The sequence below is a fragment of the Eumetopias jubatus genome, unplaced genomic scaffold (genome assembly GCF_037043125.1).
Source record: "Eumetopias jubatus isolate StellerSeaLion01/CBP00866 unplaced genomic scaffold, mEumJub1_p1.0 scaffold_16, whole genome shotgun sequence".
NCBI lineage: Eukaryota > Metazoa > Chordata > Mammalia > Carnivora > Otariidae > Eumetopias > Eumetopias jubatus.
Genome location: NW_028274822.1, coordinates 17,060,374 through 17,299,585, shown reverse-complemented (window position 1 = coordinate 17,299,585; position 239,212 = coordinate 17,060,374). Strand labels below are relative to the sequence as shown.

At 44.7% G+C, this 239,212-nt stretch overlaps 2 protein-coding genes, 1 non-coding gene and 1 pseudogene across 3 annotated transcripts; 1 reads left to right on the top strand and 3 right to left on the bottom strand.

The window, feature by feature from the left end:
• Nucleotides 1–1,570: 1,570 nt before the first annotated feature.
• On the bottom strand, nt 1,571–104,579 carry ALPK2 (alpha kinase 2). The gene is given in 13 exon segments (XM_028102970.2): nt 1,571–2,378; nt 15,517–15,565; nt 20,624–20,841; nt 25,807–25,895; nt 27,602–27,876; nt 32,564–32,599; nt 32,711–32,838; nt 36,406–36,553; nt 39,652–42,880; nt 72,915–74,649; nt 103,592–103,670; nt 103,673–103,708; nt 104,564–104,579. Coding segments are annotated over 13 exon segments (6,273 nt in total). The 3' UTR covers nt 1,571–2,143.
• Nucleotides 104,580–147,390: 42,811 nt separating this feature from the next.
• LOC114208948 (U6 spliceosomal RNA) lies at nt 147,391–147,494 on the bottom strand. The gene has a single exon (XR_003609196.1). It is a non-coding gene; the product is annotated as a U6 spliceosomal RNA (small nuclear RNA).
• Nucleotides 147,495–151,867: 4,373 nt separating this feature from the next.
• Nucleotides 151,868–211,329, top strand: MALT1 (MALT1 paracaspase). Its single transcript, XM_028102874.2, has 16 exons — nt 151,868–152,292; nt 160,317–160,483; nt 171,289–171,410; nt 176,195–176,354; nt 178,179–178,357; nt 179,137–179,233; nt 182,648–182,674; nt 185,013–185,045; nt 190,625–190,828; nt 198,686–198,863; nt 199,662–199,736; nt 200,083–200,210; nt 202,345–202,494; nt 204,784–204,941; nt 206,027–206,152; nt 207,225–211,329. The coding sequence occupies exons 1-16, from the start codon at nt 152,018–152,020 to the stop codon at nt 207,663–207,665; spliced, it is 2,520 nt and encodes an 839-aa protein (XP_027958675.1). The 5' UTR covers nt 151,868–152,017; the 3' UTR covers nt 207,666–211,329.
• LOC114208821 (small ribosomal subunit protein uS17 pseudogene) lies at nt 172,013–175,181 on the bottom strand (annotated as a pseudogene).
• Nucleotides 211,330–239,212: the final 27,883 nt, after the last annotated feature.

The following is a 239,212-nucleotide window of genomic DNA, read 5'->3' as shown; positions in this document are numbered from 1 at the left end:
ATCTAAGCATCCACGATCCCCTTGCTATTGTGGAACTTTCTAGAACTCTGCGGCTAAATACATCTGTAGGATCTCTATGGGGAAAGAAGACTGCAGGCTGCCTCATCGAAAAATGAGCATTTTGATCTGTAGCCAGGGAATCACCTCAGGAGGATGGCTGGAGATGGCAGATTTTCTGAAAAGATGAGATGTGACTGGCTAAAGGGATTTCTCCAAATCCTTTTTCAAAACAAAAATCCCATGTATGTTCTTTTTTTAACCCAAAGCTGGTGCCCAAGGAGAACGGTATTTTAGAGCAGAAGCCAGGCATCTTCTGTGGAAGCCGGCTGCCCCTCAAGGGAGGCCGCTCAGACCCATCGGGTGCTCCCACGGCCTCGAGCAATCGCCTCCTGTGGTTTCACGCATCCCCACGGAGAAGTAGATGGTGCTCCTCCAGGCCCCTGTGGTGCAGACACCATCTCTACGTGTGGTCCCTGGCTGGCATGGAGAGCCCCTGGGAGTGTGCTAGAAATGCAGAATCTCAGGCCCCACCCCACATGTGCCGAACGAGAACCTGCCTTTTCACAAGATCCTGGGTGACCCGTGTGCACCTTCAACTTGAGAAGCGTTGCTCACACTGCTCAGAGGTGACCTAATGATACGGTCAGGGAGTAGTTAAAATCATCTTCAAAAACCATTCAAGAAGGCTGCATGCTGTGGAATTCCAACTACTGTATATGACATTCTGGAAAACACAAAACTGCAGAGACAGTCAAAGACCAGTGACTACAAGGAGTTGGTGGGGGGAGGAAAGATGAATTGGGGGGCACAGGAGATCGGTAGGGCAGAGAAACCACTCTGTATGATACTGTCATGGTGGATTCACATCATTACATGTGTGTTGAACCCAGGGAAGGCACAGCAGGAAGAGTGAGCCCCATGTAAACTATGGACTCTAATGAATCACAATGTACATTTGCTCGAGTGTGATAAACGTGTCACACAGATGCATGATGACAGTAATAGGGGTAAACAGCGGGGTGGGGGTGAGGGAGCACATGGGGACCCTCTGTACTTGCCACTCATTTTTCTGTAAGCCCCAAACTGCTCTCAAAACTAGTCTGTTAATTTGACAACCACCACAACAAACCAGTGGGGCGGGCAGACATTCTCTCCCACTCTGGGGTGTATACAACCATCCCCGAGCTGTCTTTCTGTCCTTTCTTCTTGCCTGATGTGAACGGCTGCTACCATTCTGCCCTATACCCGTGTGGGACCCCCGCCCCCCCACTGGCCGGGAAGGAGACACTGTGGGCTGTGGGGAGCGGTGGGGGTCCCCGTGAGCTGGGGTGCCCCAGCCAGGCTCTGCACCATCTTCCCGTGTCCTACGGCGGGGTCGGCCCTGGCTTTAGAGAGCGGAGCCTGATGGAACCTTCGCTGGGATGTAGGAATGGGGAGAAAACACAGATGCATCGATGTCGTGCTCCAGTAAGCTGAGTAGGAGATCACCAAAGTATTAATCCTGGGGGAAGGCAGAATACAGCACAGATTCTAAAGAGCAAGTGTCTGTGCCAATCTATGCATCTCACACTTTTTGTTCAAATATGAATTTAATTAAACACAGAATGCTAGCCGGATGTGTAAAGAATGAAGGAAACGGCCTTGTGTGTTAGAAGCCACCTCTGGCAATAACAGAACATTCAACACTAGCCTGATGACTTGACCCAATGGAAGAATTCATGTTTTCTGTGTATAGAGCAGCTGGGCGCATCTAGAAACCCCCAGGTTAGGAAGAGGGGGCCGGGAGGGTTTGGGCTGTGGACAGACCCTGCTCAGCACCAAGTCCTTGACAACACAACCACGTGCAAACATACAAATAGACAAAGAACGTGAAGTTGGTAAACATGCTAACGGTGGGCACAAAGATGGACTGTCTTCTGGGAGTGACAGCTGATTCTGTCTCTCCCCACGTCTGGTCACTAATCCTGCCCGGAAGTCGTTTCAGGGATGCCAGCAGGTGATGCGTTTGGAAGCAAGGTGGCGCTAGGGCAGCGGGAAACGGGACGGTCACACCGCTGTGCGTGACACAGGCTACACGTTCTCTCTTGAGTGTCCTCAGACTTCCGCCCACAAGGCTGGCTGCTGCCAGCTGGCGGCCATCAGTTCATAGGGGACGCGAGGTCTTCCTTCCTGCCGAGGGGGGCCCGGGCGCCATCTTGACGGTTGTGGGGTTGGGCTGAGTTTTGCTTTTGCTTTTACTGACACGTGGATCCTTCTGTCTCTGGCTGATGTTTTGGAGTGATCTCAGCCCCAGCATTTTACAATACTTGTTACACTGGTGTAGTGCTTTGAACTGGTCGATGAAGGTCATGGAGCAGTTGCCTTTAAATCCTTTGTACCTGTGAGTTTGGGTAGAAGGACACAGACTTTTTTAAAAACAGGACACTTCACCAGCTTTAACAGGGGAGGCTAATGGTACATGGAAAATATACTGATTCCCACTCTAGACAAGAAGGTCCAAATGTTTGTCCCAACTATTGACAGGAGAAACAAACCCTGTGGCAGTGAGCAAAGGCAAAGACCCACTGGCATGCAGAGTACAGACCCAAGGCCTGGGATTACACAAGTCTTCTAGATGCTTATGGTTCCAATAAAACAGCATGTTATTGCTCTTTTCCTTTCATAGTGACTAGTGCCGGACCAACTTGATAAAAATTAGATCTCTTGGTGGTCTGAAAGCTACCCCATCCCACCCAGAGGTTCCAAATAAGAAATTCTACAACTTTGGGGCTGGAAGAAATTATTTAGACCTTTTGATTTATGGTTAAAGGAATTTAGGCCCAGAGATTCTGGCACCAGCCAAGAAAACTAAGCAAGTTGGTACAAGAGCCAAGATTAGGATGCAGCTCAGCTCTGTCCTGTGTCACCCCACCCGCTCCCCAGCAGGAAAAGAATATCGGCCTTTGTCATTGGTGGGCTCTAGAAGGGACCGCGCTGACCTGGCTTGGAGTAGTCTCAAGGGTTGCTCCTTTGAGTTGGGACATTTAATAGTCAAACTGTAAATGACTTCTTTCACATCCCAATCACAGAAGGTTAGTGTCCTCCTTGAGGGGACAGGTTTCCAGGCCCCCAATCTCCCCACCCACCAAGAAAGCTGTTTGACAGGTTGTTGAGAGGATGAAATGAGAAAATCCACACAGACCACCTAGCTCAGTGCCTGACATGCTGTACAGATTCAGTTAGTGTTGACCAAGTTATTTAATGATCAATATTATAACATTCCATCCTGTGAAAGGGATGCTCAAGCCAGGATTGAAGAGTGAGGGAGGTAAATGGGGGAGCAGGGGTGAGCCTGGCATAAGGAACAGTCAGCATAATTTGTAGGGCCCCGTACAAAAGGAAACCATGAGCACCATGTTCAAAAATTATGAAGACTTTTGAGACAACAACAGTCGAGCCCGCGTTCAATGAAGCCCAGGGTCCTTCTGAGCACAGGTCTCAGCGGACCACACAGATAGCATGCCCACGAAACCAGCCCTGCTGGGTGGGAAAGAGCTCTGAGCACATCTGATTAATAGGACAAACAAGAAATCCGGTCTCTTTCACTGGCTGGTAGAAACCACAAAGTTGAACAAACCTGGAATGAATGGGGACCAGGACTGTATGCTTTTCCCTATGAAATCCGAGCTGGGTTTGAAGCTGTGATGAAAGGTTCCTTTCATCCGTGGGGCCAGAGCATCAGGCAGCAGCTCTAACTTGACGAATCTGTTACAGATCCAGCCTGCTCCCTCCTCCTCCTCCCTGCAAGGGAACGCTCTGCCCCCCCGGGGAACCCACAGTCCATTTGCTTGTGAAAAATGACTCGGTTCCTAAAAGCCAAGCTCCCTCATTGAAGGAAAAGTCAGCTGGAGACAGGAGTAGAATCCAGCAGGGCAGAAAAAATTCCACTGCCAACCACGTCATCTATACGTCTTATCTTCTGTAGGACACCGTGAGAAAGGCGGAAATGTCAGGCCCACTGCGTCCCTCTGGTGCCGGAGCGCTCCCCGGCAGGATGCGGGTAGGATGCAGGCAGGATTCGAGGCAGCCTCAGCCTGTGCTTGGCAGACATGCTGGAGAGCCCGAGCCCATCCTTCTGCTGGAGGGAGGCCTCGCTCCTCACACAAACTAGGAAGGTCATGGGCAGGGGCAGCTTCCCTGTCTGGAAAGAAGTCGTGGTCACCTGCCTCAGGCTGCCTTGAGGCTTTTAAACATTCGGACAACATCTAGTCTCTGCAGCAGGGTCTGCCCTCCTGACTGGCCCTGGGGAGCCCAGGCCTGTTCCCAGAAATCTGGCCCCTTCTCTCCTCTATGTCCCTCTTTCTTTAGACTCCTCTTGGAAAGCCAAAGTAGGGCAGCAGGGACTGGGGCTGATTTTTACCATAGGCGGCCATGGGCCTGGTGAGGCCTTAGAGGGAAGGCTGCTTTGCTTGGTCTAGGAGCCCCTTTCTCAGCCACCAGCTCAAGTGCCTTTCTGTGGAGCCCTCCCTGGCCCTAGCCCCACCACGAGAAGAAATATCTCCAACGTCTCCCCTGAATCTTTAGGAGAACTACATCCACTTCTCAGAATTCAGGGGATGCCTCACATCTCTACACAGACTGTGATCTCTCCCAGGACACTACCTGATTCCCAACATCCCTGTCCAGGGGAGGCTCTTCAGTAAAGGTCAAGGATAAAATGGACACCGGCCCCATCCTCAGAGCTGCCTCACCTCAGCCCAGAGGGTCTCCAGATCACATTTCTGAACTTCTCTTTCTCTCTGAGTCTCATTTTGGACCTTCCACTTGGCATGTCATGCAATAATGAACTTCCATCCCTTACCTAGCTCACGTATCGATCTTTTGGGCTACCTACCATCTGCCGAATTAAAAATCTTTCTCCTTTCTCAGTTTAGTTATGGTCTCAGTCAGGGATGCCGGGCTCCTGCCATGACTCCCTATTCCCTCAAAATCACAGCCATGGCCGATGCCTTAAGAGAAAACAGGGCAACATCCTTCGTGTTCCTAGATCAATTAACCCAGAGTGTTTCAAAGGACATAAAGCTCTCCTATACCACCAAGCAATGGGGAATACAGGTTCTCCCGCCTCTGGTACCCCTTGCAAGCCCCATGTGCCATGTTCCACCAGCAGGAGTAGAGGAGACCACGAATCTCAAGTAGCCTGACATCTCTCCAGCGTGATCCCCACTGCACTCACCTCTTTTGTTCTTGTTAGACGGATGTACTAGGTTGAATAGTGTCCCCTCCAAGAGGCATATCCTTCCCGGAACCTCAGAACATGGCCTTATTTGGAAACAGTGTTATTATAGATGTAATTAAAATGAGGTCACACTGAAGTAGGATGGCCCCTTAACCCAACACCCTGGTGTCTATGCAAGAAGGGGAGAAAACATACAGGCACACCAGAGAAATACCACGTGACAACAGAGGCAGAGACTGGAGCAGGACATGTGCAAGCCTGGGAAGGCCAAGGATTGACAACCAGCTTGGGAAGCCAGGAGAGAGGCGTGGGGCACATCCTCCCTCACAAGCTCCAGAAGGAACCTACTCTGCTGACACCTACCTGGACTTTGGACTTCTGGCTTCCAGAATGCGAGGGAATATATTTCTGTTGTTTTAAGCACTAGTCTGTGGCCGTTCGTTATGGTGGCCCCAGGAATTTAATACAACGGAATAAAGAGAACCTTGTAGAACTTTTTCACACATTTCCATTTTTAGAAAGCTTAGCTCTGTGGAATTTTACTAACTGGATCTTTTTATCCTTAACCTCAAATTAGTATAATTTTCTAGCCCATCACTTTATGTTCATCTGTCCATCCTCCCTCATGACCTCCCTCAGGTAGAACCATCCATTCATTCCACCAAACATCACCCAGTGGGGTCTTTTCTTAAATATCTTTCCCCTCGGATGGGAGTGGTGCATACAAATTACCCAGGGATCTTGTTAAAATGCTGGTTTGGGCTCAGTAGGTCCGGGGTGGGGTCCGGGATCCTGCATTTCTAAGGAGGTCTGAGGGGACGCTGATGCCACTGGTCCAGGAACCCCACCTGGAGGGGCCAAGAGATGAACTGAAGTGTGATGACTTCAAGTCAGCCCTACTGCATCTTGGAGACACTTTTCTATTTAAATTGGAACACAGGCATATGGTTTGTTCATGAAAGTTGTGTCATATAACATCCTAGGAAGCTCTCTATTTGCACAATCCTGTCCTGACTCAGCACAGATTTATTCAGTACTCACTACGCGTTGGCAGCCATGCTAGGCTGACTTCTTGGTAATCAGACTCATATAAAAATCGCCAGCTGATGGCATGGCCGGCTTCTCTCTCTTTCTCTCTCTCTCTCTCTCTCTCTCAGCTCATCATGGCTTCCCTGTGCCATGGATTGCCTCCAAACACACCTGGAGAGGGGAAGTGGGTGGAACCAAGTGGCAGAAACTTCCAGATCTGGCTGTGTTGAACGAATTAAGGTATTTGTCTGACTTACTAAGGGACCCGTTAAAACTTCGTAGGGCAAGAAAAAGCAATAGAGAATTCCCATACTTTAGTTACTCCTTTTAGAAGCAAGCCAGAGGCTACTTATAACAGAAGTTTTAGTTCGATATCCTTTCTGAAGAAACTTTTAATTTATAGAGACTGGCTACAAGGACCCAGAATTCAGGGCGAGGAATTGAAATAAACCTCTAGTTTTGGGGTGTGCATGTACAAGAAAGCCAGGCCTGGATTTATGAACAGATAGAACAGATTGCTATCTACATGTACAAAAGGAGGGACTCAGGGCAGTCCCCAACTCTGGAACCATCTGGTAATTCCTACAGTTCCGTCAATACCCGCCATTGCTTCATTTGCTCATTAGGCACCAGCTAGACAGCAGACACGATGGGGGGATTTAAAAGGATTAACAAGGTACATGACCCTTTTCCAGAAGCTGGCCATCTTGTAGGGAAGACAGATACACAAACAAAGAATTACATTTTATGTGATAAGCAGCTACAGGAACCTGAGAGATGGGGCTTTTCCCACTGCACGGTGAGTCCTGAACAGGATTCACCCAGGAAGGATGGCTTGGGGTTTATGTGGCAGAGGGAAGGGCATGGGCAAAGATTCAGAGGACGTTCCGAGCAAGAGCAGGTGTTCTGAGGAGGGATGAGGCCAGAGGACATTTGTGGAAGGCTTCAGGAGCCACGCTATGTAATTGTTCCTGTGGGTCGGCATTTCCCGAAATATGTTCCAAGGAGCAAGAGCCCCACAAGATGCTTTGAAATAAAAATCATCCTGTGGTGTAAGTACTGCAATTAATGCTCTATAATCTTTCTCCCTGTGCCCCTGGGCCTTGAAATCACCCACCGGCTCTTTAAACACCATATGAAGTTTCACACTAAAGAAACCACCTACACTTATTCAACCCAGGGTTTCCCAAGATTATTTGACAACAGGAATCTTGTTTTCACACAATCCCTTTGAAAATGCTTCTGTAAGAGTCACTGAGCTCTTTGCGGTGAGGATGCTGTAACGTAACCGTATCTGTGTTTTCTACACAAGTTGCGTTCTGAGCTTGTCTACGACCTTCCTCCCTTTGGAGAGGTGACCTTTGCACCCCACCCCCACAAGCACCGTGGGAACCCTGGTCCAGCCACCACCACCTCACCCAGACTACGGCTGTAGCCTGCCGGGGGCTGTCCTTGCTGCCTGCCATGTTGGGCAGTCCCCCACACCACCCCTAGGGTAAGTCACATCATGGTCACACAGCTGCTCAAGTAGTTCCATGTCCCTGAGAAGCCACCCCAGCTCCTTCGCTTGGCTGACAGCCCGCTCTGCCCCAGCCTGCCCACTCTCTGCCCTTCCGCCTCCTCTCGGCTCCTCCCTCAGGCCCCAATTTGAGCAAAAGCCTGGGGAGCCTCCATGGAAACCGGCCCTGGCACTTTCTTCCCTAACATCCGCGCAGGCTGGAAAACAGCGGAATCGTAAAGACAGGAGGGCCAAAAGCAGCCCACGAGCCTCGTTCTCTGGTTCTGCTGGCAAGGGCATTCTAGAAGCCCTGCACACTCGCATGGCTTCTGCTGTCTTGCTGCTGAAGGAACCTCCCCAAGCCAAGAGGGGCTCTGTGCTGTGAGCCCTGAGGAAGCGAGAGCAGGAGGGAGGCCCTGGGGAGGTGAGGGAGAACCGAGCATCTACAATGGTCCCCGTTCTTGTGACCATGGGTCCCGTCCCCACAGATTCGCCAGCACATAGTCCTCTCCTTAATATCTGAAACACAAACTCAAGTCAGGACACAGAGGGCCAAGGAGGGGATCCTGGAGACCACACAGCTCTAAAACAGGCAGTCTGAGAGTCATCCACTGTCCTCAGCCCCAGAGCTGTGATTCCCAAAGCTCCCGCCCAAACCCAGATTTTAGCTGCAGAGGGAGGAGCCCCTTTAGGGCACAGGGCCAGGCAGTTAAGACAAAAGGGCATCAGCATTCCCATTAAGGTTTCACCATCAGAGAGCATCCGGGCATGGGGTGGTCGTGGACGCCACATTTTTAGTGTGCTCAGGATGGGACGGCGCTGACTGAGGCGCCCTCTTTATGTGACAAGCTCTGAAATCTTTCGGGAAGGGTTTCTGCTCCTCTGGAACATCACTCCACAGTGAGACCCTCATTCTTTGTGGGACACACACACACACACACACACACACACACACACACACACCACTCCTTTTTCTAGCTACCTTCTAGACGTTTTCATGTCTTCTACTGACAAACTTGTGGAGTCCGTGGCATCTTTGTGGCATGTTCCCTCTTCCATCCCTGTAACCTGGCTCTAGCGCACTTTGCTTGGACCTTCCTGAAGACACTGAGAACTTCTTTCTGGACAGTCTGGTCTTCATCTAGCCCTATGCTCTCAGGCTCTTGTGAACCCTGACCCTCTTGGCCCTCAGTTCTTCTTCATCTTCCATTTCCCTCCTCCTGTCTTCCAGGGGCCCATCCTGCAGGGGCCCATCTCAAACCCATCAACCTCTCCAGATGTTCTTTCTGTTCAGACTTGCCTCTGAAGTTGGATGGCAAATGACAAGGAGCCTGGCTGCAGATCCCTCCAGTCCCAGGGATGGCCAGGCTGGGGGGTAGTGCCGAGGAAGGGGAAGAACCCCACAGCTCCAACTTTACTCACGTCAATAAGCTGTCCTTTGCAAGACTTTTGGGCAAAGACCAGGAGACTGCCATGCTATTCCCACTCCAAGGAGGGGTATGTCCTTGCTGACTCTTGGATCCAGGAGACTCTGAACACACCAACAACATTGCTGTTGGTGCCAGCCTTGCCAAAATTGTGAAAAAGGTAAATGTTCCCTTCATGGGCCTCCAGACCTCCTTGATGGCCAAGACTGGCCAAATAAACCAGCCACTGGCCAACGAGCTCTACTGCGTGATGGCTTGATCAGATTAAAACAGGATGCAGACAGCCCTCCATGACAGATGACAACAGGGGCCGTGGGGGAAAGCGGAGAGTTAGGTAAGGTGCCTTTCTCAGGTCCCTTAGACCTGAGAGACTGTCCTCTGAAGCCTGCATTGGCAAGTCAGCTGGAATGTGTGGGTTCTACAGGGACACAGCCCTGCTGTGAGAAGCACTTACAGGATGTCAGGAAATTCTGACCCCGGGTCCCTTTGTTTCCTCCCCTCCTGGCAGATTCATGCATTAATGGTCTGCCTGGAGTCACCACACACGCAGGGTGCGTACACACACACACACACACACACACACACACACACACACCATGTGCACGCACATGCAGGGTGCGTACACACACAGGGTGCGTACACACACACACACACACACACCATGGGCACGCACACGCAGGGTGCATACACACACACACACACCATGGGCACGCACACGCAGGGTGCGTACACACACACACACCATGTGCACGCACACTCAGGGCGCGTACACACGCACACCATGCGCACGCACACCATGAGCACGCACACGCAGGGCGCGTACACACGCACACACCATGCACACGCACACGCAGGGCGCGTACACACGCGCACACACACCATGCGCACGCACACGCAGGGCGCGTACACACACACACCATGCGCACGCACACGCAGGGCGCGTACACACGCACACACACACACCATGCGCACGCACACGCAGGGCGCGTACACACACACACCATGCGCACGCACACGCAGGGCGCGTACACACACACACCATGCGCACGCACACGCAGGGCACGTACACACGCGCACACACACCATGCGCACGCACACGCAGGGCGCGTACACACACACACAATGCGCACGCACACGCAGGGCGCGTACACACACACACACCATGCGCACGCACACGCACACACAAGCCTACCGTAGGGCTGTGTATCTTGAATACAAATCCTATTTCTTTGCATCCTCCAGCTTGTGTTGCCCTTTCCCTCCAGGTACAGTGGGGTCTCAGACTTGTGCCTGCCCGTGGGCACACGAGGCTCCACTGTGGGCTGCTCTTGGCAGTGAGGATAGAGCCTTTTTTCTGGAGCTTAGCTTGACTAAATGTGGGAGTCTGTTTTAATCTCTCGTCTTTCTCCAGCCTTGTAGGACAAGAGCTGCACACACCACCACCAGCAGAGCCCGCTTTCCCAGGGCAGTTGTCCTTCCCAGGCTCCTGCCTTGACATTTGGGTCCCCCTCACCTCATGTTTGCCCTTCTGCAGGGAACAAGCCATTTGTCATTCTGTCCAGGGTCTCCTGAATTTGGTTTCCATGTCAGGGACACTGGACATTGCCATGCATCTCGTGGCTTCTTCTTTCTTTCAAGTGTAGAAATCTGAGATACCGGCTGCTGGTCACCCTCAGGAGTGTCCTTTGGTGCTCTTCACATCAGACCTATGTCGTCCAGTGCTTACTGACTGGGAAGAAATCTGCTCAGCGTACTCTTCGATGTTTTACTTTAATGACCGCAACATAAAATGAGCTTTTTTTTTTTTTTTAACTGTAAAGGGAAAACGTACTGGCTCTGGTGCCCTCTGGTGGCTAATCACCATCACGCCATCTCCCCAGAAATTCAATGGCTGGCTGGGAGGGGCACAGGTTTGCGGACCTACTGGGACACCTGCCGGTCGGCTCCCCTACACATGGTTTACAAGGGTTTTCATCTGGTGCAGTTAAATTTCTAAATCTCCAGTTATAGAATTAGGCGTTTTCCCTTTTCCCCTTCAAAGAGCTTTCAATGGCCAAGCAATTCCAAATGGGAAAAATATTCAACTGTCCGGTCAGTGTCTTGGGTCTGCTGAGAAAATGGGTTATTAGATGTTGTAACAGTGCTATTGGCCACGCTTTGTAAGCTGAAGTTTTCGCACTCACCACTGCTGGAAGATCATGGGTACTGAGGGACAGGTGATGCATCTCCAGACATCTTCCTATCGCTGGCTCCCAGGAGAAATAGGACATACTTCTGTCTTAAGGATCATTCTACCAGGTAAAGTGGCATCAAAACAAATAAGTCATGACAGCTCCTATTTTATTTTACAATATTGTAAATAACCGGCCTCAAAATAGTCGCATACCCTCTGCCTGCACTCAACAAGAGGACAAGACAGGTCGCACTTACTGGGAGGCCAGCAGCCAAACATACGGTGCAAATTGAGACATAAGGGAGTATTTTCTTTAAATGACACAATGGCTTCTCTTCCTGCCAAAGGTTCTGACCACTGCTGGCCAGAAAAGGGTGGGTCCTAAATTTGGGAGATCTTTTTCTTGCTGCTTTAAACAATACAGTGTATTGTTTATTATTAAAAATTTTTTTAAGTTTATTTTCTTCAGTAATCTCTACACCCAACGTGGGGCCCGAACTCACGACCCCAAGATCAAGAGTCACATGCTCTTCAGACTGAGCCCACCAGGTGCCCCTGTTTATTATTACTGTCGTTATTAATCATTAGTAAAGTAAGTCAGACTGGCCTCCTCCATGCTTCTCCCATTCGTGCCTTGTGTTCTTTCTAATGTGGTTAAAAGACCGTGTGTAATGCTGCCTACACGGAACACTGCTTCTTAGGATCGTGCCCATTCCCCAGGCTCCTCCCTTTCCAGCGGGGATGAGCTAAGCCCTCTGGGGTGCTTGCTAAGAATAAAGAGAAAGTGCATTATGGACACTTAGCTGTCCATCCTCTCTCCTGCTCTGCAGAGGCCCTGGGGCATCTGCAGCGCTCCCCAGCCTCTTCCCCAGCTTGCAATCCTTCCCGCCTGGACTCTCCTCAGCCTGTCTTGGAGCTGCCTTCGAATCAGAACCCTTTCTAAGGGTTCTTCCCTTTGCGCTCCATGTTGCAGCTCTAGCTTTCCCTGGAGATTCTCTTCAGTTGAATCTCAGCTCCAAACGTGCCGTGCTTGCAAGCAGCCTGCCCCTTTCCCTGCACCTCCTGCTTGGGAAAGTAAGAAGGCTGGACATGGTTGCTGGTTCTCAATCCAGAGCGGCGGGGTTCCCAGGGGCCTCCGAAGAGATCTCCCAACCACTCCTTACACTCCAATCGAGGGTCCTCCTTTTATCAGTTTTTTAAACTGGGCTTCTAAGAAATGTTTCTTTGGGGGAAAAAATTGTGACTTAGGAAAATTTGAAAGAACAGTTTTTAAAAAACAATGGACAAGATGATCTAGTGTCCCTTCTAAAGCTCTCAGATGCTTCAGAACTCCCTTCTGTCCCATCTCCTCCTGACCACTCCTTAGGAGAGAAGGCCATAAGTAACACTTTAGAGACAACATTTTGCACTGGGCTCCAGCCATCAGCTCTTCTAATGGTCTCGGGCAGTTGTCCCAAGCCAGATAAGTCACATTAAAGCTGAGAACAAAACCAAGGGATTGGATTTCTTTTTAAAATGAGGACCAAAATGTACAATGAGTTCCCGGAAACTGTTAAGATGCTTTTAAAAGATGTCTTAAATAATCATGCTCTTAAGCTTATCTTAGCTTTTGAAACTTCTTGGGCAGGTTTCTGCTTTGTTTTGGTAGAAAGCTGTTCTAAAGAATGGTATGAAATTTGTCTACCCTGGCGTCAGGCTGAGGCAAGAGGGAGGAAGGAAACCGGTGTTGATGACGCACATACTGAGCTTCCGGGCCTGGATGCAGATTAACGGGGTCGGGGGGGGGGCGGATCCTCAAGACAGCCCTCTGTGTCCCCATTCGGTAAAGCAGTGGCTTCCAGAACTTAAAGTCACGTGACCGGGACGCCTGGGTGGCCCAGTCTGTTGGACTTCCAGCTCTCGGTTTCTGCTCGGGTCATGATCTCGCGTTGTGGGATCGAGACTCTATGCTTAGTGAGGAGTCTGCTTGTTCGTCTCCCTCCAATTCTGCCCCTCCCCCCCACTCCCACACTCACTCTCACTCTCTCTATCAAATAAATAAAATCTTCAAAAAAAAATTTTTTTAAGTCACCTGACCACATAGCTGGTAAGTCGAGAACCCAGCATTCAAACCAGGGTGTGCATTATGCTGAATTTGCAATGGCCCACCAGGAGCACGGAATCTGCTTTACTTGGGCAATGCTTTTGAAGTCCAGAGAAATCCCTTCATAAATAGCAGGACCATTATTTTCTTCTCTAAGTGGGGGAAATCGTCCAGGACAAATGACTAACTTGATGGGTATGAGAACAGCAGACATGAAATGGCACCGTCCCGTGCACACCAGGATGCGCGGTCACCCATCCCACGGGCCGGACAAATGCCTGTAACACAAGAAGAAGCAAGGCTGCCACTGGGAGAGTCACGAGTAAATGGCACGAGCTAAGATTTGAACCCAAGACTCTCTCTAAAACCCCCGTTCTCCCCACTACGTCATACCCCGCCTGCCATGCTCTCCTCACACGCCCAAGGCCACAGCCAAATTTCCAGACTCATCTGATGTTTAGGGCTCTGGTCGGCACTGGGGACCCCGCACGGAGGGAATCCCCACACAAAACTGTATTACCCTGAGCCGTTTCTGAGAAGGAAAACACCCAAACTGCATCTTAGTTCTAAACCCAGACCAAAAGCTCTATGTCGTCAGTGAGAACTTTGTGAATCAGAGTCAACGATCTGGAGGTTAAAAAGTCCCTTTTCCACTTTCTTTCCCCACATCCCTCTGCTTTTCTCTGCCCTTCACTAAGGTTGGAGATGGGTTTACTCGTTGAAGGACTGCTGATGTCGGTGGGCGGAAATAACCAGAAAGTTCTCTCAGATAAGTTGTTAGCAGCCATGGGAGAATAAGCTCTATTAATCAGGCCGTTCTGTTTTCTCTATTTCTGATGTTGTGACATCTGGGGTCTTGCTCACCCTGGAGAGACTGCCCTTCCCAGGGTAGCCAATTCCTAGAGATAGTGGATGACAGGCCTTCTAGAACACCTTTCATATGCAAACTAGCCCGCCTACAGCCGGTTCTCACACCTGCCCTCATGGCACCAGGGCCAGACAAGGAGGACAGCCCCCCAACCCCAGAGCCTGCTGACATTTTTCACACTAGCCAATCCCAAGCTGGCTTTCCCTGCCTCACCCATTCCTTCCCTTGAAAACCAAATCAAACATGTTGCTCATGTTCTGCCTCCAGGCTGACCCTCGTGCTTCCCTGTGTGGACCCCGCAGCCTGGCCCTCTTAGTGATCGTGCTCAACAAACGCTTCTCAGTGGCTGTTGTCTTCCTTTTCCATCCAGAAAAGGATCGGTCTCACCATATCTGGACAATCATAACACATAAGCCATCCATCCCTTCGAAAAGTCACCCGTCCCTCTATTTCGTCCACGTAATAGACAGTCTTGGGCCATGGGAGCAGCGGGAGTGGGCAAAAGCAAGGGGCAGCTCCAGCCCAGAACTGTATTTTCCCCAGGAACCCCAAATCGCCTGCTTTCTCCTCAACGGTGGTCCAGCAAAGCAGAGAGAAGGCACAGATGTTCAAGAGATAAGCCAGTAAGATGTTACAGTGCCGTCCGGGCATAGCCCACACAGAACCAAGACCCTACACTGAACTGAGTAAACAAAGCCACACAACCACCCAAGTAACGCATCACAGCTGTTCCCTAGCCATTTGCTCCTGAAACCACCTCCAGGGAAGTGTGGGAGCCGCCTGAAGGACTTTTTGGGATAAAGGGGGGAACGTTAAAAATATGCAAACTGAATTCACTGCACTCAAATGCAAAAAAATTAGGAAGTTTCTAATAGTGAAGATATCAAAGGCAGAAAAATGGAATGTTCATGATTAAAAGAAATTCCAATCATGCTGGCGTTGACCCCCCCATGGCTCTCCTGGTAGTAATTCATCTTGACATGCTTTTCCAGAGTTGTTGTTTGTTTCAAAGTTAGGAAACAAATGTGTTTCCCTGGAAGAACAAAGTCCATAAATATTTTATGTAAGTGAGAGAAGCAAATTGAATTTGTCCCAGGAACATTTGTCATCTGCAATTAGGACAAGAAATCGACTTGCCCACATCAGTTTCACAACGTGTGCCCGGCAGGTGTTTGGAAGCTCAGAATCGAATGAGATGTGCTGGGGTTTTTTCTACTCACCCTTTAGCCAGTGTTGCTATGCCAACGTCAGTTAACTTCATTCCTACACCTATAGGAAGAGAGAGCAAAGGTGGGATTTGTGTTACGCGGGGCTCCTGGGAAAGGACTGGCCATCCATTCCGGGGGAAGGGCTACCGATAGCCCACCTGCCTTCCTCTCCTACATAAACACACGTTCCTCCTGGTTTCCAACAGCAGAAGCCTCTTTCTGTCGACACTGACGGCCTTCCAGACATACATCCAGGTTTGTGGGATGGTAACAGGGGACGGCACGCCTCCGACAGCAGTTTAGGGGAGTTGTGTCTCACGGGAACCGATGGTGGGGCCTGCCACCCCCAGCCCTTTGTAGCTGGGGCAACGATGTCCTCTGTGTGCCCGGCCCACCCCCCGCTGCCAGTAGCTCCATGCACGGCTCTGAGCCCGGCTGCCTGGCCCGCAAGCTCTCTCCCTGGAAATGCTCAGACGGGGCCTTCGGTCTGCTCCACTGGGTCACTGCAGTGGCAGGTGACGTGGGCATAGGCGTGGGCTGGGGGGGGGGGGTGGTGAGGTCAGCGGTGAGAGAGTTCAAGATGGCTTTGTTTCAGTTCCAAGCCAAACTCCAGACATGTGATTTCCCATCTCCATAAAGACGGTTTCCCAATTGAGGAGGGAAGCTTTTCTGGGTTGGCTTTAGGCGCAGGGAAGCCCTCCTGAGTTACATGGAGACTTGGAACCACTGGCCTGGAGATGCTGACCGCTGTACCCATGGTCTAACCCTTTAACTTATCTTAACCTCTACCCATTAAACTATGGCGGCGGGGAGTGGTTACCAACACCAAAACAAGCCACACAGCTCCCTGAGCTTCCCACTCTGGTTCAGCAAGAGCCACGGTACCCCGGATAGAAGCACAAGCGCACAGAAGGCCTTCTGCCTCTGCCTCTCCAGCGGGAGCAGTTGAGAGAGTGGCTGAGGAACCGGAGACTCAAAGAAAACGGAAAACTCTTCTGTCTTGCAGGGCGGGGAAGGCCGGAGTAGCCATCACCTGGGGCGGTAGAAGAGCCATGCTCTCACCCTGTCCCCGTTTCACTTTGCATCCCTAACCCCTTCCAGATCTGGAGGAAGACAAACCTTTTTGATGCCCAGAGTGCGGACGGCCTCTGGCCTTTCCAGACTCTCCTTGCCAGACCCGGGAGCATTCAGCTCCTGTCTCTCTACGGTGGTGGCCACGGGCACGGGCTCCGACTCAGTGGACCTCTGCCTCAAACACATGCCTGCAATCTAGTGATAGGCCTTCTGTGGCAGAGCATGGGGTCCACGTGCTACCCCACCAGTCTGGCTGGCTTGCCTCCCCATCTCTTGCCCCCACCTCTTATCCTACCCAGGCCTGTGGTTGCTGTATGCCCCATGGCCAGCAGATGACCCGCTCACAGAAGGGCCTGGCAGCACAGAAACTGGTCTGGGCTGTGGACGAAGGAACCAGCGTCCTCTCCCAAGCCAACCCCGAGGTCAGACTTGATGGCAGCCTAGCTCCGTGGGTCTCCACTCTTATGAGCGCTGCTTTCGGAGGCCCGGGAGAGGAACCCTAATGGGTTAATGCCCTGATTCAGCAGCATCTGCCCGGAGCACAGCAAAAATACAGGCCATGCTGCTATTCAGGCTGGTTAGTCAGACAGAAGCAATGGCGTTGCTTTTCTGCAGTGAGCTAAATCAGACCCAGCACTTTGGGTGAGCCAGTGAGCATTTTAAAAGCCACTTTCGCAGCGGGCAAATAATTCATCTCATTCTTGCAAAGCTGCTAACAACGAGAACATATGCAGAAATGCTTCACATAACCTTTATTACAGGGGCTGTGCTTTAAAAAAAAAAAAAAAAAAAAGACACCAAGTTGTAAAAGCCCTCTTTGGACATCTTGTTTTTGTGGAATGCTGTATTTAAAAATCACAGCTCTGAGCTGCATTTCAGTCCAATTTTAAAAGGTCATTTGGCAAAAGGTCCTTGAACTTGGGAATTGCTTTTCCTGCCTCTCACAATTACCGGCTATCACTTAAGTTGAGAAAAACAGAATATAATTTTGAAAAGGAAACGTGTCTCGGTTTAGTAATTTGCTGGGGATTCAACCAAAGTCTCCATAGGATCATAATTTGAATTCTAATGTGGAGCAATGAAGTGGAGTGGGGGATAACAGTCATCTATGGGCCGTTTCCAGTGGAAGGAAGGAAGTAGGCAGCATCAGGAATTTGTTCTCCAGAACTTGAGTTCTTGGGTCTTTGGGGTGACCGCTTCTTAGGAACCCTAGTGGTCTCAGCGGTGGGCAGACCTCAGGGCCAAATCACATGCGGGGCTTTCACCCCCAAGCTTGCAGAACCCACCACAATCCTGTCAACAACCTAACGCAATGAGGGAGGGGATTCCTTTTAAGAGTCTGAGAAGGTCATAGTGGAGTTTGGGTTTGTTTGGGGTTTTTTTAATCCTCATTCCAGTGTCTCGGTTAAATTAGAAAATGTACAGGTTCTCTAGAGAATGGATGTGCTATCTTCTACACAACGATGATGACAATAAAGAGATTTTTGCCAGCAGCAGAGAGTAAATAAACCCCATTATGATACACCGTGCCAACACACTAAACTGCACACGCCATTTACCGAGAGATGTAACATTCCACTACGCTTGTTTACAAGTGCCTGGAAGCAAAACTAGCTGTGCATGGAGTTCCAGGGTGTTGCTTTTCAGTAGAACTACATTTATTGCAAAATTAACTCTGAAGGAGAAAAGATGGAGGGGGCAATCCAGAATTACACAGCCAGAGTCTAACTAGAATAGATTGCTGTGTATTAAGACCGTGTGTGTGTGTGTGTGTGTGTGTGTGTGTGTGTGTGTGAGTGGAGTCTCTTCAGAAAGTGAGCGGGTATGGCAGCCTTCAATATGCAGATTGGCCCCATCTGCAAGACTGTAAAACGGTGCACTTCCCAGTGGGCCCAGCGGGCCTTCAAGAAGGTCCTCACTAGAAGCTTTAACATCAGGACACACTTGGAAATCTCTCGCAAATTGGTAAATTTGCTGTTTAGTGGAAAGAGCTTGGGTTTTGGAGTCAGAAACCACAGGGTAGAGTCTTGGACCCCTCTGCTTATTAGCTGAGTGACAGCAGACAATTAAAGCACTGTCTCTGAGCCTCTGTTTTCTCATCTGTAAAATGGGATCCTAATGTCTTCCTTGCAGACTTATGTCTTATGTCTTCCTTTTGTCTTATGAAGATCAGACAAAAATTATAGGAAAAAATGAGTACATACGAAAAGGGGGACCTCTCTGATCATTTTTGCAACTTCTTGTGTCTATGGTTATCTCAAAATAAAAAGTTTAAAAAATCGGGCAACACTTACTATGTGGCAGTGCTGTGCTACATGTCTTCCCATTCTGTTTAAGCCTCACAACAACCCCGCGTGTAAAGCACCGAGGCGCCGAGAGGGAAGTAATTTGCCCAAGGCTCACAGCTAGGAAGCGGTGGGAACAGAACCCAGAGGCAGTCTTGCTCTTCACCACCAGGCTGGAGAAAGAGCTGGAGATCCTCGTCTGTGACAAGGTCTGACATAGAGCAGGCACCCGATTATAGTTCAGATTTTTCTTTGCAGTATTATTATTTGGAAAGGAAGAGGAAAAGGAAAACCCTTGTGGTAGAAACTGTTGGCGCCCCACCCACGGCCCTCACCCTAACCGCTTCTGTGCACACTGGCCCCCCTCCACGTGCCCCCAGCATTTCTTTGCCTGCGAACTTTCTCTGCTCACGGGAGCCTGCTTTGCTCAGCTTGGCTTGTCCGTGTGCAGGTGGCAAGTGCAGGGGCATTAACACCCCCACCAGGAGTAGCCTTCCCCCGGTAGCTAAAGACAGTTGGTATATAAATACCCCTGCTCCCTCACTCCTTGCGTGAGATAATTCTGAGGAGCGTGCTCTGCACAGGCTCCCAGAGTCGCCCCAGCAGGCAGGAGCTTCAGTGACCCGCCGCGGAAACTGGCTTTGTTATAAGGTTCCCCTACTGGCCGCCTCCCCACTGCCTGCCCCACTTCTCTCTCCTACCAGCGTTTCCTGGGATCCCTTCCCCAATATTTGTACCTGAACATTTGCGTGCAGGAAAGAATTAAACTTGCCCAAATAAAGGTTCAGTCCTCGCCCAACTCCTGAGAGGTAACCCCTAAGCCCTGGAATGACCTGCCTGATAAGAGTGTCTTGGTCTACCTGGGGCCGTATGTGTGACCTCTGGAGAGGCTAGAGACCAAAGTCCACCTTGTGACTAGTGATGCCTATGTGACGCCCCCCCGCCCCCGCAGTAAAAACTCTGAACACCGAGGTTTGGGCGAGCTTCCCATGCTCTTCCTGCGCACCGCCACACATCACTGCTGGGAGAAGTAAGCGCTGTCTACGCGACTCTACCCTGACAGGACCCGGCAAGTTCCGCCTGGCCTCCCCCTGACTCTGCCCCACAAGCCTCTTCCTTTTGCTAACCTGAGTCTGTATCCTTTCACTGTAAGGAACCACAGCCATGAGTGTAAAGGATTTTCTGAGTTCTGTGAGTCCTTCCAGCAAATTAATGAACCAGAAGGTGGTCTTGGGGAAGCCCAAACTGCAACTGGTCTCAGGGCTGTCTCTCTGGATACCCTGATTATCATATCCCCACTTCACAGGACAAAGGCATTCCCGTCAATTTGCATATAAATTGAAAATGCTGAATGCTGCAAACTAGCCAGTGGAGCTTGAAAATCTAAAGCAACTGTGAAAGACCTATTAAGAATGAATGATTACATCTTAATTCATCTTTTGGTACAGCCAGATTTTCCTCCATACTTCGGAATTGCCCCCGTGGAGGGTAGAACAATCAAGCCAATTTTCGGTTACCTGTAGTAATAGGAATGCATTATTGGTATGAATTATTACAATGGACTTTAGTGCTCCATTTGGCTGGTCATTTCAGGTTCCTCTGTCAGCCCTTGTTCCTATTGAGACATTAGTCACACCTTCTGCTGGTAAAGATGCTTAAAGGCATCCAGCAGACCTCTCCCTCTCCTCCCATCCACACCCCCAGGAACATTCCTGGGGCCCGCGGCATCCCTGGAAGCCAGGCCAGGCTGTTTTCCTCACCCTGCATGTCGGTGACCAGGAGGCAGCCACTTGTCTTCTGGTATACCCAGTGCTGGAAGGTACAACACTTCTGACCAGCCTCTGATTCTCTTCTCAAGAAGTTTATCTCCTTCCCATCCCTTATGGAATACTTCACAAATTCTCCGATCAGCTCCTCCTCCACTGTTGCATAAGGGATGTTGTTCGCAGGGCGATGGATAAGAAAGATGGGAATTATCCTGGAAGGGAAGACAGCATGGGCACACATCACGTTCTCACCTGGAAACAGAGACTGGGGGCATTCTGCCTTCACTTGGGGGGGCGGGGAGATGCAGAACGAATCCCCAGACCCCACTAGATATAGGCTCACCCCCGACCACAATGGTTGTTCAGTAGGTGGAAAGATACATTTCTGTCTTTCCTTTGCGCCTGGAATTGGTCAGAGACCCCTCCTTGGGATGGAGTTTGACTGCCCCTGTGGAGATGAATGTTTGCTGTATGGTCATATCTCAGTGACCCACTGGCCATGTACCCACCCAGCATTTCTCCTCCTGTCTTACTCGCCTTCCTTCCTTCCTTCCTTCCATTCAATCAGCGAATATTCATTCAGTGTCCACATGCTGTTCCAGAAAACAGCGAAGAAAACAGAGGCTCTGCTCTCATGGATCTTACATTTAAATGAGGGAGACAGGCAATAAAGAAGTCAATGTATAGTGCTAGGCGCTAGGTGAGAAAATAAAGCAGTGGAAAGGTGCTAGGTAGCGCAAGGTCAGGCAGGGGCTGCTATTTTACTGAGGGAGGTCAGAGAAGGCCTTGCTAAGAAAGAACGTTTGAGCAGAGACCTGTAGGAAGGGAGGTAGGGAGCCATGAAGGTATCTATGGGAAGAGCATTCTAAGTAGAAGGAACAACAAAGGGGAAAGGCGCTGGTGCAAGAGCATTCTTGGTGGGTTCCAAGAGCAGGGAGGGGCCCGTGTGGCCGGGGCAGAGTCAGCAAAGGGGAGGTGGTAGCAGGTGGGTGCAGACAGGGAGGGAACGGGAAGCCAGACCTTGTGCGGTCTGGAAGGTCATTGGAAAAACTCTGGCCCTTTGTATTGATTTGGATGAGAGGCCACTGGAGGGTTTTGGACAGAGGAGCGCCACGATCGCACACCCGTGTTATGGATGAGTCTGCCAGTCTGGGGAGAAGGGGCCATGCGGGGGCAAGGGCTGAGCGGGGAGACCGGGGAGCACACGGCACAATGGTGGCGGCGGCCGCAGGGGAGAAGGGGTACGTCCCGAGTGGGGTTTTCCGCACAGTCCATTCACTGTCACCCCCCAGATGATTGTTTCCCATCCGCTCCTCTCCTCACACCGCCCGCGCCTCCTCCCCAGCCTCCCTCTCAGCTGATGGCCTCGCTTCCTGGGTGTAGACTGAAACAATCAGAAGAGAGCTTCTAAGAGCTGCCACCACCAGAGTCCTACCTCCCGGAGTCTGCGCCGCCCCCCTTTGCCGTCCACGATGGCTGAAGCCTCCTTGCTCCCCGCTGCACCTCTTCTTCCACTCGTGTCCCAGGTCTGGCCACCCCCTCTGATATCAGGGATATTGCCCCCGCAAGTACTGCCCGCATCCTCCATCCCTGCTTCCCTCTGCAGAACCACCATTGCCAAGTGGCCCAGCAACATGCTGAGCCACTCTGCACGGCGTGCTGACCCCACAGCCCTCAACCACCGACTCACGGCGGACATCCAAACTCAGATCAGTGTAGACTCACTGTCTGCAGTCCCTCCCCCCCAGTCTCTCTGGAAGCCACTCACGGAGGCATGCCCGCTAAAGAAGCTTCGGTCAAGGGCACCAGTAGCACCCAGGTGTGGCTGAGTCCAACGGTCTTCTCTTTGTCACCGCGCCGTCTTACTCGCTCTCAGTGCCACTGGACACAGCTGATCTCTCAAAGCACCTTCCTGCTGCTTCCAGAGACTCACTTCCTTTTGGCCTCCTTCCTGCTCCATGGGCTACTTTTTTCCTGTCTCCTTCGCTGGGTCCCCATCTCTGCCCAGCCTTTAGAGCCGGCGTGCCCTGGGAGAGCTCTTCTCTCTCTGCCCACACTGGCTAGTGACCTCCTTGCTTGAAGTACAATCGGCATGGTGACGGTGTCCACATTTATATCCCCGGTCCAGACCTCTTCCCTGAGTTCCTGACTCACATGTCCAGCCTCCTACTCTCTTCGATCGGTGTCCAATAGGCACCTCAAATTTAACACAGCCAAAACTGAACTCCCCATGTGCCCCAAACTCCTATCTCTGCCCGACCTTGGTGACTGGCGACTCGCCCACCCATTCTCTTCATTCAATAAACGTCTACTGAGTAGCTTATGCCAGAATCTCAAAAACTCACCGGGAAAGCGAACATGAAAGAGACACAGCCCCTGCTTTGCAGGGACAAACACTGGGAAGGGAGGTGCACCCTGCTCCCAACTCCTAACTAATAAAGACAGGCTGCAGGCTTTTCAGGTGCGGCGTGGCGTGACTTGAGTGGTAAAGGCTGAGTAGAAATAAGCTGGTAGAGCGGGAGGCAAGGGGGAGGAGCATGTTAACAACCCCATCCCCTCCATCTTGGTACCCATAACTTAGTGTCCCTCCCCCGCTCACGCACACGAGCCTGTCTGAGTCCCACCCCCAGGTCCTGTCCTCACCCCACCCTGCCTGAACTGAAGCTTCCCTAACACCTCTCCCTGAGGTCCGCCCCGGGGATGCTCTGCCCCACCCCCCACCCCCCAGTCACTCTAGCATGGAGCAAAGATGTGACGTCACAACAGGCCCTTCCTGTTCATCAGTCACTGAGCAAGGAATAAACTGCCCCAGAGCTTGTGAAGGGATGTGTAGGAATGCGCTTCACCTGCCACTCACTGCGGGAGCAACCATGCGTTGGTTTGGCCCCAAGTCCAATTTGCTCTTTGACCCGTTACCCCTCGGTTTACAAAACTCCCGCTTGCTGGGGCGCCTGGGTGGCTCAGTCAGTGAAGAGTCCAACTCTTGGTTTTGGTTCAGGTCATGATCTCAGGGTAGTGGGATCGAGCCCCGCATCGGGCTCTGCGCTCAGCACAGTCTGCTTGAGATTCTCTCTCCCTCTGCCTCTGCCCCTCCTGCTCATGCTCTCTTTCTCTTTCTCTCTCAAATAATTAAATAAGTCCTAAAAAAAAAAAAAAAAAAAAAACCCTGCTTGCTAAGGTTACTCATTCTGATGGCTTTTAATTATTGCCCAGGATCTTGCCGCACCACCTGAGCGTTGACCCCTTTTTCCCTCTGGAATGACCCTCTCCCCTTAACCAGGTCTGGGACATTGCCCCTCCCCCTGCTGTCCAGTGACCAAGTTCCACTACCACTGCCCCTCCCCGGGGCTGTAGCAAGGCCTCTCCGACTGGTCTCACTGCATCCAGCCTCTGCACCTCCTCTCGCATGGGCCCTCCGGGGACTATAGCACTGATGCCCCCACCAATGTTCTGCTCTCCATTTGCACCGCCACTGCCAGGTGGAAACGTCTCGGTGGTCCCTGCACACCCCGGAGCATCTTGAGGCTGAGAAGCATCCAAATCATCCCCACCCAACACATACACGATCACACTCACTGTGCCATCTCCTCTAAAGTCCTGCCTGCGCTCAGCTTTTCTAACATGGTTTCAAGTATGGAAGTCTTTATGAAGGCTCTCTCTCTCTCTCTCTCTCTCTTTCTGTGTGTGTGTGTGTGTGTGTGTGTGTGTTGCGGTGCAGAATCCTCTGATTTTGGTTCAATGAGCGTGGAATCGGAGCAGATGCCTTTGTGAGGACCCCTATCCTTCCGTATGTTATCATTCATGCACTCACAGATTCTTCCCTTGTAAGGAAGGGACGGACAGGTGTTTACATATCAAAATGTCTTAATCTATCTTTAAGCCAGTGGCATATATGCGGGGCTGCTGATGACGCTCATTAGCCTCTGTCCCTCACAAGCACAGGCCCTTCCCAAGTCCCTGCACCAATCTTCGTATTCATAATTTTGTGCTGTTTTTTTAGAAAGCCCCCAGATTGAGGTGTCAAGTCACGCAAAGCTTGGGCATGCCTCACTGGACGGGGCCATGGTCCTGTGCTTTGTGGACAGCTCACCCAATTGACTCTCTTCCTCCTTAAGAAGACCTGAAGGGGGCAGAGACTGGGAAAGGGGGCTGGAGAAGAAAGAGAATGTGCGAGTTCCTATAACACAAAACCGTAACTCACTCCAGATTGCTGTCTTTGTGGATTAAACAGAAAAGCAATTGTGTGTTTTCCTTGCATTATGTTAATTTTTCTTGAAGTTGCTAAGAAATGTTTGTGAACTAAATAAGGACGCTAAGCATTTCCTGGCAAAGAGCAGAAAGCACTGGACATTCCATACGATATGCCCGAAACACAGGGAGAGTATTTTTCCCCCCTTTGTGAGCTGAGAGAATCAACGTAGGCAACAATTCCTTCCTTCCTTCTTCTCCCAGTTTCTACTGATACACAAAAGACTGTCCTGTCTGAAATTTCCAACGTGCCCTGGCATACCTCTTTTTCTTTCCACTTAAACACGCACATATGATCTCAACCAGGTAAGCAGATGAGCAACCACAAGTTCTAGACCCCCAAACATCTGCTTGGGTCAATCCATATTTAGTCAATGAGTGGATTAAAATAATCAGTGTAATTTATCTCTGCAGGGTTCCAGAAAATGGGTAGTATGTTCCTCCACTGATGATACCCAATTCACTCTTCTTAGACACAGCACCATATTTTATTTTCATCGTAGGTTAATTGTTTGGTGATACTCTCGTGTTCTCTTGTACTGGCTTATTGTTGAGACAATGTCATATCCATGAAGCAGATATTCTTTCTTTTCTATTTAACATGATACATCTAATTCATTTTCTATCCAAATCTTTTCTATTTCATATGACACAGTTATTGAATTCATCTCTCCATCCATCTACCCATCCTTCCATCCATCTGTTCATACGTACGTATATACAAACATATGTTGATTTAAAGAATATGTATTATCTCTCTGTAAGCCTCTGGCCTCCAGTAAAGAACAGGAGTGTTCTCATAGCTCCCAGACAGAAAGACCAGGTGAACTGCTTGTCCTACTGGTCCTTCCCACCCTCTCCTCCCTCCAGGCCCCCCAAGTCCCTGACAAATCAGGAGTGATAATACAAGAGTGGGTAAACACACTTACTCTGGCACTTCTCCAAAGCCCTCCAGAGGCTGTGCTTCGGCAGCATAGATCTGGGCATACTGTCGGGCAGTATTTTGGACATAGCATTCCTACATCACCCACACACATGGGAAAGACAAGTGATTAGAAGAAATTCAGAGTTGCCGGGAAAGCTAATAAGATTTCCTGATGTGGGTCAAGCCAGTGGATTCCCAAATCCATCCAACCCTTGGTTAGTAGCACGGAAGCAACAATTATTACACCCTAGAGTTGTCCACTTGCCGAGGGGCTCTGAGACCTGAAGGAACAATATAGGTAAAGCTCAAGTGGTCTCCGGGGCTAGGTGTCCTGAACTACAAAAGTTCTAGAAGCTGCATGGCTGAAATTCACCCTGGGCTAAGGGGAATGGCCCCAGGGCAGGATGTCAAGGCCTGCTGGTCTGCCTGTGAGCTCTCCATCTGAAGTTCTTCTTCAGGGGTGTGATGAGAGTTGTGGGTAGTGAACACCTCGACAAGATTGTTTGCCTCGGAAAAGCAAACTGGATTCTGCTTTCTGCTCTGTAGGACCTCTCCAAGAGGGAGTCTGGATGATGGGGTTTTCCCTGACTGGACCAGATGGTACTTGAGATGGAAAGAGATGCAGTGAAAGAACAGAAAAAAGAAGGGTTACTTTGGAAGAAGAAGGAATACAATTGGCAAAATCCTACACTCAGAAGAGGGGCTGATTCATGAGCCCCAAGTCCCACCTGACAACAGTACATCTGAGACAATCATGGGTTGTTAGAGCTTGACAGTACCCAGGAGATTCATTGAAGTCTAATCTATCCGTTCTACAGGTAACAGTTCTAGAAGGGCACCTCCTCTGCGGAAGAGCTAGACCCAGCACTCCCGAAAGCTTGGCCAGTATTGGTGTCAAGAGTGAAATACATGGGCCAAAGCGGGAGGGGGAGGCAGGGAGGGAAGCCCATGCTCTCTTCTTGTCTCAAGATTCTATGACTCAGGGCACCTGGGTGGCTCAGTTGGTTAGGCGACTGCCTTCGGCTCAGGTCATGATCCTGGAGTCCCAGGATCGAGTCCCGCATCGGGCTTCCTGCTCGGCGGGGCGGGGGGCGGGGGGTCTGCGTCTCCCTCTGACCCTCCCCCCTCTCATGTGCTCGCTCTCCCTCTCTCCTTCTCTCTCTCAAATAAATAAATAAAATCTTAAAAAAAAAAAGATTCTATGACTCAGTAACATAGGGAGGTGGGAACTTAGCTGGAGTCTTGGCTCAATCTCTCCACAGCTTATAGGCAGACATTGACGCAAACTCAGAAAGGCAGAAAACAGGACAAATGCTGAAACTTCTGATTATACCCCACACCCCTCCATAAACCAAACCAAACCAAACCAAACCAAGCCAAAACAATTTAGAAACTACTCCCTTGGGGATGGTTGGGAATTCTGGCTTCCTGTGTAGCTTGGAGCCCCCACTTTCTATAGCATCCTGTGTCTAAGTAGACTCAAACCTTCAAGAACCTCATGGGGCTCCCTTGGAACAGAAAAGATCCCAGCCCAGGTCAGAACCAGGGAGGGGCCTCCAGACACAGGCTGAGTCCCAATCGGCTGGCATGAGGGCAAGAAATTGCCCTGAGAACTTGGACTTGGTTCCCAGCATGCGGGCTTGATCCCGTGGCTCCCTTACTACCACACCCCAAAGGGAGAGAAACGCACTCTTGGAGACACTCCCAACAATTCTGAGTCTGACTTTCATCTCAGGCTATCATGGGACTCTTTTGGGACCCTCACACTCCAAGGGACTCTTTTGGGCAGGTGGACCCACCTGGGCAGCGAGTTTGTAGTTCCTCTGGATGAGCTCATCATTGTTTCTGGTCCCGTAGGCAACGGCGTTGTGCACCTTGAGCACGCACGCGTGGCCGGGCTGGAAGACTGGCATGAGCCCCCGCATCACTTTGCTGCGGAAGGCCTTCCGGTGGACGCCTTCGCCAAAGTGCAACTCCTCCGTGGCAATCTGACCGTGCAGGTGGTCCCCAAAGTAGCTGTCACTGAGGAAGTCTTCCCTGAAGATGAGCTGGCTGAATTCAATCTCTTCACATCCTAAAACACAGCTCACCTTTAGTTGGACAGAAGATCCCCCCCCAGTGCTGCCTCTTGGCTAACAGATGTTCCCACGCAGGGATAAGGGCAAGGCTGGCCTGTAGAACCTAGAGGGGAAAGCACACTCCCCACGGAGGCATAGCTCAAAGATGAGATGGTGGGGAGCGGGGGGTGAGTCATCGAGGAGGACCGAGGAAGATCCGTGTGAGGCCTCAGCCGATCCGATGAGAGGGGAGGAGACTGGCTGGAGCAAAACTGGGGAGACCAGGGAAAGAAGTTTAGACAGCCCCGGAAAATATGGACCGGACCCTGAAAGGTAATTAAAGGCAAGTTGAAACGACAGGTGAAGGGTGGGGGAGGGAGGAGGAGGGACCAATGGTAAGATGTGATAGCTCAATGTTTCTCAACCCTTTTTCTCATGATTGCCCCCGAAAGGAGTCTTTTTAGACTTTTTTTCAAATTGCCCCTACCCCGAAATTTTAATTCCACACATATACTGTATATCCGTTTATGTACTGTGTGTATATCTGGGCTTCACACACAGAGTGCATGTTTTTTGCCTCCTTAAAAAGCAATTTTTGCCTTCTTGGGGGCAATACTGCCGCCCTGTGTTGAGAATGTCTGTAGTAGACATAAGAAATAGGCAGGCAGGGGCGCCTGGGTGGCTCAGTCGTTAAGCGTCTGCCTTCAGCTCAGGTCATGGTCCCGGGGTCCTGGGATCGAGCCCCGCATCGCGCCCCGCATCGGGCTCCCTGCTCAGCGGGGAGCCTGCTTCTCCCTCTCCCTCTGCTGCTCCCCCTGCTTGTGCTCTGTCTCTCTGTCAAATAAATAAATAAAATCTTAAAAAAAAGAAATAGGCAGGCAAAAACCAAACCGTAACAGGAACTGCCTCTGAAGAAAGACTGAAAAAAATCTAATCATTTTGGATTTATATGTAAAAAGAAAAGTAGAATTATTTTTTCTAGCACCAGCTTTCTTCAGAGTTGATTCTCCACATTTCAGGTGCCAATGGACCTGAAGGTAATCAGAAGGCTCTCTTTTAAACTAGAGATGAGCAGGTCAGCCTTCCGATGGGCTGACAGAAGTAAAGAAGATGGCTTTCAGTGAGGTAAGTTTGTTTAGATTTTTAAAAATGCCCTCCAATCCTCAAAGTCAATGAAAACGGACATCTTTCTGAATGTTTAAAAGAAGAAAGAAATCCTCGGTCATGTGAAAAATCTCACTTCACATTTCTACTTAGACTGTGTAGAGAAACATTTTTTTTTTCCTCTGCTTTTAAAAATATTTTCAGATCGTATGTTTTAAGAGCAGCCTATGCATGGAGCACTGGGTGTTATATGCAAACAATGAATCATGGAGCACTACATCAAAAACTAATGACGTAATGTATGGTGACTGACATAACATAATAAAATTAAATTAAATATAAATAAGAGCAGCTTATGACTGAAGCCAGCTATTAAAGGCATAAGGAGATTAAAATTCTTCTTGGGCCGCCTGGGGGACTCAGCCAGTTGAGTGTCCAACTCTTGATTTCGGCTCAGGTCATGATCTCGGGGTCGTGAGATAGAGCGCCTCGTGCTGGCGCGGAGCCTGCTTGGGATTCTGTCACTCCCTCTCCCCCTGCCCCTCCTCCCCCGCATTCTTCGCTCTCTCTCTTAACAAAATAAAATAATTCTTAAAGCGTATTGATGAATGAATAGGCCTAGTTATTGACAGAAAGAAAGAAAGGAGGTGGGAGGGAGAGGTTTGAATAGGAAAAGGGCTGAAGGTGCCAGTGGAAAGGGGGTGTGCAGAAAGACCCTCCAAGACTTCACAAGGCTGCGCAGGAGCATCTGGCCAAGTAATCTGTCCTGGGTTTCTAGACAGAACTGGGGTGGTGAAGCTGGGGGACAGGCAGGCACATGGGACACTGTCCCAGGCAAATTTTTTTCAAAGATTTATTTATGTATTGGGCGCCTGGGTGGCTCAGTCGGTTAAGCGACTGCCTGCAGCTCAGGTCATGATCCTGGAGTCCCGGGATCGAGCCCCACATCGGGCTCCCTGCTCGGCGGGGAGTCTGCTTCTCCCTCTGACCCTCTCCCCTCTCGTGTTCTCTCTCTCATTCTCTCTCTCAAATACATAAGTAAAATCTTTAAAAAAAAGATTTTAGTTATGTATTTGAGAGAGAGAGGGAGTGAGCAAGCTCACACATGTGGGGGGTAGGAGCAGAGGGAGAGAGAGAAACCCCAGCAGACTCCACGCTGAGCGCAGAGCCTGACACGGGACCCAGTCTCATAACCCAGAGATCATGACCCCAGCTGAAACCAGTGGTCGGTCACCCAACCGACGGTGCCACCCAGGGACCTCCCAGGCAGATTTTAAGGAGATCCTTGTATCATGGATTTCAACCTTAGTGATAGAACCAGAAAAAAAAAAAATTAATTTATGGAGGAGAGTATAGTTTTTTTTAAGTTAAATTTTGAAATTGCATCACAAAACGAAGAAGGGAGGCTTTTTTACATAACCCAGATCTTCTCAATTCTAGTTACATGATTAATTTCATGCAATTTGGGCCCCACTACCACTTACAGAATATAGGAAATGTTCTGTATACACACACCAGAGCCCAGTAAATATGAGCTATATTTACCCCATTCTGTTTTCCTTCATAATCCCCCAAATTTCTGAAACTCAATTATTCTTAACAGAAATGTGTGCATTGAGTACTTAAAAATGTATCAAATTTAACACAAAAGTTGTTCCAGACTATGTGCTCAGAAATAAGAAGGGAATTTTCTTTGTATAGTACTACATTGGGTATAATTAACAATCCTATCTATAATTTCCAACAGAAATGTCTACTTAACAAAGATAAAACAATGAAAGGGAAAAAAATAAATCTTAGGACTTTTCTTTGAAAGCCCTGTGTGCTATCATTAGATTGTGCTAGCTTGTGTTTTATTTGGACCATCATTCATTTTGGGCTTTCCCACAAGCTTGGTTTTATTAGTTTTTTAATTAGAGACCAACTTGTAAAATATTATTTGTTCTTCCTCTGGAGAACTCAACTAATAAAATGTTTAGTGAGAGAGACTCCTCCAAATACAAAAGGTGATAAAGAAGTCATTTGAGGCTTCTTCATCTGAAAGATCAAGGGGACAGGGAGGGAAAGTATGGATCCCCAACCCGGTGAGTCACTGACACTGGACCCCCCAGTCACAGGGGGTCCGACACTGAGAGGAGGTGATGTCATCGGGTCTAGACCCGAGCCCTCTGGTTGGAGTCACAGGGCTACACTCATCCCCACTGGGGTCTCATTCCTAACTGGTAAAAACCTAGAAAAATGAGTTTATGCAAACCTAAATGAATGAGGGCATAGCAAGTATCTGGGATGTGAATGCCAAGCAATGCTAAGAAGCTGATGACGCAGAGAAAGCCTTCTGAAAGTCATTGTGTTTTCTCATGTATAAGGAGGAAGGACATCCTTTTGCATATTTAGACTTTTGGGGAGATGGGGGGGTAGACATGGAAAAAGGATCTAAAATTATACAAGTACACTCCATGCTAAAGACAGGCAGATAGCATTTGAAAAGGTTTGCAAAGAGCCTGCGTTTGTTGTTTTGGATAAATATCATGATACGTATTTGCTAGACCATTTCTAAGTCAATATCCCAGCTCTTTGCCTTTAATGAACTAGGTGTTCTCCATCATAACTGCATTTACTGTCTTGTCTTCACAAAGACTTCACCGTCTTCAGGTGTTTTGTTCGTCTAAAAATCAACACACGAAGTGAATTTCTTTATGAGGCTAAACCAACTAAGTTGTCAGTTGTACTCACACCTCTTCTAAAAGTGACCACGGTGCTATGAGGTGCTAAAAGCTGTGGTCACATGGGTGAGGCGGGCGTGCACAGGCGGGCATCTCTTCCTGGTTCCATGTTTTCCCAATGTCATATTGGCAGTTTAAAATTGGCCGTGGTGAGACTGTTTACACCACAGAAATGAGTAAACTCAATGAATCAGCCTCCCATCCTGGCAGGTTGTTAAACATTTCCCAGCACACCAGTGGGTGGGGATGGGCATGTGGGGACAGGTACTTCTCCCTAACAGGAAACACAAGCCAAGCATGGACTCCACCAAACTGTCCTCAGTGGGTGGCCCAGTGGCAGGTGACTGTTCAGAAGCCTTGTTAGGCTGTTGCCATACCAGGGCCAAAACGCCAAAGGAAAGCACACAAACACATCTTTCATTTTCATTAAGATGCAAACGAATGGAGTTATTCTCCTCCACGCCTGGCTGTCTTTGGAATTGGCCCAGTTAGTCAAACCGCAAAGTAAACCGAAGACACAAAACAGGCTGCGTCAGTCATTGCGGGAGACTGAAAACCCCCTGCAGAAGGGCTGGATGCAAGCCTGAGGCTTAAAGGAAGGAGTCTTATCCCAAAGCCCTGCCAATGTGTCCTTGAGCACCGCATGCTGCAGTCTGATCTTGCATAAACACAATACTTCTGGATACTTGTCACCTCGCCGTGCGACTAGCTTGAATTACCTCATGAATTGTCATTCATGTCTCGGTCATTCGGGCGCTCTCTCCTACTTGGTTAGAAGAGTCGATGGGAATACTGCTTCTACCATTGATTCCAGAAGCTATTTCATGCTTTTATGGAGTGGCCCCCGGCCTTGGACATCCAACTCAGATTGGCTTACCTTTCATATCCTGGTGACTCGTGAGTTGTTTCAGAACTAGAGGAAGACAAAGAAGAGGGTGTCTTCAGTACGCATGGGCATTCTGAACCGGGTGGGGCGGGGAGCAGAGCTCGTGGTTTTCACCTGAAACTGACAGCCGAGGCTTACCTTCAGCTGTGAGGTTAAACTCAGTGGTCACTTTTCCATAACTGTTCCTGATGCAGCAATAGTAGATGCCTTGGTCCTTCTGACCAGCTTGCACGATGGCCAAGGACACAGTAGAGCTGTTGCCTGCACTGCAATAGGGGACATGATTATTTGAACACTTCATCGTTCTGAGGTTGGATGTTTCTAATACACTTAAGGAGAAAGAAACACATGCTTCCCTGCCCTCTTGTTTTTTGGGCCAGTGGGCTGGCTAAAAGAACAAGATCTCGATAAGCTGTTTAAATAATTCATTTGTCTGTAGGGGATGATCGGTGCGATTTTGGTTTAGCGTCCTCGCTCCAACATGCAATATTAATACAGAAACATTTGGGAGGTCTGGCTGCTGCTAGCAGAGCAAAGAACCAGAAGTGTGAATTCTGGGGGCCGTCATTAACGTTTCTGCTCAGAATTCACCTCAGTCATGTTACTAATGCAGATGCCCTGTGCTTGAAGGAAAACTGAAAATTCCAAACCCAAATCTAAACACAGACACCATAAGAGACAAGAGAAAGGAAGTCTCTGCTAGAAATAAGGACGTGTGGCTGAGGGTATTCTTTTAAATAGGGTACTCCCCTACTGAATACCATCCATCCATCTGCCCTCCCACCCATTCGACATTATTAAGTTCTAGGCACCGTGCTATGAACAGAAAAACCAGTGATGGTGGTGGTGGTGGTGGTGGTGGTGATGATAGCTAATGCATATGCACTTGGTATGCACCAGGCATTGTACTGACTTAAACGTCTATTTCACGTCGCTCACAGATCAATCTAATGAGAGAAGTAGTATATTACTATTCCCATTTCATAGATGAGGGAACTGAGGCATACAGAGACCAAGCACGTGACCTCAGATCACACAGCTGATAAGGGTTGGGCCGGAACTTGAACCAAGAAAGCCTGAGTCTGGAGTCCTCACCTTGATCTCATTATGCTGCCTCCTCAAGTGATTTGTGATCACTGCCCTCAAATCTAGGACAATGAGAATTATGGCTAACGCTCCAATCTTTATTCCAAAGTCTCAGACTAAAAACTTAGTTGTAGCCAAAAAGTTACATTAAATATTGTTGCAGTTTTGTTTTGAATGTTGTTAAACCTTCACCAGGTTTGTCTGTTTCAGTTTTAGGTCGTTTCACAGTTCAACCATAAATTCCACTTATCCTGACTCTCAGTTGCTCATTCCACAAAGTATTCCTGATGGGTTGGTTTTTCAGTGGACATCAAGACTCTGATTTACACGTTTCATGTACCAAAGGCTTAAAAAAAAAAGTCCACAAAATCATAGTACATCATCCACCGACAGAGCCTCTGAACACATCCTGAATGTGTGGTTAAAAGTGGACAGGCGCCTGGGTGGCTCAGTTGGTTAAGCGACTGCCTTCGGCTCGGGTCATGATCCCAGGGTCCTGGGATCGAGCCCCGCATCGGGCTCCCTGCTCGGCGGGAAGCCTGCTTCTCCCTCTCCCACTCCCCCTGCTTGTGTTCCCTCTCTCTCTCTGTCTCTCTCTCTCTCTGTCAATTAAATAATAAAAATAAAATCTTTAAAAAAAAAAGTGGACAGGCCCAGTTACGAGAAGATTTCCTGTTGGGCTGGGAAACTGAGTCACAGAAGGGCTGGGGCAGTGTCTTTCTCTGTGGCTTCTGACCCAGAGATTCCCTGATGTTCTGACCCTTGACAGAGAACCCTGGAGGCCCTTTCCTGCCCTTCATATGTCACAGTTTAACGGGTTCACCCAAGGAGAATTTAATTATGGGAGAACGCTCCTGTGCGTGGCTTTGCTATTTAAATAGAACCCCCGAGACATTTTTAACTTGCAACTTATAGGTTCTGTCTAGGAGAAAAGATAACCCCCCGTGTTTATTACCTGTCAAATATTAACCAGTTTTGTATCTGTTTGCAAAGGTGTATCTATTGCATTTCATTTGCCTGACTGACTACATAAATCTCTGTTCCTCAAATGCTCCTTTGAACAGCTTTACCATCTTCCTGGTTCTTCATTATTTAATGAGTTGAAGAAGATCTTTACTACATGGCTATACTATACTTGTTTGAGAGATTTCAACTTCTTGAAAATTATGTTTTGACAAGGCAGTGAGATACTTCTGGGAGGGACACGTGAAGGAAACACTCAACTGGAATTACGGGTGAAAGAAATTTGATAACATTTAAAAAGCCACTTGAAATAATATAGATGATTTCTCGATATACAGAGGGTGTAGGACCCCCAAATATTCTCGGGTCACCACAGAAAAGGCAAATGGGTGCACCTAAGCCAGTGTGGCCAAGACGAAATGAAGCCAACATCCCTAAGAACATAAAGGCCTAGCCACGTGTCACTAGTACATGGCAAGCCTGCCACTGTCATATGCTCTTCAGAGGGAGGTTAGGTTTTCTAAAGACGTCTCAAACGGAAAAGGGACCCAAAAGATTCGGGTGCCAATCATGAGCTCCGAGCAAGACTGCGAAAAAACCCCACTGGTTAATTATCCTTGGCTGACAGCTATAGAAAGTTTTTTTAAATGAATCATGAGTGCTTCTTTTCTATAAAGCTCTGGGGAGCGGCCTTGATTTGAAAATCAAGCCATTTGTTCTCCATTATAATTCTTCTTAAGCCATACACATAAGACAGGCAGGATAATGGCAACGTTTTAGGCAGCAGGGCATTATTCCATCCATCACAATCCAGTTAGATTTTCTGGAGTGAAGTCATGGAAAAAAAACTATAGCTCAAATCTGCCATAGTTGCATTTGGGACATAATTTCCAGACACATGTTCCACGCAGACATATTTGATTTAATTAGACAGAAAGCTCTCCGATTTTTCTTCCTTTTGCAGGCTATTTGTGACAAGATGAAGGGGGTAGGAACACCTCCATGACTCAGGGTTGCTGAACAGGGACCTCCCTTGGCAGAAAGAAGCACCTGAGGACTGTTTGAGTTAGGGTGGTCTCCACTGAGCCAGGTGATCTGTTTCAGAAGGAGCCACGCCTCCTCGGGTGTGTCAGATGAAGCTCAAGGTCCACAGTTCACGTGAACGAGCGTGTATTACCAGCAAGGTGCTTTAGGAAGCCGTTCGTCAGGTTCATTCCAACGGGAATTCTAGGCAATGATTCTCACTCTCCTCCCCGCCTTTACCATCCTAGGGCCCCAGAAATAAACAGCTTTTTCCATCTCAGAAATGGCTGCTTATCACCCTCCAAGCTGCTACTTTCTATGACCTCATGGTATAGGGGTAGTTTTTCTTTTTTTCTTCCTCTGGATTCACCTTCTTAGCGTTGAAATTTGGCAGGCTCATGGGAATTTATGAAACAGAAAACACAGCCAAATTCACAGACATACAGAAGAGAGCTCTGTATTCTTGGGACCACAGAACCTCAGACTAGAAGATGATCTGACCCGTTCCCCTGATTCTAGAAACATCATGAAAGGTTTCCTGACTTCCTGAGGCCACAAAACTCAGCTGGCAGAGCCCAGCTAAGAACCCTCCACGCCCTTCCCCGTCTAGACATCTGTCTTCAGTTACTTACTCGTCTTGGATACTTTGAGTGTGGGGTTTCGGCTTCGGTTTTCCTTTTTACTTCCTATAACTAATTTCTTTTAGAACTACGTTGTGAAACAAGCAACAGCTGTGAAAAGTGACCGGGCAAATATCGCACCTTCTCTGCACTTGGGCTATTGACTCTGAATCTTTTGTCCACCAGATTGTAGAATCTTCATGAATTTCTGCAAACTGGCAGCTTAATCTTATATTCCCGGAGTGGTCAGGGTACATCTCGGCTTGGATCTTTTTCAGTAATATCGGAGCTGGAAACGAGATATTTGCAGGTCAGTGTCCTTACAACAGTTGCAAAGAGCTTCACAGTGGGGAAAAGACGTTGTATCTCGTATCACATTTCATTCTTGTATTACATTTCATTCTGACAACAATCCTAAGAATAGGGATAGTAATTATTACCCTCAATTCATGGATGAGGAACCCAAGTGTCTGTGGGGAGATGTGGCATGCCTAACAGAAAATGAACAAAACCAATCTAATAGAAAAATCTCATTTTTCGTTACTTAAAACTCCCTAAGATCTCTAATGCACAAAGTGAAATAGAATGTGAGACTTTTTTTTTTTTTTTTTTTAAAGAAGAGGGTAGGGGACTGTGGATACCTAGTCTATAAACCTGGGCCAAATAGAATGCTTTTAAATGATCACCGGATAGTCCAGGTCAAAATCAGAGCTGGGGATTGGGAGCAGAATAATATCCAGGTTATCCAAGTAATTGTGGTGAAGCCCCCAGACACAAAAGGCGACTCAAGAGTAAGTTATTTATGAATAACATTCATCCATCTTTCCCCTTGATCAGTTGTCTTTGCTGAAGATATCCTAAAGGATTGCAGTGATGTCTGCTATCAAGTTCATTAGCAAAAGAGAAGTGTCTTCTTGAATGGAATAGCCCCCCAGGGGGCTAGCCTGCGCTCTTTGAACATGGCCTTTCTCAATCAGGCACGGCCGGCCAGGGAAATGTGTCATTACTCAGGGCAGCCACTAGGTGGCAGCACAGACATTAGAACGGGACAAGGACGGCTGACCCAGCCGGGTGGGCAGAATGATTTGGCAGTTAGGGTTACTGCCAAATGTGGAAATGTGGTGTCAGTCTTCTACCGACCAAGTTCCCTAACTCCGCAGCTGTGGCAACCCAAAGCATGACCTAGTCCACGGCCAAGCCAGAAGTCCTCAATGCTGATGCTTTGCCCCTTTCCCTCGAGGCCCCCTACCCTGAAGTCGCCATTAGGCTAAAGGCGCCTCGCATCCCTCCTTGATGCCGACAGACACTTGGGCAGGAGAATGCATATTTAAAAGCTTATTTTCTTCACAGAAAGGGAAAACGGGCTGCTCAGAGAACAAGTCCCTCAACTGGAAAGTAGCTGAAGATCCTAACAATATGATGGGAGAGAGAGAAAAAATACCAAGTGCTTATTGTCGGCAACACCCATTTCAGTGCAAATGGCCCTACGGGGCTAGCTGTGCTAGGTCCTGACGCCTGTGGTCTCAAACTCCTGGTCCAGAGTTTTGACCCAGACTGCCTCCTCATCTGGGACCTAATTCCTCAAGGGCCCTTCCAACACTATGCGGTGGCAGTCTTCACGATGATTTGTGGATACCCAGATGTTCCTAAGGCTGCCAACCCTGTCCACCGCCCATTCTAAGTTCTGAACACAAAAAGCTGGGGGGACAGAGGGGAGGGTATACAGTAGGCAGCAGAACGACATGAGGGTCTTGGAAAGCTAGAAAGCTGGCTTGGACAAGAAGCCTCAGGGCTTCAGAAAGGATCCCTGTTTGTGTGGGAGAAAGGGAGGAATGGAGAGGAAGAAGCTACAAAGAAGCCCTGGGGGTGTGGCCAGGTGTTTCTTCTGTGCATATTCTGGCCAAATGTTGAGGGGAAAGGCTAGAATAGAAAGCTCTGAATGTCCCCAAGAAAGGTACTCAGTTTTATTTCTTTGAGTCATCTGACTCACCCCCCCACCACACACACACACTAACTCCTTCCCAGAGGGGTCTCTGGTGCGAGAGCTGCCCCCCTCCCCCCCGCCCCCCCCCCCCCCCGCGCAGAACGCTGTGCTCACACCCGGACACAGACACCAGAAGACACCCCGTGCAAACTCCACCAGCTTCTGCTTACCGGCATGGTCCTTGCTCCTACGGTAACTCGAATAACCACCGATAAGGATTCCGAATAAACATTTCCCTTTGAGCTGAAACCACTTTAGAGATATTTTAAAATACTGCTTCATCCAATTTAAATATGTGGGTTCTTGGGTTTTTTGTTTTGTTTTGTTTTGTTTTTTAGATTTTATTTATGTGAGAGAGAGAGCAGAGCCACAAACTGAGGGAGAGGAAGAGAGGGAGAAGCAGACTACCCGCTGAGCAGGGAGACCAACTTGGGACTGGATCCCAGGACCCCAGGATCATGACCTGAACTGAAGGCAGACACTCAACAGACTGAGCCACCCAGGTGCCCCAGCTTTAAATGTTTTAAAACATATATCTTAGAATCCTGGTTGGATGCCCCCAAACTTTCAGAGGGAGTTTTGTATGGAATCCTGTCTGCAGCAGGGGCTGAGGGCCATGTGCTGTGCACGGGAAGAACGAGCATCAGTGTGGACGTCTGAAAACTCGGGCAGGAGTAACAAAGCCCCCACTTCGGGTTACGGGGGCCCCCAGCGCCGGGCTCCCGCACGCACAGATGGCATCACCCGGCTGTAGTGTCTTCTCTTCCGACTCGTCCCGCCCATAGGAAGGGAAAGAAGAGCTCTGAAATAAAAGAGGCTAAAATTCGGTGCAGGGATGGAGTTTGGGGTTGAGGTGACAACCCCAGCAAAGCAGAGGTGACTGCACTTACAAGGGCTCTGAGCTTCAAGTGGTCTGAAACCTGGAACGGAGCCCCCAGGGCACTTTAGACTCAAAGACGAGGGTGAGTTGGGAAGAAATTTCATGCTCCCATTTGGAAGAAAACCCAGGATTCAATTAAGCCGTTTTTAATGAAAATCGCCAATTAAAGAGGAGACTCCCAAATTGTACTTAAATGTTTATTTCTGTAAATCCTGCTTCGTGTGTGGTCTATTTAATTATACTAATTAGCTACACTGATGAATGCTTCTGTTTATCTCTTAAAATATTTTTTAAAGGATAATTAAACAGAAAGTCATGCTCCCTCAATTAAACCTACCTCCAGGCAGCCTCCTCTAGTGGTTCTCTCTCGAGACCACTTGGGGACCTGTTAGGAACCACTTTCTGCAGCCCGAAACTTGAATCAGAAACTCTGGAGGTAGAGCCTGGCAATCTGCACACAGACACTGGACACCTGGTTCGCAAACCCAAACGTTAACAACAACAGAGAGCGACAGAGCCTCACCTTTCCCTTCTCTTTTGCAAGGCGCCTTTTTTGCGTCTTGTTTCTCCTCTGCACCTGATGCCGATGTTTCAAGTTCAGGAATCCTCTTGAGAGCGCTAGAACTCTTTCTGACATTCTCCTTCTCTTCCAATCGCGGCCTCAGGGCGGCCACCCTGGACAGAATTTTCTTCTTCACCCCCTCAGCTAAATGTCCACTCCCTGAGGTGTCTTGCTTCTTGACCTCCCCGGAGCCCCTCTCTGCTGGAGGGCACTTTGGGAAGCTGAGGGTCAGGGCGGCTGTGTGCCCGAGCTTCTCCGCCCTCGGTTTTCCCCCATAGCCCAGATTGGAGCCCTGTTGACATGGGGACTTCAGTGTCTCAGGAGCTTTCGCTGATGATACGTTTTCACCTGCAATGGATGCCAAGGTCACGGCTGGGGAGCTCGATGCGCCGGCGGGGTTGGTTTCCCCAGTGCGGGGCTCCTCCATTGTAGGTGCCTGGATTTTGTGACTTTTTGAAAAAGGTGTGATGTTTCCTTCGGGACACGAAATAAAAGGCAACCGAGTGAGCCCACTGGGAGAGGGTGAGTGTTTCCCACACTCACTCTCAACGGCTCCTCTCTCTTTTGAGTCAGAAAATGCGTATCGGTGGTTTCTGGGCTCCACTAAACCCTTCTCAGGGACGTCATTAATTTGACCTGAGGAGTTGTGAACATCAACTCCAACAGATGCATGAGTCATCACTGCAGGGCCATCAGAAAGAGATAAAGTAGGGAAAATCGATTCTGCTTTGCTGTTTTTACTTCGTTCAGCCTCCCCTGAGCTTCTCATGATGCCCTCTTGTATTTGGCTGATTCCACGTCCGCGTGGAAGTGTTCCCCCACCTTCGTCAGGACTCAGGACTTGCAAGAAGGCAGGCTGGACTTCTGGTCTCTGGCCCCTGGGCCCATCATTCTGTTTCCTCTCCTCTCTGATGACAGCCGGCGTGGGGGCAAAAGGCCCTGCCGTCTCAGCCCGGGCGCACACCATCACACCTGCTTCATCCGTGGGATCCACAGAGGACTCTACAATTTTAGGGCTGGCCAGAAACCGTTTAAAGAAAGCAGTGTGATCCGCCTGGATTCGGTTTTCCTCTTGGTTTCGACTCACACTGTTAATATTTTCCCTCTTTCCTGTTTTGCAAGCCTCTGATAGCAAATCTGTGACGTATAATTCCTTTTCGTCTAAAGGATCCACAGATGACTCTAGGAGTCTGGGTTGGCTCAAATATTCGGAAGAAAGACTACTCCAATATGCACGGCTGGCTGGTTTTCCCTTTCCATGGGTTTCTCTGTTATTAGCAAGGGCTGAGCCAGACTCAGCCTGAGGGCTGTGAGCCTTGAGAACGTCCGATACAGCCCAGACCCCGTCAGGAATTATGGGACCAGCTTCCAACTCCTTGTACTCAGAACCTGTCGGTTGTGCTGGTGGCCAGACTTCTGGAACGGAAGCTTCCAGAGTTATAACCTTCAGCTTGCTGTCTGCTTTCCAAAGTCCTGGCCTGCTCCCTCCCGACTCTTCCAGGGGGATATTAGAGAGAGGTGGGATGTGGCTTGGAGCCTGACCCCAACCTTCCACAGGGGCTTCAGCCACCTTGCGCACGCTAGTCCCCAGGCCTGAGCTCTGTCCTCTCTCCTCTCTGGAGTTTGCTGATAAGCGGTCCAGGGACACTGGGTCTATTTCCCCTTGGGCAACAGGTGTCGTGGGCCAACTTTCTCGGAAATCATCTTCAGGAGGAGAACTCCGTTGGGGTAAGCTCTCCGGCTGGATCCTCTGTGTTGTTTCACTTTCCTTGTCTTGGAAATTCTCTTCACGGCTCCCACTGTCTGCTCTGTCCACTGTCAGGCTCTTATTTCCAAAATGGCTATCAGTCTGAAGAGGGGAACTGCAGCAGAAACCCTCTACTTCTGGGAGCTGAGGTACATGGACGTGGACTTCTGGTCCACTGGGAGCCTTGCAAAAGGGCTCTTCTAAAGACGTGGTTGTGGAATCATTTAAAATATGACCCAACTGTGCATTGGAAGGAAGCTGGCAAATATTTTCATCTGGTGCCTGAGGTGAATTCTCCTTGGGACCATCTGCATGACTGTTCTCAGCAACGGAAACAGGGAGGTATTTGGCTGGGTGGACTTTGGTGCCCATGGTAACCGTCGATGTGTCCCCACCCTCCCTGGTCACCTGAAGACACTCAAGATTAGCAGTGAAAGTCATTGGCTTCTCATGAGGAAACATTACAACCGAACCATTTCTGGCTGGTGTGTCTGCGGTGTCTGGGGCACTGGTTCTGGGGCACTCGTCACTGCCTTCTGGAAACTGCACTGAAGAGGTGTTCTCAGAACACAGAGGCTGTCTTTCCTCAAACCCTCCTGAGTTGCTGGGGCTTGGCCTCTCCTGGCCAGTCTGTACTATGGAGACCATTGTGGAGGTGACATTCTCCATCTCTGCTAAATTTTCCTCTGTGCCACCTTCCCTGGCTTTTTGTGAAATGTTCCAGGTAAAAGTACTGGTGAAAAGAGGGGGCGTGGTAGAGTTTCTTTCCTTGCTGCTCTTGCATGGAGACTGTGGAAGCTCAGAGCCTCGTGTTTGAGAAAGAATGCCTGGCATCTCGTTATCATGAGAACATGAATCAGATACTTTGCTTTGACTCTCCGCCAGCTCTAAGTCCATGGAGCAAATTTCCGGAGGCAAATATTTATCAGCTGAGGCTCCAACAGGAGAATCCATCGTTTCACAGGTTCCTTGGTCACGAGCTTCAAGAAGCTCCAACACGCTCGCTGCTTCCCTGCCCCGTGGCCCGTCGTATAAGGTTTCCAGGGTGGGGCTGGTATTTGTGGGGTCAGGGGAAGCAACAGAGAGAGCCTTGGGCTCCCAGGTGTCAGCACTGCCCTCCTGGGGGAGAAGCACTGACAGCTCCCAGGGGGATGTATTTTCATTATTGGCATCTGGGATGCTCAGCTCATATCCTAGGTCTACCCAGGAACCGCCAGGTGCGTGGTCTTTTCTGTACTGCTTTTCTCCATGCTGTGGGCATGGAGTACAGCTTCCTAGCTCCAGGTATTGGGCCAATGATGTGCCTTCCTTGTCGATCCCTCCTACATTGGGGAAGGAATTTGTTGTGGTCCCAGCAAATGCAGACTGCTCCCCCGCAGGATCTGAGAACGCTGGCAACTGGCTGAGAAAGTCTCTCTCCCTGCCTGTTTCCTGAATTTGCACCTAGGAAGATGAAAGTGATATTAATAGACTTGTTCCTAGGAGAGCCCCCAGTTGAGCATTCCTGCGAGCCCAAGAATGTTAATCCTCGATGACTATAATAATGGACAAGAGGAGTGGCAGGAACGATTGAAATCTAAACACTGGTCCCCAAACCCTCTCTAGCTATTAGAGACGTCCTGGAGAAATGCACGTTTAAGCAACTGTGCTCCAGGGGACCCTTGGTCAAATTCCCCATTATAAGCAAAAAGCCTTCTGACCATCATCATTTAATGCTTTCTTGTCTCTCTCTCAGGGAAAAGACAGAAATAAATTGAATATAAACTATTCTGATCAAGTTAAGTCACCAGAGCTTGTGTGCATCTCTCCAGAAAGATACATTTCACATGAAATATACAGTGCTTGTAAAGTAGTAATGAACGACCTTTGTCCCCAAGATATGACAGCTTGCTGGTTAATGTTACTAAAGAACAGAGAAAGGCCTGTCATTTGCACCTGCCTCTAATGAAGTAACAGGTTTATGTCTGGTCACCAGCGCTGCCAATTATCTCCCAGGAAGGTTATAAAATCCTAGAATGCCTCTTCCCCTTTAAAACAGATGCCCTGTGGCAAGCAGACCATGTCCACGAGAAGTCGAAGATTCAGGGGAAGAGAGAGAGAGAGAGTAAGGGGTGGAGGAAGGAAGGAATGGAAGGAGGAAGGAAGGAAGGAAGGAAGGAAGGAAGGAAGGAAGGAAGGAAGGAAGGAAGGAAGGAAGCTAGCTGGCTCACTTTGTGAGGAGTAAACCCTGACTGTTTTGTGACATTGGCTATTGTTTAAGGAAGCAACGAGATCTTGGACTACATTCTTGTCTCTTAAAACTTTTAGCTCATCAATTATTTCAACACACATCAAAATCATGCCCAGCCAACACAAAGGGAATTGCTAAATTTTGGCAAGTACCTCTGTCTTTGCTCCCAGGAGTCCCAATTTGGGGCAGCCCTCTTCGAATGTGCAGAAACTGATAAGTGGGCTTATAGAGGGGAGGAGACAGAGTCTCCCAGCGTATAACAAAGCCAACCTGGAATGATCCTGGGTACGGTGTGGCTCCAAGTCCTGAGGCTCCTTCCCATAAATCACAGGGGAGATCTTAGGTCTTCTTGCCCTGCAGTCAGCCTGTTTACATACTACCAGCGGGAAACAGAACGGCAGAGCCACACCGCCCTCCACACTCCCCCAAGGCTGCCTGCCGCCACCAACGATTCCCCTCTCATCTCCTCCTTAAACGCACCCTGATATTCATTTAATTCTGATCTTATTGGCATACAAGTGCTAAATGAACAAGAAGAAATTTAGGATGATTTCCTGCGCCATACACTCCAGGAGGGCTGGGACCATCGTCGGTTCAACAGATGTTTATTGACCGCCTCCAGTGTACTAGGGAGTGTCCCCGGTGATGCGGATACAGCACAGGCAACCTGCCCATTGGGAAGGAGCTCTCTTTTCTCTGTTGTCTTCAAGCCCGTAAGAGCAATTAGCACCTAGCAGGTGCACCATAAGCACTTGTTGAAAGAAGGAGTAAATGAACAAACCATGCACGTTCAGACAGCTCAAGCCAATGTCACCCATTAAACCTCTAAATCTGAAGGGCTTTGGACTTCCATCTGCTCCTGACTTTGGGAAAACTCTATTTTAAAAAAAGACTTTTAACTAGAAGCCGGGCACTACTGGCTTGCATCCCAGTGTTTCTTAAAAAGAAAAATGTATTTACTTTCTTTCTATAGCCCCCATCACATTAAAAGGGAAAGGGAAAACAAGGAAGATCACTTCTGGGAAATAAGAAACAAGGGTTTGTTTCTTTTTTTCTTAGTGTCAAGAAGTTTAACATGTATATGGTCTCACCTCTATACCTGAACCTCTGTAACACATATAGAGAATGCTCTTTTCATTTGCTTTTTTGGTTCAGATTTTTCATAATGAGCTGTAGTACAAAATATACTGAAATATCAAGCATAGAAAGTGTGGGTAGTTTCCTGGTCATGATTTGAGAAATGAAGGAAGACTGTCCAGTTAAAAACACCAGGACCCTCTCCTGAGCCTTCTTCCCTGGCCTGAATTTCTGCTGCCTATGTCAGTCCTTTATTTTAAGATCCTGTCATCATTGCATTATCATCAGTGCCAGCAGACATTTAGGGAGTAAATCTACCTTGTGTAGAACTCTCTGCCAGGCACTGGACAATTTTTTCCCAAAGGGCTCCCATTAAAAAGCCACTGTGTTACTTACTGGGATGTTACCCACCCATTATTGCTTATTACCAAACGACAGAGTTATAGGCTGACACCTAGCAGACACTAGTCTCTGGAGAGGGTGAGTCACAGGACAAATAAGTTTTGATCAGGGGGAGTTTGGTCATTGAGATATATCGGCATAGCCATGGTATCACGCCTTGATTTCCACAACAGTCATGTTCCTGTTAACGTATACTCTCTCCTCCCCTCTCTTGCTCTGAAAATAAAACCCCACTTTAAAATAGCCTAGTGAAGCCCCACACGTGTAAAGAAGTATGGCAAATCCTTGACTGTGTAAATTCATCCACTAGACAAACGTTTACTGAGCATCTACTATGTACCAAGTTCTTATTCTAAGCACTGGGGAAGCATCAGCGAGCGGAACAAAGACTGCTGGTCTTTTGGAAATTATGTCCAAGCAACCAACCACACAAACGGTCTGCTGCTGATGTGAAACTCCATCAATTTGATTTGAAACAATGGGATTTTCTCAAAGTGGAGCCTTTAATAGCCTAGTGCATACTTGTCAAGGCTGAGACTTGGTTCCAACGGCTGGATCCTTGGGTCTCATTCAGAGACTGACTCAGAGAGAGAGAGAGGGAAACCACAGACTCACCCCTCTCAAATAAGTCAGACCTTTCTTTTAGGAGGAGATCTCTCAGTGAAGTCATTGTGAAAGAACCCTAGCAAATGATTCTCCTGCTGCTCGGCTAGTCTCATTATGGAGTGAGTGCTGAGACTCAGGAGGCTCTGTTGGTCAGAAGACTGTTCTCATTCAGGTGAAACAAGGGGAGGGTCCAGGGCTCCAGGAGGAAGCCCAGTGCGGTGTGTGAAGTGTGGACTCCGAAGACGGGGCGCCTGAGTTCAGCTCAGTACAGAATTGTATATAATATGACCCCAAGTAACCTCTCTGGCTTCTCTGACCCTCCGTGCCTCCTCCTCCAGGGCTAACCACACATTTGTCGGCACCATCCTGTCAAATCCCTGGCATGCTGACATTAGTTTCCCTTGCTCTCTGTGAAAAGAAAATAGTGGCTAGGACCAAGAGAAAACTGAGCCACATTGATGAGCAGAGAGGTGAGCCCTGGGCTTTACACGGGCTTTCTCAGTTGATTGGTCAAGTAAATCTATCATCTCTTCTTCACAGATGAGGTGAATGGCCTGGGCTCAATCCGGAGGCGGCAACCACACAGTACAAGTAAGGGAAGTTGAATATCAACAATTGTTAGTTGCATAGAAGAGTAACTGGGACACCCCACCGCGCTCTCTAAGGGGAGGGAGAGCACCAGGGCAGGTCAGCTTGCAAGGTGCTCAGACCTAGCTGGAGAAGGTGTAAACAGGCCGCCAGATGGCAGAGAAGTTCGCTGGGTTAGCCAGGCCAGAGTTGGTCTGGAACTGCTGGGTGAGCAACAGACCACCCTTCCACATGCAGGCAGGGAGAGGAGGTCAGCACCCAGCGCAGGGGCACGAAGTGGGGGCAGAGGCTGGGGCCTTCACAGTGGGTGGGCGACATGTGGCGGGAGTCGGGACAGGGAATGACAGCCCTGTGTATCTGGGGCCACGGGAGGTCAGATGTTGGTATAGAGAGGAGGCCACACAGAGCTCTGGTTCCCGAGTAGAGAGGGCTGCAAGATCATCCCTAGGCCAAGGCTACAAGGTTGCAGATGGGCCATGTTCTGAGCCCCACGGCTGCTGCCGGCTCTGAGGGGTGAACACACACCCACACACACACCCCATGCTGAAAATGCCAAGGGTTGTCCTCCTGCAGTGTCCTTGCAGCACCCTCTGCTGAGAAGGCTTCACACTGGGCTTACCTGAACAGAGAAATGGTTAATGAAATTCCATTCTCAGTAAGCATCCTGGGAAGGGTGCATGAGGAGCCGAGGGGCAGTCAGTTGAGAATCGACACAGGAGGTCGCTGATGTTCAGGGGCTAGAAATCTCCCCAAGGTCCCACCGTGAATGGCAGAACCAGCATTTGAAAGCCAAGTCTGTCTGGCTATAAAGCCCTTTCCAACTCGAGTTTTCTAACAAGAGAAGATAAGGCAAACGCCACCAAGAAGCTGGGAACTCCCCCTTAATTTGAAAGCTAGCATTTCTGGGCTCCTGAGACACTTTGGGTGGAAGACTGTAATGGTCTTTGTTATGCAACGTGACCCCTTGTTTATCTGTCAGCTTCCTCACAAGCTCTAAGGGCAGGGACTCTGTTATTCATTTCTGAATTTCCAGAACCTTAGCCCATAGTAGGGGCTCCATTAATTTTGCTGCATGAATAAACATATGAATGAATACAAGGAAAGGAAACGGTGAACCAAATTTAGTAACACTTCCAAACTTGTTTTTGAAAGCAGTACTGGCCTTGAAAACCTACCCTCTGCTTGCACAGCATTTTCCAACCCCCTCTCTATCAACATGCCTCCCATTCTACAAACGCATTGTTTCCTTTGCTGGCCTTTTCAAACCTTTGGCCTCCTGAGGAGGATCCCTTAGGAAAGGTGTGTCACCTCTTCATCCAGCCCGTGGTGTTCAGAGTTACACTCCTCTTCACGAACGAGTCCTCAGTGCCTATGAAGTGCATGGGACTAATTTAGTCACTAACAACAGAAGTTGGGAAGAGATAAGATCCCTCTTCTCAAATAGCTTATAATCCAGCTGAAGAGACAAGATGTACATGGAAAAGATAAATAACAATTCTTGACAAGTTGAGCCAACGGCCAAATGGATGGATTTTAGCTATCGGTGCTGCTCCAGGAGAGGAAATAAGGTCATCACCGAATTCTCTTCTACTCCACGGATACAATCCCTGCCGTGCCAAGACCAGACGTTGCACTCTTTTTTTTTTTTTTTTTTTTCAGAGACAGAGTGAGGAGGGGCAGAGGGAGACAGAGAGAAAGAATCTCAAGCAGACTCTCCGCTGATCGTGGAGCCTGACATGGGGCTTGATCTCATGAGCCAGGAGATCATAACCTGAGCCGAAATCAAGTCGGACACTTAACCACCTGAGCCACCCAGACGCCCCCAGATGTTGTACCCTTATGTTACTTGTATCAACGCTCAGATAGTTCTTGGACATTTCTCTGCAGTCTCAGGAATCTCCTTTACTGAGCGAAGTGTGGCAGATGTGGTAGGCACTGTGGTTGACTAACTCAACAGCATCCCCAATCCCCTTCTCCCTTGCTACCTTCAGCCAAAAAAGCTGGAAAACCACATAATTAGCTAGATGCATAGCTAGATGGGGCCAAGGGGCTAGTTCTTGCTGAGACACAAGGGGCGTTCTGCTAAGGGACTTCTGAGGAGGCTTTGCTTTCCTCATTAGAAGGCACAGACGGGGCAGGTACCTTGCCTGCTCCCATCCTTCTTCCTGTCACGAAGATGTGATGCCTGGTGTCGGGCTATCATCTTCCCATCAAGAGACAACCATCACAAAAATGGAAGTCAACACACTGTGGCTGGTGAAGCAGAATGAGAGAAAAGACTTGGGAGCTTGCGGGCATCCTTGAGCCACTGGAACAACACTGAGACCTTCCACCCAGACTTGTGGTGAAGTGAGCGGCAAAGATCCTTAGGTAGTAGTAGTTGGCTGTTCTGTTCGCGGCGGCTAAGAACTCTCCTATGGACACAAGAGGAAAATACATTGCTGGGGGATGAAGGAAAAGGAAAACGCACATGAGGTTGGCCCTGGAGACTTTCTGGAGGCATCTGGGTGGCTTTGGGTAGATATTAGTCTGACGGCTAATGTCACAAAGGGCAAGGGGTGTGGCTCCTGGAAAGGGGACTCCAGGGGCTGGAGGGATGCCAAGGGATCAAAAAGGCCTGAGGCAAGGTGAACTTGAAGTTAAGGGCGGGGCGGGGAGAATGGGGAAATGTGAGAAGATGGATCATCAAAGGAGAGGCCAGGGTCCTAAGGGCCAAATACAACCACCCAGAGCCAGGAGGGTCAAGCCACTTAGATCCTTGCTTCAGCTAGGAACACTGCCAGAGGCTGACGTGTACTCTGGTGAGGATAATTTTCTTTCTCTAACTCGTTTCTTTTTAAATGTTCTTTGAACGCTCTTTCTTCCTTATCTAGACTAGACATAAATAGCACCATGTTCTCTCGCCAGTTGTCTACGCATCATCAATTTCCCCCGCCTCGTGGTTCCAGGAACTTTCCCCGGGACCCTCCCCTCTCCCGGCCATCCTGGGCGGCTGCAGCCTCACCCCAGGGCTCACCTTTCCTCGGTATCTGCTGAGCCCTCACTATGGGCACAGCGTCATTCAGCCGTTCGGTCATCCGATAGATCAAATCCATACCACCTGGGGCGGCAACACTGAAATAGCCCGGTGCCCAGCCAAAACAAGCTTACAGGCAAACTAGAATATTTCAGGAACTTGAGTTTATTTTTAGGAGTTGCCGGGTTGCCCAGAAAGGAGCTTCACTTAAGGGCTTTGAATGGTAAAATAACACAGAAGAACGTGGAGGACACTCGTCTAAAATCCTCACCCTGAAACCTGATCCTGAACACCCTGTCATTTGACCTGCTTCTTTTCATTCCATTCCCTCGCAGGAGACCAGAAATCTGCAGCCCGCTGGTGTTCCAATCCCATCCTGACTTCTTGGAAAGGTGGTAGAGTTTGTAAAATGCCACTTGGATCTTTTTATTGGGAGGGGACCGGGTTTCTGTAACAAATGTCCTTTCCTAGGGCCGAGGGGCTCTTGTACATTCGGTGGATCTTTGTCTGGAAACATGGTGTGAGCGAAGGACCATCAGTGTGTGAGCCAGGAGATCTACCTGTATCTTGTGCCTCTCAGGTGATGGGAGGCAGGTGCTATTACCACTACCAATCACTAAGCCCTGTGTGGCCCTTAACACGGGGCAGATACTATGCTAAGTGCTTTACGTGTGTTAACATAGTTAATGTCTGTAGAATGCCATAGAAAAGTACACCTTTGGGACTTGGGGTTGTGTAAGGTTAAGGACAAATACACCAGCTATCCCAACCCACGAGAAGACCTCTATAGTATTCAACTGCCAAGTACGAGTCAGAAAAGCAGCCTTTGTCTTTCCCCAGGTGTATGTGGAAATTCCCGGGGAGATATGCAAACATAAGGAAAACGGAGTTGGGAAGGCCCATGATTTTTCTTGAATTCCTTTTCTGAAGAGTCTCTCGGTTTTTTGCTGTCTTGGGGAGATGGAGATTGGATGAAGAGGTTAAAGGAAAGTGGAATCGGTGAGAAATGGAGGAGTGAGCCTTAGAAAACCCGGCTCTGGTCCTGGATCTGCTGTGCCATGGAAAGTGGCTTTGGAGAGGTCACCGGGTCCCTCGGACGCAGCTTTTTCCACAGTAAAGTGAGAGGCTGGACAGCATCTCTTGGCCCGGACGGCCCCTGGTGTTCTATGTCCTGCCGCCTTGTAAACAACACAAACACTGAAATGAGGCTTAAACCTCACCTTCTCCTTGGAACCAGATTTCCCTTGGACTCCAAGGCTTCCAGATCTAATCCTCTCTGTGAACTACGAGAGCTCTTAGAGGAGAAGACACAGCCTGGCGTCATACCCACGTACCTGATCCAGAAGGAGCCCGTGAGGACCCCAGAGAGGACCAGCGAGGAGACGGTGGGCTGGTCACCGTGGGGCCCCATGTGCTGATTTTCGTCCTTTCTCCCGCACTGCAGCTCCTCCCTCCTGGGTGCAGTGAGCGCTCTGTGTTCCCAGTAGGCTGCGCTGCTCCGACATAGGGCCCCTCAAGCCCACCTGCCAAGTTCTGGAGGCTCACAGACCTAGTCCGGTCTGATGAAAATCCTCACAGCCACAGAAGGGCAGGCACGATCAGCCCCCAACTCTGCTAATGCTTTCTGGGGTTGAGAAAAGTTACGGCTTCTTCTTCTTCCCCCAGATCTTGTTTTACCTACACAATTTTGTGTATCATTGCAGGGGCTTCCAGACCCCCTTGAGCCCACTGATCTCCTCCTCGGGGCCCACAGGGGCCACGGACTGAATTCCTGCTATTGGTGATGCGCTGGGGGTGAGTTGCGTGGTACCGTTTACTTCCCACAGCCTGAAACTTCTATGTAGATTTCAGATGGGATAACGGGGTGGGGGTGGGGGGGACTAACTCTTAGGTTCTAGGAGAGCATTTTCAAATCAATCTCTCTCTTTACAGTTTCTAGAATTTGTGAGCAAAATCAAAACCAACGTAGTAGCAATTACTGTACCGCACTGACAATAATACATTGTACAAAGTAAGTTCTTGTAAACTTTAGAAACAGGAAATACCTGTCATGGTTACATTACTACCCTGCCTATGCAGCGTGGCCTCGCAGTGCACAGCCGTGATGGGCACATGGAAAATCTGAATATAAACGTAAATACAGGCAGGTCACTTGTCTTAGATGGTCATTACCAAAAATGAGGAGAAAATGCAAGCCTGGGGGCTTGAAGAGTCCCTTCTCTGTCATCTGTCTCTTATAGTAAGCAGCAGGATAGCTCTGTGCCCAGCTTTGGCTTCTGGTTAGAAAATGTCTCCCCCAGAGAGCTCAGTTCTAGAAAGGTATAGATACCCAGAAGGCAACACAGCTACCCGATTCGATTCGGAGACAGCTTTGTTAGGCAGAAGCAAAATTTCCTAGGTAGTCTTACTCAGCTTGGTGCGAGGCACATAGCAGGTGCTCAGAAAATAGGCCAAATCAGTGCAATCCATCCAATTTGTTCTTGGGCCAATGTTTTTTTGCCAACCTAGGCAGGAAGATTTTGCCTCTCTGGAGTATGGTTCTCTTCTCGTTCTCTGTTGAGATGTTGATCCGCTACCTGAAAAGTTGCCCGAGGGCCTTGTGCTTTGGTTAATATGTATTTTCTACTAAAATATAAGTCTTCTTCATCTCTAATAATTTGTTGCTTGGTTGGCCTCAGTCTTCTTTAGATGTAAACTGAGCCATCTGTTCTTTTTTGAGTAGAGAGAGAGAAGCACCTTTTGTTTCTACCATGAGCAACTGAGGTTCCAAATACAGACTATCCAGAAGACATCAGCATAGTTGCACCAGTGGGCACCAGGCACTGAAGGTGAAGAAGGTGACCACGGACACAGTGTTGAACGGCTGCAATGTGCAGCTGAAAGGTTAAGTTGAAAACACCTGCCCTGTAAAGATGAATGGAACCAAAGGCTGGATGGAGAGCAAGGAGGAATATGATGATGAGACCAGAAATTCAGGGAGCCATCAAAACCCACTCGCCCATTGTAGATGTGGAGGAAACAGAATGATTCAGAAAGAAGTTTCGGGAAGCTGAAGTTGTTAGGGAGATGCTAGGAGACCCAAGAAAGAAAGATAATGTCTGGGTTTCAATGCAGTGATTTGAGCCGGGAGAGCAGAAAATATGCTGAGCTGATATTTGCACTGATGGTGGTTTGAAAATTCATATATTTCTTCCCTGATGCATGAGTAAATACAAGTCCTGTATTTTTTCTTTTTTCCTGTAACTAATCTTGTCTTCCTCTTGAGCTTTCAATCACATGTAGGAATTTGAGGACTGTGTGGGGAGTTAACAGTTTTCTCCCTGCCTAGGCCCCACCTCTGCTCCAATAACTTGAACATTCCTTTAGGGAATGCTCAGGCCCTCAGTTCTGCCTGGTTCTGCTCCCACCCCTGTAGGAAATGGTGTCTGAGTTGTCCATACTGGTACATGGGTGGTGGCTACTCCCCGTGTCCCAAAATGGAAGCAGGGGAAAGATCTGTTCTCGCAGTTTCCCTTAGCTGGTGCCAACACAATCCTGATGCCGGAAGATGTAAAGTCTGCGTGGATGTGCCCCTCTGGGCCCTGACTCCGTCTGCCTTTTGTCCCAGCATCTCCGAGGGCACTTTCCAAGGGCTGCGTACCCTTGTCCGAACCCTCACACGGTCCCACTGAGTGTGCAGACATACAGCTCCCTGATCTAAGAAGAAAGGAATTTAGAAAACTCCTGTCTCAACAAAATCCAACTAAAAATTATTGTCCTGCCTCAACAAAAATAAGAACAGACACCTTTTTCTTTCCATCTGTTTGCTTTCCTCAGCACAACCCTTACCACCATCTTCACTTCACCCTTAAGGCGACCCTAGTCCCCTGACCTACTTTGGAAATGGGTTCTGGAGGCAGAAATGGAAAAACAGAATTTTTCTTTCTGACACATCTTCTGGACACACCATTGGTGACCGTATCAGTTTTCTAGAGCTCTGGAAACAAATGACCACCAACTGGGTGACTTAGAACACGCATTATTCTCTCAGATCTGGAGGCCAGAAGCTTGAAATCAAGGTGTCCCCAGGACCATGCTCCCTCTGAAGCCTCTAGAGAAGGATCCTTCCTGTCTTTTGACCTCCTCTTAACTAATTACATTTGCAAAAACCCCAGTTCCAAATAAGGTCACATTCTGAGGTTCCAGGTGGACATAAATTTGGGAGGACAATTTTCAACCCACTACAACAACCCATAGGCTTGTCCTACCGGCCTTCCCTCCCTACAGGCTCCAGCTGGCTCAGCAGTGACGCTTTGTCCCTTGACGGGGCGGGGGGGGGGGGGGGGGTGTGGACTTGAGGTTTAGAATGATGTTCTAGCCTCAGGATCATTGTAGGGAGGCTCTCTTCTGGAAGTTCTGCTTTTGCTTCAGTGGTAAGCAGTCTGTCGGGATGGTGGAATTCAGTACAACCAAGGGTTTATCTCTGTCTCGTCACTGCCCGGCTTCTGGACCCTATAATCAGTGACAGCCACTTCAGAGAGTCCTTACAGGGACCAGGCTCGGCCTGAGCTGGACATTCTTCCAGCTGCTGATGGGTTTGTTGTCAGAGTTAGGCCCTGAGCTAGACATGTATGCGATGAAGGAGCAAGCAGTTCTCATGATGGTTATTTTCCCACCCAACACCATCAGTTTGATGGTAAATGCGAAAGCACTTGTTTTTAAACCATCACTTAAAAAATTAAAAAAAAAAAAAGGCCCGAAATCTCAAGGCAGTATCAAAATACCTGTGCTGACTCAGAAAGATAATTTTTCAAGCATCAGCAGAAAGGGGAACTTACAGAATTTGCAATTTTACCACCAACCCGCCCCCACCCCCTCCCCAGCTCGGCAACTGCGGTGGAGGCAGCAGACTGGAGGGGGTGGCGGGATATGATTGTTCATGTTTGTCTTGCCTCTTTAATGAGATTTAATTCAACACTGTGTTTGTCCTGGGCACTCACGGATGAATCAGACCCAGAGTCTGTCTCCACGCGGCTCACACAGTAGCAGCCCAGCTGATCAAACACACAGCTCTACTATAAGGTGAATGCTAGCAGAGAGGTAGGAATAAAACGTTATGGGAGAAATTAATTCTTCAGGGAGAGAGGAAGGGACAAACATCTCAGGGAAAGATCCAGACTCCATTTATGCGCTGCCTATGCATTCCGTTTCTTAATTCTTTCATTCCTTTATTCGGCGAACACTTACAGAAAGCTCTCCGTGTGCCAGACCTCATCATAGCTGCTGGGAAAAGGACAACAGCCAGCAAAGACTGTCTTCTTGGAACCTACTTTGCACGTAAGGAAGCAGAGAAGGTTAAGGAGGTCAGCAAATGTGCCATCGGGAGAGCAGATCAATGAAAGAGCATGAATAAGACACTGGAGCAGGGAAGACCCCGGTTATCTGGAATGACTAGCATATGGAGTTCGTGGAAAGGGCAGGAGAGCAGGGAGACCACGGCAAGAGCCTACTGCCTGGCTATGGAGATCCATACATGTCGTGCAAAGCGTTCAGATTTAGTTCTGTAGAGAGAGGGTCCCCCAAGGTTTGGCCGGGACTGGGAAGGTGTTGTCGTTTTAAACGAAGGGAACGATATTCCCAGATTTAGGTTTCAGGAAGATTCTTGCGGTAGCCCGTGGGGAGTGTCTTAGAAGAGAATGCTGTGCACATTCCCAGAGGATGGGAAGGCTACAGCTGGAGCCTGAAGAACCTTCTCCATCTCACCAATGATGTCGAATGCCCAGTTTGGAGAAAGATATCTGATCCCCTTGCCCTGGGGAACTGGTCTGATAATGACCCCATATTGGTCTATGGTTCTGACTATGAAGACCATGGGCTTATGTTTTTTCAAACTATTCATCACTTTATTTGAGTAGGTCAGACACACACAGTACAACATTCACAAGGTACATGGGGAGAGGGCATGAGTGACCAGTAAGTGTCCTTCCTACCCCTGCCACCCACTCAGTCGCCTTCGCCAGCGGCAACCACAGTTATCAAGGTTATTTTCGTTCTCAAGACCGTTCAGGAACTCAGACCTAAAATGGAATTAGGAGGGTATGTAATGTGGTTAGGGCTGAGGGCCTGGGGTCAGGCAGACTCTGTTTAAAGCCAGGCTGCACCCCACCCCCGTCCCCCGCCCTGACCCAGAGCCTGGACAGCCACAGGATTTCTCTTGTTGGGCTGTTGAGATAATTCATAAGCTGACCCAAGTCTTAGCACAGTGTCTGGCACATATTTATACTCAATCGACATCAGCTATTATTAGCTATTGGCCAGTTGAGTGTGATGGAGGAGGGTAGAAAGGCAGGGCACACTGAGCACTTTCTGGGGAAAGCCTTGGTCACTCAAAGTGTGGTCACTGGAAATCCCTGGGAACTTACTGGAAATGCAGAATCCCAGGCGCCTGCCCAGACCTGCTAAATCAGAAGCTGCTTTCCAACAACATCTCAGGTGACCTGCATGCGTGTGAGAGCACAAGAAGCGCTATACTGTTTGAGCCCCAAATCCTCGAGGGAATGGGCTGTAGATTCCCTGCCTCTGAGCAGATGCTGCTGCTGAATCTTGACCTTCAGGCGGAAGCCCTTAGGCATCTTATGATGAAAACTCTCTTTTAAGGGAAAAGCAGTCGCTCCCCCCAACCAGGCTCCAGCTTTCTATTCCACATCTGATTTTCCAAGCAAGGCAACTGGAAAGTGTCCCCTTTTGTCCTGAGTAACCTGATAGATGGCTCGGGGGCGGGGTGGCATGTTGTTTTTAAAGTGATACAAGAGACACGGTGGAGCCTGCCCGACAAGCAGCAGGGCTGCCAGGATGCCAACTGGAACATGAAGGCCCTGGCCACGGGGGGCTGCCTTAGAACTTGGTGTTAAGAGTAAAGGCTCCACGGGGTTAGGGCTGCAAGGCTGGAGGGGTTCGTGGGGTGACAATTGCTACTGTTTGCCGCTTGGTCCAAACAGGTAGACCATGGCTAGGAATATATGGGATACAGGAAGCAGCCCTTTCCTTTAAAAACAGAACCACAGGGGCACCTGGGTGGCTCCGTCAACTCTTGATTTCAACTCAGGTCATGATCTCAGGGTCATGGGATCGAGTCCTGAGTCAGGCTCTGTGCTGGGCATGGAGCCTGCTTAAGATTCTCTCTCTCCCTCTCCTTCTGCCCCACCTTGCTCTCTCTCTCTCCCCCACCCACCTTCTTAAAAAAAAAATAGAACCACATACCATAATGGTGGGTGCATGTCACTATACATTTGTCCAAACCCACAGAATGTACACCACCAAGAGTGAACCTTACTGTAACCCATGGACTCTGGGTGATGATGATGTGTCAATGGAGGTTCATCGACCATAACAAATGTCCCAGTCTGGTGGGGGATGCTGATAGTTGGGGAGGCTGTGCATGTATGGGGCAGGAGGTACATGGGAACTCTCTGTAGCTTCTGCTCAATTTTGCCAAAAACTATTCTGAAAAAGAAAAGTCTATTTTTCAAAATAAAAACAAAATTATAATTTGTTACTGAATCAGCTGTAGGAGAGGAAAAAAGAAACCAAGGCCGAGGCCTGGGGCAGTATGCTTTAAAAAAAAAATCACAATTATAACAGAAATAACTTAGAACTGAGATGTCCAATCTGAAGACATTAGCCATTTGTGGCTAATGAACACTTGAAATGTTCCTAGAGCAACGAAGGAAATGAATTTTAAATTTTATTTAATTTTTACTAATTGACATGTAAATTCAAAAACTGACATGTGTGATACATACAGTAAAATTTTTAAGGAGGTTTGGAGCAATTTGGGTATATGAATCTACTCTTTCAATTGTTAATTTCATGAAATCTAAATACAGATCACGTGTTTCCAGTGAATAGTTGGCATCCAAATTGAGATACAATATAAGTGTAAAATTTTGAAAACTTAATACCAGAAAAAAAAGAACGTAAAATATCTCATTCATTTTTATATGGATTATATATTGAAATAATATTTTGGTTATATTTCGTTAATAAAAAATGATTTAGTTAATAAAAAATTAAACCTTACTTCACCTGTGTCTTATAACTTTAAAATGTAGCTTCCAAAAAAATTAAATTTATGTGTGTGGCTCACCCCTCGATGCTCCTGGTAGGGATGTAGATGGTACAGCGGCTTTGGAAACCAGAATGGCCGTTCCTCAAAAAGTTAGATGTAAAAAATTTTAAAAAATAAAAAAAGTTAGATGTAAAGTCACCTAGCAACCCCACTCCTGGGCATTCGCCCAAGAGAACTGAAAACATATGTTCACACAAAAACCTTGTACTTGAATGTTCATAGCAGCATTATCCATGATAGCTACAAAGTGGAAACAGCCCAGATGTCCATCAGCTGATGAATGGATGAAAATAAATGTGGTATATCCATACAGTATGATCTTATTCAGCCATAAAAAGGAATGAAGTGTTGATAGATGATCCAACATGGATGACCCTTGATGATAATATTCTAAGTGAAAGAAGGCAGACACACAAAAGCCACATACTGTATGATTCCAGTTATATGAAATATCCAGAATAGGCAAATCTATAGAGACCGAAAGGAAATTAGGGTTTGCCCAGTGCTTGGGGGGAAAGGAGAATAGGAAATGACTGTTAATGGCTATGGGTTTCTTTTGAGGATGATGAGAATATTCTGGAATTAAATAGTGGTGATGATTGCTCAACTCGTGGACATGCCAAAAATTATGTATGTGGCTTGCCTTACCTTTGTGTTGGACAGCCTGGATTTAGATGACCTACCTGTTCTTCTCTTGTCACCTGTGAGGGTACAGAATTTAGCCAGAGCTAATGGACATGGGGTAATTTTTGCCCCTTCCCCAGGGGTATGTGGCAATGCCCAAAGGTATTCTTCGTTGGCAGCTGGGGTGGAGGTGAGAAGTAGCCAGAGGGGTGGGGTGGGGTGAGATTGGCCAGAGATGCTGTTAAACATCCTACAATGTGCAGGACAGTTGCCCCTAACAAAGAGCTATCCAGCTCCAAATGTCAGTAGGGTCAGGTTTGAGGAAGCCGGCACCGGAGGCGGCTCAGGGTTTCCTGGCCTCCTCTGCGCCACCCTGAGGTCAGAAGGCACACGGTGGGCGTGGCCTTCTCTGGAGCCCAGCCACCGCCCAGGTGTGCTCAGCTCCTCTGCACACCTGAGCCCGTGCACTTGGAGATGTTCAAGGCAGAGTGCCGAAAGGGCCCAGGGACTCCAGAGTGGATTAGCTGTGGGGTCCACGGCTCTGTCCTCACTCCCTGAGGCTTCCTGAGTTCCGAAATGTTACACTTTATTTATTTTTAAAGATTTTACTTATTTACCTGAGAGAGAGTGAGAGAGTAAGAGAGGGAAGAGCAGAGAGGGAGAGCCCAACATGGGACTCGATCCCAGGACTCTAGGATCATGACTTAAGCCAAGGGCAGACGCTTAACCGACTTAACCCAGGCGCCCCTGTTATACTTAGTTTAAATTAAGCCGGCCTCATTCTGGGGTAGAGATTGCCATTTTTCTTGTTTTCTCTTCCACATCAGATTTCCTAAGTCAAAGACAACTGGAATCCGCAAAGTCTGTGTCATGAATGGGTTCCTTCTCTGATGTCTGAAGTAAAAAACCTGAAGAAAGATATCCCCGGACTTGCTTTGAGGTACTTTGTTTTTAAATTACCCTTTTCTGTCTGTAGCAGTTTCTTGTGGCTGCTCTAACAAATCACCACGAACTCAGTCACTTAAAAGAATATAAATTTATGACCTCACAGTTCTGCAAGTCCGAAGTCCAACATGGATCTCACTGGGCACTAAAATCAAGGTATCAGCAAAGCTGCATTCCTTCTAGAGGCTCCAGAAGAGAATCTCTTTGCCTTTTCCAGCTTCTGGAGGCTGCCTGCATTCCCCAACTCCTGGCCCCTTCCTCCAGATTCAAAGCCAGAAGCATGGGTAATTTCCCCATATCAAAACGCTAGCTTCCATCCACAAGGTCCCTTTCACCACGTAAGGTAATATATTCACAAGTTCTAGGAATGGAGGGCATGGATCTCATCTTTGGAGGCAGTGTTTCATGGGTCTGGACAACCTGCTGGGATCGTCCCTCAGCCAGCATTCTGGCTCACCCTCATTCCACAAGAAGAAACTGGGTCTATTTGCTTTCCCAGAATGGTGGGAGTTTCTCAGTCTGAGATAGTTAAATGCTGACTTTCCAGATCTTCGTTCTTATTGACATATGCCCCCAAAATGGTCTATGAGAGATTTATAGACTACTCGTTAGGGGCTAAAAAGTGTCCCCCGCCCCAATTCATATGTTGACGCCCTAACCCCTGTACTTCAGAATGAGCGATGTTTGTGGATAGAGCCTTTAAAGAGGTAATTAAGGTCAAAGGAGGTCATTTGGGTGGGCCCTAATCCGATATGACTGGTGTCATTACAAGAACGTGCCGTGAGAAGGCAGCCATCTGCAAGCCGCGGAGAGAGGCCCGAGAAGAAACCTACCGGGCCAACTACCTCCTTGGCTTTGGACGTCCAGCCTCCAGAACCGGGAGAAAGCAAATTTCCGCCAGCCAGTCTATGGTATTTTATTATGGCAACCCTAATAAACAAAAACACTCCTTTTCCACATTCGTACAGTTGTACAGTTTGAAATGAATTATTACAATTCAAATCTTTTCATGTGACTCTGGTTTACAAAGTTTCTGAAGCTCTTGTCACACTTGCTGAGTTGAAATCCCCTTTCACGAGCAGGCCTGTCCGATCACGTGCCGGGGTTCAACTCAACATGTATTGGGCATCTTTAACTATCAGGCCCTGTGTGTGCTCCGTAAGGCTCGCCCCTAGCCCATGAGGAATCATGGGACAATTATACTGTCCGTCTAATCCAGTGTCATTTGCAGCAAAGGCTCTAAGTCAGTGAAGCGAAGAGCCATAGGACTTCAGCGGAGGGAGCGCATCAGGGCAGGATGGTTAGGCAGGGACATTAGGATTCTGAACGTGTTATGAAATGAGTGACATCTGAACACCGGGCCTTAAGGAATCAGCCAGACGCCTTCACAGTCAAGCCTTTCATGGGAGTTCCCTCGGTGTTCCAGGGATGGAAGAGTCAACCTTTAACTGGAGGCTTTAGGAAGTGGTCTTAATTTGAGTCCGCTCCAAAAAGCCAACCGTGAGACAAGAGCGGGGATGCGGTGAGTCTTTCAGGGAGGTGACCTCAGGGAGCACGAGAGAAGAGGAGTGTGAGTCAGGGAAGGGAGGAGCCTGCACGGGACCAAACAGGTGGCAGGTGTAGACACAGGGGCCGGATCCCATGGGGCACCGCCCTAAAACTGTGTGGCACCTGCCTTAGAATCATCCTATGGGAAAGTGAGGTCTCCTACTTCCAGCTACCTTGTCCTGTGTGGCCAAACAACCTCCCAGGCCGTGAAGAAAGGCTTCAGGCAGCGGGAGCTGGAAACTGTCTTCACCCGCAGCTGCAGGGAAACCCGGGTGACTGAGGAGTGTTGGGGCACGGCGCTGTCTGCATCTGCCTCGGGGACAATTCGGTAACTTCACACACCATCCGGATGCTGGAGTCAATCAATGGGGTTCTTTGACCTGAAGGATTCTGACTCTACCATCCGTCAGGATGCACTGGCCCTCATAATCCTCATCCTGAAGTTTGTGCTGTGCTGATCGGATTTCCTTAGTGAATGTGAATTCCAGTTTTGTCACTTAAAATAGATGTACCGTGGGCATGTTCATTAACCTCTTGGAGCTTTGTGGGTCAGCTCACACTTTTATTATAGGGATTACTACCAAGTGTAGGGCATTAACCCAGTACTCGGAACACACAAACACGCTATGAATGGTTACTATTTTTACGGATGACGACACTTGTTTCTCCCTCCAGTCAGTGCAAACTTTTGACCAGGTACAGAACTTGAGATGATGGTCGGAAAGCGCACCCCCACAACAGCTTCTCCATCACGCTTTCTAACTACACGTCTGCCTGGTAGGACTGGCTTGTTGCTTGGTTTTGGTAAACAAAAATCCCATCTCAGAAAAATGCCTTATTAAAGCATCATGTAAGTGTCATGCAATGAGCACAAAAATACCCAAATCATAATTTATAAGAACTTCCAGGCTCCCAGTGAATAACCTCTGGTTTAAATTAGGTATAAATGAAAGCTACTGGGGCCTACAGGCATGCTTTGTAGTAATTTACCACATTAGTGCCCTGAATGGCTCCCAAATTACCTGGGGCTCAGAATTCTGAGGGTGACCGTATGTCTCAGTCTGTTTGGGCTGCTCTAACAACATGCCATAGACTGGGAGGCTTAAGCAACAGAAACGTATTTCTCCTAGTTCTGGAGACCAGTGCAGTTCCAGGTGAGGACTCTTTTCCTGGCTTGCATATGTCTGCCTTCTTGCTATGTCCTCACAGGGAGCAGAGGGAGGGAAGGAGGGAGGTCGAGGGAGGGGGGGAGAGAGGGAGAGAGACACACGTGTGCACATACATGAAGTGGGAGGAGGGAAGGAGGGAGAGAGGGGGGGAGAGCCAGCTCTCGTCTCTCTTCCTCTTCCTATGAGGACAGTAACCCCATCATGGGGTCTCCACTCTCATGATCTCTTCTAAACGTAATTACCTCCTAAAGGCCCCACCTCTAAATACCAACACCGTGGGAGACGGGGCTTTAACCTATGAATGGGGGGACACAGTCAGGACACCTTGCTTCTCATTATAGAGTAGTTTTCCTCCTGGGGAAATCTGACATCTCACATAATACAGTCTCACCATATAGGGTTCTAGGAAAATGGTAAGAAAGGGGGTTTTATCCATACTTACGGGTTCTATTTTTAACAACATTAACTCATTAATTTAGGCCCCTTGGATGCTCATGGGGCCTCTACTCAGCATCTAACTTTCAGCATCAGAGAGAATTAAGTTTCACTGATCAAAGAGAAAGGTTCTACGGCATGAAGCACTGGGTGTTATACGAAAACAATGGATCGTGGATCACCACATCAAAAACTAATGATGTATTGTATGGTGACTAACAGAACATAATAAAATTTTTTAAAAAAAGGAAAAAAAAGAAGAAAGCTTCTCTTGCTAGATTTAGGGCAGTCTCTTAAGGGATTTAGAAAAGTTATAGTATTATATAGGCTGTTTTTCAAGAAATATGGAACGGAGCTTATTTGTATTGTAAAGTAGCTGGGAGAAGAGAATAGAGGCTATTTCCTTTTATTTATATTTATTTTTTATTATTTATCTATTTTTTAAGACTTTATTTATTTGACAGAGAGAGACACAGCGAGAGAGGGAACACAAGCAGGGGGAGTGGGAGAGGGAGAAGCAGGCTTTCTGCAGAGCAGGGAGCCTGATGCGGGGCTCAATCCCAGGACCCTGGGGTCATGACCTGAGCCGAAGGCAGATGCTTAACGACTGAGCCACCCAGGTGCCCCTATATTTATTTTTTAGAAAGAGAGAGAGCCCACAGGGAGTGGGGAAGAACAGAGGGAGAGGGAGAGAGAATCTCAAGCAGACTCCCCGTTGAGCACAGAGCCTGGCGCGGCTCAAACTCAGGACCCCAAGATCATTACCCGAAACAAAATCAAGAGTCGGAGGCCTAGCCAACTGCGCCACCCAGACACCCCCGAGGCTATTTCCTTTTAAAAGCCACCAGTTTTTGTCAGTTCCCTAAGGCAAGAGCTCAACAAGTGATTTTGAGACTGACTCATTTATGCTAGAATTGCAGTGAGGTGTAAAGGCATTGAATAGGAAAGTGCCCAGGGGTTTCACTTAGTTAGGGTCCATGGGATCACAGGGGAAGAACTGGAGCTTTCTCTCATGACACCCAAGTTTTTCAAGGGAAGAGACTACATATATATTGCTTCGTCATTTGTTTGCAAGTATTTTCTCATATCCTTAAATGTTTTCAAAGCATGATTTGTAACGGCCGTGTGGTGTTCCAAAGGATTTTGTACTACAATATTTAACCATCCCCCTACCCCTGCGGTTAAAGATCTAGATCGTTCCCAAAGTTTCGTTATTACAAGTCATGCTGCAATGGACATTCTTGTCCAGCTAGCTCTTATAGCTCTCATCACTGCATTTGGTGAATCACTGGGCCAAAGTTCGCATTTTAAAGATATTAGTAAATATTGCCAATCTGCTACCCAGAAAGATGATACCAATTTGCACTTCCATCAGCAGAGTAGAAGAAAGCCTCTTTCCTCAGTCTTATCAGCTGGAGATATTATCACTTCAAAAGCAATCACTGAAAACTGACGAAGGAAGGAACCGGTGAAGGAAGTCAGCTGATTAAGTTTATGATGTAATTGTACATTTTTTTAATGAATTGACTATGATTTCTTTGCCTATATTGGATTAAGCTGTTCATGTTCTTACGCTGTCTTCTTTGTCTATATATCACCAGTATACTTTTCTTTCTTTTTTTTTTTAAAGATTTTATTTATTTATTTGACAGAGAGACAGCAGAGAGGGAACACAAGCAGGGGGAGTGGGGGAGGGAGAAGCAGGCTTCCCGCGGAGCAGGGAGCCCGATGCGGGGCTCGATGCCAGGACCCTGGGACCATGACCCGAGCCGAAGGCAGACGCTTAACGACTGAGCCACCCAGGCGCCCCGAGTACGTATTTTTCTAAGTTTTCATTTGTTTTTAAATTCTGTTTATGAGTTTTTTAATATGCAGAATTCTTACAGTGTCAGGTTTATCGATTTTCCCCCTTATGCTTAGAAAGGCTTTCCTCACCTTGAGATCCACATTTTCTTCCACTCTATTTGATATTTATTTTGGCAGCTGGCTGATATGGAATTAGGGATTCACAGGATTTTCGTGCCTTGGAAACTTAGAAATACTCATGTTCAAACCCTTTCAGTTTAAGGAAAAACTGAGGGAAGAGGCCCAAGGAAGAGGAGAAATGGGCTCAGAGACACAAAGCTGGCTAATGGTAGAACCAGGACCCAAATCACGGATTCCTAGACCTCCGTTTAGTCTCCTTTTTTAAAAAAATAGTAGTTTTCAATAATACAAGGAACAAGTGAATATAGTTTCCTTAAAAACTCTAACATTACTAATCAACGGTCCAAATGCAAGTTTCCTGTGTCTCTTCCCGGAGTTATCACGGTTGTCACTTTGGTGTGGATCCTTCTACACTTAACAAAGATAATTTTATGTACTCCCATGTGTAGGTGCAAATGACATATACGGTTATGGGTTGGTTCGGGGTGGGTACATACATGGTACCATGTTCTGTGGATCATTCTGTAATATACCTTTCTCGCTCTACGTCATGGTACGTGTCTCCTTGGGCCCATGAAACTGCAGGATAGCAGGTAATGCCCTCTTTAAGTTTAAAAGATATCACCAAGTTATACACTTGCTGACAAAGTACCCATTTCTCCATAGTCTCAACACCTTGATATTGTCTCCCATCCTGTAAATTTTTTGCCTATCTGATGGGTGAGAGATATTATGTTTAAAATTTATATTTTCCTAACTACTCATGAGGTTGAACATCTCCCATGTTGAGTGACCATTTGTATATCCTAGTCTATGAACTTCGCATTTACTTCCCTTAAAATTCAACCATTAGGGATGTGTTTTCTTATCTGCTTTTCATATACTTTGGAAATTAATCTTCGTCTGTTACATACGTCCTACATATTTCTTCCAGTATCTCACTTTCACTTAATTTTGTCTATGACATTTTTTGTTATATAGAAATTAACTTGATGTAACCAAAATGATCAATGTTTTCTTTCTTTCTTTTTCGTCCTTTGTGTCCCAAGAAGATCTTATGGCTTTCAAGTTCATAAAAACAGTTTCCAATATTTTTTCTAGTAGTTTATAATTTGGGGCTTTTTAAAATATATTTGACTCAAAGATCCATCTGGAGTTTATTTGGGTCCACTGAAAAGTACTGGTCTTTTTTTTTTCTCCACATAGATGGCTAATCGTGTCAGCATTGAAGATGTTGTTTCTTTCCTAAAACTTGAGAGGCTATTTCCAACATAAATCAAATTCCAGTATATTCTTGGGTCTGATTCTGTACTCTCTACTTTGTTTGGTTTATCTATTGATCTACCAAGGGCTGCCCCCACCCTGTTCTGCCAGAGTTTTATCATTTATATTAATAGGTGGGTAGTTAATCCAACATTTTTCCTGTCCCATTATCAGTGAAGCAAGTTCTTTCTCCGCCGTCATAGCCGAAAAACACCAACAAGGCATGTCTGTGGCACTCAGCTCCCATCCAAGGCAGTGGTGAGAGATTTGCTACAAGGACTTAAACCCCCACAAGCAGCCATGCGACCCTTCTCCGTCCGCCTCCACTGCTGCCACCCAAATTCCGGTCACTGAACTACTCCTTAAAATAAAGCTCAGCTGTAGACAGCACACCTGTTTCGGATTAGTTACAATAAATCAGGATCTGTATTTATTTCAGTTGCTGGACAGGTGAGGAACAAGCTGCATTTAGAGCAAGCCAAGTAGAAAGCAGAGAAACATCCAAATCATGAGGGGTTTTTCCCCCTCTTAGGGCAAAGGGGTTACACCTGACAAGCCCGACACTTCCTGTTGCATCCAAAATCCTGTGATTCTTTATGGGAACGCCTCAGGTGGTAGTATTCACTCGAGATCTCGGTCTCATGAAGCCCATGATTGGAATTGTACTGCCCACAGGAACCACCTCCGGCGCTGGTTCCAAGTGCCAACTCAACAAGCCTGAGGCAAAATTTAGAGAGCTAAACATGCACCATAGCAGGTGAATCCAGTGCAAATAATCCACGCCCTCCAGGGGGAGCCGCACTGCCCTGAGCCCCGAGCAGAAGCAGGCTGCGGGCCCTGGTGTCTCTGTGCTACAACACGGGATCTGTAACGAGTTACCCCTCTGAGATGGGTGAGTAGGGGAATGACGTCGCTGTGACGTAGATGCTGCATTGGTTCCTACGTGGTCTCTCCTAGGCCAAGGGGCCCCCGAAGCGCTGGGGTCAAGCAGAGAATCTTGAGCTGGAAAGGGAAGAGCCTTCAACTCAACTTTTGCACTGACAGCAGAAACTCTAGGCGTATTTGAATAAAATTAAAAATGAGGCCTGCCCTGCACTCTTCTCTCCTGAGACGGGCACTCTAGGCCGGTGGGTCTGAGGCCAGGTTGCACCCCACCCTCCCAGGCCCAGCCACGCTGGCGTGGAGATTCCCCTTCCTGTCCCTGCAGCCTCAGCACCCTCCCACTGGCCTAACATGAGGGCTGCCAACATTTCCACGCAGTTATCTGAATATCCGCCCTAGCAACCCCCAGCCAACCTGGGCTGCCTCCCTGGACCGTCCAAGGGGACTTCCTGCGCACATTTTTTTGCTTCTGTCTCTGGTTTTCCAATGACCTGTTTGTGAAGCGACCTGCAGGGAATGCTATTTTCCCCAAAAGCCCTGATCACTTGAAAGGCTGTGATTTTAGCAGAATACGAGGTATTTCCGGCATGCATATATGTCACGAGACCAGCAACATCTGGGTGGCGAATACCCACTGCCTGTTTGAAAAGTAGTACTGAATAACCTGGTGCTGGGCTCCTCAGCTAAGACTGGAGGGAAATCTGGGGCAAGGGGCTCCCGACTCACTGATAGAGTGCTTTCATGAGCTGTACAACCTTCAGCTCCCTACAGGCTGCAGCCCTGCTCTTCGGGTCTTCAACCTGGAGCCTCCCAGGGCGACCCTTCCATTCCACTAAGGGCTGCAGGTCTACGAGCCTGAGCCCTAGGACCCTAGCACTACTGACGTCAGAACTTCCAGGGGTGGAGCCTAGGCATCTCTACATTTAGAAAATAACAGGGATGGTTCTAAAGCACAGCTAAGATTCTCAAATTTGTGGGTCCAGAGAACCATCCGGGAGCTTTTAAAATCTCCAACGCCCAAGCCACGCTCAGACCAAATTACATCAGAATCTCTGTGGGCCGAACTCAGGAATCAGACTGTGTTCGGGTTCTAGCCAGCCAGCCAGCCCTCTGGGTTAGAGTCTTTTCTAATCTGAGAAAGATCTCCCCTCTGTAGACCAGAACTTCTGGAACTTCAGTGTGTATATGAATCACCCAGGAATCAGGTTAAAATGCAGATCCTGATTTCATGAGGCTGGGGCAGGGTTTGAGGGTCTATACTTTGACAAGCTGGCCTGCAGACTGCACTGTGAGTAGCAAGGCTGGAGGTTCAAGTGAGTTTCCATTGATTATTTAACAATCATTGAGTACAATTACCGCGGGGAGCCAGGGCATCGGCGATCCTGCAGGTGCAGGGCAGTAATGGTATTTGGCAGAAGCGGCTTTGTGATTTAATCACAAAGTAGGCTTTGTGATTAAAAACAAAACAAATGTTTGTGTTACTTGCCAGGTCAACCGTGGGGTGGTGTTGGCAAGAGGCCTGACTGCTACGTGCTGAAGAGTTGAGCGATTATAAACTTCGGCCCTTCCTATCATTGGTAGATAGCTGGCTTATCCGCCTTCTGGAGACCGTTTGAACAGTTGTTATTGGAGGGGGGGGTGCATTTTATTATACAGATGAACTCAAATCTCAGGTTGCTCTCTCCCAGGGATGAAAACTACATTACAAGGAGGTTTAGATTATCTGCTCGATATTTTCCTTTTTTTTTTTTTTTTAAGATTTTATCTATTTACTAGAGTGCACATGCAGGGGGAGCAGCAGGCAGAGGGAGAAGCAGGGTCCCCACCGAGGAGGGAGCCCGAAGTGGGACTCTATCCCAGGACCCCGGGATCATGATCTGAGTTGAAGGAAGATGCTTAACTGACTGAGCCAGAGTAGGCTTTGTGATTAAAAACAAAACAAATGTTTGTGTTACTTTCCGGGTCAACCGTGGGGTGGGGTCCCTGCTTGATATTTTCCTATGCTAAAAAAATATATATATATTTATTGGAGACCTACTATGTGTCCTGCCTGTTACTGGATGGCCATGACCATTTCAAGCTGCCAGATACTGTGTTATTGTACCACCTGCCTAGCTCCTAGGCTGAACTCAGATTAGCATGAAGTTTCACGCTACATTTATCACACAAGCCCACACAGATGATAAATTTTGAGAGATCTTCATGTGCGTGCATGTGTGTGTGCACACGTACGCACACACACACAAGTAAAACTGGGAAAATCTGAATAAGATCACTAGATGGTATCAATATCAATACCTTGGTTGTGATATTGTGCTATAGTGTTACAAAATGTTACTGTAGGGGAAACCGGGGCAACGTGTATAAGATCTCTCATGCTGTTTCTGACAGCTGTGTGTGCATGTACAATTATCTCAATGAAAATTTCTATTAAAAAGTATAAAACCACTCACAGCCAGCCCTCGATCTGTCTTATTAATATGGGCGAAAAGGACAGAGTATTAAAGTAAATAACAGGGAGGCCTGGCTGGCTCAGTCAGTAGAGAATGCAACTCTTCATCTTGTGGTTGTGAGTTTGAGCCCCATGTTGGGTGTAGAGATTAATTTTAAGTAAAAATAAAATCTTTTTTAAAAAAGTAAATAATAACCAAAATAAAAATGATAATACTCATTAAATGTTAACTGCATAATAGGTACTATGATAAGCATTTTCATGCAAGACTTTAATCCTCACAACACTCTATGAGGTATTATTATTAGTATTATCATTTCTGATTTCTGTTTTCTGTTTTAGATGAGGAAACTGGGCCTGGGAGAGCTTAGGTAGTTTTTCCCAAGGTCACAGAATCAGAAAGTAGTGGGGCAGGACCCAAACTCAGGTCCAGAGCCTTACACAGAGTACGCGAACAAGAATGCTGTGGAAAGAGAAATCATAGTTAGGGATGGGGACTGTGCTTCAGGGGTGGGGTGCATCTGAAGTACCTTGCAGGATCTTGGTCCTGAAGGATGAAAGGAGCTGATCTGGCAACAAGCCAGGTGAGGGCATTCCAGGCAGGAAGACAGAAGAAACACCACACATCTGTGAGAAAGCTTCATTTTCCAGATGAAGAAACTGGTGTGTTTGTCTGCTTTGCCACTCAGAGGTAAATGGAAGCAATATGGCAGAGGGTCTTGAATGCTAGGGGAATGTGGTAAAGTCTTCCTGGGTCTAGGCAGCAATCTGGGAAAGCTAACAAGGCACTGATGAGGCCAAGGTTATGTGTGAATCATCAGCATACACAAGGGAACCCAAGTGCAAGGTGTTTACAGTTTAGTACAAAGTAATCCATTCCCAGGGCCCAAAGAGCAATGGAAGCAATTTGGCAAGTGGAAAATTGGTACGTGAAGGGAACCAAAGAAAGTATTTATGGCACCAAAGGCCATAAAAAGTGGTTGAGACCAATGATCACTACTGAATTAATGGAATTAAATCTTGTCTCATATGGCTACTTATTCTTTCAATTCTTGAGTGCCTACTATGTGGCCAGCATGATTCCAAGGACGTGGGACCCATCCATGAATAAAATACAGTGACCAAACTCCCTGCTGTCAAGGAGCTCACCTTCTATGCTTAGTGTTGATTCCTGATCAGGAAGATTCTTAACTCTCAAAACCTAAGATTATACTTTCATACTGTACACTTGAGATCCCATGACCCCAAAGAGAAATGCAAATCTCTCTGGGGTGCAGCTGGGCAGCGATGCAGAAGGACAGACACAGCACTTCTGATTTAAGAGTGAGGATGATCTTACCCCAGTGTGGCTAGAAGGAAACTTAAGAGGGCAGGTCGTCAGGCCTTGCCTCTGAGTTGGATCATAAAAGCAAGAGCAAAACCAAGGTGAAGGATTGGTGGTGTGATCCTTGAAGATGATTCAAGTTAGCCTGGGGTACCCTCTCTGTTTTCCACTCCCAAACTGGGATTAACTTTGGAATCTTCCATAAATGGAGAGAAACTGGAGGCTTTCCAATCCTAGCCTGGGTAAATACTATTTCCACACAAATCAGCACAAGATGGTCTTACATTGTAAAAGCAGGAGGGGAAGACAGGAGGTAAATACACCTGCAGATCTATGTTTAGGCAGGAGATATTCTACAATATAGCCTTGTTCTTAAAATGCAGAATTAGAGGTATGGACTTTTCCTCAGAATGCTAAAAGCAATATACAGATGAAGACAACCTACTAAAAGATAAGCTGACGGTCACTGTTTCTACAAAAAGACACCTAAAGGTAAGTGTATCAGGCAAGAGTCAGGAGTGGGCAGATTTATTAATATTACCCCCCAACCAAGGATTTTTAACCATTTCGAATTTTAAGATCCCACAAGTGTCAGGTGTCTGAGAATAAATATTTAAAATGTCTTTTTGACTTATCGAAAGATTCACCAACTTTTTTTTCAGCAGTACTTTAAAAAAGTCTGATTTAGCTCCCAGGGACCTTCTCATGCTTTTGTGTCACATTTAGAATGATATTTAGCCCTTCGCTGTAAATTTGGCTTATATTGTATATGCATGTAAGGGACATAGGCATCTCCTACATTTAGTAACTTTCTACATGGATAAAAGAATTTGCTCTCACTATGCCCCTGGCCCTGGGGCAGAATTTTCCCGCTTTAGTTAAGGGAAAATAAATGCCACAGATACAGAGCTCCTATTTCTAACTTCAGGCTGCACAGAACCGCCCCTGAATCTCCAACTTCCATTCACATTTCTGGTCGCCCTTGAGTGAGAGGCTGGCTCTGCTACTGAGCACAGCAAAGTGAGAGACAGCCCAACTACCTGCAGAATGCAAGCTTCCTAAAAAGTCACCTTTATGGGTCTGAGGTAATTGCTGGAGTCACGCCACAAAACACAAAACACGCACCTCAGACCTGGAGCCGATAGCTGGAAAGGTGAGTGTGTGTGAGTGTACAAGAAACAGTCCCACAAGAACTTTGATGGAGACAAGAATGTGCACCAGACAGACGACTGTGGTTCCCGAGATGGCCCATTTTATTTAGCTGCATGGAGCTTGCTGTCACCAGGACTCCCGATCTCAGAATTCAGTTTAAGGATGCAAGCCGAGGATGACAAAGGGGGCTCCTTCATTTAGCTCCTCTCATTGTTGGCAGCTGAGGAAGCTAGAGATTGTCTCCCCCAGTGGTGGGTCTAAAACTAACATTGTCACCAGTCTCCTCCCCTCCAAGTATTCTTCCTTGGCCACTTTACCTCTCTCACCCCCGCCTCACCTTTAATCAGGAAGATAATTTGCCCAATGGAATGCTCAATGTGGATAAACAACTGTAACAAGGTACTTAGCTGAGCCAGGAAGAGCGTTTTATGAATAGAAAAGGAAATGCTATGTGTACTGACATGAAAAAATTAACACTGCAACTTCATTTTGTATTAACCTTTGGCTAAACCACTTCCATAAACCTATCCTGGGCAGGCATCTGTGGTCATTGGCGTGTGATCACCCCAGTGGTAGGTGTTAAACGACCAAATAGCATAAAGCTGGCTCTCCTGCAAAAAGTAAAGTATAAATGTGACTTATGGGGCAGAGAAAATTTGCTCAGGAAAAAGCTACCTCAGATCTGGAGACTTTTAGATTGGCTACTTTATGACTGGGTCTTTAGAAACCAATGTATTACATGTTTACTTTTTCACAGCTAGAGTTCAGTAACTGTGAATGCATTTGGGAATATTTCATTTTCTTTGGAGTATGTCCAATCTGTAAAAACACTAGGTTCCTACTCTGAAGTTGGGGGGAGAGAGAACACAGGTCTAGTAAGAATAATTGAATAACTTTTCTTAGGTAGTTATCTACAAAAATAAAATCGTGGCCACACAGCACAACATCAGTCCAAAACCCATTTGGGACTGTTTAAAATTAATACGAGAAATTCACATATCAAACACAGTATCTTTTGTGCCCTATTTCTGTTAATTTAATTCCATCTCTTTCAAATAAACCCCCCAATCAGTAACAGGGTGAAACAAATTTATTTCCTGGCAGTGTTTCCTTAGCCTCTTTCATACTTTGTGATCTAAGAAAAACAAAACAAACATTCGTTCACAAATCCACTTTGGTTTTTGGGCACAGAAAACCAACTCTGTCCCCCTTCTCCAGCACCGTGAAAGCGGACTCTGCAAATCACTGAGACACACCGAGATCTTTCATTTTTACGATGATTTCTGATTAAAGCCAGCGCTTACCGTTTTCAAAGGGCTCCTGAAAAATGACTACAGAGAATTTTTTTTTTCCCTTTTAAAGTCTTCGCCCAACACGTTTGCTTGAAAAACGTTCTGAATAGGGACATGGCCTGGTAAAACACATGCAGTCGACAAAATATCGAATTTCTTTTTCCAGCTGTCTGGAATCCCATTAGTGCCTCTCACTTCTGTCTTTGGCTATAATTAGGATGGCTTAGGGTTTATCTGGGCCTTTTTTCAAAACCAGATCTCCTTCCCAGCAGCAGCGGCTACTCCTAGCTTCTGATTTACACTGTGGTACGGGGATCGTGAATATGAAGGGAAGACATACACACACACACACACACACACACACACACACGCACACACACACACACACACACACCCCAAATACCTTCCATCTAGTAATTTTTAAAAAGAGGAGCCTTACCTGAGGATGAGCCCTGCAGTCTGGAGCTCTGCTCGTTTTGAATAGGTTCTGGACTGGCACCCCTTCTCCCGAGAAGCCTGAGTTCCCTCCTCGGGGGAGTGAGCCCGGGGCAGTTCCATGGGGTTTTGCTTCTTGCTTGGCTTGGGCTGCAACAGCACATTCTCCTTCAGGGAACTGGGAATTCCACTCGGCAGCTTGTGCTCCGGCATGAGAACTGTCTCTCTTATCACTCTGGGTTAGTGGGTGCTTAACAGGTTCTTTGGGATAGAGGAGATTAAGGGTGCCTTCTGTTGCACTTTCTTTCCAGTTGGGGCTCAGCTTTTTGGGTTTTCCTCTCATGCCGGGCCGCCTCACCCTGTCAGGTTTCTCTGAGCCCCTCTTGGTCAATGAACCCTCATCCCTTACTTTTTCCTCGGCTGCGATCTCCAACCACTGGTTCGCCCCTGACTTTTCTAACTCACCAGACAAGCGCTTCATCGCCATCTCTATCACTGCTTTATCCATGTTTAGCAGATTGTCACTGGTGAATTCCTCTCCTGCCTGGTGGCTGTCTCTGGTTTCTCTTCGAATTCCTGGATAATCATTTTCAGCGGCCTCAGAAGCAGTGGGTGGCTTATATCTCCCCTGGTCTGTCACTGTAGACGTTGCGTCCCGGTGAGGTCCCAAAGTCAGAATCATCCCCGTTTGCAGGGATGAGGGACTGTGGGTGGAGGCTTGGCTGCTCCTCACCCCCACTTCTTGGGGTTGTGAGTGATAACCGCAGAAGCCAGTGGTGGCATCCATAGGCCTGGTGTCATCTGACACCCGAGGCCCACAACCCATTTCACTGAGGAGATGCTCACACCCACCCAGGCAACACGCACTGAATTCTATCTCTTCGTCATCGCTTTCTAATAAAAAAACCTGCTCAGTCCCCTGCAGGTTCCTTTGCCAAACTGCATTAGAGTAATCCGTCATAACGTCGGAACATTCCAGATACTCTAGGTCATCATCTGAAAACTCCTCGGTGCAGGTTAGGGTTATCTCTGGGCAAAGTTCATAGTCACTGTCAGAGTCTTCACTGGACACCTGTGGGCTAACTTGCTGCTTGATCGTGGCCCTGTCACCTGGACAGACGGATGCAGTCGCCTCCGACAGGGGCCGGCTGAAGCTGATGTATTTCTGCACTTTGGGTTCCGCTTGCCCAGAATCTGAGACTTCCTCATGAGGGTCATCACTGTTTAAGGCACCATCCGTTAGCCTCGATACTTTGGAATGCACAGTTCTGTGGCAACAGACGTTTTGTTTAGTGGGAATATAACTTGAATTAGAGAAAAGCAACCCATCTGCAACCTCCTCTGCGTCATCCAGATCATGAGCCTCTTCCGTTGGCCTCGTTCCTTTAACATCCCGGGGATTTTCAGAACTGGAGGCACTAGTGCCTCTATTGACCAATAACTGGAGTGAGCATGGACAGCTGAGTTTGGAGGAGGGGGCATCAGCTGACACGCGACGACCTGCGGAGATACTTTCTTCCCCCTTGCAAGGATATTCTTTCTCATCGAGCTGATTTGTTTTCTCCTGCACACATGCCTCTGTTGCATGTTTCCAGCCCGTGCCCCCGCCATCCTTCCGGCTGGGAGAGAGCTCTGGGTTCTCTGCTGAGCACGTGAATTCAACAGACGCAGAGCAGCAAATCATTCTGGAACAGTTTTTAGCGGAGATTTGGTAAACAGCAGCGTCATCTGGGATACAGCTAGGAGGAAGAGAATAAACAGGTAAGTTTGCTGGGTTTGGACGGACATGCCAACTCTTTCACGTCATGGCACACAGAAAACCACCATGGTTTTTGCTGCACCCTCAAAGAGATCTGTGGTCTCCCTGCAAAGGTGCTCGTGGTCAGAGGCAACCAGCTCCTGAGTTCCAGTTGCCCTCGAGCTGAGAACCCAGGAAGCTCAGCATCTTCCCTTAGAACTTTTCACAATATTACCCCAACTTGAAAAATGCTGAGACTTATTCAGATGAATGGGGAAGCATCTGACATTCTAGTTTCTTCTTTTCTCCTTTTATTTTAAGTCTTTTTTTATGCTATGGGAATTTGAAAAAAAAAAACCATCATTTTCTGGAGTGAGACATTGTATAAAAACAACTGAAGAATTCGACCCCATGCAGTGGAAGAGCATAAGCAATTGCTCTTTTTAAGCCTGTGCTGAGAAGGCAAGGTTCTTCCCAGGAGGCTGTAAAGGTACCACACTGGGATTATGTGTATGAAGAATGGTGCCATTTCTCTTCATTTTACATGACTATGAAGTCTAAACCCCACCCCATGAGCCCCTCTGGCTGGAAACCCATGTCCACACGCCATCCTGACTTACATAGACCAAGTCAGGTGTTTGGCTTGGACCCAGCAGGGAAGAAACTGAATCCTGGATCATGCTGAGCCTGCTCTCCCTGCTCCAGGAGAGATGGTACTCCTGTGGCCCCTCCCTTTATTAACTCAAGCCTAACAGGCTTTCCTGACCTTTCCCACTAGGGCCTCCAGGCTCTGCAGTCCCAATAAAAACTTGTTACACTTGCTTTGTAATTTGCACTCCTTTATCTCAATTGACCTCAGTGTAGCTATAACATTGCTGGTCTCACTGGATGCAGTATCCAGCTCAAAAGTAAATCAGCATTTTCAGAAGGCAGGAGTTGTGGGTCTGGCCAGAATTAGAGGTGATGTTTAGATATTTATTGACTGATTTGCATAAAATGTGCACCAATATCTAACCTAGAAGGGTCATTGTTAGACACTCAATGGCACACAGTCTTTCTTATTTGCTTTCTTCTCGCTGAAGGCATCCTTCTGTCTCCCCAAGCTCATATGTGCTCATAAGCCCTCAATGGTTGGGTGCTTGGGGCACCTGCGTGGCTCAGTTGGTTAAGAGTCTGCCTTCGGCTCAGGTCGTGATCTCAAGGTCCTGGGATCGAGCCCCGCATTGGGCTCTCCGCTCAGCAGGGAGCCTGCTTCCCCCTCTCTCTGCCTGCCTCTCTGCCTACTTGTGATCTCTCTGCCTCTGTCAAATAAATAAATAAAATCTAAAAAAATAAAATAGTTGGGTGCCTGCTCACACACACCTCATTTTTAAAAATCATAGACTAATTCCAATTTTGTTAATATCTTGGTTTTTAATAGTCTGATTCCCAAGTAGAAGCCCATCAGGGGTGGCTGAGGCTGGCCACCGCTGATATTCAGATTTGTCTTGGCCAACAACATGGGGAGACTGAAATTTAGGGTACCTTTCTAGAGGAAAAGTACCTGCCCCTCCTGTCTACTTCACAAGGTTATTCTGAGGTTCAAATGAGAAAATCAATGGGAACGGGCTTGGCAAAGCAGAAACTTTATGCCACATATATTCTGTAAGAATGTGGAAGGGCTAAAATGGTATTTACATGGTGTGATAGAAACATTAGCTAAAACTGCTATGGCAATCATAAATGCGTCAAATCAATATGCTGTACACCTTAAAACATACACAATGTACGTCAAATATAACTATTTTTTTTAAAGATTTTCTTTATTTATTTGACAGAGAGAGACACAGCGAGAGAGGGAACACAAGCAGGCGGAGTGGGAGAGGGAGGAGCGGGCTTCCCACTGAGCAGGGAGCCCGATGTGGGGCTCGATCCCAGGACCCTGGGATCGTGACCTGAGCCGAAGGCAGACGCTCAACGACTGAGCCACCCAGGCGCCCCAAATATAACTCAATTTAAAAAAAAAATGAGAGTGCTAAGACCAGATTACCTTGGGTTCTCAAGAAGTGTGCAGAAGAAGCATCAGGAAACTCCATTTAAAATTTTTGAATCAGAATCCATGGGTAAAAGGCCTGAGAGTCTGCTTTTAAAGATCCTAAACAGGGGCGCCTGGGTGGCTCAGTCGATTGAGCATCTGACTCTTGATTTCGGGTAGGGTTGTGTTAGAGCCCCGTGTTGGGCTCCCTGCTCGGCGGGGAGGGTGCCTCTCCCTCTCCCTTTGCCCCTCCCCCCTCAAATAAATAAATAAACCTTTAAAAAAGAAAAAAAGAGATCCCAAACACATTCTGCTACAAATTGTCCTGGGCCCGCCCTTGGAGACCGCCTCATCCTCAAGTAAGTAATCCTAAATAATGAGGATTACTTACACGTAGGTCTCCTCAGCTGAGCTGAATTAAAGCTGAATGAAGAGAAGGGGGCCTTCGTTTGAGCGTCACATGGCCCACACCACTGCCCGCTTGCCTCTTTTCCATTAATTCTTGGAGACCTGGCCTCAGATAGGAACTTACAAGGAGCACAGAATAGTACCGTGGGCTACTGGGAAATCCCAAGTAATTCTGATTTCCTGATTTATCCAGACATGATCCCTATGCCAGGGAAACCACCTGCCCCGAAAGTACCAAGACTTGTGTGGAAAGAACAGAAAGGGAGAGAAGGAAATAAGGCAGAGAGGCCAAAGGACCAGGTAAGAAAGCATTCAAGGCAGGGAACAGGGATGGTTCTCAAGAACCAAGGATGGAAAACCAAAGAAATTTTAGAAAAAATATGGAGAAAATAATTGGGTTAAATATATTTCACTTCTGAATGACTAAATAAGCAAATGGGAGAACGTTATGATTTAGTAATATATGATTTTATGGAGTATGTGTTTCAGCCGATAGAAGATTTACAGATCATCCTATGTCTACCAAAGAGGAAAAAGCATAACTGACCTCTCAGAAGTTAATTAAGTACAGTTCTTCTCACTGGCTAATGACCTCTTTTCAGTGACTTATGGTTTGTGGTTGACACGTCCTTGATCATTATCTCTAAGCATCTTAAGAGAGGGAGAACATTCGGCCAGGAGTGCTACATTTGTTGAATGTCCCCTCTAGTAAGCAATGTGCGTGCTGCTCCCTGCATGCAAAACTGAGGCTCAAAGGGGTTGAGTAATTTCCCCAAAGTGACAAAGTTGGTAAGTGATGGAGCTGGGCTAGGAAACCAGAGCCTTCTACTCTGAAGCCGGGCTTGGTACATCGTGTTAGAAAACTCACATTCAGAAAAAGGAAGTGACAGATGTAGAGCAATCAATTTTGCAAATACACTGTTTCTGTCCTAAGTGTTCATCTGCATCGGTCAACTGACACACTCGTAAAGACTTTGTTCTGGTGCCCAGTATTATGTTGAGTGCCGAGCAAGAGTCAAGGAGATGCGTGCCACGTCATGTCCAGTCCTAAAATGACTGCAAGTCTACTGGGAGAAACAGTCTGACCTCGTAGGTCAGTTCTGTGCTAAGTTGTCAGGTGGAAACTGGAAGAGCAAGGGAAGCTCCAAGAGGGGACTTCAGTGGGGGCAGCTAAATGGTGAGAGTAGGGTTGGGCTTTAGAATCTGCAAGATGCTGGCAGAGTGACCTGTGTGCCCCACAGTGATTTGACAGGAATGCAAAAGCTTCCCGGAAGAAATTCCCTGAACAACTCCCACCTTGCATATCTTTCCTTTTGGCCAAAGGAAGCAGCAGCATTCCCCTGCCTTGCTGTGGAAGTCTTGTTGGAATACTCTACATTCTTTCTAAATTAATCATTTCCATGTTAAAGAAAAAGAGGCACATGTGACCTTAAGTGGATGGGGCTTCTTCTGGGCTTGAACCCCCTGGGTTGGTCTAAACCAGAGGTTCTTAGATATTTGGGCAATAGGACCCCTTTATACACTCTCAAAAACAATTGAGGACTCCCAAGAACGTTTGTTTATGAGGGTTATGTCTGTCAATATTTACCATATTAAAATTAAAACTGAGAAAAATTGAAAACGTTTATTCATTTAAAAATAACAAAAATAAGCTCATTACATGTGAGCATGGATAGCATACATTTATATGCTACCTATATTTTTCCTAAACAAAGTAAAATTTCATAAGAATAGCATTGCTTTACATTTTTTCACACATCTAATATCTGGCCTAATAAAAGACAGCTGGGTTTTTTTTTTATCTGCTTCTGCATTGTGATGCAATACTTTGGTTTGGTTGAAGTATAGGGAGAAAATCTGGCCTCATGCAGATATGCAGTTGGAAAAGGAAGAGTATTTTAATAGTCTTTTCATATGATTGCAGATAATCTTCACTACTATACAAAGAATGGATGCAATGTGGAATCTGAAACTCTATCATCTAGTTACATAAAATCCATTCATCTAGACTGCATTTTACATGCATTTTACCCATATGTGATTTTGTAACATCATGTATTGCTCATCTGGAGGAACCTGGTTCACGAGATCTTCTAAACATTACATTTCATTATACAATATTTTTTTTAAAAATCACATTAATTAATATTCCTACTGCTCTTTCCAGAATAATTTGGAAGTACTGGCAAACTGTCAAGCTTCTGATGAAGGATACAAGTTTTTGAAATTTCTGGTTAGGGAAAGAATACCAATGTTAATTGATCATAACTATGTAAGTCAATTCTGTGCTAAGTTGCTTGGTAGCAGTGGAAGGATGGAGGACATCAGTAAAATGGCAGAGTAAAGACGACTGAAAATCTTCTCCTCCGTAAAAGCAACAAGAATGCTGGCAAAATGTGTCTGAATCAACTTTTTCAGAATTCTGAAAATTAACCAAAGACAATCTGAGGGGGATTTATTCAAGAAAAATTACTGAATCTCAGGAAGAAGAGCAAATTTTCTGGTGTTGTAACTTCCCCTGTCCTATCCCTCATCCCCACCTCCGTGGAGTCCTGTAAACCAAGTGTTCACAATCACGGCGAAAATCAGCAGTCTGGTAGCCACAGAAGGGGCCGAACACGGTTGAAGCAACTCCAAAGCCCCCATTCCCAGGGAATTGTCATCTGATCTGTCTGCTGGCTCCCGGAAAGATCTGCTGGGTGGCTCAGTTGGTGAAACGTCTGCCTTTGGCTCAGGTCATGATCCCAGGGTTCTGGAATTGAGTCCCGTGTTGGGCTCCCTGCTCAGCGGGGAGTCTGCTTCTCTGCCCCTCCCATGGCTTATGCGCTCTCTCCGGCTCACTCTCTCTCTCAAATAAATAAATAACACATTAATAAGACTGTGTTTATGTGCCCTGATTCAGAGTTCAACTAGACTGAAGAACATTTTCCCTGAGACATTTGTCAGGAAGAAATTCAGAGGCAACTGTTTAACATGATGGCTGCCTGAGGCAGTGGATAACTGGCGAGACAAACAACAGGCTAACCAGAAAGATTAAAAGGGAAAGCTAGGGAATGAGATGTCCATAGGGGGCATTGAAAAGCTCCAACATGTTTCTGGGAATCCAGAAGGCCATGCACACGTGTATGGCTGTGAGCATGTCCACGGCTATATGTATGCTCAGGAAAGACCTGAGAAGACACTAAGCTCTCAACTCAACTGACCTGAAGTCTTCGTGCTAGCAGGAAGTGAAGGCTAAGACAGAGTTGCCCACTGCTTGGCTGAGTGTTGAAGGCATGCCCCAACATGTGCACAGAGTCTCTCAACAAAAACTGGGAGACTTACTTGTTCCAGGCATCTAAGGAAATCTCCATGTAGTCATTAGTCAACCACTAAGTAAAACTGAGCAGACTTCAGTGACCAGAAACAATAAAGAATACTGACTTAAAGAATTAGTTCAGAAAAGTCACTAAACAAACAAATAACAACAAGCCCTGGGAAAGGGGGAGAATGGAAGTTCTTAGTTCAGAGAAGGGACTGCAGTGATAGCTTGAAAGCTTGGATTTTTTTTTTTTAATTGGGGTATAACTGACATATAACATTACATTAGTTTCAGGTGTATGACATAATGATTCGATATTTGTATACCTTGTGAAATGATCACTGCAATAAGTCTAGTTAACAACAATCACCACAGTTACAAATTTCTTTTTCTTGTCATGAGAACTTTCAGGATCTACTCTCTCAGCAACTTTCAAATACACAATACATTATTAACTACAGTCACCATACTGTACACAACATTTTCAGGACTTACTTATTTTATAGCTGGAAGTTTGTACCTTTTTAAAAAGTTTGGATTTTTATCACTAGCAACAAATACTATTAGTTTTCCTTGAAGTGGCAGGTCTACTTTGTTAATTTTCAAGACAATGTTTGCCAAATATCCGAGGTTGGATAATCATCATTTGTTCATTGTTCTTCCAAGTAAAAACTGTACTCCATGAAAAAGTGGCTAGTTCAATTTGCAACTTAAACAATCAGACAGGTGCTTTCCCTCAAGATGACTATCATCTCAAGGAAATCCAGCAGAGATGCTCTGGGCATATTTCCCATTTCCTTACAGGGCAGAAAAAGGGCTTTATCAAGATTTAATGAAATTAACAATTTTTATTGCTGCATCCAAAACACAAGCAAGCAAAATGTTTTGGGTTTTGGTTTGTTTTTAACCACGGCTGTATGGCAGTGAAGAATTCTATGACAACTAGTATAATTTGGGACCACTGCCTAGGTTCATGCTAAACCACCAACAGTTTTACCATCTATTGCTTTTTATCATCACTCCATATGTCAAAACAGTGAAAAAGACAAATAATGTTTCAGTATTTTTGTGATAATAGTTTTGATCTGGCAGATCCTCTGAAAGGTCATTAGGGACCCCCAGAGGTCCATGGACCACACTTTGAAAACCATTAATTAAAGTTATTCACTGAGGGAAGCTTTAAAGTGCTCTCAGCATTCTCCCATGGCAAAACACCTGGCAGAGGAGTGCTCTTGCACTCTGGAAGATGGGCAGCTGCATGGAAGGCTGATGTTTTGCTCGGTATAATCATTTAGGTGCTCCCTTAGGCAGAGGACTCTTTGGGCCTCAATTTCCTGACTTACAAAGAGGAAGAAGACCTATGTCTGGGTCCCACCCCCTAGAGATTCTGATTTAATGCTCAGTGCATGGGTCTACACGATTTAATTTGGGGCAGGAGAAGGCTGGGTCCATCAATGAAGGAGGGGAAGGGGGGCGCTAACCTTAGAAGTTCCTCGGGATCTCGCCAACTTAGGATGGTTTTGTGCTTTGGGAACAGGATTATAAATTGAGTGAGAACTAAGAGTACATAAGAACATGAAAATAGAGGGTTTGGGAATAGAATGTAACAGGTGCAAAAAGAAGACAAGGAATCCATTTTCTTCTCTAGCTACCCGCACAACAGACTTATCAGACCTGATAGTCTTTGACATCCCTACATTCCAACCCCCACCCTTACTGCCTCCTGGGGCGGGGGGCAGGTTGGGTTTTCACACACACTCCTCATACATCTATTCATTCACCACCCCACTGACACAAATAAAATAGAATGACTTACTCCCGTGTGGACTGAAAAGTGGATTTCCCCAGCTCAGGTTGCTTCTCTTCTCTCTTTTGTCTCCTGGAGGTCATTCCCCTGCTCCCCAGAAAACTCTCCCAACAAGATTAAAATTGCTGAAACAAACCCTGCAATCTGACCAGACACCCTGAGGACAGAGTTTGTGGGAGAGGAAGCTCAAGCTATTGGCTGGAGGTAAGACATGAAATCCTCTCTGGGCTTCAGGTATTTTTCTATTTTACTATGTGCCACTTTCCAGGGGAGGAAAACAATCTCTGGGAACAAAATGTCTGCAGCCAGGAATGCGGGGGGGGGGGGGGGGGAGGCCTCCAAAGCCCCCCCCTCCCCCACTGGATTTTCTGAGCCTTGCCTGCCTGTGCAGCAGGAAGGAAAGCGCCTGGTTCAATAAATAAATACACGATGACATCTGTGTCCTTGCCACCGTCACAGCACCAGGTGAAGCTCAAAATATTTTCTTACACTAAGTGTATCTTATTACTTGCCTAACTGCTACTATCAAATCTGATTGATTGAATTATTCAGAATGACTAAAGGAATAAGAAAGGCTTGGGTTTTTTCATGCCCCAAAGCTATGTTTGTCGTAGAGATGGGGGAACTCTAACACTGGAAACGCACACAACTTCTTGATCTTATTTTCTACAATCAACTAGACACATTTCCAAAAAATGATGAGGAGTTTCCATATACATTTACCAGTTTACTCATTTATCCAGTGGATTTACTGAACCACAAGTCTGAAGACTGAAAGATGACTTGGAGCCGTGCAGCCCCTGGGCCCACCTGCCTCCCTCTCCCAGCGCCCTTCCCTGCTCTGCTCTGTCTCCCGGAGCTGACCCTTGAGGCCCAGGCTCCCCAGCTCCCAGGACCACTGGCTTCCTGCTGCATTGGACCACAGGGAGGCAGGAGATTGGAGAGTGGGGAGAAGAGAAAAGTCACCTCTGGTGGGATTTCTAAGAGAACATCCCTCTGTCATGGTCAGTAGCTCCAGGTCCCATGGGACAGGCCCACCAGGGTTCCAGCTTTTGCCCTGTGACCCGGAACTAGTCGTCCTGCCGCCTCCCTTCACCCGCGAAGCCTAGGGAATGGTAGCTTCCTGCTGATGCTCATTTCTGGGTGACCCCTGTTTGTTTCAATCACTTGTACAACCCCATATTGAATGCCTGAAAATAGTTTTTGTCTTCCTGGTTAGACCCTGACAGATAGAGAGATGATTTAGTTCACTTACGTTGGAACTGAGGCCCCGAGAAGACGTGTCTTAAGTAACACAGTTAAAAAATTATAAGAAATGTCTACCACGTGTAAGGCACTGTGTTAGGCTCTGTATAGACAATAAAGATGGTAAATTCCTAGGCCCTTCCTAGGAGCTTCTCAGCCAATAAGAGAAATGAGGTATTGATACCAATGGCTATAATACAGGACGGTACATGCTAAGGGCTATTAAAAATCCGACCAATTATGGAGGTTCGGGTCAGGGGCTGCAAGATAATGAGGGAAGGTTTCCTGGGTATTTAAAAGCTGAAGCAGGGGCGCCTGGGTGGCTCAGTCGGTGAAACGTCTGCCTTTGGCTCAGGTCATGATCCCAGGGTTCTGGAATTGAGTCCCGTGTTGGGCTCCCTGCTCAGCGGGGAGTCTGCTTCCCTGCCCCTCCCATGGCTTGTGCGCTCTCTCCTGCTCACTCTCTCTCTCAAATAAATAAATAAATAAATAAAATCTTAAAAAAAAAAAAAAGGAAGAAAAAAGAAAAAAACCTGAAGCAAGCCTAGGAAATACACGGTAGGATTTTGGCAGGAAAGCTGGTATATGCCCGGGGCTGGGGAGGGGGCTGACCATTCCAGGCAGAAGAAACAGCCTCAAGGTGAGACTCTGGGGGAGCGGTGGGCTAAAAGGTAGGGCCACTGCATTATTTATTGTTTAAACAGAACAGGTTTGGGGCACCTGGGTGTCTCAGTCGTTCAGCGTCTGCCTCAGGTCATGGCCCCAGGGTCCTGGGATCGAGCCCCATATCGGGCTCCCTGCTCAGCAGGAAGCCTGCTTCTCCCTCTCCCACTCCCCCTGCTTGTGTTCCCTCTCTCGCTGTGTCTCTCTCTGTCAAATAAATAAATAAAATCTTTAAAAAATTAAAAAAAAATAAACAGAACAGTTTTGAGGATGAAAAGGGACACTATTTTTTTTAAAGATTTTATTTATCTATTTGGCAGAGAGATACAGAGAGAGAGCAAGTAGGCAGATAGGCAGGCAGAGGGAGAGGGAGAAGCAGGCTCCCCGCCGAGCAGGGAGCCCGATGCGGGACTCGATCCCAGGACCCCGGGACCATGACCCGAGCCGGAGGCAGCCGCTTAACCGACTGAGCCACCCAGGCGCCCCAAGGGACACTATTAATACACAGAGACCACAGGCAGAAACCAGGGCCATGCCTGGGAAATGGAGACTGACTCAGGTAAATCAGGAGGTACGGTCACCCACCAGGAACTGGGCAGGGCCCAGATCGGGGGGGATTTTCCACCCCGGACTGAGGAGTTTGGACCTCAGGCTTACTGGGAATCTCTGGGAATCCAATCAAAGCAGCCATTTAGGGAGGAATGGAAACCATGCTGTAAGATGCTCACCACACGTAGCAGGGTAAGGATGGAGGGCTCCTGCTCTCCCTACCTGACATGGCCTGTGGTCCCTGCTCCAGCAGGAACACCTCATTCTTCCATATGTCCTGTTGGACCTACCACAAGACATGCCCAGCCAGTGTGTGGGACTTGAGAAAGGGGAGAGAAATTGATGGCATAAGACTTGTCTCCCAGGGGAGCTGCCAGTTTTGCAGAGAGATAAGACTTTCAGGTGTTACACAGGGAGCAATATGCAATTTGCAAACTCTAGTGTCATTGAATCTCAAAAGGCACAACTGAGGCAGGGAGCGTTTCTGGTGCTAGGAGGGGAGAGGTCAGGGTGGCCTGGATCTTCAGACAACGTGCCAGGAGCGTGGAACTTGAGCATAGTGTGGAAGGATTAAATTTTGGCTGGTGGGAAGGTGGGGAGGGCATTCCTGGTAGGTGTAGCAGAGCTGGAATGAGCAGGTCATGTGTAAGGGACAGTAAAAAATTGAGCTGGTAGGGGAGAGAGCCCTAAAGGACAGGAGCTGGGGGCCGAAAGGCACAGGGTTTCTCAGGAGCACGGCACACGAGCGAACGGCAGCGGGAATTCTACTTTTCCCCTTCACCCGAGTGCAATTCTGAGCAGAGGGGGGAGGCAGTTTGCAAAGCCAGTATAGCACAGGGGTTAAGGGACAGACTTAGCAGCAAGACTGCCTGGGTCCACACCCTGCCCATTCACTGTGTGACATGGACAAGCTCCCAAAGTACAACAACTATACCTACCCCAGAGGATGACATGAGGACTGTGGGAGGTTATTCCTAGAAGTGCTTAAAGCAGGGCCCTGCACACAGGAAGCACTGAATTAGCAGTTCTCAGCCCTGGCTGAGCATTAGAGTCACCCACCAGGAATTGGTATTCACCATTCACTATAATGGTGAATACACGTCATTATGCATTCATCCAAAAGCATGGGCTGTGCAACACCAACAGTGAATCCTAATGTAAACCACGGACTCTGGGTGATAATGATGGCTCATGTAGGCCCACTGATGGGAACAGCTCTACCACTCTGGTGGGGGATGTTGACTGTGGGGGAAGCTGTGCGTGGGGTGGGTCAAGGGCGGATGTGGAAACTGTGCTTTCTGCTCAGCTTTGCACTGGACCTAAAACTGCTCTAAAGAATGAAGTATTCAAAAGGGGGAGAAATACCAGGGTCAGGGCTCTACCAAAAAAAGCAATTAAGCAGCATCTCAAGGATGAAGGGCTTCACCATGGGTATTTTCTAAGCTTCCCAGGTGATTCTAAAGGATAGCCAGAGCTCAGAAGCATTGAGCTAAATGAACGTTAGCTCTTGTATGATCGTGAAGGCGGTAAGGGAGTTGGTAAATTGATGGAAGAGGAGGGATCTTAAGGGTGGTTCAACATTCGCAAATCAATCAATGCGATAGAACACATTAATAAGAGGAGGGAGAAGAACCATAAGGTCCTCTCAACTGATGCAGAAAAAGCATTTGACAAAATACAACATCCTTTCCTGATTAAAACTTTTCAGAGTATAGGGATAGAGAGAACATTCCTCAAGTTCATAAAATCCATCTATGAAAAACCCACAGCGAATATTATCCTCAATGGGGAAAAGCTGAGAGCCTTTCCCTTAAGATCAGGAACACGTCAAGGATGCCCACTCTCGCCACTACTGTTCAACATGGTACTAGAAGTCCTAGCAACAGCAATCAGACAACAAAAAGAAATAAAAGGTATTCAAATTGGCAAAAAAGAAGTCCAACTCTCTCTTTTTGCAGACAACACGATAACTTTATGTGGAAAACCCAAAAGACTCCACCCCCAAATTACTAGAACTCATACAGCAATTCAGTAATGTGGCAGGATACAAAATCAATGCACAGAAATCAGTTGCTTTCTCATACACTAACAATGCAACTGTAGAAAGAGAAATTAGAGAAACGATTCCATTTACAATAGCACCAGAAACCATAAGATACCTCGGAATAAACCTAATCAAAGAGGTCAAGGATCTATACTCTAGGAACTACAGAACACTCATGAAAGAAATTGAAGAAGACACAAAAAGATGGAAAAATATTCCATGCTCATGGATCGGAGGAATGAACATTGTTAAAATGTCTATGCTACCCAGAGCAATCTCTACCTTCAATGCCATCCCGATCAAAATTCCAATGACATTTTTCAAAGTGCTGGAACAAACAACCCTAAAATTTGTATGGAATCAGAAAAGACCCCGAATTGCCAAGGAAATGTTGAAAAAGAAAAACAAAGCTGGGGGCATGACGTTGCCCGATTTCAAGCTATATTACAAAGCTGTGATCACCAAGACAGCATGGTACTGGCACAAAAACAGACATATAGACCAATGGAACAGAATAGAGAGCCCAGATATGGACCTCAACTCTATGGTCAAATAATCTTTGACAAAGCAGGAAAAAACATGCAATGGAAAAAAGACAGTCTCTTCAATAAATGGTGCTGGGAAAACTGGACAGCCACATGCAGAAGAATGAAACTCGACCATTCTCTAACACCATTCACAAAGATAAACTCAAAGTGGATGAAAGACCTCATTGTGAGACAGGAATCCATCAAAATCCTAGAGGAGAACATAGGCAGTAACCCCTTTGACATCACCCACAGCAACTTCTTTCAAGATACATCTCCAAAAGCTAGTGAAACAAAAGCAAAAATGAACTTTTGGGACTTCATCAGGATAAAAAGCTTCTGCACAGCAAAGGAAACAGTCAACAAAACAAAGAGGCAACCCACAGAATGGGAGAAGATATTTGCAAATGACACTACAGATAAAGGGCTGGTATCCAAGATCTATAAAGAACTTCTCAAACTCGACACCCAAAAAACAAATAATCAAGTCAAAAAGTGGGCAGAAGATATGAAAAGACACTTCTCTGAAGAAGACATACAAATGGCTAACAGACATGAAAAAATGTTCATCATCATTAGCCATCAGGGAAATTCAAATCAAAAGCACATTGAGATACCACCTTACACCAGTTAGAATGGCAAAAATGGACAGGGAAAGAAACAACAAATGTTGGAGAGGTTGTGGAGAAAGGGGAACCCTCTTCCACTGTTGGTGGGAATGCAGGTTGGTACAGCCACTTTGGAAAACAGTGTGGAGGTGCCTCAAAAAATTAAGAATAGAGCTACCCTATGACCCAGCAATTGCACTACTGGGTATTTACCCCAAAGACACAGATGTAGTGAAAAGAAGGGCCATATGCACCCCAATGTTCATAGCAGCAATGTCCGCAATAGCCAAACTGTGGAAAGAACCAAAACGCCCCTCAACAGATGAATGGATAAAGAAGATGTGGTCCATATATACGATGGAATATTACTCAGCCATCAGAAAGGATGAATACCCAACTTTTACATCAACATGGATGGGACTGGAGGAGATGATGCTAAGTGAGATAAGTCAGGCAGAGAAAGTCAATTATCATATGGTTTCACTTATTTGTGGAACATAAGGAACAGCATGGAGGACATTAGGAGAAGGAAGGGAAAAATGGGGGGGGGAATCGGAGGGAGAGAAGAACCATGGGAGACTATGGACTCTGAGAAACAAACTGAGGGTTCTAGAGGGGAGGGGGGAGGGGGGATGGGTTAGCCTGGTGATGGGTATTAAGGAGGGCACGTACTGCATGGAGCACTGGGTGTTATACGAAAACAATGGATTTTGGATCACCACATCAAAAACTAATGATGTATTGTATGGTGACTAACATAACATAATAAAATTAAAAAAAAAAGAGGAGGGAGCTTTGCCTGGGCATGTATCAGGAGTGATTTTTGGCTCTCTTGTGGCACAAAAGTGTTAAGCTTTTGACAGCGTTTTGAACCTCTGGGAGCAAAACAGGCTGACCAGATATTCTTTAAATAAGAAATGAGCAAACTGACTTCAGGAAGGGGGGAAAAAAAAAAAAACCCTACAGCGTTACTACCATCAGGCTTAGTTAATAGACAACTGAACTCTCTTATCAAAAGAAAACTCAAGGGTGGTTGGAAACAGTCCCTACCACGCACCCAGGCTAGCATAATGCCCAGAATGTGTCCAGAAATCTCAAGGTACATTGTGACCACAGAAAAACTCCTACATTAAATTGTAAATCCATCTTTGAAAGACATGGCATCTTGAGAACAGGACCAAGAACAGCACACTCCTAGACACTGGAGGACCCAGAGCTCTTTTATAAAATCAAGTTAGCTTAGAATCCAGAAAGACCAGGACTGCTAACTCACCAAACACCCAGCATGCCCAAAATCAAACTCTGGAATTTCCTATCCAAACCTACTTCTCGTCTCAAAAAAAAAAAAAAAAAAAAAAAAAAAAATTGTCATTCGTTCTACTAATCATTCATGGGGCACACTTCAGAGTCCCCTTTTCTCATTCCCTTTCCACACCCCATCCAGCAGGAACTCCTGGCAGAGGGATCCAGAGCCTGGAGGCTTCCTGCCACCTGATCCAGGACCACCCTGGATGGGGCCACTTCCTCCCTTGTCTGGATCACGGCCTTGCTGCTTGCAGGTCTTCCTTGCTCTGCCCCGTGCCCTCTGCAGCAGCCACAGTGACCGGGCACGCTCCCACCTCCAGCTTCCTTCTGCCCCTGCCGGTCCCTCTGAAGAGAACACTCTGCCCCAGGATAATCCCACCACCGCCTCACTCACCCTCCCCACCTGTGCTCATAGCCCCTCAGCAGAGACAGCTTCCTTCTGAGACTCCTTCCCTTCGCTGCCCTCCTTTACTCTTTGTCACCTGACACCACTGGCTTTGCTGGTGTGACTAATGTGTGACTCTTTCTCTGTCCCTATCCTATGAGATCAGGACTTCACTGTGCTCCCTCACAGGGTCCCCAGGATCTTGAATGGCTCTGGCATACAGGAGGCCCTCCATGAATCCTGATTTTTGAAGGCAATCCTCATGATCACTTCTCTTTGAGTTATACACCAGCACACACGTTAGTAGGTCTTATTTTGGAAGACGGCTCTGGTAGAGGGAAATGCAGTGAGTAATGTAATAGGACCCACGGGTACTGGGAGACAGAATTTTTGGCTTCTAATCCTGGCTTTGTTCCTAACCAGTTGTTAAGAACTTGGATGAGCCCCATGATCCCTCTGGGCCTTGGGTGATCTATAAAGTAAAACTCAACTGGGTTTGACCAATTAAATCAACCTTTCTTAGGTGCTGGACCTGAGTGTCAGTATTTTTTAAAGCGTCCTTCACGTGTAACAGAGAGCCAGGAGCGGGACAGTCCTTAGAGCTTCCTGTGTGTCAGTGGGCACAGGAATCCCCTGGGACCTTGTTAAAATGCAGAATCCGATTGGCAGGGCGGGGGGCAGGGACTCGGGCAGTCTAACGAGCCCCAGGGGCTGCAGCTGCTGTTGCTGCTCCAAAATCAACTTTGAAGGGCAAGGTCTTAGAGTCGCTTCCAGCTCCAGGACTCCAGTGTTTGTAAAGAGTGAAAGTCCCTTTATTAAATTCTCAGAAAAATATCCACCGTCGCTTGACTCACTGCTCAATTTGAGCTGAGTTCCCAGTAAATGCCTGACAAGCTGCCCCCGCAAGCAGCTCTGTGGGTGTTGGAGCTAGTTTTGCTTTTTTAGAAAACCAACCACTGCACCCAGGTGGCGGGGGGGCAGGGGTGTGTGTGTGTGTGTGTGTGCACAAAACCAGACCCGAGAACTTCTCTCTCAAAAGCAGCCTGAGAGGCCTGCAGTCAGGGAAGAAACTGTCACAGTTTGATGGCTTCTCTTTGTCTGCTGCTCTGCCAGAGACTTGGTGCTTGCTATATCCCTCCCTGTCATTCTTCTGGGCCATCTCACTGTGCCTCTGCCTTGCTCCCGTCTCTTGGGACACTGTAGGTGAGCAGGGCTGGCCCCTGGCAGCCGGTAGGAAAGCAGGGAGCCACAAGGCACCTGGGAGGAGCAGGCTCAGGTTGTAGGAAAGCTGATCTAGGCTGGTGAGGAGGAAGAATCCTCACCCTACCGGCGTGGCAACCCAGGGAATGGGAAATGACAAGGACAGAGAAGGGGCAGCCACGTAAAGATCAGAAGCTCAGACTCCCTGGAGCTCAAATGGCCCCAGGGTCTGTTGACATAGTGGCCTGCTCCTACAGCTCCTGCAGGGGAGAGGCCTTTTATAATTACTTCCTGTCTTCACAGTCCTCTTAGACTGCATAGTCTCTAAAGTAATAGTCCGCTGACCACCAAGAAGCCACAGTAATTCAAATCAGGTCCCCACATTCATGGGGAGGAACCATGGAATGGTTCTGCAGGGGAGGAAAAAGTTTCCTCGACCCTGTCAGGGTCCCTGCATGGGTCTGAAAATTAAAAGACAAGGACAGACTAGCAGGAGAAAAGCATACACATTTTATTTAATTTTTGCACATACAAGGGACCCTTCACAAGAGAATGAAGACCTGAAGAAATGACAAGAGCAGAAAGCTTTTATACCTTTTAGACAAAGAAACACTAAGTTTGTGACGAATTGATAAGACAAAGGGGTTTGGGCTAGAGGTAGCAAATGGTGAAGAAGTAAAGTAACTAGGAAGATAAGAATGAGTTTCACAAGGTTGTTTGTGTACAGATCTCCTGGCCCCAAATTCCTTGTCCCTGGTGATAAAAATGGCTTCCCTCCTCCTGGCCCAGGAAATGTACCTTTCACATAGGATTTATGACCTGTTTCAGGGAAGCATGGAAAGGATGGTTGGGGTAGGGGTGGGGGGCTCAGACCTTCCTCCTTCTGCCATGTTTAATAATTCCTTCAGTTTAAATTATTTTATATGCCAAGGTGCCATATTTTGAGGAAGAGTGCCTGAACCCTATCAGCATTTCCCCCTCTCTTGGCAAAACTGTGGAGAATATAACAAAAGTACTGAATGCATTATGTAATTTATCCCATAAATCCTTACTGAATGTCTGATGATAGCCAGACACTGAGCAGGCCCTGGAGGTACAGCAGGGAACACTGGACACGTTTCTCTTCCCATGGAATTTACGTTCCAGCTGGGGCATACTCACAATAAACACAAATACAAATAAATAAGCAGCATGACTGGAAGCAATCCAAGTGTCCATCCACAGGTGAATGGCATAACCAATTCTGGTAGATCCAAACAATGAAACACTGGAACACTGTTCCATTATTAAAGGAAGGAACTATTGACACACGAAAGGACACAGATGATTCTGAAGATAATTATGGGGAGTGAAAGAAGCCAGATACAAAAGAGTACATGCTCTATGATCTCGTTTATATAAAATTCTAGAAAAGACAAACCTGTCTCCAGGGATAGAAGGCAGAGGGGTTGCTGTGCAAGATGGGCGAGAGAGAGGGGCAGAAGGGCTGGGCTGCAAAGGGGCACTGAGAAATTGTTTGACGGTGAGAGTTACGTTCATCTTGATGGTGGTGATGGCTTCATGGGTGTGTGCGTGCATCAAAGCTTACCAAACCGAACACTTTAAAGGTGTGCTTCATTGTGTGTCAACTGCACCTACACAAAGCTGTTAAATGTATGTACACACACACACACACACACACACACACACACATATTATGTCATGTGCTATGTGAAAAATAAAGATAAGAAGGTAGGACATGCTGGGGGCGGGGGGGGTGGTACTATGGGTGGCTGGTCAGAGAAGGCCTTAGTGATCCAGGTGAGTTGGAGCAGACATGAGAACTAGCCATGGGGCTATGTGGGGAGGGAACATCCCGGGTAAAAGGAAGAGCAAGTGCAAAGGCCCTGTGGGAGCAAGCTGCTAGACCTCATTAACATCTTTGAGCTCTGAAATGGCCCAGAACTGAGTTAAAGCATTAAGATCGCCTGGGTGGCTCAGTCGGTTAAGCATCTGCTTTGGCTCAGGTCATGATCCCAGGGTCCAGGGGTCAAGCCCCGCATCAGGCTCCTTGCTCAGCGGAGAGTATGCTTCTCCTTCTCCCTCTGCCCCTGCTTGTGCTCTCCCTCATGCACACTCTCTCTCTCATACTCTCTCTCTCTGTCTCAAATAAATAAATATATCTAAAAAAAAAAAAATTGCCCCAAGCTTCACATACAGTCTTGCATCTGTCCTGACCACCCAGGTAGGGTCCATGTCTTTAGCCTGAGCCTGGCTTCTTAACATCAGCTCTGGAAATCTGCACTAAGATTATCATTCAAGAATTCAGAGATCGGTTTGATCCCATCTTCTCTGAAATGGGCAGGCAGCCTGATTCCGCTTTCAAATTCTTATGACGAAGAAACACTGTGTCTAACAAAATACAGAAGCCCTCAGGGTAAGAAGAATTAACATTTACTAAGCATCTGGTAAGTGCCAGGCACTGTTCTAAAGACCTAATGTGTATTATCTCATTTAATCTTTACCCAATCTACCCAGCAAGGTAGGTACTATTATTATTCCCACTTTACACATCTAGAAACTGAGGCAGATAAGAGGATAAGCAACAGGCCCAATTAAGAGGGGCGGGGGCGGGGGGGGCCCAAGATTTGACCCCAGGCAGTAAGACTCTGGAGCGAGCCCTCATAAATACCCACATGTGGCCTCACAGCCTGTTACAAATCCTTGATTCTTAACCAGTGGGCCCCTGCACACCCCACTGGCCCAGTCCAGGCCTGTCCCTGTACATGGCCGGGAGACAACTTCCACATTTGGAGCGGTCTTAGGGACTGAATTGTGTCCCCCTAAAATTTCTATGTTGAAGCCCTAACCCCCAATGTGTTGGTATTTGCAGATGCAGCCTTTGGGAGGTAGTTAGGGTTAGGTGAGGTCATGAGGGTAGGACCCTCATGATGGGATTAGTGCCCTGATGAGGAGAGACAGTAGAAAGCTTGCTCACTATATGAGGACACAGCAAGGAGGTCACTATATGCAAACCCAGAAGAGGGTTCTCACCACAACCCCACCATGCTGGTACCTTTATCTCAGACCCCAGCCTCCAGAACTGTGAGAAATTACTTTCTGTTGGTTAAGGCCCCCAGGATGTGGTATTTGTGAGCTGACTAATGCAGGCAGGGTCAGGTGGACCATGCCAGGTACAAACCCCTCTCATAGGTCCAGCTCATTCTTGGGTTCATCTGGGGCTCAGGTGTGGCCTCGAGGGGGTCCTGGGAGGATCGAGAGAGTTGGCCTTCCTCACCCATATGAGTGGGACTCGGGCTGAGGCCTGGGCTGGTGTCTTAGGAACTGAGGGGTTGAGGTGCTGGGACTGGCCCAGCCTTGTAGGACTCAGAAGAAGGGAGAGGGCAAACCAGGCAGTCAGAAGTGACGGAGTTTGGAGGCAGGCAGAGAGGAGGCTCAGGGTCCAAGGCTCACAAAGAACTAAAAGTAAGGGGAGGAGGGGGATAGAGTCAGAGATACGAGAAGCTTCCAGGCATGATGGGGCAAAGATAGGGGTAAATTTCATGGGAGGCCCTTGGCTGAGTGCATGAGAGGCAGGAAATAAGGCTGTGCTGGCCAGGACAAGGACACGTGTTCCCAAACCAAATTTTGTTCTTAGTCTTGCCCGCCCGCCTGCAACCACCTGCCCTGCGCCCCTCCCTTCAGAGTTGGAGCAAAGCCCATCCCGGGCCTGATTTGGTTCCAGCTCTTCTCCCTTGTCAAGCACCTTCTTTATGATGCTCACCTTTAAAACAGACTCAAACGATCGCTAGTACTAATGCCGTGATTTCTACAGCAGTGAGACTCCCCATCTTGTCAGTCATCAGAAGTGCTGGACCGAGATTCCGTGATTACAAATTAAGACTGAACCCCAGCTGGCCCAAAACTTCCCAAATGTTACTGGTCTGCTCTAAGTCCTCAGAAAGTGGTGATGGAGTGGCATTTACAAAGACATTTAGCACTCGTCCAATTTCCAGGGATTACTGCACCTTTCTCTGTCCCAACATCTTGGGAGGGGCTCCTGGATCAATCTGTCCCCTGTTTCCAAACTAGCATTGATTTGCCCTGAGAGCCAGCACCACAGTGAGAGCAACGGCCCAAGTCCAGCCCTCAGGAAAAGATGAGTGTCCCATTTCATGGCTCCCATAACCATTCACTCCTCTGACACACTTACCTAACCAACGTCAAAACCAGAATGGGAGGACAGGCTGTGAATTCTCGGCACAGACCCATTACCCTGGGGACTAAATGGGAGTTTCTCGTCAGACCCTCAGGACTCATTCAAGAAACGCTCCAGGCATGGTCTGAGGAATGACTACAACAATTCATTCAGGAGGAATGCCCGCCTGGGCTCAGTGCTGGGAACACAGAGGTCTTCGGGGTGCTGAAAGTTCTACCAGTCATCCTTAAGACTCGTTAGACCTACTTAAGCTCACAGGAACATGAAGTCCACAAAATGCTTTCCAACCCCAGATGAAATGCCTTTTCCTATCTTAGTCAAGACAGCAAGATTCAGTCATCTTTATTTCTACCCAATGGTTCCTCGATGAAACACATTAATTATATCTCACCCTCCAAGAGGGAAATAGCAGAGGGAAAATGCAGCCAAGCTATGCTACCTTTCCTACCTCCAAGTTGCCCTATTTTTAATCAGTTCCAAAATTATAGTTCCACGTAGGGACATGTTCAAATTGCACAAAATAACTATTATTTACAGGGTAAATTCTAAATTTTTTGCACATCTTGATTTAATCCCCATACCAATCCCATAAAGCAGTACTACCATTATCCCCATTTTGCAGATGAAAAAACTGAGTCTCAGAGAGGCTAAGTAACTTGCTGAAGATGATACAGTGTATAAGATCTGGGATTTAAATCTAGACAACCCAGCTTCATACCCTTGCTCTAAATGGTGGAAATAATCTCCTGTCCTTTGTTAGTAAAGCTGATGGTGACAATTCTGTTAGCAAGACAGGTGCCTTGAAGTGTTCCTTGCAGGAATACAGATGTTTTAAACTGATTCTCCAATACTCATTTGCCCAGACTCATTCTTGGCCAACAACTCATGGTTTTTAGATGTTTGGCAAGGAGTTTGGGTTTCCCTGGGTGATCATATCCAGCAAGCGGCCTCCAAAAACCAAAGTCTTAGACTCAGACAACAAGAACTTATAAACAACTCTTTGCTATAAACTGGAGTGGCTTCGAGAATAAAACACAGTGTCCCAAAGCTCCTGGCATCTGTCTGTCCACCTAGATGTGAGGAATAACTAAAAAGTCTAAGACATCACTAAAATCACAGAGTCCACCATCTAAAAACCATCCAAACTGGGTTTCAGGTACAAACATGAATGAGAAAAACAGCTTCAACCTGGGTCTGAGTTCCAGCTCACCTGTTAAATGTCCACTTCTTTCCTGTCTTGGAAAATGTTCCACTGATTCTAACACTTTTCAAAACTATTGATATAAAAGTATCGTGACTCTAAATACAAGTACTATAAGCTAGGGCAGAGTGATTCAGAGTAACTCTGGGACCACACAGCTTTCAGTGAACGGTCAGGAAAATGATATTAGTTACTAATACCTAATATTTGGTGCATGCTTAATGCACGCTTTGCTGACCATTCCGCATGAATAATCTCATTTAAATCATCACAAAAAATCATTTTATGAAGACACCTAAGCATGGAGAAGTTAATTGACTTGCTCCAGGCCACACAGCTAATAAGTGGCAGAGCACAGCAAAAGCAAGTGTGGACTCTGAGGAAGGACCCGGAGAATTTTGTCATCATTCACAAACACATGAGGCTGCGGGGATAAGAGATAACAAAAATCCCAGTCCCTGCCCCTAGGAGCTGAACTTCCAACAAAAAGCCGAAGCAAAACTCAATCTCACAACCCTGAGATCATGACCTGAGCCAAAATCAAAGATCAGACGCTTAACCGACTGAGCCCCCCAGGTGTCCCAGTCAGAGCGAGGTTTTTAAAAATGCAAACCTTCCCATGATCCTCTGCTGCCCCAAACTCCTTCCTAGTCTGGGCATCGTCTTTAGGATAAGTGTGCGAACCTCTTAGCTAGGACACATGGGTTCTGGGTCCAGCCCCAGCCTGCCCTCCCGGCTGTTCCCCACTGCAGGCTGCTTTCCCGCCAGGCCCTGCCCGTACCCCTGCCAGAGACTGAATGCACCCCAGTCACCCCAGGAGGCGGTGCCCTCAGGCCTTTGCTCATGCTTTTCTCACCCCAGGGGACGCGTGGTCCTCCCCTCCCTCCCATCCACCTTCTCCAGGCCCTTCAAGGCTTCATGCTAGCGGCACCTCTAAGAAAACTTCCCGGTACCTCCGCACTGGCCCCTCGCCTACCCCCTCCCGGCACAGTCTGACTTAACGGGCCTTTACTCTGGTCTTCCAGGATGCTTTCTCTTCAGCTCCATCTTAACACATGCTTGGTGTGGTATAATAAAAATGAACACTCAGCCTTCGTCCAGGTGCCTGGCACATGGCTCCTAAAACCCTTGGAATCTCTGGAGTGATATCCTTTGCATGGTAATGAGAACCCTTAGGTAGCTTCAGGAGGGGGCCTGGTCCCAGAATGACCAAGGCATGATTACAGGGTTGGAACCTCCAGCTCCACCCCCAGGCCTCCAGAGAGGGAGAGGAGCTGAAGACTGTTAATCACCAGTCATACCTACATAATGGAAGCCCCATAAAAACCCCTAAAGTCCTGGGTTCAGAAAGGGTCCAGGTTGGTGAATGTATCAAGGTTCTGGGAGAGTGGCGTACCTGGAGAGGACCCCAAGTGCTGCAGCCTCGACCCCATACCCTGCCCTACGTGTCGATTCTATTTAGCCATTCCTGAATTGTACCCTTTATACCAAAATGATAATCGTAAGTCAAGAATTTTCCCTGAGTCCTGAGTTGTTCCGACAAATTATGGAAACTGGAGGGGGGAGAGGAGATTGTGGGAACCCTCTGACTTTGTAGCCAGTCGGACAGAAATGAAATGTGGGTAATCTGGTGTCTGAAGTGGGGGTGGGGGGACAATCTGGAGGGAGTGAGGTCTTAAACCTACGGGATCGGAGGCTCCCTCTGATTATTTGGTGTCAGAACTGAATGGAATTGTAAAACAGTCAGCCGGTGTCAGAACTGGTTGGTACCAGGAAGAAAAACCCTGACTCATTCTGCTAATTGTCTTCTGATGTGTCTGCCTCCTCCGCTGGATTGTGAGATCACAGAAGACAGGGGCGAGACCTTCTCTTACCACCCCGCACCCTCCCATCTCGGGCTGTGATGAGAACCAACAGAGTGCGCTTGATGCTTGCAGAGTAATGAATGGAATAAGAATGAAAACAATTATTCTATAGGCAAAAAGGAGCCTTAGACAGTTGTTTTCAAGTGGGACAAAGAGGCTTGCAAGTAGATGATTTAAAAAGATCAATTAGGTCGGTGTTTGATGGATAGAGGGGGTAGTAGATTATGGTTTGCCATGAATTCCTCCCATCCACTTACGCACGTCTTATTGCTGTGTGACTTCACCACTCCACTCTTGAAGGGGTGGCAACTGCTTTCGTGCTGCTGAAATCTGGTCCAGTGTCTTGCTCTGACCAGGGGGATGTGGGGGGCTTGGCGTTACAGTGGAGCTCAACAGGTTCTAGCCTACTGGAGGATAGGAGCCCAGGTGGAGGGGAGCTGAGGTGGCCCAGCCGGCAGCCAGCATCAATGGCCAGACCTGTTGGTGAAGCCATCTTGGACCTTCCAGATCAACCAATCCGCCAACTGACTCAAGTGGTCGGAGGGAGCATTAAGTGAGCCAGGCCAAGCCAGCAGAGGAACCACAACCCGCCCACCAAACCATGAGGAATAATAAGCCACTGCTGTTTCAAGGCACTCTGTTTTGTGGTGGTTTATTACATAGCTTCTCAGCCTCAACACTATTGACATTGTAGACTGGATAGTTCTTTGTTGTGGGGACTGCCCCAGCCAATGTCCAATGTCCAGCAGCACCCTTAGGCTCTCCTCCCTGGATGCCAGGAGCATCCCTTTCCAGCTGTGACAATCAAAAGTATCTCCAGACATGGCCAGATGTCCTCTGGGAGCAAAAACACAAGCGACCCAGGAAACCTTCATATTGATTTTTCCTTCAAAGTCTTGAGGAATCAATATCTAGTTTGAGGCATAATTGGAAAAATGTTCCTTCCCCCCTGACCCATAGATGCCTCCCAGGTGGCCCAGATGAACCCAGCTGGTATTTGGGGAACCTGTACTACATTACCAGATAAGTTGGTCAGCCCTAAGTCAAGGTAGGCAAATGGCAGCACTTTTTCTTTCTAGAATGTTCAGATACACCACGTATTCGTTTCCTAGAGCTGCCAGAACACACTACTACAAAGAGGGTAGCAAGAAAACAACACGACTTTATTCTTGCACAGTTCTGGAGGCTAGAAGTCCCAAATCAAGGTGTTGGCAAGGCCGTGCTCCTTCTGAAGGCTCTAGGGAAGAATCTTCCCTTGCCCCTTCCTAGCTTCCAGTGGTGGGGGGCAGTCCCCAGCATTTCCTGGCTTGTAGCTAAATCCCTGTGGTCTCTGCCTGTCTTCACATGGCTATGTCCCCTCTGTGTCTGCCTTCTCTTTTTTATAAAAACACCAGTTATTGAATTAAAACCCATGTTAATCCACCATGATCTCCCCTTCATTTACATAATTACAGCTGAAAAAGCTTATTTCCAAATAAGGTCACATCCTGACATTCCAAGTGAACATGAATTTTGGCGGGGGGACACTATTCAACCTGTACACATCATGAGCAGTCTGGTTCGCGGTGACTGTGCCGGCCTCCTGGCCTTCATCCCCACCAGGGCCTCTGTAGGGTCGGGGCTGAGCTGAGGAGGGATGGGAAGAGCAGCCTCACCGCTCCCTCTGATCCAGGTTTTCGGGGGCCCAGTCCACCCACCTCACCTCCCCCTCACTCCTGCCTCTCTTGTAACTGGTGCTCAGCACAGCGGGACGCGATCATGACCACTAAGAGGCCTCCTTGCTGAGAAGAGAAGTGTGTCTCTCTAGGTGTGGGTTCCTGGACAGATTTTTATCTCTTGTTCAGCTGCCTTTCTTTACATTGTGTTCAGAAGAGACCACAATTCCTCGTTTGTGTACACGCTGTTTGCAACTTGCTTTCTATGATGTAGAAAACATCTAGTTGCATTTTCCTCCCCTCGTCCCAACCCGCACATCTTCTGAAAAAAATAAATGTTTTGATGCTACAGGGCAAACCATGCTATTATTGATGTTGCTCGCCCTTGGAATGCTCTCCCGGCTTTCCACTCCTCCGCCTGCCAAGCACACTTGACCTGTGCTATGCAAAGGTCCCAACAGCACTGATCAATCTCCTTGGAGCCGTCTCACTTGTCCAAAGTACATGGAATGACAAGATCGGAGGGGCATAAGGAAGGGGACCCAGGGAGGATGGAGAAGGACCGTGCCAGGTAAGGAAAGAGGGAAGATCAGAAGGTCAACTAAGAAGCTCTTGACCCCAGAGCAGAACTGCAGATTAGGTCTATCACACCAGGAAAAAAACCCTTGGGAAACACAGAAATGGGAGCTTTTGAACATCTGAAAGTGAAGACGTAATGACCCAAAGATTAAACTCAGGGAGACTAAAAACAAAAGTACTTTCCTTTGGGGGAACTATGAGTTAATCTGGTGGTTTACGGTGACCAATGATGGCAAGAAAATTTGAGACTAATATTATAACGAACAACCAGTGTTTAATCTTTGAAAGGCATTGGCACAAAATACAATTCATTTGCCTAACCAGCATTTAACACACTGGGAGAAGTCAAACTACTTGGCAGGTGAATGTTTTAGGATGTAAGGAATTTTTCGTCTTGGGGCAGCCTGGCTGGTTCAGTGGGAAGAGCATGTGTTAACTCTTGATCTCAGGGTTGTGAGTTCCAGCCCCACGTTGGGTGTAGAGATTACTTAAATAAATAAATAAATAAATAAATAAATAAATAAATAAATAAGAATTTTTCACCTTGGGCAATTACATTGGAATCACCTGGGGTCCAGATTGAATTAGTCAAGGTTGAAGGTCAAGCATCAAAGGGTTTTAAAAGTTCCCTGGGGGATGTTCATGGGCAGCAATGTTCAGAACTTTATGGGTGTAAAAAGTCAGAACTTTCAAAAGACCATTAGTACCCAGCACATTGACTACGAAGCAGAAAAATGCAACCACATCTATTATTGTACTGCCCCACCAATACTCCTTGCACCATGACTGAATGCTTTTCCCAGTAAGTGAGCTACTTTTCCAAATGGCAAAACAGGAGTTTGGAAAGAGTACATTCTGTCATCTCAAGTCTTCAGTTGGTACCATAAACCAGTGCCCTGCTGGACTTCTGGGACGAGAATGAGGACTCTGTGCCCCGTCCACAGCTCAAGTTCTCTTCCTAAATTTCTCTTCCCATTTTAACCTGCCCACCTGCCCCTGGGCTTCATCATGGCCTTCTCATTCCTCCATCCCTTAACTCCCTTACCCCACAAACACTGGTTTTGCTTACATTTCTGGTCCTGTATTAACAGCAAATAACATAAATAACAAACCTCAATTCTTAAATGGCATGCCATCAGTAAAAGAATACTCATTAAGTCTCCCTTCTGGCTAAAAAGGTGAGTATAATATTTTAGCTTAGTGTGAGACTAAAATTAATCAATCAAGAAATATGGATTGAGTGCTCAGAGGGACAAAGGCAAGAGTGGGAAACACACGGAGAAGTACAGTATGTAGATACTCAAGGATCTTACCATCTAGACCAGGGATTGACAAACTATAGCCCACAGACCAAATCTGGCCCCCTACCTGTTTCTGTAAATAAAGTTTTATTGGAACACAATCATGCTTAAGAAGAAAATATTGTCTATGGCTGCTTTTACACTGCGATGGTGGAGTTAAAGTAGTTGTGACAGAGACCATTTGGCCTTCAAAGCCTAAAATAGTTACTATCTGGCTCTTTATAGAAAAAGTTTGCCAATGCTGATCTAAATTAACATCATGTATATTTTTGGTACATATAAAGCCGTCCACCCACCTATCCTCTTAGTAAATATTTATGTTGCACTGTACTAGGCCCTAGGCGTTGCGTTAGTGTGAAACAGAGAAGGTTCCTGCCCCCCTAGGAGGTCCACAGTCTACTGAACTGTCAATCCGAAGCAATAAATAAGCACCAAAGCTGGGGGCCCTGTGCAAAAGAGAAGAGGATGTCTGAGGCTGGACAGAGCCGGGGTAACTAGAATTATTGTGAACCATAGAGATGGATTCTGAGTTGAACAGGATGAAGAGGAGGGAGGGGAAGGCCTGGGCCAAGATGGACTGAAGAGGCAGTCTACTCCATGGATGAGGTTCGGCAAGTGGCAACTGGACTGGCTCCCAGTATACTGGGGAGTGAGGGGGGAAAAGGCATGTGATTTGTTCACCACTTACCTTCTGTACTGGACTTGAGGTTTCATGAGGGCAGAGACAACACTTGCGTTGTTCATTTCTAGTTCTAGCATTATGTAACATGCCTGCCATATAATAGTGGCTTGATGAATATTGTTTAAAGAATTAAATAGTAGATGGGGGCGCCTGAGTGGCTCAGTCGGTTAAGCATCTGGCTCTTTGTTTTGACTCAGGTCACTATCTCAGGGTCGTGAGATCAAACTCCGCATCGAGCTCCATGCTCAGTGCGGAGTCTGCTTGAGATTCTCTGCCTCTCCCTCTCCCTCTGCCCTTCCCTGCACTCGCTCTCTCTCTCTCTCTCATAAATAAATAAAATCTTTTTTTAAAGGATTAAATAGTAGACAAATAAATGAATGTCTTGAATATCAGGTTAGATATTCTGTAAGCCAGTTGAGTCAAGCATTTCAATGATTCAGAGATCATTCAGTGATAAAATGATCTCTGATCATACTTTGATACAAAAGAGTGGTTAGGAAGATAAGAAAGCTAGTGTTTATTGAACAACTATTACATAGCAAGAAACTTTACAAGCATAAAATCATTTAATTCTTTCAGCAATCCTTTTATTTTGCAGATAAAGAAATTCAGTTTTGGAGAGGTTCAATAGCTGGCTACGGTCACACAGCCAGAAAACAGTAGAGACAGAATTCAAACCCAAGTCTTTGTTATTCTCAGATCCAAGGCTATTGGCACATGCACATGCCTACCAATCATTTTCGTACCATGCTCTGCAGAACTCGGGCTCCTCAGAGTCCCCATAAGGAATATCGTGACCAGTTCAGTAGCACTGGGGACCGAGAGCACAGACTCTCCACCCAGCTTCAACCAAAGCCGTTCTCATTTTCTCTACTTCACATGTGGAGCTTCCTGATTTCATCCAAAAAATAGTTCTTGAGGAAACGAAAAAGAATAGAAGCCACTGTACTGGACCATACTACTTCCTAAAATAAAGCCAGAAAGCATGGTTTCCAGCCTTCCACCATCACCAGTGTGCTATGGGATCATGGCCAGCCACTCCTCCTTCCTTCCGGTGTTACACAAGAAAGATTCAATGACAGTGCCAAAACCCTGTTTCATTTCTTGACTTGCCAGAGAGAACAAGATTAAATGAGAAGCTCATTTAATGAATGAAAATGGCTGGACACCTTGAATACAATTCTAGATAAAGTTGTAATCCCATCAACGGCAGCAAATTAGAGGAGTGTGAACAATTTACCAGACAGAGCTCAGCTGGACGCCTTGGCTGGCGCCTGCTCATAGCATCTAACATTAGGATGCAAAAAGCGAACAGGAGCCAATCTTTTGGCCTTACCTGATAGCAACCAGCCCATGACAGAACACAGGGACCTTTGCAAACCATCCACACAGGCACATTTACTTACCGATAGAGATGTAGCACATGAATATACTGATTCTGGAAGAGTTTGTAACTGGAAACAATGCCACACTCATCGATGCTCAACCATTCTTATACCAAGTTACCTCTGGCTTGGGCTGACCTGATAATGAAGAAATAAGAATATTCTTATTACATTAAGTATTTTTAGAAAAGAAAATCCTAAAGCTATGAACAAGAATGGGGAATAAACACTAGGGATGAGCATGATAAAGTATGTCGAGTTGGGGAACTGGAAAATCTCCCTTTCCTTGATTCAAACGCATCGTTCAATAAGCATGACTGAGCACGCTACGTGCCTAAGATGGTGTGGTGCTGGGGTGAGGATGAAACATACCAAATGAAAGATGCTCTCCCTAATCTCAAGGAGCTATTAAGAAAAATTCTCAAAAACTTGTATTGAGGCAAAAATGTGGATGGTATCTTCTTTCAATGTCACAGGGGGACAAAGGTCCATCTAAGAATCATCTAGGGGAATGTACTCTGTTTAATTCAATAATTACTACTGATTAAAATCCCCAGATTTAGTGAAGTTACATGTAAACTGGTAGATTTTTATCCAACGGAGATGTAAATAAGCTCTGCCTGGCAGAAAAAAAAAGATAACTCTGTACATCATGGCTTATTGACCAGTGTTTTACCTGGGTCAGCAATCTTATCCTAACATTGTTTTATGAAATTGCCTATAAATACCTAATTCCTCAAATGTCCTCTGACCAGGACTTCCTACTTTCCAGTTCCCTCTTTACTCAAAGAATTGAACAAAAACCACTGAAGTGTTTGTTTCATATTTGCATGGAAGTCCCTTGACCTTTGGAAAATTTATACTTCGGCAGTGCTCAGAGTTGAGCCTATGTTACGGCACAGAAGAGGGAAGAACGAAGTAGAGGGACAGATGCTGTCTCCTGAGGATAAAGGAGCCTGGGGTTAGCGTCCCCCAGGCTGGGACTGTGCATACCTGAGGGAGGTCTCATGGGAACTGCCCTAAGCCTTCTCCCTCAGAAGGAGCTCATCCTGCCCTTGTGATGCTGACGGACTCATCCGGTGAAACCCCCAGGAATCCCATTGACCTCTTGGGATTTTCTACCCCTTGTGACAGGCGAAGGAAGGTTTCCAGTGTGTCCCAAGGAGCTTTCCCCCTAGCCTCCGTATCACTGAAAACCTATCAAAATGTGCCATGTGTGTAGGAGGAAAGCCCAGTATTGGGAAACAAGACACTTTCTAGATCCATCCTTCTTGCGTTTCTGTCTGATTTGTCACAGGATATTTGGTGAGTAGCCCCAGAGACTAAGAGAAGAACTGCATGTGCTTCTGAGACCTGTACCATGGACAGGACCTGAGCATGCTCAGAGCCCCTGCCTCCCTCTCTGTGTCATGTCTGATTTGGAGTCTCCCAGCTAGGCTACCTCTGTGCTAATACCATGAATGTGCTTGGTGGCAACTGTGGTTGTTACTCCTTGCCCCCGCCCTTTAGGTAGGTGCCTGACTAATCGGTCCCCAGAACCAGGAGCAGACAGATTTGCGTGCAAGGACAGATCCTTCTTTACCAGTGGCTTGGCTGAGTCCCTTCCAGGCAAATGACTAAACCACCAAAAATGAGCTTCCCTAAAAAACCATCAAGGAGGTTGCTGATCATAATTCATTTCTGCTGGTTCTTATCAGCCTTGTGTTCCCCGTACAGTCAGTTTTATTAGATTCCTTCTCAGGAAGCATCTAATTGCCCCTTTTTTTGTGTATAATTGACTCTTTTTTTCTTTTTTTAAGAAGGTATATAGGGTCTCTTGGGTGGCTCAGTCAGTTAAGTGTCTGCCTTTGGCTCAGGTCATGATCCCAGGGTCTTGGGATCAAGTCCCGCATCCGGCTCCTTGCTCAGTAGGGAGCCTGCTTCTCCCTCTGCCTGACACTCCCCCTGCTTGTGCTCTCTCTCTCTCTCTCTCTCTCACACACACACAAATAAATAAAATCTTAAAAAAAAAAAGTATATAAAGTATGCATGCAACTGGGCCTGGGGACCTCATTCTAATCACTTGGACCCCCATTTTTTTTATTCAGACTGATCAGGGCTGGTTGATGCCCCCAGTTTCTTAATGGCTGACTGGTTTTTTCCTTTTGTGCAGTATAGATCTGAATAATCAGCCAAAAATGAGACTTGCACAGGGAAGTGGTATCTTGTACCTTGTGGGTGGTTCTCTTTTCTCCCTCCACTTGCTGGAAACCTCACCCAAAAATCCTACCCTTGTTTTTTAAGCCTACCTGCAGGTCACATACTAAGAGCCACCTCCAGAATGTTTCACAAGCATCTGGCTAATATGTGTGGGGACTGGTGGCCAAGTTTAGGGTATGACCAAACACTGGGGCTTCCTGAGGAGCCACAGGGGCCCGAGTATGAAGGCTCAATGGTGGACTCGTGCATGTCCCTCCTCTGAATGGCTGTGGACAAACACTGAGAAAGAGGGGGACCCTTGGCTCTGGCCTCGTCGAAGAGCCTGAGCACACAGTTGCACACCCCAGCACCCAGACCAGAGATGAGATTTTATTACGACTTTGGCTAAGGAAGCCTGGCCATTTCAGAAGCTGGCTCTTTTCTTCTTCTTCTCTAGAAAAAGCGATCTCAGGGGAGAAGAGTTTTCTGTGAATCCTCAGGAAAGACCACTGGTGCCTCTATGTTTTTGAAGGTAGAGACATAATCCAAGAAAGAATACAACCCACAAGGTACAAGAGACCATTTCGCTACCCTATTATTTTGCTTCTACTATTACCTTTTAATAACAAATCCTTCTTACCACTGGGGGTACCTATTTGGGGTCAGGTCTGGGTTATGTACTCTCCAGTCCAGGGGGAGTTCCAGTCCCTTGCTTTTCCTCCATTGGGTACCCTCTGCCTTGGTTTTGATTTCTTTACTGCTGACTAGCCCACCTGAGGAACGCAAGCAGCCAGAGATGCATTTAACCAGTTTGGGGATATCAAGGAAAGAGTGATGGAAGATTTCAGTAAGTCATCTGAAGCAAAGTTATTCATGCCATTCCTATGCACACAGGAAATGAAGACTGTATTATTTGAAAAAAAAAAAAAAAATAACCGGTGTGGGAGTCACCTAACCAAGAACCACAATGTGAAGTGAAAAAGATCACTAAAATGTGTCCAGGAAGTTACTCGAAGAAATCCTCCAGAAAAAAAAAAAAAAAATCATCATAGAGGATTTAGTTGTTCAACCGGTCACTCAGACCAAACTTCCCAGGTCCTTTCCACAAGTGATGCTTTAATAATGCCTTTGTGAGCCTAAAACCATGGTCCACAGGGAGATTTCAGAGGGTAATTAACGGCTGACGGCTATCAGATATTATGCAGTGAAGCGAAGCGTCTGACTTCTCAGGAACTTTCTGGGAAAGCAATGTCGATCAAAAACAAAGGGTGCGCCTCTGGGGCCCTCCCGAGTCTGTCATCCTTTCATGCCAGGTGAATCTGAAAAACAAAAATCCCTGACATCACCATTGGTTCCGGGACTCCTCTGACTTTCCTGGTTCTCTTGGTGGCTCTTTGGGAGAGAAGGAGCCCCGCGCTGCCCCCTGGCTTAGAGAGGGCTGGGCGTCGGCACTCGGGCTGGTGGGCAGGTTTTCTCAGGACCAGATGCTTCATCGTGGGGGGCTTGTCCTGTGCACTGTCGCGGGCTTAGCAGCACCCCTGGCTTCCACCCAGCGGATGCGACCAGCACCTCTCCCCCAAGTCGTGACCATCGAAAATGTCTGCAGACATTGCCAGTGTCCCTGGGGAGGGCAGCCCCAGCGGAGAACCAGGAATCCGAGTGGAGGGCAAGGCAGCTGGAGCCCAGACTGAGAGAGAATTCCCTAAGCCGATAGCCATGCCTAAGCCAATAGCCACTGCCATCTCTCCTTTCTCTTTCTTTCTTTCCTTCCTTCCTGCCTGCCTTCCTTTCTCTCTTTCCTCCAAGTCTTTTCACTGGGTTCAAAAAAGGACATAGCCGGGGTGCCTGGGTGGCTCAGTTGGTTAAGCGACTGCCTTCGGCTCAGGTCATGATCTCAGGGTCCTGGGATCAAGCCCCGCATCGGGCTCCCTGCTCAGCGGGAAGCCTGCTTCTCCCTCTCCCACTCCCCCTGCTTGTGTTCCCTCTCTCGCTGTTTTTCTCTCTGTCAAATAAATAAACAAAATCTTTAAAAAAAAAAAAAAAAAGGATATAGCCACACATGCCTCCAAAAAAGACGAGTTGGTGAAATGCAAATGAATCTCCAGGAGGGAGGTATTTTGAAACTGGGAAAGTACTGTTCCTTTGGCTAGCATTTTTGGGCAAGCATGTACTCATCGATTCGAGAAGGCATTTAACACTTGATTAGTCACCGAGTGTGTTATTTCATTTCATCTCTTTTAAATTCCCTGAATGGTTATTAACACCTCCTGCATCTCACGGATGAGGAAGCTGAGGCTCAGAGGTGACAACTTGCTCAAGATCATGCAGCTCAAGGGACTGCTGCCTTGGGGCACGCTTCAAGGTTGTGCCGGCTGACAGTGTTAGCGTGCAAGGCGTCCCCGGAGCTGCACAACTCACGCAGCCCCAGGAAGGCAGGTCTGTCTGAACGCAGAGGACCCTTTCCGCTCTATCTTCTGCGTACAGTGCTAAGCACCACTCTGGAGAGCCCCACGCTTGTAAATAACATTTCACTCTATCCAAATGGGAGGTCCCCACATCTCCTAACCTTGGTGAGCCGGTCTCATATGCCACAAAGCTCAGTAGGATACATTTAGCATGGACAGGGGAAGGGCCCTTAGGCCTGCAAACGGTGATTCTGGGGATGCCGAGGGTCCTAAAGCAGAAGTGAGCTAAACTCTTGGTGGAAGAGGCTGGATATTAATGGTCACAACTGTGTTGTAGAAGAGGAATCCCCTCTCCATATGGGTGGACCGGTTTCTTAACCGTTTAGGAATTGGTTCCAATTTGCAGGGCCTGGTTCAAGATGAAAATGAGGGGTTCCTTGTTCAAAAATGATTAAGCTATTTGAGATGGCAACAACAGAGCACTACACTGAGCCCTGGGGCCCTTCTGGGTGTGGGGATCAGTGTGTGAGGCTCACATCATGGGATCCTGAGGCTGGCCCTGCCGGGTAGACACAGCCCCGGGAACATTCTGCTCACAAATGTCCACTAGCTCTTCCTTCCCTTTGATGCCTTTCCTGCAGCTTCTGATGTTCCCAGAGCATTTCCTTAATCTCAAGGTGTCCTGTTTAGAAACAAGGTTATTCCTTGAAAACAAAAAAGCATTCCCAAACTGAAACACCCAAGCTCTCTGAATATCAGGATAAACATAATTAATTCAGGAGAATATACTTCCTTCCTTTCCTCAGGAGGAGTGTGCAGGAAGCAACTTTGTGCTTTGACCTGAGGTTCAGCTAATGCACATAACAGGGAGAGAGCTGGAAAGCTGAAAAAGGAGTATGCTTGCATCAAAAAGGAAGACAACCACTTGGGTTTGGAACACAGCACAAGGACAAGGAGAGAAGCCTGATGAGCTGCAGGGATCTGGGATGGGGGGGGAGCGGGGCAAGCGGGGGGTGGGGGCAGGATTGAGCCAGAGAGACTGAGGGAGGATTGTAAGAAGTTTTGTTCTGTGGTTGTTAATCGGATCCTCTCAACGCTTTAACACTCTTTAATAAAGACTTGAATTGCATTTCTGGTGCGTTTTGGTTATAGGGCATTTTAAACGCAGCTGTGCTGAGATTGGACCCCCATGGGATCCCTGGTCAACAGGTGTTACCCCTTCTCGGTCTAGATGGTAAGTTAGTCGCACAGAACAGAAAGAAACTCCATCTGTAAAATGGCAAATAGACAGCTCCAATCCAGATTATGTGATAAGTACGTTTGGTGGTTGATGGTTCCGATTGGTATAAAAAGGCCAGATTTGACATGTATTACTATTTACTTAGCGATCACAGAAATGTCTAATGGAAATACTGCTCTCAGCTAGGTTGAAAGAAGTCTCAAAAACAACTAACTCCAAAGGACAACGTTCATGGTAGCCACCTTGTGTAAGGATGATGTTTAGAGAAGATGTGGTGAGTGTGGCTGAATTACTGTATGAGTAGATGACTAAGCCAGAATGAGTGCGGGTCCCACAGTACTCAGAAAACCAAGAAAATGAATGGCAACATGCTGTCCTTTCACTACTGAGGAAATGTTGCCCACCACCCCCAACAAACATGCGCAGAAAGAAGCAGCTTTTCGGTTAATGCCAGTGTGTTTGCTTATCCATTTCAGAGGTTTGAGCAGGTGATGGGAGCTAGAGCTGTGGATTGGACTTGAGATAAAAGTTGATATTTCTCAGTATTATTGAACAAAGAATGTTAGAGCTAAATGTAAGCATAAGGCAGCAGGAATGGAACCTGAGTTCAATTTCAAATCTTTTATGGTATTTCACAACTAAGAGGGTAAGTTGTATTCATGACCTCATCTACTGTTTTAACTCCATATAAAATATAGAACAAGGGTTGGCAAACATATAAAAGTATAACTTCAGAAAGAGAGAGAGAAGAAAGGAAAGGAAGGGAAGAAAGGGAAAGAGAGAAGGGAAGGAAGGAATGGAGCAGGGAGGGCGGGAGGAAGAAAGAAAGGCAAGAGAAAGAGACGTAGAGAGTCGGATTTAGAATCATCCTCCAAATAAAGATATTTGGGGTATTTATTGCTGGTCTGGTAAATTTGCCAAAGATGGGAACCATGCAATTTACATATCTTATATCCCCAGTTAGTATATCGACTGGACATGGCACATAGGTAGGTTTTACTCCCCACGAAAAGCGGTGAAGTTGGAGTCAGAAGTTCTAGTTCCAACACATCTGTTGACCGTTTTTGAGTGGCCACATAGCACCGGTGGTTAAGAGCTCCAGAGCCAGATACCCTGGGTTCACATTCCGGCTGCACGCCTTACTAGCATTGTCAGTAAGCGTGTCGCAGCCCCTCCGTGCCTCAGCTTCCTCATCTGTAAAATGGTCTGTACGTCATAGGTTGTTATAAAGATCAAATGAGTTACTGCCTGTAATGCACTTAGTACAGGACTTGGCACAAAAGTAAATGCTCAGTAAATGTTCGCACTAATTATTGAAAAAAAATGCGGCTTCGGTTGAAAACACTAGCCCATCTGACTGGCAGTGACGCTGGGAGCTCTGCAACACTTTTTTTTTAATAGCTTTAATGAGATATAATTCACATGCCATATAATTCACTCATTTACAGTGTACAATCCAAGGACTTTCAATATATTCAGTTGTGCGACCATCACCACAATCAATTTTAGAACATTCTCATTTCCCCAGAAAGAATCCCTCACTCCTTAGCTTTCAAGTCTTCATCTTCCCATCCCTCCATCCAAACACACACACAGCCTCAAGCAACCACTAGTCTACTTTCTGTCTCTGTGGATTTGCCTATTCTGGACACTTCAGGTAAACAGAATCAAATGCTACGTGGTCCTCTGTGACTGGCTTCTTTCTCTTAGCACGACATTTCCAAGGTTCATCCACGTTGTAGCACGGGTCAGCATTCAGTCCTCTTTACACATTCTGCAACCCTTCTCGGGAGCAGGTGTTGGGGCAGAAGGATGACTCCCCGGCTGTCCATAGTCCTAGGATGCTTACTCAGACAATTGGGAGGGCAGTAGGGGAAGGGCTCTAGAGGCTGGAAATCTCTCCTGATCAGGAAGCATCATAGGACTGCGGACCGAACCCAGGCTTTGTCACTTGTCAGGGACAAATCTACATCTAGCTCTGCCACGTACCTGGTCAAAGTTCCTCATCTGTAAAAGGAGATGATGCTAGTGTTCTAAGGATTAGAATAATCCTTACGTAAATGGCCTAGGGAGAATCTGCTACATAATTGGTTTCTGAGGTGATAATCAAGGAAAGACGTCACTTGGCTTCATCAATTTCCTTTTCTGCTGTGAGTTACCACAATAATTTTTTAAGCGATACACCAGTTAATGTCTAAAAATCTCTCCTCATGGAACATTCACCTGTAATAGTAATTTCAAGATGAGGCTCCTCCCATTCCCATGCCCAGGGTCCACTGCTATGGATAGAAAGGGAAGAAAGGACAAATCAAACTGCCAAGAAGAGTTGGGGTGACGCTGGGAACCTTATGTGTCATCTCTGACTCCTCCCCAGGTGACTGCTTCCTGACAGTGAAGTCCCACAGGTTACAACACTGACAAACACGGTATTTGACTCATAGAGACGGTTCAGTCACCACCGCGGTGCTGACTATAAAGGAGAAAGGACAGTTAAGTCAGTCTGTGGTTCATGTTTCGTGGCTTCTCTGAAGTTTAGAACCCTTGAAGACAGATTTATCATTCTCTGCTAGATGTGGACAACCAATTACTGATTGAGCAGAGGGCCCTGGTGGCATTCACAGACACCTTGGAGAGGTAACATGCTAACTGGAAGGAACGCAAGATTTGCATGATTTTATTTTGTGTTTTTTGTGTTTTTGTGTTTTTTGTTTTTTAGCTGTGGGGTCCAGAACAAGCTGCTTCCTTTTTAAGATTTTATTTATTTATTTGACAGAGAGAGAGAGCGAGAGAGCACAAGCAGGGGGAGCAGCAGAGGGAGAGTGAGAAGCAGGCTCTCCACTGAGTAGGGAGCCCGATGTGGGGCTTGATCCCAGGACCCTGGGATCATGACCTGAGCTGAAGGCAGATGCTTAACCGACTGAGCCACTCAGGTGCCCCTAAACTGCTTCCTTTTTAAGAAGAAAATTTGGTTTACTTTTAGTTGTACAGATTCTAAATGCATACATTTGTATTTGTAAAAATACATCTCAGTACCTTCTCAAGAGGAAGGGTTTGCTAGACTTTCAGACATTTTTCTATCCATGTATGTATATCATCATCTAAATATATATATATTTATATTTATATAACATTTATATTTTATTTATATGTATATGTAAATATATCTGTATAATCTCTATCCATGTATGTATATAGTTGTCTAAATATACATATATAATTTTGTTGCATGCATGGCATTAAATTGTGTATCCTTCCCAGGCAGTTGGCTTATCTTACTTAGTAGTAAGCGTTGGAAGTCTTCCGATGTCAATCCAATCCATAAAGGGCTGCATCATTTTTTAAACACTGCTCAGCGACATCAATATTGCATAGCACGGCAATACCAGGCTTAATCTCTGTGTTCTTGTGTTGATGACATAGAGCCAGGCTGCAGTTTTTTACACTTACAAAATGTGTCTCAAAACAAACAAACAAACAAACAAAAAAACCCATCCTGCTACATGCTTCCTTGGGCACATAAGTGGTTCTCTATACTAAATACCAAGAAATGAAATTGCTGAATAAGGGGCGCCTGGGTGGCTCAGTCGTTAGGCGTCTGCCTTCAACTCAGGTCATGATCCCGGGGTCCTGGGATCGAGCCCAGTTTCGGCAGGAGGCCTGCTTCTCCCTCTCCCGCTCCCCCTGCTTGTGTTCCCTCTCTCGCTGTGTCTCTCTCTGTCAAATAAATAAATAAAATCTTTTTTAAATAAATAAATAAGAAATTGCTGAATAAGAGAGCATTCACATATTTTATTTTTTTATTTTATTTTTTTTAAAGATTTTATTTATTTATTCATGAGAGAGGAGGAGAGAGAGAGAGAGGGAGAAGCAGAGGGAGAAGCAGGATCCCAAGGAGCAGGGAGCCCGATGCGGGACCCGATCCCAGGACCCTGGGATCATGACCTGAGCCGAAGGCAGACGCTTAACCATCTGAGCCACCCAGGCGCCCCTCACATATTTTGTTTTGATAGATGCTCCAAAATGGGCAGGGCCCTTAACAGAATAGTAGAAGGATGTGGTGATGAAGGGCCGGATTCCTGAGTTCAAACCTTAGCTCTGCCACTTCCTAGCTCACCTTTGCTCTATCAACATTCTTCATCTGTAAAACTAAGATAATCACAGTATCTACTTCATTTCATTGTTAGGAAAATGACATAAGTACAAAGCTCTTCTAAATGGTAGAGTAAGAACTCTGTATTAGCTGCTCTCAGGAGCTTTGGGTTTAACATCAGTAAAAATACCCAAATATCTTCCTCTTAAATTAGAGAACAGACCAGAGGTTATAGGAGAATTCTTTGAATATTTAGAGCCCTCGACTGACGCCAAGTTTTCTTTTGGCCGATCTGCCCCGTTTAGATAGCCGGTGGTGTGGCTGCTCTCAGCAGGAAAGCTGTTGCCAGCTCACAGGGTCAGGGAAGCAATCTCAACCCACGTGCAGAAAACAGGGAACCAGCTCCCCTGGAGCTGTCAGGAAAGCCAGCTGTCAGAGCGCTTTCTCACTGGGGACAGGCAGGATTAGTTCTGATTACCCAGCCTAATCCAATGGCAATTGGTGCCTGCATGAGCCATCTGAGTTACTACAGATTTGGACATCGTGTTAGTTAGGGAAGAGTACCCTCCCCAAAGATGGGTTCTGGGAATTTGGGGAGGTGGGTGGGAAGGAGGCAAACCAGGGGGGAGACAGAAAATGAACATGTCTTGGGTACCTTCTATGTGTCAACCCCCAGGCTGGATGCTTCAGAGACATTATCACATTTAATCCTCACAGCTAAACTACCAAGGTAGGTGTTCTTGCCCATTTCACGGATAATGACTTGAAAGCTTAAGGTAACTTTAAAAGTGTTGATGTAACAAACTTAATTTTTTGCTGTCTGCAAGTGACAGGGTTGGGAAATGAGTCCAGGTTTGGTGGAGCTCAAGCACTGTTTTCTTTCTTGGGTGTGATTTTAGGGTTGTGTGTGTGAAATAGAAGCTAGAAAAGAAGCCCATGAAAAGATGCTCGATATCATTAGTCATTATGGAAATTCAAACAAAAACCATAATGAATGAGATAGCATTTCACAACCACTGGAATGGTTATAACAGGATAGGCAGCCAAATGTGGGCAAAGATATAGGGAAAATCCTCAAGCATCGCTGGGGTGGGAATGTAAAACAGTATAGACACTTTGGAAGACAGTTTGGCAGTTCCTGAAAAAGTTAAACAGGAACTGAACAAAAGACTCAGAAATTCCATTCCTGGGTATCGACCCAAGAGAAATGAAAACATATATCCACCCAAAGACTTGCACACAGATATTCTTAACAGGATTATTCATAATAACCTAAAATTGGAAATAACCTAAATGTGCATTGGAAACAACCTAAATGTCCAATGAGCGAATAGATAGACAAATGGGGTAAAGCCATACCATGGAATACTATGCAGCAATAAAAAGGAGCAAACTTGGATACATGGTACAATATGGATGAACCTCAAAAACATTCCAGTGAAAGAAGCCAGACACAAGAGACCACATATTGTAAGATTCCATTTATATGAGATATCAAAAAGAAGCTACAGAGACCAAAAGTAGACTCATGGTTGCTGGAGGTGGAGGCAGTGGGGAAAACACTGATTAATAATAAATGTGCATGGAATTGCACTACTGGGTATTTACCCCAAAGATACAGATGTAGTGATCCAAAAGGGCACGCGCACCCCAATGTTGATAGCAGCAATGTCCACAATAGCCAAACTATGGAAAGAGCCTAGATGTCCATCAACAGATGAACGGATAAAGAAGATGTGGGGTGTGTGCGTATATATATACATATATACAAGGAATATTATGCAATCATCAGGAAAATGAAATCTTGCCATTTGCAACAACGTGGATGGAACTAGAGGGTATTATGCTAAGCGAAATAAGTCAGTCAGAGAAAGACAATTATCATATGATCTCACTGATATGAGGAATTTGAGAAACAAGACAGAGGATCATAGGGGAAGGGAGGGAAAAATGAAACAAGATGAAACCAGAGAGGGAGACAAACCATAAGAGACTCTTAATCTCAGGAAACAAACTGAGGGTTGCTGGAGTGGAGGGGGGGTGGGAGGGATGGGGTGGCTGGGTGATGGACATTGGGGAAGGGTATGTGCTATGGTGAGTGCTGTGAATTGTGTAAGACTGATGAATCACAGACCTGTACCCCTGAAACAAATAATACATTATATGTTAATTTAAAAAAAGGAAAAAAAAATAAATGTGTATGGGAGAGCCTGGATGGCTCAGTCCATTAAGCGTCCAACACTTGATCTCAGCTGAGGTCTTGATCTCACAGTTGTGAGTTTGGGCCCCGTGTTGAGCTCCATGCTGGGCATGCAGTCTGCTTAAAAATAATAATAATAATAATAACAATAACAATAATAAATGTGCATGAGGGATCTTTTTGGGATGATGAAAATGTTCTAAAACTGATCGATGGTGATGGTTGCACAACTTGATAAATTTACTAAAAACATCATTGAACTGAACACTTAGAGAAGGTGAATTATAGGGGTGTGGAGCGGGTGAGCAAAAAAGAAAAGGTAAATTCTATAATATGCAATATATGCCTCAATAAAGTTAATTTTTAAAATAGAACAAAGGAAATGTGCCCTGGAGTTTTGCTTATATGCTACACAAATTTTTCTAAAAACTGAAGTGAAGTTCACATAACAAAATTAATCATTTCAAAGTGAACAATCCAGCGGCATTTAGTACGTTCATAATGTTGTGCAACCATCAACTCTGTCTAGTTCCAAATCAGTATCATTGCCCCAAAAGGAAACCCCCTACTCCCTTTCCCCCTTGCCCCAGCAACCACCAGTCTGCATTCTGTCGCTATGGATCTACCTAGTCTGGATGTTTCATATAAATGAAATCATACAATTAAAAAAAATAGAGGTGAGAAGGAGACAAATATTTCATAAGTTCATACTGAGTTCATTGCAGCCTTACTTGTGATAGCAAAAGACTGCAAACAACCAAAATGTCTACTGGTAGGAATATGCTTATCTGTTTATCTGTTAAATGGAATTTTCTATTTTTAACAGCAATGGGCATTATAAATGAATAAGGCAGTTCTGTATGCTTTGATCTGAAATAATCTCCAAGATACATTGCTCAAAAAAAGCCTGGGTGGCTCAGATGGTTAAGCGTCTGCCTTCGGCTCAGGTCATGATCCCGGAGTCCTGGGATCGAGTCCCACATCGGGCTCCCTGCTCCTTGGGAGCCTGCTTCTCCCTCTGCCTCTCTCTCTGTCTCTCATGAATAAAGAGATAAAAATCTTTAAAAAAATAAAATATAGAAGAGAGGGTAGAGTATGCTATCACTTGTATAGGCAAAAAAAGAAGAATATTCTGATATGCTTATTTATACTCATGATTCTAAAAACACACAAGAAACTGGTAATGTGGTTGCCACTGCGAGGAGACCCAAGTATCTAAGGAAAGGGGTGTGGGGAGCCTGTTAAGGACAGTGACTATGTCTGCAGATCCTTTTGGATAATTTAAATTTATACATGTTATTACCTAATACAATTTAACTTTTAAACATTAATAGCGAACAAATCCGTGTGCCTGACAGTGTGCCTGGCACATATCTGTGCTGACCTCCGAGGTGTAGCTGCTGCTTGCTCTGCATTCAGAAGTTGCTCAAACTTCTTTGGCGGTAGAATAGAGTCTTTCCACTGGTACTCCTCCCTGCTATTTGAATCTATGACAGTTTCCAATTTTTTAAGGGAGGGCTAAAAACAAAGAGCTCAAGGTTAAATGAAACATGTGAGAGAGTTTCGTACCTCCCTGATTTTACGATTGAAAAATGCCCTGAAACAGGGAGCTCAAGTGACTTTTCCAAGGTCACACTGCTTGTTAGTGGCAGAGTCCACGATTCTTGATTCTGATTTTCAACTTACTCTCTCTTGAGAGGATATATTCCTCTGCCGGGCTTATCCTGGTCCTTTCTCAGGGTAAAGACAGGGTAGAAAGGAAAGATCATGATGCTACCAACATACAGAGCATGACAGTGTTGTTAATGAGACCAGCTGCCATGGATTAACTGGTTAACATCACTTTGGTTTGAGGCTGAACGTGGTGGGCTGAAGGCCGTGTCCCTTCCAGGCACGTGTCATCAGAGTCCTCACGGTGTTGTGAAGAAACCCTCTCTCTGGTTCTTCCGCATCTTGTCCTCTGCTTTCTCCTAGGCTCCCTGTGTCCCTCCTCGGAGAGAATATCTATTTTAAATTGGACCAAGAGGTGTGCAATTTCAGGCATCTGCAGATAGGGGAGCCCCTGGGAAGAGTTATCTTCCCGTCCGTCCCCTCCCTGCCTGGGACGGGGAAGGAGTGCTGTGGGGAGTGCCAGCGTCCCCTCGGCCACCTTCCTCCACCACCCTTCCCCCAGCCAGTCAGAAGGTCTCAGGAGAAAACTGTGTGTTTGGGCCTCCGCTTGCCTTGTTTTCTGAAGAATTACTTTAATTGTTCATTATCAAATTGTTTTTAGTAAAGTGTGCCTTAGAGATAAGGTGCACCCCCCCCCCCAAGGAAAGCGGGGGAGTAGTCCTGCGTCCGTGGAGTTCGTTGCATTCAAACACAGGATTCTTCTGTGGGAGATTCTTTTCATTTGTTTGGCCTGGAGTTTGAAGCAGGCCCATCCTAAACCCGGTAAAGTATCCACGCTGCCCACGACTAACCTCGTGACTAAGGGAAGAGATGGCTTGACTTTAGAGTATATCCCAAACCTCCCAGACTGGCCATTTCCCTTGTCCTCCTAACTGCATTCCCCTGTGCCTCTCCCATCACTCAGCCTGGGGACCAACGTGTGGAACCTCACCCTTCCTGCTTCGTGAGCCCTGATTGGTCCAAATTGGTCAAGCACTCTTGCTCAGTGATTGGCTTATAACCTAATTCTAAGCCAGTCAGCACGCGGCTCCCTCCAGAAAGTGGTTCAGGGGTGATCCAATCAGTGCAAAGCTTAGGTCTTTTCACTGCGTCCTGTAAACAGGAAAAAGAACGCGTGCGGAGCCCAGGGGTGGGTACCATTTGAGACTGTGGAAAGCCAGCCTGAGGTTGAAACCAAAGCTCAAAGAAGAACAGAGTCTCCAGAAATGCAGAGAACCAGAACCAGGGACCGAACTCCTGGACTTTTCAGTTGTGTGAGCAGTACATCCCCACTGTTGCCGTTGCTTAAGCTAGCTTGAGTTGATTTTTGATTGTTCCTTCTTGAAAGCATACCAAAGCATCCATAGCTTCCCCACCCCGGCCCATGGTGCCTGAAATTCCTACCACTGGCCCTCCATTCCACATCTCCGTGTCATACGTGCCTTCGCCAAGCTACAAGCAGAAGGGACAGATTTAAGATTAGAGAGCTTAATCAAAGAATGCTTCTCCAAGAAAGTTCTGGGGACACCTAACATAACCACATGAATTTGAGCTCCATTTGTATTTGCCTCCTGTCTCTTTCTGCCCTTTGTGTTTTGTTTTGCTTTTTGTTGTTTACACAGAAAGAACACTTTCCATCTGGTTCTTATGTTCAGTGCCACCAGTTTTCAAACTCCAGCTCAAGTGCTAGCTTGTCCTTGAAGCTTCCCCTGAGAGCCTCAGCTAGAAAAAAACAGCTCCCTCCCAAAGGGTGAACCGCTTACCTCAGTGTGCCCCGCCCACACTCAGTATCCCCCTACAGACACACTCCACTGAGAGATGTCTGCCTGCAAGACAACTCCTGGGTTTATCTTTTGTATTTACCCCAGCTCCAGCATACTGAGGCCAGGCCTTCCACATCTCTTGAGAAGGAGGCAAGTTTAGTGATTGGAAAGAATAGATTTTCCTCAGGAATTACAGGCCAAAGAAACGGCTAAAGCAATGGTTCTCAGGTGTGGGTCCCTGGACCACACCATCAGCATCACCTGGGGACTTTTCAGAAATGCAAATTCTTGGGAACTTCAGAACCAGAAACTCTGGGGGTGGGACCCAGTAGCCTGCGTTTTAACAAGCTCTCTGGATTCTGTTGCACTTTATAGTTTGAGAACCACTGGACTAGAGGAAAATCTTAAACTACTGACTGAGGAGCAAATGAGCCTGGTTATCCAAGAGCAGGACTGAAGATCAACGTGAGTTGTGGGTCTTTTTCTCTCATGTAGGTTGGGCATTTATTCTCTCCTTTTTGCCAACCCTAAGATGACATGCTTACTTTCCCCCAAGTTTCTTTACATTTCTGAAGTTCTAGATTTCCTTTTTGGCAGAATTAAACCCAAAATAACAGGGTTCCTTGTGGATCTGTCAGTAGCTCAAGCAAAGAATTTATCAAGCTACTCTGATGTGTCTGGGCAAAAGCTGTGGTGTAGCTCAGGAAAGACAGTGCAATAATAAAGATGTGCATAACATTCTTTGGAGCTGTTCATGAGGCCTGCTTGTGACCCTCGTCTGCTCCATCCCTCAGCGCCTGACTCACCCTCACTCCAGAACAAGGAAGCATCCTGTTCATTATGCACTTTCATCACTGACCTCGAAATTCCTCGAAATGGCTCCTGAAATGCACCCCGCCCCCCGCCAGCTACTATCTCCGCTCAGCCCCCATGGCTAGCCCATTTCAGAGTGTTTTCACATGCCCTCACTCCACTATGCCTCTGTCCAAGCAAAAAGGGATCAGTGAAAGGGGCAGCTAGAATCTTTGAGAAAAGACCGGACTTGTGCCTTAATTTTCGTAATAATCACAGAGATATCACCTTGTATGCAGAGATTTAACTTTACCCTCCATTCCTATGAATTATGAGAACTCATATTTAAATATGGTACGGATATATGCTAAGAAGTATCAGATCCGATGATGTTGAGAAATCTCTACCTCTCCTTTTAGATAATAAATATACCATCAACCATTTTCAAACAGAAAATAGTTTTTCTTATTTATTGCAGATGCATTCTAAAATATAATCCTTTTTTGTTTTGCTCTCAAACCCACTGTTTTTAAGTACAGAAAGTTCCTCAAAAAATCTAATTGCCTATGTTATTTTTGTTTTATCGTGGCACCGAAGTCAAAAATGTGTCACTTCCACTATAATAGTTTGTATTATGAAAGCATTCAGAAGTTTTAGCAAAAAAAAAAAGAATTTTTTTAATTAACCAAGGAGAAGAACTGAACTTTGGGGAGAAGCTAGGATGTGACAGATACTTAGGTATATTTATCATGTCCCCATCACTCCTGTCAGAATGGATGTTGCTACCTTTGTTTTATAGGTGAGAACCCTGGAGTACAGACAAGCTGGAAAACTGTGCTAGAGTGAGGATTTGATTGGAAATCTGACTCCAGAGCCTGGACTTTACTCAGCAGCCCCTGCCCCCACACACACACCTCTACCCAGATTAGAACATCTACTGCTTCCTCCTTGCATAGGCTGATATCTACATGCAGGTGTGCATGGGGCACTTAAAAACCAGTTAGATTGGGGGAGGGTGGTTTTTGCAGGTGACAAAAACAGGAATTCCACCCCACCTAAAAGTCTTCCCCAAAGTGTGAATGTTTTGCAAAAACTTCAAAAGGACAGTGTAATTTGGCACCAGATTTGTTTTAATTTGTTTTAAATCCTGATTTCCAAGATCTGAACATGTTTATTGACCCTCAGTGCCCGCTAATACAGAATTTGTTGATTTGTTCATTCAGAAGTTCACTCACAACATCCTGGATTTTGGTTCAGAAGCCTCGCAGCAAAGCAGCTCATTCAATTTACCCTTAGCTGGTATGCTGTAAAGAAACATGTATGTAACTGACACCCGTCATCAGTGGTTTTTAAGTTTAGATGTGTTCATCCAAATGCAATGTGACAGTGGCACCATTTTATCGATGGATTTTTTTGATTGACTTTTTGCCTTAGATTTTTAAAGACTCTGTTTAACAACTGGAGTACAAGATCATGCCTATAGTTAACAATACTGTGTTGTACACTTTAAAATTCATCAGGAGGGTAGATGTCATGTTAAATGTTCTTCCCTCCGTTTTTTCTTTTTTTTTCTTTTTTTTCTTTTTTTTAAAGATTTTATTTATTTATTTGAGAGAGAGAGAATGAGAGACAGAGAGCACGAGAGGGGAGAGGGTCAGTGGGAGAAGCAGACTCCCCGCCGAGCAGGGAGCCCGATGTGGGACTCGATCCCGGGACTCCAGGATCATGACCTGAGCCGAAGGCAGTCGGTTAACCAACTGAGCCACCCAGGCGCCCTCTTTTTTTTTTTTAAAGGGAAAGGAGAGGAAAGCAAATCTACTTAATGACTTGATGAATGTCTGCATCAGCCATTTTGAAATGCCTGATAGCTTTTCAGCAATTTGCATTCTGGGTGTCATTCTGTGTCCACCCAGAAAGTGGGGATTTTCAATCACTCATATAATCCAAGAAATAACTTTTGACTAAAATCCTCAAATACTTGAGGCAAAAGGATCTGGGGCCTGAGTTACCTGGATAATTACTTCAATTTTTCATGTTACTTTGCAAAGCCTTTGCAGATCACTCCTTCAAGTCATCCTATCTGTTTGTTTTCTCTAAGTGTTGAGATAGCCCTGATGTGAGTCAATTTTAATTATTTAAACAGACATGAAAAAAATCATTTCCAAAAAAAGGGTTTGAATGGACTTAAACAACGAATGTTAATTTGGCCACTTTAAAACCCTAGATAGCCAAATATGCCAGACAGCCCCTACTTGTTCCCTTCTGTTCCATTTCATAAGGAAACCATCAGCTTTGTTCCTTATTGCAGAAAATGCAAACAACTACATATTTAAAGCACAGCCATTCCTTATGTAAAAACCAAAGTCTAGATACTTACTTTTCAATACCTTTTGTCCAAGAGACATGATAGGAGGGCTGGCTCGGCTGTGGGTTCCCCAGGCTGTGTGGGAGGAATTGATTGGGTGTCCCTGCTCCCGGGACTGGGGATTCAGAGGAGTTACAGGGTTCAGGGTCTTTTCCACGTTCGAGTCAAAGCACAGTTGGGTCTGTTTCCAGAAAAGCTCCTATCTTCCTAAGAGGGAAAATTCCGTGCCCAGAGAAGTTCTGGAAGAAGACATTTTCCCCTTTGCCCTTGAATGAACTAGGTCATTGCTGAAGCTGGATAATATTTTTGAGCATCACTGTGATGAAACTTGAGGGCTGTTTCTGCAGGAGGTGTGACACTTCTTGACGCGGCCGCCAGGGAGGCCCTGGCAGAGGGGCCTGGTGAAATGCAGCTCCAGTGAGCTGACGAAATGCAGACGAGCTGTCCCTGAGGAAGTGGCTTACCTCTCAGAAAAGCAGAATCTTGCTGTCTGATAAAGTCCCTGAGGCCAGAGTAACACCAGCAGGTCTCATACCAAGAATACCAGGCACTGAAGTACACATAGGAAACCCGTGGAGGGGGCGGAGGGGGTGGAGGGGAGGTGAAAAGAAGAGACACTGTGTCGTTCGTTTAGAACTGGCATTACAGTTCTCTGAAGTCCTCTGAGAAACGCAGAAGCCACAGCAGGGCAGGATCCACCCTCCTCCCTCCTCCCGTCGCGGTCCTCCCCCCACATCCCTCCCTCCCTCTCTCTCTCTCTCTCAGTTTCTCTCTCACACACGCACACGCACACGCACATTCTCTCTCTTCCTATTCTGACTATTGTAGTAAGAAGAGAAGAGAGGAAGAACACAAGAAAACCATAGAGAAATACCACAAATCCGTCAAACTGTCAAGAATTGTTCGTGTTACGTACCAAAGTAGAATTTGTCAGGCGGGCATTTCTTTGAAATTTGTCCAAATCCAAGACAGAAGATAAAAAATCCTGAAGTATTCTGCTGTAACTAATTTGCCTCTCTGGAAAAGTGTGTGCCACACCTGGAAACAGACAGCTTGGAAAGAAACTTCTTAAGACACTCACAGAGAGGGCTAAAATTAGCAGCTCTGAGTGGGTGACTTTGAAAGGGACATAACTGGATATATTCACTCTGTCCTGGGCAGTATAATCCTCAAAAGCAGATTGTTCTTACGTAGCGCAGTGTGTGCATCACTACACCTGGATGGAATGACATTTTCCACAAGATGAAAAGTCATCATCTAAAATTATTAAATATCAAGAAGTATACGGTTGATGTGTTCTGTTTCTCAGTTTTATCTTCATGTGAGAAGAAAGATATTGAAAGCTGAGAGACCCTAAAATAATGTCTGTCTCTTTGGGAACACATCTATGAAATGCAACCGGATGCAGAAATTACCACCCCTTGGTGATGGCAGGCATCAGCTGATTTTATTTAAAGCTGGATCCTCTTCAGAGAGGCTCTTTCCAAGTAAAAGGAGAGAGTGTTGTTAAGAGAGCCGATAAGAGGAAGGTGTGATGATAAAAAATAAATAAAAGTTATCACACAGCAGCAAGATAGGATAAAGACAAAAGGGAATCAACATCCCAGTGCAGTAAACAGACATATATGGTCGTGAAAGAATTGCGGCCTGGGAGTTCTTAAATGGAAAAGTTGACGCTCATTATGAAACTTGCTTTTGTTCCCGACGGTCTGAAATATGGACTCCTGCAGTGCCTAGCATTCATCTTCTAGTAAAATAAATTTAAGGAGCAGAGGATTTATATATATATATATATATATATATATGTATATATATATATACACTTATATTTATATATATTATATATAGTAGACTTGCCTATATATGTTTTATTGTTCATCTCATTAACCTGCAGCCATAGAATTTCTGTTTTAATCTTAGGTTTGGGGAGCAGGAATAGAAGACAATCAGAAACAGACCTTGGGATTAAACTCAATGAGGCCAGGACACTGTTCTGAATTTTCTGTGATTATTCAAAGGAGGGGATGGATGGTTTAAGGTGTTGAAGAGAAAAAGGAGGGCATATATTTGTGCCCTTTCAAAAGCATCAAAAAATACCGGAGTTTGTGATTAAAAATGAACACCTAAAGATGTATAGCACCATTTCAGGTAAAGTAGTATGGCATAAAAGAAAATATGTGTAAGTTATCTCTTTTTCTGAAGCTAGAGGAGGATAAACAAAGCCCTCCCTCTGTAAGGGGATTGTCCATCCACAAAGCAGAGTTGGAAATGTATTTTTCATCAGATGTCTTAATTGCTTCTCTCAAAGGCTTTTGGGGCTTTGTTATTTTCTTGGCTTCTCAAATGAACAGGTGCCTCACATTTCCTTGGCTTGCTGGGGACCAGATCTAGTCAGTCCCCAACTAATCTGAATATTTAAAGCCAATTCATTAGGTTTGCAAGCTGCTTTTCACTCCCATAAATTGGGCTTGAATTGGTACGTGAGGAGTTTATCTGCTCATTTTATCCTTCCTGGCAGAGAAGGCCCTCAAATGTTCGTGTCTAATGATAGGAGTGATGAATGCGCTGTCCAGCAGAGCACATTCTTGGCAGAGGCTCGGTACCAATCACATGTCAGGTCAGATCAGATTTTCTGCCAGGGTCCTTGGGCCAAGCTGGAGCTGAGGCAGCCACTCCAACTTCACGACACAGTCAACGTTTGTGCGAGTCCCCCACTACTGAGAGCATCAGCTCGGGTTCCCTCTCTCAGCAGTCCATCCCTACGCAGGGTCCAGGGATTCTGATAGTTTCTGCACTGTGTCTGGCATCTTGCTCAGCGGACACGACCTGAATCCAACTCTTGCAACCTTCATTCAGTTCCCCGTATTGCCAATCAGGTAGGTCAACTCAACAGGCATTTTGATCCCTTAAGTACAGTGGCAACAGAAAGATCAATGTAAACAGGGCTGTGTTCTCTCGTGATGTTTCTCATACCAGGTAGCAGATAAAATTCTTCATTAGGATATGAAGTTTAAAAAATATTTGCTAAAGGGACACCTGGTTGTCTCAGTCAGTGGAGCGTGCAACTCTTGATCTCGGGGTTGTGAATTCAAGCCCCTTGTTGGGTGTAGTGATTACTTAAAAATAAAATCTTTATAAAAATACTTGCAAAATAATTTTTAAAATGCAATTTTCTCAGAATTCATATATCCGAAAGGGGCTTTTCCAAATATATGAATGTTGTTTGGAAGTTAGATTTCATTTTCTCCCGAAGTCTCAAAATAATAAATGGGTTACAGAACACCTTACAGAACTATTTAATCCATCATGTTCCCAAAGTACCGTATTTCAGCTTCCTAAAACCACAAGGATCAAAACTAGGTTAAAATTCAATTTAACTAAATATGGAAGTCTAAATATCTGCAAAAAAATATCCAGACTTCAACTTCCAAGATAAAATTTTGGCACAGTTTTAGTGTGCCAAAAAAGTATTACAACTCTCAGAACAGGAGCAAAATTCCAATTTCCATAAATTTGTATGCTAAACTCTAAGACAATTACTAAGTAAAATTAATTAGTTGAACAGTGCATAGAAATTTAAATTCTAAAAAATATTTGTGTGTGCTGTTTATACTATTTTATAAAATTTTCCTCTTTAAGGCTTTACTTCTGATTCTAAGAGCAATATAAACTCTTCACTGAAAATCTTTCATATTTTGATTTTGAAATCTCCCACTACCCAGAGATAGCCACCCTCTTGACATATTTCCTTTGATCTCTTTTATTTTCCCTTTCTGGGTGCTCATACATTCAGAAAGTGACATTAATGGATGAAAAGTATGAAAATTTTAAGGTTTTTGAAACATATCATCAAATAAAATGCTAGCAGTTATATTGTATTACATTTCCACCAGCAGGTCTGAGCCCACCCATCTCACTGAGAGGACAACATCTGGCACTAAGCACATCACTGAAAATAATCTGGTAATCTAAGAAGCAAAACTGGTATTTTAATGTACATTTCTTTGATTACTAATAAGGCTCAAAATTGTTTCATGTGTTCATTGGCCCTTTTTCTTTTACAGACTGTCTCTAATTTTTTTGGTCAACCTTGAGTATTTTCCTTTGGCACATATAAAAGAATTTCATATGTAATTTGCTAGATATGGGCCCTATCTTCCAATTTATGGTCTGACCTTTTATTTGTGAAGTTCTGATATACAGAAGTTTTGAATTTTTATTTACTAAAAACGATCTCGGGGTGAGGAAGGAAGGAGGAATTGTTTAATGAGTTCTGGGTTTCAGTCTTGCAAGATGAAAAGTTCTGGAGTTCTGTTTCACAACAATGTGAGTATACTTAACACTGCTCAGATGCACACTCAGAAATGGCAAATGTTGTTATTTTTTAAATGACAACAAAAAAGAAAACTATCTTTTTCCTATGGTTTCTTCCTGGGCCTCTAATGCCACCATCCCTCTGCGCGCTTACCTACCATCCATGCGGCTACAGGCAGAGCAGAGAGTAAAGTTGGGTCTGAATCAAGCCCTTCCCCCCTTTTCATGTCACTTCATCTGTGCTGATGTCCTGGATTCATTTGTATCTTTTTCCTTAACCCAGATATCTAAGATTCTCAGTTTCCTTGCTGTTGTAGGGGCTTCCACCCTTTGCAACTAAGAGATTGATATGGATAGGATTTGATTTGAAAACTAGATTTTCCCCTCATTAAAAATATAATGAAATGGGAGTTAAGACTTTTAACTGTGACTGAATAAAGAGGCTGGAAAATCTTCTCCCTCGAAAGCAACTATAAAGATGGATAATACAAAAAAATAAATAAATACAGACAAGCAGCCATTTTAGTGCTCTAGATATCAACCAGAGGCATGCAAAAATTTGAGAAGCACTTATGATTGAAAAAGTTCTCAATTTGGGGCACTAACAATGAGTCTCCATGGCATTCTTGCCCACACTTGCTCCCATTCCCCCACCCAGCTCCAAGGTCATGGAGGTTCTGCTAGGGCAGGCTGGGAACACTGGCATTTTCTCTGCCATGGTCAAAGAGGACTCACTGGATTTGGAGCCGTGGAAAACACCTATGCCCAGCAGTGTTAGCAATGGAACTAACTCTTGGTAGCAGATGAATGGAGAAGGCCCACAGCTCTACTAGCTTGAGAATGGGATTGGGGTTCGGGCAAGCATCTGTGTGGCTGAGGCTGCAGGAATGTGCAGTGGAGACCAGGGAGGATCCAGCTGTCCATCCACACATTCCCAGCATGCACAGAGGAGACATGAAAGGACCCAGCAGAAAGTAAGCATCAGGGCAGATTCAAACATGGCCAAAACTTGAATGTGTTCCCCTACCCACACAGATACGTCGGCAGAGGATGGAAGTTTTACTGGCTCAAGGTATTTGAGCACAACCTCTGTTTAATTGTTAGCTGACATGAGGCTATATAGACACAGGAGTGATCCCCTAGGAAGCCATGCTTTAAAAAAATTTAAAGAGGGGCGCCTGGGTGGCTCAGTCAGTGAAGTGTCTGGCTCTTGATTTCGGCTTAGGTCATGATCTCAGGGGCATGAGATTGAACCTCATATTGGGCTCCACGCTGGGCATGGAGCCTGCTTAAGATTCTCTCCCTCTCCCTCTGCCCCTCCACCACCACCACACCCACTCATACACTCCCACATACTCTCTCTCTCTCTAAAAAAAAAGGAAGGAAAAGAGAGAGAGAGAAAATTAAAGAAAACTGAGTAGAAATACCTGGATCCATGAACTGTAGGGAACAGATTTCACAGATTTATCTCAGGTAAGCTACCAAACCAACAACCAAGCAGCAGCAACAACTTGTGTGTGTTGGGGGGGGGGATGATTAAACTCAGCTACCACACACACACACACACAAGAATTCAGTTACCACAATATATTATCTAAATTTTCAAGTTTTCAACATGAAATTATGAGACATGCAAAGAAATAGGACAGTGTATTCTTACACAGGAAAAAAGCAGTCAATAGAAACTCAGTATTACCCTGATACCCCAAAACCAGACAAAGCCATAACAAGAAAATAAAACCAAAGACCAATGTCTTTCAAAAACTCAAATGCAAAAATCCTTAAGAAAATATTACCGACTGAAATGAGCAACATATGAAAAGGACCGACTCGGATTCATCCTACTAATGCAAGGATGGTTTAACACCTGAAAGTCAGTGTAATACACTGTTAATAGTATAAAAGACAAAACTACATGATCATCTCAACAGAGGCAGAAAAAACATTTGGTAAAATACAACATCCATTCATGATAAAAACTCTCAGAAATTAGGAATAAAGGGCATCTACAAAACAAAACAAAACCCACAGTGAATATTTTACTTAATGGTGACAGAATTACTATTATTTTTTTTCCCTAATATTGGGGGAAATCAAGACGTGACTCTTGCTACATCTATTCAGCAATGTATAGGAGGTTCTAGGCAGGGCAATAAGAAAAAAAAAATTACAGCATCTATATTGGAAAAAAAGAAGTAAAACTGTCTTCATTCACAGATGACAAGATCCTGTATGTAGTAAATTCCAAGGATTCAGCAGACAAACCACGATAACTAATAAACAAGGTTAGCAAAGTCACAAGATGTAAGTCAATATACAAAAATCAATTATTTTTCTATATATGAACAACAATTCAAAAATAAAGTTAAGAAAACAATTCCATTCACAACAGTATCAATAACTATTAACTCTAGGAAACAAACTGAGGGTTGCTGTAGGGGATGTGGGGGGGATGGGGTAACTGGATGATGGGCATTAGGGAGGGCACGTGATGTAATGAGCACTGGTGTTATATGGATGAATCACTAAATTCTACCCCTGAACCTAGTAACATACTATATGTTAATTAAATGAATTTAAATTAAAAAATACTTAGAAATAAAAAGAAGACATGTGTATTGAAAACTATATAAAACACTGAAAAGAGAAAGTAAGATAGATAAAATGAGACATTCCATATTTATGGATTGGGAGACTCAGTATTGTCAAGGTTGCAGTTCTCCCTAAATTGATCTGCAAATAACACAATCCCCATCAAAATCCCAGAAGGGTTTTTGTAGAAATTGATAAACTGATCCTAAAATTTATATGGAAATGCAATGGAATTAGAACAGCCAAAATAATTTTGACAAAAATCAACAAAGTTGGAGGACTTATACTCTGTGATTTTAGAACTTACTAAGAAGCCACAGTAATCAAAATAGTGCAATACGGCCACACCATCATAGACAGGGATAATCTGTATAGATCTATCAGAATTGAGAATCCAGAAATAAACCCTTACATTTATGCATACACACACACACACACACACACACATATATTCAGCAATAGAATGGCAAATAATCCAATTAAATAGGCAAAAGACTTGAACAGACATTTCACCAAAGAAAATATACAGATGGCTAATAAGGACATGCAAGGATGCTCAACATCATTAGTCATCAGAGAAACACAAATAAAAACCACACTGAGATACCACTACACACCCAGTATGATGGCTATAACAAAAGAGACAGACAATACCAAGTGTCCATGAGGATGTGAAAAAACCGGAATCCTCTTACAAAGCTGATGGGAATGTAAAATGGTACAGCCAGTTTAGAAAACAGTTTGGCAATTTCTTAAAACATTAAACATATCCTTACCATATAACCCAGTAATTCCACACCTGGGAATCTACCTATGAGAAATGAAAACTCATGTCCCAACAAAATCCTGTATTCCAAAAACTAGAAACAATCCAAGTCCCTGTCCACCAGTGAATGGATAAAACAAATTATGGTACATCCATACATACAGTAGAATACTATTCAACAACAAAAAAGAAAGGACAAACAGGTAGATGCTACAACTTAGAAGAAACTCAATATTATGCTGAGTAAAAGAAGCTAAACACAAAAGACTACTTTTGAATTATTCCTTTTATATGAAATATCCAAAAAAAGGCAAATTTATAGACACAGAAAACGTATCTGTGGTTTTCTAAGTCTGAAGGTGGGTGGGGATTTAGCTACAAAAGGCCATGAAGGGGGTGCCTGGGTGGCTCAGTCAGTTGAATGTCCAACTCTTCATTTTGGCTTGGGTCATGATCTCAGGGTCTTGGGATCAAGCCCCACATTGGGCTCCACACTCAGCAGGGACTCTGCTTGGGATTCTCTGCCTTCTCCTCTCCCTCTGCTCCTCCCCCACTCATGCATGCATGCTTGCTCCCCTACTCTCTCTCTCAAATAAATAAATCTTTTTAAAAAATGGATGTGAGTGAACTTTTTGGAACGATGGAAATGCTCTAGAACTGGATTGTGGTAATGGTTGCACAAATTTAGATATACTAAAAATTATTGAATTGTACACTAACAATGAAAGAATTTTATGTAAATTATACTTCAGTAAAGCTGCTTAAAAAATAGACTGAAACAGTTAATGGATCCCTTGCCTATCCTTTTAAAACAATTTTTATTTGTACTTTATTATTTTTCAATTTTCCCCAGCATTATTGAGGTATAATTTATATATAGTTTGCAAATATTTTCTCCTATTCTGTAGGTTGCCTTTTCACTCTTTTGATTGTTTCCCTGGCTGTACAGAGCTTTTAAATTTGATGTAGTCTTTCTAGTGTATTTTTGCTTTTGGTGTCATATCCAAAAAAGCACTGCCTAGATCAATGTCAAGAAGTTTTTTTCCTGTGTTTTCTTCTAGGAATTTTATGGTCTCAGATCTTACATTCAAATCTTTAATCCATTTTGAGTTACTTTTTGTGTATGGTGACAGGTAAGGGTCCAGTTTCATTCTTTTGCATGAGGAGATCCAGTTTTCCCAACACCGTCCTTCCCTCATTGTGTGTTCTGAGTGTCCTGGTCAAAGATTAGTTGACCGTACATGCATGGGTTTCTTTCTGGGCTCTCTATTCTGTTCCATTGGTCTGTGTGTCTGTTTTTGTGCCAATATCATACTGTTTTGATTACTATAGCTTTGTAATATAGTTTGAAATCAAGACGAGTGATGCCTCCAGCTTTGTTCTTCTTTCTCAAAATTGTTTTGGCTATTCAGGGTCTTTTGTGGTTCCATATGAATTTTAGGATGTTTTTTCTGTTCTATTAAAAAAGAATGTCCCTGGGATTTTTATAAAGACTGCATTGAGAGGCGCCTGGCTGGCTCAGTCAGAAGAGCGTGTGACTCTTGAGCTTGGGGTCATGTGTTCGAGCCCCACATTGGGTGTAGAGATGACTTAAAAATAAACGCTTAAAAAAAAAAAAGAAAGATTGCATTGAATCTGTAGATCACATTGGGTAGTATGGACACTTTAACAATATTAATTCTTCTAATCTGTGAACACGAGATGTCTTTCCATTTAATTGTGTCTGCTTTAACAGCTTTAATCAGTGTTTTATAGTTTTCAGTGTACAAGTCATTCACCTCCTTGATTAAATTTACTCGTATTTTATTTTCTTTGGTGCTATTGTAAATGTTGTTTCTTCATTTCCTTTTCAGATAGTTTGTTATTGGTGTATAGAAATTCAACTGATCTTTGTATGTTGTTTTTGTATCCTGCAACTTCACTGAATTTGTTTATTAATTCTAACAGTTGCGGGGTTTTGTTTTAGTTGTTGTTGTGGAGTCTTTAGGGCTTTCTACATATAAGATCACATTATCTGCAAACAGAGATAATTTTCCTTCCTCCTTTCCAGTTTGGATGCCTTTGACCTGACCTTTATTCTAGAGTCATGTCAAAAAACAGAGGACCTACTGGATAAACCTGTGACTTTGAATCATTACTTCAGATCTCAATTGCTATGAACAAGAAACAGATACCTAGTGAATAAATCCTCCTGAACATGATATTCCTCATGACAGATACCCGAAGAGCCAAAAGTCTAAGACAAGAATTATCACCAGCCACCTGGTGTGACACTTGCTCATTTGACAGTGTCATTATGCCATTCCCTTATGCAACAAGGCGGCATTTGAGCCTGTCCTCCAACAAACGTATAGGTAGCAGGGGAAATGGTGTGCTCTAAAGGGGCTCTGCAAACGTCAGGAAAAAGAGCTCCTGTACTCCTTTACCACAGGTTACCTGCGGGGAGATAGTTTTGCAGAGCTGAATGCCCAAGATTCTGCATTAGTAACAATAATTTCAAAAGCAGAGTAAAACTTAACAGGATCTTAATTCAGGGTTTTTGGCAAACTATTATGTTTCCTATTCCTACCACATACTCTTATAGCTGTGTGGTCAATTAAGGGACCAGTCAATTCTACCTAATTGATAAATGAGCAGGAAACGTGTAAGTTCCTTACCTGGAGCAAAATTTCACAAAAGAGATTCCCTCCACATCACAGCTTTCTGAAGCTGTCGACCCCTGTTGCCTTCTCTCCCTTTCTTGAACTCCAGAGTCCTGTCTAAGCTTCATGCAGTTCTGTCCCTTTCTGTGTGTAAAAGATTCGTGTGGCTGGGTTCTGAGCTCAGTTTTGCCGGTGCAGCAGACTCCCATCTTTGCTGCCCCCATCAGAGGGCTTGTGACTGATATGGCCCTTCTTTCTATTTCACAGATACTTTTCTCATAAGGTGTCCAAACCGGTCTTCCCAAGGACACAAAGAGAATCTTATTGCAGGGTGAAAAACAGTCATCTCTGACCTGTGAACTGTGGCTATGGGTGCTTGTAACAACATAACCACCAGTTAACATTTGCGTTACACAGGCACTTCTCCATATGCATTTACTCAATGAGGGTTAATTTGGGTCCATTTTTTTCTTTCCAACTCCCCCCACCCCTAAGTGATGGGACCACAGCAGTAGCCCACCAGCCTCCCCTTTCCGGGTCTACCACTGTCACCCCCACTTCCCAGCACCACAGCCACCATTGGCTGAGGCTACTAGCAGGCAGCCTTCAGACCAGTCTTCTAGAAACACTGTTGTTTTTCATATTTCTCCTTTGCTGATAAATCTTCAATGATTCCCCATCATGAATGGAATAAAGCTAAACATCTCAGGTGGACATTCCCAAGTCCTCTATTGTCCTGTGATGAGAGCCAGCCCAGAAGTAAATTCTGAGGGAAATGTAGGCCTGGTTTCTGGATGACTCTGCTCTTCTTTGGGGAGGGTACAAGCCTTGTACTCAAACATTCATCCTGCCCGGGTTCCTCAGCTTTCTTATTCGTTTCAGTCATACCCTCACCCAGTCGACGGGTTAACGATCAGAGCTTAATTAATAACACAGACTGTCAGTAGCACATGTCACTAGCACCTCAGAGACTTCTCAAAGAGAATTTATTTTACACTGGCATTAAGCAGGACTATGCGAGCGCACATTGCCAGGACAGTAATAGCTTGACCAGTAGGTCGAAATGCTTTCACTGAACTCTGCTCCCCCCATAGGCACTCTGCCCCCACCAGGCCCTCCTCTTCGCTCCCCCAACACACCTACAACCCAAACACCCCACGTTGTATCCTTGCTGACCCGTCCTTCTGCCTCCTCCATGGTTCAACTTGAGGGGCACCCTCCTGCTGGCAAGCTCCTGATCCAACATTCCTGCGCCTCCCTTCTCCAAACAGACATGTCACCCATTGGTTTTGGCACTCTGAGGTCCTGGAATTCTTAAAAATCAGTGTGGGGATGGTGGGAGTTTTTTTCAAGGCTGGGAAGGAAGACCGCGCTAGGCTGTGCTTACCTCCTCCCTGGAAACCCACCCTGGCCCAGAGGAGGAGGTTAAAGCAGGCTCAGCCAACTACATTTTGTTGCCGCCTCTGACTACTACGGCACACGTCTGTGTAGTTTCCTCAGCTACACTTGTGGAGTCCTGGAGGCCTGAGGCCGTCATTCCATTTCCTTGTGGTTCCTGCTCAAGAGGGCATGATCAATGCCACGCCTGGAACCAGCTCTGTTGTGGATGTGCTTTGTGTAGATACACCTGTCTAGACTTATCTGAGACGCATTTTAGACTTTTTCCTGCTCCATTCCATTTCCAGCCTAACGGGAGCAAAGGATCCCTTTTTTTCCAGAAGAACAAAAATAGCTGCAGGGCCTTCCCGATTACCTAATCCAACTTCCTCTTTTTACCCAAATCACACATTCCGACAAGCCCAGATTCAGACAGAGTTGAAGACCGGGAAGGGTCGGGGAGTAGAGAATAAGTCCGCTGTAGTCTGAAAACTGCACCATTAAAATGAATTTATTCCTGATCATGAGCAAACCATTTGTTCTGCTGCTGACATAACCCTCACTTGTGCCACACTGTCTGACCAGCCCCTTTCACTGCAAATAAAATGTCTCAAACCCTAAAAGCGCTGAGGATTTAATCCTCATTTTAACTTTCCCCCCATACAGGGAAGCTGAAATACTGTCACGACATAGCTTTCCATTTTTATCATTGACATAACAACTTATTCCTTTACTTCACGCAAGTGTTGAAAGCAATGTCCAGTATCAACCCCTTAAGTTTTCTCGAGGGTTACCTCTCGCTCCAACCAGTCTGTAAGCTTTATGAGAAACACTCCAGGAGTCAACACAGAGCCTGGTTGGCAATGGCTCAAGATATGGCCGTTGACTGAATGAATGGAGAGGTCTTAGATATTAGAGGCTTCTCACGGTATTGTGTTGCTCATGCTGTCTCAAAGGACTAACTTCCTGAAACGCAGGTAAAATCAACTACAGTTATTCTGGGAAGCCTTAGCAGGCCCAGCACCAGCCCCGGGAAAGACTGAAAGTTTTGAAGTGTCATTCCCTAGATCTTTTCTTTCGATTCCATTTTCTCCCCTATTCCAGTATTCCTTCTGCCCTTACCATGCAGTATTGGGGGATTCCTCCCCACAAATTTCAGACCAGTATAGAAGTAGCGATGAGAACAAAACATACAGTCCAGGATATTTTCATGTCATTCTATCTGGAGTTTACATTGACCCTTAAAGCAGTTAGCCTTGAATTTCACTGTGCATCCAAATGTCTTGGGGCTCTTGTTCAAAAGCAGGATTTAGGGGCCCATTCCCAGAGATTCAGACTAAGTGGGTCTGAGTTCAAGGCCACAAATCTTCATTTTTAATGACAACCCCTCCCACACAACCCATGCAAGTAGCCAGTGAACCCCATGATGAAAATCACAAAGACACTGGTGGACAATCAACCACCTTTCGTGGTTGACATCATGTAATTAGATTTAGCGCCATATTTCTCCATTCTACTTTAGGCTAGAGGAGAAAAGTCTGTGATAAACTCATACCCATCACAGAGTTAGGAATTGAATGCCTTAACTTTGGAGAATATTTGCATTTTAAAGAGAATGCCCAAAGAGGGCAAATGTTTACCTAAAAGACGTGAAACTCAAAGGGTCCACTTTAAGACATCACCATCATTGATGAAAATCAGCATTATGGGGGAAGGGGCAGTAAGAAGATACTGTCTTTAATATTCAAGGTACTCCTGTACTTCTGAAGTAAGGGAGATCCTCAGTTAACTGGTTAGAGAGTCTCTATTTCCTTAAGTTTGCTTATACAAAGCTATTTCAAGTGTGGGCTTCATAATCTATTGTTATGTCTTAGGCCACTGGTAAGAATTAATTATGCACTAAAATGTTAAACTCAGTCCACTTTCCTTAACATATCTGCCCCTAGATGGGTGGCCCTGGACACATTTTATCTCCCTGAAACTCCTTTGGTAAATGAGATTACAGCTTCTTCCTTAGGTTGATGTAGTGGTAAGTTACTTATGGAATGTTCCTAATACATTACTTGCTATATGGTAAGTGCCCACTAATTGTTAGCAATTGGCACTGTGTGGGGAGGGGCTGGGCACACAGGCAAGCAGAAGACAGAACCTCTGCCCTCATACAGGTGTGCGTAGGGAGCCAAGAAAGTATACATGAGGGCTTCTCAGAGGGAAGAGAGGGAATGGGGCGAAGGATGCTTCAAGGCAGTAACATAACAGGGGGGTTTTGAAAGATGAGTAGGCGCTCTGGGGAGAAGGATAAGGGGTCTGCAGAAGAACATTCTGATAGAAGTAAGAGCTTGTGCAAAGTAATGTGTAGAAAAGCTCAGCTTATTCAAAGAAACTAAAAAAGGAGTTTGGTATAGTTGGACTATAGTTAGCAGGGGTGGGCCTGTGACCAGTGGGGTCACACAGGACCTCTTGCTCACATTGGCCACATGTTTGGTTTAATGCTCTGCTATTGCCACCATGGAATTCTTAGTTATTCCTGAACAAGGGGCCCTACATTTTTATTTTACAGTGGGCCCTGCAAATTATGGAGCTGGTCTCAGAAGCAGATATGATACATGCTTCATCAGAAAATATAAGTGTGGGATGATGCGCAAGTTACTCATGGGGAAGGAAAGACAGGTACTTTTTGGAAGGGAATTCATTTAAAAATTAATGTTGGTCACAGAAGGAAACTTGAGGATCTCTCTCGCCAACCTTAGAACTCAGCAACAATAGTTGTTGCTGCAATTAGATCTTTTCAACCATCCATACATATGTACATATACCATGTCAGATGTTGGCTGATGGTGGAGAATTTCTTTTATCTTAGCTAAGAAAGTGTCAGATGTTTTACTCTTCCAGTGATGACTCCTCCCTGAAAGTCTTTTGTGTGTGCTCTCCTGCCAGAATATATGACTTGTTCTAGAATGTTCTCATGACATCCTTGTAGGTGAGTCTCATATTTTTCAGATAAATTTCTAGAAATGGAATTGCTAGATCAAACGGTAAGTACATTTTTCATCTTGATAGATATTGTTAAATTATCCTTCAATTTGGTTATATAAATTTACATTCTTCCCAGCAATATATGAGATACCAGATTTGAAGCACAATCTAGTATCAGGATTTTTTATTTGCCAATTTAATAGTGGAATTACATTATTCTATTACTTAATTGCATTTCTGTTATTTAAAAAGAGGTAAAGTATCTTTTCATATATTCAAAAGCCATTTGAATTATGTTTGTCTATGAACTGCCTATTCATATTCTTTGCCCATCTTTCTGTTGATAATTAATCTTTTTAAATTATCTTATAAGAGTACTTTATATGTTAAAAATAGTACCCCTTGTCCTTAATATAGCTACCAGTTTGTCACTTGCATTTTTGTGCTATGTATGCTATTTCCCCACAAACAAAATCTTCATTTGTATGTACACAAATTCACCTATCTTTTCTTTCAAGTCGTCTGAGATTTTTCATATTCAGAAAGCCCTTCCTACTCTGAATATAAAGACATTTTCCTGAATTCTCTTCTTGTATCTTTATGGTTTCATTTTTTAAAATATTATCTAAGGGCGCCTGGGTGGCTCAGTTGGTTAAGCGACTGCCTTCGGCTCAGGTCATGATCCTGGAGTCCCGGGATCGAGTCCCGCATCAGGCTCCCCGCTCAGCGGGGAGTCTGCTTCTCCCTCTGACCCCCTTCCCTCTCGTGCTTTCTATCTCTCATTCTCTCTCTCTCTCAAATAAATAAATAAAATCTTTAAAAAAAATAAATAAAAAAATAAAATATTATCTAAAATGTTGATACAGTTGGAACTTGCTTTAGTGTGCTGCATGAGTTAGGGAAACAATTTTTCCCCATTTGTCTCAACACCCATATAGTCAAAGTCAAAATTTTCCCACTGATTCAAAATGCCATCTTCATTATAACTTAAGTTCTCATCTATTTTGGGTCTCTTTTGCAGTCTTGTATTCTGTTCCATTGATCTGCCTACCCATGTGTGACATAAAACTATTTTAGTATTTATGGCTTCTTTCATCTATTTTGATATTTGAAAAGGCTGCTCTCTTCTCATTACCCTTGATTTTCAAAAACTTCCTGGTTGTTACCTATTTACTTCTTCATATGAACTTTATGATCCTCCTATCTGGTTCCCTCCACCAAAACCCTGTTGGTGACATGATCAGATCTGACCTTCAGAAAGATCATTCTGGCTACAGTGTGAAGATGCGTGCATGGGGGCAGACCAGCAAGAGATGCCATGTTAGGAGTTCACAAGAGAGATGATGGTAACTTGGACCAGGATGGTCGCAGCAGAGATAGAAAGGAAAGAGGATCAAGTGCCAAGGAAGAATAAAAAGTGGCAGGACTTGGTGATGAATGTGATTTGGTAGTTTTGGAAGAGGGAGCTGCTTTTCCAGTCTTGCCTGGAGAAGCTCTGGCATTTGGTCCAGTTCTATAAAGGACCCAATCTGGATCAATCCAAGGATGAAGGGTTAGTTTTGGAGTTGCCCTGAAAATCAGGGTCCTCTTGGGAAAAGACACAGAGCCCATCTGTAAGGAAATATCATGCGTTCAGATAAGATACCCCAAAGTGAATTGCCTCCCCCCACCATGCCCTATATCAGGAATACCAAACCAGCTTCTAGAGCATTTCACGTGCTGTGGGGTCTACCCAAGTGGCAACAGTGTAATATGAGACATTCTATCACATCACTTCTGGGGCCTGCAGATACAACTTGTGGTTAATGAAGAAAAAAATAGGATAGTTCATAAGTTTTCCTTTCTTCAATTCCTCAAAAAGTTAAACATAATTACTCCTAGGTACATACCCAAAAGAATTGGAAGTGGGGACTCCATGAGCTCCTTGCACAATGATGCTCATAGCAGCACTATTCACAATATCCAAAAGGTAGAAACAGCCCAAATGCCCGTCATCAGATGCATAAATAAAATGTGGTCTACACAGACAATGGAATATTATTCAGCTTTCAAAAAGTAACATTCTGAAACATGCTAGAGCATGGACGAACCTAGAAAAGTAATATGCGAAGTGAAATAAGCCAGAAATAAAAGGACAAATACTGTATGATTCCACTTATATCAGGTACCTAGAATAGGCAAATTCGTAGAAACAGGAAGTCAAATAGAGGTTGCCAAGGACCAGGAGGAAAGGGAGAAATGGGGAGTTACGGTGTAACAAAGAGTTTCTGTTTGGGAGGATGAAAAAGTTCTGGGAATAGATAGATAGTAGCTAGGGTTACACAGCACTGAGAACTTGATGCCACTGAATTGCACACTTAAAAATGGTTAAAATGGTAAAACTTATGTATATTTTACCAAATTAAAAAAGAATTTTTTTAATGTTTTCTTTTCTTATGAAAGAATGTGTCACCACTGAGACACACTACACTCATGTGATTATGGCTAAAGTTGTATTAGCTCTCTGAGATCTAGGTATTACAGAGTAGGCAATACACTCTCTCACCCAAAACAATGCAAAATATTTTGGGAAACAAACTGCAGAGCCCACATCTCCGGAAATCCCCTCCCAAATAGCTAACCACAAAGGGAGGAAACATAACAGGGTGAAACCAAAAGTTTGCAGCCAAATCTCAAGAGTCCACGTTATTTCATTCGATACTAGGTAAGTGCAGTGTAAGTGTGCACTCAGGAATGATAGGATTGGAGCATTTAAGCTTTCTTTGCCTTAGTCTTTCCTTACCCCATATTTTAGAGATACGCTTGTCCCCAGATATCTTTTGAAGAGAATAGGTCTAAAGCATTCAGTTAAACAGAAGATACTTAAAACTCACTTGACAAATCACCTGAGTATTAAGTCACCAGAATCAGGGAGTATCTGTTGAGCTCTGAAGACAGCTGGGAATGAAGCTGAGTTACTGTTGGTCAAACTGATGTTACAAATGACCTCAGGCTAGGGGCACCTGGGTGGCTCAGTCGGTTAAGTGTCTGCCTTCAGCTCAGGTCATGATCTCAGGGTCCCGGGGTTAAGCCCCGCATCGGGCTCCCCACTCAGCGGGGAGTCTGCTTCTCCCTCTGCCCCTCCCCCTGCTCCTGCGCTTGCTCTCTGTCTCCCTCTCTCTCAAATAAATAAAATATTTAAAACAAAACAAACAAAACAACAACAACAACAAAAATGACCTCAGGCTAGAAGCTATTGAGCTAACAGCACTACTTCCACACACACAAAATATTTCTTCCAGAGATACCCTTAGTGGAATCTGTCATAAAATGTAGGAACATCTAAATGGAACACTAAGCAATCCATAGAGTGAATAGTAACCCGCTTTCCAGAACAAAGAAAAGCATAATTGGTTAATATTGTACAAATAAGTGGATGTGAATTATTTATAGTGATAAAATTCTTTGGCAGAAATTTTCTAGACGCAAATTTTTCTAAACACATAGTTTTCATAAGATTAAAGAATGTGCAAAAGTTCAGTGTGGGCTCAGTGATAGTAAATGAATCCTCATTCATTGCTGGTAGCAATCAAAAGTATACAGCCACTTTGGAAGAGTTTGGAAAACTTGTGTCCATACAAAAACCTACGCACGTGCTGGCTAATTGAACATAATAATAAAAAAATAAAAATAAAAATAAATTTTAAAAAAACTGCACACGGATGTTTACAGCAGCTTAATTCATCATTGTCAAAACTTGGAAACAAGCAAGATGTCCTCCCATAGGAGAGTCGGTAAATAAACTGTGGTCCATCCAGACAATGGATTAATATTCAGCACTAAAAAGAAACGAGCTACCAAGCCATGAAAAGACATGGAAGGACCTTAAATGCATATTACTAAGTGAAAGAAGCCAATAGGAAGACACCACATACTGTATGATTCCAATGATATGACATTCTGGAAAAGGCAAAACTATGGAGACAGTAAAAAAATCCGCAGTTGCCAGAGAAGAATAAGTGGAACATGGAGGACTTTTAAGAGCAGTGAAAATACTCTGTATTATATTATAATGATGGATATACGTCATTATACATTTGTCTAAACCCCCACAGAATGGATAGCACCAAGAGTGCTTCAGCAAAAATGCAGGGGATCAGAATATGACACACCAAAGTATGCCACTTTGGCGTAATGATTATTTTAAGCTGAAGACATTTTTGAGACTCAGCAGATGGGGGGATACAGGTCTGGAAGCTTCCCTTATCTGGCTAAAAGCAGCAACGTCTCAGAAATAAGGTGGCCATAAATTCCTCTTCAGAGCTGATCTACTCTGAGAAGGGAGAACATGAATAAAACCTACCCCAAATCCGTTTTCCAGGGCAGTTTTATGACCCTGAAGATGGAAAGACCTCTCGTATCTATATAGAAAACATTATCACAAACCTTCCTATCCTCTTTTTTTCCTAAAACCCATTTGCCTTTCCTTTTTCTTTTTAAATTTTTTATTGTTATGTTAATCACCATACATTACATCATTAGTTCCTGATGCAGTGTTCCATGATTCATTGTTTGTGCATAACACCCCGTGCTCCACGCAGACTGTGCCCTCTTTAATACCCATCACCAGGCTAACCCACCCCCCCACCCTCCTCCCCTCTAGAACCCTCAGTTTGTTTTTCAGAGTCCCATTTGCCTTTCCTAAAGAAACCTATTTGAAAAGTTACAAACCTTTTCTAAGAGTGACTTACTCAACATTTTTGATGCTAACATCTTCTCCCATTTTCATTTGTTTCTACTGTAAATAAAAAAAAGGGATGTAAAAAAAACCTATTTGTTCTTCCCATAAGAAGCCTTTTCTTCCCTCCTCCCTTTCTTCTACTAAATTAGGTATAGAATCTTCTAACTCCAACCATTTAAGAAACCAGCTGCTTTCTTTGATGGTTCTCTTGTGCATACAAAATAAACCTTTTCTCCTGTTCATCTTTTATCAGTGTAATTTCCAGGCCCCAATTACTGACCATAAGAAGGTGGAAGAAACTTTTTTGTCCCCTCCCGTACTGCAAAAGAGGGAATTTGTTGGCTCAGCCAACTGAACTGCTGAAAAGGTAGATACGAGCCAGGCTCAGGATGACCACAACCAGGGACTGGAGCACCACCTACCCTTTCTCCACCTCTCATTTCTTGTCCTCAGTGTACCAGTCACTTTTTCCCACCACCTTACTGGCTTCTTCCACACAGCCAGTGGGGACATGCCCACCAAACAGCTCAGATTTATACCTCCCAGTTTTGCCACCTCACAGCTTGAGACCCTCTTCATCTGACTGAAGGTCAGAAATTCCCAGGGGGGTGTCTGGGTGGCTCAGTCATTAAGCGTCTGCCTTCGGCTCAGGACATGATCCCAGGGTCCTGGGATCGAACCCCACATCGGGCTCCCTGCTCGGCGGGAGGCCTGCTTCTCCCTCTCCCACTCCCCCTGCTTGTGTTCCCTCTCTAGCTGGCTCTCTCTCCATCAAATAAATAAATAAAATCTTAAAAGAAAAAAAGAAAGAAAGAAATTCCCAGGACTGGCCCAGCTCGGAGAACATGCCTACCTCCAGCCAATCACTGAGTTAAAGAAACAGACTGGTAAGAAACTGGGAGCTCCGGGGCGCCTGGGTGGCTCAGTAGTTAGCCGTCTGCCTTCGGCTTGGGTCATGATCCCAGAGTCCTGGGATCAAGCCCTGCATCGGGCTCCCTGCTTGGCAGGAAGCCTGCTTCTCCCTCTCTCACTCCCCCTGCTTGTGTTCCCTCTCTGGCTGTGTCTCTCTTTGTCAAATAAATAAATAAAATCTTAAAAAAAAAAAAAAGAAAGAAAGAAACTGGGAGCAACCACTGAACGACACATTGAGAAGCAGTATTTCTGAGCCGGGAGTTCTACTCTAGGTAGACAAAACAGTAACCACCCACTGCATTGTCCTTCCAAACAGCATTGGGAAGACCTCAGAGACAGTGGCCTCACATGGCTCCCTTGGCATTCTGAATCCTCAATTTCTTGGGCATCCTGAATCCCTGGATTTCTCTGCTAACCAGGTTAGCAGGAGTGGGTAGGGAGCAGTAGAATCCTACCATGAATCACAGCCAGTCCATCTGGAGCCTTTTTCTAGCTTGTCAACAGTGCTCAACTCCCAGAGGGCTGGACCCTTCTTGATTCTATCTTGCTAGTAATCAGAGAATTTCTGGGACAAGGTTGGCCAATATTCTAGATCCCCATCTTCTTTACTATGTAGCTCCTAAGTTATCCCCTGACTCTGTACTCCCTTGATTCCATGTTATTTGTCTTAGAAACTCAGACCCCCCCCCAACTAAACTGTGCCGTGCTCCTCTTTGGAGTGGATCTTGGATTACCAAATTATCAAATAATGATAATGGGGAGGGACTGAAGATTAGCTCGTTTTCCCCCTCCCTGCCCACTGCCAGCTCTGTCTTAATCTCCCCTCTCAGCTTGGTTCCCCTTCTGCTGAGACCCAACCTGCACTGTCGCCCACAAAAGAACGTAAGACACTTGTGACACGCCCTTCAAAGCTTCAGGGAGATAAATTTAGACATAAAACAGGAAGTAAATCTCTATGTGGCTGAGAGTGATCTAAGGGAACTTATTGCCTCAAGATATTTTAAAGCCAAGGTGTGGGGGAGTAGTTCTTAAACATTCAGGTGGATCAGAATCATCTGGAAGGCTGGTAAGCTGCATATTGTTGGTCCCATCCCAGAGTTTCTATTTAGTAGGTTTGGGGTGGGGCCTGAGAATTTGCATTTCTAAAAAGCTGATGCTGTTGGGTCCAAGGACCACATTTTGAGAACTACTATGTAGAGGTTCAAGAAGGGGCAAAAAACCTCTCTGGGCCACAGGGCTCTCATCTGAAAGTGAAGGTGTTAGGCTAGGTCAGCCAAAATGCCTTTAGGACTGACACCCGTGCTTACAGTGTTAAACAGGTGACTACATGTGTACTTGTGCCAAGCTTTTCTCATTACTTATAATTACTGAAAATAATTATTGACTACTTATATTAAGGAAATAATTATTGACTACCTATATTAAGATACCATAGGGACGCCTGGGTAAAGTGTCTGCCTTCAGCTCAGGTCATGATCCCAGGGTCCTTGCTCAGCGGGAAGCCTGCTTCTCCCTCTGCCTGCCCCTCCCCCTGCTTGTGCTCTTTCTCTCTTTGACAAATAAATAAATAAAATCTTAAAAAAAAAGATACCATAAAAATTTCTAGGAATTTAAAAGCTCTGATCTATATACAACAAAACCCCATTAAATAAAATTCATTACTGTCGCTTATGAAAAACTCATAGAAAATTTTAAGTAAATGACCTTTTACTCATAATGTCAACTAGCCTCCCACAAAAACGTTTTTAAGAAAAGTTTTCACTGAGATGGCTTTACAGAACAAATTAATAATTAGCATATAAGGCTTAGCATATAACTAATGTTTAAAGGCCTTAAATATGATTTAAGCTGTTGGTCAACTAAACATGTATTTCTCCTCCCCTTTCCTCTAACAAATAAATATTACTTGCATTTTAATCTAATACTGTGTATGTCCATCCTCCTGAAATAGCCATGCTGTTCACAGCATCTAATTTTAGCAGATAACTAATATGGTACAACTTCAACTGTCAGTCATTTAAATATTGCCCCTCTGCCCCACACAAATAAATTGTATTTACATGTTAATTTGCTTAACTCGATCCTGGAGCAGCTGCAATTACCCTCCTTGGCTGGTCTTTGATCACATGCTTTCCTTCCTCTGGGACCTAATGCCTTTCTACTCAGAACCTTAGGATTGAAGGAGACTTAGTGTCTAGTCCACTCCCCTAATCTGACTCACGAAATGTGTCTTCAAGGTACCATGACAAGGAATTCCCAGACTCAGAAGAGACAGCCCACGCAATCAGGAGTTTTGAATCATCACTAACACCTTGTGAAAGTCTGCTGAGGTCCCCCATCAGTCACCCCAGAAAACAGAACAGGTCACCTTTGCAGGCATGGAGTAGAGAGCCAGCACCTTTCTCCCTGAGCGTGTTCACATGCAAAGGTTAATGGGGTCATTAACTGAGAATGATCACTGTTGCCACATTTTAAAAAATATATGTTATACCATTATTATCCAGGAAATAATCATACCTTCATTGCTCAGATTCCTTTAACTCTCTGGGTCCACCATTCCTAATCCTAGAAGGTTATTTCTCTCTGTTCGTGGCCCATCTCTGGGCCCTTGATAAGTCTCTGGAAAATTAATGAGCTTGAATACATTAACAGTACAGAAATCCTAAGGTTCAACATGTTGTTCTGCCACTTTTTCATGTTTATATAATTTATCTCTTCAACAAGGTCATAGGTTCCTAGAAAACACAGGTTCTGTTCTATTATTTGTGTCCCTTGTCTGCTGTGCCTGAAGGGATAGCCAGACTCTGGAACCCGAAGTCCCCTATCCAGTGTTGGGTTGGTTCCCAAGGGCCATATATATATGGAAGAGAGGGATGTGATATAGGGGACATTAAAGGCACTTACCACCACTGGGCAAGTGACCAGCCAAAATCCCTATGGTGGGATTCTGCCATGATGAAATGATACAGATTAATGGGGAACCACTACTTTACCTCAAGGCCTAGAGCAGGACTGGTCTCATCTGCTCTCTCCATACTTCCTATCTTTAGGGGCCACCCTGATCACACATTGCCTTTCAGCTGCATGACTAAATCCCCATGCCACCCCTGGTCTAGTTGGCCTTGGTTCCAAGGACCTAGGGCTGGAGTAAGGCATTCCCAAACAACATAGCAGGATACAACAGGACCTAATAAACAGAATGAGCCAACATGTATATAGAAGAAGAGCAATACAAATACCACAGAAGATAAAAGTGACAAAAAACTGGCTGAAGGTAAGTCAGGGTCACTCAGAGGATGGTGTATGTCTACCAACTCAATGTTCTTTTAAGATAAGCCGGCCAGTTTTTCATGCACCAGCAATATAGCCCCTTGATTGGGATACTCTTATCAGCCCTGGCTCTTTGGGACCCTGGTTGAGCAGGTCAGCTCTGAGCCCCTCCTAGGGAGGGAGGGGAACTCAAAGGGGGATGAGGGTGACTCTAACACTGCCCATGTTAGAAGCTGTTAGGAGCTAGATGCCTACAAGAAGAATAAAGAGCCTTTCTCTCTCATAAGAGTGAGCCTAGTGGATTTTTTCACCCTTTTCTCCTGGGCCCTCTACTGGTCTTTGCTTCTCCCATTTTTAACATTCTGACTCTGTGGAGCGAAAGAGAAGGAATCAAGTGTCCTTTGGCCCTTCGACTCTCATCAGAAGTCCTTCCTGCACTCCGCCCCTGATTTCATCACTGACAGAAATACTGGTTCTCCCAAGGTGGACTGAAAGGCAGAGATCCTGGGGTGTCCCCAGAGCAAAGGTTCTCGCCTTAGCTTGCATATTAGAATCAGATGGGGAATTCAGAAAAAAAAAATCGCAGTGACCAGGCAGGATCCCCAAGCCAGTGAAATAAGAATCCTGGACATAAGGTCAGATATCAGTGTATTTTAAAACTCCCCAAATGGTTCTAACGTGTAGTCAAGGCTGAGCCTCACTGCCCTGGAGATTGAGCATCCCTTCTTAAGCCTGACTGTACCTTAGAACACCCTGAGGGATACATTAAAAGCTACTATTGCCCCATCTGAGACCAATTAAAATTAGAGTCTCTGAGGACTATAGCCCAGGTATCAGTATGTTTTTCAGGTTCCTTGCGTGATTCTTTTTGTGTGTGTATGTGGTAAACTATATATAACATAAATTTACCATTTTTGCCATTTTTAAGCATACAATTTAGTAGCATGAAGTACATTCACAATGCAATGTTGTGCACTATCAAGTTCCAGAACTTTTTCATTATTCCAAACAAAAAGTGTATTCATTAAACAATAATTCCCCATTCCCTTCTCTCCTGCAAGCCCTGGTAACCTCTATTCTACTTACTGTCTCTATGAATTTGTCCCTTTTAGGTACCTCATATAATTGGAATCATACAGTATTTATCCTTTTGTGACTGGTTTATTTCACTTAATGTAATGCTTTCTAAGTTCATGCATGTTGTAAACGTGTGTCAGCATTTCCATCCTTTTTAAGGCTGGATAATACTGCATTGCACGTACATACCACATTTTGTTTATCCATTCATTTGTTAATGGACATTTGGGCTGTCCACCTTTTGCCTACTGTGAATAATGAGGCTATGAATACTGGAGTACAATAATCTGCTTGAGTGCCTGCTTTCAATTCTTTTGGCTATATACCCAGAAGTGGGATTGCTGGATCATATGGTAATTCTATGTCTAATTTTTTTCCCGTTTCATTGAGATGTAAGTGATGCACAGCAAAATGATTTGACTTACATATATCATGAAGTGATTGTCACAACAGTTTAGTTAACATCCATCACCTCATATAGATACAAAAAGATATATGTGGAATGCTTCACAAATTTGCTGTCATCCTTGCTCAGGGGGCATATTAATCTTCTTTGTATCATCCCAATTTTGGTATATGTGCTGCCAAAGTGCACATTTAACTTTTTGATGAACTGCCATGCCCTCATGTGATTCTTTTTTTTTTTTAAGATTTATTTATTTTAGGGGCGCCTGGGTGACTCAGTTGGTTAAGCGACTGCCCTCGGCTCAGGTCATGATCCTGGAGTCCCGGGATTAAAATCTGCATCGGGCTCCCTGCTCAGCGGGGAGTCTGCTTCTCCCTCTGGCCCTCCCCCCTCTCATGCTCTCTCTCTCTCTCTCAAATAAATAGAGAGAGAGCACATGAGTGGGGGGGGAGGGCAGAGGGAAAAAGAGAAAGTCTCAAGCAGACTCCCTGCTGAGCGTGGAGCTTGAAGCAGGGCTTGATCCCACGACCCTGGGAACATGACTTGAGCCAAAATCAAGAGTAGGATGCCCAACCGACTGAGCCACCCAGACGCCTCATCCTCATGTGATTCTTAAGTAAAGCCAAAGATGAGGCACACTGGTGTTCTTCCTACATCCTGAGAGTACTAATTGGTAGTTGGTAAACATTATTGAGTGACTTCCTTCATTAATTGTATTGCAGCCCAATGCAGTTGTTTTTGTCACGAAGTCTGAACACTACTGGGTGGATGAATAGTACTCTTTTGAAAACCCCAACAAAGTGTCTCATGGCCATGAGAAATAGTGCCTCAATTGCAGTTCCCACCTTCAGCTGAAATGTGTCCCCAGTGATTTGTTAGTAATGATCATTTAAGTATCAGTTTCTGAGTGATTTGTTTTGTAGATAATAAATTAGACCTGATTCAAGACTTTTCCTATGACAATGCCGTATCTATCATGATACATAAAATTATTTCTATCATCATACCAGTGCTCAGATATTTTTCTTTTTTTTTTTTAAGATTTTATTTACTTGACAGAGAGAAACAGCGAGAGCAGGAACACAAGCAGGGGGGGTGGGAGAGGGAGAAGCGGGCTTCCCGCCAAGCAGGGATCAGGACCCTGGGATCACGACCTGAGCCGAAGGCAGACACTTAACGACTGAGCCATTCAGGCACCCCTGAGCTTTATTTTCTTGAATCAGAAGGAAAGGTGGTGAAAGTGATGTGACTGTGTTGCACATGAATGTCTTCCATCTCAAAAAGCACTGCTAAACTACCCATTGATAGTCTCATGGGAGTTCAAGGGCAAAGGGATGAATAGGTGGTGCACAGAGGATTTTTAGGGAAGTGAAGATACCATCCATATAATACAATAATGGTGGATACATGTTAATATACATTTGTCTGAACCCACAGAATGTACCACACCAAAAGTGAACCCTTATGTAAACTATGGATTTGGGGTGGTTATGTATCAGTGGAGGTTCATTAGTTGTAACAAGTGTACCACTCTGCTGCAGGATGTTGATAATGCGGGAGGTTGCATGTGTGGGAGCAGAGGGTGTATGAGAAATCTGTATCTTCCCCTCAATTTTGCCGTGAGTCTAAAATTGTGCCCTCCCCCAAAAAAGCCTTAATAAAAACTATCCTTTAACAGTATTTGGCACAGAGTTTGGCACAAGGTAGGCATCAGTAAATATTTGTTAATGATCGAATGAATGAATGAATTTAGACAAGTAAATGTAGTTTGCTATGGATGATTCATTATGATGGGAAAGTATGGAATACTATTACAACACTTAGTTACTATTCCAAAGGTGAAATCAGAATGGGAAAATGTCCCTCATCTTTTGGGAGATGGCAGCAAGAAGGGGCTGCAGTGGATGTGGAGAACCTTGTATCTGAGGGTACACCGAGTGGCCTCAACACAGAGCTGAGTCAGAGGACATGAAAGGTGCTGGTATGGAATAAGGGTGAAAGACAAGGGGTACCACTTAAGTCACAAGACTCCTGCTTCCTTCCTCTCTATTGTATACCAATCCCAGGACGTGCAGGTTTTCTCCTGCACTGGGCCTTTGAACACCCGTCCAGATATGAAATAACATGTTGTTCTGGCACTTTTAGTTAAAGTACCATCTAGAGTCAAATCATGTAAAGGAAGAGAAATCTATGAGTCAGTTTCCAGATTTGTATTTTGAAGATTACATCAATGGATTTCCATAGAAAGAAACCACAAGCTTTTTGCACTGTCTGGATTCACAAAGACCTATGCCACTTTCAACTAATGAGGAAGAACTCCCAAGTACATCATCTAACGATATGCATGAAATTTTAAGGTGCATTTAAAAGCCAGATCTCCACTCTCAATTTTTCTCTTGTGTATAATTGTAATGGTTGGTATAGGAAAGGAAAGCTGAATTATTGTTTATTATTTTGTTCCCAAAATTGTGAATTTTTGGCAATTCACAAAAATGTGGCAATTTTGAGAGTACTAATATACCCTGCATCTACTTCTCCCAGACACTTTTTATATGTATACATTATCTCTCATTTAATTCTCATAATATCATTTGAAGCAGGTACTATTATCTTCTGCTTTTTACAGATGTAGAAATTGAAGCTGAGAAGTTAAGTAACTTGCCTAGAGTCATGTATCTAATAAGTGGCAGCATCAAAATTCAAATTCAGGGCTAATTCTAAAGGTCATAATTTTCCCTATTAAACCATTATGCCCCTTAAGAGAACCACAGGGAGTGAAATTACATAATATATTAATATTTGATTAGGAGGAGAAAAAGACCAATCATAAAATGTAATGTCAGTCCATGGTAGAGGTTGGAGGGTGGTGGGTGGGGTGACTGAATAGGTTATAAAACTGCAAGGTAGGAGGCACCTGGCTGTCTCAGTCAGTAGAGCATGAGACCCTTGATCCGAGGTCATGAGTTCAAGCCCCATGCTGGGGGTAGAGCCTACTTAAAAAAAATAAAATAAAATTGCAAGGTAGAAAATAGGACCCAGACTAGAGTGAAATGAGGGAGGCAGTCCTCCTGGCAGGAGAGGAGAAGCCAAAGAGGAGATGGGAGCAGATGGACACATTTAGCATCTAGCTGAGCTATATTGGACAAAGATCAAATTGGGAACGATTCTCCCAGGGTAAATAAGATAGATGTGCATTTTAACCCTTAGGCACATATGAGAAGCTGCATAAGCAAGACCTTGCACATAGCAGACTTAGAAAAAAGAAGTCTTGAATCTCAATTTTAAAAGACCAGTCAACTAATAAAGACTAGACCAATAAAAACTAGAAGACTTGATTTCCATAATTGGCACATGCAGCTAATAGACTCTCCTATATGTTCAGTGACTAAGAAGGAAACAGGAAGGCACCAGAAGTAATTGGGAAAGGTTTACCAAGTCAAACAATATGAAACAAGCTTTTGCGTTTCTAAGGATAATAGCTAGCATTTGTTATCTACTATGTGACAAGCAGAGTTACATGCTTTACTTACATCAGCTCCCTTAATTCTGGTAACAACTCTATACAGACTACTATATTTTCAATCCCATTTTAACAGACGAGGCAGAGAATTAAGTAACTTATTCAAGGTCATAAAACTAGAGTCCAGCAGATCTTTCTGGATGTAAAAGGTCGTGCACTTAGCCATTATACTGCATTCTGAACTCTGCACTTAGACCGGATGAAAAAGTACAGTGATTGCTTGTGCTAGAATGTGATGGGAGAATGTATGAAGCAATTAACTATCTCGCCAGAAGTTAGGGAGAATTTGAGTGCCCAAATTGCTACAGAAAATCCTGTTGTCCTGTGTGATGAAAAAGCTAATGGCACCGGAAATTGGGCAAGGAAGTCTGGTGTCTGAGAGTACCTGGCTGGTCACATTCCGTAAGTTGCTTGCTTTTGCCCCAAACTACTCTCTAGTTTTCAATGGGTGGCAGTCTGACTCGGAGGAAACCAGGCAATTCCTGCTAAAAACAATCATTTCCATGATCTGCCGCCCAGTTAAAAAAAAAAAAGTCTAGGCACAGATTTCGAGCAAATTTCCATTAGGTATCTGATGTCTAGGAACCACTTCCCTTAGCAACGCCATACACATCAAACCCTAAAACGAGGAAGCCTCGGCTGAGGTTGCCCAACGCGGGAGCCGGCACACGCAAGTCACTGAGTCAGCTGGGGCCGGCGATGGAGAGCCGCGAGCTCCCGTCTCCGGCGTGAGGCAATCTTCCTCCCACGGTCTCGGGAAGCCCCGACGCCGCAGTCTTCCTAGCCGAAGTGGAGCCGCCCAGGTGTAGCTCCTGCACCGCTTCCTCCCCCAGCGGCAACCACCCGACCCTTCCTGCTCAGCCCGACTCCACCTCCCCAGCTCCGAAGCGCGCGCCTCCGCGACCGGGCGGCGGCGGCGGCGGCAAGCGAAGGAAACGCGCGGTCGCGCGCACGCGCGCAAAGGGGCGGCCCGCCAGAGGCCCCGCCCCGCCAGAGGCCCCGCCCCCTCGGCGCAGCGGCGTATCCCGCCTGCCAGGCTACCCCAGGCAAACCTGTCTCGGCTGGGCGGGGAGCGGAGCTTCCTCCTCAGAGTGTGGTGCGGCATAGACGGCTTTGTCCTTCCGCCCCTGCCTCCTCGGCGCCTGGGCGAGCGAGGGGGCGAGCGGAAGGTGCGCTGGAGCCGAGGCCCGCGATGCGCCCGGGGGGACCAGCACAAGTCGCGGGGTCGCCGGCGTCCGACGGGTCGCTGTGCGGGGAGCTGCTGCAGGCCCCGCCGCCCCCGGCCTTGCAGCCGTCTCCGGCCGCGCCCTCGGGGCTGCCGCTCCCCGCTTCGTTTGGCGCGACCCTCAACCGCCTTCCGGAGCCGCTGCTGCGGAGACTCAGCGGGAGCCTGGACCGAGCGCCCGAGGGCCGGGGCTGGAGGAGGCTGGCCGAGGTGGCGGGGAGTCGGGGGCGCCTCCGGCTCAGGTGAGGGACGGGGGCGCGGGGGGCGTGGGGCAGGGGCCCGCGGGGCGGGAGCGAGCGGGCACCCGGGTGGGAGGACCGACGCGCCGGCGGCTGGAGTGGTGCGGGGGCCGCTGCGGTGAAAGGCGCGCGGAGGGGGATCTCTGTCGGGAAAGCGTGGGAATGCCAGAGATCCGAGGTTGGACCCTCCTCCCCGTGAGCTGAAAGGGAGAAGTGGGGGGGCGACCCAGAAGAATCTGGAGGGAAAGCAAGCTGTCTGCAAACCACTGGGACAGGGCAGTCATTCCAAAGGACCTAGCGTACAAAAGAACGGGATGTGGGCACAGACCGGGAAGACCTAAGGAAGGCGAAGTGCAGGTAAAGGGAGACTGAAAGCGAAGAGCTTGGGTGCAGGATTTCATGGAAGTTTTTACATAGGAGAGGTTGATCATGGGAAAGGCTGATGCTAAAACTACCATCTTCCTCCATCAAACCAACTGACCAGGTTCTCTTCTTGACTTCACCGTGAGCACTGAGCTCGAAGTAAAACTATTTTCCTCTTCCCAGGATAGGAACTGCGAACTATTGGTCTCGGTACTTCTTTACACTGTGAAGAATTATTGAGGACCCCAGAGAGTTTTTAATGTGGGTTCTATGTATTACACACATATATTTATCCTTTTAAAGATTAAAACTAAGAAACGTTAAAAATTTTAACTTATTTTAAAAGAATAACCTGTCACATGTTAACAGAAATTACATGTTTTTGTGGAAAGACAAACTTTTCCAAAACAAAACAAAAAAATTAGAAAAGTGGCATTGTTTTACATTTTGAAGATCTCTTCTATGTCTTGTCTTTATTGCAGAGAACTGGCCTCTTTTTCGTGCTTCTGCATTCAGTCTGTTGCACTGTCCCAGATCATGTAACACTGGTTACTCCACAATGTACACTTACTCAGAGAGTGAATGAAAACGATAAATAACATCTCGGTGTTACTGTGAAAAATCGTTTTGACCTTGCAGATCCTGTGACAGGGTCTCAGGAACTGCACTAGGGGTGCCCAGACCACACTTAGAACCATTCCTTTATACCATTGTTAGGATTTTGGTCTGCCTGGGAATCCCTTAGAAGTTTTTTTTTTTAACTTCTCATGTGACTAAACTTTGCCTTGGACTGTAATTATTTGTACACTTTCTTATAAACTCCTTGAGAAGAGGAGGCATCAGTTAAGATTCTGTGTGTTATGCATAGAACCTATCTTAGACACTATAAATACTTTTGAGAGGTGAGCCATTCATTCACAATTATGTTTATTGAGTGCCTGTTATGAGCGGGAAGTTCCAGAAGATAAAAAGATGACAAATATTTAGTTCCTATTCACAAGGATGTCTCTAGTAATGGATTGTTATTCTGGGACATTCATAAATAACATGTTAAATGCTGTGTTGGGTGTGAATAATAACAACAATGGATTGTTACCATTTATTGAGCACTTAGTATATACCAATGCACTAGGTGTTTACATGCATTATCTTACTTTAGCCCTCACAACAACCTTGAGTTTCAGAGTTTGGGGTTAAACCAGGGTCGTGATGATTTAGGGTTCTTTGGCCACAGAGAGGAGTAATGATGTGAGGTTGGAATTAAGAAGTGGTAAACTTGCAAAATTGAGCAGACAGATGGCACAATTTTCTGTTCTGGGAAAGAACATGTTTCTCTTAGGGAGAGGGGCTGTGCAAAGAAAATTCAAAATACTATTACACTAGGTCTGTAGATTTCTGAATTTCTAGACTTAATAGTGTAAAAAGTTGTCTTCTTTGGGATCGGATCATCAGATCTGTGATTGGTTAGTTTGTGATTAGTACACTAGTTAGGGAAGGCTCTGGACTTTCCTGAGGAGGGCCTGGGAGTGAGGACTCCTAATTTGACAGTGGAGGAAAGAGAAGAAAGGAAGGCCCTGCCACTGAAGAAGCCTGGCTGAAGTAGTGGATACCTGACATCAGGTGTTCTGTGTTCCTCCCCAGGCTTTCAGTCAGGTTTTGCCGAAGGCTACAGAATGGTTCGTTTGGCAAACTAACAGAAAAGTCTGAGGGCACATCTCTGGCGAAGGAAGTATAGAGAGAAGGGCAGTTGCCTCGCGGGCAACAAAGGGCATGCATTCGTGGAATCTGGCAAATTCCAGGGTGGGAAGTCTGAAAAGAAATAGATGGGATTTCACCAGTCTTCCAGGATGGTGAAGACTAGCTCAGAATAGGTGAGTGGTGGTGGGAGTGGGGGCACCCCTGCAGGTTAGAAAATTGGGGAATATTAAAGTCATATACCCACTGAAATCGGAATTAAACTGGCATAACAAACGGTTAGCACTGGGAGCTTAGGGGCTGGCAAGTGACATCTGAGGGGGCAAGGTAAGCTGGCGATGCTTACTCTGTTTAAGACAAAAAAGCTATTTCAGAGTAATTTCATACTGGTACTAGAAGACCATCTAGGATAGCAGAAAGTCCCAGAGGTATTTTTCTCTAGTGTCAGACCGAGGAACTGAAGTGGGAGGGTCCAAGTGGACAACAGTTCCCATGAGGGAGTGGACTCTTTTCCCCTAAAATCTTCCAAGGTTGCCTATTGTTTCTTACATTTTTTTCTGACTCTATACATGTTTCCTCAAATAGATGAGAATTTGATGAAGAAACCCCAAGAGTCCGTCCTAGACTGTCCATCGGGGATTAGGAGTAATTGTAAATGTCTTCATACGATTATGGGTGACTCAGAATCAGTCCTGGCTTCCAGTTTAGTTTCCCACAGCCGTGTGCATGCGGGAGTGCCCTAAATACAAACTCAGCCCTAATTCCATTCCAGACCGCCCTGATACTGAACAGCCTTTGCCATCACTGCAGACAGATGCAGGTTCTGAGTGTCTTGCCCACCACACCCTGAAGGTGACAGAGCTTTCAGGAGGCTCTAACACTGCCTGGACTCCATGCAGGAGGGAGCTGAGGAAGGGGGCTTTGGGACACGGACCAAGGAAAACCATCCCTGTGCACCTGCTGTACAGAAGGTGTTCTGTAGCTGCAGACTTCTGCCTTCCTGCAGTTTGTGATAAGAATGAGAACGTGTGCAAAGCTGGAACAAAGGATCTTCTCCTGTCTCTGTCTCTCCGGCCTGTCTCTTCGGTGTCTGAAATTTGGAGTGCCGTCGGATCCAGGCTTTGTGTCTCTTTATCTACGTGTCTCCACCCAGTCCCCTTCTCGGTGTATCCTTAAGTCTCAGGACTATACGTACTTAGGTAGATTCCTCTTAGTTTGTATCTTCAGTCCATCTCTTTGCTTTGAATCCCCTGGATTCATTCCTGCAGATGTTGATTTGCCATCTCCTCATGAATGACTAAGATATCTTAAGCGTAGCATGTCCAAAACTTAGCGTGTCTTTTCCCACAGACCTGTTTTTCATTCAGTTTTCTCTATCTCAGGAAATGGCAACTGCACCCCTCCGATTACGCAGGCCCAAAACTTCAGAATTATTCCTGACTCCACTTTTACACACCACGTCCGTTTTATCAGTGATCCGCATCTGCTATGCCTTCAGTGTGCATCCAGAATCCAACCTCCGCTGCCCCAGCCCTGGGCCAGCCACTGCCCTCTCTCACCTGGATCATTCCAGTAGCCGCCTAACTTCTCCTCCCGCTTTGCCTCTGCCCCCCGGCTATTCTCAGCATAGCAGTGAGAATTTATACTCTTTTGAAACATCCAGTCGGGTCTTACCTTTCCTCTGCTCAAAACCCTTTAATTGCTTTTCTGTTTCAGGATAAAAACACTAGTTAGCCACCAGTCGTCTCTTGGACCCCATTATCTTCCTCCCTTTCTGTGCTTTCCGCACACTTGCTTTCTTGCTTTTGGCTTGAAGACAGGAGGGTCTTTGTACTTGCCTTCTCCTCAGTCTGCGATAGTCTCCACAGGTGAACTGCGTGACTTTACCTCTTCAAGTGTTTACTTACAGGTCACCTCCTTCAGTGAGGTCTTCTCTGATCACATTATTTAAAATTACCCCGTACATCTGCTCCAGCTTTACTTAGCCCCCTGCTTTGCTTTTCTCCAGAGCACTTACAACCATTGGATGTAAGTGTAACACACACACACACACACACCTCTGTCTGCCTCTGTGTGCATATGTATGTTTATATCTTGTAGGAAAATCCAGAATGATAGGGAATTTTGTTTGCTGCAGTATCCTAAATACCTAGGAAAAATAGTTGGCCTATTTTAGATGATTAATAAGTAGTTAGTGAATTAATGAATAGAGATTTCAAAGAGTAAATGTTCCAAGAAGAGAAGCAAAAGAACCTAAAAGCAGTGCCATGGTTTGTACCCTAAGGGATGTATGATGTGTTCTATTTGATTATATATTTTTTGAAGTGATTTTATATATATATATATATATATGAAGTGAAGAGAAATACAAATATATTTTCTTAGAGGCAAAGCCCATTTTTTTCGGTAATAGTCTTTTAACTTAAATGAGAAATTCCAAATTAGGCCTGGTAGAAACCACTTCAAAGCAGTCTTACAGGAATGTAACTAAAAAAGGAAAAAAAGAGTCTGGGTATTTAGAAGCATCATCTGAGCTGAAAGCCAGTGCCCAGGCGGAAAATCAGTAAAAAAGGAAAGGAGATACAGAATCTTGTTTTTCTCCTGTGCCTCTTGTATTGGAAAATTTTGTCTCCTTCATCTCGACCTCTTTCTTCATTTGGAAGAAAGAAGTCAAATTGTTTTTCGCTTTTTTCTATATCAGTATAAACATCAAAGCATCACTTGGTTGCATTTGGTGAGATGGCTTCTGAATTTTTTGTGCCAGAGTCCAACCACCTTTCTGAATCATAAAAAAAAAAAAAAATTTAGCACACAACATCCTTGTTTTTATAGATCTCATATTCTAATTATCTAAAAGAATGGTAATCCTTCTATTGTCTCTAATACTGGTTTCTTGACCTGGGTGTTACAGGGACTAAGGAAAGAAAATTTTACAGAGTAGAGGAGTGGCGGGCATCTGCAGCTTTCGTTGTTGTCTTCATAGTCACCATTATTTCAGAGGAGAGAGGACGCTTTAACACTAAGAAATAGGAAAGACCATCTCAGAGTAAAAGGCAGTCTTATTGTCCTTGTTTTTATCATTTTACCTTGGGCTTCAAATTGTGCTGCCACTAGTCTACCGTCCAGCATTTGGGAACAATTGACCTATATTATGATTCACATTTAGCAAAAATAGAGTATGGAATATACACATTTAACTGAGACGCTTAGAAGGAACACCTAGTGAGTATAGAGACAGGAGGCCTTGAAGGACATGATCAGATTACCCAATCAGTAACTACTCAAAAACATTTTTAAGGAAAAGGGAAAACAGTTTCAGAAATCAGCATAATTAAGAAACTATTGTTCTTTTAATATCCCATGTTTTTATTGCATAATAAGAACTCACTTTTATTGAGTGTTTGTTATTTGCTACGTACTTCTAGCATAGATTATCTAATTTAATTCTAACAGTCCTATGAGAGAGATGATACTAGTATTGAAATTATTTTGGTTGGATACATTTTTTTTTCTAAAGTTATGAGATTACCAACTTCACAGAATCATAAATCTTGAGTGACCATTATATAAATGCTATGGTAGCCTTTTAATAAAACTGATCAAAAGGAATGTGGATTAAGACTATTCCAGGAGTGCCTGGGTGGCTCAGTCTGTTAAACTTCTGACTCTTGATTTTGAGATCGAGCCCCGTGTTGGACTCTGCATTGACCATGGAGCCTACTTAAGATTCTCTCTCTATCCCTCTTCCCCCGCCCCCCCCTCTAAAAAAGGAAAAGAATGTTCCAAGTCGTATGAAAACTTGCTCACCTTGCATCTGGCACAGCTGTGGTACTGTTATGTCTGACCCTTTCCATCTATCCAGTCCTCCAGCCTTTTTAGTTATGATTGAAATTCATGCAGTAATCATTCAGTTATGAATAATTAATATGGGCAAGACAGATTTTAGGTATTGAGGGGTTAAAAATACAGGGTTTCTGTTTTCAAGGAGTACTGTAATCTAGTTAGGTAGAGAACATGACTATGAAAGAAAAGCTCATGGTTTTATTTATTTATTTTTTAAAGATTTTTATTTATTTGACAGAGAAAGAGACAGCCAGAGAGGGAACACAGGCAGGGGCGAGCAGGAGAGGGTGAAGCAGGCTTCCCGCTGAGCAGGGAATCATGACCTGAGCCAAAGGCAGACACTTATCGACTGAGCCACCCAGGCGCCCCGAAAAGCTCATGGTTTTAAGGCAAAATTGTGTCAACTGAGACATAGAGAACAGGGGTCTGCAAACAATGATCCCTGAGCCAGATTTGGGCCACTGCCCCTGTTTTTGCAGTTTATGGGCTAAGATTGGTTTTCATTTTTAAAAAATTGTAAGACAAAAGATAAGAAAGAAGAACATGCAATAGACTATATGGCCCATAAAGCCTAAAATATTTTCCTTCTGGCACTTTACAGAAATTTGTCAACCTTTAATATGTAAGGTAAGTGCCATCAGGAGATATGTCTAACGTGTGTTTGGGGGACTTGTGTGGTCTGGATGAACCTCACAGGGAAGCTAAAGTTTATATTGGACTACAAATTGGAAGGAAAGGGAGAGGTTGCTGCAAAGGTGTGTGATGTGCGAATTCTGCAGTATGTCATGAAGATTAAAGACTTTGGCCTTTGTTAGTGGTTATGTCTCTTTGGGAAGATTTTTTTTTATTATGTTAATCACCATACATTACGTCATCTTTGGGAAGATTTTGGGGGGTTTTCTGTTGTTGTTTTGATTGTTTGGTTTAACTTATACTGTTTTTCTTCTCTTGAATGTTTCATACTTGTGCTTTCCCTTTCTGTGAAATGGTTGAAGTCCATACTCCTTGTCCCATTATTTATGGCCTTCTGTAGTGTGATCTTAGCCTGTCTTTCTAACCTTGTATATGCCTACTGAACACAGTAACACTGAAAAGGAAATTTGTTATGTATGTTAAATAGTGATAATAAAAAAAAATAGTTTGAACAAAAGGACAATGAGACAGAAAGTAGATTCTTTGGAGCAGAAGTCAGCCAACTTGTTCAGCTTTGCAGACCAACGGCTCACCTCTGCTGTTCTAACAGGAAAGCAGCCATCCACCTTTGTAAACGTGTATGTGAACAAGCGTGACTGTGTTCCAACAAAACCGTTTACAAGGTGACTGGGTGGGTTTGGCCCACAGACCAGCGTTTGTCTTGCCCCTGTGTTAGGGTATTTCTAGGTACTTAGAAGTACTTTGAATGTCACTAATAGTCTTTTAAAATTTGTTGAAAAAAATGAGCACATGTAGTAAAAAGTCCGACAGTACAAAAGGGTTTATAGTGAAAAGTTGAATCGTCCAGCTGAGCTCTCCTGCTCCGGCCCCCTCTGTAGGAAAATCGCTACTGGTTTCTTGGCTATCTTTTCAAGGTTAACTCTGTACATATAAGAACAAACACATATTCTTACTAATAAAAATGGTATCATGCAGAACAAACACTATTCTGTATCTTTACTGTATGAATACATATGTAGGCACACTACTTTACTAATACAAAATACTGTATGTTAAGTTTTTTCATCTTTCAAGATGTCTCAAAGATCTGTGCCTCTTTTTTGGGTCATATAATGCTTAATAAAAGCAGAAGAACAAGTAGAGAAATGTATCTGATCTTCCTAATCCATAGTCCCAAATTAAAGGTAAAAATTTTGATAAACATCAAAGCCAAATTTCTCTCACATCCTGTTACAGGATTTCTCTCATCTTCTCACTTAGTAGTCTCGGGAGCTGAGTTGGAGAAGGGCATAAAGGGGAATTCCCTATGATGGCAGAAGGAGGAAAGGACGGTAGCACTCATAATGGAAATAACTTTTCACCACTCAGCGACTCATGGTTTATCCCTACAACACCTACAGTCATGCCAGACATAGAGCAGGCATATCATGTTGGAGAAAACTACTGATTTGAATTAAATCTGTTGTTTGCAGTTGCCTGGACTTGGAGCAGTGTTCTCTTAAGGTCTTGGAGCCTGAAGGAAGTCCAAGCTTATGTTTACTGAAGCTGTTGGGTGAGAAAGGTTGTACGGTCATGGAACTGAGTGACTTCCTGCAAACTATGGAGCACACAGAGGTTCTTCTGCTTCTTAGCCCCCCAGGTAGGTTCTTCTCTGAGGTCTATTCTCCAGGAGTTCATGGAGACAAACTTAGAGGAAAATATCTCATTTGCCAATGAATTGTATTAAATATTTTTGGAAAATGTAAACATATGGAGACTAATTTTTTCCTCCAGATTGAGACTAAGGAACACATAAAAAGCAAATACAATGCAAAAACACTGATTGGATTGTGGTTCAAAAACATCAGCTATAGGGTGCCTGGGTGGCTCAGTTGTTAGGCGTCTGCCTTTGGCTCAGGTCATGGTCCCAGGGTCCTGGGATTGAGTCCCACATCAGGCTCCCTGCTCAGCAGGAAGCCTGCTTCTCCCTCTCCCACTCCCCCTGCTTATGTTCCCTCTCTCGCTGTGTCTGTCTCTGTCAAATAAATTTAAAAATATATTTAAAAAAAAAACTATAGAAGACATTTTGGAGACAAGTAAAGCAATTTGAATTTACCATGTATATTAGGTATTAGGGAATTATCATGTGATAATGGTGGTGTAGTCTGTAGAAGAATGTCTTTATTCCAAGGAGATGCGTGCTAAAGTATTGAGGGGATGGGGCGCCTGGCTGGCTCAATGGGAGAGCATGCAACTCTGATCTCGGGGTCGTGAGTTCAAGCCCCACATTGGATGTGGAGCCTACTTTAAAAAAAGAAAAGGTAAAGTATTTAGGGGTAAGATTCTTTTTTTTTTTTTTTTAAGAATTTATTTATTTGAGAGAGAGAAAGCAGGGTAGAGAGCACGAAGGGACATGGGAGGGGGAGGGGCAAAGGGAGAAGGAGAAGCAGGCTCCCCGCGGAGCAGGGAGCCCAATGTGGGGGCTCGATCCCAGGACCTCAGGATCATGACCTGAGCCGAAGGCAGACTCTTAACCAACTGAACCACCCAGGCGCCCCTAGGGGTAGGATTTCTATAACTAATGTTGGAATAGGGCAGCCAAGGCTCAGTCAGTGGAACCTGCGATTCTTGATTTTGAGGTTATGAGTTCGAACCCCATATTGGGGGTAGAGTATACTTTGAAATGAAGAAAGGGAGGAAGGGAGGAATAGTGCAGCCAAACATATTTATTAATATGTATGTATACAAGTGAGATCAAGCAAATATGGCAGATATTTATTAAGTATTTTACCAACATGATGCTTTTGAAATGTTGATTGATTCAACCATGATTTTTTTTCTGAATATACCAATTTTGAGTGAGATTTCTCATTTGCAAGGTCAGATGTGAAGAAAAGGAAACAGCCCCTTGTCTGCACAGCTACAGATAGAGTTGGTCCTGCAGCAGTGTCAGGCAGGAGAGACCATGTGGTCTGAGTCACATGATGACAGCAGCACTGCAGACCTCCCTTCTCGGGTCCAGTTCACCATTATAGATTCCACCAGAAGCAGAGAAGCCAGTCAAGGTTGGGAGGGCCATGGTCTAAGGACTCATGCTCTCTGTGTTACATGGTTTTGATGTATGTAGTTTTTATTACATAACCAGCCTATTTGTGATAATATTTTGAAGGTAACATGAGAAACCTAAAATTATAATTCAGATCTTATTTTTGTCAGTTCTGGGTTTCGGGAATCTTCTAACTGAAAAGTCTTGAAGCAGGCTGGGCTTCAAGAGAGGCTGAGGACAGCCCTGTTTTCAAAGAATTGGTTTGTTTTCATCTTTGCCCCTCCTTTCTTGTTACTGGCTTCCTTCCAAGAGTGACTTTCTGCATAGTGGCAAGATCTCTACTGACTTGAATTCATCTTTGTCCCAGCAAAAATCATAAAATTCCCTCTAGTTAACTAGTTTCAATGACATGCCTGTCCCTATACCTGTCACTGTGGCAAGGGAGATGGAATGTACCCATTTGCTGGCTTAGAGGCAGGAGCAGAGTTGGGTTGAGTCAGCTTTCCAGAAACCACATAGGATACTAAACAAAAGTGGGCCTGTTGGAAGGGCGTAACAGATGCTAGGAAGGTAACCAGAGAGTCCACTACAAAGGAAAAGGACCCTAGATTACAAGTCAGGAAACTTGGACTCTCAGATCATCCTCTGCTTCCCAAGGCCTAAGGTGATGATAAAATAGGTGCCTCCTTTGAGTTGCACGTTGCGTTGGATGCTTGACATCTGTTCCTCAGTGCCTCTTTATACCAAGAGGTCTGGGGTAGGAGTAATTATGTCTAGATGAAATTGTTGTTTGTCACCAATCAGTGAACTTCTTCATAAGGTGACATTTGTTAACTTTTATATCCCCAGTGCCTTGAATATTACCCAAGAGTTGTGACGATTAAAATCTGCCAGTTGGGGCACTCAGTTAGCTACTAAGTTCTCATACTTCCTAGAATACCATACCAGGGCCTCTGAAAACTTAAGAAACCTCTCCAGGAAGTGAATCTAACTTGTATATCTCATTATCTTTTTTCAGTAATTACGCTAATCACTGTGACTGTTGGTTGCCAAGTCTATAAAATGAGAGTAAGTGTTCTCTACCTGGCAGAGTTGGAGGAGTTACATGAATGCCATGTGGAATGGCCTCAAGGCAGCCACAGAGGCTTCCTGTCTCCTGATCTGTGGTGGGATCACTCACCTCAGATCTCGGGCTTCCACATTTTCAGTTTCCCATGCATGACACTGGGCTTTCCTGAAATTGAGTCACATGTTTGTTTATGTATAACGATCTGCCTGAAATTTTTGGCAATATTTTAATTTTTGACAAACCAGCAGTGAATACAGAGCCAACCTAATAAACATCAGTAATCTAATCCCTTGACAGATCCATTTCTGCTCTTTGTGTTTTTCTCCACATAGTAGGATTAGCACTTTACCATCAGTGTTCCCCATATAGATCATTCTGGTATTTGGCCTACAAGCTTTTCAGAGTTATCCCCTAGGACTTCCTTGTATTTGAGGGGAGACCAGGAAAAGGAAAGCAGTTTCTATGTTAACATTTCTATATTAACACTTATTCACTGTTTCTGTGAAGTTTTATCTCATATTAGCTGTATAGTGTCCATTGGGAATCAGTTGTTTCTTCAATATTAAGTATTCATTTTTGAGGACATATTTTAGGATCTGATAAAGCTCAGTAATTTCAGGAAGAGGTAATTTACTGTTAGCTTTCTATGTGCATTTTATGTGAATAATCTAAAACTTACTGTATTTGCAGATATTAAAGTATAAGAATTATAGAGAAAATTTTAATTTTTAATAAGGATATTGAGAATAAAAACTATTGTACTTAAGAAGGTAAGCTCTGATAGAATCAACTTTAAGACTTTACTCATTCATTCAGTAAACACTTACTGGTTTCCAGTACCTTTGCTATTCCAGACGTTGCACTTGGTACTGTGATTCAAAGATGACTGGAACCAAAATTCTCGCCTAGGAAAAGCTCGTAGTCTAACAGGAAAGACAAACCTGTAAGTGATCACATCCAACACAATCGTAAACACAAGTAGAACAAGTCTTATCTGATCTCTGGGTTTTCCTTTTCAGTGTATTCCTGTATCTTGGTGAAAATACAATATAGAAATATTTAATGTTGGCGCGCCTGGGTGGCTCATTTGGTTAAGCGTCTGCCTTCAGCTCAGGTCATGATCTCAGGGTCCTGGGATCGAGCCACATGTCGGGCTCCCTGCTCAGCGGCGAGTCTGCTTCTCCTCTTCCTCTGCCTCTCCCCCTGCTTGTGTTCTCTCTGTCTCTCTTTCAAATAAATAAATAAATCTTAAAAAAAAAAAGGAAATATTGTCATGTTTTCTCTCTTTTTTTGTAGTAAGACAGTTTCATAGGAGGACATTAGTTCTTATTCCACAGAAAGTCCAGTGACTTTTCTCTCGTTGTCTCTATAGAGAGGTCTGCTTTTGGTGAGGGTGATGAGTTCTGTCAAAGATGCTGTGAGCCTCTGAACAGACCTTTCAGACCTAAATGCAGGAAGAAGAGGAAACTTTAGATTTATTTTAGTTTTATTTTGCCCCATTCCATTCTGGTTGTTTGAGGGCTGACAGCCAGAGATAGCCATGGGAGATGTCTATAATGAGGAGTTTCTCTGTTTTTCTGAGAAACTGAGTTTCTTTTATGTATTTGTTTTGGTAGCCCAGCAATAGCTGGGGCAGCATTCCCCTGCCTCTAACTAGAACAATTCCCTTGATTAGGAGTCAGCCTCCGTGGTCCCTCACTTAGGATGGGATCTAAGCTAAGGGTAACTCATCCCTAAATTCTTGCTCTCCGTGGGCTTTGACACTTATATATTTTCTAAAGGAGCTCCATAGGATTGAGCTTCTGCTTTCTCTCTAATTGGGCTTTCTCACAGCACATGGATGGCTAGCTGCTCCCGATGCCCATTTCCCAGCACTGATTGTTTCCATATTTTATTCTTTTGGTCATTCCAGTGGGAATTGGAGGGGAGTGGGAGCATTAAATGAGTGTGCTGAAATTGTTTGAACCAAAAGTCTGTAATGATTTTTTAGACCTTTATTTTTTCATTAAAGGGTCAAAAATCCTGGTCCCAAAGCAACTGACGTTGGCATCTCTGTCCTTCGCAAATGTCATTGAGCCTAATGTGCAGTTCAAGATGTTCCTGTTTCTTTTTTTTAAGTGAAAACATTTTGAGAGATTACAGGCTCCATCAGTTAGGGTAGTTATGCAGATCACAAAATGGCTGCCAAGGAAGTCATGCCCTGGCCTGGAATTGGTTAAGCAGAAGCCAGACGATAGGGGATATTTAGAGAGAATTAACATTTTATGTATGGGTTTCATTAGATGAATCTCAGGGTTCCAACTCTAGTTCTGTGATGTTATTTTATTTCTTTCTTTATATAAAAGGTTCTTCACTCTCCATACATACCAGGCCGCTCTGGCTGAGACCTCTTCAGTGGCACCTTTTCCACTTGCCCCACACCTTTTTTGTCATTAAGACAGGAGCCAAGGGGCGCCTGGGTGGCTCAGTCGGTTAAACGTCTGCCTTTGGCTCAGGTCATGATCCTGGGGTCCTGGGATCAATCCCTGCAGCGGGCTCCCTGCTCAGTGGGGAGTCTGCCTCTCCCTCTCCCCTCTCATACTCTCTCTTTCTCTCTCTCTCAAATGAATAAATAAAATCTTTGAAAAAAAAAAAAAGACAGGAACCAAGATTGTTGAATATTATTCTCTAATTTCCAACATACCTTTAGTTCAGAACCATCTTATCTTTACAGTTCTGTGAAGGAACAGAACTGTGCTATTATGAACATTTAAATTTTAAATGTGAGCAAAGATTTGTGTAGAAAATGAGATTTCCACTGGTTATCATTTAGCCAGAGTCACAGTTACTGACAAAAGCGCATTAGAGCCCAGGTCTGCTGACCCTGACCCGAACTCAATGTCATTTCTGTCATGCTAGGAAATTTCTGGGTTATTCAGGAACTTGGTGATGAATTAGTCTCCCAGTTGCCTCTTTGACCTGTGGACTGCAATTTTTTGTCCTTGCCAAATTAAAAAATACTCATATTAGATCCTCTTTTATAAAGGACTTGTTGTGTGAGTGACAGAAATTTCTGAAAGGAAAATATCAAGAAGTGGAAGAGGCAGTGATGGTATGGATGGGAATTAAGGACAGAGGGGGAGGAGAGCAATAGGAAGGGAGTCGTGACGTCTGAAAGAATGTGTGTCAGCCCTGAGGTGTTCAGGGTCCCTGGGCAATATGGAAGCATAGTGGCTATGACGAGGAAACGGGGTTTAGCCACAGGAGGTGCAAATGTAAACTGACTTGTAGGAAGGACATGCATGGACATGCTTTGGTTGTGTTGAGGGGATACGGAAGAGAGAGGGAGAGAAATGGTATTTATTCTGGGACACGATGAGGCACTTTTCAATGATAGCTTAGAAATTTTTAGAATAACTCTGAGGAAGAGTTTAAGATAGAAGCTGCTGGAAAGAAATTTTTGGTTTGCAGCCTCTGAAAACAGATGTACTGTCATGTATACACTAGACCTGTTCCTGGAACAGCTGTTTGTAAGTTATATCAATATTTAAATGCATCCATGGGGTGCCTTGGTGGCTCAGTTGGTTAAGCTGCTGCCTTTGGCTCAGGTCATAATTCCGGGGTCCTGAGATCAGGCCCCACATCGGGCTCCCTGCTCAGTGGGAAGTGTGCTTCTCCCTCTCCCACTGCTACTCCCCCTGCTTGTGCTCTCTCGCTCGCGCTCTCTCAAATAAATAAAATCTTTAAAAAAAAATTTTTAAGTGCATCCTGAGAGAGGGTAACTTAAAGGGAAGCTATGGTGAATCCTCCTGTCAAATTAAGAATCACCCTGACTTACTGTTTTGAAATTCCAGCAGGTTTTTAGTTTTATTGTTCAGTATCATGAATCTGTGATCTCCATAGGTGTGTGTTGAATGAACGATCCTCATGTTCCATCGTACCTAGCTCAGATTCTCCCCGGTTTACAGGAAATCAAGTAACCTCTTTGACTTCTTTGCAGATGTTATCTGAAAATAGGCTTGTTTGCCAGGAAACTGTGCATTCACCCTTTAAAATAGAACTTTCATTTGTATGCCTTGGTTCACCCGCCATAGCTCTGTGCCATCTTCTTTCCTTACCTTTGTTCAGCACCTTCTGACTAGTGGGCGCCCCGCGAGGGTGGTTACAGGTTGACCATGGTTCCCTGCCGCACAAAACTATGTGGGAGGAAGGAAATTTGTGTGGTTAAGGCATGGGAGGTATTGCGACTTCTTGTCTTTACTGCTCACCAAGGGCGGTTTCCAAATCACATTGTGCCTTTCAATTCTCAGTCTTTGAAGCATTAAGTAATAAATGCGTGTATTTATTTGCTTGTTTATTGAAGACTAGACTAGTGAAATGGATGGTCCAGGACAGATGTGTAAACTGAGCTTGAACGTACATTAGAAAGCATATAGTCTCGTCTCCCACACAAAAGAAGGACACCTTTTAGGATATCCTGGCCTTATGGGCCCTATGTCCATTAAAGTTACTCATTTCTTTGTAAGACACTCTAGGGAGAAAGCCTTTTAATTTCCATCACTCTTGTCTGTATAATAGAGAATGTTTGCCATGGTCAATTTATAAGCACTGCCATGGTGCAAGACACTGCACTCTGCTTGACATTTTCCCTTCAGTAAGAGAGGCTCATGTGGCAGAAGATCAGCTTGGGAGGGACATTAAGAATCGCTGCGGGGGTGCCTGGCTGGCTGAATTGGTGGAGCGTGTGACTTTTTTTTTTAAGTTTTATTTATTTATTTGAGAGTGAGTGAGAGAACAAGAGCAGGGGCGGGGGAGCGGGAATCAGAGGCAGAGCGAGAAGCAGACTCCCCGCTGAGCAGGGCACCCAATGTGGGGCTCGATCCCAGGACCCCACGATCATGACCGGAGCCAAAGGCAGATGCTTAACCGACTGAGTCACCCAGGCATCCCAAGCGTATGATTCTTGATCCCAGAGTTGTGAGTTCAAGCCCCATGTTGGGCATAGAGATTACTCAGAAATAAAATCTTTAAAAAAAAAAAAAAAACACTGGAAAATGATAACTATGTGAGGTGATAAGTGTATTAAGTCAACAGTGGTAATCACTTTACAATGTATATGTATATTAAATTATCACATGGTAACGCTATAAATGTATAGAACTCTCGTTTGTCGAGCATACTTCCATAAAGGTGGAGGGGGGCAAAAATCACTGGATTGACAAAAGCAGGGGGATTTTAAAGCCCAAAAAAACCTAGGTTTGTATTTTGGTTCTGCTATTTTACAATGGGAAAAAAATTGGTCTCAGAAAAGTTAAATAGTTTACTCAAGGTAATTTGAGTGATCTTTTGCAAACTACTTCATTTTCTTCACTGTGACATAGATCTAACTAATATCTAATACATCTGGTTATTTTGAAGGTTAGAGATCAAAACACCAGGCACATATAAAGCAGTAAATTGCTACCATAGTTGTTTTATTATGGTGATGATACACAGTCATCCAACAAATACATGTGGAACACTCACTGTGTCACCATACGCCAGGCACTGTTCTGAGTGTTGGGTAAACTGGTGACTAAGACGAACAAGGTCCTTGCTCTCAAGAAGCTTCTGTTTTAGTAGGTGAGAAGACAAGAAAACACAGGGACTTCAGATGGTTAGTGCAGTGAAGACCACAAAGTGGGGTGAATGTAGTCGAGAAGTGGGGGTGGGGGTTATCTAGTTTAGAGACGTTTCCCAGAGAAGCTAGAGACCTAGATTATGAGAAAGAAAGAGCCTGCCATGAAACAGTAGGGGGTTGGAGGGGAAATCCAGCAGAGGACTAGTAAGTAAAAAGGTAGAAAATAGCTTGGCTTCCGAAAAGAGGACCAGTGTGGCTGGAGCAAGGAGGATGGGAGGGGACGAGGTTAGAGAGGTCAGTTTACGTAAGACCTTGTGACCATGATAAGGAGTGTAGACTTTATTCGAAGTACAGTAGGTCAGTCGAGGGTTTTAATCAGAGGAGTGGTATGGATTAATTTATTTTTTTTATTTTATTTAGAAAGAGGGGAGGGGAGAGGGAGAGAAAGAATCTCAAGCAGATTCCCCACTGAGCGTGGAGCCCGTGGTGGGGCTCAATCTCACCACCCTGAGGTCATGACCTGAGCCAAAATCCTAAGTCGGATGCTCAACCAGCTGAGCCACCCAGGCGCCCCTGGATTAATTTATGTTTTAAAAAGACAGTTGGGCTGCCGGTTGGAAGCAAGGAAACCAGTTTGCAGGCTGTAACATGGTACCATCACAGCTGATGGTGGCTTGGGTTAAGATCATGGCATTGAAGATGTGTGGAGACGGGGAAAAGCGGAACTGGCGGGACTTGCAGAGAAGTTACATGTGGAGAATGAGGAAGAAAAGAGGGATTCCGGGGGGCACTGCTAAGTTTTTGCCCTGAGTAACTGGATGCATGGGGATAGGCTGAGTTGGCAAGACAGTGCGCTCTCATGCAGGAGTAGATTTTGTTTTGGAGGAATTTGGGACACGTTAAGTTGGAGACGGCTAGAAGACAGCCACATTTGAAAGCCCATTTAGCCACAAATCCTCTATTTTTCATATTTATATTCCCTTTTTTTGTTGTTACAACTTTTTTTTTTCTTATCACACGTAAACTTTGAAAATCAGAATCTTTGTATCGTGAAGTTGTGACGTATGTGTCTCGTGGCTAAAGAATGGCATTGGGAGCCTTAAATGCAGTGCTGTAAATTTGCCGGCCAAAGTGAGAGTGCTTATTCCATTTTCTGTCTTTACCATGTCCTTTGCAACCAGCACATAGTACAGGTTCCAGAAGAACTGTTACTTCTGCCATACTGTGCTAACTTGGCATCAACATAAAGAATTAATGAATAGGAAAGTTCTCCCTTGGCAAAAGTTTTAAATTCTTTTTTGAGAGGCTCTACTGACTTTACTAAAGATTTTCTAGGGTTTCTCCAGACCCTCAAATGTAATAGGTATGCAATAAATATTTATTTATTTTGGATTTTGGTTTTATTTGGTATCTTTCTGGAATGGTTTTCACATACCTGTTTTACCTTATATACTATTTTTGTCCTGGAAAGGTTGGTATCTTGGATGTACTAAGATTGCTATTATTGGACTAACTCCAATTGTAATCTTGTTTTATTCCTTTGGATTGGTGGCTTATAGAAGAAAAAGATACTGTTATGAGATCATATTCAGGATAGATGAGGAAAGAAAACTATGTGCAGGGAGTTACATTTTACAAGTTTAATGATCTTTTCTTCCTTCCTGGAAGCCAGCTAACCCAGTTTTATGTATTATAACTTCGGCAAATGTAAAACTTCCTAACTTTGGTTTCCGTTGTGTCAGTTATCTGTTGCTGCATAACAAATTACCCCAAAAGCCAAAGCTTAATACAACAACCATTTTTTACTTCACATGGTTTCTGAGGATAGAAACCTGGAAATGGCTTAGCTGGGTGGTTTTGGCTCCGGTTTTGGCCTCTGATGAGGTGAGGATCAAGCCATTGGGGCAGGGCTGCAGCCGTCTGGGGTTCATCTGGGGTTGAACTGTCCTCTTCTCGGATGGTTCACTTACATGAAAGTTTCTTTCCTTAGCACTTGGGCCTCCCACAGGGCTGCCTGAGCATCTCATGACGTGGCAGCAGGCTTCCCCAGAGGGAGTAAGTGAAAGGGAGACGGGGGGGTGGGGGGGCACAGGGGGCAGGTAGTTCCATAATTGACTTAGGATTTTCTTTAAAGCTTTCCCAAGCTTTGATGCTGAGAGTCATTTCTCGGATAAGAAATGTCTGTATCACATGTGTCGGATTTATATTCTGCTGTTCTGTTTCTGTGCCTTTCTGTGTACAGAGTTATTTTCATTTTAATGCTAAATCATAGCACTGAAATAAATATGTCTTGAAGACCTCTTCAGTGGCCACCGCTTGCAACAGTGCCCCTAAGTCAGTGGGAGTGCCAGCCACATGAGCGTTTACGACCGAGTATTTGAAGAGCTGGCACTGAGAACTGCATCACGCCTGCTGTCTAGCAGACATCTGTTATAAGGTGCATCCTGATTTCAGAGGGGTTAGGACATGAAAAAAATATTTCTAAGAATTGAAAGATGGCAAACAGTTTTCTCCCCCAGCCACGGGAAGTACAGTAGATCAAAGTCTTCTGTGGATGAGTTTCTTTCCTCTTGGTTTTACAAAGCCTGGAACTCACAGAGGCATAATCTGGTGGGGAGGGAGATATGAATGGGCAGTTTACAGCTAGGATGAATATACAGGTAATTTCCAAAATACTTTTTGGTTTCAGAAACTTAAACAAGGAAAACCTCTCTTCCATGAGTTATTTAACTTTTTTTTTTTTTCTTTAAGGCATAAAGATCACCGTCAACCCAGAGTCAAAGGCAGTGTTGGCTGGACAGTTTGTGAAACTGTGTTGCCGGGCAACTGGACATCCCTTTGTACAATATCAATGGTTTAAAATGAATAAAGAGGTAATTTTTTAAATGTATTTTACTTCCCTTGTCATAAGAAGAGAGAATGATAGCAAATTATTTAGCATCATTATCCTCCGTGTGTTTTTTGGAACTTTGATCTGATAGACATGGCTGTGTTATTACTGAAGTAGTCAATAATTATTATTTTGGTAAGACAGTTCCAAAAGTTGTCTTATAAAAAAAATGGTAAATGGGGCACCTGGGTGGCTCAGTCAGTTAAGCATCTGCCTTTGGCTCAGGTTGTGGTCTCAGGATCCTGGCATCGGGCTCCACACTTATCAGTGAGTCTGCTTCTCCTTCACCCTCTGTCCCTCCCCCTACTCTCTTTATCCCTCTTGTTCACTCTCTGAAATAAATAAATAAAATATTTTTTTTTAAATGGTAAGCAATAATAAAATCAATTCTCTAGACTCTAAAAATTGTGGAAATCAGTATTATTACTTAGAACAACATTAACAAATAGTAAATATCACCAGTACATTCTAATGTACCCATCCAAAATTCCTTAACTACAGATTATGTTCCAACCAAAATGTCTCTCTCTCTCTCTTTTTTTTTTTAGTAACTTTATTTTCTTTGGCGGTGTATGCCCTCTAGTCTCAGAACTTCTGGAATTGCTTCTTGGGCCAGCAGCCTGTGTGACTTTGAGCACATTGAAGTACACAGTCTTGCTCAAGAGTCAGCACTCACTCACTGTGACAATATTACCCATCTGGACATCACTGAAGCAGGGGGACAGGTGTACGGACATATTCTTGTGGTGTTTCTCAAGGCGGTTGTACTTTCAGATGTGGTGGAGGAAGTCTCGGTTGATGACAGTCTTCTGTACCTTCATCTTGATCACCACACTAGACAGAATCTGCCCTTGGATTGAGACATTACCAGTAAAGGGGCATTTCTTGTCGGTATAGGACACTCAGTGACCTCCTTGGGCATTTTGAAACCCAGACCAAAGTTTTTATGGTATGGTAGTAGCTTCTCTTTACCAGTTTCTCCAAGCAGGTCCCTCTTCTTATTTTGAAAGATGGTTGGCTGCTTTGGGTAGGTGCACTCAGTATGAATGTTCACTGTCTTCCCGACCACCTGAAAAAAGGAAACCAAAATCTTTAATTAAAAGATTTTTAAGGTGCCACAGAAGGCTAATGGAAGATTATTTTAAATGTTCCACATAACTATTATATCAAAAGATTTAGGCTATTGTGGTAGATTCTGAAGTAAAATTCAGTCTGGTGTATCCCTGCACCACCCAGTAAATAATTTAAAATTACATATTGGAATTCTTTTTTCTTAAAAGTTCTTTGAGCTAGGGGTGCCTGGGTGGCTCAGTTGGTTAAGCGTCTGCTTTCGGCTCAGGTCATGATCCCAGGGACCTGGGATCGAGCCCCACATGGGGCTCCCTGCTCAGCTGAGAGTCTGCTTCTCCCTCTCCCTCTACAGCTCCCCCTGCTTGCACTCTGCTGCTCTCTCTCTCTCTCTCTCTCTGTCAAATAAATACATAAAATATAAAAAAAAAAAGTTCTTTGAGCTACTCTGCCACTGAGTGTTTCCCACTGGTCTGGCTAGCCCATGTTGAGTCTCGCTTTGGTTGGCTCCTCTCTTCTCCCACTCCACCTCCCCTAGGCCCCTTCCCTCCTAGATTGTACCTTGAAACTCCATACTCTTTTCAACCTGTTAGTCAAATAACTAAGCTTTCATCCAAATTCAGTACTAAGTCTACATTTGCAAACCTGAAACTAAGTTAAAGAGCCGTTCTAAGATCATGATCTTTCCTTTAATGGGATCATCCTGTGCCTTAGAAGAAATGTGTGGTGTTACACGATTTTTTATTCTCATCCCTTACACAGAGGTAAGGTAGAGCCGCTGAACTGTAGTAAAAGATTGCATATAGGCTTTGGTGCTGGACAGGGCTGTGTTGGAACCCTGAGTGTCATTTTTTTTTGTGATACGAATTCCTGTCATCCAGGGTTATAAGAATTTAATAGACAATGTGTTTCATGTACCTAGGCTTTCAGGAGATGGTAACTGAAGTTATTTTTAACATTTTCTCAATTGCAAAGTTGCTTTTATCTTAGTCAATGTCTTTTGAAAAGGGAGAAATAACAGATAAAACTTGCTACATTAAGCATATCATTTGTAAAATATGCCCTGATTTGAGAAAGGTAAAAATGTAGGAGGTGGGGAGTACTTCTTAGATTAGAAGAGTTGTAATAGATTTTAAAGCCCTCACAAGGTCGAGGTTTGTCAGACTACCTTTATGGGCCATGGGGTTATTTTAAGAGATATTCATTTAACAAGTACTTGATGAGCACTTGTTTTGTGCCAGGCCGTGATGTAAGGCCGTGATGATGAAGCACTGACACACAGGGTCCTGCTCCGGTGGGGAGAGACAGCAAAGAAATAGAATTCTTTGAGTTAAGAACTATGAGGAGAATCAGAAGGGTGATCTAAAGTGAGAAGCCACTAACCGTCTTAAGCAGAAGTAACATGATAGGATTTATGTTTTTAGAACACAAAGCTGCCGCTTAAAGAGAAGCAAGAGAACAGCGGGAAGACCAGTTAGCTAATGCTTGTGCTAGACTGGAAATAGTGGCAGGGCAGTGAAGAGGGAACAGAGTGCTCAGGTCAGGTTATTTTAGAGGGAGAGTTGATCACACCTGATAGGTTAAAGGAAGAGAGATCAAGGATGACCCCTGGATTTTTTATGGAAGCATCCGGGGACGTGTTATATACTGAGGTATTGAAGATTGGGAAAGAAATGGATTTAAGGAGAAAAATCAAGGATTTGGTTTTAGATGCATTAAGTTCAAAATGCCCATTAGACATCTACATGAATCAGCTAGGCAGTTTGGATATCTGGAGAGTCTTTGAAAGTTTATGTTACGGAAGACAAACCAGTAAAGAGACTAAGAACCTGCAAGAGAGCTGGGAGGAAATCCAGCAGAGGATGGTATGAAGCCTAAAAGGGAAGGCATTTCAGGAAAAAAGGGGTAGTTAGCATTTTCAGTGCTGCTGAGAGGAGCGGGTGCGTGTCAAGGGCGGCTTGTTTGGGGTTTTTTACTTATTTAAGATACAAAGGACTAGAGTATGCTTTCAAGAGTGATACAATAGAAGAGAAATAGATGGTAAAGCAGAGAGAAAATTGCAGGAGCAAGGTCAGAGAGGATGGAATTGACAGGAAAGGAAAATGTTTTCCTCTGCTCTCTTATGTTCATTCTCTGGGTTCCTGTGAATTAACTGACAAAATACAGATTGACAAGAGAAGTGGTGTATTAGTATCGGAACTTACAAAGGAAGTAGTTCCATGACTAGTTAAAGTTAAAGCCTTACATACCTAATTTAGTAGGGAGAGAGGTAGAGGGACAAAGGCCTCTATGAGAGGAACAGATGGGTTTCTTTAAGAAATACAAAGGGGTTTCTAGAAGAATATAAACAGGAGATAAGAAAGTTTGACCATGTTTAGTCATTGTGGGTGAAAGTGGTTTTCCCATCTTCATCATGGCCATAAAACTCTCCTGGAGAGGGGATTTGTAGTAGGTTTATTTTTGGTCTCCTTCCTGGGTAAAGCCACCCTGAAGAAGGAATTTATGGTAGCCTCATTTCCCAGAAGTGTCTACTTTTAGTCAGATGGGGGGGTCTCTGAGAAAGCTGCTTTCCGCACCTGTTGATCCCAAATGTCTGCAGCTTGAACTAGTCTACATACCAAGTCTGAGGTTCTGAGTGGATCCCCACAGATCCTAAGCCCAAGTAGCCTTTGCCAGGAAGACGCATTTTCCATTTTAACAGAGAGAAGAGAGCAGTTATAAAGAGATACATAGATAGCTTTGGTTGCAGGAAGAGGAGAGTTTCTATCTGAAGTCAGTAGCTGAGAGAAGCAGAATTGATTGTAGGAGGTTTGAAGAGACACAAAATACGCATTAATAGTCTAGTAGGAAAGCAGACTTAGTACATTAACATGGTGCCAAGGGCAGCCTGCCATCCTAGTTGTCAAATCTTCAGCAGAATGCTCTTGCTCTGGTGCAGGTTCTGAAGGGGCAAGAGTGGAATTCAGTTGGTTGGGGTTTGGAGAGGGATACTTTTGAAAGGGAACTATGTAATATAACAGGGCACTCGACTAAGCCCCTTGACAATGTGCCAGAAGTGGGTGGCACTATACAAATTGATGAGAGCAGCAAAGGTGAAAGAAACCTTAATGTGGTGACCAGAGCCCTGGGGGAGAGCTTGGGAAACCCTTGGGTGGCCATTTCTTCCCATCACTGACATGCTTTCCATAGCCCTTCCCTGCCCAGACCCTGAAAGAAGAGTGGTTGTTCAGGAGTCTGTCCTTTTACGGAATTTTGCAGATGAGAAAATGGGGTCTCAAGGTGAAATAACTTGCTTAGGTACTCACAGCTAATTTGGCCAGAACTGAAATGAAGAGTCGGGCCTAACTTTCTGTTATTTATAAATTTGCCATTGTAGATTCTTTAAATACTAATGATTTGAATAGTTTTAAATGACAGAACAGATACTTTCCTGTTAGTTTTTGGAAGATCTGTGGAAGAGATCTTAACTCTCTAGTTAATGGATTTGTAAAAGAGTGTGGATTTCTAAGACTTTAGTCTTAAATTATTCAAAATGTGGTTTGTTTTTTTAAGTAAAAAATATTTTAGAACTTGGGGGGGGGGGGAAATATGCTTTTCAAAGCTCCAGAGAAATCAACACATTTTTTTGCATGGCACATTTTTATAAGACATGTTTTGATGAGTCATTCATTTACAGTCTCTTACTGATTTCTTTCACAGATCCCAAACGGAAATGCATCAGAACTTATTTTTAACACAGTGCATGTAAAAGATGCAGGCTTTTATGTCTGTCGAGTTAATAATAATTTCACCTTTGAATTCAGCCAGTGGTCACAGCTGGATGTTTGTGATGTCACTGAAGTAACAGAAAGCTTCCAGGGTAAGTGATAAATTAAGTTGAATTTTGGGATGGGAATTGCCTTATTTTATTTTGAATGTTTACTTGAATTTCACAATATCACAAACAGGACCGGAAGCTCATGTACGTACTTATCACCAGTTGGTCAGACTTTATCCCGTGTGCTTTGGTCCCTTCTCCACAGACATGTGCACGTGCAGATAGATGCCTTAGGCCAGCCCTGCCACTGGCCTCTGCAAACGTCCCTCCTATTTCTTTCTACACTGTATCTTTCTCCCAAACTGTTGTATTACGCTGACAAAAATCACGTTGCAGAATAAGACCTCTAGAGTTGCCTTTGGCGTGAAAGGGCAGGTAGTGTATCATTCTCCACAATAAAGCATTTCATCAGACTTTTTTTTTCCTCTCTGTCATTCAGCTTCTTAGGCCAGTAACTAGTACTGATTTAAAAAATCAACCTATTCTAAAGAGTAGCCATCAGATGTTATTTTCTGTATTCACACTCACAATCAAGATTTATATTCTTTGTCATTTTACCACAGAAAGAATAGGTGGGAAACAGACTTGTTGTTACCTGTCTCCATTCTTCTTTCTCAATTTAGCTTTTCCTACACCTAAATAAATAATCTCTAAAAATAGTCATTATTAAACAAGGAAATTATATCTTTCTAGGATATTTCTATGCGTGTAATGAACTTTAATATGTTTATAAATTAAATCCTATTCATTCAGCAAAGACTGATCACCTGCAATGTGTGAGACACTGAGTTTCATGATGGAGACTTGGTATTGGGTAACAATGACAAGTCCTCCTTTCTCGAGGACTTAGAGCAACACATGAGGGTTCAATAAGTAACATTTTCTGGGGGCGTCTGGGTGGCTCAGTTAAGCACTGGACTCTTGATTTCGGCTCAAGTCATGATCTCAGGGTCGTAAGATTGAGCCCTGTGTTGGGCTCCATACTGAGCGTGCAGTCTGCTTAAGATTCTCTCTCCTCCTCCTCCCCCACCCCTCATGGGTGCACACGTGCACATGCTCTCTCTCTCTCTTTAAAATAAATAAATCTTTAGGGGCGCCTGGGTGGCTCAGTCGTTAAGCATCTGCCTTCAGCTCAGGTCATGATCCCAGGGTCCTGGGATCGAGCCCTGCATCAGGCTCCCTGCTCAGCAGGAAGCCTGCTTCTCCCTCTCCCACCCCACCCCACCCCCTCACTTGTGTTCCCTGTCTCGCTGTCTCTTTCTGTCAAATAAATAAATAAAATCTTAAATAAATAAATAAATAAATTTATCTTTAAAAAAATAATAGTAATAATGCTTTCTGGTGTCTGCCTCAGGAAGAAATGCTAGTGATCATCCATCCATATTTATTCCATGCTAAAACTCCTTTTAATAACTTAAATCAAACAGGAGAATGTAGAACTTTCTGTGTTGAATGTGAATATCACTCAAGATGTTAAGTTATTTGCCCCCACCAAAAAGAATCTGTGGCCAAACGTGTGGAAACCACTCTAACTATTTTGCCCTTTTAAATAAACAAAGCATATAACACTTAAAGCTCTGAGACGTCCTGCAATAAAAAAATCTGTTTAACTTTGTTTAACCTAGAATCTTCTGAACGTACTTGTCTACGGCATCCTTTTAACCACAGAACATCTCTTAGTGTTTCTAGCAGTATCACAGTTTTATGAAACAGTTTTAGGAGGTACTGTTAAGGATTATAAAAAATAACTTGAAAACACCTTTTTATGTTGTTTTTTGTTTCTGTTTTTAGTTAAAGGGGGAACATTTTTTCTTACTGACCTAGGGATTTTATTTATGTTTAGTGATATTTTTCTTTTAATTTAAGGAAGTGTGGATGGCATCTCTGAACCCAAGTTGCAAATCTGCGTTGAACCAAGGTCCCAAAAGCTGATGCTTGGTAGCACATTGGTCTTACAGTGTGTTGCTGTTGGAAGCCCTATTCCTCACTACCAGTGGTTCAAAAATGAATCACCATTAATACATGAGACAAAAAAGCTATACATGGTAAGAAGTTGGTTATTTGTGTATTTTTTTGTGTAGATATATAAAATAAGTAGTATAATTGAAAATTAAGACGAACATTAAAATTCATATTCGTTGAGGTGTTTTAATGTTTAATGATAATCATTAGTTATAATGACTTGAGCCGAAATGTATTCAGTTATTAGCTCATTCTTATATTTACAGAAATGCTGGAACATAACACTAGCCCACATCTAAGGGCTGATACTAAAATGTCAGATACGGGCGCCTGGCTGGCTCAGTCGGTGGTGTGGGCAAGTCTTCATCATGGGGTTGTAAGTTCGATCCCCATGTTGAGTGTAGAGATTACTTAAAAATAAAATATTTAGGGCGCCTGGATGGCTCAGTCGTTAAGCATCTGCCTTCGGCTCAGGTCATGGTCCCAGGGTCCTGGGATCGAGCCCCGCATCGGGCTCCCTGCTCGACAGGAAGCCTGCTTCTCTCTCTCTCACTCCCCCTGCTTGTGTTCCCTCTCTCGCTGTGTCTCTCTCTGTCAAATAAATAAAATCTTTTTTAAAAAATAAATAAATAAAAAATAAAATCTTTAAAATGTCAAATAGTACTACACCTAACTCACCATTATTGGAATCATTGTATCATTTGCCTGCTAATATTTAATCTAATAAATGAAAATAATCTAAGAATGTCTAAAGTCCTCTTAAATGTTACAGGTTTTTTTTCCTAATTCAAAATAAGTTTCTCTCCAAGCCAATTTAAATTGAAAGGAAATGTGTGTGTGTGTGTTCTGATATTGATAATAGGTACCTTATGTGGATCTGGAACATCAGGGAACCTACTGGTGTCATGTATATAATGACCGAGACAGTCAGGATAGCAAGAAGGTAGAAATCATCATAGGTAAGTACTCTTAGTGTTCTGGTAAGTGGGGTAGAAGTTACATAAAATGAAACATTAAAGCAATGGAAATTCTGCTTTTTACCCCATTCTATTTAATGTCGTGTTGAGTATCCAGAGTTATTTATATAGAAATTCAAGAGAATACATACTAAATTCACAATCATAAACATTTGGGGCAAAAAAAAGTATTCTTTAAAACTTTAGTTATAGGGGCGCCTGGGTGGCTCAATTGGTTAAGCATCTGCCTTCGGCTCAGGTCATGGTCCCGGGTTCCTGCGATTGAGCCCCGCATCGGGTTTCCGGCTCAGCGGGGAGCCTGCTTCTCCCTCTCCCTTTACTGCTCCCCTGCTTGTTCTTTCTGTCTCTCTCTCTAAGATAAATAAATAAAATCTTAAAAAAAAAAAACTTCAGTTATAAAAAAAAACTTTAAGTGGGAAAAGATTTTTAATAAAACACTTTTAAAAACCAGGCATCACAGACATAGGAAGGAAAGAGTGATCATTAATCAGCCGTTCCCATTATAAAGTTTGTAATCTGGGAGTTTGCTCTGTTTAAACTTAATGCATTTATAGTTAAGTTGTCAGCAGTAGGAGAGTTGATGCATATGTTGGTTTGCCAACATATTTCTATGATATTTATTTCTCTGTTTACCTGATGGCTGCCCTTCCTAAGATCATGAATTACAGTATATTCACATTTGTTTTCTCTGGAACAAGGAAGAACAGATGAGGCAGTGGAGTGCACTGAAGGTAGTGTAAATCCTTTGGTTTGAAACCACATATGCATGCTGGTTCCTCTGGGGATTGGTGGAGTGCTCTAGCCTGCTGAGTGCAGTGATGGAAAAAATACTAGCTATAAGAAAGAAATTTCACTGAGTCTCAGGATTTGTAAATTGCCAGGGACATTGTTAAACTGACACACTATTAAGGTAACTAATTTTCCATTGATTTTCTATTGCATATAAGAATAGCATTTCTGTACATCTTACGAATAGGAAACATTTACAATTCTTAATGTTAATTTTTATCTTTATAAAATTCGTTAAAAAGATGATTGGCTCTACTACCATGAATAATTGTTTAAATGACTTTAGCCATCCTTTTAGCCATGATTATTTGCTGTTCAAATGCAAATGTGGCTTTTGTGAGAGTTTCAGGATAGGCGATTTCTTGTTAAACACATGTTTTATCAAATGCCTAATATTTCTATTTCAGTATAAAATTAGATCCATTTTTTGAAGCTATAAGTCTGTAGATTAATCTACCTTGTCATCTTTACCATAATTTATAAGAACTGGAAAATCTATTTCAACATAAGCTTTTAAATTTGTTTTAATTATGCAAAGCATTGTACATAAGTTCTAACGAGTAAATTTTAATACTCGTTACCTTCCCTTAGTACATCACATTGTTTTACAGAATTTGGTTTGTAAATAGCAAAGTATTTTTTCAATTTCTGCTTCTTTAAACTATTACATAATCTTGGGCTCTACCTGGGTAAAGTAAAAAACAAAAAAAGTTAAATCTTTTGTTTCCTGGGTTCTGTCTTTCGTATCTCTGTGGTATCACATTGAAATGCTGCAATTACTGTTTTTTGTCCTAATGCATACTTTTGAACAGGAATTCTCTAGCGTAAGGGGGATTCCAATCCTGTTGTCTATAGAGGCCTTACACGAGGGACGCTAAGTGAAGAAATCCTAACAAACTCCTCTTCCTTCTCTTCTTTTTTGCCTAATTGCATGATTTTTAAACTTTCCAAAGTTGAATATCTCTAAGAACAAATATAAACTAGCCCTGCTGTTTGGCTTCAGGGTGATGCATGGAAATTACCTGCTGTGCTGTTTCTTTACCTGTATGATCATCTCTGTAGTTTTTACAGTAGCAAACACACTGTCAAATTCTAATGTTCATGTAAGCCTTTCAGCACACTTAGAGATGAAGATCCGAGTATGAAAACTACTTCAGAAATTTCAGATGGGAGAATTAGATCCAACTTTTCTTTCTAAAAAAGTGTAAATGTTGAGATGTTTTATATTTAGTGGATTGACACATACCATTAACAGTATCCTACATCATATCTCTTTTTTTAACCTGCAAAACATGATGTTACTTGTTTCACTTTATGTATTTTGTTAAAGATATTTGGTCAGGACAAAAGGTGGGGATTGAATAAGTGAAGCTCAGGGGATTTTTTTAGGGCAGTGAAACTCTTCTGTATGATCATTGTAATGGTGAATACATGTTATGCAAGTCTTTAAAATCATCTAGTAGGAGGTCAGGGGAGGGGGAATCCCAGGATGGAAAGCAGAATGTCGCCAGAGAATCTAAATGCGTTACAAATGTATGCAGCAACCTCAGTGAAGAGGGGAAGGAAGAACAAGGTGCTGACCTAAGTAACTAGAAATGAATGAAGTCTATAAGACAAGAGGCAAAAGAAATTGTCTGGAGCCCTGTACTCTAGTTGATGATGCTCTTCCGTTGACTTTACATCACAGATAAGAATAAGTTCCTCTGTGACATCTTATCAACAGCATAACATTTGTAATTTACTGTTAATGTTAATTTGCATCTTCATAAGATTTGTAAAGGAAAAATAGATGGCTATAATGTCATGGGTATTTGCTTAGATGATTTTATCTCTCCTTTAGCTGGAGAGAACGGGTTAATAATTCTGAAACCACTGTGCCTCCAAAAACACATTCCACCAGTCTAAGCATGAGGAAAACATCAACTAATCCAAAGTGAGAGACATTCTACAAAGTCCCTACCAGTAACCTTCACAACTGTCAAGGCCATCAGAAACAGGGAAAGCCTCAGAAACGGTCACGACAAAGAGCCTGAGGAGACATAAGAAAATATAATGTGTCCTGCATGGGGTCCCGGGGGAAAAAAGAACATTAATGGTTCATTAGTTGTGACAAATACACCTTACTAAACATAAGATGTTAAAACAGGCTGGGTATGGGTGTATGCAGGAAAGAGTTCTTTACTGTCTTCATATTAGTTCTGTAAATCTCAAACTATTCTAAAATTAAAAGTTTATTAAAAAAGAAGAAATCATTTGAGATTGTTTCATAGTTTCCCGTAGAGGCCACAGACCTATCCCTTGACTGTTTCTGTACCAAAAGGCCAGAATATCTAAAACTTTGAACAAATCATGAATGAGTCTGTTCAGCTTTTTGTCATTTAATGAAAGTAGCAATAGCTCAAAAGTTCTACACGATATCAGCAGTAGCATTCTTTCGTGCTTGGTAGTTGCATGGCTTCTCCCTGAAGGCATTTGAAAAGTTCTAAACTAATAAAATATTATAACATGATTTAATAGCTTGAAACCTGCTTTTCTGATTAGTCTTACTACTTATACTAAATTGGCAGTTTGATTATTTAAAACTTATTTTCTCTTATTTCATTTTAGATGAATTAAATAATCTTGGACATCCTGGTGAGTACTATAAACATAAAACATTAGCTTGAATATAATAACTAGATATTCTGCTATTGTAGTACTAGTAAATTTTTTCGTTATTAAAATAATACAATTCAGGGTTGAAATTAGTACTTACATGAAGGATAATTTCATGCAAGTGAAAATATTAAAAATATTCTAGATTATAAGACTACAGAATAAGTATACTGCAGAAACAAAATATCAATGTATATTTTTATCATTGCATATAACTCTGTGTCATAAAAAGGCAGTTAATGGAGTGTCTTTATTTGAAGTAAAAGGTGTGTGATTGAGGATTGTTGGTGTTATATAGAGAAATAGTTGGTCATGGACCATTAAGAGATGGACAGCAGGGACGCCTCGGTGGCTCAGTTGGTTAAGCATCTACCTTTGGCACAGGTCATGATCCTGGGGTCCTGGGATCGAGCCCCAAGGTGGGCTTCCTGCTTAGCAGGGAATCTGTTTTTCTCTCTCCCTCTCCCCCCCCACTCATGCTATTGCTATCTCCCTCTCTCTCTCAAATAAATAAATAAATAAAATCTTAAAAAAAAAAATAAGAGGGGCGCCTGGGTGGCTCAGTCGTTAAGCATCTGCCTTCAGCTCAGGTCATGATCCCAGGGTCCTGGGATCAAGCCCCGCATCGGGCTCCCTGCTCCACGGGAAGCCTGCTTCTCCCTCTCCCCCTCCCCCTGCTTGTGTTTCCTCTGCTGCTGTGTCTCTCTCTGTCAAATGAATAAATAAAATCTTAAAAAAATAGTAAGACTGACAGCAGAAGTATTCATCATTCTCGCCAATTTTTATCAGATTTCTGATTAAAGCTAAAAGGAAACCCTCAACTATGGTGAAAAGCATAGTAATACTGAAGACCACGTAAAGATAGGGGACATCAGCATGGGCCTGAGATCCTGGAAGGCAGTGATGGAGCCTGTGAAAATATCTGAAACTAAAACCTTACACTAGTAGTTTAAGAAGTCAATTACATCATTTAATATTTACAGTGATCCCTTGTCTTCTCAACATGTTATTTCTCATTATTTTTTAGCACCGTAACTAGTCTGCTTAGTTTCGTGCCCATATTTTACTAATACACCTCTATTATTGCAAGTGATGATCAGGCTGTGCCCGTTACACAGATGCAAATGAGACACACCGGAAGGCCTCTGTTACCGGCATGCCGTCGTCCTGAGGGGCCTCACGGGGACGTGTGCTTCAGACATCCAAACCCATGCAGTGAGGGAGCTAGTTGTTTCTCTTGGTCTCGTTAGAATCCTCTTTCCCTCTTTTACTTCTTGCTGTTCAGCGAACATTGTGAAAGTTATTTCAGGAAAACTTTTGCGAGAAACCACCACTAAGCTTCTAAGATTTTCCTGGCCCCCTCTTTCATTATATCCTTATTCCTCAAGAATCAAGAGATGCCCCCAACACTGAGTTTTTGAAAAAGAAAATTTGTAATGAACTTTTAATAGATTCCAGTAGTTACATATATTATTAAGAATGCAAACAGAGTTACCCTGTCTATAATAGTAGACATGTTATTGACTCAACTCCCATCTTTCCCTGCATCTTTTCCTGCATGGTCCTTGGGATGGGAGGTTTTTTCATTTTATGTATGTAGATGGCAAAGAGTGTGGACTGTGGAGTGAAACTTACAAGCTCAATTACTTTGAGCAAATGACTCAATCTCCCTGTGCCTCAGATTCCTTATCTATATTATGGAGGAAGTATATACCTCATAGACAAGGTGAGGCTTATCTAAATCCATTATATTTAAAACACATAGAACAGTACCAGGCAAGCCTTCAGTAACTGCTAACCATTCCTGCTACTGCTTAGTACCACCCCCACCATTTCCAGACTCATTTCTCCCTAGCGTATTAGAGATTACTACCCCCAGCTATGGTCATTAATTACCAAAACAGTCCCCTGTCCTGATTCTACTCTGTCCATCAAGGTGTATTTATCAAGAATATTAGGGGCACCTGTGTGGCTCAGTCGTTAAGTGTCTGCCTTCAGCTCAGGTCATGATCCCAGGGTCCTGGGATCGAACCCTGCATCGGCCTCCCTGCTCAGCGGAAAACCTGCTTCTCGCTCTCCCACTCGCCCTGCTTGTATTCTGTCTCCCGCTGTGTCTCTCTTTGTCAAATAAATAAAATCTTCAAAAAAAAAAAGAATCTGAAAATATTAAAATTATTAGTTAGCTGTTAGAAACCACATTCTGTCTTTTGATGCTGCTGATGTTATTGTTCATTGTTTCCATATATCTTTAACCCTGCAGATGTTTGTATCATGAACAATAACACCTTATCTTTATTATATTTTTATATTTTTGTAGACAATAAAGAGCAAACAACTGATCAGCCTTTGGGTGAGTAGAGCTTTAAAATGCTTGGTCCAGGGGTGCCTGGGTGGCTTGGTCAGTTAAGTGTCTGACTCTTGATTTTAGCTCAGGTCTCAGTCTCAGGGTCGTGAGTTCAAGCCCCACATTGGGCTCCATGCCTGCTTAATAAGTGTAAATAAAATGCTTGGTCAAAATAGGGGCGCATGGGTGGCTCAGTCAGTTGGGCGTCCAACTCTTGTTTTCAGCTCACGTCGTGATCTCACAAGAGTCTGCATGAGATTCTCTCTCTCCCTCTCCTTCTGCCCGTCCGCACCCCACTCGCAAGCTTTCTCTCTCTTTCTAAAGTCAATAAATAAAATATTTTTTTAAATAAGTAAATAAAATGCTTGGTCAAAATGCAGCTTTATAATGCTTTTATGGTGGTCATGAGAGGGATTCAAGACATTTTAATTTGACATTATAAATATTTAAATGACACTGAGACCAAATGTTTTATTTTGGATATTTGTAAAAGAAATTATAGAACAGGGATCTTAAAAAGATTATGAATTCAGTTTCTGGGACCTAGTCAACTTCTGTGGAGCAATTTCTTTGTTTTGGCAGCATGCAAACAAACAACTAGGTAAACAAGAAACTTGCACATGTTACATAGAAGTGATTAATCCTGTGTCTTAGGTTAGAGATCGGGGAAGCAGCAGAGAGGTTGCAGTAGCAGCTTTATATTTTAAAGAATGAATAGAGGGGCGCCTGGCTGGCTCGGTCAGTGGAGCATGCAACTCTTCATCTCAGGGTTATGAGTTCAAGCCCGACCTTGGATGTAGAGATTACTTAAAAATTAAAAAAAGAAAAAAAGATGACTAGAAGGACCTTCCAGACAGAGGAAGCATGAAATTGCAAGCACACCATTGTAGAGAATGAGCCGGTATGTTGTATTTTGGGAACTGCAAGTAACACACAGTCCTCTAGATCACAAAGAGAAGGTGGGAGAGAAGTCGGAAAACGCCAGCCCAGGAGGAGCCCCGTTTCTCATGCAAGCCATTGGAAGGAAACTTGTTGGTAGAGGGCTGTGATTTGTCTCTCTGAAAGGCCAGCCTTGTAGGGGTGGAGAAAGTAAACTGGAGGGAGACAATGTTTTGGTTAGGAGAAAAATTAGGAGACGGTTGCAGTAGTCTAGATAAGAAATCATGGGAATCTAAACAAGATGGTACCAATGCGAATGCAGAAGACCGAGCAGACTCTGAAGACCTTTAGGCGATGGAATCAGTAAGCCATTCTCATGACCTTGGCTATAGGGCATAAAAAGTAGAGAGGAATCACCATGCCTGCTTGGATTCCTGGTTGTCCCACTAGGTGGGCAGTAATAGTCCACTGAGTTAGAGAATACAGAATGGAAGGCAAGATCCAGAGGATAGATGACTGTCCTTTTGAGACGTAACCTGTATGAGGTATTTGATCACATCTAGGTGAAGATATACAGCAGGCAATTGTGTATATGGATCTGGAGCTCTGGAGGGGTGGGGGGGGCAGGATTACAGGTAGAGTTAGGAGCATCATCAGCATAGAGATGGAAATTCAGACCAAGTGGTAGCATACATGAGATTACCACAGGCCACAGGGAAAAGGGCACAAACTGGGTAACCTTTGTTGGGGGGGTGGGGATGAGGAGGGGAGTCCATACAGTATTTTTTAACAGAATCAATTGTCATTAATCAGGTGTTATATCAAAATTTAGATTTCTAGGTTCTTTTGAAAAGTGGCAGCTCTTGAGGGGTAGCTGTGCTAAATAGTGGCTGCCCCCTTAGAAGGGTCTTGTACTCCTCTGTCTTCCCATTGTACAACCTTGGGCCTACTTCACTCTCTCCCCCTCCCTGTCCTCCCCTCCTTCCCCACGTGGTCTTGCCATGTAGCTAAATTTTTTCTTTACATGGTGTCTGGGTCTCAAAAGTGGGAGTCGTCTGGACTTCCTAAGTTTAGACCCAGAACTGGCAAGTGTCACGCCAAATTATGTTGTTCAGAGAGAATCACAGGGCAGCCCAGATTCGGGGTGGGAGCTGGCTTGCGGGTCTGTACCCTGAGGGCAAGGATAGCGTGGCTCCTTGGAGGTCACCACACCTTCTACCACATCTGGAGAGGTAGGCTTGGATTTGACTTTATAGGACATAGAAATTAAAAGATTTTGTGCAGACCAACAAGGACTGTATATTTAGTCAAATTTGGTGCTGATACTCAATTTTTGATAGCCAAGTGTTTTTACACTTAACAAATACCTAAATAGCACTTAATCTGTATCAGGTTCTTTTCCGGGTACTTGGGAATATTATTTATTTTAGATGAGGTAAGATGAGTAACACACTATTCAAATAATTACACATGGAATTAATACAGTAACATTGTACCGGTTTTTGAAGAATACATCGCATTAAGCTTTGGAAGATGCCTAGGATCATGTAGTTAAAATAGCTTTCTGAAGTGGTTTTATTATTCTGTTGCTTAATCAACTGGCATTTTTGTTTCCTTTTTCCAATAAATGGTTTGTGTTCAAGAAGTTGTGGGTGGCTCTTACAGTAAATGTTTTTCTTCAGAAGATTTCTTCCATCTATTTTGTCATTTGCAAGCCATCATGAATTGCTTGTGTAGTTGTTATTTTGAAATTGTCTTTGATTCCTTGCCCTTATCTCCCCAACTTTGCATTTTACGCTTCTTTCTCTGTCGTATCTCTCAAGTCTGGCTTTTCCTTTTCCTTTCTACAACCAATTCCTGGCATGGGTCTTTGTCATCTCTTATGTTGACCACTGCGGTCTGCTTCTCTATTCCAAATGCACCCCAGTTCCCCTTTCACTCAGGAACTGTTTCACAAGTAGATTGGGCAAGGTAAGATTTACTTACCCATTATCTTTATTACCATTACACTCGAGAAAATGCTCTAAGACATTTTAGGAATTGGCTGTTAAAAACTGTCATTGGGGAAAATTCTTTTAAGGCACTAGGGTCAACTATTGATACATACATTTTGAGCCACATAGTTCTTAAATTGTTGAATCCTGGCCTTCTGTAAACTGTACCGCGTGTTCTTTCTGAATAGATGACTAAATCCATGAATAAAGAGTTGACATTAGCAAAAAAATGCTTAGTTTGAAAACTGGTCTTTTTCCCCTAGACTCCAGTGATTTTTTTTTTTGGTTATATTTCTTATAATTGTTTTTTGCCAGTAAAACTTAGTCTAGGATGTATATTAGAATTAAATTATTAGGGGCACCTGGGTGGCTCAGTCATTAAGCATCTGCCTTCAGCTCAGGTCATGATCACAACGTCCTGGGATCGAGCCCTACATCGGGCTCCCTGCTCAGCGGGAAGCCTGCTTCTCCCTCTCCCACTCCCCCTGCTTGTGTTCCCTCTCTTGCTGTCTCTCTCTGTCAAATAAATAAATAAAATCTTAAAAAAAATTATAATATTCCATAAAAAAAACAACAACTCTGATTTACAAACACTTTACTACCTGCATAACTTGGGGACCCATGACTTGGGCTGTAGCGTGTAAGCCACACACACATTGTCTTACTTCCCCCACTTAGAGGTAGACTGCACTGAGTCTGTCACTGTATCGACGGGTCTAAATTCTGATGGGGTTGATGGACTCAAAAAAAATGCACTGAGAATTTTCTTTCTGTGGATTAGCCAGCTAACAGTTTTGCCAGACAGTGGGTGCTTTGATGTAAGAGCACGGATCTAGTTTATTTAAGAAGAAATTAAAACAAAAACAAAAAAAAGTAATGTTAAGTTTTATACTGCCTCCTATTGAATTCTGTCCTGAGTGTCCTCAACTTTTTCAATGATTTTTAGAACGAAGGGCAGTTCAGTAGACTTTATGTCTGAATCTTTGTGTTTTAAATAGTCTTGATAATTGACCTTTTCTTTTGAATAAAAAATTATCATTTATGTAGGCCTTGAAGTGACTTTTACTGAATTTTCTAATTTAAGTATCATTTCATTTTTTTCTAAAATACATATACTTGGGCGCCTGGGTGGCTCAGTTTGTTAACCGACTGCCTCTGGCTCAGGTCATGATCCTGGAGTCCCAGGATCGAGTCCCGCATCGGGCTCCCGGCTCGGCGGGGAGTCTGCTTCTCCCTCTGACCCTTCCCCTCTCTTGCTCTCTCTCTCTTTCTCTCTCTCATTCTCTCTCTCTCAAAATGAATAAATAAAATCTTAAAAATAAAATAAAATACATATGCTCATAGGAATAGGCAACTTGCAAGAAGCCTCTAAGACTGTGAATGTAGAATAAAGATGTCATGACAGAAGGATTGAGGCTTTTCACAAAGTGGGGTTTTCTTTCAGTCTGAGAGAGCCCCGTTCTAGAGCTGGCACTGGTTTTTCTCCAGACCTGGCTTAACACTAGACCTAAATGTTCTGTGGTCAGAAAAGACATTTTACCAAAGAGTTTTCATCAATTTAATGATTTGAAACATCTGAAATTCTACCCCATATTGCAGACATCAAGTCAGCGATGGGATTATTTATGCCTGTGTCAATCTCAGGAGAGTAGTCTTCATAATTTATAAAGGAACTACTGAGCAGCGTTTAGTGACAGAGGATGGTTACCTAGTCCTGACCTGTGTCAGTCGGCAGCTCCCAATCCTGCCCCGTGCGGCTCCTCAGGCAGTTGGCTGGGCTCTGCCGGGGGACCTGGTTACAGCTTGTCCGCTGCTCCCTGGCGCCTCGGGCCCGGTTTGGACCAGAACCTGGGCTGCACGTCGCCACTGGCGGTCCTCACAGGCTCCTTCCGTCTCCGGCCTTCGTTCACTAACTGCACCCCAGATCAGCCTCCTGCAGCCACTTCAGGACAAGCTCTGTGTGTGGTAAAGCTAGCTGGTACTTTCTAAGGCATAGGTGTGGGTTTGTTTGCCCCTTAAAAACAGAAATTCCTCATACGAGACTACATCTTTGAGCAAATTCTCTGCACTAAGGTCAGAAAATAAACTGTTAAGATATTCATACAAAAGGTCTTCACGTATCCCTAAGGTCACCCAAACAGGATTTTTTTTTTTAAGGAAGCCGAAAGGAGACAGTACATCAACTGAAAAAATACAGATAGAGTTCTTGTTAAGTCCCTGCTTTTCTGTCCTCTTTGGTTTTCCCCTTACTTGCTCTGATGAGAATTCGTCCTGTTCCTCTTTTTGGTATTTCTTTTGTTTTTAGCCTCTTCCCACTGTCAGCAAAACAGAACCTAATTTGATGGGAACCCAATTTACTAACATTGCTTTTTAAAATTTGCTCTAAAAGTCTAGTTGAATATTCTTTGTTAAATTCTTTACTAACTGAATAAAAGTATTAATATTTGTTACCATTACGCTTCATATGCTGCTCATAAATATCCTTTGCCTGGTTCTCAAAAGCATCAGTACGTTCCATTTCATCAGTTACCAACGTGTGTTCCTCAGGAGAGTATAATGTATAAAGTGGTCTATAAAAAGTGATAGTTCTAAAATGAAATTAAATAATGAGATCTTAATGGTAAAGCATGTCTTATAATTATACCACTTCCATAGGTTTTATTTTAATCTTTATATCCTCCTCTAAATCCCCCCTCTTTTTTTTTTTAACAGCAAAGGACAAGGTTGCTCTTTTGATAGGAAATATGAATTACTGGGAGCACCCCAAGCTTAAAGCTCCTTTGGTGGATGTGTATGAATTGACCAATTTGTTAAGACAACTAGATTTCAAAGTTGTTTCACTGTTGGATCTTACTGAATATGAGATGCGAAATGCTGTGGATGAATTTTTACTACTTTTAGACAAAGGAGTGTATGGTAAGATATTTATAATCTTTGTTTTTATAATTATCCACTCTTCATTGTACAAGTTAGGTTAAGAGATAAAAATCAGAGAAGGGTGTGGTAAATACGTCCAACTGAAGAGTTTTATTCTTGTAAAAATGATGGATTTGATCTTCATTCTGTAGTTCCATGGGAATTACTAATTAGCTCAACGTCTTTACTCTTATGTCTTTTGTTTTAGCAAAACAATATTGTTCTTATTAGAATTCTTTCTTACCTTAGGTGATTGTTTTTTATTGATAAGACTCAAGTACAGTGAAGCTCAATGACCAGATGGCACATGTATAGTCATATATGTACAGTCCTGCTGTGTGCATGTGTGTGTGCGTGCATGTATGTGCATGTGCGTGTGTGTGTAGTACAAAGGGAACCAAGTGTACATTCTGTATGTTTTATTCCTTTTTCTGACTATTGCCTGGTATTTTCTAGTCCTTTAATGGGAACTGGAATTTAGCAAGGATATGTTGGTGAATGAAGCATATGAAAACAATTTGTCAATGAAAGCTCTATACAAACATAGTTAAATAAAGGTGGACCTCCACAAAAATTCTAATGGTAAATTTATAATCGTTTTTCTCATTCTATCATTTAAATGTTAAGAACACCACATTTATGGTAAAGATTTTTTAAAGAGCCAGAATATGCTGTCCATAGTAATTTCTTTGGTAAGTTACTTGTAGAAGCACGCACGAAAGGCCAGCCGGTGGGATTATCTGAGCTGTATCTCCCAGGGTGTGCGCACGGTGGTACCATGTGCTCACAGCTGACTGCCAGCACAGCGGCATCTTCAGGCCTGTCATTAGGCATGCCAGTGATAAATAGAAAGTATCAGTTTAGTTTCTATATTTTTCAAATTATTTTACTTCAATAATTTCTAATAATTTCCCCGAGCAGGGAGTGCGATGCGGGGCTCGATCCCAGGACCCCGGGATCATGACCTGAGCCGAAGGCAGACGCTTAATGACTGAGCCACCCAGGCGCCCCTGATTATGCTCATTTCTTACTGACATTATCACCTTAGCTTTAAGCCCTTTGTCTAGCTTTTTATTTATTTATTTATTTATTAAAGTTTTTATTTATTTGTCAGAGAGCACAAGCAGGGGGAGTGACAGGCAGAGGGAGAAGCAGCCTCCCCCACTGAGCAAGGAGCCCAATGCGGGACTTGATCCCAGGACCCTGGGATCATGACCTGAACAGAAGGCAGACACTTAACCAACTGAGCCACCCAGGCGTCCCTTGTCTGGCTTTTTAAATCAAAACTTTTAATTGCCCCTGCAAAGTCAAGAATCAGAAATATTAAAAAGTATGTGGCAAGAACAGCTGAGCTGAGGGCGCCTGGGTGGCTCAGACGGTTGGGTGTCTGCCTTTGGCTCAGGTCATGATGCTGGGGTCCTGGGATCAAGCCCCAGCAGGGAGCCCACTTCTCCCTCTCCCTCTGCTGCTCCCCCGAGCCTGCTTCTCCCTTTTCCTCTGCTGCTCCCCCTGCTTGTGCTCTCTCACTCTCGCTGTCAAATAAAAAATTAAAAAATCTTAAAAAAAAAAAAAAACAACTCAGCCGATGCTGAAACTTTGCCCCAATATAAAAACATCATCTTGGAGTACAGAATATAAAAGCATATTAAAGCAAAATGGGAGCTGAAGGAAGCTAGAAGCCTTTTAAATCCTACTGATTTGTGTCTTAACAGGGTGACTGCATTATATTTTAAAGTTTTGTGAATACCCCAAACATCAGGCACACCTGCATTAAATGCGTAAAAGTGTGGTAGAGGCCTGAGGGTGAGGACCCTCCTCCTGCACTGTGCCTTTACCTCCAGTTGGCAGCCCCAGGTCACGGGTAATATCCTGCTGGGTGGGAGAGGCCGAGGCAGAGCTGGAGGAATTCCAGCATGAACAACTTTAGATGTGGAAAGCACAGACACTCAAGTTTATGCCCTTTTATATCCTGTTGCCCGTGGGTTTGTAGAAGAAGCAAAAACTGCAACAGAACAGAAAATAGGTAATTCACTTTTAAAATATATAAAACACTCTAAGAGCAGGAATAACTGATTTCTACTACATCTCCTTACAGACAAATGAAGGTAAAGATTTCCAGTTATTATATGTAGATGGCTACCATAGAGAGTAACTCTTTGGCTCGATATCTCCCCCTTCCCGGTGCCTTTCTGTATTCATCGCTTGCGGCAGCTTCGCTGTGCTCTTGGGGAGAAGGATATTGAAGGAGTCTGGTCAGAATATGGCAAAAGCCTTATTTACTCTAGAAGAGTCGTTCGGCTCAGCAGAGCTGAGTGGTGAAGCAGGAGGCCTCAAGTAAGCTCGTTCATGTCCAACGCTCTGGCCTTTCTGCTGACGAGCGTATAACTAGAACCAAGTTAGTTAAGTTTCATAAGCCAAAAAGGATTTATGAAGTGGGTAAACTAACATAAAATGAGGTGATTGCAGAATAAATAAGACAAAATGGCCCGCTAAAAGTATTGTGGCTATTGTTGTAATTTCCTGAATTCCATTTTTCCTTCATCTTTAGATGGGAGATTTGAACCAGGTGGCATTCCACTTCAGGTCTCAATTAGAGAGACCCGGCTTTCATATGTCATTAATATATTAAGGTTCAGCCCAAGAGTTCATTTGAAAAAAGTTTTTAAAATGTTAGTGTAACATCAAAAACTAATGATGTAATGTATGGTGATTAACATAACAATAAAAATTTAATTAAAAATAAAAAGTGAAAATAAAAGTGAAGCCATGAAAAACCAGTACGCTGACGTTTTGTATTTTCTAGAGCAAAGGTCCCTAGAAAAGCAGCAGTAGATTATTAAGAGACAGTGCTGTGGGGACACGGTGTTTGACCTGGCCAGCATCCAAATTCTGGCTCTGTCATCTATTCGTCAGTGTCTCAGTATTTCCATCTATAAAAGGGGGATGATAATACTACCTCCCTGGTTATGAGAAATATGTCATGAGGATTATAGGAGGTGATAACTGGATAATTAAAGCACTTTATTCAAACAGGGCCTGGCACAGAGGAGGAGCTGTGTATGTTGAGATGGTGGCCGTGGTCCTCATCAGAGCACTGTGCTAGATGCCCTGCAGCTCAGCTCCAGTGGGACAGTCTTCCACTGAAGCCATTCTTTTCTCTGTAGACAAGAATACATATCTGTAATAAACTATATTCTTGGAAATCATGTTCCCAAGAAATAAAATTCCCTAAGAGTCTAATTGATAGGATTGTATTTCTAACCATGTTAAAAATTTTTGTCATTTTTTTAAAAGATACCTATTTTGTGCCTCTGTCCTTGAGTAATGGGATAATCGACTGATAAGGAGTACTAGAGATACAGTTCTTAAAATACCTTGCTTTGGTCTAGTTTATTTTACGTAAAAAAAACCTCCCACAATGTAATGTAGACTTTGATACAAAATGCTTACACTTTTCGTAAATCATTTTCAGATGGACAAGAGGTATTTCGTTCCAAGTGCCTTAGTTTTGGCGATTGCAGAGGAGGACATACGGCATTGAAATAACAGACCACTCTTAGGTTTCCGTGGTTGATGAAGGATGAACCTTCCTTTGAAGTTGGTGCTTCTCCCAAGTTACAAGTCTTGATAGAGACAGATGAGTTACATGATACAGTGGGGGCAATCCCCAAGCTGGCTGGCTGGCTGGCTTAAGTAATACCAGTTGTAGAAATGCTACCATTTCTACTGCAAGTCAGACCCTTTATGGAATGTTTTCCAGATCTACTTCTGTCGTGATTGGTTTGCACTGTTAATTTAATGCATTTTCAAAAAGTGTGTGCTGAGTTTCTTCTTGTATCCATAGCCCAGATAAAGGAGTGTGTAGGTATTGAAGGAGATACAGAAAATAAAGAACATGATTTATAGTCTCAAAATTATAAGTCCCTTAATATAATGAGGAAAAAAAATGCTTTTTTGAGTCCAAATACCTATCACCTATATGATTTTAAGCAAATCATTTGATCTTTTTAATTTCCTCAAGAATAAAATAAGGTTATAAATCATTTAAAGGTTGCTATATGGATTAAAATCAGTTCATGTATATGAAGGTGCTTTCAAAACCATGAAAAAGCTATACCAGTGTGTAAGATTAATGTCTATTGTGATTTTTATCCAAGAAATTAAACCTACAAAGAACTGTAGGGTGTCCCAGGGTGGTGCTGCAGGGCTTCAGAGCGGGGCAAGCCTGAGGTGTGTCAGAAAGCTAGAAACTGGACGATAACCTGCCAAGTGTTCTGAGCCTGAGAAGACCCTTGAGGATTTGTCATGATCTCGGTGGATGGGAAGGAGATGGAGTCACCAGAGCAGGGTCATGAAGGTTAGAAATAAGCAGAGCTTGCTTTCAGAAGCGGTGAACAGACCGATGGGGAAGACCATCCCATTTTGTATGCAGGTCCCCCGCTACGGGAACGCAGAGCACTCCTGTGACACCTTCCATAAGCCCAAGTGGCCTACGGTGAAAAAGCACTTAGAATGCATTTGTATGGAAAAATTTTTGAGCATTCCCAGACCCAAACAGACTTCTCTAATATCTAAGGACACATCTTGCTAACAGATGCACGACACAAATGGAGACAAAGCCCAGAGGCTCACAGACACCGTTCACAGCTGGGGATGCTGCTGAGGTGCCCAGGGAGGTTCCCAGGGAAGGAGCCTGAAGTGCTGCTCACGCTGCCCCTATGGGGCTCGTGCTCGCTGCAAACACATGCTCAGTGCTGTTTTTGCTTTTGCCTTTTTTCGTCAAAGCAAAAATCCTCTTCAGGTTTCTTTTGATTAGCAAAAGTAGATACTAATGTAGGTCTTCCGTGAAAGCCAAGTGGTCTGAAGCAAACTTAAAAAGCAAGGGGTACCTGTACTTGACAAAGAAGTATACATTTCACACTTTTGAAGCATACAATTCAGCAGCTTTTAGTATATTCACAGAGTTGTGCATCAGTCACCCAATTCCAGAACATTTCCTCACCTCAAAAAGAAGCCCCATGTCCATTAGCAGTCACTGTTCACTCCTCCTTATCCCAAAGCCCTGGCAACAACACATCCACTTTGTAGCTTTATGGATTCGCCTTTTCGAGACATTTCATAGAATGGAATCATTCCATACGTGTCCTTTTGTGTCTGGCTTTTTTCATTTAGCATAGTGTTTTCAAGATTCATTCATGTTGTTGCATTATTTTTATGGCTGGATAATCATCTGCTGTATGGGTCTACCACATTTCCACTCATCAGATGGACATTTAGGTTGCTTAAACTGTGTGGATGTTATAAATAACATTGCTATGAACATTCGTGTACACATTCTTGTGTGGACACACATTTTCAGTTCTCTTGGGTGTATGTACCTTGGATTGGATTGCGTTTGCTGTTGCTGGGTCATATGATAATTTTGAGTTTAACTTTTTGAGGAGCTGCCTCAACTCTTTGCAAGGTGCGTGCACTTTGTTGTATATTGTATAGTCCCACCAGAAGTATTCTATTTTCCCACCGGAAGTAAATGAGGTTTCCACTTTCTCTACATCCTTGCCAACACTTGTCACTGCCTGTGTTTTTATTATAGCCACCCTGGTAAGTGCAAAGTGGTGTCTGCTTTTCATGTACTTATTTGCATTTGTATATCCTCTTTGGAGAAATGTTTATTCACATCCTTTGCCCATTTTTTACATGGGTATTTGTCTTTTTATGGTCAAATTGAAGAGTTTTTTATGTATTCTAGACACGGGTTATCCTTTTAGATTCATGCTTTGCAAATATTTTCCCTCATTCTTCAGGTTTTCTTTTCACTTACTTGATCTCCATTGCTTAGTGTATTATATCTACTTGCTGTGTCATGATTTTCAAAATGCTCCCTATCAGTGCACTCTCACTTCCATTTACAGTGATAATTGGATTCCTTGCCCAGCTGGTCTCCTTTCTATGAGCTGCCATTCTTGGTCCTCACCTTGTTTCTGCTCTCCCTGCCTCTCATGAACCTTACTCTTTCTCTGCCTTTCTAGATTGCACCCAGGCTCTCAAGGCCACCCACTGCTGCTTCACCTCACACTGATTCCTCTCTGCACCCTATTCCTATCGGACTGGGTTTCCTTAATCACATAATTTATGGTATTTCATTATGTGCTGACTTTCTTTGTTCTTTAACAACATGAGCAGGACTGAATGAGTTGCAAGCTCCTTGGGGCAGGAACTTTGTCTTTCTTTTCTTTTTCATTTCTTTCAATGCCTACATGATTTCATTCAGGGCACAGATGAGATAAAATAAACCCACACTGAATAAATGAATGCACCCATTTTGTCATTTTTTACTTGAAATGTTACATATGAAAGAACCATGTTTCTCATTTTAGTAGGAGTTCCAAGAAAAGTAGACCGGGGTCCGGCCCGCTAGGACCAAATGAAGCACGTTGTTTTAGTGTTCAGAGCCCCATTCTTTGCTAGGAATAGGGACTATGGATACAAAGGATTAGCTTTTCTGTTGTTCCCTAACGCCTTTTTACTGTCAACGTTAGAATACCATAGAAAGAAGTCATCATATCCAGAATTCTGAGAAAGCAATGTTAGTGGGCCCTAGAGATTGCATGCCCAGGGGAATATGTCTTCACAAGTATTTCTATCAAATATTTTTATAAGGAAGCCCATACTGATATTCTGGGGGAGTTTTCATACAGCCAAAACAAACTTCAAGAAAATCTTCAGAGTTGTTTGGTGCAGTTTTTATAGTATCATTTCTCAGTAAAGAAATAATGACTCATTTATGGAATACTAAAAGAAACCCAAATTTTAGATTATTAATTCAAGAGACTCTAGATGGAAAATTAATGATATTTATATCTCATAACAAAAAAAATAATCCATGAAATTAGATTTCTCTTCTCTGCTTAGAAAAAGCTACATTTAGGGGCGCCTGGGTGGCTCAGTCATTAAGCGTCTGCCTTTGGCTCAGGTCATGATCCCAGGGTCCTGGGATCGAGCCCCGCATCGGGCTCCCTGCTCCTTGGGAAGCCTGCTTCTCCCTCTCCCACTCTCCCTGCTTGTGTTCCCTCTCTCGCTGTGTCCCTCTCTCTAAAATAAATAAAAATTAAAAAAAAAAAGAAGCTACATTTATATTTTTATAGCCCTTACTAACGTTGTGTGGAAATGCCTGTGGAATTTCTTATAGTGGATATTGCCATTGCTACTCATCTGAATTGTGTTTATTTGTTCATCGTTAAAAACTTAACTAAGCTCCTGCTGTGTGCCAGGAATACACAGATAAAGATAATACCGTCCCTACCCTGGGAGAGCTCCTGGTCTCATGGAGGAGACACATGAAGAAGTCTTTAGCCTTTTTCTTCGTTATATATCATGAGATAAAACTGCATTCCATGTGACACCATTGGTTACAAGTGTATTATTTTTATGAATTAAAATACAGTTTAGGACAGCATCTCAGTGTTGGTTTAAAATACAGTACTTGGGGGCACCTGGGTGGCTCAGTCGTTAAGCGTCTGCCTTCGGCTCAGGTCACGGTCCCAGGGTCCTGGGATCGAGCCCCGCATTGGGCTCCCTGCTCCGCGGGAAGCCTGCTTCTCCCTCTCCCACTCCCCCTGCTTGTGTTCCCTCTCTCACCTTGTCAAATAAATAAATAAAATCTTAAAAAAAAATACAGTATTTGAAGACTGTTGTCTTCAAATTTAGTTAACATTGTTTTTATAATTGGGTATCTCTTAAATAAGCTTGCATTAATTTGAAGAAAACAAAGTCTGTTTTTTTTTTCTAAAGAGTGCTACACGCACGTTCAGAGTACAATTTAGAATTAATTTTTACCTCCTTTTTTTTCCTTTCCAGGATTATTATATTATGCAGGGCATGGTTATGAAAACTTTGGCAACAGCTTTATGGTCCCTGTTGATGCTCCAAATCCATATAGGTCTGAAAACTGTCTATGTGTACAAAATATACTGAAATTGATGCAAGAAAAAGAAACTGGACTTAATGTGTTCTTGTTGGACATGTGTAGGAAAAGGTAAACTGCCTCATCTTTGTTAAACAAAGCTCATCGGAGTTAGGTAAATATCAGCCTTGACAGTGAAATCTAAGGCAAACCTAGGAATGCTAAGAAGCACTTAAGCTTGTGAGTTTGTAAAATTGTGAGATTGAAACTGACCAACAAGGAAACTAGAAGGAAATAGATTTTCTCTATATGTAGTTAATTACTTTAACCTTTTTCCTATTTGTTATAGAACAAAAGTGAGGAACTAAAGGGCATGGGTATTTATTCATACTCCAGAAGGTTCAACTCTTCAGAATGCCTGTAGATGTCTCTAGTCATCACTGCAGTTATTTCTCCAGGAATTGACAGAAACAGCACCCATAGAGGTGGGGCCTCTGTAAGTCCTGGTCTCGCAGATACAGAAACTGTAGCCAGACCAGGTGTTTGAAGGTTTGGATCCCAGCTGTTTGTCACTGGGTTACTAAGAAACAGAACCAGTGATTATTCCTCTCAGAAATACAGTTTTGTGCTTGCTCAGCATTTACCGATCAGAAACCAGTGCTAGAGTTCAGATATAACTCCAGTTTTAAAGCTAACCAGAGAAAAGATGGTGTGACTGTCTGCTGGCTCAACAGCAGAGGAACTCTAGATTATTTGGAGCAAATATGTACCTGATTTGATAAAGGAATTTTGAATCTATAATCTTAAATTATGTATAATAGAATGGTGTTACCAGATTTTCCATTGTATTATTACTTAAGCTCTCTTTAAAATGCTGTTTAACTTTTTTCACATTTGTATCTGCCCTTCTTCCTCCTCCCTTTTAAATAGAAATGACTATGATGACACCATCCCAATCTTGGATGCGCTAAAAGTCACTGCCAATATTGTGTTTGGATATGCCACGTAAGGAAGTTTTACATTCCTGTTCGAGATACCTTCATTTTTCGATGACTTCTTTTTGATTATAGATTAGAAGCCTAGATAGATCCATAGAAATGTAGGCATAAATTTTCATCCTTGATATTCTTGAAATGATAAATGAGTTAAATAATTGACTTTAGCTCCTCATGTCTTGGCATCTTCTTTTTACTAAGCCCCAGAGCATTTAGTTCCTGCTTAAAGATCAGCTCTGTAATGAGGGTGTCATGCAAGAGGCAGAGAAGCAGATGAGGCTCATCAGTATTTACACAAGCTCCATGTGGCAAGTGTTTACTTTTTTAAAAATTTCTGTCTTTTTGCTGTGTTTAAGGTGTCAAGGAGCAGAAGCTTTTGAAATCCAGCATTCTGGGTTGGCAAATGGAATTTTCATGAAATTTTTAAAAGATAGATTATTAGAAGACAAGAAAATTACTGTGTTACTGGATGAAGTTGCAGAAGGTAAAATAAAAAAGAGAAAGTTACTCAGGGTTCTCTGGTAATTATTTTATTCCTACTGTTATTGTGCAGGTTTGGAGTTAGTATTTATTTTTATAAAACAGTTTTTTCTAGAACGTTCCACAGCACTCCTGTTTCATTCCTTCCTCCTTGTCTCCCTGGTGACTGAGCTTTGTGCCATCAGTACAGCATGACTCGAGCTGCAAGGCTGGTCCCAGGCAAGGCTGAAATCAGTAAAGCTTCATCCTCAGCTCTGTGCCTCGTGCCTGGTGTGGCCCTGTCAGCTTGTTTGCAGAAAACCTTGTCCAGAGAGCAGCCTCTCCCAGGATCAGACAGATCCAACTTTGAAGAAATTTTGAGACTCGGGCGGAAAAGGCTGGGTTCATTTGTTTCTTGATGGACTTAATGGTTTTTAAATTCTGCTTTCAGGACATGACCCTAGAGGGCTAACATCATGTCTTCCATTTCCTTCTGTTCTCTTTCCTTCTCGGGATGATGTTATGCTCCTGTCAGGTGCCAAACAAGTACATATCCTATTATCCCGATAGACTGCCAGGTATCTTTTGAAATGCCATTTTAAAAGCCATGCCAAAAGACAATCCTTTTGCAAACCAGCCCATGAGAAATGGAGTTTCATGGGTGTTCCAAAGATGGCAGGTGGAGTATAAGGTATGCGAGTGTTTCACTAAGAGCTGTGAGTCACTGTTTATTTTCATGTTTTTATCAGTGTAGATCTTTTAGCTGGATCACCTGACTTAACCACTTTCCCATTTAACATAGACAGCCAGAGCTTTGACCTCCCCCCACCATCCTGCTTCAACCGGAAAAGTTCTGCTTTTATCTGGTTTTTATATTTGGCTTCTATTTAAGAATAGATTCTTCTATTTAAGAATCTTAGTTTTACCTCTTTTTTTTTCCGGATATTAGTAACTACATACCAAAGACCAGATATTATTACTTTATAACTTTATTTATTAATAATAATATATACAGAAGTAAGAGAAACTGTAATTTGTTCATATGAAAGAATATATATATATATGGCTTTGTAAATTTAAATTGACATTTATCAATAGTCACAAGTCTTTGCCTAAAACATGTTGAATGAAAACACATTACAGAGCATGCATGTAGCGTAACATTTTTGTTAAGTTCAAAACCTAAAACATTAGGGGGCGCCTGGGTGGCTCAGTTAGTTAAGCGTCTGCCTTCAGCTCGGGTCATGTTTCCAGGGTCCTGCAATCAAACCCCTCATCAGGCTCCCTGCTCGGCGGGGAGCCTGCTTCTCCCTCTCCTCCCCAGCCCATGCTCTCTATTGCTCTCTCTCGCAAATAAACAAAATCTTAAAAAAAAAAAACCAAACCTAAAACATTAGCATACACTACTTGCCAGTGCCTGTGCCTGAGTGAAAATTAAAATATGCATGGGAATATATATACTACATTGGATAGTGGTTATTTTGAGTCGGGGGAGAGGAGTGGTGGTGCTTTAGCCATATCAATGTTTATAACACATTATTTCCTTTCTTAAAATAAAAATATCTGAGATAAAGATGGCATGAAATCTTACCTTTTTCATAGATAAGTAGTCATTTGTTTACTAGATACATGTATTTCTCAACAGAGTGTAGACATAAAATTGTCATGGCTACTCTTTCAGTAAAGAAATATACTTTCAGGGGCGCCTGGGGTGGCTCGGTTGGTTAAGTGCCTTTGGCTCAGGTCATGATCTCCGGGTCCTGGGATCGAGCCCCATGTCGGGCTTCCTGCTTCTTTCTCTCTCCCTTCCCCACCCCCGCTTGTTCTCTCTCTCTCTCTCAAATAAATGAAAATCTTAAAAAATAAAAAGTATATTTTCAGTTCTTTGTGAATTTTAAGGCTTAGAATATTAGGGATGTGATAATAGAATTATAGAAGATAAAAGCTAAAAGAGGGGTCTTTAGAAGTGGCCTGGCCCAATATTTTTCTCTGTTCATTACTTTGAACCTTGCCTGGCACATAATAGAACGTGTTAGTAAAATAGTTGTTGAGTGAGTGAGTGATACTGAGAACATAACTGGATTTGCAGGAGAGTTCTTGACTTAAGTATTTAAAACATGAAAAGATTGTGGTCTTAATACTTACTTCTTATTTTTTAGATATGGGTAAATGTCACCTTACCAAAGGCAAACAGGCTCTAGAGATTCGGAGTAGCTTGTCTGAAAAGAGAGCACTTACTGACCCAATTCAGGGAACAGCGTATTCTGCGGAGTCTCTGGTACGGAATCTGCAGTGGGCCAAAGCACATGGTACGGTGAAGCCTGGTTCTTAATGGGGTTTTTCTATAACATGCTGTATTAAATCATGAAGGAAGTTTTTTTCCTCCTGGATAGTTTTCCTCTCAATTTTGTAGTGAAAACATTTTAGCCTGGTGGGGAAACCCAAAACTAAACAACTTATCTAATATACATTCCCTTAGATTTTATTATATTGTGAGCTGTTGGAAGTATGCTATTTGAAAAATCAGACAGGCCTGGGTTCTGATCCTGTCTCTACCACTTGATAAACATGTTATATATAAATGTGGACAAGAAATAATACTTGGGAGGGTTGTTGGTATTGAATGCAATCACACATGTAAAGAGACAAGCATGCTGGTCAGTAAATACTATATGCTCATCAGTATTACTGAGTATTCTCTCTTTTCAACTCTTGAATAAGTGAGTCGGTGAGCAAGAAAAGAGAAGGTGAGGTGGAAATCATATCTATAACTTAATTACCTTTGGTAATTCTATGTGATTTAGTGAAAAGGTAAGTTTAAATTATTGACTGAAATGAAGATTTTGGATTTTCTGTGAGTCCCAAATATCTGTAAATCCCTTATTGTAGATGATTGAAAATTGTATTTGGTGAACTTCTATATAATGTCTTTCTTTTCATAATAGTCTGTTCTCTAAAATATATTTTTGGTTAAATATGTTAAAGCACATTAAAATATAAAATGCCATAAATATATTGTCTTGCCTTCCAGATAATTGGATAAATAATTGAAATTGATTCTTTTCCTTTAAAAAATCTCTAAACAACAAGTGTAACAAAATCATGGTGGTAAAGATCAATAGTAAAAAAAACCTTTTATGAAATGAAACTAAGGGAGCATCTCTTTACTTGGTGGATGAGATGCTGCCCAATTCATGAATTGCCTAATAAAGCCAATTAGATCTTCAAATTAAAAAAAAAAAACTTTAGACGTGGGCTGGTCCAATATTTTTCTGTTTGCTCATTACTTTGAACCATGCCTGGCACATAGTAGGTGTTCAATAAAATAGTTGGTGAGTGAGTGGAGTGAATGAGTGATACTCAGAACATAACCGCATTTGCAGAAGAGTTTGTGGCCTAAATATTTAAAACATAATGAAAACATTGTGGTCTTAAGATAATACTTATTTCTTATCTTTTAGATATGGGTAAATGTCACCTTACCAAAGGCAAACAGGCTCTAGAGATGTGGAGTAGTTTGGAAAGAGAGCACTTTTTTTGGTAACAGATTTGGCATTTTTTATGTTAAAGAGCTCATGCAAAATGGTAAAAGGAAAAACATTACGACTCCCTCAGTTAGGGGTACCTGGGTGGTTCAGATGGTTAAGTGTCTGCCTTCAGCTCAGGTCATGATCCAGTCCCACATCGGGCTCCTTGCTCAGCGGGAAGCCTGCTTCTCCCTCTCCCACTCCCCCTGCTTGTGTTCCCTCTCTCACTGTCTCTCTCTGTCAAATAAATAAATAAAATCTTAAAAAAAAAACAAAAAAACTCCCTCAGTTAATCATCAAAGGATGCAAATTCAGCCTACACAATTGAGAATATATTAATTTAAGAAATAAATATAGAAAATGGTAAGCTTAAGTAGTAATTAGAGAAAATAAAATTAAAATTATGATAGTGTAGTTTTTCCTTTTTAATCCCATCAACTAGGTAAACACTTTGAAAATTAATATTACTTCATTTTGGAAATGTTATGGTGAAATCTATATTCTATGTAAATGGAGAATGTCACATGTGTGAGGCACCATCGAGCAGCTATATCTAATAATCTTTAAGCATTAAGTACATATGTATAAGAAATACTGACTATAATAGAAAAATAATAAAACCCAGAAATACTATAGATATTCAAGAGTAGTGGAATTGTTCAGAGTAACAAATACTCAGTGACATTATGCTTTATTAAAAACTATTTTCATGAAGATTGAGGCAACAGTGAAAATTTATCTACAATTATATGGGTACTTTTGATTACCACTGTAAAAATTACATATGCAGAGGGACGAGAACTGGAAGGAAATAGTAAATGAAAGATTTTTATTTGCTTGACCAGCAGAATATGGGACTTTTTCTTTAAGTGTATGCATGCATGCGTGCATGCGTGTGTGTGTGTGTGTGCCTTTGAACAATGTGTTAGTTATAGAACATTTTTAAGCGAAAGCAAAAGCTCTCACTGTTGTTTTCCCCCATAAAGAACAATTGTCTGTTGCTTAACAGAAAACTTACCAAAGCGCTCCTCAAGGGATTATTTGTAAGTTGTTCTTTTTGTTCTTTTTCAGAACTCCCAGAAAGTATGTGTCTTAAATTCCAGTGCGGTGTTCAGATTCAGCTGGGGTTTGCTGCCGAGTTCTCCAACGTCATGGTAATCTACACGAGCATAGTCCACAAGCCACCGGACGTGCTGACGTGCGACGCCTACGTCACTGATTTTCCTCTTGTAAGAAGCCCCTTTCTTCTTTTATCCAAAATAGCACAGTGTAGCCTCACTTACTAAACACTAAACATTTGGAAACTTAAAAGTTGATGGTAAATTTAAAGGAAATATGAATACCTCTATCTTCCATTTATATAAATATTTGTATTTTAGTAACAATGGTCAAAATATTTAAAAATTAATCCCTAAAATACCTTAAATTTATCAAATTTAGGAATGTCTAAAGTTCACCCAGGAAAGAAGCCTTTAATTTCCTTTACCCTAAGTAGGATATCGAATATTAAGCAGTAACATGGTAGTATATTGGAAGCATAGAAATTTAGTTCTCTTTTTCCGTAAATTAAGGTATGATATTTATTTCATGTTGGCCTAAAGAAGCCAATAATATACCCCTCTTTCCTACATTGAGTGTAGTAAATTGAGAAGTAAGCAAGGAGTGAGACAAATCCAGAACATCACCTTTGCTGCTGATAAAGACTTCATGGAAGACATTGTTTAGTATGAGAGCAGATGGTCCAGCACTGAACCCCAGAATTAGACAGGTCTGTCTACCAGCCATAACAGCGCTGGACTCAGAGGGGCCTCCTGGGCATTGGGCAGGGTAGAGCTTGAGGCCTTCTCTCAGACTTTCAGAACACATCTCCCGCTCTTACCCAGGGGTTGGCTCTTAGAGAAGGAAAAGGGAAGGACTGCCTGTACATGTCCATTTATTCTTTTTAAATATATGAATCATATAAATCCGCCTGCACCTTCCCAAAAGTAATGAGTGAGCAGGGAGAGAATCCAGGGGTCACAGTCTAACGGGGCTGGAACTTAAAAGGAAGCTTGAGAGGATTAAGAAGTGTTTGTGGGGGTAGTTTGAAAGTAACTAACCTTGCAGAGCTAACTTTTTAAGTGTATCTGTGCAGAATTTGGAATTCCTGTTACACTCTAAAATGTTGTTTTTATTATTTCTTTAGTCCTGTCTAAGGGCTTACCTATTGAGGCCAAAATTCATAAGAGGACAATACCTGTTAAGATATTTTACTATCATAGACAATGTTATGACTTTAATTGATTGCATTAATAACATCCACTGATTTTCACAGGACTTAGATATTGATCCAAAAGATGCAAATAAAGGGACGCCTGAAGAAACTGGCAGCTATTTAGTATCTAAGGATCTTCCCAAGCATTGCCTCTACACCAGGCTCAGTTCACTGCAAAAATTAAAGGTTAATGCTTTTCCTGTTTATTAACTACTGACTTTATGAAAGTGAAAATGCATTTTGGCATGTGACAGTTGTATTAGTTTATAGATGAACTGCTTCATTGGGTATTAAATTGAAGTAGAGATAAGTGATACACAGTCTTATCAGTGACCCTTGTCATACTCTCTTCTGTCCCTGGTAATGGCCTGAGGATTTTTGTGTGAGAGCACATGTGATTACTCTCCATATTGTTGAAAAGTTAGAGATAAGGAGCATAGTCTGCTTTTAAATACCTTCGCACCTTCAAATAATCATTTCCTAGTTAAGGAACAAAAAACAGACTATTGTCACCCTGTTTACAGCTAATCTTAGCTGTTACTCCTTTGTCTTTGAAATAACCCTGTGATGTGATTCAGTTATACTTCTCCACCTAGGATTGTGTATTATTATTTCATGTTTTTTAAAACAGCTAAACTTTGGGGCACCTGGGTGGCTCAGTCGTTAAGCGTCTGCCTTCGGCTCAGGTCATGGTCCCAGGGTCCTGGGATCGAGCCCCACATCGGGCTCCCTGCTCAGCGGGAGTCTGATTCTCCCTCTCCCACTCCTTCTGCTTGTGTTCCTTCTCTGGCTGTGTCTCCCTCTGTCAAATAAATAAAATCTTCTAAAAAAAAATAAAATAAAATAAAAAAATTAAAAAAAATAAAACAGCTAAACTTTTGGCCTAGGTCTAAAGCCAGGTTTTTTCATTAAAGGATCATTCTCCATCTCCACTAATAGGGAAGGGTAATTTTCCCAAACCCCACTACTTGGAAAATGCCTTTAAACTGTTCATCTGGAATACAGTACAAGATCTCTGTGATTCTGGCTACTGTCAGTAGCAGGAACTTTAAGTACTGGATGAGGGAAAGGGAAGGTGATTATAGCTGGCCTTTCTTCGTGTGGGGAAGGTGTAAACGAGCCTTGAGGATTTGGAACCTGGGAAAGGGGAGTGAGAGTGTGTGTTGTTTTGTGATCACGTGTGTATTTGTATTTGTCAGTATTACTCTAAGATTGATATGCTTTCACAGTTGATAAAAATAATTCTTTTCCTTTTCAGGAACATCTGATCTTCACAGTCTGCCTGTCATATCAGTACTCAGGATTGGAAGATACCGTAGAGGAGAAGCAGGAGGTGAATGTTGGGAAACCCCTCATTGCCAAACTGGACATTCACCGAGGTTTGGGCAGGAAGACTTGCTTCCAAACTTGTATTATGTGTAATGGCCCTTACCAGAGCTCGGCATCCACCTCAGCGGGAGCCGGCCATTACCACTCAACTCAAGACTCATTCCACGGTGTTTACCATTCGCATCTTGGTAACTCCAGTAACGTCTTGCCGTCAGATGGCTGTCACTGCAGCCGGATGGCAGATGCATTTATTTCAAGTCACCACACCCACCATTATCCATGCCAGTTTGGTAGGAGCAACGTGCCGGTGGAGACAACTGATGACATGCCATTCAGTCTCTCTGAGGGGCTCCGGATTTCTGAAAAGTGACCTTGTTTTTGGAAGTTATTGTAATTTCTAGAAGCCTCGTATGCAACAGCACTGACATGAAGAGAGGCATTATGAAAAAGCAAATACACGTATTTGTACAGAGAGAAGTTTAGTAATGGTATTTCCTGGCAAACCCAGGACCTTGAGGTGTTGGAATTATATTACCCACAGACTTCCTCCTTGTTCTCTTTTAAGAGTTGGTGAATTGGTTGATTTGTTCTGTAAGAATGAAGGATGGATGTGTATATGTTTATAGCAAAAATATTTTCATTTTGAGCACCCTGAAGTAAGTACAATGGGAATGGCATTGTAAGTCACTTGTATTTTTAGAATCAGGAAAAAAAACCTTGGTGATCATCAGGCTTAACCTAGTTTCATCAGTGGGAGAAACAGATTGAGGCATCTTGTTTACGTTAGAGCTGGCCCCAGAACTGAGACCTCCAGATTTCTGTTCCAGTGTTTATTCCACTACACACTGCCATCCCGACAGGTTCTGAGATAGGTATTATGTTTGTAGATAGATTTAAAGATAATATGTAAATATGCATGTCTGTATATAATCTAGAAATGTACAAACTTTAATTTGTGATTATAGGACTTTACTGTGAGTGTCAGTTAAGATGTTTGTATATAAATCTTATGTAGAACAGGCTGAAGTTTCTTGTTCCTAAGGTCATGAAGGCACATGGAGAGGTGATGAAATATTTGTCTCTGTTAGAGCAAGACAGCAGGATAACTCTGCTACTGGATGATCTTGGCAGCTGGTGACTGAATCTTACAAACACTGGATATGTCTTCCTTGATAACATTTTCTTAATGAATTTTACTGGCCTTAAGAGATAATCTTACCACCTTTTGTCCTACCTAAAGCAAGTTAAAAAGGCAACTGCCAATAACAAAAATATTGAATTAGTAATTTTAAAACGTTCTGCAAAGGAAATACCAGGCCCAAATGGCTTCACTGCTCTATTCTACCAAACATTTAAAGAATTAGCACCAGTCCTTTGCAAACTCTCCTCAAAAATGGAAGGAGAGAGAACACTTCCCAACTCATTTTATGAAGCCAGTATTACCCTGATACAAAACCAGGTGAAGACATCACAAGAAAAAAAAAGATCAGTATCTGTTATGAAGAGACTCAAAAGCCATCAACAAAATACTAGCAAACTGAGTCTAGCAACTAAGGATTTGCTAGTCTAGCAACTAGCAAAAAAAGGATTATATACCATGACCAAGTAAGATTTGTCCCAGGAATGCAAGGTTTGTTTAACATCCAAAAATCAATGTCATCTGCAAACGATTCTCATTATTCACAGTAGTTATAGTCTAGGAAGTCACTATGAATACTGAACTAGTGAATGCAGAGCCATTGCTCCTGGGGGAAATGTGTGTGTATTCATATCTCAAATAGATTATAATCTTAAATCCTGAAAATTTATCCTGGTATACTGTTTTATTTTACAAAAGAGAAAATGAGGTTCAGAAACGTTAAGTGACCTTTCTGAGGCCACGCCACCCCACTAATTACTGCCAGAATTGGGATTCATACCTGTCCGACTGCTCCCAGAGCCAAAGCTTACACAGCCCTGCCTCCGCACCCCCCCCCCATCTTCTGGTCATGTCTGGGGGTGGGGGCTGAAACAGGAAGGCAGAAGCATTGTCTTGTTCACCCCCACTGGGAAGATGCATATGGGGAAACTCAAAATTTTCGTGGGTCTGCACATATCTATGAATGATCATAAAAGTGGTGACAGTTTTGGGGTTTTTTTTTTTAAGATTTTATTTATTTGACAGACACAGCGAGAGAGGGAACACAAGCAGGGGGAGTGGGAGAGGGAGAAGCAGGCTTCCCCCGGAGCAGGGAGCCCAATGCGGGGCTCCATCCCAGGACCCTGGGATCATGACCTGAGCCGAAGGCAGGCACTTAACAACTGACCCACCCAGGCACCCCCATGGTGACAGTTTTGATTTGGGGATTACAAACAAATTTTACAAATAAATTGGTAAATTCATAAATACAGACTCATAAATAATGAGAATCAATTGTCCCATGTTCATAAAGGACAAAATTTAGGACAATTTAAAGGACAATTTAATTGTCTTAACAGTTGCAGAACATTTGATAAAATTCTGCACCCTTTCATGATAAAAATACCTAACAAACTAGGAATAAAATGGAAATTCCTCAATATGATAAAGAGCATCTACAAAAAGTCCACCCTCAACATCATTATTGGCAACAGACTGAATGCTGAATGTCCTTGTCCCCAAAATCAGGAACAAGACAAGGATGTTCACTCTCACCCCTTTTATTCAACATTGTACTTGAGTTTCTAGCCAGGGCAATTAGGCAAGGAAAAGAAAGAAAAGTCAACCATACTGGAAAAGAAGTAAAACTATGTATTCACAGATGGCATAATCTTAGTAGATAGAAAATTCTAAGAAATTCATTTAAAAACTAAATGAGTTCACCAGGCTACAGGATAGATACAAGATCAGTATACAAAGATCAGCTTTATTTCTGTCAGCAGTGAATGTTCTGAAATTGAGATTTTTAAAAATTCTATTTACAATAGCATCAAGATGAATAAAAACTATGCAACATTGTTGAAAGAAATTAAGACCTAAATAAACAAATACATTTTTGTTCATGGATTGGAAGACTTTACATTGTTAAAATGAAAATGCTCCCCAAATTGCTCCACAGGGTTCCTGCAGTTCCTGTCAAAATCCCAGCTGGCTTGTTTGCAAAAATTGACCAACTGATAAAATTCATACAGAAATACAAACTGATAAAATTCACATGGAAAATACAAAAGCCAAAATAATCTTGAAAAAGAACAAAGTTGGAAGACTCACACTTAACCAATTGCAAAACTTAACTACAAAGCTACAGTAACCAAGATAGTGATACTAGCATAGAGAAACATGGATTAAGGGAATATAAAATATAACCGAGAATCCAGAAATAAGCCTATAATGTTTATGATCAATTGATATTTGACAAGACTGCCAAAGCATTCAATAAGAGTAATCTTTTCAACAAATAGTCCTAGGACAACTGTAAAGCCACATGCTAAAGGATTCCCCTCCTCACAGATTTCAGCCCAAGATGGATCACCTACCTAAATGTAAGAGCTACAGCTATAAAACTGACAAGAGAACATACAAGCAAGTCTTTGTGACCTTGGACCAAGCAATGGTTTCTTACATACAACACCAAATGCACAAGCAACAAAAAAAATAAATTGGACTTGCTCAGAATGAACTTTCATGTTTTAAAGAACACCGTCAAGAAAGTGAAAAGACAACCCACAGAATGGGAGAGTTTTTGAAAATTATGTCTGATAAAGTACTTGTATCCAGAATGTATACAGAACTTTTATAATAATCAGCCATTTATATACTAGTGCTTAATTATGGTTACTATAGAGCAATAACCAGTGAACTGTCCGACGGGCCTTCTGTGCGGACGCTGTGTGTGCACTCAGAGTGTGCCAGCCCCTAGCCCTGTGGTGGTAATGGAGCAATGGACGTGCAGCTAGTGGCTTCCATATTCAACTGTGCAGCTGTTCATTCTGTATATTTGAATTTTTTAAACATGTATTTATAATTTTAAAACATTTTTTAAAATAGCAATTGTGTAAAAAAATTTTTTGAGTAACTATTGTGCATTTTTTTGTGTCTCTTCTATCAGCCATGCTTTTATTTTAGTTGACTTCTTATGCCAGTTGCTTTATAACATCAGCAGAGGATTTTAGTTTTTTATTTTATTTTTTAAAGTTTATTTATTTACTTGACAGAAAGAGACACAGCGAGAGAGGGAACACAAGCAGGGGGAGTGGGAGAGGGAGAAACAGGCTTCCCGCGGAGCAGGGAGCCCGATGTGGGGCTCGATCCCAGGACCCTGGGATCATGACCTTAACCGAAGGCAGACGCTTAACGACTGAGCCACCCAGGAGCCCTGGCAGAGGATTTCATACATCAGTACAATTTAGGAAGGGTAACCCATTGATAACAATTACAATGGGAGGAAGAAATGAGGATAGTAAAGGCTCACCTAAATCCAAAGCTAATATTTGGTTCTGGGGAAGGGGATATTTTCTGGAAAGTAACAAAAAATTCTAAAGTTAACAATTTATAAGTTACATGTTTTCTGATTTAAAAAAGTCAAATCAACACATGGGTCATCAAATATAAAACATGAAAGTGGCATCCATCTGAAGGTGAACAGGTCAAATAAATCACAGCCTTGAGAAAGAAAGTCTTTGAAGGATACTGACACAGAAAAGGGACAGTAGACTTTTCCTTTTTCCCCGGTGTTTATTACTTTTCATACCTCTTCCTTGCACACAAAGCAGCCATGAGGTGGTCTCTTCGGTAGTCAAAACTTTTTTGTTTGTTTGTTTTTTTAAAGATTTTTATTTTTTGACAGAGGCACAAGAGCAGGAACACAAGCAGGGGGAGTGGGAGAGGGAGAAGCAGCCCGATGCTGGGCTCGATCCCAGGACCCTAGGATCATGACCTGAGCCAAAGGCAGACGCTAAACGGCTGAGCCACCCAGGCGCCCCAAAATTGTTTTTATTAGACTCAGGAAATCCAATCATGTAGCCACAACTCAGATAATTGATACACTGATGCATAGATCGGCACAAGTTTAATATCAAGATGAGATCTGATTTTTTTTTTAACAAAAGGCCTCATAAATTTTAAATTGTTTCCTCTTATTTGAACATGCCCCTAAGTATTTTTTTTTTATAGATGTTATCTATTTGAGAGAGATAGCGAGAGAGAGCACCAGCAAGGAGGTGGAGAGGGTGCAGAAGGAGAGAGAGAAGGAGGGTCCCTACTGGGTGCCCGATGCGGGGCTCGATCCCAGGACCCTGGGATCATGACCTGAGCCTAAGGCAGATGCTTAACCAACTGAGCCACTCAGACGCCCCTCCCCTAGTATTTATATACTATCATTGCTTTTAACTGTTAACTGATGCCAAACACTCAGAATTTACACATTACTTTTAGGGGTGCCTGGGTGGTGCAGTTGGATAAGCATCTGACCCTTGGTTTTGGCGCAGGTTGTGATTTCAGGGTCTTGAGATCAAGCCCTGCGTTGGGCTCTGCGCTCAGTGTGGAATCAGCTTAAGTTTCTCTCTCCCTTTCTCTCTGCTCCTCCTGCTCATGTGCTCACTTGCTCTCTTTTAAATAATTTTTTTCCAAATAATTTTTTTAATTTATACATTGCTTTTGCGCAATTTCAATCTTTTTCTATTTTGACATTGCCACTTTTATGCAGGCCTAACTAAAATACATTTTTTAATATTTTCCCTTGAATTATATGACCTGTTTCTCATATTGATAAAAAGATTAATTAGTAAAGAAAGAGATACCCAGAATATGAGAATGTTTGTATAAATGTATTTAATTTTTTTGCAATTTGACAGCATTAAAGGTATTTCGGCGTCAGACACAAAGTGTGACGTTAGGAAGGAGGAGTTGGCTCATTTCACCACACAGCAGCAGTGTGGCTTGAAGTGTGGGCTGCAACTTGTCCATGCTTCTGTTTCCTTATCTGTGAAATGCGGATGAGGATATAACATCAGAGGGCTTCTAATACTGGCAGTACTGAGACGGTAAGTCCTTTGAAGAGCCTGCTCTTTGAAAAGGCTCATCGTCTTTCAAATCTGGCCTTCTCAAAACCACACCAGTCAGTACGCACACAGTATGGTGTGTATTATTTGTTACCAAGGTGCTTCCTACAAAGTACTCTTAATAGTACTGGCAATGTAGTATTGCCTTCTTTTTTTTTAAAGATTTTATTTATTTATTTGACAGAGAGACAAAGCAAGAGAATCAACACAAGCAGGGGGAGGGGGAGAGGGAGAAGAAGGCTTCCCCCTGAGCAGGGAACCCGATGCAGAGCTGGATCCCAAGAACCTGTGATCATGACCTGAGCCGAAGGCAGACACTTAACCAACTGAGCCACCCAGACGCCCTGTAGTATTGTCTTCTAAAATAAGTTGCGATTGGGGTGGCTGGCTGGCTCAGTTGGTAGAGCGTGCCACTCTTGATCTTGGGGTTGTGAATTCAAGCCCCATGTTGGGTGTATACCTTACTTTAAAATTAAAAGTTTAAAAATAAGTTGCAAGTGAATGTTCACCACAAAATCACTTTTCAAAAAACATGGAAATTTAACGTCACCAATTACTAGTATAAAATACATTATGTCTATACACAAAGACAATTGATGAGCAGTATTTCTCTGCTGGGATTATTTGTCTTTGCTTACCTGGATTTTCCAGTTTTTATACAGGAAACAGCTATTACATAATTTGCAGATATATGCATTGTATAATGTAAATATGTTAAACTTCAATACTTTTCATTCTACCTGTTACAGAGTAGCTAAGTCTAAAGTAACTACTAACAAATCTGAAGTAATTCCCAGTTTTTTCCATCATGTTTGAGTTTTGTGGAACAGCATTTAAGTAGTAGAAAGGGTTGGCTGGGGCGTCTGGGTGGCTCAGTTGGTTAAGCGACTGCCTTCGGCTCAGGTCATGATCCTGGAGTCCCGGGATGGAGTCCCACATCGGGCTCCCTGCTCGGCAGGGAGTCTGCTTCTCCTTCTGACCCTCTGCCCTCTCGTGCTCTCTATCTCTCTCATTCTCTCTCTCTCTCTCAAATAAATAAACAAATCTTAAAAAAAAAAAAAAGAAAGGGTTGGCTGAGTATTCCTACATTAATAAGTTGTTAGCACCAGGCTTTGACTATTTTTTTAAATTTTGAAACACTTCCAAACTTAGAGAAAAATTTCAAAACCAGTACAAAGAATTCCCGTATTCCCTTCACCCTGGTTCCCTGTGTTAACATATTTCCATGTTTTATCATTTTGTCTCATAAATGTGTGTGTGTATATATATATATATGTACATATATGTTTGTATGTATATGTACATACATCTACAAATGATATTTTTTCCTGAGCTGTTTTTTTTTGCCTTTTTGCCCCTAAATAAATACTTAAGTATGTACTGCCTAAAAACAGGAACATTCTCTTACATAACCACAGTACAACTGTCTGGATGAGACAGGATTCCAGAACTTCCCTCTGCTGGAGCCCAAACACTGGGAACCACGATGCTTCCCTCACCTTTCCCTTCTCTCACACATCGTGACCTGTGATCTTTGTCCAACGTCTAAAAACTGTTTCATACTTTGTGTATAGCTTTCTAGTTTTTTAAGGTGGAAGAGTGAATCCAGTCCTATCATTACATCATGGCTGGAAGTGAACATCCATCTGTAAGTGATTTTTAAAGCTAATCACATAGTTGAAAATAACTTTGGATTACTTTGCATATATTGCAAGAAACACCACTGTGGGCAAACCATTCCCTTTCCTATTCGCAATTCCACCCCCAAACTGACTTTTAAATTTTTTTTCTCCAAACTCACTTTTTAAAAGGCAGCTTGCATCCATTATTTTGTAGAGTAAGTGGTTCATCAACATTATCGAATGAATACATGGGAGCCTCAGGTGTACATGTTTATGCAAAGGAAGGAAAGCAAGCTTTTGGGGTGGAGTGTTTCACATTCTACATGCTACGTACAATCATTTTACACACAGTCTCATTTAACTCTAAACAGCCTTGCAATTTGTAGATGAGGAAACAGGCTAAATCAAGACGTTAATTCACTGTGGATAGCTGACAAGTGGCAGAAGCAGGATGACTCATACCCAGACCAGAGCCCATTATTATTCCCCAACGCTGCTAATTATCCAATAATGAGGAGATGCACAATCATTATTATCATAAATGCTCAATCAGTGCAAAAGTGGCATGACATTAAAAATTCGTATTTGATAGAGTATCAAATATTGTATCTAAGAGATACAAGTCTTTGAAGTTTGCAAGAAACTGTCCTACTTTGAATACAGAAGGAATGGCATCTTGAGTTTGGTAACTTAAACTTGCTGTTTCCCCAACACAGCAGAAAAAGAGCCACAAGTGATTTTTTTTTTTTGAAGATTAATTTATTTGAGAGAGAGTGTGTGCACATGTGGGGCAGGGAGGAGGGGAGCGGCAGAGAGAGAGGGAGAATCCTGAGCAGACTCCCCACTGAGCATGGAGCCTGACGTGGGGCTTGATTCCAGGACCGTGAGATCATACCTGAGTCAAAATCCAGAGTCGGCTGCTCAACCGACAGAGCCACCCAGGTGCCCCCCAAACAGTGATTTTTCATAATGTGTGTTAACAGTGTGGCTTAATACTTCATTCTTCTAAGTGTATGAAAAATATTTTTTAAACACTGAAACATTATTTTTTTAAATTTTTTATTGTTATGTGAATCGCCATACATTACACCATTAGTTGTGATGTAGTGTTCCATGATTCATTGTTTGTGCATAACACCCAGTGCTCCACGCAGAGCGTGCCCTCTTTAATACCCATCACCAGGCTAACCCATCCTCCCAACCCCTCCCCTCTAGAACCCTCAGTTTGTTTCTCAGAGTCCACAGTCTCTCATGGTTCATCTCCCCCTCCAATTTCTCCCCCTTCAATTCTACCCCTCCTGCTATCGTTTTTTTTTTTCTTAACGTATATTGTATTATTTGTTTCAGAAGTACAGATCTGTGATTCAACAGTCTTGCACAATTCACAGCACTCACCATAGCACATACGCTCCCCAATGTCTATCACCCAGCCATCCCCTCCCTCCCACCCCCCACCACTCCAGCAACCCTCAGTTTGTTTCCTGAGATTAAGAATTCCTCATATCAGGGCTCCTGGGTGGCTTAGTTGGTTAAGCGACTGTCTTCGGCTCGGGTCATGATCCCAGGGTCCTGGGATCGAGCCCCACATCAGGCTCCCTGCTCAGCGGGAAGCCTGCTTCTTCCTTTCCCACTCCCCCTGCTTGTGTTCCCTCTCTCATTGTCTCTCTCTTTGTCAAATAAATAAATAAAATCTTTAAAAAAAAAGAATTCCTCATATCAGTGAGTTCATATGATACATGTCTTTCTCTGATTGACTTATGAAACATTATTCTTAAAGGAGAAAATAATTTACCATCTCTAAAGATGAAAGTCACAGGTCACATGCCAAACATTTCTAAAGGACTTGACCTAAACATTAGTAATGTTGCTATATTATGCTCAAGAGAGTTCTAACAGGGGAAGGTGTTAAAATATATTTTTTAAAGTATTTTCATATAAACTTTAGTTTTACCACTTTCATCTTTGGTAGAATGTTCTTTATTGCAAAGATTGAGTGTTTTCCCTGAAGACTGATAATTTTTTTAAAGATTTTATTTATTTATTTGAGAGAGAGCATGAGATAGAGAGAGAGCATGAGAGGGGAGAGGGTCAGAGGGAGAAGCAGACTCCCCGCTGAGCATGGAGCCGGATGCGGGACTCGATCCTGGGACTCCAGGATCATGATGTGAGCCGAAGGCAGCCGCTCAACCAACTGAGCCACCCAGGCGCCCAAGACTGATAATTTTTATACTATATTTCTCCCATGCACACGTATCCCCCTTGCTGCTGGACTTGGGTTCTGACACTATCATCTGACCTCGGTGTCCTCTCTCCTGTGCCGCAGCCTGGGTAAGCGGCTCTGTCTCCCCTCCCAATTTCCTGTTGTAACAGTTGACCTCACACCTGAGTCCAGTGGTTTTCAAACTGTTCAGAATAAGCTTCTCTTGGGGGAGGGGGGCGGCGCCTGGGTGGCTCAGTCGGTTAAGCATCCGACTCTTTGGGCGCCTGGGTGGCTCAGATGGTTAAGCGTCTGCCTTCGGCTCAGGTCATGATCCCAGACTCCTGGGATCGGGTCCCACATCGGGCTCCCTGCTCCTTGGGAGCCTGCTTCTCCCTCTGCCTCTCTCTCTCTCTGTCTCTGTGTCTCATGAATAAATAAATAAAATCTTTAAAAAAAAAAAAAAAAAGCATCCGACTCTTGGTTTCAGCTCAGGTCGTGATCTCAAGGTCATGAGACTGAGCCCCGTGTCAGGCTCTGCGCTGGGCGTGGAGCCTGCTTAAGATTCTCTCTCCTGCTCCCTCTGCCTCTCCCCCCTCCACTTGTGCATGCTCTCTTGCTCTCTCTCTCTCTAAAAAAAAAAAAAAGAAGAGCTTCTCTCTGGCTGGTGGGCCTAGGACTCCCCACCGGTTTCATCTAGAGCATCTCTTCCTTTATCTGTTTACACACTGCCCAGAGTTGGAAGGCTTAACCAACTGAGCCACCCAGGCGCCCCAATAAAGTATTTTTTAATAAAGGTATGTACATAATGTCTGAAAAGACATTATGCAATTGCACACTTAATAGATTACAGTATAAACATAATAATATAATAATTTAATAATAAAATGATAATAAAAATAAGAGATTACAGTATAAACATAAGTTAACATATAAACTTTTATGGGCACTAGGAAACCAAAAGTTCATTTGACTCACATTATTGCAATAACCGCTTTATTGCGAACCAAACCCACGATATCTCTAGGGTATGCCCATACTGACCAGCAGTTTTGGCAAACAGCACAAAACTTGGCCCTCACATCAACTTTGTCATTCAAGATGTGGCTTCTTGGTAGGTGTTATTAACAAGGCAAGACGCCATCTAATACTTTCCCATTTGAACCCGTTATTGCTAAATAGGTATTAGGTTTCCTAAAACCTGATTTTTCACTTTGGTGTCACCTGACCTAGTTGTGGCCCAGGGAGATCTATGATTTGGAAGCACGCCCGCGCGGTGGCATTCCCACCAGCAAGGCAAAGTGTGCTTGTTGGGGGAGGCCAAGCGGTGGCGCTCTGAGGCCAGCATACTGGGCCCTGCCCTCCCTGGCAGCAGGCGCATGCAGAAGGCGGAACCACGGTCAAAGGCATTCTTGTAAGTATGAACAAGAGGAGGCGCTCCATCGAATCCCGTGGTTACCCAGGCTAAGATGCCCCAAACATCCATCTCGCTGGCCAACCTTGCCAGTGAGCCCAGGATGCTTCCAGGCCAGGAGTGCCTCTGTCCCGCACAGCACCTGGACGGCGCTGCCAAGGTCTGCCGCCAATGCCTGTTCTGACAGGTGTTTTTTTGTTTTTTTTTTTTAAGATTTTATTTACTTATTTATTTGAGAGAGCGAGAATGAGACATAGAGAGCACGAGAGGGAAGAGGGTCAGAGGGAGAAGCAGACTCCCCGCCGAGCAGGGAGCCCGATGTGGGACTCGATCCCGGGACTCCAGGATCACGACCCGAGCCCGAAGGCAGTCGCTTAACCAACTGAGCCACCCAGGCGCCCCTGACAGGTGTTTTTTTAGCAGAAGCGAATACATTTGGTCGGCTTGCAGACCCACCCCCTCCCCCACCCGGCCTGGGACCTGTTCTAGCCGTGTCAGCTGACTTCACATGTTCCAGGTCTGACCCATGATGTCTCGATGCCATGGCGTGACTCTCAGGACCACCCTTCCGCTCGTGTTCAGGGCCTGGACCCTTGGTGGCAGCATGTGTGGGACACGAGGGACCAAGCAGGCCAGCTGGGAGGGCTGAGGGCTGCACACACTGCAGGGGTTACTGCACATCATCGGCTTTGTCCGGAGACTGAGAAGAATGTCCCCAAATAACTTCGCGGGGAAGGGTGAGGAAGACTACTGAGCAAGCCCTGCCCCGTGGAGCGGCATAGCCGACCCCCTGCGGGTGAGAGGCGGGAGGAAGGAATGAAGGCTTTGGGGTGCAGGGGGTGCACATGGGCAGCTGGTTTGTCAAATGCCTCTTGGCCCATGCTGCAGCAAAGCTCTCTAATCCGATGCCATAGGGCCTGGGGTCCCCAGCCAGCCTAGACCCCAAGCTCCCGGGACCGGGGATACCTGCAGGACCGCAAAGCTCAAGAGGCAAGGCAGGATTGTCCCTTAGAAACTTCCAAGGGAGCATGGCCCGGCCAAGACCCCAATTCCTGCCTAGTAACACTAAATTTGGATTTCTGGCCTCAGCACTGTGAGACAATAAACGTCTGTTGTTTTAAGGCACTGAGTAAGGGAATTGGCTAGGAAACACAGAAGGGCCGCTCACAAAGCGAACCCCAGCCGTCAGATGGCTCCAGCCCCAGCCTGCCTTCGCAAGGACACTGATGGCAGAGGATGCCCAGTGGATCCTGAGCTGCGGCAACCTTGTTTTCCAGAGCCTTCCCTAGAGTCACTCTTTGGCGGCAGTCTCCTGCGCCCCCTCTTGGCCGGCAGAGAGAAGTGCGCCCGCTCCAGCTATTTGATATCTCAGGCGAAACGGGAGAACCGGGGAATTTCAAAATCGGACACAGAAATCTGTTTGTAAGAAAACATTCTTAAACAGTGCATTCTTGCCCCCACCTCATCTTGAAAAACAGGGCGAAGCCTTTGGCACCTGTCCCGAAGCCTCAGCTCTGCCCTGTGTCCTGCCATTTTTCTTGGGAAATTAACTCCCCGGTTGATGGCAAATTTCCTCTCCTTTCCTTGATTCATCAACAGGGACCATTTCCTGCAACCGGACCCACACCTCCCCGGAGCCACCCTGGACCTGTCACCCCAGAAAGCAATTTAAACCGTTCCCGTTCTGATCCAAACTCTGTGTCCAGCTCACCTCCTCCGGTGTCCCCTCGACAGTAACTATTCAGCCGAATCCATATTGCTCAAGGGGCGGGGGGCACTCTTAACTTCATTCCCAGCCTCCCTTGACTTAACTTACTTTCTTGCCTAATCTGGATGCTCCAGCTCATTCTTCTATGACTCTTGCAAACACCAACGCCCCCCCCACTCCCGCTGGCCCTCCCTCTGGCGAAACTCAACCCAACCGCCTTCCACGCACATTTTCTTACTCCGCAGACCCTCGTTCCTCCTGCCACCTTCTGCGTCTTGGCTGGGAGCCTGGCCTCCGCTCTCCCGGAGACCGTGGAAACCGCCAGAGCCACCACTAGCAAGCCCACATCTGCATCCACAATTCCCGGCACGACCTCCTCCTGTCTAATACCCCCCACAGATCCTCGGGGTCCTGCCTCCTTTTTTCTCCCCCAAATTCCATTTCTCTGGATATCCCTTCTCGCCTACATCATCAACATCTCTCTTTTTAACAAATTATTCTCATCTGCTTCTCCCTCTCCCTCTGTCCCTCCCCCTACTCGTGCTCTCTCTCGCTCTCAAATAAATAAATAAAGTCTTTAAAAAAAAGAAATAGGGACGCCTGGGTGGCTCGGTTGGTTGAGCATCTGCCTTCAGCTCAGGTCATCATCCCAGGGTCCTGGGATCAAGCCCCGCATCGGGCTCCCTGCTCGGCGGGCAGCCTGCTTCAGACTGGCTGCAGGGTCGGGCGGGATGGCCTAAAGGCGGGAGACGGACTCTTGCAAGATGGGGTTGGACAGTACCTAGAGCTCTGTTCTGGAAAGAAAATAGGAGCAGGTGGCAATGGTGGGCAGACAAGCTGGTGACAGGGTACATCCCGGAGGGACAAGCAGGGCGCGGCCACACCCCCAGGGAAGCTAGGAGCCAGGGGTCTTTTGCAGGTCTGCAGCTCTCCACAGGCCTCCTGGGCCTGCCCTTGCTGGCTGGGGCCGGCCTTGCCTTGGTTTTCTTCCTCTGGTTTGTTTTTGGGGGTTGGTTTTTGTTTTTTGGGGTTTTTTTAGATTTTATTTATTTATTAGAGAGAGAGCATGATGAGGGAGGAGCAGACTGGAGAAGCAGACTCCCCGCCGAGCAGGGAGCCCGATGCTGCGGGGCTCGATCCCAGAACTCCCGGATCATGACCTGAGCCGAAGGCAGACGCTTAACCGACTGAGCCACCCAGGCGCCCCTTTCCTCTGGTTCTGACCAGGGGATGCCATGGGCTGGGATGACCAGCAGAGGGCAGCATAGGCTTGGGTTTGGCCTGGGCCCTCCGGTTTGAGAGCCAACGGGGCCCTTCCCAATTGGCTGTGGGAAGACGCAGGAGGAAGTAGTTTTGCATTTTTATAACCCTGAGCTTCCACGTGCACTCAGGGCCTCCCCAACCCAGCTGGTGGCTTAGTACGATGACGGGAAGTCAGGGGGCCAGAGGAGGCCGGACAGCCCCAGGAATGCAGGAGGGGCTGCCGGCCCGGGGCAGTTGGCAGCCAGGCTTAGACAAGCCCTTGCCGATAGTGGGTCCTCTTGCACCCACGACCCTGGCACCAAAAAGCGCAGAGATGCTCAGAAGGGCCCCTCCTGGGCATGGGCGTGGCTACAAGCCCCTGGAACCCCCTGGGGGAAGCTCTGCTTTGAGGAACGGTCAGCAAATGCCCACCTGCAGCCCCTCTTGGGAGGAGTCTGGGTACAGAAGCAAGAGAACCCGCAGGCCCAGCTGGGCTCTGAAGCTCCCCCCGCAGCGAGGGGAGAAGGAGAATTGCTCACGGAAGACGCAACTCTGGACTTGAATGAACTTCCTGGAATTGGAGGTCAAATCACCAGTGAAGGTGCTTCCATCCCTCCCACCCCACATTTTTGGGATTTTTTTTTTTTTTTTTTTAGTGATTGTATTTTTTTTTAATTGTGGTAAAATATACCTAACATAAAATATACCGTCTTAGCCATTTTACTTCTTTTAAGGATTTTATTCATTTATTTATTTGAGAGAGAGAGAGAGCATGAGCAGGGGGGAAGGGTAGAGAGAGAAGCAGACTCCCCGGCTGAACAGGGAGCTCGATCCCAGGACCCCGGGATCATGACCTGAGCCGAAAGCGGCTGCTTAACCGACTGAGCCACCCAGGCGCCCCTCATCTTAACCATTTTAAATGCGTACAATTCAGGAGTGTTAAGTGCACTCACATTGTTCCCACTCCTCGTTTTTATTGAGACTTTTCATATACAGAGCCTGGGGCACTGAGAGTGAACCTCAAAGAAAAGGCAGAGATCTGGAGAAAGACTTTGCTGAGAAAAAATATGGAAGGAAGCCAAAGCGGGTATGAGAGGCTTTTCAGGCCATCGGGCCCAGATGAGCTTTCCGGGACGCATGGGCCCCGGGGCTTGGGGTGTCCTATGCGGTACATCTCCGTCGGAGCTCCCCCACACAGTCCCTGTGCATTGGCGGCTCAGAACCTGCAGCTCATCTGGAAGTACAGTGAGTACCCCAAAGGGATCCCTGCCCACGTTCAGAAACGGGACCAAAGCCATTCAAAATCCCCTCAAATATCACCTTGAAAATAATCTGTATAGTATGTAACTGAGAAGCACTTAGGACAAAAAGTTTAAGCAGTAAAATACCTTAGATATTTGGCCTTTGATGAGCTACAAAGCTGAACAACACAGAGCTTGAACCCCTAATATTAATGTCTAATGTTTAGACGGCATCTCCTATGAGCCTGGGACTGGACTGACTTCTCTCACTCAGGCCTTAGCAGTGGAGGTACTGTTACCAATTCCAAGCTAGAGAGGAGTAAACGGACGCCCAAGGCTGACTTGCTCAAGGTCAGAGAGGAAGTGAGTGATGGGGCCTGGATTTGGACCTGCACATTGGCTGCAGTGATATGGCCTGAGGACCCCCTCTCCGGCCAGCACAGCCCTGGGGGCTGGAGAACAGCTAGGGTGGACTGGGGGCATTCCTGCCCTGGGGGAGCTCAGAAATGGGTGGAAGCGTGAGCCCCCCTGTCTTGGAACAACGTCAGAGCCACGGGTCCTGATGAGCTAGCGCTGACCTACATCTGTCCCTTCTGACCGGTAAAGATCCACATAAGAACTGAATAAGAGGCATCGGTGCAACCACAGGGACCTTCACATGTCCGCTCACTGGTCACACAACTTTCCGCCACGCGTCTCGGTGGGAAAATAATGTCACCAAAGGACCAGAGAAAATCCAGAATGTTTTACCACTCCAACGCTTCTTGAGAAGTGCCGCCTGGGGAAGACCGTCCTCAACGTGTCCATTCCTCTTCGTTCTTGACTTCGCTGCCCAAGAGCCCCTGGCCAGGAGACAGCCCAGGGAGGTTGTGTGATCCCTCCATGTGGAAGGGCAGAGAGAAAAGGCAGAACGGGACATCGGGAATGATGGTCTATTTTCCTGTGCTTGGTTTTTGAAATGCATTTTGGCTCTTCTGTGTCAAGCTAGTGAGAGTTCGAACAGGGTTTCAAAACAGTGTCATATGTATCATATGACCTCACTGATATGAGGAATTCTTAATCTCAGGAAACACACTGAAGGTTGCTGGAGTGGTGGGGGGTGGGAGGGATGGGGTGGCTGGGTGATAGGCATTGGGGAGGGTATGTGCTATGGTGAGCGCTGTGAATTGTGCAAGACTGTTGGATCACAGATCTGTACTTCTGAAACAAATAATGCATTATATGTTAAGAAAAAAAAAGAAGATAGCAGGAGGGGAAGAATGAAGGGGAGTAAGTCGGAGGGGGAGACGAACCGTGAGAGCCGATGGACTCTGAAAAACAAACTGAGGGTTCTAGAGGGGAGGGGGGTGGGGGGATGGGCTAGCCTGGTGATGGGTATTAAGGAGGGCACGTTCTGCGTGGAGCACTGGGTGTTATGCACAAACAATGAATCATGGAACACTACATCAAGAACTAATGATGTAATGTATGGTGATTAACATAACAATAAAAAAACCAGTGTCGTGGCAGGTGAGGCCGGCAGCTGAGCACGGGGTGATTTTCAGGAACCTCTATGGCTGCCCGTGGCTGGGCCTCTCCCTCGGCCTGCGCCCGCCGCACTGTCACCAGGGCCGGGGCCGTGGGGAGGGACCCCGCCGCTGCTCTGAATGGGACAACCCGGTCTGTGTGTTTCCCAGCACCCAGCCCTACTTACAGAACAGACCCGACAGCCTCTAGCGCCCCAGGGGTGGACTGATTCCCCTCTTCACTTTGTTACCTGTTCGCTATTTTCTGTAAATGAGGCCTGCTTGCGTTTGTGTGTACAAATGGGTGATGTCTGCATGTGCTTTGAGCTATAAGTGTTTCAGCAGAAATGGGGTGCTAAACCAACAAAAAACGAATGCAAACGACAGAAAGTACCGAGCATGTGCGGACAGGCCTGCCTGATGTCCAGGTGGCCGAGACATGGCATCCGAGCCCACGGCATCTGTGCTTCCAGAACTTCTGCGGTCCCTGCGCCCATCTGCTAGCGCTCTCCCGCGCTGCCCCAGCCGGGCCCGAGACAAAGCGTGCGCCCTCTCTCCTGTGCGTGCCTCCCTGAGTCTCCTGCCAGGCATGCCTCCGGTGAGGACCCTCATCCCAGCACCAGTCACCTAAAACGGACGATTTCCGGCTGTATCAGCAGAGAGAACAGGATATGATTTCTGTTTTGGGGGAGCACGTCCTTCCCTCGGGACGTTCTCGTCCCATCCTGTTGGACCAACTGTAAATGTCCACTTGCATTTCTTTCAACCAGGGCTTCTCAATCTTGACACCATTGAAACTGGGGACCAGATAATTCTTTGTTGTGAGGAGCTGTCCTGTGCAAGCTCAGCGCTACTACTGGATGCGAGTAGCATCACCCAGCCACCCCACCCCCCCGACTCCCAGGTCTGACAACTAAATACATCTCCAGATCTTGCCAAATGTCCTCCAGGGGCAAAACTGCCCCGCTGTGAGGAATAGCTGATCCAGTGGTTAGAAGCTGGGGATGTCACAGAACATTCTACAGTGTACAGGAGAGCCTCTATGACAAAGAATTATCTGGCCCCAAATGTCACCGCTGCCGAGAGCCCCACCCGGTCTCACCTAGCATTACTCACCTAGCATTACTCACCTAGCATTACTCACATTTCTTTGTCTTGCATCTTAACAAATTCCTGTTTGACACACCCCTCACTAAGACTTTTCTTCCTGATCAAAGGACTGAAAGAGCTGTGTGAACGGAACGTTAAGAGCTTTCAAGCGGGGAAAGTGTGCTTATCCCAAACTTGGGGCTATCCCAAACTTTGTCGGTGGAGTGAACCTTCTTCAGAGGGGAAATGTGGCAGGGACGCGAGGCTCTAGGGGAATTGACCAGTGAGTGGGTCCTCCTCAATGCTGACCATGGTTTGGAGAGAGGGTCCCCCGGGGGACATCCAAGCCACCGAACCAGGAGAGAGGGCAGCAGTCCGGAGTGCTCAGGGCCCGCATGGACCGCGGTGCCTGCGACAGTGCCGGGGGCGTCCGAGGCACCCGTGAGCTCAGATCAGATCCTGGAATCCACTGCACGATCTGACAGCAAGGCCGATTTGTGGCCAGAACCATCTTGGAGGTTTTAGGACCCATGAACTGGGACACATCTCCGCAGATAGAGAACTCTTCCTTTGAACGTGGTTCTCTTGAAGAGCAGAAGGAAATGCTTAACATTTGGTGTTTGTGGTTTCCATCCGGATTCCTCTGACTAACTCAAAGCCAGAAACAGTCTCATCAGAGATGGTCCAAAAGAACTTGATGAGGTTTGGTTGTTATGAAACCCGTTTTCCATTCCCCATGACTGCTGTGGCCAAGGGCATCTCCCCAGCAAGCTGAGTGGCCCGCCCAGTTGGTAATTCAACTTTAAAGGGCTTCCTGGGCTTTCTGGAGGAGAAGAAGCTTGAGCTGCACCAATATCTCACCACCCCTAGGTCAGGAGAGTCCCAGGAATGACCTCTCTGGTGGGAGGTGGAGGGAGGTGGGAGACACGTCAAGAAGCACAGCCACACTGGCACATTTCAGCACCCCACCGGGCAATTCGTGGATGAGGGTTCCCATAGTCCTTGGACTTAGAAAGATTGCTGTTAGGGAAAGATTTAATGCCATTCAGTCTCTCTGCCCTGACTTCCCAGTGTGGGAGGCAGAAAAACAGCCCCCAAAATTGTCCACATCCTAATTCCCTGGGGTTGTGATCTTATACGGCAAAAGGGATTTTGTAGATTTAACTAACAATCTTGAGATGGCGAGATTGTCCTGCATTATCTGGATGCGCCAGCACCATCACAAGGATTCTTAGAAGGGGAGAGCTGGACATGAAAGGTGATGTGTGACAGAAGCAGAGATTGGGGAGATGCTCTTTAGAGATGGAGGAAGGGGTCACAGGCCAAGGAACCCAGGCAGCCAGTGGGAGCTGAAAAGGCAAGGAAACGGATTCTCCCTCTACCGCCCCCTGCAGGCACTGATGTCCCAATGAGCACTCCTATCTGGGTCGTCCGCCCTGAAGCTCTCTTGATACTCGCTTTAGCCTGGTTGCACCTGTATTCACATGTTGGGGAGGAGAAAGGACGACATGAGCCCTCCACCTCCTCTGTTGTCCTGCTTACAGACTCATCCAGAATTACTGTTCAGAGCTTGATTCCTTCCCCGCTTCGGGGAAAACGAGGAGGATCTCCCTTACCTAGCAAGCGCGATGCAAAACCAGGTTGTTTACCTGGGAGTCTTACTGCTCCGACTTTAGAGGGGGGCATTGGAAGAACCGATTGCTCCTTGTCCTGATTCTACAGCCATGGTACGCAGATTAATGATTTGCTGGTGTTCCCTTTCCTGGTCTGTCACTTCAGGCGATTTTGCAAGTATCCGAGAGTTAATATTTGGAAAGAACTCCTTGAACTCCTACATAAATAAAAAGCCTCACAGGTAGTAATCTTGATGCCTTGTAATGAGTCCTTTTAAAATCCCAAAGCACCGAACACTCTGCATTGCTCCCTCATCACAGATATTAGCTGCACACATACATATCCGTGTTCCCACCTGGGACATTCATAGCGGCGGTTACAGGACACTTACGAGGGACCAGGCAGCGAGCTGTGCTCATTATAGTCATGACCTCGTTGACTTAGGGAGATAAAGATCACCTGTGACCTGTGCTCTGCATTCCTGGGAGGATAACAAAGCCCCACACGTGTGCTTACTTCTACCCTGATGTCACCAGCCATGGGAAGAGCCCCCCCTACGCAGCACCTGGCACAGGGTGGGAACTCGGTGCTGCAGATGGATGGCATTTCGTATAATTACAGCAAATGAGATGAGACATTACTGGGGAGACCACGCTTGAGTCAGAGAAGCAGAAATGGAGGCGGCTGATAATAAAGGGTTCTCTGCTCTTCTGGTAATTTATAGATTTTTTTTTTAAGATGTACAGTGTGGGACAGTGGCTGGGATCAGTTCCTGCAGTCAAGACTCGGCTTCACATACCTCTGCTCCTCAAGCCTGTTGCTTCTTTCCCAAAGAAGCACAATGCCAGGGTTTTAGACACTTAAGAACCCAGAGTTTCTGTTGGAAGGCTGTTTTCAGAGTATTGTCTCTCTTGCCCAGAGTACTGCTGGGAATGCTGTAGAACACTTCTCAGAAGCATATTCACAGCTTGGCTCGCTTTGTGAGAAAAAATCAGGAGGGTGAGGAGGGACTTTCAACTGTGGGAAACCAGAGTAATTAAGGACAGAGTAATAGCGACTTGTGTTCACGGATTCTGCAGTTAAGGTTTAGAGGCGTCTTTGAACGGAAAGAACCAGCAGGTGGCACTGTTATTCTCTAGCAATGCTGCGGAGGGTGTGGGAGGGCTGTGTGGGTGTGGACCTGTGCACACGTGTGTTCTGGGGGAGAGAAGCTTCCCTGTCTCCCCACCACCACTTAGTTAGGCAGATGCCCCCTTCTCTGTCATCCTTCTTTTCTGTTCTTGGTCAAGAATTAGCAGAGAAGAGTAAGAAAACCCCGCAGAGATCACAACACAGATATCATCCAAACAAAGATACTTCCCCAGACGTCTTGGGAAGAACACTGAGGTCCTCATGCACCGCCCCCCGCCCCAGGTCCCCCATTCCTCCCCAGGCCTAGACAGTCCATACTTTTCTGCCTTTCAGGAAGATGGCCCATCACTGTGGTGGTTTCCTTCTTGTAGGCATATTTGTTTGAAAAAAAGGACTCTAGACAGAGTGGAGACCTCAGAAGAACGATTTAATGTTGGCTCTTCAGGTGCATTTCATATCAGACAATCTGGATCTAAAGGGTACATCCACAGGGAAGGTCCCCTTCCCCTAAAATCACACCAGCATGGGAAAACCCACCTCCTCCGTCTTTGTGCAAAGCTGTTCTCCGAGGCCTTCCAATTACAGCCTTGTCCAAGAATCCGGGAGCACAGGCAGGGCTACAGGCCCTATTAGGGAGCCTCAAACACATCACACTCATTGCATTGATCTTGTTCTTTCCCCACCTGCTTAATAGGCACTGAAAGCCATGCACTGAAGGACTACCTCTAGCTCATTTCAAATGCATCGACATAATGGACTTGTCTCCCTAGCACAAACCTCCAAGGACTCAGGTAAGGCAAACCGTTTCTAAAACTGTCATGATGAAGGAGAGGCGGTGGCTGCTCGGGAAAGAGCCCACGGGTTGCTGAGTGTGAGTTCAAATCCAGCCTGCACCGTCTCACTGGCTGGGTGACGCTGGGTGACCAAGTTCTGGAAACTGCCTGAGCTGCTCTCTCTAGGTCTGTGAGCTGGGGTTAACAATCCCCGTGCACTCTTTGCTCGTGAGCTGTGGTCATCCCCTAGGCGCATTCCCAAGGCCACAAGATCAAACGCAATCCTCCTGTGCCTGCATGCAGGTAAGCCCACCTGCGCACGCCGCAGGCCCCGGGCTCCGTGTTCCGCACACCTGAGTTTTCTCACAGCAGCGCCATGTGCGAACGGGGAGCCTAAGCAGGGGGATGTGGCAGAGACTGCGGACTTGTGTGAGGAAAGCCGGTTGCGAGAAAGATCCGGCCCAGGGCTCCCGTTCCTCCCTGAGAGAAATGACCTGGGATCTTCTTCGTGCTGGGTGGGGAGAGCCGGCCGGGGGTGGGGGTGGGGGTGGGGGCCCAGCTCTGTTCTTCTGGAGCCTGGGTGCCCTTCCACTGCCATGGGGATGCCGTCAACAATTAAAAGGCACCTCCGGATGTGGGGGGCTGAGTCTCTTAGGTTCTTAACATGGCATTTCATATCGTGACGTTTTCCAGGTTGAAGCAAGGGTCCCTAAGGAACCAGCATTCGGGGAATTACTAAAAACAGCAAGACTTTTTTTTTTTTTAAGATTTTATTTATTTATTTGACAGAGACACAGCGAGAGAGGGAACACAGGCAGGGGGAGCGGGAGAGGGAGAAGCAGGCTTCCCGCCGAGCGGGGAGCCCAACATGGGGCTCGGATCCCAGGACCCCGGGACCATGACCTGAGCCGAAGGCAGACGCTTAACGACTGAGCCACCCCCGGGGCCCCATAGAGACATTTTTGAAGGGACTTCATTAAACCACGTCATCACATCTGACTCCTTGGCTGTGGTCTGGAAGCTTTTAGAGGTGGCCGTGTTTTTAGATGTGGAAGCTCCCGTGTTTCAGTACCGAGACATCTAAAAATCACCAGTGACCGAACCTTTCTCAAGGGTGCGTCTCATGTCTAGTCCCCGCAGTGTGCCAGCGTCTCTCGGCCTGGACGGTTTCACCGACACTCTCGGGGCTTGCAGAACCTCTGTTAGCCTGACAGAAAAGTGCGCCTGGAGAGAGGATGGGAGATTTTCGTGTTCTTCGCTGTGTGTGTGTGTGTGTGTGTAGGGAATAAAAGAGAAATGGGAACAAGGAATGAGGGAGAGATGGAGGGAGCCATGATCACAACAAAATTCAGGGGAAGACGGAGAGTGGGGGGGTGAGGGCTAGAATCCCCGCCGCAGGAGGCACTTCAGAGAGAAGCTTTTAAGAAGCTCTGTGACTAGAAAGGCTAAGGAGAATACTTAGTTTGGTCAGAAAATGCCAAGCGTGAGGACTCAGGGCTGTAGGCCAGGACCAGCCACCAGGCAGGGTTGTCCGGGCCCGGCCCCCGGCCGCCGCCACCTCTTCATCAAAGGGAACGGCCTGCACCCCAGAACTCTTTCAAACACCGCTGCTCCCAGCGCGTAGCCAAGCCTGGCGGTGCCTTCCGTTTCAGCGCCCAAGCAGTGAGCTCTGCTATGCCCACAGGCCCCTCTCTGGCCTTCTCCCCCCCGGGGAAGTCCTGAGGACCCTAAAGACATCCCCTCCCCTTATGGAACCAAGGGCTTTAAGGGTGTCTACAGCTTCCACTACCTCAGAGAAGGGAAGGCCCTAGAAAGACCCGGCTCCTCCCTTCCTTCCCCCACCGCTTTGCCCAGCTGGGGCTCTCCTCACAATGGAGCAGGGCCAGGCCCTGTTGCTGAGGGAACCAGCGGGAGGCCCAGCCCCCTTCCCCACAGAAATAACCGGAGGAGAGGAGCAAGGGATTAAATTGACCTAATCTTCAGGCTTCAGAGGAGGCTGGGAGCCTGGCCAGCGTGAGGTGGCAGCTCCCCATTGGCCCAGACGAAGCAAGAGGTCACCGGCCTGGCCCCACCTCTCCCTTCTGCCCCACCTCCACTTCTCTCTCCTCAACCACAAACCACCCCCAACAAGGGGGACCACCAGTTTTGCTTCCCTAACACAGGAAGGGAGGGCCCAAGCCAACCACCGCCTGGCTTTACCCATCTGATCTCTGCGGCGCTAGGAAGGACAGAGACACCGGCTGGCCTAGCGAAAGATGCAATTTTGTTTGGTTCTGACTCACTGTCTGCAAACGTTGGTGAATATGAATCGGCTCACCTCCACCCGCAGCTGAGGCACTGCAGGTAGACAGGTAAAGGGGTGCTGTGTCCCAGCACCCCCTGGCTCCGGAGATGGCCACAGCCCTGCTGGGGTGAGGTCTTCAGTGCGGCCTTCGAGAACTTCCTTAGATCCGTTGCCTCCGGGGTGCTGTCCCTGAGTCTCACATTAGGGTAGGGGGGTCCCTTTTTTAAAATACCCACGCCCCGGCCCCACCCCAGCTAACAATGCAGATGTGGTTCGTCTGAGGTGGGACTCAGGGGGAGGGGTTTTAGGTGCCCAGGTCCTTGAGGGAGCCCCTCGCTGAGACCCTGGGGAAGCTGGTTCAGAGATGCCACTGCCTACAGGACACCTGGGACCACAGTTTTCCTGGCTTGAGCCCAGTATTCTTCCTGCTCTGCTACTTTTACTGCTTAAAAAAAAAAAAAAAAGTTTTAAGGAATTCACAACTTATTTAGGAAATGTCTCTAATACACAAAAGTGTAAGGAAGAAAATTACATCTTCCCTGAGCCCCCAACACCCAGAGGCACCATTAACCTTTTGGGTTTTCTTTTCATCTATTTTCACATATTTAGTTTAAAACAAGGTCAGGGACGCCTGGGTGGCTCAGTCAGTTGGGCGACCGACCCTTGATTTCGGCTCAGGTCATGATCTCAGGGTCCTGGGATTGAGCCCCACAAGGGGCTCTGTGCTTAGTGGGGAGTCTGCTTGAGATTATCTCTCTCCCCATCTCCATCTGCCCTCCCCCCAACTCTGCCCTCTCTTTCTCTCTCTCAAATAAATAAATAAACCTTTAAAACAAGGTGAATCAGTTGGTTAGGAGTCAGACTCTTGATTTTGGCTCAGGTCATGATCTCGAGGTCATGAGATGGAGCCCTGTGTCTGGCTCTGTGCTCAGTGGGGAGTCAGCTTGAGACGCTCTCTTCCTCTCCCTCTGCCCCTCCTCCCCTCTTTAAAATAAATAAATAAATCTTTAGAAACACAAAGCTTCTTCTCGTTCCATTGCAAGCCAAATGAGGGATGGGCTTTTTACATGCTCCTGGATAACACGTGGATTGGCAATGCTTTCAGGAGGCTATTTGGCAACGAGTATCAAGAATATTTTGAAATTATCACCCTTCAGCCCACTAACTCCATTTCTAGGAATCTGTCTTCAAAGAAAGATCAGATGCAGGCAAAAATGTCTTTACAGAGACTTTCATTTCGGTGTTCTTCATAAGAACCAAAATTATCAACCTCATAAATATACAAAATGTACAAGGGAGAGTTTAATAAACTGTGGTTATTCCTGAGACGGAATACCCTTTGACCATTAAAAATCATGTTTTCAAAGAGTGTGCACTGGCTGTGACAATGATCCTTTCCACGGTCCCTCCACGCCCTGGGATGCTTATCGTATAGAAAGATCCTTCTTCTGATTCTACTGTAACCCTTCTGGATGCTGTGGAGCCAGTGATCTTTCCTCTCTAGATCACCCATGGCATTTTTCCTCTGTACCAAACGTTTTGGCAGTTTGTTCCTTTTATGAGTATTCATTACGTACTACTTCTCTTGCTGTCCGGCATGGACATGTATTAGGAGTGCATGATCGCGGGTCCACGGACGTGGGGGTATATGGGGTATATATGGAAGACGGAGAGAGAACGCCGTGAACCACTGAGGACCTGGGCCCTTCTCTCTCTGTCCTCTCTTCAGCTCCAGCTTGTTCTAAAACTGAAATCATCTTCCTCGAATCTGTTCCAATTCCACAAATCAGTGTTTGAGGATGGACTTCCCTTCCCAGGTGGGCTCTCCTTCCTACATTACCCATTGCTATAGTGGTATCTCCTAAACCATTCTCCTTTGGGACACTCAGATTCAAAGTTCTAGAGCCATTGGCCGTCAAATCCTAATACCGTCTGGCTTTTTTTTTTTTAAGTCTTAGTGTGTGGTTTTCTGTTTCCATTGCTGGCATTCCACACAGCGAGCCCGTTGCTTCCCTCCAGAGCAGCTCATTCTCTTTGCTGGGCCATCCGCTTACAGGCTCTTGCCCCTTCAAACTAACCTGTGTCCAACCACTTGTCAAAGTCATTTGTAACCTGTCACTTCGACTCAGAAGCCTTCAGTGGCCACTTTCAAATGGCCGTTACTTAAACGAAGGGCTAACTTACCCCGACACCTGGGTCCCTCTTTAATTCAACCCCCAACCCATCCACCTTGGGTTTTTTGGGGGTTTTTTTTAGTATCACACAACTTGATATCCTTGCCTGCTGTCAAAGTGTTGCAGGCACCAACCTCAGGATACATCCTGTATTCTCATGACTTCTCCTCTTTCTGGCCGAGCGATCTTGGATAATTCACGTAACCTCTTTAGTCTCTGCCCCTCATCTACAAAGTGGGGATAATACTAGTAATATCTTCTTTAAAGTATTGTGAGAACAAAGCAGATGCATGAATGCAACAACTGTCATTGATTTGTTCAGTTTTGCAACTGGGACAGAGCTTGGCAGGACAGCCCACAGCTGCACCAGGTAGCATCAGCTGCAGTGAGTCAATGGCGCTGGAGGTTCTGTTTCCAGGATGGCTCACTCGTATAGCTGGCAAGGTGGGCTATTGGACTTTCCACGTGGTTTCTTGTCAACTGGGTTCTAAGAGATAAGCAAAAATTGCCAGTCTTCTTCAAGGGTAGGCCTGGAAATAACTAGCACAGCATAACCTCCACCATATGCATTTGTCAAAGCAGTCATAGGCCAGCCCAGATACAAGGGGATGAAGGAGTAGACTCTGCCTCTCCAAGGGGGGGAGGCCAGCACATACAGGGAAGGAAAGAAGTGGTGGCAGCCATCTTTTGAAACAAGGTACAATCATAGGGTCTTTGTGATCCCATAGCTTTTTTTTTTTTAAGATTTTTTTTTTTATTCATTCATTGGAGAGAGAGAGAGGGAGAGCATGAGCGGCAGGGGAGGGGGGTCGGAGGGAGAGGAAGAAGCAGGCTCCCCACTGAGTATGGTGCCCTGATGCAGGGCTCGATCCCAGGACCCCAAGACCATGACCTGAGCTGAAGGCAGATGCATAACCAAGTGAGCCACCCAGGCGCCCCATCCCATAGCTTGTCTAGTAGAGATGCTCAACAAATATTACTGAACTTTTTTTTTTTTTAATTCCAGTGCAGTTAACATCGTGTTATTTTAGTTTCAGGTGTACAATAGAGCCATCAACAATTGCACCCATTACTCAGTGCTCATCACCATAAGTGGGCTCTTAATCCCCTTCCCCCCACCCACTTCCTCTCTGGTAACCATCTGTTTGTTCTTTATAGTTAAGAGTCTGTTTTTTGGGGGGTTGTCTCTCTCTCTCTCTCTCTCTTTTCTTTTCCTTTGCTCATTTGTTTTGTTTCTTAAATTCCACATAGGAGTGAGAGCATGTTATTTGTCTTCACAATTACAGGACTCTGAAGGCTTGTACCTTTTATCTGTCAAACGATCACTTGGATTGCGGTCTTGAATTGTGAGTTCACTTTTCCCCTGTGTTCTGATTAGTTATGACATTCCAGCTAAAGAGTAAGCTCTTTGAGGGCAAGGCTCATAGCTACAATATACATTTTTGAATTGGCTCCCCAGAGATATACACCTTGTAAGTGCCATAAACATGTAGCCCTTGATTTCTTTTTTTCTGGCTGCTCTAGCTCTGGGAGGGGACAGAAGAGTTGCTTTCACTGAGTTTTTGTACAACACAAGGCTCGCTAGGCTCCAGGGAAAATTCAGAGAAACAGTCCCTTTGTTCTCCAGCCCTGTGCAAAGCTGGGCCCAGAGCCTTCCAGAGGGGGAAGCTCACAAGGAGGCTGCAGACTGGGGGACGTGTGGAGGAAATTCCATTCTAGACCCTCATTTCCGAAACTGCTCTGTGATTAGCCGGGCTTTGTGCCGGCCCTGTCCAGAGCCAGAGAAAGGCCGGCCCCCTAGGTCATAAAATCCCCAGGAAAACACAAATGCAGCCCCTTTTATAGCCTCAAACAGGAGGTTAAAGGATTTGCTTTGTTGTTTGTTTATCTCTCAGACTGAAGCCAATTATTCCAATTACGTTTTTTTTTAAGTTTACTAGAGTTTGTATTGTAAGTGCATTTCTTCTCAAAAACACAGGCCTCCGCAACACATTTTTTCCCCCTTTGGTTCCAAGGACTCAAGCTTGGTCTCTGTGGCAGGGAGGGTGGGCCTGGGGTCACATGTCAGAGGTCAGGGGCCCCCTGACTATTCCCAAATGCGCTTCCCAGTAACCATAGATTTGAACTTTACAATGTTGTGGGGGCTTCAGGAGAGAGAGCCGCCGGGGCGGGGGGCGGGGGGGGGGGCCGTCTCTGCCTTTCAAAGGCGGTCCCTCTGCTTTCCCTGGGCACATTTCCATCCTGAACCCAGTCCCCGCGGGTGGGGTGGGGTGGGACTGGGGATGGACAGTCCGTGTAACCCCAAACTGCAAATCTTGCAGATTGTACCTTCGGAGCTGGAAACACTCAGGATCGGCGTCAGAGGCTGAAAATTCCCCTGATGGCTTTCTAAAGTCCCAGGATGTTTGCCCAGAAAGCCAGCAAAGGTTCTTCCTTGTCCAGAACCAACCAGTAGCTACCCACTTCTCAGCCCAGGCAGGATCCTGTAAAGTGTGGCGAAGTACAGAGCACGGAGGTTCAGAAGTGAACCCCAAGCTCTGGCCTTACCCAAGGGTAGTAGGTGTTTGCTGGATAATCAAGTTGAAGAGGAGGTGAAAGACCCCAGACCATCCCTCCAAAACAAGTATCTCTACTGGTACCTGAAAATCGACCATAAGTAGGATGGAAATTTATATTTATTGATATGGAAGAGTGTAAGATACATTGTTAAGTACAAAACGCAAGCTACTGAGTAATACCGCCAGTATATGGCCCCATCTGTATACGGGATACACACACACAGGAGAAAAGTGGACGAATATACATCAAAACGTCGATAGAAGTATCCCTGACTGGTGGGATTTCGAGTGACTTTTTTGCCTTTTATTTTTCTGCATTTTAGAATTTACTCACACAGCCCATGTATTCCATATATATATATATATATATATATATATATACTTTAAGAGAAATTCTAATGTTCAGGAATCATTTCTTTAGTTCAGTGTTTTTCCAAACTGTGGTTTAAAGCCACCAACATCCTTTGGGGCGCCTGGGTGGTGCAGTCGGTTAAGCGTGGGACTCCTGATTTTGGCTCAGGTCATGAGCTCAGGGTCGTGAGATTGAGGCTCCGTGCTCAGTGGCAAGTTGGCTTGTCTCTCTCTCCCTCCCCTCTTGCACATGAGCACGCTCATGTGCACTCTCTCTCTCTCAAATAAATAAATAAAATACTAAAAAAAAAAAGGCATGAGCATTAGATTCAGAGCGCTTGCTGTAAAGGAAGGTCCCTAGGTGTAGCTCAGACCTACTAAGCCAGAATCTGGAGAGGGAGGCTGACAAACAGCATTGTAAACACCCTCACCAGGCAATTGTAAGAGAACATAGTCCACCCATGTGGATGGTTGCGTTCTTCAAAGGTCCTGGCTCCGTCGTGAAGCATTCCAGGTGTGACCACTCAACCCCTCAGCCCTGGGTCTGCTTTCCTTGCTGCCCCTTCTCCCCTTCCTGCCTCCCTTCCGTACATCCTCAGGAGCCAGCCCTGACAGAGTAGACCAGGCCCCTGCTCCTCCCCTTTCCCTTGACCAACAGTCCACAGACAGCCTCCCGCTATCACCTTCCCCTCCTTTCCTTGAGGTACTCTTCTCTTGGCCTCACTTCCCTTTTCTAACCAGAAGGACTGACTGCATGAGCTGATTTCATAATTCCCTAAGTCAAGTGAAACCAAAGCTGCAAACCAGCGTATGTCCACCGGCCAGCCGGGCTGAAGCATCGCAGGTGGGTCTGACGCTGCTCCTGGATAGACGTGTGACCGGAGCTTAGTTACTGAGCCCCTCCGTGTTTTAGTTTCCTCCGTGGTAACATGGGGACAGTCCCACTACCTCACAGAGTGGTCGCCGTGAGGTTTAAAGCATAAGACTGTGTATATGCAGAGGATCTGGTACGTGGTTGATGTCCAACGAACGTTGCTGTTCCCAACCTGTGCCAAAGAACTCTTATAAGAAGTCTGAGATTGGCTTCCCAAACTCCTCAGGGAGTTTAGAAATAATGCACATTCGTAAGTCTTTCCCCCAGATATTCCAAATTCACCCCTCTAAGGGGAGGCCCCAGGAACCTGACACTTACCAAGCACACCAGGTGATTCTGTCACACCTTGCAGGTGGTCCCTGTTCACACCTGGAGGAATGCTAGTCTAGATTGTCATCAGCAAAACAGAAATAACGACAATTACCAGTCCGCCTACTGAGGCAGTTCGCGCTGAAGCGGTCAACCATCCCTGTTGTACGACTTCACAGGTGGGCTGGGGTTTGGTGGATCTAAGCTGGGCCTGGCTGGCTGTGGGTTCAAGCTGAGGTCTGGGTCCGGGTCCGCTCCACAAGTCTTTCATCCTTCCCGGACCAACAGATACCCCAGGCATATTCTTCTCATGCCACACTTGCTCACATTCCATCAGCCAAGCAAGCACATGGCTCCCAACATCAATGGGGAGAGGGACAGATAGGATGCTCTGCCTCAGAGACGTGACTGAAAAATAAAGCCTTATTTCTAGAAGCCAGGAATCAACAAACTATATCCTGCCGGTCAGACCGGCCTCCAGCCAGTACAAGAATGACTTGTACATTTTCTAGGAGTTGTGAAGAAAAACAAGGTGAATAGGAACAGCAACCATATGTGGCTCATGAAGTCTAAAATGTTTACTATCTGGCTGTTTAAGGAAAAGGTTTGATTTCTACTGTAAACCAAAAAAATGTCCAGTTTTTTTTTTTCGTTACACAGCACTACTGCACAAGTATAAATGAACAATTTCATATTTTTGTTTGTTTTTAAATTAAGAGGGATTTAATCCTACTTTTGATTTCGGGGTTATGAGTTTGAGCCCCACGTTGGGTGTAGAAATTTACATTAAAAAAAAAACAACACTACAACTATAAGTTAAGTAAGAAAGATTTAAAAAATGTTTCTAAGATGGGGCACCTGGGTGGCACAGTCGGTTAAGTATCCAACTTTTGGTTTCGGCTAAGGTGGTGATCTCAGGGTCATGAGATTGAGCCCTGCATCCGGCTCCATGCTCAGTGTGGAGTCTGCTTCGAAGTCTCTCTCCCTCTCTCCCTCCCACTCATGCCCTCTCTCTCTCTCTCTGTCTTTCTCTTTAAAATAAATAAATCTTAAAAGATGTTTCAAAGCCATGGAGTGGAACAGTGGAGAAGGAGCAGGGGAACGGTTGTAAAAACAAAAGAGAGGGAAGTTGATGAAAGGAGAACGGATCTTGGAAGAGAAGGGTCCTTAAGGAGGGACAATGGTAGAAATAGGTCAGGATTTGGTCAAGTGGAGAAGAGGGTGGGGTGAGAGGGGTAGGATCGAGGCGTGGTGTGGTTGGTGGTTGTCAGGAAGAAAGAGGACGAGACAGGATTACCCGGGGGTAGGAATACCCAGCTAATGGGTGTCAGGAAAAATCGGCCTAAGAGAATCCTGGTGTCCTCATAGTAGAGTGCTGGGGGTTTTCTAGTGGACCCTCCAGGGATTATCAGACCGTGGGCATGTGCCCTTTGGATTATTTTTGGCCGCCTAAACTATTTAACAAATCTATTGGGAAAGAAGTTGAGTTCTAGAAAACTGACACCACCAGTTTTCCCTGTCCATAGGAATGCACAGACTCCCATTCACGACAGTGCAAAGGAATCGTATGCTGTGGAGAACAAACATCTCTGTGAGTCAAATTCTCACTTGAACCAGTTTTACCATCTTATTGATTTCCGCATCAACAGATGAGTCAAATACAATCTTTGACGCATGTCTATTTCATAGCTGTATGAGAGTCATAATTTCACCATTAAAAAAAAAAATTCTCGGGCGCCTGGGTGGCTCAGTTGGTTAAGCGACTGCCTTCGGCTCAGGTCATGATCCTGGAGTCCCGGGATCAAGTCCCGCA

Excerpts from the sequence above, each read along its gene's own strand:
- MALT1 (XM_028102874.2), top strand. The coding sequence starts at position 152,018 with ATGCGCCCGGGGGGACCAGCACAAGTCGCGGGGTCGCCGGCGTCCGAC. Across the intron at positions 171,411-176,194 it reads GGTTTAAAATGAATAAAGAG|ATCCCAAACGGAAATGCATC; the intron begins GTAATTTTTTAA and ends TTTCTTTCACAG. Across the intron at positions 176,355-178,178 it reads AGTAACAGAAAGCTTCCAGG|GAAGTGTGGATGGCATCTCT; the intron begins GTAAGTGATAAA and ends TTTTAATTTAAG.